General features: G+C 45.9%; 1 protein-coding gene across 4 annotated transcripts; it reads left to right on the forward strand.

Moving 5' to 3' along the window:
• The first annotated feature begins 113,441 nt into the window (after positions 1–113,441).
• TANK (TRAF family member associated NFKB activator) lies at positions 113,442–242,121 on the forward strand. 4 transcript variants are annotated; one of them, XM_075318829.1, is made up of 10 exons: positions 113,442–113,529; positions 188,620–188,700; positions 188,783–188,932; positions 195,224–195,329; positions 199,298–199,425; positions 207,888–208,058; positions 209,618–209,682; positions 215,553–215,677; positions 226,840–227,381; positions 241,689–242,121. In XM_075318829.1, the coding sequence occupies exons 3-10, from the start codon at positions 188,834–188,836 to the stop codon at positions 241,842–241,844; spliced, it is 1,392 nt and encodes a 463-aa protein (XP_075174944.1). In that variant the 5' UTR covers positions 113,442–113,529; positions 188,620–188,700; positions 188,783–188,833; the 3' UTR covers positions 241,845–242,121. The 4 variants fall into 4 exon arrangements, with proteins under 4 accessions (XP_075174944.1, XP_075174943.1, XP_075174946.1 ...); XM_075318828.1 differs by lacking the exon at positions 113,442–113,529 and adding an exon at positions 149,640–149,754; XM_075318831.1 differs by lacking the exon at positions 113,442–113,529 and adding an exon at positions 149,640–149,754 and having other exon boundaries at positions 215,553–215,671.
• Positions 242,122–244,846: the final 2,725 nt, after the last annotated feature.

Consider the following 244,846-nt stretch of genomic DNA (forward strand, 5'->3'; position numbering starts at 1 on the left):
GGCTCTGCAATTATCACTAATTATCACTAATCTGCTAATCAGTTCCCCCATTTTGCGGAATGTTAGGGTGCCTTCACACTTTAGCGATGCAGCAGCGATCCGACCAGCGATCTGACCTGGTCAGGATCGCTGCTGCATCGCTACATGGTCGCTGGTGAGCTGTCAAACAGGCAGATCTCACCAGCGACCAGTGACCAGCCCCCAGCCAGCAGCGACGTGCAAGCGACGCTGCGCTTGCACGGAGCCGGCGTCTGGAAGCTGCGGACACTGGTAACTAAGGTAAACATCGGGTATGGTTACCCGATGTTTACATTAGTTACCAGCGCACACCACTCAGCTGTGTGTGCAGGGAGCAGGAGCCGGGACTGGCAGCGTGAGAGCTGCGGAAGCTGGTAACGAAGGTAAATATCGGGTAACCACCTTGGTTACCCGATGTTTACCTTGGTTACAGCTTACCGCAGCTGTCAGACGCCGGCTCCTGCTCCCTGGACATTCAGGATTGTTGCTCTCTCTCTGTCACACACAGCGATGTGTGCTTATCAGCAGGAGAGCAACAATAAAAAAACGAACCAGAGCTGTGTGTAACGAGCAGCGATCTCACAGCAGGGGCCAGATCGCTGCTCAGTGTCACACACAGCGAGATCGCTAATGAGGTCACAAAAAACGTGACTCAGCAGCGATCTCAGTAGCGATCTCGCTGTGTGTGAAGCACCCCTTAGACACCAATTATTTCTCTTCCAAAATGTACTGATGCATACAACACCAGTCCCTCACATCACTGTCTCCTATCACTATACTGTGTCCTCAAATTTCTCTCTCCCCTCTCATCCCCCTTGCTCTCCGTGATGTGTATGTATACATCTTCTCTATCATACCGTTTCCTCATACATGCTCCGCCCTCTCTTTCCATACTGTTTTCGCATCCATCCCCCCCTCTCATACTGTTTCATCATACAGCATCCCCCTCATACTAAGTACTCAAATTTCTACCCCCTGATTCTCAGGAATTGAGAAGTGACACACAGGTTTGGCTCAGTATTCGCTTGTGTACGTTTTCTGAAAATACAGTACCTAGTTATTTTCGGAACTTCCATATAATGAATAAATATAAAATGAATAAAAGAGGCATAATCCCAGCGGCATGCAACAGGAAAATAAAACATTTAAGGGCACATGCCATATTATAACCTAATATAAGTTGTAAACCGTTCAAGGGAATTCTATTGTACCCATACAAGTAGGGGCGTAATGATCATGGACGCAGAGGGCCAGGCCCATGCTGAAGGGGGCCAATCAGAGTCCAGCATCTGATGTCGGGGTTGTTAATAACAAACGGAGCATAATAGTGATGTCATGTGTTGTCTGTCACTTGCACGCCAAAGTCATTTGCCGGTTTCTGTGTTGGCTATAGAAGAGGATGCCATACATCGTGAGAGTGGAGGAATGTGAGAAGAATCATTTATATTATTTTTCTCTTACATTTGTTGGAGAAGAGCCACATAGCAGGGACATTATTACTGGCACAGGCCTAGAAAAAATGACATTATACCAGGATAGGACATTATACCTAGAAAGGAAGATACTAAACCAGGAAGGGGACCGCAATAGAGGATATTATATCAGAACAGGACCAAGGATGGGGGACATTATACCTGCAAAGGGAGATACTATACCAGGAAGGGGCCCAGGATAGAGGATATTATTCCAAGAAGTGGCCCAGGATGTAGAATATTATACCAGGATGGAAGACATTATCTCAGGAAAGGTAGATATTATGCCATGAAGGGGGCCAGGATGGCAGATATTATACTATGATGGGGGATATTGTAGCTGGAAAGGGAGATACTATGCCAGGAAGGGGCCAAGGATAGAAGATATTATATGAAGAAGGGGCCCAGGATGGAGGACATTATACCAGGAAGGGGTCATTATACCTGGAAAAGGAGACACTATACCAGGAAGGGGACCAAGATAGAGGATATTATACCAGGAAGCCGCCCAGGATGGAGGACATTATATCAGGAAAGGGAGGCATTATGCCAGGAAGGGGCCCAGGATGGAGGACATTATATCAGTATGAGAGACATTATATCAGGAAAGAGAGACATTATACCAGGAAGGGAGCCAGGATGGAGGACATTATACCAGGATGGGGGATATTGTACCAGGAGAGGGAGATAGTATACCAGGAAGGGGCCCAGGATAGAGGATATTATATAAAGAAGGGGCCCAGAATGGAGGACATTATACCAGGATGGGAAAAATGATACCTGCAAAGAGAGATACTATACCAGGAAGGGGCCCAGGATAGAGGATATTATATGAAGAAGGGGCCCAGGATGGAGGACATTATACCAGGATGGGGAAAATGATACCTGCAAAGAGAGATACTATACCAGGAAGGGGCCCAGGATAGAGGATATTATATAAAGAAGGGGCCCAGGATGAAGGACATTATACCAGGATGGGAAAAATGATACCTGCAAAGAGAGATACTATACCAGGAAGGGGCCCAGGATAGAGGATATTATATGAAGAAGGGGCCCAGGATGGAGGACATTATACCAGGATGGGGAAAATGATACCTGCAAAGAGAGATACTATACCAGGAAGGGGTGCAGGCTGGAGGATATTATACCAGAAAGGGGCGCAGGATGGAGGATATTATACCAGAAAGGAGCCCAGGATGGGAGACATTATAGCAGGAAAGGGCCAGGATTGGGAACATTATTACAGGATGGGGGACATTATTAAAAGGGGGTGAACACAATTCATGTGGGGCAAACACAACCTCATAGGATCTGGAACACTACAAGGGCTCATACATTTGACAACCGTGTAGGTGAGGGGCCAGGTCTAAATTTTGCACCACTGCCCATTGGACTGCAAAGTATTTGGCTATACCTATAGGTAGTGCAGAAGTTGTAATTAGCCCTTTGCCAGAAAATGTCCAATGTTATTTAAGCAATAAATGTGCTGAGGATTAGTTACTATTAAACAGAAAGTAAAGTTACGTTTTTCATTTTTCACGACATTGTAGTGCCGGAAGAAATGTAATGCTTGGCAAGCCGAGACCGCTGGTTATTGAGGAAGCCGGTTATTAGCTTTACCTCCCTGATTACTGGAGATTGCCAAGAAAAAAGTATCTAAACCCGAAAGTTAAATATTAAAAATAAATGTCTCCAAAATGCAGCAAGTACATGTCAAATCTGCTATATATTAACATAGTATTATCACACAAGAGACAATGTATTCGAGCAACAAAGGGAATTACATATCAATCAGGATAGTAACAGAAACCAGCGCTGAGATGATTCTGATGATTAAGCAAAATTCATCGCATCTTTTATCCTTCATTCTAACAATACTCAAATTGTACGATGACAATCGTTCATATCATGGCTCCTACTGCCAATTATTAATACGTGTAGAGTCAAAAGAAAAATAATTGACTTACTATATCATCAAAAGGAGGTTGGTATGGGTAGATCTGTCTGTGTCAATGGGATTCTGGCAAAGCTGGGGGGAGGGTAAAACATCTGAGTGGGCCCCTAACCAGGTAACCCTGATGCCAACTACTATGGTGGCGGACCCTAATAGTGGATGTTGAAGAACCTCAGTAGATGACCGCACTGTTACTAAAAAAATCTTTATACAAAGACCAACACTGATATTACTGCCATATGGTGACCATGTAGTGGTAGATACCAGTCCTGCAGAGCATGTAAGAGGTTACAGTACAGTTATACATGGTGACTTACAGATGACGTTCTTGCTGATGGAGTCTTTTCCATCTGGCCCAGACCGTCATGACAACTTCTCCAGCCACAACTCATCTGCAGAGATTACACCAAAGACACATTTCACTTCTCACGTTTTCAGCTCCATCCCCATCTATTCCCAACCTGCACAAACTCCTCATACTGCTGATACCCCAATGCTGAGCCGCAGCTGCCATATGTGCCCCTATTGCTGAACCTACTGTGCACCCTCTAGGTGGCAAAACAAACCTCTAGAATATATTAATGCCCTGTGCAAGTGCACTATAAAACTGTGGCAAAATTTCCTCCCTACAAAGTAATAATGCACCCCACATACCCCTTTGATAGTTACAATAACCTGAGTACCCATATAACTATAAGTGCCCACTTAACATTTAGTAATCTTGCAGGTCTCCCCCCTGTACAGCTCCCCTCTATACAATGTGATGCTCTTCTATACACAGTATAATGCCCTCACACAGGGTACTGACCCCTTAGGAGCCCCCAAACTGTTTAATGGCCTCAATATTGTATGATGGCCTCTACACTGTATCATGGTCCCCTGACTGTATGATGGCTCTCAAAATAGCTTCCTTACTGTATGATTACTCCCTTAGTACCCCCTACACTATTTCATGACCCCCTAATTAGTCCTCACACTGTATCATGACCCCTTTAGTAGCCCCTACACTGTATCATGACTCCCTTAGTGTAGCCGACACTGTTATAGCCCACTCAGTAGCCCCCACTATGTATGATGGCCTCCCCTTAGTAGCTCCCACAATTTATGGGGGTTTCCTTAGTAGCCCCTACTATTTATGGGGGTTTCCTTAGTTACTCCCACTATTTATGGGGGTTTCCTTAGTAGCCCCCACTATTTATGGGGGTTTCCTTAGTAGCCCCCACTATTTACGGGGTTTCCTTAGTAGCCCCCACTATTTATGGGGGTTTCCTTAGTAGCCCCCACTATTTACGGGGTTTCCTTAGTAGCCCCCACTATTTATGGGGGTTTGCTTAGTAGCCCCAACTATTTATGAGGGTTTCCTTAGTAGCCCCCATTATTTATGGGGGTTTCCTTAGTAGCCCCTACTATTTATGGGGGTTTCCTTAGTAGCCCCCACAATTTATGGTGGCTTCCTTAGTAGCCCCTACTATTTATGGGAGTTTCCTTAGTAGCCCCCACTATTTATGGGAGTTTCCTTAGTAGCCCCCACTATTTATGGAGATTTCCTTAGTAGCCCCTACTAGTTATGGGGGTTTCCTTAGTTACTCCCACTATTTATGGGGGTTTCCTTAGTAGCCCCCACTATTTACGGGGTTTCCTTAGTAGCCCCCACTATTTATGGGGGTTTGCTTAGTAGCCCCCATTATTTATGGGGGTTTCCTTAGTAGCCCCAACTATTTATGAGGGTTTCCTTAGTAGCCCCCATTATTTATGGGGGTTTCCTCAGTAGCCCCTACTATTTATGGGGGTTTCCTTAGTAGCCCCCACAATTTATGGTGGCTTCCTTAGCAGCCCCTATTACTTATTGGGGCTTCCTTAGTAGCTCTCATTATTTATTGAGGCCCTATTACTAGCCCCCACTATTTTGGGGGGGCTCACACACATTATGGCCATGACACAATCTAGATTCCAAGCTCTTACAGATGTGGCTAGCAGCCTATTCAAACCCCAAATGTTGTCCCTAAGTGTTGGTGGACCACTGGTCTGTGACCCTCGCTTGGCTTTTTAAGTCAATGAGTTGTGGGTTCTTCTCCTTGTGGAGAGACGTTGTAACAGACCACATGTTTCTCAGCGTTCTTGGAGGCACTTGATTGAAGAAAATATGATCTCCAAGCTTTCCAAGAAAATGTTTTTGACTACGTACTTTATGGTATTCATCAAACTTTCAGCCAAATAGCTTAGTCTATGGGAATAGTATTATGACAGTAACCTTTGCGTTCCCATGAGAGATCCAAATTCTAAACGTACTTTTGGACTAAAAAAATACAACATAAGTAAAAGTCCAGTATCTTGCATTAGAGCAATCTTGGTTACAGAAAGCCATAGGTCAAATTCCAACAAGTAACTCGCCATGAGCCAAAAAGTACAGGTAAATAGAAACTAACACGAGTGCTGAAGGACACTATTCAAAGAGACCATGGTCCAGCCGTAGGGCAAAACACGAGATATTTCAGAGAATTCTACGGAACAAATAGGAAATGACATAACTCCCTTCACGGAGTTTGCAAACCAGGCATTTCTGATCTGCCCAGACTCACCACATTGTTTAAATCTGTCAACTTCGAGTCTGCATGCATTGGTTGTAAAATAAAATGTACTGTAGCGGGAAACCGGGGAAAATCTCACTATATTACAAGCAGGATAGAAAGATTCTCCATTATTACAACATGTAGGGGGTTTGGATCTTATTTGAAAGGCATCAAAATAGATAGTTTTCGGAGTGTGGAAGGAAATCAGAGAAGAACCCTCACGAATTACACCTAGGATACTAGTCTTGATAGGATTTAAACCCAGGAGGACCACTACGTACCAACATTAACCACTTAAAATCACGGGACTATATTGAGATTTTAAAGCTTAAAGGGAACCTGTCACCAAATTTGGCGACTATAACCTGTGGCAACCACCAGTGGGCTCTTAGAGGCCTCCAACACATATCCATGCCACAGGTACGTGTTTGGTACTTTTTTGCACGTACCGGCGGCACGGAGACACACACCAATGTTACCCTATGGTAACAGACACACACATTTAAAAGCACATGGAACGTGTGTCCATGCCGTTTGAACGTGTGTGCGTTTTTCCTCACGCATAACATGTCCACGTTTCTCCGGCATCACGCAGACACGGACCCGCTAAAGTCAATGGGTCCGTGTCCACACGTAAGTGACACGGACCATGTACGTGTGTTTTCCACATAGTCTGTGTGCGTTTTTTATTTTTTTTAATGGTGAAACGTCTCAAGATAAACGGACTCCATACGGACTGCACACGGTCATGAAATGTACGTATCTCACGCATACACGGACATTCAACACCCATGCACGGCAAGTATACGCCATCACACGGATGTCATACGTACCGGAGAAACGGAACACGCAACCGAAAAACGGAACGTGAGACACGTACGTTTTTAATACTGAAGTGTGGCAGAGGCCATATACAGCATTCTAACATGCTGTATATAAGAGCCCAGGCCGTTGTGTAGAACATAAAAATCACTTTATAATACTCACCTAAGAGGCGGTGTGGTGCAGACTGGTCGGATGGGTGTCTCCGTTCTCCGTGTGCGGCGCCTCCTCTTTCCACCGTCTTTGTCCTCCTTATTTTGAAGCCGAGGTGCATGACGCGTCCTACGTCATCCACACAGGCTGGCTAATGCTAATCTAAAAGAATGGGACAAGGAGCAACATTCATCACAGCCGCACTTAGCTGTTATACTTGCATAAACAATAAGGCACCAGGCATCTTCTTTACTGCTTTAAAGGGAACCTGTCACCACTTTTTCGGTCTATAAGCTACGGCCACCACCAATGGGCTCTTATATACAGCATTCTAACATGCTGTATATAAGAGCCCAGGCCGCTGTGTAGAACATAAAAAACACTTTATAATACTTACCTAAACGGTCGTGCTGCGCAGGATTTGAGTCAGATGGGTGTCTCCGTTCTCCGGTGTCGGCACCTCTTTCGGCCAGCTTCGTCCTCCTTCTTCTGTACCCAGGGTGCATGACGCGTCTACGTCATCCTCACAGGCAGGCATTGAGGTCTTGCGCAGGCGCATTTTGATCTGCCCTGAGCAGGGCAGATCAAAGTATTGTAGTGCGCCTGCGCGGGACCGGCGAGTGTGTATGACGTAGGAAGCGTCATGCACACAGGCTTCAGAAGGAGGACAAAGATGACCGAAAGAGGAGGCGCCGGCACCGGACAACGGAGACGCCCATATGGCCCACACCACTGCAGCGCGACCGTTAGGTGAGTATTATAAAGTGTTTTTCATGTTCTACATAGCAGCCTGGGCTCTTATATACAGCATGTTAGAATGCTGTATATGAGAGCCCAGTAGTGGTGGCGGCCGCTTTTGTGCCGAAAAACCGGTGACAGGTTCGCTTTAAGTCATTGGCTATTATTCTTTCATGCTTCCCAAAAGTCTTAAATGTCTTCTCTTGGGTTAAAAAGTTGGGGTTTACAGAAATTTAAAAAAATTAAAAACTTAGACAAGAGTAGGGAATGCTATGAAATAAAGAAATAACCATTACTTACCAGCGGAATCCCACACTGCTCTAATAGTGCCATTCTGGTGGTGTCTGCTGCTCCTACAGCTATCATGTGACCACTGCTTCCAATCATTGGTGTCAGTGGTAACATTTCTATGTGCAGCATGTGACTGCTAAGACCAGCGATTGTCTGCAGCAGTCAGGTTAAAGGTAGACAGGATGTCATCACTGCAGGACCAGGACCAGAAAGGACCACTGGCGCCACTGTGTAGAGCAGCTGCTGATTTAACTAGTTAATAATGTTTATTTCCATTTTTCGATATTCACTACTGCAAGTTTTTTGTTTTTTTTTTTGTTTTTTACTGTAATTCCAGAATAAAAAACCCTTTAATAAATCTATACAATTGAAATGACAACCATTGTATCTGTACCGCCCCTGCAGCAGTCGGACTGCTCGGATCCGGGGTTGCCGTGGCTCGAGGGTCTCCGGACCCAGGCGGCTCGGGGTCACCCGAAAATGAAAGGGGGGCTATTGACAGGGGATTAATGTTCGTGATGCCACCCGTGGTTCACGGTAAGGGGAGTACCACCGCTGCCGATGGGAGTGCCCGGGGGAAATGAAGTGGGGCAGCCAGATGACGTTCCCTCCACAGGTAGGGGAGGCCCCGGGACTCTGGATGGTGGAGTATAGGGGAGCGTAGTGCAGGTTGGACGAAGGGGGAGCAGCGTACTCACTCGGCAAGTGAGGCCGTGTGGATGTTGATGCGACCATAAAGCAGACTCTGACACAGGAGTAAACCAAGTCTCTGGGTGCCGCTGCCACTTCAGGGGAGCTTGTCCTGGAGTCCGCTTCCGTTGGTATTGCTGATGGTCTGTAACCTGCCTCCATGCACTAGAATTTAGATGTTCTGAGTGACCCCTTGGCCTGAAGCTGTCGGGGTCCCGCTCCCTATAATTAAATAGAAGATCTGTGCTCTCGATGGCTGACACTTGGGATTTCAGTGGGCCGCATAAGCTGGAAAGCCCTATCCCCCTCGTTGTGTTGATGCCTTTGATCTCTGAGCTCTTGGGGAAAGTTCATAAAGAGACTATCCTCCACAGGTTAATTATCAGGTTGCGTGAAGCTACTCCCTGATCTAGGGTCCAGTACCCCGCCGTGCTCGGTACCGGTTCAATTACTAGATTTTCTGGTTCCGACCGTTCTCACAAACTAAGTCTGGCACGCCTCTCTAATACCCTGCGACCGGGTCTCCGACTCCTCCGATCCCAGACCACCGTCTGCGACCTAGCCAACGTCTCCCAGGGAGCTCCAACTCCTTCAGCTTCTCACTCTCTGAGGGCTACCACTGTTCTGACTCAGCCTCTCCCACCAGTCTGTCTGACCCCTAGACGGGTGGCCCTGTTCCAGCTAGACCACCCATTGGTGTGCTTGATAGGGTATGGTGTGAGGTGGGGTTTAAGATTTGAATGATGATGGAAGCAATACCAAAGGTTAGGATCCCAGAACCATGGGGGGTTGAGCGCTGCACCAAAAGAGATAGGAGTGCAGTTCCCTGTGACACCCTGACTAGTTCAGGGGTGTTAGATATCTGCTATTACAGATTTGAAAAGGTAGGATTAAAGATCGCGCTAGTATAAGGGATAGGGTAATGTGATAAGATAGCTACATACAAAAAAAATGTAATTAAAAAAGTTTTAAAACAATCTAATTGGAAACCCACTCTACATGACCGCCTGCGATGGCATCTTGATTGGTTGTCCCTTTTCTAGCTTGAAGAACATAGTTGAATAGAATTTATTGTGGCTTTCTAGAAGAGGTTGACATTAAAGTCCCTCATTGTGTAAAATCCCTTTAGGTGAGAACATTTAACTGACTTGACAATAAAATCATCCGATCCACATTTTACAGATTCAGACTTTCAAGTTGTTTTCACACATAATAAAATGGAATTATGATGTTGTTTTAGTAGTTACGAGGTTCGGGATCAGATGTGGCAGCTTTATATTTGGGAGCAGGAGGCTTGTATAGCACAAGATGTATGATCTTTGTACAAGTTCTTCCAGCCTTTAAATCTTATATGTCTTCACAACATCCAAAATATATGCGGACCTTAAAATTATTTGTTTATGATATGCTTACGCCTTTTGTGATAAAGAACCAGAATGTTTTAGCTGTTGTGCCTTGTGCTGTGTCTTTAACCTTATATTGCCCCCTAGTGTTTGGTACATGGACAACAGTCATCATGTTGCGTCGCTGCATGTTTGCCGACCCTTGCCGGTAAATCTACCATTATATGAAATACATCACTGCTGCATCATTTTGATGTCACTTCTTAGTTCCGTTTTATTAAATGTCTCTGTCTTTCTAGTTCCTGGTCTCATTAGGATAAACTGAAGTGTAACTGGAGGCTTTAAGGATCCAAATACAAGATTGGTAACGGGGCCGCCATCCTCCACCGATCAGGTGCCATCTATGACACTGGCACATGTAGCTAGAAGTAGGTTGTCCACTAGAGGTGAGAGAATTGAATTTTTCTCAAATTTTACAAAAATCCGTATTCGCCAAAACGTGAGTTTTTAGTCATTTGCTTCTTCGTGGATTCTGGAAAATAGCTGCCGTTTTTCTGAACCATAAGGAACCATCAAAAGGTTGGGAAAATCCTTATACTCAGCTCTTCGGGATCCTTGCTCCTCAGCATTACCCATCTGGTCCTCGTCCCTTCTTCTGATCAGTGCCGTAGGGGCGCACATATCATTGGTGCAACCTGTCCGGCCGCACAGGTGCCCAAGAGGTTGGGAAATCCACTCCTACCACCAAAGCAGGTGGAATTGTGCATTATGATGAGCTCCTGGGCTGCAAAGGGCCCATATACTGTTCTGGCACAGGGTGCAGTGACACAAGCGGTACTGTGCATGAGCATGCAAGGTCACGGCACACATCATGATGTCATAACGTTGTGACCTTTTTTGCATTTGCTGAGAACCCTCCGTCATCAAAAAGGCCTTCCCAGCTCAGTGTGAGAAGTCAATGGATTTCAGCGTGAGCGGTGGAGGACCAGAAGATTTGACAAGGATCGGACGGGTGACGGTGAGGAGTCAGAGGATCGGAGAAGAAAGCAGTGAGTTGAGTATAAGGTTTTTTTTTTTTTTTTCATTTTTGCACCTTAACAATAAGAGGGGACATAAAATTCATAAGTAATAACTTTTGTGCGAATCAAATTTCCCAGGGAAAACCACATGACCAGCAAATAAGAATTTCTCCTGTTCTGTTCATCTCTATTCTCCACATTTTTTCCACTTACAGTTAGGTCCAGAAATATTTGGACAGTGACACAATTTTCGCGAGTTGGGCTCTGCATGCCACCACATTGGATTTGAAATGAAACCTCTACAACAGAATTCAAGTGCAGATTGTAACGTTTAATTTGAAGGTTTGAACAAAAATATCTGATAGAAATTGTAGGAATTGTACACATTTCTTTACAAACACTCCACATTTTAGGAGGTCAAAAGTAATTGGACAAATAAACCAAACCCAAACAAAATATTTTTATTTTCAATATTTTGTTGCGAATCCTTTGGAGGCAATCACTGCCTTAAGTCTGGAACCCATGGACATCACCAAACGCTGGGTTTCCTCCTTCTTAATGCTTTGCCAGGCCTTTACAGCCACAGCCTTCAGGTCTTGCTTGTTTGTGGGTCTTTCCGTCTTAAGTCTGGATTTGAGCAAATGAAATGCATGCTCAATTGGGTTAAGATCTGGTGATTGACTTGGCCATTGCAGAATGTTCCACTTTTTTGCACTCATGAACTCCTGGGTAGCTTTGGCTGTATGCTTGGGGTCATTGTCCATCTGTACTATGAAGCGCCGTCCGATCAACTTTGCGGCATTTGGCTGAATCTGGGCTGAAAGTATATCCCGGTACACTTCAGAATTCATCCGGCTACTCTTGTCTGCTGTTATGTCATCAATAAACACAAGTGACCCAGTGCCATTGAAAGCCATGCATGCCCATGCCATCACGTTGCCTCCACCATGTTTTACAGAGGATGTGGTGTGCCTTGGATCATGTGCCGTTCCCTTTCTTCTCCAAACTTTTTTCTTCCCATCATTCTGGTACAGGTTGATCTTTGTCTCATCTGTCCATAGAATACTTTTCCAGAACTGAGCTGGCTTCATGAGGTGTTTTTCAGCAAATGTAACTCTGGCCTGTCTATTTTTGGAATTGATGAATGGTTTGCATCTAGATGTGAACCCTTTGTATTTACTTTCATGGAGTCTTCTCTTTACTGTTGACTTAGAGACAGATACACCTACTTCACTGAGAGTGTTCTGGACTTCAGTTGATGTTGTGAACGGGTTCTTCTTCACCAAAGAAAGTATGCGGCGATCATCCACCACTGTTGTCATCCGTGGACGCCCAGTCCTTTTTGAGTTCCCAAGCTCACCAGTCAATTCCTTTTTTCTCAGAATGTACCCGACTGTTGATTTTGCTACTCCAAGCATGTCTGCTATCTCTCTGATGGATTTTTTCTTTTTTTTCAGCCTCAGGATGTTCTGCTTCACCTCAATTGAGAGTTCCTTAGACCGCATGTTGTCTGGTCACAGCAACAGCTTCCAAATGCAAAACCACACACCTGTAATCAACCCCAGACCTTTTAACTACTTCATTGATTACAGGTTAACGAGGGAGACGCCTTCAGAGTTAATTGCAGCCCTTAGAGTCCCTTGTCCAATTACTTTTGGTCCCTTGAAAAAGAGGAGGCTATGCATTACAGAGCTATGATTCCTAAACCCTTTCTCCGATTTGGATGTGAAAACTCTCATATTGCAGCTGGGAGTGTGCACTTTCAGCCCATATTATATATATAATTGTATTTCTGAACATGTTTTTGTAAACAGCTAAAATAACAAAACTTGTGTCACTGTCCAAATATTTCTGGACCTAACTGTAAATGCATGTATTTGGGGATAAAAATCCTGCTTGCAATTTAGTGTCATAACCAAATTTGCACCGTTTGGCTTTCACAAGCTTTATGTTTCCTGCAACATTTAAGTTTGACGTTTCCTGTGCTCATAAAAGCAGCCGAGAGGAACTTAAAACCCCACAGAGATAAGACTTATGGCTCTTACTGTCTACGTAAAGGTATTGCTGGACTTGTCTTTGAAAGAACTACATGCACATGTAAATAGTTTGAGCCCGGTACACTAAACACTATCATGGTGTCCTTTAGAAGGTGCAAATTAGATTAATAAATAGCTTTGGTAGAAAATATTCAGCAGAACATGTACATTTTGATATACATCTCTGCTCTTATGAGTCCAGTGGGCGGAACTATTCAATAATTGGCTGTCTCCTGTATGGGAGTGGGCATACTGAGCTGTCAATCACTGAATGTAATGCTCACCGCCACAGATGGTGACGCGGTGAGCAGAAGTGGATTCACTGGACCAAAGAGGAACCTAAGACTTCCCCTTTAAGGGGAGGGGCTTGACTAAGCACCCTCCACAAGGCAGACACCAAGTGCCACTCCCTGGGCAGTGACCGGGACGGGAGGAACACGGACAAATGGGCAGAGCCTCTAGGGCAGCAAGGGCCACAAGGAGGTTTGAGGCAGATGGCACAACTGGGGTGGAAAGACACAGTCACTAGTAAAGTTGGGACCATTGGGGCAACTGAGGCAGATGGCTCGGCCGGGGTGGACGGACACAGTCACTAGTAATGCTGGGACCATCAAGGCAAGTGAGGCAGATGGTACGGCCGGGGTGGAAGGACACAGTCACTAGTAAAGCTGGGACCACCAGCTTGGCTGAGGCAAATTGCATGGCCAGGAAGGAAGGACACCGGGTAACACACGGGGATCTGACAATTATCTGGCTATGGAACAAACCACTAACTAATCACGTTGCTCAGGCACCTCCTCTAGAGGGAGGGTCCCTTAAGTACTCATCACTGAAAGGCACTTCCAGGAAATGACGCACTACCCATTAAGAGACGGGCAGCGGTGCATGTGCATGCTATCACGGAGTCGTGCACAGGTCCCGGGAGAGAGAAAAAGAGAATACCCCCACGGAGGACCGTGGGGAAGCCATGCCGCAGCAGTGAGTGGATGGGTGTCCCTGCAGGGAGGAGGGCGAGCGGTGCAGGGATGCCGGCACTACACTGTATAAGAACACCCACTGGACCCCTAAACCCAGATACATATTCCAAATACTACTTATTATTTTCCTCCACAAAACTATCTAATTGATGTATCTACTCAGCTCCTTTAGCTTTATAACTTGCTGCCCATAGGTATAGTAGAGCATATTCCACCTGACAGGTTCACTTTAAAATCATAAGCTACGTTATTGCAGACGGTGTTTTTTCTTTACACTTGATCTATGAAATACTTTACAAAAATGGAAGAGTAAATCCATAAATTACATTAAGGTATATCAGCTGGAGAAAAAGAGCAGAGCACGGTGATTTGCCAGTTTTCCCAGCAGATATAAGAGTTCAGAACAAGGCAATAAAATGTTCCAAAAAGGTCAATAAGGGAAATTGTCGACTGGTAGGAAGTTGCAGAGATAGAAAAAGATTTCTCAGATGAGAATAAAAAAAAATTGATAGAAGAAGAGCGAGAGATAATGAAAGATACCAGTTACAGTGTTGACTTTATGAAATTCACTTAACCCGCCATATTTATGTAAGACCCCATAAGATACGGGGAAAAAAAAGTCCCAGGCTTTCGTAAGAACCATCTTATTTTAGTTTCTCAAGGATAGCATTGGATTGTAAAGCGGCTAACTTTATAAAGTTTACATCTTCTTGATAGTAAAGGTGATTCCATTACGACCGGACAGAGACATAAAGGAGATACACATAAAGTTCAAGTACAAAGCGTAATATGGCCCCGGAACGGAACAAAAGTGCCGGCGGAGAGTTAGAATAAGGTCAGGAGAACGTATCGAACCCAACAGCTGCAATTCATCCCTCCCGTTGACAGTATCAGGTGGCCGATGTCATTCAGACAAACAGACGATGGAAGAAAGGTCGACTTTTTTTATTTCCAATTTTTTTTTTTAAGTGGTGAAATGTTAAAGCTGCTTTGAAGAGTGGATGGGAACATGGAGTCAGTATAGCGTGCGATAAAACAGATTGCAGGAGGTAACACATAGCGGCCAGGACAAAGGTGAATAAGGAGTAGGAAATAGTTTCACATTTTTTACAATTCATTTTTCACATTTTTTTTCCCCCAACGATTGTTTATTTTTACATAAGCTAGGATTTTTTTGGTTCAATAGTTGAGGAAAAATAGATGAATATTTCTGTGGTTCATCTACAATAAAAAAGCAACTTTAGAAATAGTTTTGATAAAAATAAAGAATACTGTTTTGAGTATATGTAGCGCCCCTGAAACCATCAGGGTGCTGCAAGGTTCTGCATCCCCACAAGGATGCATGGCCTACCCCCCTAGGGACCCAGAACCCCAGTGCCGGTACCAACAACAACGGTGACCTGGTACCCAGTGGTTGCTGGTAGAGTATGGTGGAGGACTCCCGGAACTACGCACCGATGGGGTACAGGACCCTAGGACAGGAAAGAGCTCTAGGCCAACCTGTTAACACCTGCACAGCAAGGGGACCATCAAGGACCTTGCTGACCCTATAGAATTTGATAACTCAGTAGCAACAGGAGAACCTTGGACAGGACCAGAGACTCCAACCCCACAGGGTTCACGCTACCGTCAGGCGGACAAAAGTGGACAAACTACAGAACGGGGACCCCCAGTTGTTCCATACCATGAGGACCCACTTACCAGAGACAGGTGCAGGGGAAGAAGGTACCAGAGAACCAAACTGGCACTGGGACGAAGGGGACCTGTAGGTGAAACCAGTTGGCCTCGGGCAACCAGTCAACATCTACCAGCAGTGAGTAAACCAGTTGCACTGAACACCTGTGTGGACTACCTTCTTCCGACACCCACTGCACCATACACCCTTGGGGCAAAACCCTACTTGCGGAGAGTCTATCATTCTAGCTGCCAATACCACCAGCTCCAGTAGAGACATTCTGCAGCGGTGGCTCCCTACACTTAGCCGCAACACTGCAAGTGGCATCACATGTGAACATTATCTTATTCTCCCCTGTAAATATCCCTATTACAAAAAAGGGCCCAGGGCACGGAACCGGGTAACGTCCACCACCTTGACTTCCCCAAAACCTGTACTGCCTGGAACCGAGTACCCCATATCCCTGGGTGCAACATATACAGCTCTAATTCTATATATGTGTTGTAAGGAGATGGACTGGTGGCTGTCACGTTCCTCTCTCTTAAGACACCAATCGCGTTATTTTGATCTCATGTGATTTGTGTCCTGCGCCTTTGTAAATAATGTGATATGTGAATTGTGATATCATGTGTAATATACGGCAAGACTATATGTAGTTACCAAACTGTACGGTAAGAAACAGTTAAGTGGCAGAGCAGGAGAGAAGGGAAAGAAAGAAAGAAAGAAAGAAAGAAAGAAAGAAAGAAAGAAAGAAAGAAAGAAAGAAAGAAAGAAAGAAAGAAAGAAAGAAAGAAAGAAAGAAAGAAACCGGATTTGACTACACAGATTTTGTTTGTAGTCTGTAAAGATGAGGACACTGACCGACACAAAATGAGATATATTTAATGAGATCTAAGGGGCACTTTGCATACTATGACATTGCAACTGCGATGTCGGTGGGGTCAAATCGAAAGTGACGCACATCCGGCGTCGCTGTCGACATCGTAGTGTGTAAAGCATTTTTGATACGATTAACGAGCACAAAAGCGTCGTAATCGTATCATCGGTGTAGCGTCAGACATTCCCATGATTTGGGAAAGACCGATGTTACGATGTTGTTCCTCGTTCCTGCGGCAGCACACATCGCTGTGTGTGAAGTCGCAGGAGCGAGGAACATCTCCTACCTGCGTCCCGGCCGGCTATGCGGAAGGAAGGAGCTGGGCGGGATGTTTACATCCTGCTCATCTCCGCCCCTCTGCTTCTATTGGCCGCCTGACGTGTGACGTCGCTATGACACCGCACGACCCTTCCCCTTAGGAAGGAGGCGGTTCGCCGGCCAGAGCGACGTCGCAGGGCAGGTGAGTGCATGTGAAGCTGCCATAGCGATAATGTTCGCTACGGCAGCTATCACCATGATATCGCAGCTGCGACGGGGGCGGGGACTATAGCGCTCGGCATTGCAGCATCGGCTTGCGATGTCGTAGTGTGCAAAGGGTCTAAGTGTAACTAACTAATCAATCAAATTATTGGGGTTTCAGTCGTAGTCACCTGTTTAGTTTTTGTTGAGTTGCTTATACTGTTTTGCACATTTTTGGCTTATAGATTAGGAGGTCCATTTCACTCCAAATTAACAAGCATTTATTGTCTTTAAGAAAAAGGCATATGAATTAAAAAATCATATTCAAGTGCACATTGTAAAGTTGCACACGTCTGTATCTTTGACTCTTGTTATAAATCAAAAACATACAGTACACCATAGTGTACATTTATATATCATCGAATGCCTTCCAAATAATCTGGCAAAGCCAATAAACATATTGAGAGAGGGTCGTGTATGATACATTTCAAACAACTCACTCACCTGTGCCAAGTACCTGGTGGAATCCAACATGGCGTCCCAGTGAGTAGTATTCTTCCATTACTTTTAGCTTTGCATCATTAATTTGCACCTACAATTACATTTCCTCACCCAATTTCAAGCTGGAAAACCAAAAGTGTTGAGCGTAACCCAAGCACTGATTCTTTATAGCATAACATAACATAAGGATATACTCCTAGAGTCCTGTAAAAAAAACTATACCCTCTGGTAATAAAATGTCCAGGAATAAAAAAGACACCACTTTGGATAAATAAGACTGTACAAAGTATAATAAAACAAAAACAAAAGAACGTTTAAACTCTTGAAGGCTGAGAATACAGAAATAGCATTTCAGAAGTATAAAGATATCAATAGGAAATGTAAAAAAGAAATCAAACAAGCAAAATTAGCTACTGAAACAAAAAATCACCAAGGACATTAAAATAAATCCCAAAATATTTTATAAATACATTAATGCCAAAAGGAAAACAAAGGATAGTATCGGCCCCTTAATATATAATAACAAGTTAGTTATAGAGGACAAACAAAAGACTGAGATATTAAACAGGCACTTCTCATCTGCGTTCACCAAGGAACAAACTGTTCCAGGGATCATTCAACAAGTGAAAAATCAAAGTTTACCACCTGATATAATTAATTTAACACAAGAAGAAGTACGCCTGTGTCTGAATAAATTAAACATTGGCAAATCCCCCGGGCCAGATGGCATTCATCCACGAATATTGAGAGAATTGAGCTCAGTAATTGACAGACCACTGTATCTCATCTTCTTAGACTCACTTGTAACAGGGTTGGTGCCTAAGGATTGGAGGATTGCTGATGTGGTTCCGATATTTAAGAAAGGTAAGAGGGTGGATCCAGGCAACTACCGACCAGTCTGACATCAGTAGTATGCAAAGTTTTTGAGGGCATTTTAAGGGATAACATGCAAAAATATGTTACAGAAAATAATATAATAACTGACAGACAGCATGGATTCATGAAAGATAAGTCGTGTCTAACCAACCTGTCGGGGTTCTTTGAGGGGGTAAGTGCAAACCTGGATATTGGTAATAATTATTAATAATAATAATTAATAATAATAACTGATTATAATGCAGCTGATGTGATTTATTTGGACCTTGCAAAGGCATTTGATACTGTACCACATAATAGCCTTATACTAAAACTCCAGAAGCAAGGACTAGGGGAAACTATATGCAACTGGGTAAGGAATTGACTAAAAAATAGGAAACAAAGAATAGTCATAAATGGTACATTCTCTAAATGGGCTATAGTCAGCAGTGGGGATCGCAGGGATTCTTTAATCTCTTTATTAATGACCTTCTGCATGGGATTGATAGTAAAGTGTCAGTCTTTGCTGATGACACCAAACTATGTAGAATATTAAAAACTGACCTTGATAGTACCCTATTACAAAAAGATCTGGATAAGATGTCAGAATGGACAGATACTTGGCAAATGAGATTTAATGTTGATAAATGTAAAGTAATGCACCTAGGACGGAGTAATCCTATAACTGCGTATACATTAAATGGAAGTAACCTCGGGACTACAGAACAGGAGAAGGACTTGGGTATTCTCATTACAAATAAGCTGAGCAGCAGCACTCAATGTCAGGCAGCAGCTGCTAAAGCAAACAAGATATTAGGATGTAGAAAAAGGGAGATTAGATCCCGTGATCCCAATGTATTGTTACCCCTCTATAAATCACTTGTAAGGCCACATCTGGAATAAGGGATCCAGTTTTGGGCTCCACATTTTAAAAAGGACATTCAGAAGTTAGAGTCAATTCAAAGGCGGCAACTAGATTACTACAAGGAATGGAGGACACCCGTATGATGAGAGGTTGAAAAGATTAGATATGTTTAGCTTAAAAAAAAGACGTCTGAGAGGAGATATCATTTATATGTATAAATACATGTGTGGTCTATATAAAGGACTGGCACATGACTTAGGGGTACTTTGCACGCTGCAACATCGCTAGCCGATTGTAGCGATGCCAAGCGCGATAGTCTCCTCCCCCATCGCAGATGCAATATCTTGTGATAGCTGCCGTAGCGAACATTATCGCTACGGCAGCTTCACACGGACTTACCTGTCACACGGCAGGCGGCCAATAGAAGCGGAGGGGCGGAGATGAGCGGGGCGTAAACATCCCGCCCACCTCTTTCCTTCCTCATTGCAGGCGGGACGCAGGTAAGGAGATGTTCCTCGCTTCTGCGGCTTCATACACAGTGATGTGTGATGCCGCAGGAACGAGGAACAACATCGTACCTGTTGCTGCAGCGAAATTATGGAGATGACCGACACTACACAGATCACCGATTTTCGACGCTTTTGCGATCGTTTATTGGTGCTTCTAGGCTTTACACGTTGCGACGTCGTTACCGGTGCCGGATGTGCGTCACTTTCGATTTGACCCCCGACGAGATCGCAGTAGCAATGTCGCAACGTGCGAAGTACCCCTTATTTCTTCCAAAGACAATACTAAGGACCAGGGGACACTCACTGCGAGTGGAAGTAAAGCGATTCTGGCAGCTAAATAGGAAAGGGTTCTTTACAGTTAGAGCAGTCAGACTGTGCAATGCCCTACCACAAGAGGTAGTAATGGCAGATACTATAACAGCTTCTATATCAGGGCTGGATGATTTCCTCAGTACACCACATTGTTGGTTATAAATGACTTAGTGACAAAATGTAGAATTGGGGAAGGAAGCGGGAACTAGATGGACCGAGGGCTTTTTTTTAACCTCTGTAACTATGTAACATTTTAATAAATCTGTCTAAAAAAATTCACCAAGAAGTTTGTTGCAAACTATAACTAGAGACATCGGCAGCAACCTTAGCAGATGTGGGCCTATGTGTTTTCTAATCGTTTCTGTTAGCAGAATTCCATCCTTGTATTTGTGTGTTGCGAAAATTGTATAAATGACAAAAAAAATAACTGAACATTTTAACTCATCCCTGTCTAAGAAGATGAATGGTGCAACCGGATATAACAAGTGGTAAGATTTGTACTCTGTAAGCAATTGTCACCGAATTAAGATACAAAACAATATATCACACGGAATATACAAGTATTACTAATCAATCATATTATAGTGAATCTGTCATCCGCACTTTAACTGAATACTGCTCCTTTTATTAAAAACTGAAGAGTTTGCTGTGCTAGCAAGAGATGTGTCATAGCGTAGTTTATGCCAAGCTGGAACCTGCGGGGCTCATGAAAATTAACATTTGTATCATTAAGTGGCCGACTGCTGAGATCCTATAAAAAAGAAATTTACTTGAAAAGTTTAATAGTCACAATTTCTTTATGTAATGTTCCATTCATTGTGAATATTTATCCCGCCTGGAAGTAGTGATGTGATCATGCCCCTATGGTGACTTGATTGACCGGCTCAGTGTCAAAAGGAGGGGGTCAAGAAGCAGAAAGTATAGTCAACTGCTCTGTGATTCGGCTTCATTTGTTGAATTGAATGAAAACTGTCCAAACTGATAAATTGCAGAGACTGCACCTTGCTACCAGGAATGGGGTATAAAATGGGAGAAAGCCAGATTGGATTAATTCTCTCGCCCCTCTCCAGTCCACCCTGAACTCTGCAGCCCAACGTATCCACCTTACTCCTCGCTACTCCTTCGCTTCTCCCCCATGCAAATACCTTCATTGGCTCTCAATTCTCCACCATATCCAATTCAAACTACTAACACTGACCTACAAAGCCATCCATAATCTGTCTCCTCCATATATCTCCAAACTAATTTCCCTTTATACTCCAACTCTAATCTCTGGTCCTCTCAAAATCTCCTTCTCTCCACCACTCTGATCTGTTCCTCATCCAACCACCTCCAAGACTTTTCTCGAGTATCCCCTGTCCTCTGAAATTTGGTGCTCAACACGTCAGAATATTTGCTACACTTGCAAGCTTCAAACGGAACTTGAAAACCCTTCTGTTTAAAAATGTGTACCGTCTGCACTGACTCTGCCGCCTCACCACTGCCGGAGCTGCGGCCTCACTACCAACAGAGCTACTGCCTCAACTCTGCCGGAGCTGCCGCTTCACCACCGAGGGAGATGCCGACTCGCCACTGCGGAGCTGCTACCTCGCCACTGTCAGAGCTGCCGCCTCACCACTGTTGGAGCTGCCGCCTCACCACTGCTAGAGCTGTGGCCTCACCACGGCCAGAGCTGCTGCCTCACCATTGCCGGAGCTGTGCCTCGTTACTATCAGGGCTGCTGCCTCACAACCGCCATGGCTACCGTATCACCGCTGCCAGTGCGGCCGCCTCACAACCCCACCTACTGTCTCTCCCCATTATCCTATAGAATGTAAGCACAGAAGGGCCTTCTGTTCCATCTCTCTATCAATGTATTTTATATGTAACCCCTTCTCATGTACAGCACCATGTGTAAAGGTGTGCAAGGCCTTTACGGCTACGTTCAATGGCTAGAGAGTATAAAAAAGTAAAGTTGATGAAATATTTATAAAATACATTAAAATATAATTTCCCCTTAGAGGATTACTGTAAAACCTCAAGACCTTTATCAAAAATAATCTGGGCTTTTTTCTGAGCTAGATAACGTACCTCTACCCAATGCACCTCTACTAGATGCACCTCTATAAGATGCACCTCTATCAGATACACCTCTACCTGATCCACCTCTGCCCGATGCACCTCTGCCCGATGCACTGCTACTGGGTGCACATCTATGTGATGCATCGCTACCTGATTCACCTGTCCTGGATCCACCTCTACCTGATGCACCTCTACTGGATGTACTTCAACCCGATGCATCTCTACCTGATGCACCTCTACAAGATGCACCTCTACCTGATGCACCTCTAGCTGATGCACCTCTATTCGATGCACCTCTACCTGTAGAACCCAAATGCAATATCCACCTCTATTGACATGACATTAGTTACTCCCACTTACACCCATAAATCTGGACAAAGCCCCGACTCCTAATCCAGTTTGCTATAAACTGTAAAGCTTTAAATTAGCATTTTGCTATAACAAATATTAAATTAGGTAATTGGACCACAGTTAAAATATGTTTCAGAGGCACCCGATGCACCTCTACCTGATGCACCTCTACAAGATGCACCTCTACAAGATGCACCTCTACCCGATGCACCTCTACCCGATGCACCTCTACCCGATGCAACTCAACCCGATGCACCTCTACCTGATGCACCTCTACCCGATGCACCTCTACCCGATGCACCTCTACCCGATGCACCTCTACCCAATGCACCTCAACCCGATGCACCTCTACCCGATGCACCTCAACCCGATGCACATCTACCCGATGCACCTCTACCCGATGCACCTCTACCCGATGCCCCCCCCCTCTATTGACAAAACATTAGTTACTTCCACCTACACCCATAAATCTGAACAAAGCCCCGGCTCCTAATTCTATTTGCTATAGACTGTAAAGCTTTAAATTAGCATTTTGCTATAACAAATATTAAATTAGATAATTGGACCACAGTTAAAATATGTTTCAGAGGCACCCGATGCACCTCTACCTGATGCACCTCTACCTGATGCACCTCTACCCAATGTACCTCTACCTGATGCACCTCTACCCGATGCACCTCTACCCGATGCACCTCTACCCGATGCACCTCTACCCAATGCACCTCAACCCGATGCACCTCAACCCGATGCACCTCTACCTGATGCACCTCTACAAGATGCACCTCTACCTGATGAACCTCTACCCGATGCACCTCTACCCGATGCATATATACCCGATGCACCTCTACCTGATGCACCTCTACCCAATGTACCTCTACCTGATGCACCTCTACCTTATGCACCTCTACCCGATGCACCTCTACCTTATGCACCTCTACCTGATGCACCTCTACCCGATGCAACTCAATCCGATGCACCTCTACCTGATGCACCTCTACCCGATGCATCTCTACCCGATGCACCTCTACCCAATGCACCTCAACCCGATGCACCTCTACCTGATGCACCTCTGCCAGATGATGCACCTCTACCTGATGCACCTCTACCCAATGCACCTCAACCCGATGCACCTCTACCTGATGCACCTCTGCCCGATGATGCACCTCTACCTGATGCACCTCTACCTGATGCCCCCCCCTCTATTGACAAGACATTAGTTACTTCCACCTACACCCATAAATCTGGACAAAGCCCGACTCCTAATCCTGTTTGCTATAGACTGTAAAGCTTTAAATTGCCATTCTGCTGTAACAAATTACCAGTACAATAGCGTTCGACCTCTGTGACCTCCGCTGATCACACAACAGGGGTCTTGTTTCCCTCGTTCAAATAAAGCCGGGATTGCCCTTCACTATGATACTATTTGTTTCCATGAGAGAACGGGTATTTTACAATCGTATTGTGTTATAATATATAAAGAAAAATGCTTTACTGAACAAGAGATTGTAACACTATAACACGGTTTCCGATATATAATTTACAATTAAGATGTCATAACTTTCAGTGCAGGCAGCTCATCATTGAAGGGATGGATAATAGTTTTAATGTATCATTACAATGGAACCAAGAATAGGAAAGTGCATATTATGAAATCTGGATTGAAATATTGTTACATGAGAGCTGCAATTATCACATTTCCTCTTCACAGAATGTCGCCATTCTTTACTGACTGCAAATGATTATCTGCTGGGAAAGCTTGCCCGAGGTCACTTATATGTAAACTGCGTCGTATCGGGGCAGTAAAGTAGTGACGGGTCTGTCATGTCCATGAAATACTCAAATGCAAGTGGAAACAAATGTGTGGTAATTTGAAAAAACACTAAATATAGGACTCTAAGGCCAACATTCATCATTTGCTTCTTTTTTTTATTCTTTTTTTTGTCTTGTTTCTCTTTTTGTGCTGCTGGACTTTGGAGATAATTCATCAAAATAGACGCACAAGGTTCCGTGCAAGGCGTTGCGGATGGAGGGCTCACTAGCCTCTATGAGCGGTGTAGTAGGCAATTTCCTAATACAACACTATTGTGGGGCACTTTCAAGGCCTCATTAAAACCTCACTTGTGTCAACCGACCTCAATATAGATGGGTGCAGAATAGGACTGGTGCCCGACTGTGCAGACACCTGCCCCGAGCCCGACTGTGCAGACACCTGCCCCGGGCCCAACTGTGCAGACACCTGCCCCGGGCCGGACTGTGCAGACACCTGCCCCGGGCCCGACTGTGCAGACACCTGCCCCGGGCCCGACTGTGCAGACACCTGCCCCGGGCCCGACTGTGCAGACACCTGCCCCGGGCCCGACTGTGCAGACACCTGCCCCTGGTCTGACTTTTCAGACACCTGCCCCAAGCAGCTATATACAGTAGCTATATACAGTGCCTACAAGTAGTATTCAACCCCCTGCAGATTTAGCAGGTTTACACATTCGGAATTAACTTGGCATTGTGACATTTGGACTGTAGATCAGCCTGGAAGTGTGAAATGCACTGCAGCAAAAAAAAATGTTATTTCTTTTTTTCTTTTTTTTTTTTTTAAATTGTGAAAAGTTTCTTCAGAGGGTCATTTATTATTCAACCCCTCAAACCACCAGAATTCTGTTTGGTTCCCCTAAAGTATTAAGAAGTATTTCAGGCACAAAGAACAATGAGCTTCACATGTTTGGATTAATTATCTCTTTTTCCAGCCTTTTCTGACTAATTAAGACCCTCCCCAAGCTTGTGAACAGCACTCATACTTGGTCAACATGGGAAAGACAAAGGAGCATTCCAAGGCCATCAGAGACAAGATCGTGGAGGGTCACAAGGCTGGCAAGGGGTACAAAACCCTTTCCAAGGAGTTGGGCCTACCTGTCTCCACTGTTGGGAGCATCATCCGGAAGTGGAAGGCTTATGGAACTACTGTTAGCCTTCCACGGCCTGGACAGCCTTTGAAAGTTTCCACCCGTGCCGAGGCAAGGCTTGTCTGAAGAGTCAAGGCTAACCCAAGGACAACAAGGAAGGAGCTCCGGGAAGATCTCATGGCAGTGGGGACATTGGTTTCAGTCAATACCTAAGTAACGTACTCCACCACAATGCTCTCCGTTCCAGAGGAGCCCGTAAGGTACCTTTACTTTCAAAACGTCATGTCAAGGCTCATCTACAGTTTGCTCATGATCACTTAGAGGACTCTGAGACAGACTGGTTCAAGGTTCTCTGGTCTGATGAGACCAAGATCGAGATCTTTGGTGCCAACCACACACGTGATGTTTGGAGACTGGATAGCACTGCATACGACCCCAAGAATACCATCCCTACAGTCAAGCATGGTGGTGGCAGCATCATACTGTGGGGCTGTTTCTCAGCCAAGGAGCCTGGCCATCTGGTCCGCATCCATGGGAAGTTGGATAGCACGGCCTACCTGGAGATTTTAGCCAAGAGCCTCCGCTCCTCTATCAAGGATCTTAAGATGGGTCGTTATTTCATCTTCCAACAAGACAACGACCCAAAGCACACAGCCAAGAAAACCAAGGCCTGGTTCAAGAGGGAAAAAATCAAGGTGTTGCAGTGGCCTAGTCAGTCTCCTGACCTTAACCCAATTGAAAACTTGTGGAAGGAGCTCAAGATTAAAGTCCACATGAGACACCCAAAGAACCTAGATAACTTGGAGAAGATCTGCATGGAGGAGTGGGCCAAGATAACTCCAGAGACCTGTGCCGGCCTGATCAGGTCTTATAAAAGACGATTATTAGCTGTAATTGCAAACAAGGGTTATTCCACAAAATATTAAACCTAGGGGTTGAATAATAATTGACCCACACTTTTATGTTGAAAATTTATTAAAATTTAACTGAGCAACATAACTTGTTGGTTTGTAAGATTTATGCATCTGTTAATAAATCGTGCTCTTGTTTGAAGTTTGCAGGCTCTAACTTATTTGCATCTTATCAAACCTGCTAAATCTGCAGGGGGTTGAATACTACTTGTAGGCACTGTAAATAACTAATTTCATAGCTCCAGCTCATTTGTTTGGTTTTGCTGTAGTTTCTTGTGGTTTGTACAAAGAAAGGTATGGCTTTCCCCCTTTTTGTAACTAGGTATTTAGGCTATATAGCTTCCCATGGGCAAGTGTCTAAACAATCGAGCCCCTGACCTGCTTTGCCCCATCTACACTGAGGTCGGTTGACACAAGGTGATGATTTAATGTTAGAGTTAGTACCATCCCAATTGGGGTACACCTTGCAGATGGAAGCAGATCAGGACCAGGGCCCGACTGTTTAGGCACCTGACTGTAGCCTGACTGTTCAGACGCCTGCCCCTGGACATCTATATAATAACTAATTTCATAGCTCCGGCTCATTTGTTTGTCTCTGTTGTAGTTTCTTGTGCTTTGTACAAATAAGAGTGTGGCTTCCCTCCCTTTTGGAGCTAGGCATTTAATTTATATAGCTTCCCATAGACAAGTGTCGGAACAATCAGGCCCCGGTCCTGCTTTGCCTCCATCTACATTTGGATCATTGACACAAGGTGAGGTTTTAATATTAGAAGTTATGATGATCCAGATTGGGGTGCACCTTGTAGATGGGGACAGAACAGGAGCAGGGCCTGACTGTTCAGACACCTGCCCCTCAGCAGCTATATAAATAACTCATTTCATAGCTCTAGCTCATTTGTTTGCTTTTGCTGTAGTTTCTTGTGCTTTGTTCAAACAAGGGCGTGGCATCCCCCCCTTTTGGAAGTAGGCATTTAATTTATATACAGTAGCTTACCATTGGCAGGTATCTGAACAATTGGGCCCCCGGTCCTCCTTTGCCTCCATGTACATAGAGATCAGTTGACTCAAGGTGAGGTTTTAATATTAGAGGTTAGGACCATTCCAATTGGGGTACACCTTGCTGCGATGCGATCCTTTTTACACTTTTTCATCAAAAACAGTAGGCTATGTGTGCACTAGACAGTGCCTTTTTCTTAAGAAAAATCTGGACCCTCTTAAAGAATCCCGCACCCGCGGTAAAAAAAACGCACTAAAATCGCAACTAAATACACATGCGGTTTTACCACGGTTTGCCGCAGATTTTGTGCGGGTTTGCCGTGGATTTACCACAAGTTGGTCCCTGCGGATTTTTACCTTATCTATGGCAAAAACCACAGGTACCTGCGGAAAAGAAGTGACATGCACATTAATTCCGCAGCAGAAAATCCGCGGGTATAAAAAACCGCAGTGTGCGCACAGCATTAGATAAAACCCATAGGATTTGCTGGGGAATAACTGCAGCAATGTTAGACACATTTTCTACAGTAAATCCTTGACAAAATCTGAGGTAAATCCGCAGCGTGCGCACAGGGCCTTACTAAGTACCCTATGTTATTTATATGTACTATTACTATTATTTATTGCTATTTAAATGCTCATTTTATTTCTATCCTATGTTTTAACACTGTAGTCACAATGTCAACAGACTGGAGCTGCAGAAGGGAAACAGCGCTGGACCTGGTGAGAGTGAGAATTGCAGTGTTTATTATTTTATATGCCTTAATCCCCTTTAATGATCTTATATTGTATGTTTAGCTACAAGTCCCCTCACCACTGACAGCCAGAGTGGTTTGTTAGGTCTCCGTAAGAATAGTCTTTCCCGTGATCCCCACAAAGCTTCTCATAAGCCAGATCAGTTACCCACACTTTGCACTGACGAGGAGCAATCACCCCGAAACACTGTGTCTGCAAATTGGGATTCTGATCTGGCATATATCCTAGGTCTTAAAAAAAGGCTTGTTAAAAGGCCACTTGTGACTTTTAGAATCGCTACTTCCAATAGGTGGCGCTAGAGTTTGTCTCCTTTCCTGGAGAGAATATTAAAGTTAAAAAATTATAAAGCTTTAATAATGCTAATGACTTGGATTTTAGGTGAAATATTGTTTCTGATATTTTCCAGGTCATCAAGATGGACTGATGTCTGCACAGAAAAGCTGCTGACAAGGTAAAAGAAGCGCTTCTGATTCTATCTCGGGTCCCAGAAGCGCAATATTATGAGATATTTGTAACATTTTTCTCCTCCGTTTGACACTTTTTAAAAAATCTAAACACTTTTATTCCAGAGTCTATTGAGAATAAATTAAAGGCTGCCTGAAAATGTAACCAAGGCTATTTAGTTACAAGTGGTGCTAGTATTAGAGAATAACATTATGCAGCTCAACTGCCTCTCGAGTTGTTGCCTATTCATCAAAACGTGTGAAATGGATGGCAGTCTGTAGTGGCTGTACGTGATAACATTGATTCTTCAAGCTTAAATGCACAATTAAATGAACAATAAAACACACCTAAGCAGCGCGCTTTACAGGCACATTCAGAGGGGAAAAGACGCGTTAAGCTAAGGAGTTTCAGACCTTGAAAGCAGTTTGCTTTGCAAAACTTGGCTGCTTGAGAAAACAATTACTTCTAACATTAAAGGTTATTTAAAACCAACGTAGCAGAGAATCGAGGCGTTCCATTGTGATAACGTGTGTTTTCCAAGACGGTGCGGAGATTCTCAGGTCACGACTGTCGCACTTGTAGGGGATTGTGCACTTTGGTTGTAAGGAATTCTCCTTTCCTTCTCGTTGGTAATAACATAAGTCTCTTTCCTGTGCATAAAAAGTGTCAAAAATAAAAATTACCAATTTATTTTTGTATTCTATTGGCCTATTACTTAGATATGGACTTCAAGTATTTCATACACATACTGCAAAAGAAAACACAATTATATGGATGGAACTGATTTCAAGATATAGCATAGATAGATATAGATATAGTTAACAAATCTGCTAGGTGTAGATACTGTATATCCTTACATTAAAAAAAAAATAAAAAAAATGGGCTCTTGAGTAGCTAGTTCACATGATGTAAAGTGAATCACTTGATGGATTTTTCCCTCGTCAGCCATAATGGGCGTATGTTTCCCCCCCCTGCTTATTAATGACAGCACTATGAGGAGAGATTACCTAGAAGTGTTTGTAATGAGACTCAACTCTGCACTGCTCCACCCCCCCACACTGACTGCCAGAGCTAAAAACTGTCAGTCAAGCACATTCAGCTCTGCTGTACCAGCATATGCAGTGAGGAGAGAAGATTATTTGTTAAAGGGGTGGTTCACTACTCTGCAATAGTGGCCAAATCTTTGTTAAACTTATAGGAAAGGCTTTTTTCAAATACAAGGATAACATCTGCAAGGAGTTTGTATGTTCTCCCCGTGTTTGTGTGGCGCCCCAGGACCTGGTCGCCACAACAGCATTGCCCTCCCAAAAGGGTTAATGCTGAGCCTGGAGGTAATTGGGAGATCTATTGGCCAGTAAGTTAACACTCAACACAGTTCTCCCTCCGGCCAGCAGGGGGAGCTCTGAACCTGGAACTTCAGGGAGCATTCCTTAAGTCTGGCTGGAAGGAGGAAGTGTTAGTTAGTCTGGACACAGGAGTGAAAGAGTGCAGACGCAGGGTAGTGCTGCCTTGTAAACTGGGGCCTAGAGCTGGGATAGCTTGGCCCAGTGAAGCAAGGGGAGCAGAGAGGCACAGCAGAGACTCGGACATCGGAGTCTGTAGTTGCCAGGGCATAAAATCCATCCCTGGTAGCTGAATCCGGAGGGCAGGAGAGCTGCAAGCCCCCTGTCCCAGAAGCAATCTGAAGGTACAGCTGCATCCCAAGGGCCCGGTGTAGACTCCAGCAGAGAAGCACCAGAGAGGGCCTGCGCAGTCTACCACACAGAAGAGGGGACGAACAACAAGTCCCAGCAGCAAGAGGGCAATTGCTAACCCAAAGTGCAGTGTCCTAAAACAGCAGAGAAAGATTAAGGAGTAGGCCTCATACTCAACTGGCCAAAGATCACCCCAGGCACTTCCAGGCCGGCCGGATCATCTATACCATCTGTGACGGTCTCCCTGGACTAAGTTTCTGCCGAGTAAAAGAGGAGAAGGTAAAGAGACTACTGTTTGTGCCTGTTTCTTTCATTGCTTGTCGGCCCTGCACCGTGTTAGTCACGCAGCACCATAGACTTCCACAAGCACCAACTGTGCCCCGGGCATTGCTCCACCTGTGGGGAGCAGTACTAACATTGCTGCCATAACATCATCCCGGTGGCCTCACACAGCAGCGGCGGCTTAATAGCCGCATACCACAGGTGGCGTCACGAACACAAACATTAAAGTCATCAGCCACATATTCAACTGACACCCACCAGGGCCACGGAGCCGGGCCCAGCCACCACTGACTACCACCGGACTAGTCCGGCCCGGCACCGGGTGTCCCATAGCCCTGGGGTGGGCGAGTCAACTTTTGGCGTCACGAACAGGATTTCGTGCCCGGTCACACCGGGTACTGTGCGCCTGCAGGAATTGTGCTTAAAAGACTGTGTACTGTCTGTAAACCGCCGCCGCCATTAGCCTCGCCGAGCGCAGGAAGAAGGGGGGCGTGCCTGACAAAGAGCGCGAAGGGAGCGCGCCATCAGAGCAGAGCGCTGTTAACCCCGCGCGACCCGGAAGAAAATTTGAAAAGTGAACGGAGCCTGGTAAGGTTCACTAAGGGGGAGGAAGATGTCCGAATCCGAGGGAGAGCAGGTGGCTGCCATCGCCCAGGGCGCCGCAGCACCGGCCGAAGTAGTCCCAGTCGCCGTCGCCCCAGCCCCCACTATAGCGCCGGTAATGCCGATCACCATGCCGTACATACCAGGAGCAGAATGGCTGCCGCAGTACTCCGGGGAGTCCCATACCTTGAGTGACTTCAGAGAAAGCCTGCACAGCTTGTTCCGGGTATATCCTCTGACTGAGAGCCAGAAGGTGGGCATAGTAATGGGACAGCTAGCCGGCGCAGCCCAGCGTGAAGCGAAGTCCTGGCCTGATACAGATAAAGGGACAGCAGCCCAGATACTGGCCAAACTAAAGAGCACTTTTGACACCCGCACCGCAGCAGAGATAAAGATGAGATTCTTTGGGTGCAAGCAACGGGCCACAGACAGCATAAGGGACTATGCCTTAAACTTGCAGGAGGCCCTGAAAGCAGTTAAACAGGTGGACCCAGAGAGTGTACGTGAAGAAGACAAACTCCTAACTGAGCAGTTCATAGAGGGGCTCCTGTCAGACGCCCACAGGACACAGCTGCGTATCATGGTCCTGCAGAACCCTGCTCTGGACTTTGCAAAGTTTAAGGACCAGGCCATCAGGGTACTGAGAGAATCTACACCGAATGACCCAGTACCCCTCCGGCCTCTTGCTATCACGTACCCCGGGGTGGTGCCTGCAACACGAGCCACTGCAGGGGCTGAGGCGCAGTCCCTGGATAAGGATCCCACGGCAGAGCTCAGACAGCAGTTCCAGGAGCTGACCAAGACTGTGGCTGCCCTTGCCAAGACCGTGCAGTCTCTACAAATGACCCCCTCGCCTGCAAAAATCGAGTTGGCCTCCAGCCCAGAAGACGTCCCATGGATGCGACAGAGGAGGATTCCGCCGACCCGAGGCAGAGACACAGACCGGTATGATTCAACAGGACAACCGATCTGCCGCCACTGCAACCAGGCGGGCCACATTGCACGACGCTGTCCTTTAAACGGGCTGAGCCTGGGGCCAGGAGCCAACCCCCAGGTGTGAGGAAGCCCGGCTCAAACCCCAGCCACAGCAAGTATGTGGGAGGACGACCGGTCCTTCCCATTGTGCTGGATGGGATCCCTTTGAATGCCCTCCTGGATACGGGGTCCCAGGTAACAACCATCCCCCACAAACTGTACAAAAGATATTGGGCTGATTCAGACATTGACCATGGCCCAGATGATGATTTAACAATTGTGGCCAGTAATGGTCAGCCCTTACCTCAAATTGGGTATAAAGAAGTAACCATTAAAGTGGGGCGGGTAGAATTGCCATGTCAGGGGATGATAATTGTAGATATTGATCGCAAAGAATCTGACCCACTGCTAACCCTTGGTACAAATGTGATAGAAAATTGTATTGCCGAAGTGATAATTTTGTTGCAACAGGCGTCTGAAACTGCCAGCTCCGGGCAGCAGCGTGTCCTACAGAGGGAGATCAGAGCCCTGATGAGGAGGCAGCAAGTAGAGCTAGCCGGAGGAGAAATTGGCAGTGTGAGGGTAAGTGACCCCCTCCCCATTGTAATACCCCCAAGAAGTGAAATGTTGATATGGTGTCGGGCAGCAATAGGCCTCAAGGGTCAGGATTACCATGCCTTGGTAGAACCGGTGTATTCAGACAGTAGGCCTGGAGTCCTGATAGCCAGAGGGGTAGCGGACGTCCGCAAGGGGAGAGTGCCCGTCCGTGTCCTGAATTGTGGGGAGGAGGAGGCCAAATTGCCCCGGTACGCCACTGTAGCAAAACTGTACACTGTCAGTAACAATACTATTAAAGCAGTGGAACCCTTGATCCCGTCCGACCAGGCGGAAGACAATGGCTCCAAGGGGCAGCCGGAAGACTGGTGCCAAAAATTACATGTAGGCACCGACTCCACCCCCTCGCACCAAAAGCATGGGGTTTACCGGGTGGTACAGGAGTACGAGCGGGTCTTCAGCAAACACCCCCTAGATTTTGGGCAGGTGAAAGGGGTTAAACATCAAATCCCCACGGGTGATCATCATCCCATTAAAGAGAGATACCGCCCTGTACCCCCCGCACAGTATCAGTGTGCCAAGGAAATGTTACGGGAAATGAAGGAGGCTGGGGTTATCAGAGATAGTTGTAGCCCCTGGGCAGCTCCACTAGTGCTCGTAAAGAAAAAAGATGGTACAATGAGAATGTGTGTAGATTACAGGCAAATTAACCGCATTACACATAAAGATGCTTATCCACTGCCCAGAATAGAGGAGTCACTAACAGCCTTAAAGTCAGCTAACTATTTCTCCACCTTGGATCTCACCAGTGGGTATTGGCAGGTTCCCGTGGCAGAGGCGGACAAAGAGAAGACTGCATTCACGACACCAATGGGTCTCTGTGAGTTCAACTGTATGCCATTCGGGCTCTGCAACGCCCCAGGGACATTCCAAAGGTTGATGGAGTGCTGCTTGGGCCATCACAACTTTGAAACCGTGCTGTTGTACCTGGATGACGTAATAGTCTACTCCAAGACTTATGAGGACCACCTGAAGCACTTAGCAGAAGTGTTTGAATCCTTGTCGAAATATGGCCTGAAGATCAAGCCGTCCAAATGTCACCTCTTGAAGCCAAAGGTACAGTACCTGGGTCATGTGGTCAGCGCAGAAGGTGTGGCACCTGATCCGGAGAAAGTCACTGTAATCAAGGACTGGCCAAGACCCACCACAGTGAAGGAGGTGCGGCAGTTCCTTGGACTGGTGGGCTACTACCGAAGGTTCATTGATGGTTTCACCAAGATAGCAGCGCCCCTTCAAGATCTCCTGGTGGGCCAGCCAAAGCAGGCTAAGAAGCAGAGCCCTCCATTTGAATGGAGCAGCCAACTGGAAACATCCTTTGTCCGGCTGAAAGGGGCTCTCACGGGAGAAGAAATTCTGGCCTACCCTGACTACAGCCAACCGTTTGTACTGTATACAGACGCCAGCAACGTGGGACTGGGAGCAGTTCTGTCCCAGGTACAGGGAGGCAGAGAGAGGGTGATAGCGTACGCCAGTAGGAAGCTTCGGCCCACAGAAAGGAATCCAGAAAACTACAGTTCCTTCAAGCTGGAGTTCCTCGCTATTGTTTGGGCAGTGACTGAACGCTTCAAGCACTATCTGGCATCGGCCAAGTTCACCATCTTCACGGACAACAATCCGTTGACACACCTGGCAACAGCCAAGTTAGGTGCGATGGAACAGCGATGGATGGCCCGGCTGTCTAACTTTGACTTTACCATCAAGTATCGGGCTGGCAAGAAGAATAACAATGCTGATGCGCTGTCCAGAATGCCTCACTTGCCCGAGTCTGGAGAAGACATGGATGAACTCGAAGAGATAGAGTTACCGGCTTTCCATCACCAAGGTGTGTCCCAGTGTGAGCATGCTGTAGGAGTGAAGCGCTCAAGCCAGCACGGGGTCTCGGTCAACCCCTTACTCCACCATAATTGGGAAGAAACACAGAACGGTGACCCGGCCGTGCGATTGGTCAAAGAGAAGCTAGCGCAAGCTGAGACCCATCTTGGCCCAGACGCTCCAGAGGAAGCCCAGCAGCTGTGGAAGGAGAGGGGACGACTGTTCACCTACCAAGGCAAGCTCTGCAAGAGATATGTCAACTATCGAACAAATGAACTTGTCTGGCAGATAGTGGTTCCGCAGAGAGATGCTCCAATGGTCCTAGCAGCGTATCATGATAACGCAGGACACTTCGGGTGGAAGAAGTTGGAAGCCCTACTCCGTGATCGGTTCTATTGGGTGCACATGAGAAAGATGATCGAGAAGTGGTGCCGAGACTGTGGCCCGTGTAACCTGAGGCGGAAAGACGATGCCAGCCAAAGGTCTCCCCTACAGCCAATTGTCACAAAGCAGCCCCTGGAGTTGGTGGCCCTGGACCACGTGAAGTTAACACCAAGCCGGTCAGGCTATGTGTACGCCCTCACCATTGTGGACCATTACTCTCGTTTCCTGGTAGTAGTGCCTGTGAAGGACCAGACAGCCAGGACAGCAGCTAGAGCGTTCCAGGCATCCTTTTGTCGACCTCACGGCTATCCGGAAAGGGTACTGACTGATCAGGGTCCTGCATTCGAGGCTGAAGTGTTCCAAGAGTTCTGTAACATGTACGGTTGTAAGAAAATCCGAACCACACCGTACCACCCCCAAACCAATGGACTGTGCGAGAAAATGAACCATGTGGTTATTGATATGCTGAAGACCCTGCCGCTGGAGGAAAGGAACCAATGGCCAGAAAAGTTGCCAGATCTAGTAGACCTGTACAACCACATCCCAGTGAATTCGACCAACTGCAGCCCCGCTTACCTGATGCGAGCCAGACCAGGCAAGTTGCCTGTAGACTTTGAGATGGGGACTGTGTCGCCTGAGGCGGTTCAAGAAATAGAGGATTGGGATACAGAACGGCAGCAGCGGTACCGTAAGGTCCAGGAGTGCGTAGAGAGGAGCCTGTCTCAAGCAAGAACGAGGCAAGAACAGCATTACAATCAAACAGCCCCAGCAACTCCCTTAGCACCTGGAGAACAAGTCCTCAAGAAGAAGCGGAAGACGCATAAATTGGATGATCAGTGGGAAAACGAGCCCTACACCATTATCCCCTCCAACTTTGACAATAGTAAGGTATGCCTCATAAGCAAAGATGAAGGCAAGACCTATCAAGCAATTTCCCGAGACCGCCTGAAAGCGTGCCCTGAACGGTGCAGAATCCAAAGAGAAATGGAAGGAGTACAAGGAAGTCCCCAAAGTCAAGAGAAAGGAGGGGAGATGATTCAAACCATCCTTGGAAAGTTCCCCAAAACTTGGACCCGAATAAACAATGCCATAGTGGTACCAGTTTTGACGTTTCCGCAGTTGGTCGAGCCAGAAACAGAAAAGGTTCCGGATCCACCTAAAGAATCGTCCGCTCCGGCACGAGATGACACGCCAGCAGTGGAGCAGGAGGATCAACCCCCTGTCAGTGGTGAACCTGTCATACCCTTGGCGACTCCTAGATCACAAAGGCAACCATCACGCTTACCTATGGGGGTTAGGCCCACCTGTAGTGCTGAGATAGAAGACGCACCACGTAGTCAGGGGCAAACACCAGAGCTACGTAGGTCCCAGCGCAGCACTCGGGGACAACCCCCTCTAAGGTATAGGGAGTCAACTGTATAAGGGAAAGAGTACTTATTAGGATGTAAATAGTTATGCAAAATGTCTGCCATGTTGTGTACAAAATGTTTTCTTTTTCTTTGATTGTGAAAATGGACAATTGGGCCACTGGACTATGGGTGGCCAACACCTAAATTGTTCATAGTTAGCACCAGTGTGCTCAACACCCCTGAAGAAAAACCCGTCCGGCGTGCATAGAGTGGGGTCATCAATGCTCTGACGCACGCCCAGAGCCTACGTTGGGGGTTTGAACGCGGCGGGTCCCCCATGGAGCAGTGTAATGGACACCCGGCAGGGAGCCACACTGGACTCTTATAGTAATGTTTAAGGTTGTAACGTTAAAGTAATTGCGCCTCCCATAATGGGATGAAATGTTCTAACATGTCATGTTTGTCTCTACAGTCCGGGAGTACTGAATTTAACTAAGGGGGAGTGTGGCGCCCCAGGACCTGGTCGCCACAACAGCATTGCCCTCCCAAAAGGGTTAATGCTGAGCCTGGAGGTAATTGGGAGATCTATTGGCCAGTAAGTTAACACTCAACACAGTTCTCCCTCCGGCCAGCAGGGGGAGCTCTGAACCTGGAACTTCAGGGAGCATTCCTTAAGTCTGGCTGGAAGGAGGAAGTGTTAGTTAGTCTGGACACAGGAGTGAAAGAGTGCAGACGCAGGGTAGTGCTGCCTTGTAAACTGGGGCCTAGAGCTGGGATAGCTTGGCCCAGTGAAGCAAGGGGAGCAGAGAGGCACAGCAGAGACTCGGACATCGGAGTCTGTAGTTGCCAGGGCATAAAATCCATCCCTGGTAGCTGAATCCGGAGGGCAGGAGAGCTGCAAGCCCCCTGTCCCAGAAGCAATCTGAAGGTACAGCTGCATCCCAAGGGCCCGGTGTAGACTCCAGCAGAGAAGCACCAGAGAGGGCCTGCGCAGTCTACCACACAGAAGAGGGGACGAACAACAAGTCCCAGCAGCAAGAGGGCAATTGCTAACCCAAAGTGCAGTGTCCTAAAACAGCAGAGAAAGATTAAGGAGTAGGCCTCATACTCAACTGGCCAAAGATCACCCCAGGCACTTCCAGGCCGGCCGGATCATCTATACCATCTGTGACGGTCTCCCTGGACTAAGTTTCTGCCGAGTAAAAGAGGAGAAGGTAAAGAGACTACTGTTTGTGCCTGTTTCTTTCATTGCTTGTCGGCCCTGCACCGTGTTAGTCACGCAGCACCATAGACTTCCACAAGCACCAACTGTGCCCCGGGCATTGCTCCACCTGTGGGGAGCAGTACTAACATTGCTGCCATAACATCATCCCGGTGGCCTCACACAGCAGCGGCGGCTTAATAGCCGCATACCACAGGTGGCGTCACGAACACAAACATTAAAGTCATCAGCCACATATTCAACTGACACCCACCAGGGCCACGGAGCCGGGCCCAGCCACCACTGACTACCACCGGACTAGTCCGGCCCGGCACCGGGTGTCCCATAGCCCTGGGGTGGGCGAGTCATTTGCGTGGGTTTCCTTCAGGTACTTCGGTTTCCTCCCACACTGCAAAGACATACAGATAGGGACTCTAGATTGTGAGCCCCAATGTGGACAGCGTTCCTGATGTATGCAAAGTGCTGCGGAATATGTTAGCGCTATATAAAAATAAAGATTTATTTTTATTTATTTATTTAAATACTTTGTTCAGCCAATTCTGCCTCTGAGCGGCGCTATTGTGCTCCGCTCATCCCCATGAAGTGACCCTCCCCCCCACCCCCGGGCTCTGTTACCTCTGAGATCCGGTGATGTCAGGTCAATTTCCAGTTGACCTGACTTATCGAGGCCGACCCCAGTCTCTGTGAGTGACTGGGCTGTGGGTGGTGTTAAATATAATGCTGTGTATGTTAATGTCATTGTCATGCAGCAATGTCGTTATTCGTGATGGAGGACACGCTGTGGATGACGTAAGACATGTCATCCATATGTAGCAGGGAATGAGGACAGTGATTGCAAGAAGAGAAGGGGCGCCAGACCGAAACCAGCGACACCCATCAGACCTGACTGCCCCATTTGTGAGTATAATAGCTGGTCTTTATTTTACTTGTAGAGCGGAATGGGGACATATACTTATACAGCATTCCAGAATGCACTCTATGAGGTCTCAGGTGCTGGCTGTACTTTATATGGGAAAAACCTGGTGACAGGTTCCCTTTAATAACCAATGTGTAGCCAAACTAGAATATTCTACAAAAGAGAAAGAAACCTATCCATAGAGACACATATTTATAACTATGCACTGGCTACTTGAAGGAAATCTGTCACCAGGTTTTTTTCTGTCCCATTAGAGAGCAGCATGACGTAAAGGCAGAGACCCTGATTCCAGCGATGGGTCACTTTACTTTACTGGACTGCCGCCGTTTCAATTAAAAATTATCTACTGCAGATCTACCAGTTCTCTGAATGCTGACCTCTGTATAACCCCACCCACATCACTGATTGGCTGCATTCTGTGTACCCTGTTCATAGGCAGAAAGCTGTCAATTAGTGGTGGGTTGGGGTTGGACTACCTAGCAGCAGGTATTACTAGTGGTGAGAGAATCTCCTGTTGATAATTGAGTGGTTTTATAAAAACTGCAACAAGCAGCCCAGCATTTAACACATCACTAGAATCAGGGTCCCTACCCCCACATTATGGAGCTTTCTGTCATGAGTGTCTTTCATGCTTGGGAGACTTCTGACAACTTTGGGACCGGAGCTTCATATTGCTCTGTGACTTTAAATGTGTTTTCCTTTCTGTTAGTGCAGCAAGGATTAATGACATTTTCCTTGCTAGTAGCTCATGGTTAGTTCACCTCAGGTGCAGCCGGTTTGTGACCACTCCCATCTCCTTTAAATAGGCACATGATCCACCACCTGATGCTGGCAATAGAATCTCATTCTGTTTCTGACCCCTGTGGAGGGAGGATGTTCTCTTGGAGCTGCTGGTGTTATGCTGCTATGTTTTGGAGCCTAGTTGGCTGCAGCCTTGGTGTCTGGCTGCAGCTGTGAAGTTTGTTTGTATATCCTTTTGCCTATGTTCCCGTTTGTCCTTTTTTTCCCTGTGTGTCATTACCATAGTGGTGACGTCTACCGTACTTACCGAGAGTGGAGGGACAGTAAGGGACTAGGCATGTGATGGCGATGCGGGGAAGGACTCGTATAGGGAAGTTAGAAGAGCTCAGAGACCAGACACAAGTTAGTGTAAGGAGGTGGTCCATCCCATGCTCCCTATCATCAAGATCCTCCTCTCCTTCACCATTCTTGTTGATACTCGTGTATTTTGCCGTGTGCCAGATAGTCGTTGGGTCTTGAGCTGTCACGGCGTGTGTCGGACACTCGCCAGTCCGAGCATGATATTTTCAGAGTAGTTAGCAAAATTCGGGTGCCAGTTCTCCTTTACAGCCCTGATATTTGTCAGTAGGGTCTGCCAGCATGAGGGCATCACTGTGGCATTTTCGACCTCTATAGCAGTCGCAGAGACGTAGCTGGTGTCTTCCTTCTACTTACTGAAATGATGGAAAATGAGTGCCAGCTATCCGCTTATCCGCTTACACTGTGGTCGGTTGTTTTGCATCCACTATTTATTCCAGTTTAATTTCCAACAAGTTGAAAAGTTCCCATTGAAGGGATTAGGGCATGTAAATGTTTTCCACTGCCATACAAAGCAACAAAGCTTTGATATGGTAATATCCGTGTACTTTTGCCTTTGCTACAAAGTATGACAACTGGTTTATAAAGTGTTTCCAACAGGTTTGATGTTTAAAATTTGGAAGCATCTGGAACCTTTGATCAGATTTGTCTGCATAACGCTCAGCGGGGGGCTTTCTGCTACAAATCATACTGCAAGATTTATTTCCTCTGCGGAAAGCGCTTTCCTCTTATAGCTAAACTGTGGGGTGTCTGCAGCAAATTTCTACAAATGGTTTTATTTTTTTTACATAAAATTAATATCAAAGGAACTTCAAAGACTTATAAATGACCAATATGGTAAAAAAAATGTTTACTTATACAAATATGCAGAAAAAGTAAGATGCTTAAGCCTGCTGCAAGTTTCTATGGATATTCGTTTTTGTGCCAAAATATGTCAAAATAAGGAGTCGCTCAGACTGACAGGTTTTGTGTCCGACAAAACACTGGATCGCTCTTGGACCAATATTAGCCACATGTCAGATTTTTTGCTCAATCCGCACTTGACCATGCAAGTAATTGGGTGTTTGGAAATCATCAGTCTGCACTCGGATGATATCTCCGTTGTTAGGCTCACCGGGCGAGGAGGGATTTTATAGTACCAATTCACACAAACGAATCAGGGAGCAAGTAAGTAAAAGGTAAATCTTTATTGAAAAAGAATAAAAACAAAGACAGGGGTGTAATTACATGACAGTGCACAAGGTGGCGTACATAAGCGGTGAAGGAAATCCTAGTGTCCGGTAAATGAATAAACAGTAAACTCAATATAGCCTCAGGGAAACCCAATACACAGGGATAAATTAGAGTATACACCCCGTGGTGGGTAGTAACGCTCAGAGGACTTGTATATAAAGAGAGGTATAAGACCGGAGAACACTTTAACTCACCGCTGAAATGACGCCAGGTCCCGCCTACGCACGTTTCGGCGCTAGCCTTCGTCAGGGGGGCGTGGCGTGGATTTTAGTGGACCCACTGGGCCGCAACACACAGAAAACCCAGAGGAGCTTGACTACGGACTCAAACCTGGTTTTCACCAGAGCTCCTGATGGTGGAGGTGTTACGCTGCAAGTAGGATCCGGGTGCCACTCGGGAAAACTGGTGTTGTGTTGGCTGGCCGCTGGGGTATGGGAGCGACAGTCTCTAGTGTAGAGGTTCTGTCCGGTATAGATGGATGGACACGTGGATGGATGGATGACAGCAGCTGGAGTAGCGGATCCGTCTAGGATGGATGAATGGACGGATGGATGGCAGCAGCTGGTGACGATATTTCGTGGCAATGGGTATCGTGGTAGGCAGCCAACGTGGAGGCTCACAGCAGGTAGTGGAAGCAGCACTCTGCAATACAGACAAGTATGAGCACAGTCAGCGTCGGACTGGCTACCGGAGGAATCTCCAGTAATGCCAGGCCTGCATTCAGTTACCTGCATTGCACTCTCTCAGCTGCAGCCTGGACTGATCTCAGAGTTTGCAGGACTGAACTGAGAGCACAGAGTGATTGATTCCCCGGTGATTGCGGTTCAGTTTATGAAAGCTGCAGACAGGCCGGGCTGATCTCCGGTGCTCTCACCTGAACTCCGGAGTTCAGCCCGGCCTGTCCGCAGCTGTCATGAACTGAACCACAATCACCGGGGAATCAATCACTCGGCGCTCGCGGTACAGTCTAAGCTGAAATCTGGACCTCAGGTGAGAGCTCCGGAGAGCAATGCAGGTATCTGAATCCAGGCCTGGCATTACTGGAGATTCCTCCAGTAGCCTGTCTGACGCTGAGCACAACGGAACAGCAACAGCAGTGCAGGGCTATGGGACCTGACAACTAGCAATGACTAAACTCATTGCCCAGGCACCTAGCATAAGCCTAGGGTGACTTAATACCTACAGCTTCCCAGCTGACCTGGGAAGCACTTCCGGATAAAAGGGTGCTGTTCCTTTAAGAAAAGGGGCATGGCCGCGGGCGTGCCCTACCGGCAAAGGCTGGAGCTCTGCATGGTGCACAGACGCTCTGGGAGTCATCAGCATGAGACATAGACGGGACCCCCGCAGCAGGACACCCAAACAGGTGACCTCGCCAGGGAAGGGGAGCAGGGACATGCGAGGATGCTGGCCTGGACATTACATTCGTGCACTGATACAATGGAGAAGGTGGAGAAACTTTGTTCTCCATCTTTTCCTCATAGTGTGCTCCGATTCTATTATTTCAGGGAATCGGAGCACTCTATGCTGAAACTTGTTGGATCAGATTGTCATGCAAAATCGACCTGATTCCCTCGGATGAGAGTCTACGATCATGTAAGGCTGAGTTCACATGTCCACTAGTCATCCATTAGAACGGATACATTGGCAAAAAAAGTTGTGGAGCTTTTTTTTGTCAGTTTTGAAAGTATTGATTTTTCCAGGATCCATTTTTTTTTAACATGGGAGTCTATGGAATATAGATCTTATTTTGTCATCCTTTTTTCGTACTGGATCTGTTACAAATGGAACATAAATAGTAATCCGTTTTCTATAAACTCCCATGTTAAAAAAACGGATCCAGCAAAAATCAATATTTTCAAAGCAGACAGAAAAAGTTGTGTTTGTAAGTTTTTTGCCAACGCATCCATTCTAACCGATGACTAGTGGTCATGTGGACTCAGCCTAACCCTAGCCTAATACTGTACAAGACTTTGGTCATTGGTTACTCACACACCTGACTGTAACCTTACAAAATCTATGGCTTTGTGCAGGTGGACCCAGAGAATTGATGCTGTTTGAAGGCAAAAAGCAATCACACCTAATATTCATTTCAATTAGATTTTGCTTTTGTTCATTGTCTTTCCATTTTATTAAATGATAAAAAATAAACTATTAACACGTCCATTTTTTTAAAGCATTCTTCCATTACAACATTTTTTACACACCTGCCTAATACTTTTGCACAGTATTCTATGTATATGTATCAAATTACTAAAGATATGTTTGAACATCCAGACATAGAAGTTGACTGAAGGATCTTTAAAGGGAACTTGTCACCAGGTTTTTCCCTTAGGAGCTGCGGCCACCACCAGTGAGCCCTTATATACAGCATTCTAGAATACTGTATATAAGAGCCCAGGCTGCTGTGTATAAGATTAAAAAAACGACAGTATTTTTCGGATAATAAGACGCATTTTTCCTTTAAAATTTGGGAGGAAAATGAGGGGTGCATCTTATAATCCGAATGTACCTTACCGGGTGGTGGTGCAAAGGGGTAGGAAGAGGTAGGGGCAGTGCCGGTCCTGCGGGGCGCTGTGCTGGGGCCTGCAGGGCGCTGTGCTGTGGCCTGTGATGTGCTGTAACCTGTGGGGCGCTGTGCTTTGGCCTGTGCTGTGCTGCGAGCAATGAAGCAGGGGCATCCTGAAGATGTCGATGGTGCGGGCTTCAAATAATGGCACCCAGAGTCGGCGCATGCTTAGGTGAATCTCTCAGCTCAAGATCTCATCTGCGCCCAGCGGACGTAAATAAATGGCGCCTGGAGGTGGGGCATGCGCAGATGAGATATCGGCTTATAATTGGGCAGATAGCTCAATCTGCGCATGCGCCGACTACAGGCACCATTTGATTGAAACCCGCAACGCAGACAGTTTCTGGAATTGCTTACCAAACAGCATCTGGGACACCTACCATCTGCAGGATCGACTTGCTCCACCTCCAGCGCCCCTGCCTACTGTGAGCCCACTCCACCACCACTAAAACCGCCCCCCACCCCAGTAAGACACCACCAGATTGTAAGATGGGCCACATTTTAATTTATGTATTTACCTTTTTTTTCCTCTAAATTTGGAGTGCGTCTTATAAACCAAAAAATACGGTATATAATACTCACCTAGGGGAGCGGTCCAGTCCAATGGGTGACACTGCTTTCAGTCCGATGCCTCTTCCATCTTGTGCAGTAGCCATCCTCATTCCCAGCCCCGTGTGCATGACGCGTTTTGTATCATTCACAGAGAGGCTTCTATTACGCCCCTGTGCACTTTGATATGCCTGGCTAAGGCAAAGTACTGTAATGCGCAGGCGTGAAGAAAGGTAAAAGACCGCCCGCGCATGCGCACTACAGTACTTTGTTCTGCCCTCAGCTGGGCAGATCAAAGTGCGCCTGTGTAGAAGCGCAATGGAGGCCTCTGTGTGAATGAAACAGGAAGCGTCATGCAAACGGGACTGAACAGGAGGACGGTGAACGAAGGAAGAAAGGAGGCACCGGACCGAGAGCAGTGACGCCCATTGGACCGGACCACCCTCTAGTTGAGTAGGTGTTTTTACATTATACATAGCGGCTTGGGCTCTTATATACAGTATTCTGGAATGCTGTATATAAGAGCTCACTAGTGGTGGCCGCAGCTCATACGGGAAAAACCTGGTGACAGCTTCCCTTTAACTTCCTATTAATATTTTGGGGTTTTTTTTAAGGAGAAATGCCCTCTGATATTGGTAAATCTCACGGTCTCTCTTGGTATCACAAATGATGGGCAGTTCAGTGACAAATAAAGATAAGCAAATATAGAAAACATCCAGATTTGTTAGGACGACGATTGTCGCCCTCTAACAATATTTACAAAATAGTAAATTCTATTATCTCCGATTCTCTGGAAAGTCTCCTATGAAGTGTCTGTTTGTCACTACTGTCAATTAGAAAATATAATGCCAGTTATGCCAGCCCCATGTTGGCAGAGGAATGAACATCCCAAATTGTGTCAGTCTCCTTTTTTTTATTCCTAGTTAGAAAAATGTTGCTTGAAATATGTCATATTGATTTTAATAAAATAATGATATTTTTTTTTCTTTTGTGACCAACATTCGATATGTAATAGGGCAAATAGCTGGCACAGCCGGATTGGAGTTGGCAGCAACATGGGATGATGCTGAACAAGTAGCTCTTTAAGTGAATATTTCAATGGGAAGATTTGGCTACTGTTCAACTTTTCTGAATCCATGCAAATGAGGGGAAGAATGATTGTCATTAGGAGCCGTGAATGATAGGCAAGACTCTATACATGCGGAGGATGGGAGCGCTCGGAAGAAGGATATGTTTAGATGCAGGCGCATCCATTCCAAACAATACCGATCATTATCCAGGCCTCCCCTCGACATGAAACTAAAAATATAACGCACAAATAATAGCATTTAGTCCATGCAGATGTGAGTGGCAAGTCACTGACAGGGTGTCAGCCAACATGAAGTGACCATTGAGGAGCAACGGCTGTGGATGGCTGACGCTAAATGGCTATTCAATAACTCGTCGTGTTTCTAACCATGTGCGAACAGTAGGAGCCATACATGAAGAATGCAAAGGAAAGTAATTATTATGATGGATGAGTTTCCAGAGCCAGATTTGGAACAGAGGAATAGATGAGCCTCTATGATTCGATGATCTACCAGGACTTCAGATACTAAACCATGTAGAGGACACAATTGCACTTATGGATCTTTATTAAATTAGTTCTAGTGTGCTCCATTGAGGAAACTGATGGGAATGGTTGCAACCTCTGAATATGTTGGTGTTGCAGTTGAGTAAAGGGGTCTTTACACGCAGCGATATCGCTAGCGAGCGTACCCGCCCCCGTAGTTTGTGCATCACGGGCAAATCGCTGCCTGTGGCGCACAATATCGCTAACACCAGTCACACGTACTTACCTTCCTAGCGACGTTGCTATGGGCGGCAAACAACCTCTTCGTTAAGGGGAAGGTTTGTGCGCCGTCAAAGCGACGTCACACAGCGGCCGGCCAATAGAAGTGGAGGGACAGAGAACAGCCGCATTAACGACACGCCGACTTCGTTGCCGGAGGATGCAGGAATGCTGTTGTTCGTCGTTCCCGGGGTGTCACACGTAGCGATGTGTGCTGCCTCAGGAACGACAAACAACCTACGTCCACAACGACCAACGAGATTTTGAAAATGAACGATGTGTCAACGATCAACGATAAGGTGAGTATTTTTGATCGTTTTACACGCAACGACGTCGCTAACGACGCCGGATGTGCGTCAAAAATTCTGTGACCCCTACGAAATATCGTTAGATATGTCTTTGCGTGTAATGGGGCCTTAAATCAATTTTCAGGACTCCATTTTCTGCAGCCACTGACCGTCACGCCAAGGATGATACGACCCTCGGGAAATGACGTAACACCAAGAGTACATCAGGGAAACACTACAGTGAATGGCCCAGGTACTAGGGAAAGAGGAGCGTGGTCACCTCCTAACACTCACCTGAGGTTGATTCCTGCACTTCCTAATGTCCCTACACGGGTCCTTCCCCCATGCACCGTCACGTGTTGAGGCCCTCGCTGACCCTGAAATTACCCTGACAGTGTAAATGCCAGCAAGACGCTAATATCTCCACTATAATAAAACAACAAGAGAAAGGTAAGACTGTGATGCCAAACACCCAGGTGTAATGAGATGCTAAATCACTAGGAGTCGCTAGATACACTAGTGAAGGAGATCTGCCTGGTAGTCGAACTAGCCAGGGGTCAGGGGCCGGGAAATCACGTCAGTAACAGAGGGAGAGAGAGAAGCCAAAGTCAATGTGCGAGCCGAGTGCAGTAAGCGAGGAAGTCGCGTCAAGTACCAGAAAGAGAGCAGAGCCGGGTTTGGGATGCGAGCCAAGGTCGGTAGCCAAGAGGACACGTCAGGTACATGGGAGAGAGCGGAGTCAGCATCAAGAAACAAGCTGAAGGTCAGGGAGTCAAGTTAGAGTAAGGGAGGAGACGGGACAGGGTACGTGGAACTAGGTAGCAGGACAAGCTCAGATCAGTCACTTACGGGAACCAGAGACGTGCACTCCTAAACAGGAACTATCACTGGTGGCATTCTGGGCAAAATAACTCCCAGATAAAGCAAAGCAATCACCCGGAACGAGGCTCCAAAGACAGGCCCCTTCCATACCACATAGGACTAGACCGGGAACAACGAGTTCACCAGAGGAAAATATAAGACCCAGTATAGGCTCTGCAGGAGAGCAGAGCACCGCTAATCAGAATCATGACAAAGACAAACAGGTGAGAGACACAACAAATAGTTCCACAGCTACTCAAAAAGGAGGCTTCTTAGCTGCAACAGAAACAAAACCTCAGCTTCTCCAAAGTGGTCAGTTATAGAATGAGCTATAGATGGCATAGAAGAGAGTGCGGAGAGAGTTTATATAGCAGAAGGGTGTGGCTGCAGCTGAGATTTACAGTTACAAGTCAATCTCAGCATCATAGAAAAGAGACCTTAACCCCTTCAGCACTGAATGAAATTAAATACGCTCCTACTCAGGATAAGCGATGAGCGGATTCTAAAATGGATCTGCAATCAACCAACATTGAGAACTTTTGACCCTTGAACCTCGCAAGGTCTCAGCAGGGCATGACACACTTGTGACAATGGGTGTCCTGCAAAACCAAAGCGCTTCCTACCTGGTGTGAACTCCCAGCACCTCTTATAATTAGTAGGTCCTGCACCATGGCATGTATGCATAACATCACAATGCCTATAAGTCAGAATGTCTCTCCAGTAAAGGAGACAAACTCTAGCACAGCGCCACCTATTGGAAGTAGCGATCCTAAAAGTCACAAGTGGATTTTCAACAATCCTTTGCAATATGACTCAGGATATATAAGCCAGATCAGAATCCCAATTTGCAGACACGGTGTTTCGGGGTGCTTGCCCCTCGTCAGTGCAAAGTATGGGGGTGTCTGATCTGGCTCATGAGAAAGCTATGTGGGGACCACGGGGGAACACTATTCTCCTTAAGGAGACTTTGCAAGCCAGTCTGGCTGCCAGGTAAGGGGACTTATAGCTGCAATGCCCCTCTGGGAAATATTCAAATTGTCTCTCCAGTAAAGGAGACAAACTCTAGCACAGCGCCACCTATTGGAAGTAGCGATCCTAAAAGTCACAAGTGGATTTTCAACAATCCTTTGCAATATGACTCAGGATATATAAGCCAGATCAGAATCCCAATTTGCAGACACGGTGTTTCGGGGTGCTTGCCCCTCGTCAGTGCAAAGTATGGGGGTGTCTGATCTGGCTCATGAGAAAGCTATGTGGGGACCACGGGGGAACACTATTCTCCTTAAGGAGACTTTGCAAGCCAGTCTGGCTGCCAGGTAAGGGGACTTATAGCTGCAATGCCCCTCTGGGAAATATTCAAATTGTCTCTCCAGTAAAGGAGACAAACTCTAGCACAGCGCCACCTATTGGAAGTAGCGATCCTAAAAGTCACAAGTGGATTTTCAACAATCCTTTGCAATATGACTCAGGATATATAAGCCAGATCAGAATCCCAATTTGCAGACACGGTGTTTCGGGGTGCTTGCCCCTCGTCAGTGCAAAGTATGGGGGTGTCTGATCTGGCTCATGAGAAAGCTATGTGGGGACCACGGGGGAACACTATTCTCCTTAAGGAGACTTTGCAAGCCAGTCTGGCTGCCAGGTAAGGGGACTTATAGCTGCAATGCCCCTCTGGGAAATATTCAAATTGTCTCTCCAGTAAAGGAGACAAACTCTAGCACAGCGCCACCTATTGGAAGTAGCGATCCTAAAAGTCACAAGTGGATTTTCAACAATCCTTTGCAATATGACTCAGGATATATAAGCCAGATCAGAATCCCAATTTGCAGACACGGTGTTTCGGGGTGCTTGCCCCTCGTCAGTGCAAAGTATGGGGGTGTCTGATCTGGCTCATGAGAAAGCTATGTGGGGACCACGGGGGAACACTATTCTCCTTAAGGAGACTTTGCAAGCCAGTCTGGCTGCCAGGTAAGGGGACTTATAGCTGCAATGCCCCTCTGGGAAATATTCAAATTGTCTCTCCAGTAAAGGAGACAAACTCTAGCACAGCGCCACCTATTGGAAGTAGCGATCCTAAAAGTCACAAGTGGATTTTCAACAATCCTTTGCAATATGACTCAGGATATATAAGCCAGATCAGAATCCCAATTTGCAGACACGGTGTTTCGGGGTGCTTGCCCCTCGTCAGTGCAAAGTATGGGGGTGTCTGATCTGGCTCATGAGAAAGCTATGTGGGGACCACGGGGGAACACTATTCTCCTTAAGGAGACTTTGCAAGCCAGTCTGGCTGCCAGGTAAGGGGACTTATAGCTGCAATGCCCCTCTGGGAAATATTCAAATTGTCTCTCCAGTAAAGGAGACAAACTCTAGCACAGCGCCACCTATTGGAAGTAGCGATCCTAAAAGTCACAAGTGGATTTTCAACAATCCTTTGCAATATGACTCAGGATATATAAGCCAGATCAGAATCCCAATTTGCAGACACGGTGTTTCGGGGTGCTTGCCCCTCGTCAGTGCAAAGTATGGGGGTGTCTGATCTGGCTCATGAGAAAGCTATGTGGGGACCACGGGGGAACACTATTCTCCTTAAGGAGACTTTGCAAGCCAGTCTGGCTGCCAGGTAAGGGGACTTATAGCTGCAATGCCCCTCTGGGAAATATTCAAATTGTCTCTCCAGTAAAGGAGACAAACTCTAGCACAGCGCCACCTATTGGAAGTAGCGATCCTAAAAGTCACAAGTGGATTTTCAACAATCCTTTGCAATATGACTCAGGATATATAAGCCAGATCAGAATCCCAATTTGCAGACTCGGTGTTTCGGGGTGCTTGCCCCTCGTCAGTGCAAAGTATGGGGGTGTCTGATCTGGCTCATGAGAAAGCTATGTGGGGACCACGGGGGAACACTATTCTCCTTAAGGAGACTTTGCAAGCCAGTCTGGCTGCCAGGTAAGGGGACTTATAGCTGCAATGCCCCTCTGGGAAATATTCAAATTGTCTCTCCAGTAAAGGAGACAAACTCTAGCACAGCGCCACCTATTGGAAGTAGCGATCCTAAAAGTCACAAGTGGATTTTCAACAATCCTTTGCAATATGACTCAGGATATATAAGCCAGATCAGAATCCCAATTTGCAGACACGGTGTTTCGGGGTGCTTGCCCCTCGTCAGTGCAAAGTATGGGGGTGTCTGATCTGGCTCATGAGAAAGCTATGTGGGGACCACGGGGGAACACTATTCTCCTTAAGGAGACTTTGCAAGCCAGTCTGGCTGCCAGGTAAGGGGACTTATAGCTGCAATGCCCCTCTGGGAAATATTCAAATTGTCTCTCCAGTAAAGGAGACAAACTCTAGCACAGCGCCACCTATTGGAAGTAGCGATCCTAAAAGTCACAAGTGGATTTTCAACAATCCTTTGCAATATGACTCAGGATATATAAGCCAGATCAGAATCCCAATTTGCAGACACGGTGTTTCGGGGTGCTTGCCCCTCGTCAGTGCAAAGTATGGGGGTGTCTGATCTGGCTCATGAGAAAGCTATGTGGGGACCACGGGGGAACACTATTCTCCTTAAGGAGACTTTGCAAGCCAGTCTGGCTGCCAGGTAAGGGGACTTATAGCTGCAATGCCCCTCTGGGAAATATTCAAATTGTCTCTCCAGTAAAGGAGACAAACTCTAGCACAGCGCCACCTATTGGAAGTAGCGATCCTAAAAGTCACAAGTGGATTTTCAACAATCCTTTGCAATATGACTCAGGATATATAAGCCAGATCAGAATCCCAATTTGCAGACACGGTGTTTCGGGGTGCTTGCCCCTCGTCAGTGCAAAGTATGGGGGTGTCTGATCTGGCTCATGAGAAAGCTATGTGGGGACCACGGGGGAACACTATTCTCCTTAAGGAGACTTTGCAAGCCAGTCTGGCTGCCAGGTAAGGGGACTTATAGCTGCAATGCCCCTCTGGGAAATATTCAAATTGTCTCTCCAGTAAAGGAGACAAACTCTAGCACAGCGCCACCTATTGGAAGTAGCGATCCTAAAAGTCACAAGTGGATTTTCAACAATCCTTTGCAATATGACTCAGGATATATAAGCCAGATCAGAATCCCAATTTGCAGACACGGTGTTTCGGGGTGCTTGCCCCTCGTCAGTGCAAAGTATGGGGGTGTCTGATCTGGCTCATGAGAAAGCTATGTGGGGACCACGGGGGAACACTATTCTCCTTAAGGAGACTTTGCAAGCCAGTCTGGCTGCCAGGTAAGGGGACTTATAGCTGCAATGCCCCTCTGGGAAATATTCAAATTGTCTCTCCAGTAAAGGAGACAAACTCTAGCACAGCGCCACCTATTGGAAGTAGCGATCCTAAAAGTCACAAGTGGATTTTCAACAATCCTTTGCAATATGACTCAGGATATATAAGCCAGATCAGAATCCCAATTTGCAGACACGGTGTTTCGGGGTGCTTGCCCCTCGTCAGTGCAAAGTATGGGGGTGTCTGATCTGGCTCATGAGAAAGCTATGTGGGGACCACGGGGGAACACTATTCTCCTTAAGGAGACTTTGCAAGCCAGTCTGGCTGCCAGGTAAGGGGACTTATAGCTGCAATGCCCCTCTGGGAAATATTCAAATTGTCTCTCCAGTAAAGGAGACAAACTCTAGCACAGCGCCACCTATTGGAAGTAGCGATCCTAAAAGTCACAAGTGGATTTTCAACAATCCTTTGCAATATGACTCAGGATATATAAGCCAGATCAGAATCCCAATTTGCAGACACGGTGTTTCGGGGTGCTTGCCCCTCGTCAGGGCAAAGTATGGGGGTGTCTGATCTGGCTCATGAGAAAGCTATGTGGGGACCACGGGGGAACACTATTCTCCTTAAGGAGACTTTGCAAGCCAGTCTGGCTGCCAGGTAAGGGGACTTATAGCTGCAATGCCCCTCTGGGAAATATTCAAATTGTCTCTCCAGTAAAGGAGACAAACTCTAGCACAGCGCCACCTATTGGAAGTAGCAATCCTAAAAGTCACAAGTGGATTTTCAACAATCCTTTGCAATATGACTCAGGATATATAAGCCAGATCAGAATCCCAATTTGCAGACACGGTGTTTCGGGGTGCTTGCCCCTCGTCAGTGCAAAGTATGGGGGTGTCTGATCTGGCTCATGAGAAAGCTATGTGGGGACCACGGGGGAACACTATTCTCCTTAAGGAGACTTTGCAAGCCAGTCTGGCTGCCAGGTAAGGGGACTTATAGCTGCAATGCCCCTCTGGGAAATATTCAAATTGTCTCTCCAGTAAAGGAGCCAAACTCTAGCACAGCGCCACCTATTGGAAGTAGCGATCCTAAAAGTCACAAGTGGATTTTCAACAATCCTTTGCAATATGACTCAGGATATATAAGCCAGATCAGAATCCCAATTTGCAGACACGGTGTTTCGGGGTGCTTGCCCCTCGTCAGTGCAAAGTATGGGGGTGTCTGATCTGGCTCATGAGAAAGCTATGTGGGGACCACGGGGGAACACTATTCTCCTTAAGGAGACTTTGCAAGCCAGTCTGGCTGCCAGGTAAGGGGACTTATAGCTGCAATGCCCCTCTGGGAAATATTCAAATTGTCTCTCCAGTAAAGGAGACAAACTCTAGCACAGCGCCACCTATTGGAAGTAGCGATCCTAAAAGTCACAAGTGGATTTTCAACAATCCTTTGCAAGTCAGAAGACAGGTTGGGGAGGTGAGCAGGTTGGACACAGTTTGTAGGTCCCCCATCCGGCAGACACAGATCAGGGTATTGTGACCATTCCCGTATTTCTAGCTGGTGCTATATAAGCAACACATGACGACTATAACATATTGTACTTGCTCCACAGTCTTTGCTGCAATGGACCCAGACAAGTGTTTCTCATTCCTTATCAAATTTTACAATTTATAATACCCAGAAAGAATAAGTAGCGGAAATTTTGTAAAATATTAAAGTCTAGTCTACCTGACCATTAATACTAATCCTATAGAATATCATGATTTGGCTGCCTCTTCACCACGCGACAAAGTTTAAAATCCTTATAGTCCACATGCCATCCGAATACATCCAGGAACTGTGCCAATTTCCAATCTCAGTAACCTGCTACTCCTACTTGATACTCTTTTTGAGTGAATTGCTGGGACTTCCTTTCCACTCTTTCCGACCGGAAGACAGAACATCAGCAATGACCTTGAAGTAAAAATGATGGAATTTCTTCCTTGTGCAGTTTAAAGAAATTAATCAAAAATGGTAATAAGTTTCATTCTATTGGTAAATAAAAATGTAAAAATAAAATGGATACACAATATTCAAACAATACTTGATTTCTACAGCTATGGCTCATTTTATCAAGCTCCCATCAGCACAGACAGACAGGAGAGCAGGAGCAGAGAGACAAAAACCCACCCTAACTTCCTGTAAGACACAGACCCACCCAAACTTCCTGTAAGACACAAAGACCCACCTTAACTTCCTGTGAGAGACAAAGACTCACCTTAATTCCTGTAAGAGACAAGGACCCATCTTAAGTTCCTGTAAGACACAGAGACCCACCCCAACTTCCTGTAAGACAGAAAGACCTACCTCAACTTCCTGTAAGACAGAAGACCCACCCCAACTTCCTGTAAGACACAAAGACCCACCTCAACTTCCCGTGAGAGACAAAGACCCACCTTAATTCCTGTAAGAAAAAAGACCCCCCCAACTTTCTGTAAAAGACAAAGACCCACCCCAACTTCCTGTAGGAGACAAAGACCCACCCTAACTTCCTGTAAGAGACAAAGATTCACAGCAACTTCATGTAATAGGCAGCTCCCCCCCAACTTCCTGTAAGAGACAAAGACCCACTGCAAATTCTTGTGAGAGACAAAGACCCACACCAACTTCCTGTAAGAAAAAAGACCCACCCCAACTTCCTGGAAGAAAGAGACCCACCCCAACTTTCTGTAAGACACAAAGACCCACCTCAATTTCCTGTAAGAGCCAAAGACCCCCCCCAACTTCCTGTAAGACACAAAGACCCACCTCAAATTCCTGTAAGACACAAAGACCCACCCCAACTTCCTGTAAGACACAAAGACCCACCTTAACTTCCTGTGAGAAAAAAGACCCACCCCAACTTTCTGTAAAAAACAAAGACCCACACCAACTTACTGTAAATGACAAAGACCCACTACAACTTCCTGTAGGAGATAAAGACCCACCCTAACTTCCTGTAAGAGACATAGACCAACCCCAACTTCCTGTAAGACACAAAGACCCACTCCAAAATTCATAAGAGACAAAGACCCATAGCAACTTCATGTAATAGGCAGCTCCACCCCAACTTCCTGTAAGACACAAAGACCCACCTTAATTTCCTGTAAGAGACAAAGACCCACCCCAACTCCCTGTAAGAAAAAAAGACCCACCTCAACTTTCTGTAAAAGACAAAGACGCACCCCAACTTCCTGTAAGACACAAAGACCCACCTCAATTTCCTGTAAGAGACAAAGACCCACCCCAACTTCCTGTAAGAAAAAAAGACCCACCCCAACTTTCTGTAAAAAAACAAAGACCCACCCTAACTTCCTGTAAGAAAAAAAGACCCACCCCAATTTTCTGTAAAAGACAAAGACCCACCGCAACTTCCTGTAGGAGACAAAAACCCACCCGAACTTCCTGTAAGAGACAAAGACCTGCAGCAACTTCATGTAATAGGCAGCTCCACCCCAACTTCCTGTAAGAGACAAAGACGCACTGCAAATTCTTGTGAGAGACAAAGCTCCACCCCCACTTTCTGTAAGAGACAAAGCTCCACATCCCCAACTTCCTGTAAGAGACAACTCTCCACCCCAGCTTCCTTGAAGAGACAACTCTCCACCCCAGCTTCCTGTCTCGGTTTCTCTGCAGATAGAGATGGATTGCAGTTTATAACAGGCAGTGGACATCAAATTAGAAGGGAGACAAAAATGGCCTGCACTTTGTAATGTTTTTGGGAGGTGATTTAACATGTTGTTTTTTTGTTTTGTATTTTTTTTAAAGTGATTTGCAGTTTGTCTACGTATCATATTATCAAGTGAGATGAAGATGCCTGAAGCTACAGCGGCCATTTAACCACTAGTTGTTATTAAAAGTTACTGAAAGTTTATTTTTATAATTGGTCTAGGTGTCATCAAACACAACAGTAAAAGGCTCATTAACATGTGTACAGTTAGCGGTGCTAATTACCTCTGACACCCAGAGCTCCCAGGCATTACGTGCTGATGACTCTGGCTCTGCTAGACTGAACTCTTCCCAGCAATTAATTTAAAGAATATTTCCAGAGATTTGATCAAACGCTTTTCAGAGTATATTTCCTAGATTATAAAATAGAATGGTTTGATTATTAAAAACCCAGTGTCTTACCCTTTTAGTCATGCAGTTCCATTGATTTCTAATGAAACACAAGATGGAAGAGAAGCTAGCTTCTTCCTCCATCATTGGTGCCGTTTTCAAGCACAATTCCTTTTTTTTCTAGTTTCTTACAATATGAATGTGGATGAAGGCTGTGTCTGACAACAGTACGTGTCTTGCACCATGTGAGACCTAATGGAGAGAGGTTAGCTTAGCAAGTGACAAAATATTCAGCTCCATAAGTGACAATATGGCTGACAGTGGTAATTGTCAGATAGCTACTTCCTGTACCATAAATTCCACAATTTGAATGTATGAGAATTCTATTACAAGTGAAAAACATAATGTGATGCTAGTCACTACTTATGGATAGTATAGACAGAAGGAGAGTCAGACAAGCTGGGGTCAGGAAACAGGAGGATATGTCAGGACAGCGGGAGTAAGCAGAAACACAGTCAAGTCACAGACCGAGGGTCAGAATTCCAGGAGAGTACGTATTATATTCAGGGAGCAGACAGAGACATGGTGAAGTAACGGTACGAGGCCAGAAGCCAGGAGGTAACGACAAGAACAGGGAGCTGGCAGAGAGGAGTCAAACTACGGTCCAGGGTCAAGAAACTTAGATCAGCACACAAGCACAAACACAAGCCAAGAGCACAACTGCAGAACCAGAGAGTACGACTAGTGAGGTTTTGGGAGAGCATGCTCAGTAATGAAACAGAACAATTACCAGGAAGGTAGAACACCTGAGTAATCAGCACCTCCCAGAACCTGCATGGAATCCTGCGCTGTCCAACAACCTGTCAGCTAGTGCTCAAAGAAACACAACAGAGTAGCTCCAAATATGCAAAACGCTCTGCACAAAGGAAACATGTCACTGCTGGCTCTGTATTGAGGAAGGCGCGGCAGAGCATCACCTGTGTACAAGATGCTCTGCACAGAGGAATCATGTCACTGCCGCCTCTGTCGTGCAGCAGAGCATCACCTGTGTGCAAGATGCTCTGCACAGAGGAATCATGACACCTATTAGTTACAACACACATAGATAGATCAAGAGATGTATGAATTTATGTTTCCTCTTCGGTAATACATTAATACATTTAACATGTATCTTTACTTTTTTTCAAAAATTTCAAATATTTTTTTGTTGTAGAAATGTTACATTTACTGTATTCATCTTACAAAAAGATTCTTAAAGGATGTCTGTCATCCTCAGACTCCTTAAAGGGGTTGGCCACAACCTTATGTTATTGACAGCCTATCCTTAGACCAACATCTGGGTGATTGGGGTGCGGCAGGTAGCACCCCTACTGCTGATCAGCTGTTGCAGGTACCGGCGATGGCCAGAAGTTATCAGATGTTATTGGATGATAGCGGTTCCTTCATTTCTACAGTGGCTGTGACTCGGTGTTGTAGCACCCATCCGTGACCACTATGGTTTTAATGGAGCTGCTGTGTTCTTTCAGAAACCGAGAACTTCCGCCGCTGACTATAGCTGTTATCTGGGGGGATGAGTGTCGCAACCGTACCAATTAGATATTGATGTCCTATTCTAAGGATAGGCCATCAGTAATAAAGTAGTGGAGAATCCCTTTAAGTACAAAACTGCTTAAACAGTTATATAGAAGACTTAGGGCCTTTAAAATTCATACAAGCAGTATACTGTGCACCATTACGCCCCTTCAATTTTCGCATATTTTTATAAGGGCTAAGTCCCCTATATAGTATTACTATTTAAGTTGTGTAATATGCGTTTTAGGGGTGACAGACTCTGTTTACAGTGGATCTATCACCAAATTTTACAAAATAAATTGCATACATGAATAAATACATCTCCTAGATCTATTGGGGCTGGTGTACTTATTATGAAAATTCATTTCACAATGACTTTATGACTCTTTTTAAATGTTTTCCTGCCTGATATTAAAATGTTCGTCTTTGCATCGGAATTAAACAGCCATTGCAATGTGAGTTTTCATAGTAAGTACATCAGTCATTTTAGGTTCCAGAGATCTATTTAATAACATATGCAGTTTATATTGGGAAATTTCGTTATGGATGCAGTTTTAAACATTTTTGTGGAATCTCTATGTTTGTGATGTGCAATAACTGTATGTTTCATGTTATGGACTGAATCTTAGGATCTTCCCACCGTTGCACATATGTTAACTCCAATATGGATGACAAAATATTTTTTCCCTTGTAAAACAAAAATTGCATCATTTTCAAAAAGCAGAAGCTCAGTGCAGCAACTGAGCGCAAAATAGCTGATCATGAAACCGTTAAATCAATATACAAGGTGAGTGAGGAAGGATAAATTATGTACGAGATTCATTACTGAAGTGGTCGGCAAACACCTGTGACCCGGTGGATCATAAGAGCTTTGTATAAATAAGCAGCACAGACATTAAAGTGACAGAATTCATTATCATTTCCAGGAACAATAACTGTGGCACACTGACCTCTAACTAATAAAATCCAGTCTACGTCTTATCGGGGTTTATCACTTTGGAAAAAACACTAAAAAGTAATTGGTGGCAAAAAGCTTATAACTAAAAAAAATACCACTATTCTCATGATTCCGACATTGTTTTCCTTTTGTTCCTACGCCTCTCCATTCCTGAGATATGGCCTCTTTTTCCCTGCATATAAATCTAGACTATTTACCAAGTGGGTGTGGTCATCAACCTTTCCTCGTGGGCGTCATCTTGAGGACCACACCCAGTTGGCTAAAAATGACATTTTTGTGTACTCACCGTAAAATGTCTTCCTTGGAGCCTTTCATTGGGGGACACAGACAGTGGGTTATATGGTGTCTCCAGGGGAGGCTTGACACTAGATTTGCAAAAGTGATAGCTCCTCCTCCCACAGCATACACCCCAGCTAGGCAGGAAACTAGCTCAGTTTGGTGTAAAAGCAGTAGGAGAAGGACAACCAAAACCACAAGGGTGGGAGCTGTGTCCCCCAATGAAAGGCTCCAAGGAAGACATTTTACGGTGAGTACACAAAAATGTCATTTCCTTTCTCGCCTTTTCATTGGGGGACACAGACAGTGGGACGTCCCAAAGCAGTCCCTGGGTGGGAACTGAACTATTAACAGTGTATAACATCAGACTAAGAGCTGACGAATGACTGCAACTGCAGTGAACATATATCAAACACTGTCAACAAATCGAGCAGTGGACACTTATAAATGGGCCACTGCCGCCTGAAGGACTTGTCTTCCAAGAGCAGCATCCGCGGAGGCTTGCGTATGCACTCTGTAGAATTTTGTAAACGTGTGCACACTGGACCAGGTAGCGGCCTTGCAAAGTTGGGCCGCCGAAGCCTGATGGCGGATAGCCCAGGAAGCACCCACTGCTCGTGTAGAGTGGGCCTGCACAGATTGAGGGGGAACGACACCTCGTGCTTTGTAAGTTTCACAGATGGCAGTCCTGATCCATCGAGAAATCGTGGATTTGGAAGCCCGGTCGCCCTTTTTGTGTCCTTCTGAGAGGACGTAAAGGGCATCGGACTTGTGCAACGGCGCTGTTCTAGAGATGTAGATCCGCAGAGCCCTGACAAGATAGAGAGTGTGAAGGGCTTTCTCAAAGGAGTGGACCGGGGCCGGGCAGAAAGACGGCAACACAATGTCCTCGTTCAGGTGGAAAGAGGATACCACCTTTGGAAGGAAGGCAGGGGAAGGCCGAAGAACCACCTTATCATGATGGAATATCAAGTAAGGTGAACGACAGGAAAGAGCTGCCAGTTCGGACACTCGCCTGATAGAGGTGATAGCGACTAAAAAGGCAACTTTCCAAGATAGTCTTTGAAGAGAGATTTCTCTCAGAGGTTCGAAGGGAGGAAGTTGAAGAACTCCCAGAACCAGATTCAGATCCCAGGGATCCAAGGGGTGGCGATAAGGAGGGACCAAATGCGCCACCCCTTGAAGGAAGGTACGGACCTGAGGGCGAGAAGCCAGCTGCTTCTGGAAAAAAATCGACAAGGCAGAAACTTGTCCTTTAAGAGTACTGAGAGCAAGACCCGAGTCCAGACCATCTTGCAGAAAGGCAAGAACATTAGGGATTGAAAAGGTCAGGGGTGACCGACCATGACGGTCACACCAGGCAAGATAGGTCTTCCAGGTCCTGTGGTAAATGCTGGCGGAGGAAGGCTTCGGAGCATTAAGCATAGTATGAACTACCCTGGAAGAAAACCCCGATCTGGCTAGAATCAGGGATTCAAGCGCCACGCCGTCAAATGCAGCTGTGCTGTATTCTGGTGGAATATTGGACCTTGCGACAGAAGATCCGGGCGGTCGGGAAGACGCCAGGGAGTGTCGCTGAGAAGTTGGAGGAGCTCTGGGTACCAGGCCCTCCTGGGCCAGTCCGGGGCCACGAGGATCACCGGAATTCCCTCCGCTTTGATTTTCTTGATTACTCTCGGAAAGAGAGGAAATGGAGGGAAGATGTAGGGTAGGCGGAACTGTGACCATAGAAAGACTAGAGCGTCGGAGCCTAACGCTAGCGGGTCTCTCGACCGCGATATGAAGGGATGTATTTTGGCATTCATTCGAGACGCCATGAGGTCCACATCCGGGAGCCCCCAACGAAGAGTGATCTGATGGAACACTTCGTCGTGGAGGGACCATTCTCCTGCCGTTAGACCTTGCCTGCTGAGAAAGTCTGCGGCCCAGTTGTCTACCCCTGGGATATGGACAGCTGAGATGATGGGGATGTACTTCTCTGCCCAACGAAGAATTTTGGATACCACCTTCATCGCTGCCCTGCTGCGAGTTCCTCCCTGACGGTTGATGTAAGCCACAGCCGTGGCATTGTCTGAATGGATCCGAACAGGGAGGCCCAGTAATAAGGGTTGAAGATTCTGAAGGGCCAGAAATATTGCTCTGATCTCCAGAACATTGATGTGCAGAGAGCGCTCGGAAGGCGACCAGCGTCCCTGAACAGTGTGGTGGAGAAACACCGCCCCCCAGCCTATCAGGCTGGCATCCGTTGTGACAACCTGCCAGTGGACCGGGCGGAAGGACTTCCCTTGAGATAGGGATGAGACTTGTGTCCACCAGACGAGGGAGCTGAGCGCAGACCGAGACAGGCGGACTGACCGGTCCAGGGAAGCTGGATTCTTGTCCCAGGAGGATAGAAGGTCCAGCTGTAGAGGGCGCAGATGGAATTGGGCAAAGGACACGGCTTCTATGACCGCCACCATTTTGCCTCAGTAGCTAGTCCAAAGGGAAGGGCCCTGAATTGGAAATGACGGTGTCCTACGGCAAAGCGAAGGAACCGTTGATGAGAGATACATATGGGAATGTGTAAAAAGGCATCTTGAACGTCTATGGAAGCTAGGAATTCTCCAGGTTCCATGGCGGCTAGCACTGCTCTCAGAGATTCCATTCGGAAAGTACGAATGCGTACGAATTTGTTTAGCCGTTTGAGGTCCAAGATAGGGTGGACAGAGCCATCTTTTTTGGGAACGACAAAAAGGTTTGAATAGAAACCTTCGCCGCGCTGTTCCAGGGGCACTGGAATGATAACGTTTGCCTTTTGTAAAGAAGCTATGGCCTGAATTAAGGCCTGGTTTTGCGTCTTGGACTTTGGGAGACGAGAACGCAGAAACCTGGTGGCCGGCAGGGAATGGAAATCGATCTTGTAACCCGAGGTGACGATTTCTCGAACCCAGGCATCGTGAGTGTGTTCTAGCCAGAGATCCCGGAAAAGCAGAAGCCGTCCTCCCACAGGAGTCGGATCTGCGGGATACCTGGCGTCATGCTGAGGGGGCCTGTACAGATCGAGGTCCCTTGGATTTGGACTGCTTGGAGTGGGAACGCCAAGAAGAGCCCCTTGAGTGACCGGATCCTTGATCTGAGCGTTGGGACGGTCCTTGGGCCGATGGCTTTTGGGGAGCCGGCCATAAGGACCGCCTGCGCCAGGAAGATTTTTTGAGATTTCTGGCTACAGGCCGCTTTTGTGGTAGAATGGTACTTTTACCACCCGTCGCCTCAGATATGAGCTTGTCCAGGGATTCACCAAATAGACGAAGACCCTGGAAGGGAAGTGTGGACAGGGACTTTTTGGAGGCACTGTCCGCATTCCAGATTTTTAGCCACAGAACCCTGCGGGCGAAGACAACATTGGCTGCCGTTAGGGCTGACCAGCGGGCTGCATCTAGAGAGCCATGAAGAAGATAATTAGAGGCGAGAGAGAACAAATCAAGAATCTCAAGAGCCTCCGGAGGAATATTGCAAGTTCCTACTCCACACGCTCATAGCTCTAGCCACCCATGTTATGGCAAACAGGGGGCGTAGAGAGGAGCCTGAAGCCTGAAAAATAGATTTGACCGCAGCATCAACTGCGCGGTCAGACGAGTCCTTAAGAGACGCGTTGTCTGAAACAGACAAAACCCTGTGTTTAGCCAGTCTGGATACTGGCGGATCCACCACGGGGGGTACCGACCAGGGCTTAACCATTTCCGGGGGAAAGGGATAAGCGAATGAAGAGGAGGATTTTTTATTAAACCTCCTATCAGGGTGATCCCACCGTTTAGATACGATTTGATGAAAAATCGGATCAGGGGCAAAGGACTTAGGCGGCTTCTTGGCTCGCTTGATTGCCGACTGAGAAGTCGGGTCCGAGGGCTGATCAGAAATCGACAGAGAGTGATTGACAGCCGCTATCAGAGTGTCTTCCATATGCCTAGACTCAGAAGGGACATCTGAATTAGAGTCAGAGTCTCGGGAATCGTGACTACTAAAGGTCACGGAGTCTGAGTCAGACTGACCATCGTGTGAGTCAGATGAGGCGGAGCGGACGCAATGGCGCCTTTTGGAGACAGCCTTTTTACGTCCTGGGGATGATATACCAGACGAAGGCGGGCTCCCCTGAGGGAGCTGAGCCGGGGGGAGGCTGTGGGAGCCTGTGGAAGGCTGAGATATCTGAGCGGCCAGGTCATCTAACCTTTTAGACATCAGAAGAGCCCATGCAGAGATAGCCTCCTCAGATGGGGGTGCTGCCTGAATGGCGGCCGGGGCTGAACCCACAGATTGCACGATCCCCTGGTCCGGCAACGCCTGTTGTGACATTGTAGTAGGGTCATCGCAGCCTCGGCAGAGTGGATAGCTTCGCCCATTGGGAAACGAGCTGCCACAGGTGGTGCAAGCATAGTACAGGTCCATAGAGGATGCCTGGGAAGCTTTATCACCCTTGCGGTTTTTACGCATGTCAGCAACAAACGTATAATTATACTGTGAGCCTTTAGCAGTATTACACTACTGTGGTTGAGGAGCTACTAGCAGTATTAGAAAGGGACTGCTATACAGAGCTGGTATATACCAATAGTAAAGCGGCATACACTGCCAAACAGTCAGTATATACCTGCAGGCACAGTCAGTATATACCGCTAAAAGCTGATATACACCGCCAGCCAGCAGGCACACACTGCTAGGAAGACAGCGATATACCACTGAACAGAGCGGTATATAGTGCTGCAGAGTTGCAGAGCCAAGGAGGCGATGTCACCCGTGTCTGCTCCCCACGTGTAATGGCGTCCAGTGTTCTCTGGTAGCATGGAGGGGAGAGACGGCCCATTAGAGGGAGCGGCTTCTAGAGCAGTGGAGGGGGCGTTGCTAAACATGCAGGCCGACGCCGGGAGCTAAATTAATGATGCTTCCCTGGGATCACGGCCTGCATCGCCCCACCGGCGCCATCTCAGGGGGCGGTCTGAATGCAGGGGACTCACTCGTCGTCTCCCTACCTGACCTTGCTCCATCTGAAGACGCGTCGGTCCTGGAATGCGGGGATCTCGGGGACGCATCTTCGGCTCAAGGCTAGCAGGTACTCGGTTCTGCCTAGCCCTCTGGAGCTACCTCTGTGAGGTGCTTCCAGGGAGCCTGGAGGGGTATGCAGACCCGACCACTTGGGCGCGAGGGAAGACTGATGGCTTTTGCACGTCAGGTTTCTTCTGCCCGTACACGGGGGGAACGGGGGTGGCAAGGCACCCTGGTATTGCCCCTATCAAAAATAGAATGAATAAGAAAAGAAAAACAAAATAAAAAGTAAAAATAAGCTGGCCTGAGGCATCTCTGGTGGAGCTCAGTCCAGACATGTCAGCCTCCCTGCTGACACTAGGAAAAAACTGAGCTAGTTCCCGCCTAGCTGGGGTTATATGCTGTGGGGGGAGGAGCTAAAACTTTTGCAAATCTAGTGTCAAGCCTCCCTGGAGACAACATATAACCCACTGTCTGTGTCCCCCAATGAAAAGGCGAGAAAGGAAGACTAAAATTGTATACTACCATGAGGAGGCCATATCTGAGGAAAGGAGAGGCGCAGGAATAAATGAAAAACAGTGCTGGATTCAGGAGAACAGCATCATTTACACCATATATATACATATATATATATATATATATATATATATATAAAATATATATAATTTAATTAATAATAATTTTATTAATTTATATAGCGCTATTAATTCCACAGCGCTTTACATACATTGGCAACACTGTCCCCATTGGGGCTCACAATCTAGAGTCCCTATCTGTATGTCTTTGGAGTGTGGGAGGAAACCAGAGTACCCGGAGGAAACACACGCAAATGTCGTGGGCGGAGGAGGGGACGCCGCGCTCTCCCTTCTGCTGCTCTGGTCCGGCTGGCACTGCGGCCTGCTGCTGCCGCTGCTCGGTGGCTCAAGTGATGGGCTGGATCCCGGGGACTCGAGCGGCGCTCCTCGCCCATGAGTGAAAGGGGGTTTGTTTTTGGGTGTTGGGGTTTGTTTATTGTCCGTGACGCCACCCACGGTTGTGGTGATTTGTTGACACCACCGCTGCTCTGTATGGGGATCCCGGGAAGGATGGTATGGAGCAGCCAGTTGTTGTGTTGCCCCTCCGTGGGTAGGGGTTGGTGATCCCGGGGCCCAGTGATGAGGTGGGAGATGCAGGGCTTGGTGGGCGCAGGGACGCGGGGGCAGCGCTGTGCCTTGCGGCACTGTGGTACTCACTCAGCCTGAGACGATGACACAGTTCTCGGTAAAACACACGGCTGGAAAGACGGTTCCCACGGACGCCTGCACTTGCTTTCCCCAGTAGGTGACGGTGACGGTCACTCTGTCCTGCACCTAAGTTTACAATGGTTGCGATGGGTTCCCACCGGTAACCCGCTCCCCGGCTTCAAGCTGGACCGAAGGAGCCCTACTTTGCCCGCAGGCGCTGGCCCTGAGAAACTGGTGCCCTGGTGGTGGCGGTGTCTCTCCTCAATGGTTGGACTGTTGCCTTCAATCGGGACTTAGTTGTTTGGAGACAGATGTCCCCTTCACTGACGGATTTGGCAAATTTACGGCAACTCCAAGCCTTGCCGGGGTCCGAGAGGCCCCTGCCCTGGTGCTGACTGTTCTTCGTATACTGCTCCAGACCGCCGGGCCACTACCCGTCCGCGGTCCTTCCAGCAACCTCCGAGCAGTCCCCCTCCAGACTGTCACTGCCGTTGCTGACCTTGCTGACCTGTCCTGCACACAGCCGGACCAACTTCAGGCTTTCTTACTGACACTTTTACTCTTTCCTTCTGTTTCTCTACTACTTCACTTCCACCTCACTTAGCTCCTCACTCAAGCTCTCCCTGAGCTAATCTCTCTTACTGAACTCAACTCAACTGCCTGGTTTTTCCCGCCTCCAGGGCTGTGAACTCCTCGGTGGGCGGAGCCAACCGCCTGGCCCACCCCCTGGTGTGAACATCAGCCCCTGGAGGAAGGCAACAAGGATTTCGGTAGCTTTGGTGTTCCTACTGGGGTGTAGGGTGTGGTGGTGTGATGACCTGTGACCCCTGGCTTGCCCAGGGCATCACACAAACACGGGGAGAACATACAAACTCCTTGCAGATGGTGTCCTTGGTGGGATTGGAACCCATGACCCCAGCGCTGCAAGGCTGCAGTGCTAACCACTGAGCCATTTTCAGAGCAGCACCGAGAGATTATAGTTGGGTGCAAAAATCCGTCGCAAACAGCATCCTACCATCCATTCACTATATTCAAAAAATCTAAAGGCAGGACTCCATTTTTCTTCAGGTTTGTCTTTCTTTAATGGCCCATAACACAGGACGTTTTGGGCAGAAACTGGGCCGAAACGTCTTGTGTTATGGGCCATTAAAGAAAGACAAACCTGAAGAAAAATGTAGTGCTGCCTTTAGATTTTTTGAATATATAAACAGTATATATATATATATATATATATATATATATAAATATATATATATATATATATATATATATATACATACATTATATATACAGTATATATATATTTTTTTATATATATATATATATATATATATATATGTGTATATATATGTATATATATATATATTTTTTTATTTTTTTTTATTTATTTTTTTTATTAATATGCTTTTAATTTTATGGAAAGTGGTACATTGTGAAGTGGTAAATTCAAGATTTGGAGGCAATGTTGCTTTGCCATAAAGTCTTAGCTTAAAGAACCCAAAAATATGACACTGCACAAGCCACGAGTTTCCACCGTCTGGTTTGTCATAACTTGAATTATTGTTAATTACAGATCCTTTTATGTACTGGACCTGTCACATGAGCTCCTAATTATCTCCCATTAATAAGTATAAACTTAATGAAGAATTTACTACACCTTTATACCATTATAATAATTATAGAACATCAGTGCTCCAATTAACATTTGCTGGTGAATTCTAATAACCGTCACTTACTGCATTCTCTCTTTAATTAAGTACTGAATATAAAAAGCTAGCGTTAATTCCTGGGAATGATTTTTTTTCTTTAACTTTGCATTCATTGAATTAAATTGTAAATTATTATTTTTACATTATATTTTATTTTTTAGTGATTTCAGACGGATCGCTCATTCAACGTTCAAGATTAAAAAGCAGATTCTGCCATCTAGTGGACATATCTTATACTGCAGCTGTTTGTTTTTATTTAAACTAGTAATGAAATCTATTTTACTGGCTTATAGGATCAATTGATTTAACCTTTCAATGTTTCCACTTTTTTTTACACTGCATAAACATTTTAGGAAATATTTTTAGCGAATGTGAGCAAACCCTTATTCTGGATTGTTTGCTATTTTCCCATAGCTTGTTCCACCAGTCACCGGACACACTTTAGACGTTACATCTGAGCCACTTCAGTAAGATTTGATCCCTGTATAGGCTAAAAGCTTATTTGTCATCAGATTTTATAACACAAACTCTATAGATTAAAATATTGATCTATTAAACCTAATGATACTGGTGTACTTACTTTGAAAATTTATGTCACAATAGCTGAATAATTCTGATGTCAGGATGAGCATTTTGAGTCCAGTTTATTTTGAGACTTTGAGCATGAGTACCAATCCTGAGTCCAAGGATCTGCCAACCCATCCTGACCATCAGCTGCAGCTTGTACTGAGCAGAGTGAGATCTTTGTAGTAGCAGGCAAGAGGAAAATGGAAGAGCTGTGAATCAGGCCAGGTAAGGTGAGATTGCACAGCAGGGAAATGGGACTGAGGAGCTGTCAAACAGGCCAGATCGGCGGTGATTCAGCAGCAGCAGGGAGGAGGGAAACTGAGGAGCTGAAAAACAGGCCAGATGGGTGGAGATTCAGCAGCAGCAGGGAGGAGGGAAACTGAGGAGCTGTCAAACAGGCTAGATAGGCAGAGATTCAGTAGCAGAGAGGAAGAACACTGAGGAGCTGTCAAACAGGCCAGATGGGTGGAGATTCAGTAGCAGCAGAGAGGAAGAACACTGAGGAGCTGTCAAACAGGCCAGATGGGTGGAGATTCAGTAGCAGCAGAGAGGAAGAACACTGATGAGCTGTCAAACAGGTCAGATCGGCGGTGATTCAGCAGCAGCAGGGAGGAAGGATACTAAGGAGCTGTCAAACAGGCTAGATAGGCAGAGATTCAGTAGCAGGGAGGAGGCACACCGAGGAGCTGTCAAATAAGCTAGATGGTCAGAGATTCAGCAGCAGGGAGGAGGCACACTGAGGAGCTGTCAAATTGTCCAGATGGTCAGAGATTCAGTAGCAGGGAGGAGGCACACTGAGGAGCTATGAAATAGGCTAGATGATATCCACCTGACAAAGATATTGTGTATATCGAAATGCATTGTGGCACGCAAGAAAGTAACAAATCTACCAAACCAATATATCACTGTGGCCTCCATAGCGCTCCCCAAGACCGTGCTCTTTGTACTCGTCGGATTTCTTCCCCACTGTGGGATTCACGGCAGGAGCTGCTTGTTATCGGAGGTTAGATCACAACCAGCACCAGTAAAGTCAATCATCCCTAGTGACCTGTCACATGACCGGCTTCCAAGGATCCCGTTCCTCTGGATGGACACCACGGGTTAACATCCTGGCAGCGCATTAACATCATACTCTCGTCCTACACCGTGGTTATGCAAGATCTGCACAACCGCATCAGGTGAGCAGTTTCTAATATCCTTCATTATCGGTTTCTCATAGATCCTTCACATGCGCGCCTTTGTTTAAACTCTTTACTTAAATAGGCTAGATGGTCAGAGATTCAGTAACAGGGAGGAGGAACACTGAGGAGCTGTCAAATAGGCTAGATAGTCAGAGATTCCGTAGCAGGGAGGAGGAACACTGAGGAGCTGTCAAATAGGCTAGATAGTCAGAGATTCCGTAGCAGGGAGGAGGAACACTGAGGAGCTGTCAAATAGGCTAGATAGTCAGAGATTCCGTAGCAGGGAGGAGGAACACTGAGGAGCTGTCAAATAGGCTAGATAGTCAGAGATTCCGTAGCAGGGAGGAGGAACACTGAGGAGCTGTCAAATAGGCTAGATAGTCAGAGATTCCGTAGCAGGGAGGCGGCACACTGAGGAGCTGTCAAATAGTCTAGATGGTCAGAGATTCCGTAGAAGGGAGGAGGCACACTGAGGAGCTGTCAAATAGTCTAGATGGTCAGAGATTCCGTAGAAGGGAGGAGGCACACTGAGGAGCTGTCAAATAGGCTAGATAGTCAGAGATTCCGTAGCAGGGAGGAGGCACACTGAGGAGCTGTCAAATAGGCTAGATGGTCAGAGATGCTGTAGCAGGGAGAAGGGACACTGAGAAGCTGTCAAATAGGCTAGATGGTCAGAGATGCTGTAGCAGGGAGAAGGGACACTGAGAAGCTGTCAACGAGACTAGGTAGGTGAACAGTTACCAGCATGGAGGAGGAACACTCAGGAGCTATCAATTATGCTAGGTGGGCAGAAATTTAGCAGCAGGGAGGAGGACATCGAGGAGCTGTCACTCAAGATAGGTTGGTGGAGAATCATAAGCAGCAGGGAGAAAGGACACAGAGGATCTATCAACAAGACTATGTGGGAAGAAAAGTTGCTAAACTTTAATAAAGAATCATGCAGTCATTCTGACATGGAATTTCAAAGCAATTACATCAGCGTCGAGAAGCCCGAGATCTATTTAGTAATATGTAGTTTGCATTCTGAAGTCTGGCGACAGATCCACTTTAGACCACCAACTCCAAGGAATACCCTGCTAAACAGAATGGCTCAAGACACGCCTAACCTAACCAGGCAATCTTGCTTTGATACAACTACAACTTTTTTTTTTTTATGATTTTCCATTGCTTTTCAGTACAGGAAGTCACAAAATGATCAGCCAAACTGTCTAAAGTGAGAAGAAAGCCATAGAAAAGTCACAAAGAGGTAATAATAGATCACCTCTACCAAGAAATTATATAGAGTATGAGAGGACAGTGCCAGAAATCCTTAATACATGTTTATCGTGGGGAGTTTGGGAAACACAGTACAGGCTAGTGAGCAGGAGAGCCAACAGATCCTCCATAAACGTTTTCACGTACAGTACTGTGCAAAAGTTTTAGGCAGTTTTGGAAAAATGCTGCAAAGTAAGAATGCTTTAAGAAATAGAAGTGTTAATAGTTTATTTTTAGAAATTAGCAAAGTGAATGAACAAAAGAGAAATCAAAATCAAATCAATATTTGGTGTCATCACCAGGGATGATGGAATACCTCAAATATTCGGCTTCGCGAATATTTTCAGAATACCTCGCCGCTATTCGACTATTCAATGCACAATGTAAGTCTATGGAAAGCCCGAATAGTACCGAATAGTTGTTATTCAGATTTTCCATAGACTTACATTGCGCATCGAATATTCGCGAATAGTCTAATAGCGGTGAGGTATTCAGAAATATTTGCGAAGCCGAATAATCGAAGTATTCGATCATCCCTAGTCATCACCCTTTGCCTACATATTGTTTTTGCAGGGAGATTGTTCCAAACATCTTGCAGCTCTAACCCCAGATCTTCTGTGTATGAGACTTGTGCATATCCCTCTGTCTCTTCATGTAATCATAGAGAGATGGGATGATGTCAGATCCGGGCTCTGCAGGGGCCGGATCATCAATTCTAGGACTCCTTGTTCTTCTTTACAGTTAAGGGTACTTTACACACTGCGATTTCGGTATCGATATCGCTTGCAAGCGTACCCGCCCCCGTCGGTTGTGTGTCACAGGCAAATCGCTGCCCGTGGCGCACAACATAGCTAACACCAGTCACACGGATTTACCTTCCCTGCGACGTCGCTCTGGCCGGCGCTCCGCCTCCTTTCTAAGGGGACGGTTCGTGCGGCGTCACAGCGACGTCACACGGCAGCAGAGGAGAGGCGGAGATGAGCGGGCAGAATATCTCACCCACCTTCTTCCTTCCTGATTGCCGGTGGATGCAGGTAAGGAGATGTTCGATGTTCCTGAGGTGTCACATGTAGCGATGTGTGCTGCCGCAGGAACAACAAACAACATCGCACCTGCAGCAGCAATGATATTTGGAAAAGGAGCGACGTGTCAACGAGCAACTTTTTTTACGTTTTTGCGCTCGTTGATTGTCGCTCCTTGGTGTCACATGCTGCGATGTTGCTAACGGCTCCGGATGTGCGTCACTAACGATGTGACCCCAATGATATATCGTTAGTATTCTGTCTCTTCCTAGAAGCTGTGAATCCAAACCGCTCTAATTATAACTGTATGATTGTACTCACTCTTCAAAGCATCAACAGATAGTTTTAATTCAGCCCAACGATGACTTGTAGGAAGACAAGGAGAAACGCTGTAGTTTTCTTCTAGACTCTTGTATTAAGTACAAAGTAAAGGCAGGTGAAAAGGATCTGTACAGGGTTGTAGACATGTCTTCAGCAATGGTTCCTCTCTAGACTAAACTGAGGAAGAAAGGGAGGAGCATTCTATACAAAAGCCAACTAAGGGAGGTACATAGGGACAAACTTCATACAGTCTAATCTACCTAGTAACAATATGGAATTTCCTGATAGGAGGAAAAATATGCAATGCAAGAAATATATAAAAACACGTTGTTCCCATTCATGGGACACAACAGTTAGCGATGTCACAGCGTGTAAAGCATCCTATAGACCTTATTCACATTGGCTGTATGTTTGGGGTCATTTTCCAGCTGCAGAATAAATTTGGAGCCAATTAGATGCATTTTATTACCGTAATTGATAGAAATAACCTATTAACATATCTAATTTTGAAAGCATTATATATATGTGGCGCCCCTGACCTGGTCAGGCACCACTGAGTACTGCACCCATGCTGGGGACAGTACAATACAGGTAATCCAGAAGGCTGACCGAGGTGTGACTACACAGGCGCATAGTGATCAGGTCTCACACATGTACCTTTGGGAGGACCCCTGGGGATCCCAGGAGGGGGCAAAGCCTTCACCTCCACTGGAATAGTGGAGGGGGTAAAACGCCTCCATCTCCACTCAAGGGGTGTGGTGGAGAGCCTGGTTGCTAGGTGGCGTAGGCAAGAACAGGAGAGGAGGAGCAGTGAGCCGGTTTAGTGCTGAGTCCAGGGAGCTCCGAGGAGAGCAGACCCCTGGGGCTGTTGCAGTCTAACAGCGCCCGCGCAGTGGCTACCGACGGGGGAGAACGGTCACCTAGGAGTGCTACCCGAAATCCATCTTCAGCTAAAGAGAGAGCACGGAGTGGGAAGTAAGGAGACTGCTAGGGAGTACCAGGCCCAAACGGGCGGCAGATCCCGGAGCGGGGATAGATCCACCTTTCCTTGCTAAACCTGCCGGTGTGGGGCCCTCAAAGCCCACACCACAATAACTAAAAGCCGCAGCCACGTAGCCACAGTTAGGGCCCATAGTTCACAGGAGGCAAGCAGCTGGAGTGATCTGGCTCAGGCAACAAGCAAACGGCAAACGAAGGGGAGAGAGGCTTCAGCAACTTCCCTGGGTGACCCCCATAGGGACTAAAAGTCGGGGTTACCCCAAACCACCAAGGGCTAAGGAAGGCGAGTTGGTAGTCACCATCAGAAGTCAGCCTGAAGGATACCTGGTTCCCGCCTGGTTCATCCCAGCTACGCCCGGGTTACTCACCCTGCCACCTGAAGTGAGTAAAAACCCTGAAAGACATTCTGCCTGTGTGGAGTTATTCTGCGCCTTGTGGTTCTACGCACCTACACAGGGCCCTGGGGCTTGCCTCACTCTCAGGAGGCTATTCCAACTAACTGCACTCACCATCAGCCCCAGGCGTCCCTCAACCTGCAGTGGCTGTCCCCCACTGACCGCAATACTGAGAGTGGCGTCACGACAAATAGAAGATTTCCTAACCGTGACAGGATCCAGCAGAGTGGAGTCCCTGAAGGTAATGCACCGACGCAGCGTGCCCGGGGCTCGACATATACACATCTGTGTAAAACGTTTGCACAGTGCTGTAAGTTTTGTACATTTATAAAGTTGCACGCTAATGTTTGACAGCTAAGCAGGAAATCCATCCATTCCAAAATTACGCAACTATTCGTCTCAGTGATTTAACTGGTTTCTATCGAGTGGATAATCTGCAGAAGACAGATATATAACAATAAGGTCATCACAATGCAGAATACAGCTTGTGGCTTCTGTGGCAGACCGAGTGCTGTACTGATCATACACAAAGCTATTTCTGCGCTCGGGGAAAGTCCCCGCTTCCAGGCCCATGATTAAAGGCACTGATCTTCACAAGACGAGAAGTGCAGAGCCGTACAATGTTTACAATGTTTGCAAAATTCCGATCTTTACGGCTAGTTAATAATTCCCTTTTTCTTTTGCATTTAACGTACAATATCAGGACTTCCCATGCAGCATTAAAGGGGAACTCCTGCCAGAAAATGTGTACAAGTATACATTAATGATCCTTGCTGAAGTGTGCACGGATATAGTAAAACTCAACATTCTAAGTGATTTGTGGCAATTAGGGTATGTTCACATGGAACGTATTTCCTGCGGAATTTCCACAGTGGAAATTCCGCAGCCTATCATTATGTTAGTGCATATAATTTATTTTGCACAGCCACTGCAAAAACTGCAGCAGGCAACAGTCTCCTCTGTTATCTATCAGTGCTAAATTCAATGGCACTGCACTTGACCAGCTGAGGGAGGATTCTCCGGTCGTGATGTCTGTGTTACCAAACCCCTTATCCTATAAATAAACACACGGACTGCATGCGACTTGGTTCAAAATGGCCACAGCAGCCTTTATTGCCTATTGTTTACAAACTAACACCTTAGGGACGCCGTCCAACGGGCGACCCCAAAACAACAACATAAAGGTAGCAATAGACAATAACTTTTACAAGACCCCCCGGGGCAGGCCCAGTCCATAACTACTACTCCCCCTGTCCCCGGACGCAAAACACCGACCCAGAGACGAGGTGCCTATCACCCACGGATTGACACCCCACACTTTGGCAGAACCCCGTGCCTGCCACATCCCGGAACCGAGAGCCACCATACCGAGACAATGACTCCCGGTCCAGCCACCACTCACTTCCAAACCTCTGGACCAGACCTAGACCTACCCCCCCCCCCCCCCCCCGCTGCTGTGACAAATAGCATCCCAACTACCCAAACCACATCCCCCAAATAACAACATAAAGGGAGGGTGGGCGGGGATCGATCCGCGTCCGGAAGCAGGAAAGGAGGTAACCTCTTCACTTTCCCAAACTAACCCTTTCCCTGCTCCTCCTCTTCCTCCCAGGCTAAGACCATCCCCTAAAGCCATATTAGGCATACCTACACTGTCCCTATTAACCCCATCACTCCCAACTCCCCCTTGGTCATGTCGCCCCTCCCCCCAGGGGGATCCGTGGCTTTCTAGTACACTGATTTGCATCTTTTTGCAGACAAGCACATGGAGGCAGGCAAGCTCTAAATTTTTCTTTCTGGCAAAAAAAACAGCAGAGAACCACAGTCTGCACTGGTAGCTATGAGAGCACGTTTTCTTCCTAAATGTCTCAGTATAAGGGTAAGACCGCACTTTGCGTTTCCACCTGCGTTTCAGCTGCTTTTTAGGTCCGTTTTGAGAAGCACCTTTTTCATACCAAAAGGCATGCGTTTTGATTTCACAGCAAATTCTATGGAATTCTATGGAAAATGGGGATTTCTAGACCGCACTTTGCGTTTCTAAGCGCTGCGTTTAATTTGCATATTTTGTGTCAAACACCCTGCGTTCAAAGAAGGAGCATGTCAATTGTTTTTGCCATTTTGGGTGCGTTTTGCTAACATTGAAGTCTATGAGAAATGGCAAAAACCAAGATTCCAGCAAATTCCTGCGTTTTACCTGCTTTTTATGTGCAGAAAACATGCGGTTTGGACGTCAAAATAATGATTTGATATGTCCCTTTACACACACACATAATCCGACAATTAAATTTAAGATAAATATGCATTTATTGCTATTTTAGCGATAAAATTACCGCTATAATTTAATGACATATATCTATTTTCATTATTTTTCCTATTAATATAGATTTGATCCTTTTTTTTCTCTTTTTTCATTCTTTTTGACTGTTTAAACTTTATTTAGCTGTGTCTTGATGTTCGAAACGCATCTGTCAAAACGCAGGTGAAAAAGCATGTAAAAAACTCTGAAAGCGCATCAAAAACGCAGTAAATACGCATGCGTTTTCAGCGCTAAAGTTCTCAAAAAGGCAACTTTGGTCAAATCAATTAAGCCCAAAATGTGCGTTTAGAACTGCAAGTAGGTGAACGCAAAGTGCGTTCTTAGCCTAACTGTTCACAGGAGTAATTCTTCTAAAGAGAACATTGGGAATAGAGGCAATATGAACACTTTAGAAAGGAGCTCAGAGTATGCATTTTTAAGCTCCTTTTCTTACTGGCCTGGCAGAAAAACTAGCAGACATCCACAGTCTGCACTGCTAGCTATGAGAACACTTTTTCTTCCTAAATGTCTCAGTGTAACTGTTCACAGGGGTAATTATTCTAAGGACATTGGGGATTGAGGCAATAAGAACACTTTTGAAAGGAGCTCAGGGTGTGCATGTTCAAGCTTCTTTTCTTACTAGTCTGGCAGAAAAACCAGCAGAGAACCACAGTCTGCACTGCTAGCTATGAGAAAAAAATTTCTTCCTAAATGCCTCAGTATTAGTTTTCACAGATGCAATGTAATGATATATGCAGACAAGTGTATAGAGCTAGAGATGTAACATGTACATTATTATAACGCCTCCTAAAAAATAATAATAAATTCAATGTACAGCAGGAGTAATTTTCCTAAAAGGGGATATTGGGGATAGAGGCAATATGAACACTTTAGAAAGGAGTGGAGGGTGTGTATTTTCAAGCTCCTTTTCTTACTGGTCTGGCAGAAAAACCAGCAGAGATCCACAGTCTGCACTGGTAGCTATGAGAGTATTTTTTTCTTCCTAAATGGCACAATGTACTGGTATATACAGATTCTGTAAGTATATAGAGATGCAACGTACATTTTATTTTAATGCCTCCTAAAAAATTATGATAAAAGCAATGTACAGCAAAAGTAATTCTTCTAAAAGGGGACATTGGGGATAGTGGCAAACTTAACACTTTAGAAAGGAGGTCAGGGTGTGCATTTTCAAGCTCCTTTTCTTACTGGTCTGGCAGAAAAACTAGCAGAGAACCACAGTCTGCACTGCTAGCTATGAGAACACTTTTTCTTTCTAAATGTCTCAGTGTAACTGTTCCCAAGAGTAATTCTTCTAAAGACAACATTGGGGATAGAGGCAATAAGAAAACTTTAGAAAGGAGCTGGGGGTGTGTATTTTCAAGCTCCTTTTCTTACTGGTCTGTCAGAAAAATCAGCAAAGATCCACTGTCTGCACTGGTAGCTATGAGAGCATTTTTTCTTTGTAAATGGCACAATATACTGGTATTTACAGATAAGTATATAGAGATACAGATGTAACATGTACATTATTATAATGCCTCCTAAAAATAATAATAAAACCAATGTACAGCAGGAGTAATTCTCCTAAAAGGGTACATTGGTAATAGTGGCAACCCCAACACTTTGGACAGGAATGTGCATTTTCAAGCTCCTTTTCTTTCTGGTCTGGCAGAAAAAACAGTAGAGATCCACAGTCTACACTGGTATCCATGGGGGTTTTTTATTTCTTCCTAAATGCCTCAGTATTAGTGTTCACAGGAACAATGTACTAGAATATACAGATTAGTATATGGAGATAGAGATGTAACTTGTGCATTAGTATAATGCCTCCTAAAAATAATAATTAAACCAATATATAGCAGGAGTAATTCTTCTAAAGAGGACATTGGGGATAGAGCCAATATCAACACTTTAGACAGGAGCTCAGGGTGTGAATTTTCAAGCTCCTTTTTTTACTCATCTGGCAGAAACACCAGCAGAGATCCACAGTCTGCACTGGTAGCTATGAAAGCATTTTATCTTCCTGAATGGCACAATGTACTGGTATATACAGATACTGTAAGTATATAGAGATGTAACATGTATATTATATCATAATGCCTCCTAAAACATAATAAAAGTAATGTACAGCAGGAGTAATTCTAAGAGGAGACATTGGGCATAGTGGCAAACCTAACACTTTAGAGAGGAGCTCAGGGTGTGCATTTTCAAGCTCCTTTTCTTACTGGCCTGGCAGAAAAACCAGCAGAGATCCACAGTCTGCACTGCTAGCTATGAGAGCACTTTTTCTACCTAAATGTCTCATATTAGTTTTCACAGGCACAATGTACAGGTATATGCAGTATGCAAATATTATTATTATAATGCCTCCTACTAATAAAACCAATGTACAGCAGGAGTAACAAACTTTTGGCACTTCTACCTGTTGTGAAACTACAACTCCTAGCAGCTCATGACTCATGACAGCCACAAGCTATTATATTTTCTTTCTCAGATAAACTTAGCTCTGCTACATCAAGTATGCAAAATCAAAAGTACCATATAGATTGTAGGTGAGTTGTCCAGCCAAAAAAGAATAACAAATGGAAAAAAGCCCACTAAGGGCTCATGCGCACGTTGCGGGGTTTTTTGCGTTTCTGCAGCGTTTTGAGCAGCAGCGTCACATTGTCAAAATTCATGCATTCTGCTTCCCCAGCAAAGTCTATGAGAATCATGCAAAATCCATGCGCACGATGCTTTTTTAAACGCAGCGTTTTGATTGTCAAAGCAGCATGTCAATTCTTTTGTCCGTTTTGGCAGCGTTCTACACCCATTGAAATCAATGAGTTGTAGAAAAACGCTACCAAAATGCTAAGCAGTGCGTTTGCACTGCATTCTTGTTGCGATCCACATATTTTTTTTAACATAACAAACGCAGGTCTTTCGGTCTTTCTCTCTCTCTGTCTATGTCAATCTCTCCCTCCCACCCCCTCTCTCATACTTACCGATCCACAATCACCGGCGCTGCGCTGCATGGCGTTCACACTGTGTCGGCTTCTCCTCTTTTGAAAATGCCAGCCGCTCATTAATCCATCTCCTATTCACTGCTTCCCCGCCACCTGCGCCTATGATTGGTTGCAGTCAGACGCGCCCCCATGCTGAGTGACAGCTATCTCACTGCAACCAATCATAGCCGCATAGCAGAAAAAAAAAAATAAAAAAAAAACGACGTGCGGTTTCCCCCCCAATTTGGATACCAGCCAGGGTAAAGCCATACGGCTGGAGGCTGGTTTCGTCAGGATGGGGAGCTCCATGTTATATCAGCCAGCAGCCGCCCGGAATTGCCGCATTCATTAGATGCGACAGTCTCGAAACTCATCCCGAATTGCCCTGGTGCGGTGGCAAACGGGGTAATAAGGAGTTAATGGCAGCAGCACATAGCTAGCACTAAGTCCTAGGTTAATCATGGCAGATGTCTCACCAAGATACCTTCCATGATTAACCTGTAAGTTAAAGAAAATAAACACACACATCCAAAAAATCCTTTATTTGTAATGAAAGACAAAAAAAACCCTCTTTCACCACTTTATTAACTCCTCAAAAACACCTCCAGGTTTGACGAAATCCACGCAAGGTCCAACGACGCTTTCAGCTCTGCTACATCGGAAGCTGACAGGAGCGGCAGTAGAACACCGCCGCTCCTATGAGCTCCATGCAGCAACTGAAGTGAGTCGTGCGATCAGCTGTGCTGTCACTCAGGTAACCCGTGTCCACCGCTCTCAGGTGGAGGACTGCAGCTTTGACCGCGAGTAACCTGAGTGGGAGCACAGCTGATCGCGCGGCTCACTGCAGTCACTCAGGGGATTTGCGATCACAATTGAGTCCTTCACATGTGACCGCAAATCAGGCTGTGACACAGAGAGAGGGAGACGCACGATGTCTGTGAAATCGGGTGAAGCTCTGACGTCACTGCTGCGAACTCCTGTGTCCTGGCACTGACCTCAGAGGTTCATCTGAGTTCATGACAGCACACAGAGACAGAGCCACGGGATGACAATGAAGTTGGGTGCAGTTCATCCGAGTTCATTCTCATCGCCCGGCTCTGTCTGTGTCTGCTGTCAGCGGGCATGTAGCAGAGCCGGGGAACCGCACTGACAACAATGCATCCAAAACGCATGAAAAATGCATGGAAAATGCATCCAAAATACATGTGTTTTGGATGCATTCTTTTTGTCAACATGCAGCGTCAAGTCTGCTAGAGGGTGCATTTATTTCTGCACTGACCAGGACGCAACGTGCGCATGAGCCCTAATACTCCCTTTACCATACACCCAGTACCATAGTTCCAAAGCTTCTTGTTCCCCTGCCGTTCTATTTTTTTTCTTGTGCCCTTTAACCACGTGACAGCTACAGCCAACCAATGGTTGGCTGCAGCTTACATATTGTTAGGAAGCGTAATCATGCGTGAGAACAACAGAGATTGACCACAGTTGCCAACAATCTAGAAATTCTTATAGTCCCTAAAAATAGGCCACTTTTTCCATTGGTTAAAATATTTGAAAAATATGAATTTTTTAAAACTGGAGGAGCTTGTGAAGATTATTGTAATTATCATCAAATTGTGCAAAATGTAGCCAAGAAAAAAAGAAAACCCCTTTGAAAAAAAAAATAACTTTGGCCAAAATTCATGAATTAAAATTTAAAACAATGGCCCTGAAGTTGTCCATATCCTTTAAAGAATAAAAAAAAATGGTACAATAAAAATATGTAAAATGCGGAAGGAGAAAAAGATGATGAGAAAAAAAGTTCCCTTTTTCATGGATGATTTCACTGGCAGTATAGTGAAATGATGTAAATACCCATGGATTGCAAAAGCTGGTGGTCACAGAATTACTTGGATAAAGCATAAAAAGATGCAAATCGAATTTCTGTTAAATCTTTAGGATTTCGCTGTACCTGGCAAATTTAAATAATGTGCAATATACCTCGAACAAATCGCCTAAAATGGCCATCAACATTTTACGCACTGCAGAAACTTGCATCAGTTAGAGAAGGATCCTATGACCTCAGGTGCAGTCAGGCAAGCTTCTCCATAATGCCTTGCACCTATCACATCACATGATATAGCATAGCTATCACGATGTGACTGCAGGATAGCGAGAGACAGGGCGCTACTAAGGTGTCCCTCACAGTAGGATCCCCCAAGCATTCCCCAACCTCAGGGTTACCCCTAATGGTGGAGATGCCTGAGTCCCGTGCCTGGCTATTCTCCTAACCAGATCTAATCTGCCCCCACCACCACCAGGAAGGAAGGGGCAGGAGTGTGCTGTTTACACAAATTAAGACCCCTTCACACGTCCGTGAAAATCACGCACGTGTTTCACGGACGTGTCAAAGGTGCATTTTCCCCTCCATGAGCCGTGTTTATGGCACTACATGTGTTCTACGTGTGTTATCTGTGATAACACACGGAGAACGGGAACTTTCTACTCACCTGTCGCTGGCGTCGCTGTCCGTGGTGCTGATTTTCGGTCTCCGGTCCTGTTGACTCCCCGCTGCTGCTGCTTCCAGCCGCAGTGAAGTGAATATTAAATGAGCATAATGAGCGGCGGTCGGCAGCAAGTGACAGCAGCGGCAGAGACTGCAGGGCTGGAGAAGGTGAGTAAAGATTTGTTTTTTTTTCTCTGACACGTGAATTTTCTCTGGCGCGTGTCACATGGGACCGCATTCACACTACATCCGTGTTGTCCGTATGCGGGCCATGTGATACCAGTGCTGCCGGAGAAAAATGGACATGCATCCGTGAGGAGCACTTGGGTTGACGTCTGCTCCACATGGAGGCACGGGCCAATGGCTGCACACGTGCGTGCACATAAACCCATTGATTTTAATGGGTTTACGTGTGCCCGTGTCTCCGGTACATGCGGGAACTGACCTAGCACGTATCGGAGACACGTGCGTGTGAAGGGGGCCTAAGACAGACAGGGGAAAACCAAAACTCAGACACACTGCAAACTCAACAGGAACAAACAGTAAAAGACTAAGGAAAAAAGCAAGAGAAGAAAGGCAGCAAGAAAAAGACAACAAAAGTTAACATCACAACCACTCACAGAATGTGATGTAGCTGTGGAATAAAAGCACAAAATAGGGTCTTACCCGTTAAGGGGGATTAGGTCTAGTGCTAAAACACACTCACCTGATGGGGTTGTGCCAGTCACAACTCCTTTCTGCACAGGTAACGGTGGTGGTCAGCAGCGGCCCCGAAGGTTAATGGTATCATAAGCAAAGAGGAGAAAACAGGTTTAAGCTGCGCTAAAACCACAGAGTCCAGAAGATTTAAATAAATCCCTTTATTTCCATAAGTCTACGCGTTTCAGAGATATATCCATCTCCTTCTTCATGAAAAAAGGAATCATACCTTTTGATTCCTTTTGTCCTGAAGCAGGAGATGGATATATCTGTGAAACGCGTAGACTTATGAAAATAAAGGGATTTATTTAAATCTTCTGGACTCTGTGGTCTTAGCGTGGCTTAAACCCGTTTTCTCCTCCTCGCTTATGAAACCACTCACAGAAATAATGCACAACAACCAACAGTAAATCCGGATCACAACACCTCACAAGGCCAGTATAGAGAAGCTATAGCTGGCATTAATGGAATAGTCCAGCCAGCGTATATAGAAGGGAAGCAAACATAATTGGCACTCCAACAGTATGTGATCAAAAAGAATAACAAGCAGTCCACTCTTGCTAGCATGCCTAAAGGGGGCTTTACTCGCTACGATATCGTTAATGTTTTATCGTCGGGGGTCACGTCGTTAGTGAAGCACATCCTGCGTCATTAACGATATCGCAGAGTGTGACACTTATGTGCGACCTAAAACGATCGCAAAAGCGGCCAAAATCGTTTGCCGCGGAGAGGTCGTCCTAAAACAAAAAATCGTTTACCTCTCATTAGCGATATTGTTCCTCACTCCTGCGCCAGCACACATCGCTGTGTATGACACCGCAGGAGCGAGGAACATCGCCTTACCTGCCTCCATCGGCAATGCGGAAGGAGGAAGTGGGCAGGATATTACGTCCCACTCATCTCCGCCCCTCCGCTTCTATTGGACGCCTGCCGTGTAACGTCGCTGTGACGCCGCACGACCCGCCCCCTTAGCAAGGAGGCGGATCGCAGGTCACAGCGATGTTGCTAAGCAGGTAAGTAGTGTGACGGGTCTGAGCGATGTTGTGCGCCACGGGCAGCGATTTGCCAGTGTCACACAACCGATGGGGGAGGGTACGCACGCTAGCGATATCGGTAATGATATTGCAGCGTGTAAAGTGACCTTAAGTCTTTAGGTCGACATCTGCGTTTCATAGACCTCAGAGAAGTTAGCAGGCAGAGTGTCTATGTTTTTGTAAAACATGTGGAGAGAGACATGTCCTTTTTTTCCAGTATCATGGATAAAACAGGACAATCCAAGTCTATAAGTCCCTAAAAAAACAGGTACAGAATATGGATGATATCAGAGAACAGTCGTGTGATGTCTATGTGTTCTACGTGTTTAACATTGCAAAGTATAATGGAAGCTTTGTAATGTATTTATGTCATGAATAAGACCATACGACTTTTATGTCGAAACGCGTAGGATGACTGTATTCCGTGGAACACCTGTGAACCAGCATTATAAATGATTTAATGAAAGTAAGTTTTATACTTTACCCATCCTGGATCCGCTGGAAATTTGTTGTTCTAGTATTTATGTCATGGATCATACACCGAAGAAACATGAGAAATTATAAGTTCCCTTTAAGGGCCAAAACACTCAATTAAGCAGTAATTATTGGCTCAACTAATCAAAAATCAGCAGAGAATTAAATAAAAGGGGTAATTTCTAATTAGTGAATGTGTAATTCTATTGTCAGTGTCCAGCTCAGGTCTCCCATTCTGTACTACGCTGCTGGGCAGCCCTGGGACGGTGCGCTAAGAGTTAATTTTATGCTTTTTTTTTTTTTTGCTTTTTGTTTTTCTTTTCTGCCAAGATTTTCAGCAGAGATCTGCAGATAGGTCTTTACAGGTACATCTGCATTTCTATTTAAAAGGCATAAGGTGTATTCTTGGCTCGGCAGAACCTTCACATTTATGTGCACAATCTCCGTCTGTCTTTTCTAATGCTGCCAAGTGGCATCTGTCGAAAACACGGCTACTGTACATAGGTGAAACGCTGTGTTTTGCTTAAAAAATGTAGCCCACCTGTTCAAAGTGGAAATTATTCTACCTATTCTTTAAAAAAGGATGACTGGACACGGGCAGCCAACTCCTATTGAAATCAATGTGAATACAGAAACCGCAACTCCTTTGACACCGTAGGTAGCGACGGGCGAGCGTGCTCGGCACTGCTGGGTACTCGATCAAGCATCGGGGTGCTCGGGCGCCATGTAAGGGTCCCCACCCTGCATGTTTCACAGATGATTTTCAGCGACTAAACATGCGGGTATTGCCTACCAATCATGGTAATGTCGTAGCCAGGTTGGCCAGGCGCATCACGTCATCAGGTCTTATATGAGACCTGGAGGTTTGTGTTGGAGGCACAGCTTAGAATAGAGCAGGGTTTTACACTTGCACTTTTTAGTGCCTTTCATATGGCACTAAAGGGCATTTTTAGGCTGGTTTAATTTAATAAATAAATCATTTAACAAAATGGCATGGGGTCCCCGCCTACTTTTGATAACTAGCCAATGTAAAGCAGACAGCTGGGAGCTGCTATTATCAGGCTCGGAAGGCCCATGGTTATTGGACCCTTGCCAAAAATAGCAGCCCGAAGCCGGCCCTGAATTGGCACATCCATTAGTGCGTCAATTCTGGCATGTTTCCTGGCTCTTCCCAATTGCCCTTGTGCGGTTTTGGGGTTAATGTCAGCTGATATCATGCCCAGGTGTTAGCAATGGAGAGGAATCTATCAGACATCCCCATTACAAACCCATTGAGTGTTAAGTTAAAAAAATACACACAGGAAACAATAGTTTCTTTGACTATACTCCCCACACTATCCATTGTTCACAATTTATTTTTAAAAGAAACCTGAAGATCCAATATAATCCATTGTGTAGTGGTCCCGCAACATCCCCCGAATCTGTGCTCCAACTTGTGGAGCTTTATTCTCCAAACGAGGTTCCAGAGGTCACTCCCGGTCCACACCAGACCTGGAACTTCTTATGCACGGTGACATCACTCAGTTACTGACGTCTGGTGCTGAGAGTGACCTCTAGTGCTTCATTCTCTGAACGAGGCTCCATAGGCTGGAGCACGGATTTGTGGGAAGTCTTGGGAGCACTACACATGTTTAGGGGTTTTTTTTGTTTGTTTTTTCTTTTAAATTGGTGAGCAAAGGATATGGGGGAGTATTTATTCAAATAAACTATTTTTTCATGTTTGTTTTTTAACATTATACTTACTAGGTTAGTAATGAGGGAGTATGATAGACACCTTTCCATTACTAACCCTTGGGCTTGATGCCAGCTAACAACTCACAGCTGACATCAACCGCAAAAAAATATTACCCCAATTGCCATAATAGCAGGACTGTTAATAAGAGCCGGGGTTAAGAGCCAGATTTGGTGCATCTAATGGATGTGCAAATTCTTGGGTGGCTGCAGGCTGCTTTATTTAGGCTGGGTAGGGCCCAATAATCATGGGCCTTTCCAGCCTGTTAATATCAGCCCCCAGCTGTCTGCTTCACCTGCGCTGGTTATCAAAAAATGGGAGGACCACAAACTTTTTTTAAAAAAATGATTTCATTTTTTTACTTCTCAGCAGCAACCTGGGAGTCAGAGATGTGTCCAGCCTCCCCTGTTCTTAGCGGGGTCTGCAGGAAAAATGCTTGAGTTCCGCACAGGCTTCTATTATACTCATTACTTGATTTGAGCCCGTTCGACCTGCTCGATTCGAGCAACAATCAGTTTAGTGCTCGCTCATGACTAACCATGGGCACTGGATCTGCCAGAGAACCCAATTGTAAATGTGCATGCTTGGCTGTTTCTGTGACTTTGGACAAACAGCAGATAGCCTCTTCCTTGACTTGCAGACTACAGGACAGGAGGAGTTTAAGGACTCCCAATTTCCTGAAAAGGTATGGATTCCAATGGTGAAGTTTATACATTTCTGACATTATAGTATATATTAAGTATATTTAGAGAAACTCCTTTACTTTTTATTATTTTACTTTATAAATAGAAAACCATTTGTTTTAAAATAAAGGACACAAAAAAATCAACTTATGGCTCTTGCAATGTGATAATGCAACCAAACGCTGTAACCCTCTACTGTCAGAAACCACATGACTGTCTTTCACCCGTGACAGCTTACTTTAAAAGCTAGGCCAACTTCCGTCTGTGTTCCAGCTCATGCATAGACCGAAAAGTGGGCTGGTTTAGCTATTCAAATGAGTCTTTAGCCAACCTCCTTCATACACAGTTCTGGTGAAGAGCCTAGGCAGGAAATACTGTCCACAAAACAAAGAAGAACCTGTTGGGACACTAGACCAGAGCTGGTACCAGATAATCAGAGCACTTTTCAAATGTGAACCAAATTAGTAAGTAGCATATTTTACTAATTTAACAACTTAAAAAAAAAACTTGACAACCCCTTTAAATAATAATTGAAGGCCATTGCTCTCAAGATTCCTGTGCAGACTCAATGTCTGGTGATTGACATATATATCAGTCTACACTTCTGCTCTACTGGGGTCTTGAAGAGCCACATTTCAGCGCTAGGTCCCAGATTTTCAGATCGGTATTCTAGGGGAGTGTAAATGGGTTGGTAAACATCTGTAATGGAGATCCAAAGTCCATATGAAGTTGCACCATGGCCATTAAGAGTGTATATGATCAAAGTTACACAACAAACACTCTCCCTACTTAGTGGACGGCCTTTGGCTTTGCATTACTATTCTATATATACACAACGTGCGAGTGTTAAAGGTTCCGTTTTGCACCTGTTCTGTTGACCATATTCAGACTATGTGCTAGAGAATCAAGCAATGTGTCTACAGCGCATCATAATCATGGCTTTTCTGTTTGTCATAAGCACTTCAGTTCCAGCATACATTGTCTAATTGGACACCATCTCTTCTTACCCTGACACCACCATCTGTCTACACATCATTTCCCCAACTGCCTCCTTTCCACTAACACCTGTTCTATTATAATCCCCAGCTAACATTTCTTATGTTGCTTTCTCCGTCATGAACAATACACTTGATATCTTCTGCTGGATACAGATGAAATGGATCATTTTTTTTAATCATTGGAAGTTTTATAAATATATCATAAGAGTAAAACTGCAGCCAATTCGGAGAAAACCGCAGGGAAATCAGTGGCGTGTAGTCTCAATCCCAATAACTAATTCTCTTTCCGCACTTAAATACCCTTCAAAGCTTAAATCTTATTTGATTTTTGTTGACTAAAGCTGAGATTCATGCTCAGGAGAGGAAAGAAAGGAGCTGGAGACTGACCTAACAAGGAAGGTGGCTGTCGTGATTGAGACCGAAAAGAATCGAGCTGCTTGCATTGTATTGTAATACATGCAAGCTCTGGAAGAGTCAGAAGGTCATAGTATGAGATATGCGTCCCTGGCCGTCGGCTTGTCCTTGTGTGGTCGTTCATGTGCTGTTCGGTCTTCTGCTAGCCCGCATGCCCACGTGGGGTTTCTTGGCCTGCTGTCCAAGAGGGGCGCTTGTATGCTTCCTGTCCCTTTCAGAGAAAGTGTGCACTCATTGAAAGATGTCCACACCCTATTGCTGGGAATCACCAGGTTTTTAAGGCTCTCTACCTTGATAGGCGGAGCCAGAGCAAGTCAATAAGATTCTATTCTACTACCTGCCAGTAACCAACACCAGTCCTACATGTAACCAGCTCTGTGTCTGTTGTGTCTCTGAACCTGTCCATCCAGTGTCAGTCCTGTCCATTCCTGGTCATCCAGCGTGTGCTCCTGGGTCAATCCTGCTCGTATTCCTGGAAGTGTCCAGCCTTGTATTCTGTACCGGCCCAGCCTGAGATATGACCAACCTGTGATCCGTTGTCGTACTTTCTGATGTCCTGGACCTGTTCAGCCGGAATTCCTGTGTCTACCCTGTCTATGCCCCTGGACCCATCCTGTCTGTGTCCTAGCACCAGCCTGTATCCTGCACCTGTGTCCATTGCACCAATTCCAATGTCACCTTCCTGATGTCCCGAGCTTGATGTCTGATGTCCTGCCTGTGGCCGTCCTATCCGTCACCGTACCCCAGTCCCACTTTCACCCAGCTCCGCTCACCTGCCACAGTCAAGGGCACTACCCTGGGAGTGGCACCTGGCTTCTACCAACAGTCAAGCCCATCCTCACCATCAAAGGTTCTGTTGAAAATCAGGTAGGTGCTTAGCTAAGTCCCTGTCATGACAGGGCAAGCTTGGTTCCCATGTAGTCCAGTGGGTCCACTTCTGCTCACATCTGTGAGTGTTACACTAGAAAATATTGTTTAATCTACAGATAAGCGGATCTTTGGAAATTTGACAAATTGTCCCTAAAACTTTGATTTGCGGCATAAAATACATATGGGGGATCATATCATGACCATAAGCGTTTAAACTCTACAGGAGAGAGAGAAAGGGCCCGGCTGAACATAAGATCTTACACTCTACAGGAGAGAGGGAGGATCCCACTGACCATAATAGCTTACACTCTACAGGCAAGAGACAGAGAGGACCCTGCTGACCATCAGAGTTTACACTCTACAGGAGAGAGAGGATCCCACTGATCATAAGATCTTACACTCTACAGGAGAGAGACAGAGAGAACCCCACTGACCATAAGAGCTTACACTCTACAGGAGAGAGAGGACCCAGCTGACCATAAGATCTTACACTCTACAGGAGAGAGGGAGGATCCCACTGACCATAAGAGCTTACACTCTACAGGCAAGAGACAGAGAGGACCCTGCTGACCATCAGAGTTTACACTCTACAGAAGAGAGAGGATCCCACTGATCATAAGATCTTACACTCTACAGGAGAGAGACAGAGAGGACCCCACTGACCATAAGAGTTTACACTCTCAGGAGAGAGAGGATCCCGCTGATCATAAAAGCTTACACTCTAAAGGAGAGGCTGAGTAAGGTGGTGGTATTAGCTCATACATGAAAAACTGTTGACTGTTTCCCTTTAAGGATAAAAATTAAGAGTTCAATCTTTATTTTTTTGCCTCCTTCTAGCTTAAGTAAACGACTGTTTGGTAAATTTAGAAGCTTTCTTTTCGTGACGCAAGTTTCCATTTGAATATTATTTTAGACTGTGTTCTCCATTTTCACAAATGCTCAGAATTACCGTATTGTTATCTTCATCACCAAGTCAGTGTTGGTGTTCAGGAGAAAGTTTAAGATTTCATAAAAGGTGATTCCAAAACATGAAATTAGTACTTGGAGAGGAATTATGGGACTGCCACGATTGCTGGACTTTTCCTTACTTTACGGTACATTTCCTCTATAATATCGAAAGCGGTATCAAAATTTCTAAAGTTTTTTTTTAATCTTACAAAATTGACCAGAGGAAGGAAATGGTATAAATAAAAAAATAAAACCTATACCCACCTGCCTGGAAGATCACACGTGACATACCTGTTTACCAACGTGCATGCTGCAGCCAATCGCATCACAGCACAAGAACGATGATACCACTGATATATAAATAGGGATATCATAATTTAAATAATTAAACAATTGCTGTTTTTATTTCTCAAAAGTGTTCACAATTTTATTTTTTTTAAAAGTTTTTCTTTATTGTTAAAACTTAAAAAATATACAAATTGAGATTCACCCTCCTTTTCTTTAGAGCAACAGAATAAAAGTAAAAAAAAAATTGTATAAATATTAGAAACCACCAAAAAAATCCAAACCCTCAAAACAGCTGTTTTTTTTTCTGTTACCCCCCTTATCATTTTCCTATGATATAAAGTATGTCCCCCAAAATGGAAGCATTTAAGAAAGAAAAACAAAACTTGTCCAGATAGAAACAAACCTGTCCTACAGTGATGTCAAAGGAAAGATATAACAGTTACGACTTTTGGAAATTAAAAATATCGCCACAAAGTCAAATCAGAATAATACTATAATATAGGGTTATCTAGAACATTGAATACTTTTAATATGGATTGGGTCGATGAGAATATCACCGGTTTGATGAAAAGTTTGTTGACAAATACGGTACATCTGTAACTGAACCCCAAGTGTCGTGAATGGAGGAAACTTATTCCTCTGCATCTGTGGAAGAATTTGGATTTCTTACAAATCAGCGATGGATGTAAACACCATTGGAAGGGTTTTTTCATAGTATGTTTGCGAGTAAGTCTGCCATATGTTCCACTAAAAAAGCATGTTAATTACCGAAGATAAATTACATCAAAAGGAATGCAAACTGCTACAGATTGACTGAGCTGTTGATCAACAGGACATTACTTTGGTGCTGAGGGAATATTCATTTTCATATCTCCCCAAAATGTACAATCATTTTAAATATACTTATTTTAGAAAGATAAATTAAAAGATAGATGAAAAGTATAGCGGCATTTAAAATCTTTATTGACTCCAAAAATATATATCTTCAAAATTAGTAATGACGGAGATGCAGCAATAGGCGTACCTGTGAATTCACCCAAAATGTCCAGGAACCTCTTAAGCGGGCTTTACACACAGCGACATCGCTAGCGATGTCGCTTGTGAACCCACCCGCCACCGTCGGTTGTGCGTCAAGGACAAATCACCAGTCACATGTACTTACCTGCCTAGCGATGTCGCTGTGGCCGGCAAACCGCCTCCTAAGGGGGCGGTTCGTGCAGCATCACAGCGGCGTCACTAAGCGGTCACCCAATAGAAGCGGAGGGGCAGAGATGAGCAGGCGGAACATCCCGCCCACCTTCTTCCTTCCTCATTGCCGGCAGCCGCAGATACGATTTAGTTCCTCGTTTCTGCGATGTCACACATAGCGATGTGTGCTGCTGCAGGAACGACGAACAACCTGCATCCTTGCAACAGCAACGATATTTGAGATTAGAACGACGTGTCAACGATCAATGATTAGGTGAGTATTTTTGATTGTTTAATGGTCGTCCGTGCGATTCACACGCAACAACGTCGCTAACGAGGCCGGATGTGCGTCATGAATTCCGTGACCCCAACGTCATCACGTTAGCGATGTCGTTGCGTGTAAAGCCCACTTTAGAATAAGGAAAAGTGGCCTCCCTGGACAGGCTACTCCATTTATCAGGTCCCAGGAATGCTCTTGCCTTCACCCATTAAACCCTATAAAGAGATGTAAACTAAGACAAGGTCCCTGGATTCAATCCTTGGAGTAGTTGCTCGCCGATGGAGCAGGCTGGCAGGAATGGTAAGATGGCCAGGGCAGAATTAGAAGGACAGAAGAATTGTCAGGAAATGGGATAGAATCAGAATGAGAAAAATAAAGGATAAACAGGATGGGGACTAGAGACATGAATCAGTTAACTGTCATGCAGTGATCAGGTCCGGGACTCATTAGGTGTCATGGCGGCGTCAGGTTCTGTTCACACTACAGAGCCTGACAAGCAACCTGATGTCTCCTAGTTGTTCAGCCAAAACTGGACGTCGGCTGTTTCATGTGCTGTGTTTCTCAGTCCTGCAGGGGTTAATTCCTGCTGACCTGGGGAACTTTGCTAGGAACTCAGGTTGCTAATTACCAATCACAGCCATCTCCTTCCCATAAAAGATTCTGCACTTTGCTACTCAGCGCCAATAATAGCTTCAGTGATTCTGGTCTTAGTGGTGATCCTGTTTATGGTGATCTGTGTCACAGTTTTGAGTGGTGTAGAGTGGACATTCCCCTGTTGTGCAGTTATTTCCTCCCATTTTCTTTATTCCCCTGTACACATATTGTCTCTCCTTTATGTTTGTGTGCAGAGTATACGAGTTTTCGTTCTCCCTTGTCTTTGTTGTTTCTGTGGGGTTTTGTTATTGTGTTTTCCGGCCCACTCCAAGGGTGTTGGAAAGTGGGAACTAAGATCAGGGCTCAGACAGGATACAGGATCACGCTGGGGACTCAAATCTGGCTACCATCAAGCCTACCTACAAGAAAAGGGACAATGCACGTGTAGCACCCCTGCGGTACCAGGTGCCACAAATGTAACCCATGGAAACCCAAACCACGGAATACCCGTGCCAGCAAGTACACCAGCACCCTCAAGCCACACACACAACCCCAATACCAGACTGAGAGACTACCTAGTAACAGGTAAAAGGGGAGGGCACTGATTGGATGGTAGCCACCCAATCTGTAGGGAGAGACCCAACAAGGGGGAGGGGTGAGTGGTCAGTTGGAAAGTTGGCAGGAGGAAGTGGTGTTTAGTTAGTTGAAGGAAGGAGTCAGAGAAGGAAGTAAAGTAGAGGAGTTGTGAGGAGAAAAGAGTGAAAAGTACAAGGAGTGAGGGACTGTGGAGTACGGAACCAGGACTGCAGGCACCATGGGTTACCTGTGGAAGCGTCAGACTCCAGGAACCATGGGAGGCCTGTAGAAGTCTGAAACCAAGGCTCACAGTACTCAGCACAAGGCGGGGTGCAGACGCTAGGACAGTGGGACACTTTATGGTCATCTGTTAACTCTGCCGGGCGAGAAGATCTCCAGGGTTCATCGTCAACCAAACAAGCCTGAAGCACAACCAGCAAAGAGGGGACCGGGGACTGAATCCCTTAAATAGTCCAGGCTGCCTGCATTAGGGTCAAGGAAAGAAAAGGGACTTCCAAGTAGCTCCAGACCACGGGATTCCAACCACAATGAGTGTGCGTGCACAGAAGACAGCCAACCCAGGTCACAGCTGGCATGGAGAACAAGGGGAGCGGGTACACCTGGAACCGGCACCCACGGGTTCAAGTACCACCGTAAAGTAAAGGCAAGTTGAAACTGCAGTACTGGTGTGGACTGTGTTTCCTTAATGGCCGTACACTAACACAGATGGTTCCCCACTACTATCCCCATCATTCACTGCTCGGGCCTGTGCCTGCTTGCGGAGTTCTCCAAACATTCAGGCTGCACCACTCCACCAGCCCCAGCAGAAACCTGCAGTGGCGGCCCCAAATAACCTGGCCGCACACCGCAAGTGGCGTAGTTTAGAACGCTTTTATTATTTTCTTTTATTTTCTCCTTTCTTTTATTTTACTAAAACCCCCTTCCTTTCCTGAGGGGATGGCACCCCAAGGGCCAAGGTACTGGGCCGTGACCATGACTGACCCCACTGCACACCACAAGCCCGGGACTGAGTACCCCACAGCCCTGGGGTGTCACACATGGTCTTGAGTCTGATGGCCAGTCTAGGGGCCCCTGTTCTGTAATTCCACACTCCTTGACACTAGTAGACCTAGTGTTTATGATGTGGTGATGTCTCATTAGCCAAATCAGGGAAATGATTACTTCAGTTAAAAAGCACACATCCAAACTTCCAGACTGGATGACACTTCAAATCTCATCCACCCTTGTCTCAGTGGTTGAACAGAGTCTGTGCTGCCCAAAGTTCCTGGCTCTGACATCTCCTCTAACACCAGCATCACCTGAAGAATGAATATGGCCTCAAATGGTGACAGAAGTAGATACGGTGGGAGCAAGTCCCAGAGAAAATGTGACATCCAGGAACAGTCAAGTCCAATCCGAATCTATCCGAAACCTCATGGAAGCCAGCTATTCCAAGAACTGATAAATAAGTGTAAAGGAGGTAGAAGCTTATACTGGGCTGTATGTCTGGAAGGACCTCTGACGTGCCCACGGGATCTGGGGGGTTACTCGTCACCAGGCTGGTGTCAATTTGGGTTGTCACAGCGGCCAGGCCTGGTTTTGTGACCCCGGCGGTGTCAATAAAGATGGGGATGGGGATGATGGGACTTGTTATTCGTGACGCCACCTGTGGTTGTGGCTAGTTATTAGACGCCGCTGCAGGAAGTCTCTCTGCTGGGGCGGATTGTGACGCAGCTCGAGTGTTGCAGTTCTCCACAGGTAGAGCTAGGCCCCAGGGAGGATGTTGGTGGTAGTAGTCACCGATGGCGCAGTGGCGCGAGAATGGGAGCGCCGGCAATGATGGGATGACACAGAGGGTGCACTTCAAGTTCTTTACTCACTGAAGTCACCCCCTTTGGACTGCCAGACTCCGCTGTGATGGGCTCCAGCCGATACCGGATAGTTTGGAGTTTCCTTCTGTGTGTCCTTTCCAATGGTCTTCCTTCCACCCCAGCTCCTGTGCTGTGGGACAGGTGACGGGTGCCTGCAACACTCCCCGTGAACCATGGGATTCCCCTTCTTCTTAAGAACCCGGGTTGAGCCTCCAGCTCTGGATGACGAGCCCCAGTCTGTCCTGGTCACTTCTGACTGTCGTCTCTTCCTGAGCGCGGCCTGGTGCTTGCTGCGCCCGGAGCTAAATTAATGCTGTGTGAGATGGCTCCTCACTTCCCCTGCTGGTGTCACGCCTTCCGGGTTGCTGAACTAGGGGGCAGGAGGTCCCATACCTCATTATGGCCACCCCTGGCACCTACCCTGGCCCAGTCTCAGTGACAAAGCTCCCATGTTATGTGTTGGATGTGTTATGGTGGTTGTTTACCGGTGATGAGCTCCTCCATATCCGAGATGAATACTGCACCTCGGGTGATGTGCAGTACCCTGTGGCGCCTGAAGCCGCAGGGACGCCACACCTCTATGACTCATTTCCAAAGAGAAGAACTATTAGTCCATAAACTTGCCTTCAAGAAAGGATTTTAGAAGCCCACTTAGGGTAAGTTCACACAGTGCATTTTTCGCGGCGTTTTTGCGCAGTTTTCAGGTGCGTTTTTGCTCAGAAAACTGCATGACTTTGCTTGCCCAGCAAAGTCTATGAGTTTTCATTTTTGCTGTCTGCACACAGTGTTTTTTTTCAGCTGCGTTTTTGTGGTGCCACAGAAACGCAGCATGTCAATTATTCCCGCGTTTTTCACTGCGCTTTTCATCCATTGAGTGCAATGGGATGTTGAAAGACGCAATGAGAAACGCAAATAGCTGCGTTTTGGTGCGTTTTAGTGCGTTTCTAAGACCAAAAACGCAGCTATAAAACACAGGAGGTGGGTAGTAAAGTGACATGTACAGGAAGAGGATTCCTTCTGTCAGTAAACACAGAAGCGTGAATCCTCCCGGTACCGTCACCGCCGCTTCCACCTCCCGTCCTGTGCATGTATGCTGCCGTGCGGTGTCATGTCTGGGCGGGAGGTGGAAGCGGTTGTGAAATCAAAAGTGAACAGTAAAAAAAAAAAAAAGTTATACTCACCTGTCTGCAGCCTCCCGGTGCCATGCCCGCTCCCATCTCCTCTCACGGTATCGCCGCTCCGGCTGTGTGCAGACGGCTGGGACACCTCCGATAGATGCAGGACCTGGCGATGTATCACCTGATGCAGTCACCTGACGCATCAGGTGATCGTAAGTATCACGGTGACGCGGGCGCCCGGCCGGTTTAAGCTATCAGCGGATGCGTCAGGAGACTTCATCCCTGATTACCGGCAGCTGCTTCAGCAATCGGACAGGATCAGACTCCCGCCCCATCGCTCCAGGAGCTGCCGGTAATCAGCACATAAGTGAGTTTTTTTTTTGTTTTTTTTTGCACCGATGCATCTGCTGATTGTATAAACGGCTTTTATACAATCAGCTGATGTGTGATGTGCTTCAGCCCCTAGAACCTGACACATCATCTGATCGCTTTGCCTTCCAGCAAACCGATCAGATGATATTGGATCCGGATTGGACGGCGCGGGACCCTTGACCCAGGATTACTGCGGAGGGGGGTTCTTTATTTCAATAAAGATGGAGTCACTAATTGTGTTGTGTTTTATTTCTAATAAAAATATTTTTCTGTGTGTTGTGTTTTTTTTATCTTTACTAGAAATTCATGGTGGCCATGTCTAATATTGGCGTAACACCATGAATTTCGGGCTTAGGGCCAGCTATACAGCTAGCCCTAACCCCATTATTACCCAGCGAGCCACCCAGCATCAGGGCAGCTGGAAGAGTTGGATACAGCGCCAGAAGATGGCGCTTCTATGAAAGCGCCATTTTCTGGGGTGGCTGCGGGACTGCAATTCACAGCGGGGGTGCCCAGAAAGCATGGGCACCCTGCACTGTGGATTCCAATCCCCAGCTGCCTAGTTGTACCCGGCTGGACTCAAAAATTGGGCGAAGCTCACGTCATTTTTTTTTTTTAAATTATTTCATGAAATTCATGAAATAATTAAAAAAAAAAGGGCTTCCCTATATTTTTGGTTCCCAGCCGGGTACAAATAGGCAGCTGGGGGTTGGGGGCAGCCCGTACCTGCCTGCTGTACCCGGCTAGCATACAAAAATATGGCGAAGCCCACGTCATTTTTTTTGTTTGGGGGGGGCAAAGAAATCCTGCATACAGTCCTGGAAGGAGGATGCTGAGCCTTGTAGTTCGACAGCTGCTGTCTGCTCTCCTGCATACACTATTGGATGGAGGATGCTGAGCCTTGTAGGTCTGCTACCCCTGACTCTGAGAAGGAAAAAAGGTGATCCAGCTCAACTGGGGCAAAGCCCGGCATGCAAGGATAACACTCTGGCAGTGCAAGGGTCCAATAGAAGAAAGAAAAATCCAGCTTCCGGAGTAGTAGTAAAACTGATGCAAAATTTTATTAAAGGACGTAAAAATTAATGTGATGACAAAAATAGGGAGCCCATATGCGGCGTAAGTCTGCTCTCCTGCATACACTATTGGATGGAGGATGCTGAGCCTTGTAGGTCTGCTACCCCTGACTCTCCCTCAAGCATACAGTCCTGGATGGAGCATGCTGAGCCTTGTAGTTCTGCAGCTGCTGTCTGCTCTCCTGCATACACTATTGGATGGAGTATGCTGAGCCTTGTAGTTCTGCTGCTGTCTGCTCTTCTGCATACACTAGTGGAGAATGAAGAACACATTGAAGAAGGAAATGACATCAGACCTTTTTTTTTTGTTCACTCATAAAAAACGCAAAAAGACGCAGTGAGCAAAAACGCAGCAAAACAACGCACCAAATCACGGCAAAACGCGTGCGTTTTTTGCCGCGTTTTCTTGCCGCGGGTGCGTTTTTGTGCGGTTTTTGCCGCAAAAAAACGCACAAAAATGCAGCGTCAAAAAAACGCAGTGTGTGAACCTAGCCTTAGAATCCAAAGATAACAAGCTCATCCAGGGTGTAACTATTGGAGGGGCAGATGATTTAGGCACAGACAAATCAATACTATGGTTGATATCTGATGGTTTGCTGGCCTTATGACATATATTGCATTTGGCCAACGTAAATGCCATTAAAGAGTTATTCCCACATCCCTCCACCTTTCATGGTCAATATGAGAATAACTAGCAACTAGAATCAAAGCTACGAAAACAGCCAAGAGCAGCTGATCTACTCTGTCTTCAAAAACCCATTGATGAATGGAAGTAATTGAAACAGAAGGTGAAAGCAAGCTATGTTCTGTGCTATTTCTGTAAGTCCCATTAATTTCTATGGTTTATGCAAACAGATTAGTGCAGCTGTGCTTGACTGTTTTTGTAGCACCACTTCTGGTGGCCGGCACACAGATGCAGTTAGTCTAATCTTGGCCATGAAAGGCTGACAGTAGGGTTTCCTACTAAATATAATTATTGCCTATCTACAGGATAGTTGATAAATATAGGATGGCTTGGGTTGCAACTCCTGGCACCAGCACCAATTTTAAGGACAGGGTATCATATTCTCCTGTGTGATATTGCATGTTTGATTACTTCTCCATTCATTACTACAGGACTGAATGATGGCTATCTACATTAGTTCTGTAGAAGTGAATGGAGTGGTCAGGAATGAGTATTACTGCTCGATTCACACAAGGGACTTTGTGACCACCATCCAAGCATTTATCAGCTATACTGTAAAGCAGGCTTTACACGCAGCGACATTGCTAGCGATGTCGCTGGTGAAAGCACCCGCCCCCGTCGGTTGTGCGTCACGGGCAAATCGCTGGGCGTGGCGCACAACATCGCTTACACCCGTAACACATACTTACCTGTCTAGCAACGTCGCTGTGGCCGGCGAACCGCCTCCTTTCTAAGGGGGCGGTTAGTTCGGTGCCACAGCAGTGTCACTAAGAGGCCGCCCAATAAAAGCGGAGGGGCGGACATGAGCGGGCCGAACATCCCACCCACCTCCTTCCTTCCTCATTGCGGGCAGCCGCAGGTAGGGTGATGTTCGTCGTTCCTGGGGTGTCACACATAGCGATGTGTGCTGCCGCAGGAACGACGAACAACCTGCGTCCTGCAACAGCAACGATAATCGGGATAGGAACGACTGGTCAACGATTAACGATTAGGTAAGTAATTTTGATCGTTAACGGTCATTCCTGCGTTTCACATGCAATGACGTCGCTAACGAGGCCGGATGTGCGTCACGAATTCCGTGACCCCAACGACATCTCGTTAGCGATGTCACTGCGTGTAAAGCCCGCTTTACTGTGGATAGGTAGGACCATTCTGTTGGAGCGCTCTATTCAAACATATAAGGTCAAAAATAACGTGATTCGTCAAATTAAAAGAGCAAATGTGAAAAGAGTTAATTATTCTTCAATTTATAACATCTATGGAATCTGTCCGGTATGGTGACATCATAGATGACATCATTAGTGGGTACTGTAGGTGGTAGTTTTAGGATAGCTTTTCCCCCATGTTCAGGATTACCTGGGGCCAGACAAAAAAATGAACCAACTAATAGTATAATAACAGTCATGGAAAACATCCCAGCAGTAGGAAAAAGTAAAATTGAGCCTGTGCTTGGCAGATAGAGGCAAGCAGCTGCTGAAGTGATAGAGCGGGCCATATGTTTCATGCTGTAAATGCTTCTACATTTTAGCTGAGTATTCGGTGGAGAATTTACATATTAAAAGGTTGTTGACTTTATATTCAGCAAGTTTAATGGGCCAGATTTATCAGCCTACTTAGGCTACATTCACATATCTGAGTGACATGTGTGTGCTGCCTGTTTTTTCCTCGGACAGGACATTAATCCATAGAGATTCCTTGATTCATACACATTAGTTTTAGAAAATGATCCATGTCTCCAGTCCATAAAGCCTCTTTCATACATCCATGCATTTAACGAATGTGTGTGATGGTCCGTGTGTATGTTCTCTGTTTGCCAGAATGAGCTGGTATACTTACCTGTCTCCTGGTGCTGTTACTTCCGGGTCCGTGGTCAGTGCAGTGAATATGCATGAGCTTAATGAGCGGGACCCGGAAACAACAGCAGCACCGGAGACAGGTAAGTATAAAAATTCTCTTTTTTTTATGTTTTCTCCAGTACAGGTCACACGGATAATTTCAGTCGGCGGTCCGTGTGACACCCGTGCTGCCAGCAGAAAACAGACATGTCGCCATGTGGTGTACACACACATGGTCCATATCAAAACACTGACAAGTGCACAAACCTATTGAATTTAATGGTTCTACATGTGTCCGTGTCTCCGGTACATGTGGAAACGGACACCACACATACCGAAAACACGGACGTATGAAGAAGCCCTATGATTCAGAGCAGGTCCTAGTCTCATCAGTTTTGCCGATCAGTCTCAGCTATTATGGTCCATAGGGATCCATATACAACAAATGGAATACAGAAGATGGACTTTGTACTTTAGCGTTCCATCTGTGTTCCATCAAAGAATAAAACGTTCAGACCGTCTACCTGCTTCAGTGAAGAAAAAAAGAGAAGCAACAAGGAGGCAACAAAGATGACACACAAGAAAGAACAAATTCTCACATGGACCATTACGCTGGGAGCCAGAATATAAAGGTACAACTTTTGGGCATCAATCTACTGTAATGTTCTCTATTAGGGAAACGTCTGATGATTGAACTTGGCAAGGTACCATATTTAAACTGCACCTAGCCAGGAATATATATCAACTTAAATGAGGAGTCCCTATAGGTTCCCAATAGGGCGCAATACTTTTATTTTCAGATGTATTGCTCGTTGGAGGTCCAGATTCCATTGAACCAAGCTTGGTGTTGGTCCTTATCATAAACCAAAGAAAATAAATTACCTAAAAAACCATTTTATTCACATATATGCCACAAACAGAGTACACACATTAAAAATAGTGATGAAAAGAAAGGTGGGAATCAATATCCTCTAATCCTCACCCTTCCTGTCATACAGAGGTCGGCGTCCTAAAGTATATTGACGCCCCTGTTCCTCGTCGACTTGAGTCCTATACTGACCCTCCACTCACATTCCAAGATATACCATGTGTCTAAATAGAAGTGGGTAAGGTGAAACACCCAAGATAAGACCCACAAGAATAGTGTGTGACACCAAATAATAAAGACACTTGATTTCTGTCAGTAGATGTCATAGAGTGTCTATGGGGCGCGTTCTGACTCAGTCGACTGTCAATCAGAAAAAACAATAAAAGACTATTGCTGCATTTTGTCCAGGATGCCCCCTACGCGTTTCGCCCTCTTATCAAATCAATAGGGCTCATCAGGGGTATAGCAGCATAGATCCTTGACATTTATGTCACAGCTACAACCATTAATATTAGAAGATACCAAGGAACTTAAATTGTTGGAAAGTTCCTCCTCCAGGATCAGGGCCAGGACATCAATTGTATCTGACAACTGATAATCAGTGGCATATATCAGTACGTCTGAGGACTTATCCAAAGGTCCAAGCTCATTCACATGTGCATCTGATACAGATGATGATAGATATAAATCAACACATCTGAGGACTTATCCAATGGTCCAGGCTCATTCACATGTGTATCTCATACAGGTGATTAGGGATATATATCAGCACGTCTGAGGACTTATCCACTAGTCCAGGCTCATTCATGTGTATGTAAATAAAGTCCATCCACAGGAGACAATACCCCCTATGGTAAATCCTGATCCCGTTGTTAAGCAGACACCCGCACTGGATACATATCGTTACCCAGGATACACTGATTGATCAGAGGTGTTTGTCTCATCAATAACTGGCCTTATGGGATCAGGATTTATCATAGGGGGTATTGTCTCCTGTGGATGGACTTTATTTACATACACATGAATGAGCCTGGACTAGTGGATAAGTTCTCAGACGTGTTGATATATATCCCTAATCACCTGTATGAGATACACATGCAAAACCTGCAATGTGAATGTGACGCCCTGGGCAAGCCAGGGGTCACAGGTCATTACACCACCACACCCTACACCCCAGTTAGGCACATCAAAGCTAACCAAAAATCCTTGTTGCCTTCCTCCAGGGGCTGATGTTCACACCAGGGGGTGGGCCAGGCGGTTGGCTCTGCCCACCGAGGAGGACACAGCTGTGGAGGCGGGAAGTACCAGGCAGAGTAGCCCAGGCAGGGCTTGTGTGAGGGTCAGCTCAGGGAAGAGCTTGAGTAAACAGCTAAGTGAAAGTGAAGTAGAAGTGGAAGTGGTAAAGGAGGAGTAGGAGAAGTTGAAGGAAGGTGAAAGGTGACAGAAAGGAAGCCTGAAGTAGTCCAGCTGTGTGCAGGACTGAGCCAGCAAGGTCAGCAACGGCGGTGACTGTCTGGAGGGGGACCGTTTGGAAGTTCCTGGAAGGACCGCGGACGGGTAGTGGCCCGGCGGTCTGGAGCAGTGGACCAAAGGACAGTCAGCACCAGGGCAGGGGCCTCTCGGACCCCGGCAAGGCTAGGAGTCGCCATAATTTGCCGAATCCGTCAGTGAAGGGGACGTAGATCCCTCAACAACCAAGTCCCGATTGAAGGCAACAGTCCAACCATTTTTAGAAGCACCGCCACCGCCAGGGCACCAGTTTCTCAGGGCCAGCGCCTGCGGGCAAAGAGTAGAGCTCCCCTGGTCCAGCTTGAAGCCGGGGAGCGGGTTACCGGTGGGGACCCATCGCGACCAACATAGAAACAAAGGTGCAAGGAAAAGGGACATCACCGTCACCTACTGGGAGAGCAAGTGCAGCCGTCCGTGGGAACCGTCTTTCCAGCCGTGTGGTTTACCGTAAAACTGTGTCAACGTCTCAGGCTGAGTGAGTACCACAGTGCCGCAAGGCACAGCGCTGCCCCCGCGTCCCTGCGCCCACCAGGCCCTGCACCTTCCACACCATCACTGGGCCCCGGGATCACCAACCCCTACCCACGGAGGGGAAACACAACACCTGGCTGCTCCGCATCACCATCCCCGGGATCCCCATATTGAGCAGCGGTGGTGAAATCACCACAACCGTGGGTGGCGTCACGGACAATAAACAATCCCCACACCCAACAAACCCCTTTCACTCACGGGCGAGGAGAACCCCCGGGATCCCGCCTACAGCTCGAGCCACCACTGAGCAGCGGCCGCCGGACCCGAGCAGAAGGGGGTGAGCGTAGTGTGCTGACACCCTCCTCCCCGCCCGCGACATGAACAGAGCCTGACGCCGCCATGACAGTCGGCGAAGTTAGTGCAAAACTTCGTGTGACAGGGCTGTAGTAAAGTGTCTTGTTTGCAAAATCAGAGAAATGAATAAACTAGCTGTCATATTGTGGAAAATATATTTATTATATCATGCTAACCAAATTGATCCAAAAATATACAAAAATATACAAAAAGAGCAATTTGGAGACATATTAAAGCTTGCTTGGCTGCAGTCTTGTTTTTTAGTCTTCAGTTTGAACACAACATGAAACAAAAAACTTAACTTTTCTGGTACAAATGCACGAATCATCCTTCCCCTTACAGTGGTTTTCATATCCCATATTGTGCATTTTACTGAAAATCGTCTTGTTCCTCTCCAGGGAAACTGTCTCATATTCTTGTGATATAATTATCATAACAGTTGCAATCCTCATGCATTTCCGTAGCGGTGATCCAGTTCTCTAACGATACATCTATCATAAATATCTTTTATTTCCGCCCACTAATCCTTGGTGACTAGTGAACGCCATACATTGGAATGATGCAGGGAGCTCAGAGGTTTAGAAAGGAAAATCTGTCAAAGCCGCAGAAAATGGGTAAAATGTTATTGGAACAGGTGTGTTTTGCCTTTGAAAAAGCATTCAGGCAGAAGAAGATGTTATAGCAGCTGCTAAATGTAAATCCTGAAATTGAGCCAAAACTGTTTTTTTTTCCTCTCTCATTTTTTAGTTTTATTTAATTCAAACCAACGTTGCATTGACCAGACCCAATCTTCTGCTTTTCTTCATATTACTATACATCATATCTATAGTTTCCCACCATGGGGTCCTTACATGCACTGATATCCATGTTTACATTAGCCAATATTCTGAAAATTATATGTCTTCCTGATCTCTAGCCATTGTAAAACTATTGATAGTTAAAGGTAACCTGTCACCAGATTTGGTGACTATAAGCTGCGGCCACCACCAGTGGGCTCATATATATACAGCATTCTAGAATCTATATATATAATTGCCTTATTCTGTCTGTCTGTCTGTCTGTCTGTCTATCTGTCTGTCTGTCTGTCTGTCATGCTCCAAAATTGTGTCCTTACGGTGACACAAAGCTGATTGGCCGCTGGGCTCACCATGGCCCCGCCCCCCCCACACGGATTGGCCGCTCGCCCAGGCTGCGCCCCCACACGGATTGGCCAGCCGCTCGCCCAGGCTCCGCCCCCCCACAGATTGGCCTCTCGCCCCGGCACCCTGCAGGCATTGGCAATTCGGCCACGCCACGCCCCGCCCCCCTCACGCAATGCACGCTAGCTCTGGCCCCGCCCCCTCCCTCCCCCCGCGCATTCCCCGAACTGACACGGCTGTCACGGAGGTGAGTACTGTACTCCCCCCCCCACCCCCCGGCCCCCGCTCGCACGGGAGTGGTGTGGATACGTTGGTAACAAGCGCATCAAGGTCCTGCTGCGGCGGAAGATCCACACGCACACACATAACAGCACACACACAAACATACACACACATCAGATCACACTCACTCTCACACACACCTCACACAGACCTCACACACACCTCACACACACCTCACACACACCTCACACACACCTCACACACACCTCACACACACCTCACATCGCATCCACACACTCACAGCATCCGGCGATATCGCTTGCTTCTCGGCCTCGATACTGTGCTGTTGTGACCTTCCAGGACCTGACGGAGGATCACATGGCCAGAGGCATGTGGTATCTCCGGATGTTTTGAGTGTGAGCGGTATGTGCGATATCGTCAGTGTCTGTGTGTGTGAGTGTATGCGATCGGGTGTGTGTGAGTGGATGCGATCGGGTGTGTGTGAGTGGATGCAATCGGGTGTGTGTGAGTGGATGCGATCGGGTGTGTGTGAGTGGATGCGATCGGGTGTGTGAGTGTCGGCAGAGGAGCACGGCGTGCTGGAGGAGGCTGGGAGCAGAGAGGCTGATCATGGGGAAGGCTGGGAGGGGGAGGCTGATGCTGGGGGAGACTGGGAGGGGAAGGCTGATGCTGAAGGAGGCTGGGAGGAAGGAGGCTGGGAGGAGAGAGGCTGATCCTGGGGAAGGCTGGGAAGGGGAGGCTGATGCTGAGGGAGGCTGGAAGGAGAGAGGCTGATGCTGGGGGACGCTGAAAGGAGAGAGGCTGACGCTGGGAGGAGAGAGGCTGATGCTGGGGAAGGCTGATGCTGAGGGAGGCTGGGAGGGGAAAGCTGATGCTGGGGAAGGCTGGGAGGACGGAGGCTGGGAGGAGAGAGGCTGATCCTGGGGAAGGCTGGGAGAGGGAGGCTGATGCTGGGGGAGGCTGGAAGGAGAGAGGCTGATGCTGGGGGAGGCTGGAAGAAGAGAGGCTGATGCTGGGGGAGGCTGATGCTGGGGGAGGCTGGGAGGGGGAGGCTGATGCTGGGGGAGGCTGGGACGAGGGAGGCTGATGTTGGTGGAGGCTGATGCTTGGGGAGGCTGATGCTGGGGGAGGCTGGAAGGAGAGAGGCTGATGCTGGTGGAGGCTGATGCTTGGGGAGGCTGATGCTGGGGGAGACTGGGAGGGGAAGGCTGATGCTGAGGGAGACTGGGAGGGGGAGGCTGGGAGGAAGGAGGCTGGGAGGAGAGAGGCTGATCCTGGGGAAGGCTGGGAACGGGAGGCTGATGCTGAGGGAGGCTGGAAGGAGAGAGGCTGATGCTGGGGGAGGCTGGAAGGAGAGAGGCTGATGCTGGTGGAGGCTGATGCTTGGGGAGGCTGATGCTGGGGGAGACTGGGAGCGGAAGGCTGATGCTGAGGGAGGCTGGGAGGGGGAGGCTGGGAGGAAGGAGGCTGGGAGGAGAGAGGCTGATCCTGGGGAAGGCTGGGAAGGGGAGGCTGATGCTGAGGGAGGCTGGAAGGAGAGAGGCTAATGCTGGGGGAGGCTGGAAGGAGAAAGGCTGAGGCTGGGAGGAGAGAGGCTGATGCTGGGGAAGGCTGATGCTGAGGGAGGCTGGGAGGGGAAAGCTGATGCTGGGGAAGGCTGGGAGGACGGAGGCTGGGAGGAGAGAGGCTGATCCTGGGGAATGCTGGGAGAGGGAGGCTGATGCTATAGGAGGCTGGAAGGAGAGAGGCTGATGCTGGCGGAGGCTGATGCTGGGGGAGGCTGGAAGGAGAGAGGCTGATGCTGGTGGAGGCTGATGCTTGGGGAGGCTGGGAGAGGGAGGCTGATGCTGAGGGAGGCTGGGAGGAGGGAGGCTGGGAGAGGTAGGCTGAGAGAAGAGAGGCTGATGCTGGGGGAGGCTGATGCTGGGGGAGGCTGGGAGAGGGAGGCTGATGCTGGGGGAGGGTGGGAGGAGGGAGGCTGGGAGGAGAGAGGCTGATGCTGGGGAAGGCTGGGAGGAGAGAGGCTGATGCTGGAGACAGAGAGGAGAGGCTGATGCTGGGAGGAGAGAGGCTGATGCTAGGATGAGAGAGGCTGATGCTGGGAGGAGAGAGGCTGATGCTGGGAGGAGAGAGGCTGATGCTGGGGGCAGAGAAGCTGATGCTGGGGGCAGAGAGGCTGATGCTGGTGCAGCATGGGGGATGGAGCACGATGGGGGGGTGCGCAGCATCGGGGATGGAGCATGATGGGGGGGTGCGCAGCATCGGGGATGGAGCACGATGGGGAGTGCGGAGTATGGCGGATGGAGCACGTTTGGGAGTGCGCAGCATGGCGGATGGAGCACGTTTGGGAGTGCGCAGCATGGCGGATGGAGCACGTTTGGGAGTGCGCAGCATGGGAGATGGAGCACGATGGGGAGTGCGCTGCATGGGGGATGGAGCACGATGGGGAGTGCGCTGCATGGGGGATGGAGCACGTTTGGGAGTGCGCACCTCCCCCCAACACACACACACACACACGCGCGCGCACTGCACAACACACCACACACACTGGGAACCACAAACAACTGCCCTACACAGACACCCACACACACAGACAACGCTGCACACACACAACACCCAACACACAAACACCGCGGCATACACAAATATACGCACATACCGCACAACACACACATTGCACAAAACATACCTCCCCCCAAAACACACCACAACCACACAAACCGCGCAACACACACACAACACGACAGACACACAGCGCTCCACAAACAACGCAACACACATACAACACCGCTCTCACCCCCCGCCACACCCAGACAACACCCAGAACATGTACAGCCCCTACACAAACACTTGGTAACTACACACAACAACATCTATATATATATATATATATATATATATATATATATATATATCTATAACAAAAATCATACATGAACTACACAATACATAAATTCTAGAATACCCGATGCGTAGAATCGGGCCACCTTCTAGTACTGTATATAAGAGCCCAGGCCACACTGTATAACATAAATTGGGCGGTCTGGTCTAATGGGTGTCACTGCTCTTCTGTCCAGCGCCTCCTCTCTTCTGCGATCTTCGTCCTCCTTTTACCCAGCCCAGGCCGGCATTGCGGTCCTGCACAGGCGCACTTTGATCAGCTCTGCTGAGGGCAGATCTATGTGCTGTAATATGCAGGAGCGAGGAAAGGTTAAAAGCCATCCGTGCATGCGCACTACAGTACTTTGATCTGCCCTGAGTACAAGGGAATAAAAATAAAACAAAGTGTTTTTCGTAACGCCACTTGCGGTATGCGGCTATATGGGGAAAGCCGCCGCTGCAAAGTCTCTCACTGCTGGGGCTAGTGGTATTAAGCAGCTTGCATGTGATGGCTCTCCGCAAGTAGAGCTAGGCCCCAGGGGAGGATGATGGTGGTTGTAGTATATAGATGCAGAGGTGTAGGAAGAATTCAGACAACACAGGGGCTGCGGTTTAACTTGTGCTTTACTCACTGGTTTGGAGCGTCTGCAACCCGGCTGGTGCTGGTCTCTACCAATCCAGTATTCCCTTTGTTCCAGTGCCGGTGTAGTGACCTGGTGAGCTTTACTTCCATGGACACGTTTGTAATTGGTGGGTCCCCGTGGCGTGGAGCGTTTTGGGGTCCCCTCCTGTTGTCACAGTCCTGGCCCGTATGGCAGGCAGCTTAAACCTTTTTTGGGTCCAACCTCTACCCTCGTTCCCAGGTTCCCTCTTTGCTGCTGTGCCCCGGACACAAATGTCAGTAAGGTCCTTGATGGTCCCCTCACCGGGCAGATTCTTATCAGGTGAGCCTGAAGCATCTTCCTGAACTATGGCTCTGTACCCCGCCAGTGCGCGGTCCAGTGCGTACTCTCTCTGGCAACCTTTTGACTCAGTCACTTTACACTTTCCGTCTGTGTATTGACTTCTGACTGAACGTCTTACTCACTTCACATCTAACTGACTTCTCTCCTGACTTCTGTCTGGCAAGATGTTCATCACTCCACTGACTAGCCTCTCCTCCTCCCAGGTTTCTAACTAGTGGATTGGATGAGTCCTGACCAATAGGTGGCCATCCATCAGTTCCATCTCTAGCTTGTCACCCAGTCTGGGGAAAAGGGCGTGGATTTGTGTGTGTTGTGGTGTTTACCGTCACTGGTCTTCCAGGAATCCGGGGTTAGTTGTAGTACCCTGTGGCACCTGACACTCAGGGGTGCCACAAATATGCTCTGATCTCAACCAACTATTCTAGATCTGGCAAGATGTTTATGCACTGCAGTCAGCTGCACCTGAGTCACCCACCACAGCGCTGCAGGCGTTCCTTGCCTTTCTGTACCTGTGAAAGCACTGTTCCCAGTCCAACATTACTGGCATCTGTATACAGTACAAATGGTAGACTGTAATCAGGGTAGGCTAGGATCTCTTCACCCGTCAAGGCCCCTTTCATTTGTCTGAAGGAGTGTTCTTCTGCTTCTCCCCAGTGAAATGGTGGGCCAGAGGTCTTCCCCTTCTTTGCTTGGCCTACTAAGAGCTCTTGCAAAGGCGCCGCCATCTTCATGTAGCCCTTGAAGAACCTTCTGTAGTAGCCTACCAAGCCAAGGAACTGACGTACCTCCCGAACGGTGGTGGGTGTGGGCCATTCCTGGATGACTGTGACCTTCTCTGGCTCTGGCGCTACTCCTTCATCACTGACCACATGACCTAGATACTGGACCTTCAATAAATGACACTTGGATGGCTTCAGCTTCATCCCATATCAGGATAGTGCTGCAAAGACTTCAGCCAGGTGTCTCAGGTGATCCTCATAGGTCTTGGAGTACACGATGACGTCACCCAGGTAGAGCAAGACTGTTTCAAAGTTGAGGTGCCCCAGGCAGCACTCCATCAACCTCTGGAAGGTCCCAGGGGCGTTGCAGAGTCCAAATGGCATGCTGTTGAACTCACAGAGGCCCATGGGGGTGGTGAAGGCTGTCTTCTCCCGATCTTCCTCTGCTGCAGATACTTGCCAGTAGCCACTAGAGAGATCTAGGGTAGAAAAGTAGTTAGAAGCTTTTAAGGCAGTGAGGGATTCCTCTATCCGTGGCAAAGGGTAGGCATCCTTGTGTGTTATCTGATTTATCCGTCTGTAGTCTACACACATCCTCATTGTGCCATCCTTCTTTTTCACCAGGACCAGAGGAGCTGCCCAAGGGCTGCAACTGTCCCTGATGACTCCTGCCTCCTTCATGTCCTTCAGTATGTCCTTTGTGCGCTGGTAATGGTCTGGTGGTATAGGCCTATGTATTTCCTTAATGGGAGGATGACTGCCTGTGGGTATGTGATGTTGCACCCCTTTGATTCTACCAAAATCTAGTGGGTTCTTACTAAAGACCTGCTCGTATTCCTACATGACCCGGCGAACCCCGTGTTTCTGGAAGGTGGGTGTAGAGTCAGTCCCCACATGGAGTTTCTGGCACCAGTCCTCTAACTGCTTTTGGGAGGTCTCGTCCTCTTTTGAGTTGGCTTGTGTCAGGGGACCTACAGGTGTTATAGCGTCATTTGGACAAGTAAACAGTTTGGCTATGGTAGCTGTTGTGAATGTTAGTTATGTTTTGGCTGCTGGGAGGCTCCCTCTGGTGGCCAGGAATGGTTTGGACTTGGACCAGGTGTGTTGTGCAGTGGGTGTTTCCTTTGCTAACTCTCTGGTTATTTAAATCCTGGTCTGATTGCAGGCTGTTGCCGGATGTCAGTTGTTCTTTGTATCACCAGCCTGCTTAATCCTGCTCTACACCACATCTTCCCCAGATAAGTGCTTGCTCTTTATTTATTGTCTGGTTCTTTTGTTTATCTGGGTTTGTCATTTGCTGTGGTTGGTTTCAGTTTATTTGCATGCAGGGATTTTCCCCCTTAGTGGATTGTTGAGGAACTCCCAGCAGTTCTGTGTGAAGTATAGCTCCTTTGGGTCCATGTGTTTGTGGCTTGTTGACTTTGTTATGATTCTTGTTTTCTGTTCATTGGTATGACAAGGGCACCTGGTATAGCACGGAGTTCAGATCGAGCGATCTGAGGGCCTTTTTGTACTATCAGGAAGTTGGTATTTTGCAGGGTTTTTCTCTGGCCACCATCAGTCCCTTTCCTGTCCTTTCCTATTTTAGTCAGCGGGGGCTTCACCTTTTGCTAATCCTGTCATCTACCTGTGTATTGTGTTTTTCCTATATCACCGCAGTCTTTGAATGTGGGGGGCTAGCTATTCCTGTCTATTTTCTGAGGCAGAGAGTTATTTATCTTTCCTACCTTTAGGATAGTTAGTTCTCCGGCTGGGTTCGCGGTGCACAGGATGTTAGTTCACCCCTCGGCTACTTCTAGTTGTGATGGTTAGTAAGGGGATGGCGGCCAGATTAGTTGCCAATGCTCTTGTCACCTTTTGCCAATGATTTGTGGTGGTCTTCCATGGTTCCGGATCATAACAGGTAGCATATCTCAGTAGTCTGGCTTCCTCCTCCCCACAGCTCAGTACTCGTACAGGTACTCGTCCCTTGTGTACGTCTACTACCCCCCTGGCTCTCAGAATCGTGGGCCAGTTTTCTGAATGAGTGGGCTCTACTACAGCCTGGTAATCCCGTCCTCTGAGACCTACCGCTGCTCTACACCACATCATCATTTCACTCCGTGGGGGTATCACAATGGGGTTAGCATCTATTATACGTACAGTACCAATTTCACTGCTTCCTCAGGATGACTCGGATCTCTTTTTGCAAGGCTCTCCGCGGTCCACCCTCAGCAATCTGGTGAAGCAACAACAACACTTCACCTAGGCAATTTTCTATGACATTAGTGCCTAAAATCACTTGTGGGTTCCTTTCTCTAACATCATTATCCACAACAATCAGTCCTTGTCCCTTCATTTCCTGCCTTCCCCCCTTTATGGTTACCTCTTTGACCCCAATCTGGTCTATAGGTTGTCCATTGGCTGCATAGATGGTGAGGTCAGGGTTCGGTGGTCTAAAGATCGTCATCCAACCAAAAACTACGGTAAAGGACATACGGGATTGTGGTTACCTGAGAACCAGTGTCCAATAATGCCGGGGTAGGGATCCCATCCAGGATGATGGACAGGAGCGGTCGTCCACCCACATACTGATCACGGCAGTGAACTGGGCCTAATCTTCTTAATCCTGCGGACTGGCCCTTGGCCCCAGGTTTGACCCGTTTAAAGGACAGGCCCTTGCATAGTGGCCTGCCTCCTGGCAACGACGGCAGATGGGTTGTCCAGACGAGTCATGGCGATCACTGCTCCTCCCTCGGGATGTAGGACCTCTTCTTCCCCGCATCCAAGGGACATCCTCTGGGCTATCAGCTAGCAGGATCCTAGGAGGGGCTTTGGATTCTGAGGGCAGTTGCACAGCTTTCAGGAGCCGGGCGACATCCTTGCTGAGCTGCTGCACTTGGGAGGATAGTGTATCTATGGCCTCTGCTGGAGTATTGAGTTTTTTTGTAGCTACCAGGGCCTGCGTGGAGGATTCCGCTCTGGCAGCCGGGAAACTGTTGAACCATGCTGGTGAGATGGGGTCTGTGTCCATAGGGATTTTAAGTGCTTTCACTGCCCTGTTTTTCAGAATGGCAAAGTCCACATCAGGGTGTTCCAAGAACCACAGCCTCATCTGTTTTCTATCCTCAGGGGAATGCAGTCCCTGCAAGAATTGTTCAGCCATCATCCGGTTTCCTTCCTGATCACTGACAGGATCCACAAGCTTGAGAGCCCGTAGTGCAGCTTGCAGCCTGAGGGCATAGTCTCTTATGCTATCTTGGAGCTTCTGGCGGCAGCTATAGATGTCCTTCCTCAGCTCTCCCTCGGTGCGGTTGTGGCGCCCTGGACAAGCCAGGTCGTCACAGAACTACACCAACACACCCCACACCCCGGTTAGGTACACCGAAGCCAAACACAAAATCCTTGTTGCCTTCCTCCAGGGGCTGATGTCCACACCAGGGGGTGGGCCAGGCGGTTGGTCCCGCCCATCGAGGAGTTCACAGTCCTGGAGGCGGGAAAAGGAGAGAGGGCAGATAGAGTTTGAAGTGGAAGTGAGAGGAATTAAAGTGGTGGAGGAGCAGTCTGAAGGCGGTCCGGGTGTGTGGCCCAGACGGAACAGCAAGGTTGGCAGACGGTGGTGACCGTCTGCAGGAGAAGCTAATTGGAGCAAACCGTATGGACCGTGGACGGGCGGTGGCCCGGCGGTACCGGATCAGAGAGTAAAGAGAAGCCAGCACCATCCGGCAGGGCTTACGGACCCCGACCAGGCTAGGAGTTGTCGTTAAATTTGTCAAATCCGTTAGCGAAGGGAACCTCCGGGGTTTCCCAGCAGTCAAGACCCGATTGAAGGAAACCGCTCAAACCATAGAGGGAAACACAGTCACCGCCAAGGCTACAGTTCCCAGGGCCAGAGCCTGCGGGCAAAAGGGGCTCCCTCAGTCTCCATCCAAGCTGGGGAGCGGGTTACCGGTGGGAAGCCATTGGAACCGTAACACAACACAGGTGCAGGGAAAGGCAGTCACCATCAACCTGCTGGGAGGAGAAACACCGCAGCCGTCTGTGGGACCCGTCCATCCAGCGGTTTGTTTTACCGGAGACTTTGCATTCGTCATTGGCTGAGTGAGTACCACCGTGCCGTGCGGCACAGCGCTGCCCCCGCGACCCTGCACCTCACCAGGCCCCATAACCCGCCTGCCATACATCCTTACCTCCCTCACCGGGCCCCGGGAAAACCAACCCCCTACCCACAGAGGGGAGAACCAACAACCAAGCTGCTCCCCGTCATCGCTCCCAGGATCCCTGTCCAGAGCAGTGGTGGTGTCACCAATCTCACCACAACCGTGGGTGGCGTCACGGACAATATCCCTAAATCCAAACCACCCCCTTTCACTCACGGGCGAGGAACGCCGCTCGAGTCCCCGGGATACGGCCCACCGCTCAAGCCACCACCGAGCAGCAGCAGCATCAGCCGGACCCGAGCAGTGGGTGAGCGCAGCATCCCCTCCGCCCGCGACACGGTTTTCAAAAGCAGCTGTTAGTTTGGCAAAAATAGTTTCTACAGAGCTCCGGTCATCATTGGTCCAGGCCTCAGCCTCCAACTCTGCTGCTCCAGTCAATTGCCCCAGCACCACGGCGGCCCTCTGCTTACCGGTCATTGCGTACATGTCCAGCAGGGTGCTGATCTTCTTCTTCAATCCAGTCAGGGTGTCTGCTTTGCCGGCGTATTGGGGCAGCCAGTGCGCCCCTGGGACGTACGGTAAGGAGATCGGCATAATCAGAGAGACTTCGGCCGGCGCAGCTGCGACCGTGGCTCCGGCACTAGGCGCTGCTGCGTTCGTCGCGCCGGGGCCTGGCATCGCTTGGGGTGCGTCGCCCTGGATGGGGGCATTAGCACTCGCGGCGCCCATCTTCCCTCGGAGTCCCGCTTCTTCTTTCTCTGCAGGTTACTCCCTCCTCTTCCGGGGTCAGAACGCTCTGGGGATTCTGGGGCGGCCACACCTCTTCGTGGGCGGTGCTCTTCTCTTTCGCACGGACTGCAGCTTTCAACTTCGCGCGCTTTTGATGATGACAATATGGCAGCGGTTCAAATTTTGCGGTTGGACCTCTGAGGCACACGGTCACCTGCCTAACAGGTCTAGTCCTTATCCTGTTCGTGACGCCAGATGAGTCACCCACCACAGCGCTGCAGCGTGACACTGTGGGGACGGCTCTTGGGGGATACCTTCTGTCCACCAGTCAGTCAGGTTTCTTTATATGAAGTCGTGACGCCACTCTCGGTAGTTGTGGTCAGGGATGGGTGACCGCCACTGCAGTTTAACAAGTGTCTGGGGCTAATGGTATTGAAGTCGGGTGGTGCGGCCTCCCGAGAGTGAGGCTGGCCCCAGAGGCTCGGGAGTATATGCGTGGAACCACAGGTCACAGAATGACTCAAACACAGTCCAGAAAGTCTTATAACTTGTTTACTCACTTTTGGTTGTTTCTGTGAGATGCCCAGGCGATACTGTGATAACCAGGTGGAACTAGGAATTCCTGTAGGCCGTTCTGAGGGTAACTATCAACTCGCCTTCCTTGCACTCTTGTTTTGTTTGGGAGGACCCCTTACTTGTAGTATGGTGGGATTCCTCCAGGAAAGCTGTTTCTGACTCCACTCCCCTCCCTGGCCCATCTGCCGGCAGCGTAGAAGTTGGTGAGATGGCTTCTGGCCCTGTCCCCTTGTGGGTCCCCTTGTTGCTGCTTGAGCTCGGACTCTGTGTTTCCGGTGAGGTACCGCAAGTACCCTAACCGGCAGGTTGAGCAGCTCCAGGTGATTAGATTTCTGCTCTGGGGACCTATATCCCCGTGCGTGCCAGAATACCAGCGGTCTCCGTACTCGGCCACCTCTCAGTAGGTGTCTTTCAGGCTGACCCACAGGTACCCATTCTCCCCCGTTAACAGCTACCACACTCCACAGGGTCTGGCTAGCATGGGTGTACGTCTGCTCCCTTCCACACTCCTGAACACTCTGCTCTAGACTGCTTGCTCCTCCTCCTTTTCCTGTCTCTCTGCTTCTAGCTTCCAGCCCCTCCTCTACACCCCTTGCAGGCAATTGAAAGTTAACATCTTTGGGGCTACCCAAGGGTCCCTCCTAATGGTGTGGGAGACCTGGTTGCTAGGTGTTTGTATGTGCACACATCATCCAGGCCTGTGGAGATTACCTGGAAGCACTGCCCCAGCATGGGTGCAATACTCTGTGGTGCCTGACCAAGTCAGGGGCGCCACACACCAACACTGCACTGCAGTCAGCTTCACAAACACTGCACTGCAGCCAGTCAGATGCTCCAACATTGCACTGCAGTTCACCAGCATTGCCCTGCAACGATTCAGCTGCATCAGCACTGAACTGCAGCCAGTCAGCTGCACTAACACCGCACTGTAGCCAGTCAGCTTCACCAGCACTACACTGCAGCCAGTCAGTCAGCTGCACCAGCACTGCCCCACAGCAATTCAGCTGCAAGAAACACTGCACTGCAGCCACTCAACAACACCAACACTGTAACCTTAAAAAACAGTAAGGGGCAGAGTGGTAATTCTCAGACTCCGTGCAGTTCCTAGAGGTCGGACCCCCAGAGATAATATGGTGATGGTATATCCTAGCTATAAGCCACCACTTTGTGAGACTGGAAAACCCCTTCTGTCTTTTTTAGCCCCATGTGCACAGGATGCAGAGCTAAATTTGTGATTCAACTGCTCTTTTTACAGCAGAGAGGTAATACAATGCGGTACGTTTATCTGCAGAGCTATGGTTAACCGCTAAGAACACATCGGTATGAAATGAGCCAAATGACAAACTCAGCTCTGCTGCATCTGTAGCTACAATCGCTGGCAAAAAATCATATCAAATCTTTTAAAGTCACAATACAACAAAGAGATAACTAATGTGAAACTCCCTGACTAATTGGATATGATTCTGCGTTAAATCTGTTAATAAAACTCAATTATAGGGTAATTTGTCCGGAGTCCAAATTTTAACTTATTTCTATCATTAGGTACTCTAAGAAAAAAAAAGGTGAATGTCTAAGAATCACAAAGCATATTGGGTGAAGATACTGAAAGCAATTGGTTGATATGTGCTACAAATAAGGAAGCGAGGCTGGGGATTCCCCCTGGAAGTTCCCAGACATTACAGCCTTCAACCTCTGCACAGGCCAGTATAGTGCTGACTGCACAGGCGAGAGCTGCCCAGCCCTGGATGTAACATAGGAATAATACTCTCAGATGGAAGAGCCAAAGCCCGGACAATAAGGTAAGTGAGCAATACATTCGTATTAAGTCGTCATTACTAGCTTATAGTGATGAGTGAGCACTACCATGCTCAGGTGTCCGGTACTCGTAACTAGTGATGAGTGGGCACTACCATGCTCAGGTGCTCAGTACTCGTAACTAGTGATGAGCGAGCACTACCATGCTCGGGTGCTCAGTACTCGTAACTAGTGATGAGTGGGCACTACCATGCTCGGGTGCTCAGTACTCGTAACTAGTGATGAGCGGGCACTACCATGCTCGGGTGCTCAGTACTCGTAACTAGTGATGAGCGAGCACTACCATGCTCGGGTGCTCAGTACTCGTAACTAGTGATGAGCGAGCGCTACCATGCTCAGGTGGTCGGTACTCGTAACTAGTGATGAGTGGGCACTACCATACTCAGGTGCTCGGTACTCGTAACTAGTGATGAGTGGGCACTACCATGCTCGGGTGCTCAGTACTCGTAACTAGTGATGAGTGGGCACTACCATGCTCGGGTGCTCGGTACTTGTAACTAGTGATGAGTGGGCACTACCATGCTCGGGTGCTCAGTACTCGTAACTAGTGATGAGTGGGCACTACCATGCTCGGGTGCTCGGTACTTGTAACGTGATGAGTGGGCACTACCATGCTCAGGTGCTCAGTACTTGTAACTAGTGATGAGTGGGCACTACCATGCTCGGGTGCTCGGTACTTGTAACTAGTGATGAGTGGGCACTACCATGCTCGGGTGCTCGGTACTTGTAACTAGTGATGAGTGGGCACTACCATGCTCGGGTGCTCGGTACTTGTAACTAGTGATGAGTGGGCACTACCATGCTCGGGTGCTCAGTACTCGTAACTAGTGATGAGTGGGCACTACTATGCTCGGGTGCTCGGTACTTGTAACTAGTGATGAGTGGGCACTACCATGCTCGGGTGCTCGGTACTTGTAACTAGTGATGAGTAAGCACTACCATGCTCGGTACTTGTAACTAGTGATGAGTGGGCACTACCATGCTCAGGTGCTTGGTACTTGTAACTAGTGATGAGTGGGCACTACCATGCTCAGGTGCTCGGTACTCGTAACTAGTGATGAGTGGGCACTACCATGCTCGGGTGCTCGGTACTTGTAACTAGTGATGAGTGGGCACTACCATGCTCGGGTGCTCAGTACTGGTAACTAGTGATGAGCGGGTACTACCATGCTCAGGTGCTCAGTACTCGTAACTAGTGATGAGCGAGCACTACCATGCTCAGGTGCTTGGTAATTGTAACTAGTGATGAGCGGGCACCACCATGCTCGGGGGCTCAGTACTCGTAACTAGTGATGAGCGGGCACCACCATGCTTGGGCACCATGAGCAGTTGGACACTCAGACAGGCTTGACACATTTACCAACTATGATGGAAGTCAATGGGGAACTAAAGCATTTTTCTGGAAAATTTGTAGTTGAGTTCCCCATAGACTTCCATTATACTCGAGTCGTGCCCGTGAGACCTACTTGATTTGAGTACCGAGACCCCGAGCATGGTAGTGATCACTAATAACTACGACTGATCGGAGGCATTGACATCTTGAATAGAGCAGTTTTGCATTTTGAAGCTCAAATCTGGGGCAGTGATGTTTTATTCTGGGAGTATTTATTTAAACAATTGAAAGAAATGGTCCTAGAATTAAATTTGTAGATTACATCTTTTGTATGCAAAAATTTTGTATTTGCTTTTTAGAATGTTTTTTTTTTTTTTTTTTAATCAATGCTTAGATACTTTCCCCTTTAGCCTTCCTGTTTATATCATTATTGATTCACTTCTGTGTTTTATATAGGGAGAACAGGGAGAGTCTACTGTAAAGGATGCTTTACACGCTGCGACATCGCTAACGATATATTGTCGGGGTCACGCCGTTAGTGACGCACATCCGGCGCCATTAGCGACATCGCAGCATGTGACACCAAGGAGCGACAATCAATGATCACAAAATCGTCAAAAATCGTTGATCGTTGACACGTCGCTCCTTTTCATAATATCGTTGGTGGTGCATGCCGCAGGTTGTTCCTCGTTCCTGCGGCGTCACACATCGCTGTGTGTGACACCGCAGGAACGACGAACATCTCCTTACCTGCGTCCACCGGCAATGAGGAAGGAAGGAGGTGGGCGGCATGTTCCAGCCGCTCATCACCGCCCCTCCGCTTCTATTGGCCGGCTGCTTAGTGACGCTACAGTGACGTCGCTATGACGCCGAATGCACCTCCCCCTTGAAGAAGGGATTGTTCGGTGGTCACAGCTACGTCGCTGAAAGGGTATGTGCGTGTGACGCTGCCGTAGCGATAATGTTCACTATGGCAGCGATCACCACATATCACACATACGACGGGGGCGAGTGCTATCGCGCACGACATTGCTAGCTATTGCTATCGATGTCGCAGCGTGCAAAGCAGCCTTAAGGGTTAGCCGTTGATGAATGGGGGCACCGTATAAATAAGGGTGTTTCACTCCATTGACCGGGAAAGACAGAACGTCGTTAGGGATTATTATTTTTAGTCCCGACATTATGCTCCTTTTAAGTGGTCATGTGGGTATATATATATATATATATATATATATATATATATATATATATATATATATATATATATTATTTTATTTTTTTTAATATATATATATATATATATTGATATTTCCTGGGCCCACAGCTTGTACCTGTATTTGTTATTTATGTGTTTGTGTTGTGTCTGTTTGGGGAAGTTTTTAATTATAATCTAATAAAATTGATGTTTTTATATTTTGAAAATAATAATAATAGTAATAGTAATAATAAATGCTGCTAGTTACCTTTATACAAATGAATATTATTATTAAAAAATAAATACAAGAAATAAGAGGACATAGACCAGTGTCAGACTGGGGCTGCAGGAGAGCTCACTAATCAGCCCCATGCAAATATTACATTCACAAATTTACCTATGTTATATATATATATATATATATATATATATATATATATATATATATATATATATATATATATATATATATATACAGTATATCCTAATATACTGGTTAGTTTGTAAAATGAAGGCTGAGACGCTTCCTTTGTCTGTACATAGTGAAAAAAGTGTATTGTGACAACTACTGATCATGTTTGGGGAGTGAGTGACAATTTACTGCAAAGGGGCCCACCAGAGGATTTTCCTGCTCTCCTGTTGGCCAGTCCGATCCTGGACTTAGTACAATATACATTATATCCAATGGAAAAATTGAGTTCAAAATACATTATAAATATAGCATAAATTTTATTAGATCATAGAAAAATATATTTTTTTAAATATCATTAAATGTATAGAAACTATGTATAAAACTATAAAACTAACTATGTATAAAAAGTGGTATACAAATTCATATGGAGATATAAGTGTGGATCACATAGATGAAACAAATGACACAAGTACAATAAGGGTAGGGAAAAGCAGGTCATATAAATAAATGCAATATATATTATATCTATGCCTACTAGGGCTACAGCTCACCATACACATAATCCTAAGGTAGCCACAATGCTCATAAGGATTTCCCACATACTAAGGACAATGAACGGTAAAAATACAAAGTTAGAAAATCTTCTCCTGCTTACCCATTGTACACCCTGCACCTGGTCAGCGAGTCACCGACCCAACGCGCGTTTCGTGTAGGGCTTCCTCGGGGGGCCATAAGTACAATGTCTGTATAAATAAACCGTACCAATGTATATCTCTGATTTTTACATGGGAACGCAGAGGTTTTTTCCTAGATTCTGTAAAACTTTAAAAAAAAATGCTAAAGTAATAAGAGGATGTAGTATAAGGTCTGTATAAATGAACTGTACCTCTGTACACTTCCAATTTCATACATGAAAACACAAATTCTGGCAAAATTCAGGAAAAAAAAGTAGTTATGTTGTTAAACTTTAAAAGCGTGTTTTTGGCCTGTAGCAAATATGAAAAAAAGCAGCAGATATGAAAAGAATAACATGATAAACTATACTCACCTCTCCTCCTCCCCTCTTCTTCCTGGCAATCCAGTGCAAATTCTCCAGTCACATAACCATTGTTTTAATTATTGTTCAATCAATGATACACGTGAAAATAAAAAACTTTGTAATATATCTTATCAGAGTCTCCTGGCTTGATTTTTAACGCTCAATTAATGGGTAAAATCTGTCTTCAGTGAAGACATTCCCATTACTGAGATAGGAGATGACAGTTGGTGCTTTTAAAATTCTATGGAGATGGGAGGATCTAGAGGATGAAACGATAGTTACAGTGTAAAATAATAAATACTGGTGAATTAATCAGAATAATCAGATCCAATTTCCATTTTCATGGTTCAATTTGAATTGTTTTATTCATTGTAGAAAAAATACATTTTGCGTCTATGAAAAAAATATATACGGTATTTCTTTGCAGTGATTCCATTTTTTAAATTTGAATATTTTTTATTTTTATACATGTGAGTAATTGTCACAGACTTTAGGTATAATGAAAATATTATTATTAACATTTTTATTATTAGTAAGTCATAGTAGAAGTAGTACTGATAGTGGAAAAAGTAGTAGTAGAAATATCAGTAGTATCAGTAGTAGTAGGCGGCAGTGGTGGTATGGAATTAGTATCACCGTTTTATGCATTTTTTTTATGTCTTTTTATTTCCAAAATACATTGTTCTTATGTGCCCAACACATTATATACTGTCATCTACGGTATGTTTGTAGGCAGGGGCAGACATATTATTGGTGCAACCTGTGTAGCAGGGGCCAAAGAGGTAAGGAGGCTCATTTATACCTCCAAAGCAGGTGTAATTTTGCATTTTTAGGAGTTCTTGAGCTGCAAAGGGCCCATATATTGTTCTTGCACAAGGGCCCTTTTCTGTCCATCAGTGTTTGTAGAGTTCAGGTGCAATTGCCCTATGCACATCTGCAGGACTGCCGTTAGCAGTGTACTGCGCCAGCAGCAGGGCTGCTGCTCGGATCCGGATCAGCGGTGGCTCGAGGGATTTCCGGACCCGGGAGGGGTCGCGCGGTCACCCGAAATAAAAGGGGGGTATTTACAGGAGATTTTGTGGTTAGGGTTCGTGATGCCACCCACGGTGTGTGGTAAGGTGGAATACCACCGCTGCTGTTGGGAGCGCCTGGTGGCGATAGAATGGCAGCCAGGTGTTTAACCCCTCCGTGGGTAGGGGGAAGTGCCCCGGGGCTTGGTGATGGTGAATGGGGAGCTTCATTGGGGAGGAAAGGGTCACTGCGTACTCACTCAGTCCAATAATGCTGACACCGACAACTTGTAAACCGGAATTCTTAGCACCGCTGTAGCAGGGAGGGAGTACGCTGGCATCCTGTGCCCGATGGTGTTGCTTGTTAGCCTGTTACCTTTTCCTTGGCACTTTCTTTACTGGTTGGCCCCTGTAGTATAAAACTAGTCGGGTCCCGCTCACCTGTATGGCTAACGGAGTGAGCTTGCTCTCAGGGTTCACGCTTAGGATTTTCTGGACTATGCATTGGGAAAGTCCTATGCCCCTCTTTGCGCTAGTACCCCTATTTTGGCCCCTGCCTAACCAACCCCCCAAGTGGGCAGCCCTATTCCCTTCAGGCTACACATTGGTGTGTCTGGTGGGTGTGGTGCAGAGTGTTTCTAGGGTTTTGATTAGCTTGTTCTTAGCAACACCAAAGGCCAGGGACCCGTAACCAAGGAGGAGATGGACACCATGCAGAAGGGCAGATTGCACAATGTCCTGTGACGACCTGATAGGCCAGGGCGTCACAGAAGGAGTGTAACAATCGCGATCATAGAGGTTGAGACCAGGCCCGGGGGTGGAGGGGGTCCACCAACCCAAGTGCCTACTTCATTCAGCTGGATGTGTGTCTGAGGGTCCATCAGGTCCCTGCCCTAAAATACACACTGATGGCCAAACAGAGGCCAACAGCTGACATCGGTGTGCTGGGCAGTGGCGTTATGACGGTGATGTCATGCATCAGTTGCTGGCCACTGCTCCAGCTACAGAAGAAGACATGGTGTGACTTGGCAGCGGGGGAAGGTGAGTAGAATATTTGTGTTTTTTTATGCATCAGAGGCAGAGCATAGAACATATACAACAAGAAGAGGCCCAGGATGGGGACATATATACCAGGAAAATATATAGCAGGAGAGATATATACCAGGAAGGGGGACATAAATACCAGGAAGGGGCCCAGGATGGAGACATATATACCAGGATGGGGGCAAATATACCAGGAAGTGGCCCAGGATAGAGACATACTGTGTATATCAGAATGGGGGACATATATAGCAAGAAGGGGGATATATTTTCAAGGAAGTGGCTAAAGATGGGGACATGTATACCAAGATAGGGGACAAATTTATCACAAAGGGGCTCAGGATGGGGACTTATACCAGGATAAGGAAATATTTACAAGGAAGAGACTCAAGATGGGGACATATATACCAGGATGAGACTCAGAATGGACACATTTATTAAAATAGGCAACATAATTACCAGAAATGAGCCCAGAATGGAGACATATTTATCAGTATGGGGCACATATTTACCATGAAAGGGCTCAGATGAGGATAGTTATAACATGATGGGGGACATATTTACCAGGAAAGATGTATAGTGCACAGTGTCAGGCTTACAGACTATTAGTGAGGCACATACTATTAGATCAGGTGGGCTTCCCAGCACTATATAGATGCACCCCATTAGGACAGACATTCTAGTTTACAAGGCCAGCATTGATGGGCCTGACTACCGTACATTCTGCATAGAAAATAAAATATAAGTAGTAAAACAAAAAGCATAAGTAATTTGGGGTAATAATAATGGTCGATGTTTTGGTCAAAATATGCCAACTCGCAAACCACATCAAGGGTCGTCAGTGTCTTGCGAGTCCCTATACTAACAAGAAAAGGAAAAAAAAATAAAAAACAGCAGAAAAAAGGCTCATTCCATGTATATGCAAGGCATTCCCTGCCCTCCTCCAGTGCCAAAAGCTACCCAGGGCTCATAGTTTTTGCTAAAAGGGGAAGCCCAAACAAGCCAACCACCTCTTCTATCTTAGTATGGCCTTTTTATGCAAGAGTGGGCGATAGATGACTCGGAGATTAAAAAGATTGAAAAATACCAAAATCACAGCCTTGTCCTTTCTGGCCCTGCTCAATATTTTGATAAATATGGCTGCCTTTTTTCTGCTATGTTTTTTGAAGATGTTATGTTCTTTTGCTGTGTTACATTAACCCCTTCCTGAAAATGGGCATACCATCCTAATTGCAGCCCTCTGACTAGGATATGATATTATCATAAGGTGGGTGGACAGTGTTGGTCAACAGTACATCCAAAGCCTGAGACCCAAGATAACTCAAATTTTGGCCAATGAACCCTTTAGATGCTGTGGTCATTAACAGCCGCAGCATCTAGGTCTAGTCAAAAAGAATAGATTCCTCATATCACCCCATTGGCACCGTGCAACCAAATTGCAGGGTGCTGTATGATTGCCATAGCAGCTAGAAGCATAATAAAAAAAATAAAGTATTCGCATGAAATAAAAACAGTTCTTCCATAAGGAGAAGACAAAGGATGGCAACCACAAAAAACAAGACTGAAAAAACTTTGAATTAGATTTTTGGCAACTTGCTTATCATGGTCATTCATCTGCGTTAGGATGTGATGTAGCAGCAGTGTACAGTAACCTGTGTCACAGTCAACAGCGCCGTGTCGTTCCAACCTTAAAGGGTTTGTCCACTTCTGATTTAACATGTTTCCCCCAGATAAAACAATAAAGCCTATACTCACCTCCCGTACCAGCGCCATTCTTGCCGTGCCGGAGCCTGCGGTGTTGGGGCTCACTTGGTATTTTGACATCACGCGAGCCCCAGGTGTAATCAACCCTGGCTTCATTCTCCCTGCCTTTGGACCAAACGAGCAATCAACAGGAAGTGAGCAGAGCCACAGAGCTCACTTCCTGTTGATTAACTCGTTTGGTCCGAAGGCGAGGAGAATGAAGCCGGCTTTGATTAGACATGGGTGATGTCACAACCACATGTGAGCCCCGCCACAGTGCGCTGCGGCACGACGCCATAACGGGAGGCGAGTATATTATGTATTTGTGGCGCCCCTGAGGCTTCCGTCGCCACAGGTCATTGCACCCCACCAGCGGTGTGATGCCCCATTCTGGGAGAGGAAGAGAGTGAACTCCGGTCCCCTGGTAAATCCACACTACACCCATTGTTAGGTACATACTGGGACCAGGGAAAGTGGCAGGCAACCCTCCCATGCTGCATGCTGAGAGGGGCTGTAAGACCCATCCCTGCTCCCATAGGGTGGTAGCTTAGCAACTGGGGAGGTGGGAGGAGCCACCAGAGAGCAGATAGAGAAAGGAAGGTCAAGTTTAGTTTCAGTTTACCTCAGAGAGTGAGAGAGAGAGAAGCAGCATGTAGTTGGAGGAGAAGAACGAGAGAAAGGAGGGAGGAGGAGGCCTGCTGAGGCAGGCAAGGAGGAGAAAGAAGAGAAGGAAAGAAAGGGTCGCAGGGCCGCGGGTAGTCCTGTAGGTACCACGAGCTGTCCTTGTTGGGTACCGAAGCCGAGGGCCCAGAGGCGCTACGAGTAGCTGCAGGCTGCGGTGGCCTGGTCCACAGTGACATCGGTGGAGTGATTAGCTGCGACAGGGGACGGTCCCTAGAGACTGGAGGAGTGAAAAGACAATCTCCAGACAGTAAAAACCGAGGCCCAGGGAATTGCAAGCTCCCAGGGCCAGAACCCAGAGCAGACCTTCAGAAAAGGGGTAATCAGCCGACAGGTGACCCCCCAGCCTGGAGGCTGTAATGGAGGCCAAGCCAAGTCCATCTAACTAAGGCAAGGCTAGTGAAGACAGCAGAGAAAGAGACACTAAGAGAGAGGGTACCGGATTTCACACTCTGAATCACCCAGAAGACGGAGGTCCCTGACAGCGGTCCCAGCAGTCCAAGGGTTCTGCCTGCCCTGACAAGAACTGTGAGTAAAAGAACTTGAACTGCATCTCTGAAGTTGCCTCAGTTATTTCATCTGCATAGACATTTACAAGCACCAACTGTGCCCGGGCATTGCTCCACCTGTGGGGAGCAGTACTACCATTGCTGCCATAACATCATCCCGGAGGTCTCACACAGCAGCGGCGGCTTATTAGCCGCATACCACAGGTGGCGTCACGAACACAAACTTTAACTTAAGCCACATACTCTACTGACACCCACCAGGGCCACGGAGCCGGGCCCAGCCACCACTGACTACCACCGGACTAGTCCGGCCCGGCACCGGGTGTCCCATAGCCCTGGGGTGGGCGAGTCAACTTTGGCGTCACGAACAGGATTTCGTGCCCGGTCTAACCGGGTACTGTGCGCCTGGAGAACCGTGTGACAGACTGTGTACTTTACTGAGAAACCGCCGCCATTAGCGCTGCTGAGAGCGGGAAGAAGGGGGGCGTGCAAGAAGAAAGGGCGCGAAGAGAAGCCCCGCCCCCTTGTCCAAGAAAAGCGCGCGAAGCGGTGCCCGCCATAGAAAGCGGAAGAAAAAGAAGTGGTGACCAAATAAGCTGGCCGGCTGGCAGACAGAGTTTAAAAAGCCAGACCAGCAGACATCGAAAATGTACCTTATCGCAAGCGGAGTGATGCCGGTCGTGGTGGGCTGGGCGCCAGTCTGGCGCCAGATGCAAGTGCAGCCTCCGGCACCGCCGCCGAGAAGGGAAAGGGAGAAGCCGAGTGGCGTGGTCGAGCACCCGAGCAGTAATCCCGCAAGCGTTCCCCAGGTCGGCAGCATGGCAGAGAGGCTGCAGGAGTGTACACCTGGGACCGGGAAGATGGATCCCGAGCTGGACCTGCTCCGGGAGGAAATGCGAATCCTGGCTCGGAGACTGCGTAACCTGCAAGCAGAGGTGGACCGGCGGAGTGAAACACAGATGGTGCCGGAGAGTGTGGGCCACAGGATGGAGGCCGCGGAGCAGCGACCGGGTGAGCAATGTGAAGCCCCGACCCGTCCGGACCCACTGACCCACCAAGCGCCACCGCCCTGTCCCTCCACTGTCCCGTAGGCCTTCCCCGCCAGCCCCGCAAATGCTCGGTGGGGCACCGGAGGCCTGCCCGAAACCCCCGCAGACGGAGCCTGGGGAGGGGTGGACCCCGACCAGCTAGTGGGCCCCCTACCGAGTCCCCCTGTGAGTCTCCTGGGAGCGACATCCCCGGGAGTGCACTGGGACGCAGCGCCCATAGAGAGTAGGGGACTGCAAAAGCCCCTGCGCCCCAAGGAAACCGCACTGGCAAACGAGCTGACCTGCCGGAGATTGGTGCAGGAGTACCAGCAGGAGCGGGAGGCCCGGGAGGAGACGGCCTCAGAAGAACCGGAGTGGCGCCGCACTATGCCAGCGTGCAGCGTCTCTCCTGTCAGCAGCAGCCGCAGCACTACCTCAAGGCAGACCCAGGTCACAGAACTGAGCAGAGGTCCTGTGACAGCCACGCAAGAAACGCAGACCAGGATCTCCATGGCCTACATGCTGCCCAGGGCCCTGCCAAAGAAGGACCCCTGCAATGAAGAGTAAAGATGAAGAGCTGCTGAACTGTAAATAGCCCCTGTTTGCCCCTCATTCTTTTCGAAGATGACACCCTTTCCTACTGTACTGCCCCTGATTCTTTTTGAAGACGTCACCCCCATGTTATGTGCTACCGGGCCACTGAACTGGAATGTGGGCCCCGGTGGAAGTGTATGTGTTATGTCCTACCAGGCCACTGGACTTAGTGGCTGGTATGTTGTTGATATGTTATATGTAACCAGGCCATTGGACTTAATGGCTGGTTGAAGATGTCACTTTAGTTTGATTGAAAGAAACGAACTGCCGGGCTACTGGACTTGTAGTAGCCAAAAATGTAATTAGTTGCACCCGTTGTGCCCCCTACCAGAATTATGGGGGATTTGCTTGAACCGTGCAATGAACTGGAAGTGCACACTTAGAGTTTTCTTTATAAGAAGTTTGCAACGTTTATGATATGTGCCTCCCATAAAGGGAAGAAATGTTTTACTGTTTTATGTTATTGCATACAAAAATGTTTTTGCAGTGTCTCTACATGTTTTTGTTGTTTTTCAGCCCGAGGACGTGCTGGGATTTGCTGTGGGGGAGTGTGGCGCCCCTGAGGCTTCCGTCGCCACAGGTCATTGCACCCCACCAGCGGTGTGATGCCCCATTCTGGGAGAGGAAGAGAGTGAACTCCGGTCCCCTGGTAAATCCACACTACACCCATTGTTAGGTACATACTGGGACCAGGGAAAGTGGCAGGCAACCCTCCCATGCTGCATGCTGAGAGGGGCTGTAAGACCCATCCCTGCTCCCATAGGGTGGTAGCTTAGCAACTGGGGAGGTGGGAGGAGCCACCAGAGAGCAGATAGAGAAAGGAAGGTCAAGTTTAGTTTCAGTTTACCTCAGAGAGTGAGAGAGAGAGAAGCAGCATGTAGTTGGAGGAGAAGAACGAGAGAAAGGAGGGAGGAGGAGGCCTGCTGAGGCAGGCAAGGAGGAGAAAGAAGAGAAGGAAAGAAAGGGTCGCAGGGCCGCGGGTAGTCCTGTAGGTACCACGAGCTGTCCTTGTTGGGTACCGAAGCCGAGGGCCCAGAGGCGCTACGAGTAGCTGCAGGCTGCGGTGGCCTGGTCCACAGTGACATCGGTGGAGTGATTAGCTGCGACAGGGGACGGTCCCTAGAGACTGGAGGAGTGAAAAGACAATCTCCAGACAGTAAAAACCGAGGCCCAGGGAATTGCAAGCTCCCAGGGCCAGAACCCAGAGCAGACCTTCAGAAAAGGGGTAATCAGCCGACAGGTGACCCCCCAGCCTGGAGGCTGTAATGGAGGCCAAGCCAAGTCCATCTAACTAAGGCAAGGCTAGTGAAGACAGCAGAGAAAGAGACACTAAGAGAGAGGGTACCGGATTTCACACTCTGAATCACCCAGAAGACGGAGGTCCCTGACAGCGGTCCCAGCAGTCCAAGGGTTCTGCCTGCCCTGACAAGAACTGTGAGTAAAAGAACTTGAACTGCATCTCTGAAGTTGCCTCAGTTATTTCATCTGCATAGACATTTACAAGCACCAACTGTGCCCGGGCATTGCTCCACCTGTGGGGAGCAGTACTACCATTGCTGCCATAACATCATCCCGGAGGTCTCACACAGCAGCGGCGGCTTATTAGCCGCATACCACAGGTGGCGTCACGAACACAAACTTTAACTTAAGCCACATACTCTACTGACACCCACCAGGGCCACGGAGCCGGGCCCAGCCACCACTGACTACCACCGGACTAGTCCGGCCCGGCACCGGGTGTCCCATAGCCCTGGGGTGGGCGAGTCATATTAATATACCTGGCAGAATCATGTGGAATCAGAAGGGGTTATCCTAGTAGTGGACAACCCCTTTAATGCCAAAATAGGCTTCATCCTGAAGTGGTTAAAAGAACACTATGTATTAAGCAAGGCTTTCAAAGAGCAATGGCTGACATAGTGTCATAGAGTAATTCACTGCAGACTCTTCATATACACTATAAGGCAATGGTAAAATTGGAAGAGGTGGTAGGCCCATTTGGGCTTCCACTTTTAGCTAAAATTTAGAGCCTGGGTAGCTTTAGTCAATACAGGAGTGCAGGGAATGACTTTGCCTCTTTACCTAGTCAACAGCTTAAGACAAAAATAAATAAAAAAGCAAAAAGCAAAATGAAAATCTGAATGGTGTCATGAAGGAAAAAAAAACTCACACTCCTCCGCCTTCTGTATTAATGCTTTAACCATTCAGTTCTCTTCACAAGACATTCAAATCCTCAGTAACAATCTTACTGATAGCAGCCAAAGCGCTAAGTGCTGGGATATCTCTGCCTGGCGCTCATACTCTATACTAAATAAATGAAAAGGTTTTGAAAATTTTTCTTCCAGTTTTCACCCTTTGCAAATTATTAATGCGTCTATCCATCATGTGATTTCCATAATTCCACGAGTTTTTCTTCTACAAGTTCAACGTTGATGTCATGATCCAGGCCGGCTTTTCCCTGCTGCTGGTTACACCCAGCTCTAGCCAGAGTCAGGGGTTAACTTCCCTTGCCTCGTTTTGGATCCCAGGACACTATATCTTACCTATCTATGCCTACCTATGCTTCAGTGCCAGTGATATTTCTGCCTTGCAGCTTGTATACTGGCTCTGGTGAGTGTTCCCGATCTGTCCTGCCTCCCTGCTACTGTGTCCTGACTTGTACACTTCCTTGTTCATCTGCCTGTCCCGGTCCCTGACTTCCCGCTCCTGTCTGTTTATGTTTCCCTCTGCATACCTGATATCCTGGCTTTCGACTCAATGTTTTCTAACTTGATTTTGATACTCCACTTGCAGTGACTTGACTTTTCTGGCTACACCCTGAGTGTTTGACTACTCTATTTCCCCCAGGTGGTTCGCCTGTTAACTGCCTGCTGAAGTTACTCTGCTGTACTTCAGCTGCTTTTCTGTTACAGTGTCATTTTGTCTCTCCTTCACTACTCTGCTGCCACCTAGTGGGGAATACGCTGCACTATGTCTTACTAGCCCTTTGTACAGCGTGATATTTGAGAGTGTAATGAATGGCAACATGTAAGCCTGTACGCTCACGATTAGCTTTTGGTGAGTTTTTGAAGCTGCATATTTTTGTTGCTTCTAAAACCCCGTGTCTTCCCATTCCAGCAAAGTGGATGGGATTTATAGAAATCCCCTGCCCACTGTGGTTCCTTTTAACTTAGTGTAAACTGACCTGCGATACGCGTTTCACATCCATAACATGTCAGTTTCTCTTGCAGGTACGTTAAGTTTTCCGTGCAGATTTCCCACAATAGACTTGCATGACTTCAGGAAGGTTTGATGGCCCATTAAACCATGAACAACCTGACTAATACCGCCCCTTATATACCGAATAAATAAAGACTTCACACTGTGTGATGGATATAATGGCCACAGCAGCCCCATTTATTGAACAAAGAACATCATAAACTAACATCCTTAATTACCTGGAAGACCAGAAAGGAGGAGGAGATGGAAGGTGCCAACCATTTACTTAACGCAACCACACAGCTTCTCCACTCTGCCCCCAGCCACACTGCACCGGCACCAGCTGAATGTTGCTGAGACGTAGCCCAGTGGGGACCCATTTACCATTCTGCCAGAACCTTGTCACCAATGAGATCTTCCCATTCCCTCACTGGGCTTCCACCGTCCGTCAGTGCAACCAACCTCCTTCAGACCCTTCTCCCTTTCCCCTGACTGCCGTGACAAAATTGGCTAACACACTTTATGCCTAAAATAAAACCGAGCAATAGGGCGGGTGTGTGGGATGTCCTATCCCAAATCACCACCAGAGAATAGAAGTCCCCCTGATGACCCTTCCTTTTATACCCCGCCCTACCTATCAGGTACGCCCCATAAACCTGTCTGTCCCCATTACCCTCCCCCTAAAACTTCCCACTCTGACCAGAAGTTAACAATTTTAGCCCCTTACTACCCAAAATTCAGGCCTAGCAACCATCCCCAGTCATGAGGCCCTCCTTTGAACCCCAGTGGGGTGCATAGATCCAGGCCAATGCTTTAGGCCATGTGCGCACTAGAAACTGACTTTTTCTTCTCTGAAAGAATCCCGCACCTGCGGTAAAAAACCGCAACGAAAAACGCAACGAAATCTGCATGCGGTTTTGGCGCGGTTTGGTGCGGTTTTGGTGGGGATTTGGTGCGGAATTTCTGTGGTTTTCCCGCAGGTTGGTCCCTGCGGCTTTTTACCAATAATTAATAGCAAAACCGCAGGGACCTGCAGAAAAAAAGTGACATGCACATTAATTCCGCAGTGGAAATTCCGCGGGTAAATCCGCAGGTATAAAAAAACGCAGTGTGCGCACAGCATTTTTTTATACCCATAGGTTTTGCTGGGGAATGACTGTAGAAATGTTAGACACATTTTCTGCAGCAAATCTGCGGTAAAAGCCGCGGTAAATCGGCAGTGAGCCTTTGATATGGAAAATCTGCAGGTAAAAAACACATATGCAGAAACATAGCAAAAACGTATATAATCCACACCTACAGTAAGTATATAAATAAAGTTTCAAAAACAAAGCAGCTTTAGTTAAAGCATGACACCAAAAAGGGACAAAAACGTAAAAAACACAATAAAAACGCATAGTAAAAAAAAAAACACAATGAAAAACACAACTAACCTAATTTAGATCATTAGTGCAGATATTCTGCAATATCAAAAACTCATTGTGAGAACGTAGCCTAAAAAAAACCCACATGGAAAATCTGCACAGAAAATGCAGTGTATCCGCAAGATAACCGCAGCTCAGTTTTCGCTGAGTAAAAAAGAAGCACAGTAGGCAGGATATTTCTATAAGGCCACGTTCATATGTTGAGTGTTTGGTGAGGTTTTTTTACCTCAGGATTTGCAGCTAATACCAGGAGTGGAACAATCAGAGGAAAAGTATTAGGCCGGAGTCACATTTGCGAGTGGCCCGGCGAGTCTTGCATCGCATCACCCGGCACGGCGGCACACTGACCGGACAGGAGCATGTCAGTTGCACAGAGATACATGTAGCTGACCTGCTCCTCTCAGGAGAGTATATGGCCGTGCCGGGTGTTGCGATGCGAGACTCGCCGAGCCACTCGCAACTGTGACTCCGGCCTAATAGAAACACGGGCACCACTTCTGTATTTATCACCCGCTCCTGGTTTTGTCTTACAAATACTGAGGTAAAAACTTGACCAAATACTTAGCGTGTGAATGAGGCCTAACGATTCTCCTGGTCAGTGAAGTGTTTCCATGGACATCCCTTTTTTGACAAACTAAACTTTAACATTCATTTGTCAGTTTTTTCAAAATTTCTTGAAGGAATAACAGAGGAAAAACACCGGGCGGTGATCTAAATAGACAAAAATGTTCCAAAACGATAATCTCATGACAGCTATAATTATTCAGCAGAGCTGACGGAGTATGTTTACGTGTGTAGTGAAGCATGACCTTACTGGTTCTAAATCTGACGCTTCGGCAATAAATGTGTCACTTGACCTAATTTCTTACGAGTCGTTTAGATCTTTGTTGTGGAAGTTTCAAACTTTTACGTTTCCTTTGAAGTGATGATAATTTACGTTGCTAAGCAATGTCCTACTGAAACATATCAATTAACAGCCAGGCACAGTTTATATACGTAGGTTATTATTTCCTAAGAATTATTTTCTGTACATAATAAGTAAGACTGAAATTGGCATGTGTAGCTCTGGCATTGACTTAAAAAATTTTTTTTATATATATATATACAGTTAGGTCCAGAAATATTTGGACAGTGACACAATTTTCGCGAGTTGGGCTCTGCATGCCACCACATTGGATTTGAAATGAAACCTCTACAACAGAATTCAAGTGCAGATTGTAACGTTTAATTTGAAGGTTTGAATAAAAATTTCTGATAGAAATTGTAGGAATTGTACACATTTCTTTACAAACACTCAACATTTTAGGAGGTCAAAAGTAATTGGACAAATAAACCAAACCCAAACAAAATATTTTTATTTTCAATATTTTGTTGCGAATCCTTTGGAGCCAATCACTGCCTTAAGTCTGGAACCCATGGACATCACCAAACGCTGGGTTTCCGCCTTCTCAATGCTTTGCCAGGCCTTTACAGCCGCAGCCTTCAGGTCTTGCTTGTTTGTGGGTCTTTCCGTCTTAAGTCTGGATTTGAGCAAGTGAAATGCATGCTCAATTGGGTTAAGATCTGGTGATTGACTTGGCCATTGCAGAATGTTCCACTTTTTTGCACTCATGAACTCCTGGGTAGCTTTGGCTGTATGCTTGGGGTCATTGTCCATCTGTACTATGAAGCGCCGTCCGATCAACTTTGCGGCATTTGGCTGAAGCTGGGCTGAACGTATATCCCGGTACACTTCAGAATTCATCCGGCTACTCTTGTCTGCTGTTATGTCATCAATAAACACAAGTGACCCAGTGCCATTGAAAGCCATGCATGCCCATGCCATCACGTTGCCTCCACCATGTTTTACAGAGGATGTGGTGTGCCTTGGATCATGTGCCGTTCCCTTTCTTCTCCAAACTTTTTTCTTCCCATCATTCTGGTACAGGTTGATCTTGGTCTCATCTGTCCATAGAATACTTTTCCAGAACTGAGCTGGCTTCATGAGGTGTTTTTCAGCAAATTTAACTCTGGCCTGTCTATTTTGGAATTGATGAATGGTTTGCATCTAGATGTGAACCCTTTGTATTTACTTTCATGGAGTCTTCTCTTTACTGTTGACTTAGAGACAGATACACCTACTTCACTGAGAGTGTTCTGGACTTCAGTTGATGTTGTGAACGGGTTCTTCTTCACCAAAGAAAGTATGCGGCGATCATCCACCACTGTTGTCATCCGTGGACGCCCAGGCCTTTTTGAGTTCCCAAGCTCACCAGTCAATTCCTTTTTTCTCAGAATGTACCCAACTGTTCATTTTGCTACTCCAAGCATGTCTGCTATCTCTCTGATGGATTTTTTCTTTTTTTTCAGCCTCAGGATGTTCTGCTTCACCTCAATTGAGAGTTCCTTAGACCGCATGTTGTCTGGTCACAGCAACAGCTTCCAAATGCAAAACCACACACCTGTAATCAACCCTAGACCTTTTAACTACTTCATTGATTACAGGTTAACGAGGGAGACGCCTTCAGAGTTAATTGCAGCCCTTAGAGTCCCTTGTCCAATTACTTTTGGTCCCTAGAAAAAGAGGAGGCTATGCATTACAGAGCTATGATTCCTAAACCCTTTCTCCGATTTGGATGTGAAAACTCTCATATTGCAGCTGGGAGTGTGCACTTTCAGCCCATATTTTATATATATATATATATATATATATATATATATATATATATATATATATATATATAATTGTATTTCTGAACATGTTTTTGTAAACAGCTAAAATAACAAAACTTGTGTCACTGTCCATATTTCTGGACCTAACTGTATATATGTGTATATATATATATATATATATATATATATATATATTTGATTTTTAGTGTTTTGTAGTGTTACCAGACACTTAAAGGGGTATTTCCATCTCCCAATATATAGTAGGTGTAATAGTACTAATAATATGTCACGCTCCCCGGGTCCTCGGCTCCCCTCCCCGGGTCCTCTGCTCCGCTCCCCGGGTCCTCAGCTCCGCTCCCCGGCTCACCTGCCATGCTCCCCGCTCTCCAACCTCCGGTGCCCGTCCTTCCCAGGCCCCCTGGTCTCCGCTCCCGGCGCCCGACGGCTTCCCAGGTCCTGGCCGGCTCCCCTGCGTCCTCCTCTCAGCTTCCTTCCCTGGCTTCTGGCACCCGCGCAGCGCGCATGCGCATTAGGGCGCGCGCGCGGTCACTGACCCTTTCTTAAAGGGCCAGTGTCAAATTACAGGAAATGATGCACATAGGTACAGGGTATATAGGGGGTTAATGTCCAAGGGAGCGGGGCCTGTTCTTCGTGTTTTCCCAAGCTAGGAGTCAGGTCTCCTTGTGTTTTGTGAGATACTTACCTTTCTATCTTCTAGAGCCGATCCTGCATCGCCATCCGGTTCTGCGGTACCTCGAACCCCGAACGCTGTCCATCTGCCATCCTGACAGTCCGTACCATCTCGGATCCCTGCGGTGACCCGTCATCTCGCTCCAACGGTTCCGGACCCCGCCTGACACCATCACGGCTTCCGAACCTGAGCTCCGTCACCCGGACCACCATCAGTGACCTCGTGGTCCCAGGGACTTCTCCATTTTCTCCCAGTGCACGGACTGTCCTGCTACCTACAGTGCTCCGGCTACCGGACTCCTTTCCCTCATCCGGGAGTTCGGCCCAGTGGATCCACCTCCAGGGTCTACCCGTCCATCTGGCCCTAACAGTAAGAACAGGCCATGGATCCCGCCGAAGCACTAGCGGCCTTGCATGAGGAACTCCAACGCCAGCGTGAAGTTCAGACCCGCATGCTGAACTTTATGACTTCCGTGGATACCCGCCTGACCACGCTACAAGCGGCAGTCACGTCTTCAACATCCCGAGCCTCCACTAGTCAAGCCACGACCCCCGCTCCCGTGGCTGCCTCTTCGGATGCTTCCAGACTGCGTTTGGCCACACCACCCCGGTACGCCGGAGATCCCAAGACCTGCAGGGGGTTTATAAACCAATGCTCCCTCCATTTCACGCAGCTGCCACATCTGTTTGCCTCCGACCAAGCCAAGGTCGCCTTCATCATGTCTCACCTAGAGGGCGAGGCACTGGCGTGGATGAACCCCTTGTGGGAGAAGGAGGAACCTATGACCAAGAACCTCCAGGAGTTCCTGCAGGCCTTTCGCAGCACCTTTGACGAACCCGGACGCGCCTCCGCGTCTGCGTCATCACTTCTCCGGTTACGTCAGGGAACACTGACGGTGGGTCAATACGCCATCCGTTTCCGCACCTTGGCTTCAGAACTCGGGTGGAATAACGAGGCCCTAACCGCCGCCTTCTGGGAAGGACTATCAGGTCGAATCAAAGATGAGCTGGCTGGACGTGATGTACCGTCCACCCTGGACGCCCTGATTACCCTAGCGACTCGAGTGGACATACGCTTTCAGGAGCGGTCCAAAGAGGTATCCCGTGAGAGACGTCCGGTAAGGCATTCCTCTCCTCCACGGAAGCACGCCGTACTCCAGTCAACGGCCTCTGGTGTCTCCGTCCATGAGCCCATGCAGATCGACCGTGTGCGACAGTCTGAACAACGTCGAACAGAGCGGCTCGCCAAGGGTCTCTGCTTTTACTGCGGAGAGGGCACACACCTGCTACGCGCCTGTCCAGAGAGGCCGGGAAACTCCAAAGCCTAGGGTTGGTAGGAGAGGCCACCCTAGGTGCTGGGACTCTCTCAGACCCAGTCACATGGACTGTGCAAGTAACAACGGGAGAGACGCGGTTTACGGCTGAGGCGTACCTCGATTCTGGGGCAGCAGGCAATTTCATCCAGCAGGCCACGGTGGACAAGTACCAGGTGCCTGTTACTCCACTCGACAAGCCCCTCGTGATTGCCTCTGTGGATGGGAGACCTCTCTCTGACACCATCTCCTGGATCACCAAGCCGCTTGAACTGCGTATCGGTGCTCTGCACACCGAGAACATCGCTCTCTACGTCCTCCCACATATGTCACATCAAATTCTGCTGGGTCTTCCCTGGTTGCGGACACACGAGCCTTCAGTCAGCTGGGGCACTGGTGATATTACTCGATGGGGGCCTTCTTGCCATGAGAGGTGTCTGAAGACCATACAACCCATCCGGCGACCTCCGGTTCCCGAGTTCCTACCGGGACTGCCCTCAGCCTATTGGTCCTTCGTGGACGTCTTTGACAAGAAGGAGTCCGAAGTACTTCCGCCACATCGTCCTTACGATTGTGCCATTGACCTGCTCCCGGGAACTACACCACCTCGAGGACGGATATATCCACTGTCTCCAGCCGAAACAAGGGCCATGTCTACGTACATCACAGAGAGCCTGGCTAAGGGATTCATCCGGAGATCCTCCTCTCCTGCTGGAGCAGGCTTCTTCTTCGTAAAGAAGAAAGAGGGTGACCTACGCCCATGTATAGACTACCGGGGATTGAACCAAATCACCGTGAAAAACAAGTACCCCCTGCCGCTCATCCCCGAATTGTTTGATCGGCTCAGAGGAGCTCGTGTGTTCACCAAGTTGGATCTTCGGGGTGCCTACAACCTGGTCCGTATCCGCTCAGGGGATGAATGGAAGACCGCGTTCAACACTCGCGATGGGCACTATGAATACTGCGTGATGCCCTTCGGCCTGTGTAACGCACCAGCTGTCTTCCAAGAATTAGTGAACGATGTGTTTCGGGACCTTCTCTACGTCTGTGTGGTGGTATATCTGGACGACATCCTTGTCTTCTCTCCGGATCTCCAGACCCACCGAGAGAACGTGCAACTGGTTCTACAACGACTGAGAGAGAATCGTCTGTACGCCAAGTACGAGAAGTGCGTCTTCGAACAGTCTTCTCTCCCCTTCCTGGGGTACCTCATCACCGATACCGGACTGCAGATGGATCCCAAGAAGGTCTCCTCCATTCTCAACTGGCCTCCTCCTTCTGGACTGAAGGCAATCCAACGCTTTCTCGGATTCGCTAACTATTACCGCCAGTTCATTCCTCACTTCTCGGCTCTGACTGCTCCTCTCTCCGCTTTGACCAAGAAGGGGGCTAATCCAAAGGACTGGTCACCTGCGGCCGACGCCGCGTTTGGCGCTCTAAAACGAGCCTTTGCCTCCTCTCCTGTACTCCAACGTCCAGAGTTAAACCGCCAGTTCACCTTGGAGGTGGATGCCTCCTCCTCGGGAGCCGGAGCAGTGCTCATGCAGAAGTCCTCCTCCGGGAAGATGGTGACGTGCGGTTTCTTCTCCAAGAGCTTCTCCGCGCCTGAACGCAATTACACCATCGGTGACCGAGAGCTATTGGCGGTCAAACTGGCTCTGGAGGAATGGCGCTATCTTCTGGAAGGAGCAGTGTACCCTGTCATTGTTTACACGGACCACAAAAACCTGGAATACCTGCGGACTGCTCAGCGACTGAACCCACGGCAAGCCAGGTGGTCCTTGTTCTTTGCCCGGTTCGACTTCCAGCTTCATTTCCGACCCGCAAACAAGAATGTACGCGCTGATGCCTTGTCTAGGTCTTTCGTGCCCATGGAACAGGAGGAAGAGACATCTCAACCCATCATCTGTCCAAGCAAGATTATTCCGGTGGCTCCTGTCACCCTGGCCCAGATACCGCCCGGGAAGACCTATGTCTCTGAGACTGACAGGCAAAAAGTGTTACACTGGGGCCATGCCTCGAAAATAGCCGGTCATGCAGGTCAGAAGAAAACATGGAGCGCTATTGTACGTCATTACTGGTGGCCATCCCTGCGCACGGACGTCGCCTCTTTTGTCTCTGTCTGCTCCTCCTGTGCCAGGAACAAGACACCCAAACACCTGCCATACGGCCGTCTTCTGCCTCTGCCCATACCCTCAGTTCCCTGGCAGCACATAGCGATGGACTTTATTACGGACTTGCCATTGTCCTCCGGACACACAGTCATATGGGTCGTGGTGGATCGATTCTCTAAAATGGCCCATTTCGTTCCTATGGCTGGACTGCCCTCTGCTCAGGAACTCGCGGACGCCTATATACATCACATCTTCCGCTTGCATGGCTTTCCATCACACATAGTGTCCGACAGAGGAACTCAGTTCACCTCCCGCTTCTGGAGGGCTCTCTGCAAACATCTGGGAGTGACTTTAGACTTTTCCTCTGCCTACCATCCTCAGTCTAATGGCCAAGTGAAGAGGGTCAATCAGATATTGACCTCTTTCTTACGTCACTATGTGAACGCCCATCATGACGATTGGTCCACGCTTCTTCCTTGGACAGAATTCTCCCATAATCACCACGTCAGTGAGTCCTCCTCCAGTTCTCCCTTCCATGTCGTCTACGGACTTCAGCCGTCTGTCCCATTGCCTGTATCCTCGTCCTCGGACATCCCTGCTGCTGATGCAGTACTCCGTGACTTTACTACCATTTGGGACTCAGTTAAGGCGTCCCTTGCACGGGCAACCCTGCGGATGAAGAGACACGCGGACAAGAGACTCCTAGATCCTCCGTGTTTCTCTCCGGGAGATCTCGTCTGGCTTGCTTCCAAATACATCCGACTGAAGATACCATCCTACAAGCTGGGACCTCGCTACATCGGGCCGTTTAAAGTCCTCGGCAAGATCAATGAGGTTTCCTACAAACTACAGCTCCCGGCCACAATGAGAATACCCAACTCCTTCCACGTCTCTCTGCTCAAGCCGGTTGTCCTTGGTCCCTTCTCCGCTGCCGCCAGCCCGGCTCCTCCTCCTATTGCTGAGGACGACATCTATGCGGTAAGGGATATCGTGGCCATGAAGACCGTACGTGGTCGGCAGTTCTTCCTGGTGGACTGGGAGGGGTATGGTCCTGAGGATAGGTCCTGGGAGCCCAGGGAGAACGTGGGCACTCCTCTGATCCGTGCCTTCATGTCCCGGTTGCGGGGAGGGGGGTGTGGGGGGGGGTACTGTCACGCTCCCCGGGTCCTCGGCTCCCCTCCCCGGGTCCTCTGCTCCTCTCCCCGGGTCCTCAGCTCCGCTCCCCGGCTCACCTGCCATGCTCCCCGCTCTCCAACCTCCGGTGCCCGTCCTTCCCAGGCCCCCTGGTCTCCGCTCCCGGCGCCCGACGGCTTCCCAGGTCCTGGCCGGCTCCCCTGCGTCCTCCTCTCAGCTTCCTTCCCTGGCTTCTGGCACCCGCGCAGCGCGCATGCGCATTAGGGCGCGCGCGCGGTCACTGACCCTTTCTTAAAGGGCCAGTGTCAAATTACAGGAAATGATGCACATAGGTACAGGGTATATAGGGGGTTAATGTCCAAGGGAGCGGGGCCTGTTCTTCGTGTTTTCCCAAGCTAGGAGTCAGGTCTCCTTGTGTTTTGTGAGATACTTACCTCTCTATCTTCTAGAGCCGATCCTGCATCGCCATCCGGTTCTGCGGTACCTCGAACCCCGAACGCTGTCCATCTGCCATCCTGACAGTCCGTACCATCTCGGATCCCTGCGGTGACCCGTCATCTCGCTCCAACGGTTCCTGACACCATCACGGCTTCCGAACCTGAGCTCCGTCACACGGACCACCATCAGTGACCTCGTGGTCCCAGGGACTTCTCCATTTTCTCCCAGTGCACGGACTGTCCTGCTACCTACAGTGCTCCGGCTACCGGACTCCTTTCCCTCATCCGGGAGTTCGGCCCAGTGGATCCACCTCCAGGGTCTACCCGTCCATCTGGCCCTAATATAATATTGGCTAACACCTCCAATTAGAAATGTATTATAGTTCTGATGTAGCCATGTCTCTTACCTCATGTGCAGGGCACTTTAGCTTAGTTATCCGTAGTTATGACCATGAGCAATTAACTAACTGTCACTATATGAGTGCTCGTAACCATGGATACCTAAGATAAAATGCCCTGCACATGAGGTAAGAGACATGGCTATATCAGAAGAACTATACAACATTTCTAATTGGATGTACCATATTTTTTTTTATAAGACGCAGTGGAATATAAGACGCACCCCAAATGTGAAGGAGAAAAATAGGAAAAAATAATTTTTACTGTTAAAATTAGGGTCGGTCTTATAATCCTCGTGCGTCTTATATTAGCTCACCAGAGAAAGCGTCAGTGGTAGAGCAGCTCAGGAGGCAGGGTCAGTGATACGGGGATAAATGAGAAGTGGGTATCGCGGCTCAGGAGAATCAACGATGCTGTGGGCTCAGAGGTGGGGGTGTTGTGGCTCACTAGGGTCAGCGATGCTGTGGGCTCAGAGGTGGGGGTGTTGTGGCTCACGAGGGTCAGCGATGCTGTGGGCTCGGAGAAGGGGGTTTCGCAGCTCAGGAGGGTTAGTGGACGGAAGGTTAGTGATAAGGCAGGCTCGTGGGGTGTCACGGCGGCAGGCGCCATTGATCGGCTGGCGGACTGCAGGCTCTATTGAATCGCCGATGGTTGACGCAATGGACTTCAAGAAAATGGCCGCAGAGGCGGTGCATAAACAAATTGGCCTCCATGGCCATTTTCTTGAAGTCCATCTCATCAACCGCCGGCAATTCAAAGCAGCCCACAGCCAGATCAATGGCGCTCGCCGCTGCAACACCCCACAAGCCCGCAGTATCGCTGACCCTCCTGAGCTGCTCAACTGTATTGACACCACCCCTCCTCTGAGCCCTCAATATCGCCGACCCTGCGCCATCGCCCTGATAAGCGATATTTGGATTATAAGAAGCATCCCTATTTAACCCCTAATTTTAGGAGGAAAAAAGTGTGTCTTATAATCCAGAAAATACGGTATTTGATAATATTATTATTATTATTATTATTACACCTTCTAGATATTGGCATAAAATCAAATCAAATCTTTATTTTTATATAGCGCTAACATATTCCGCAGCGCTTTACATACATCAGGAACACTGTCCCTATTGGGGCGCACAATCTAAAGTCCCTATCTGTATGTTTTTGGACATAGGCATAGGATCTTGGAGATGGGAAAAACCCTTTAATACTAGAATTTTTAATATTCATTCCATGATACAGCAAGTATATATAAACATTAAATGGGTTATTCAAAACAAGAAAAGAATATGTTTTTTTCCTCCCATCTGCGCATGGGTCATGACACATGATATAGAATCATAGAATGGTAGAGTTGGAATGGACCTCCTGGGTCATGTAGTCCAACCCTCCACTCAAAGCAGGATTCACTAAATCATCCCAGACAGATGTTCGTCCAACCTCTTTTTAAAGACTTCCATTGAAGGAGAACTCCCCACCTCTCGTGGCAGCCTGTTCCACTCATTGATCACTCTCACTGTCAAAAAGCTTTTTATAATATCTAATCTGTGTCTCCTCCCCATCAGTTTCATCCCATTGCTTCTAGTCTTTCCTTGTGAAAATGAGAATAAAACTGATCCCTCTACAGTGTGACATCCTTTAAGATATTTGTAGATATGATGCGGTACCAGACGCAACCCAAGGACAGATGTGATACTGTGTCTTGAAACTAAACAGATGTCTTTTTAAGGCTTTGTGCACACAGCGTTTTTATGAGGAAGTTTAGATGCAGAAACTAAATATAAACTCTCCAAATCCTCCTTAAAAAACCCTGCTCCAAAAAAAACCCTCTGCAAAAAGACTCCATGTACCCATAAAGAAATGTCACCTTGATGCGGTTGATGGGCTCACGTGAATTTTATTTTTTTTATTTATATTATATATAGCATTAATGCAGTTTCATATATTCCATGGTTGTATATATCTTAGCACTTACAGAGCGCTGCTGTCTTCTTTACGGTAGTTTGTTTTTCATGTAATCATAGCACTTGGCACCTGTTCACACTTGCTATGTTCTATTTGGAGATGCAATTTTTTTGTGTTTTTTCCATTACACATTGCCTAATTCTGGATAACACCTTTAATATAAACACACTACATATCATACGCCACCCCCAGATGGTGATACCAGGCACAGGAGCACTGCTGATATTTGCAAATTAAATGTGCACCATGAAAAGCTCTTTTTTTTTACATTTTGGACTTTCAATGAAACAGGACATAAAAAAAGGTTTGGAGAAAGTTTAACTTCTTAGATCCCTGACCCTCATCTTTGCACCAAATTTATGTGCAGAAGGCAGAGGCTGATCATATATTATTACCAGCCGGATAACTATAAGGCTGTGTCCGCACTTTGCGTTTTCACCTGCGTTTCAGCTGCGTTTTGAACTGCAGCGTTTTCACGCCAAAAGGCATGCGTTTTGATTTTCCAGCAAAGTCTATGGGAAATGGGGATTTCTTGTGCGCACTTTGCAGTTCAAAACGCTGCGTTAAATTTGCATAATTTTGGGAAAAATTCAGCGTTCAAAGAAGCAACATGTCAATTGTTTTTGCCATTTGGGTGCGTTTTGGTAACATTGAAGTCAATAAAAAATGTCAGAACGCATCAAATCTCATTATCGATGGTCAAAAGCAACTTTGGCAAAAGCAATTTGTGCCAAAACACGCGTTTAGAACTGCAACTAGGATGATGCAAAGTGCAGACATAGCCTAATAGGTGCAGGTGTTGCAATCGCACCCGGGCCCTGGAGTTTAGGGGCCCCAAAAAGGTAATTCTGGCCCATATGAAATGACCATTAATATTAAAGATCTGCAATATTTGGGGACTCTGCTGGATGTTCTGCATTTTGGCCCTCGAAATCCGGTTACGCCCCTGCCTATTACACTTTATTGCATTGCCAGGAGCATCAGAAACAACTGAATGTGAGAATTTTGGCTCATTCATCATATGGGAAGGCAGGTGTATCCTCACCCTGATGGAGTCACAAAGGGGAACACAAACTATTGGGAGTTATGATTTATTTAATTACTCCCAAGTGCATTTTTCTTTAATTTTTTCACTGGGAAAAAAATAAAAACAGAATAATTTGTTTTCTTTTAAATATAAATATATTTTAAAAATACTTTATAAATTGTGTTCCCTAATTGGTGCCCTGGGCAAACGCCTACTCTGCCCGTCCCGGGTGCTTCCGCTGTACAGAAGATCACTGACATTGCAGTATGTGGCTCGGTCCTCCACCCGTTGCCATCTACCCACATAGTTTCTGTGGTAAAAGGATAAATGACAGTCGCTATCACAAGGCACGCCATGTCCCTTCCTTTTTTTTTATCTTATCTCTGTGTCTTAAATAATGTTAAAGAAAGCAAGTATAAGTTTGAGAATCTCCAAAGAAGAAATTATTTATAATAATTGTTATAATTGTAGAAGATAATTAAACATTACCCATTATATTAGCGTTCTGTGCTAATTCTGCAGCTGTGCTGTGCTTAATGCTGCGCTCAGTCATTCATTAAGGCTTCCTCCTATAAGGGCCTTCACCTGACATGCGCCATTTACCATATATAACAGACCTACTGAAACACTGCTTCTAAGGCTCTGTGCGCACTAGTGCGTTTTACCCGCGCATTTGCCGCGGAAATTTCTTGAGAAATGTCTGCAATCTTTGTGCAGACATTTCCCAGCAAATTCTATGAGAAAAAAAAATAGCTGTGCGCACTGTGTGGATTTTTCTCAAGAAATTTCCTTGAGAAGAATTTCTCGAGAAAATTTCTTGAGAAAATGAGCATGTCAATTCTTTTCCGCAAGTACCTGCGGATTTCGGCAGTACAGCCTGCAAAATCCGCAGGGAACCACCCGAAGGGAAAATCGCGGCAAATTCGCAGCTATTCCACGGCTAATCTGCGGCAAATCCGCATGCGGATTTGGTGCGGATTTTTCCCGGAGGTCCGGAAATCTTTCACTCCCAGAAGTTTCTCAAGAAATTTTCTTGAGAAACTTCACATTTCTAGTGCGCACATAGCCTTATATGTCAATGTTCCCCGTGTTCCCGCTACATCTATCCCCTGTTCAATAGAGGAGGATGAGTGGCGAAAACCCCCTGCTTAGTGTGTCCTGTTAAAAAATATTGCATTTCATGGTCAGTCTGGCAGTGATCCACTCCTTGCAATGTACCCGCTTTTGTATGAAGGCGCAAAACAAAATTCCAAAAATGCATGATTAATTATATAAGGCCATGCAAACATAATACAACAATTACAAAAAAGGCAAAACTCCAAATTTGCATATCATTGCGGGAGGAAAAGGAGTCAGAAAAAGCACAATGAAGATACAGAACCAATTTTATGAAAAATAAGAAAAACTATTTTTATTGATATAAATATAGATAACAGTGGAACATAAAGTGATCCATGTAGCACAAAGAGACATTCAGGGATCTGAGCCTTCACCAATAATTAGTGATCCAAATGTACAACATTGTGCATGAAAATATGTGCCAGTTAAATAAACGGACCATCTAATAATGACTAAGGCTGCGACCGCACTTTGCGTTCACCTACTTGCAGTTTTAAACGCACGTTTTGTGCTTAATTGATTTGACCAAAGTTGCCTTTTTCAGAAATTTAGCGCTGCAAACGCATGCGTATTTACCGCATTTTTGATGCGTTTTCAGCGCTTTTTACCTGCTTTTCCACCTGCGTTTTGACAAATGCGTTTTGTAAATAAAGACACTGCTAAATAAAGGTTAAACATTCAAATATATTGAAAAAAGATAAAAATAAAAAAGGATTAACCCCTTCACGACCATGGACGGATATATCCGTCATGGAGCGTGTCCCGTTAAGCCCCGCCCCCTCCCGCGGGCAAGCGGCGGCGGTCGGCACACATATCAGCTGTTTTCAACAGCTGACATGTGTGCCTGCTAGCCGCGGGTGGAATCGCTTCCACCCGCAGCCATTAACCCCTTAAATCTTGCTGCCAAAGTCTGTCAGCAAGATCTAAATGCGCGCGACCATGTTTTTTACTTACCGCCGCCCCCACCGGAAGTCACATGCGTGATCATGTGACTATCGGTGGTTGCCATCGTAGCACAGGGTCATGTGATGACGCCTGCAGCTATGATGTTTCACTTTCGTTTTCCCTCGGCCGAGAGCAGAGGGAAAAAGAAAGTGACTGTATCTGCTGTTTACAGCTGTATAACTGTGATCAGCAGATAGATAATAGCGATCGGATTGCTGATCGCTATAGCCCCCTAGGGGGACTAGTAAAATAAAAAAAAAAAAGTAAAAAAAAAGTTTTAAAAAATTAAAAAAAACCACAAAAACCTAAAAGTTAAAATCACCCCCCTTTCCCCCTTTGGAAAGTAAAGGGTTAAAAAATAAATAAATATACACATATTTGGTATCGCCGTGTTCAGAAATGCCCGATCTATCAAAATATAAAATCAATTAATCTGATTGGTAAACGGCGCAGTGGCAAAAAAATTCCAAACGCCAAAATTACGTTTTTTGGTCGCCGCAAGTTTTACGCAAAATGCAATAACAGGCGATCAAAACGTAGCATCTGCGCAAAAATGGTACCATTAGAAACGTCAGCTCGAGACGCAAAAACTAAGCCGTCACTGAGCCATAGATCCCAAAAAATAAGAACGCTACGTGTTTCAGAAAATGGCGCAAAATGTGCGCCACTTTTATTGGACAAGCTTGTGAATTTTTTTTAACCCCTTAGATACAAGTAAACCTATACATGTTTGGTATCTACAAACTCGCACCGACCTCAGGCATCATACCCACACATCAGTTTTACCATATAGTGAACACCGTAAATAAAACATCCCAAAAACTATTGTGCCATCACACTTTGTTTGCAATTTTTCTGCATTTGGAATTTATTTGCTGTTTTCCAGTACACCATATGGTAAAACTTATGGTTTCATTTAAAAGTACAACTTGTCCCGCAAAAAACAAGCTCTCATATGGCAAGATTGACGGAAAAATAAAAAAGTTACGGCTCTCGGAAGAAGGGGAGCAAAAAACAAAAACGGAAAGTGCCCTGGGGCTGAAGGGGTTAAATACATAAGTAAAGAAATTAAAAAGAAAATAGAAATATATAATGAAATTATAGCGGTAATATAGTTTTTATTAGAAAAATAGCACTAAATTTAACATTTTCTTTAATTTAATTGTCGGATTATGTGTGTGTGTAAAGGAACATATGAAATCATTAATTTAATGTGCAAAAAACATGTGTTTTGTAAGTCTAAAACGCATGTTTTCTGCACAGAAAAAGCAGGTAAAACGCAGGAATTTGTAGGAAACTTGGTTTTTGACATTTCTCATTGACTCCAATGTTCGCAAAACGCACCCAAAATGGCAAAAACAATTGACATGCTGCTTCTTTGAACGCATGGTTTTTGCCACAAAATATGCAAATTAAACGCAGCGTTTAGAAACGCAAAGTGCGGTCTAGAAATCCCAATTTTCCATAGACTTTGCTGTGAAATCAAAACGCATGCCTTTTGGCATGAAACAGGTGCTTCTCAAAACGCACCTAAAAAGCACCCAAAACGCAGGTGGAAACGCAAAGTGCGGTCGCAGCCTTTGACCCAAAACGGCAAGTAACTGGGACGGTCTGAACTGTGGTCAGAGTAAACTATGCAAAAAATGCCATAATACCAACATCAAGGGGCCTACAAAATCAGTAGTAGGTTAAATGCCTAAAGTAATATACACGTAAAATATAGACCCCCATGATTGCATGATCTAGGCAAACAATTTACACCAGGTGTATTTAGGTGAAAACCCAACCAAGGTCAGACCAAAATAACCCCAATACTCACACTGCTGGGTGATGGTGGAGGACCAACATAATGCCCAAATGCCAAAAAAAGCTTGAGACCTAACGTACGTTTCGCATCTTTAAAATCAAGCAAAGTGTATGGCTTCCTCAGAGGTCACGATACCGGGTAAACTCCCAGGAGTTTTATAATGCCGCTCATGAGTCACATGACCGGCTACTGGCCACGTGATCAACAACTGGGCGTGTACGCAAACACGCTGACATCATAACTGGGGATGTCCATGTGACCACATCCGGATCACACGGAGATCCCCATGTGACCGCGATACCGGTCACATGACTGCACAAACGGCGCATGCGCAGCCGCCGCGTACCCGCAAAGCCAGCAACCCCCGACCGTCAACGCCAGCCGCAAACTCGCGAGGGCAATCGGCCGATACCCTCGCGCGTGCACACGCGGTCGCTCCAGACATCAAGAGCCTCTTTTTTTCTTTCTTCTCTTTTTTTTTAATTTTTGGCTTCTTAAAATAGTTTTTTACAGATCTCTCTATACAGGTCTCCATCATCTGATGCTGACCTTAGGGAATATGGGTGCATCCAATGCTTGACCTATTCATCAGTGGACTTTTTGGGACTGTTAGCCATTCATGGACTTCTATCTACTGTGTCGGTACATCTGTACATGGTATATAGTGTATAGAAGTGGGCATATAATGTATATATAGTGTATACAATAACATGTAGTATACAGTGTACATAATAGTGTGTACATGGTATATAGTGTATAGAAGTGGGCATATAATGTGTGTATATATAGTGTATACAATAACATGTAGTATACAGTGTACATAATAGTGTGTACATGGTATATAGTGTATAGAAGTGGGCATATAATGTATATATAGTGTATACAATAGCATGTAGTATACAGTGTACATAATAGTGTGTACATGGTATATAGTGTATAGATGTGGGAATATAATGTATATATAGTGTATACAATAACATGTAGTATACAGTGTACATAATAGTGTGTACATGGTATATAGTGTATAGAAGTGGGCATATAATGTATATATAGTGTATACAATAACATGTAGTATACAGTGTACATAATAGTGTTTACATGGTATATAGTGTATAGAAGTGGGCATATAATGTATATATAGTGTATACAATAGCATGTAGTATACAGTGTACATAATAGTGTGTACATGGTATATAGTGTATAGAAGTGGGCATATAATGTATATATAGTGTATACAATAACTTGTAGTATATAATGTAACAATGCAGATCTGGTATATAGCATATGTAATATTGTGTATACAGTGTGTTACGTATAGTATATGTGTTTTACCATAGGTACATGAGTATTCGCATAAATCACCTAAGGAACCCCTGATTGCACAGTGGACCTGGTTCATGGGTGCAAATTAACCCTCTTTAGCCATCTAGAACCTGATTTGTGATAAGCTCTGCAGGACCTGTATTGATGGCTTTTTTTGGGGGGGGGGGTGTCACCCAATTTTCCAAAAATCTCTATAAGTGCCTGAATATAATTTGTTACAATCAGAAGACAAATGTTGTTTTTTTGCTTCTTGTTATCACTGAGATCTAACACCCTCTGTGGATGAAGACAGTGCACGACTGGTGGATGAAAGAGGCAGCATGGCGGATACCTCGATGTGTAGGAGTCAGTTACTTGTACACCACAACCTCCAACAACAGGAGGGTGAAATTTCCTCAAAAGTCCTGACGATGATGGGGGTTGAGGACGCTCATTACTATTCAATGATTTCCATCCGACATTCTGTTTGCAAACTTTGATTTATTTTTTTACAAGGTCATAATATATTAACGTCATAGCTGGAGTAACAGTGTTGTACTGACCCGCTTCTGCAGCAGAGGATTTTTACCAGCTTATTTCTAGATGATAATCTGTAGAGACAGGATATTTATCATGAACTCTGACGCTCAGTTTCTCTTTTGATAGAACATGTTTTTGCTCTGTGTGCCAACGTCAGAAAGTTATTTCTTATTATATACAGTATTGTGCAAAACTATTAGTCAGGTGTGGAAAAAATGCTGTAAAGTAAGAATGCTCTCAAAAACAGAAGTGCGCATAGTCATAGTCTATTTTTATCAATTTGCAAAGTGAATGAACAAAAGAAAAATCTAAATGATATCCATACTTGGTGTTATCATCCGTTGTCTCCAGAACATCATCAATTCTTCTGGGTACACCTGCACAAAGTCAGGGATTTTGTAAGATTAAAAGGAACCTGTCACCAGATTTGGCGACTATAAGCTGCGGCCACCACCAGTGAGCCCTGATATACAACACTCCAGAATACTGTATATAAGAGCCAGGCCGCGCTGCATATCGTAAAAAACATAACTTTTATAATACCCAGGGGGGGCGGTCCTCTCCATGGGTGTCGCTTCTCCGGTCCGGTGCCTTCTACATCTTCTGCGATCGCTGTCCTCCTGCCCAGCCCCAATTGAATGACGCGTCCTGAGTAATTTACACAGAGGCCTCCATTGTGGTCTTGCGCATGTGCACTTTCATCTGTCCTGCTGAGGGCAGATCAAAGTACTGTAGTGCGCATGAGCAGGCGGTCTTTGACCTTTCCTCACGCCTGGCCGCTGGTTTCACCTTCAGGTCCCCTTTGTCCCAGTGCCAGTTTAGTAATCTGGTGCCTTCTTCCCCTGCACCTGTCTCTGGTTGGTGAGTCCCCATGGCGTATAGCAGCTGGGGGTCCCCGTCCGGTGGTTTTCCATTGCAGTCCATATGACGGTAGCGTGAACCCTGTGGGGTTGGAGTCTCTGGTCCTGTCCCCGGTTCTCCCTTTGCTACTGAGTCTCCGATTTTAAGGTTAGTGAGGTCCTTGATGGTCCCCTTACTGTGCAGGTGTTATCAAGCCTGCCTGGAGCTTCTGCCTGACCAAGGGTCCTGTACCCCGTTGGTGCGTAGTTTCGGGAGTACTCCACCGTATTCCACCAGGCTACTGTCAGTGCGTCTCCTCATGTCCACCCTCACTGTCTGACTCCGACTGACTACTGTCCACTGTCTGCCCTTCCCACCTCGTCAACTAGTGGACTGGACTGGCTCCACCTCTAGGAGGCCATCCATTGGTCCGACCCTAGCTTTGTACCATTCTATGGGAGATTGTTTGGGAAAAATTGGGATTTTGTGAAGTGTTTGTGTGTGACCGGCACTGGTCTTCTGGGTCCCTAGGGGGTAGGCCCTGCATCCTGGTGAGGATGCAGAACCTTGTAGCTCCCTGATGGCTTCTGAGGTGCTACAGATACACTGATGCCGATACCGCCTTTACACGTATGTGTTTTATACGCACTTATGGAGGGGCCTAATTGCCATTATTAAAGTGAATATCTGAGATGCAGTACCCAAGACGGGTCACCTCTTTGCTATCCCTCGTCTATGCACTATGTACATGTGCCCACCATGCCATCTTATTAGTAATGGTACTGACGATCGGAGCCATCGTAAAAATAGACCATCAATTTTGGGTGTTCCCGAAGGTTTAGTTTTAGGACCCCTGCTGTTCTCCATCTACACCTTCGGCCTGGGACAGCTCATAAGAGTCCCACGGCTTACAGTATCACCTCTATGCTGATGATACACAGATCTACCTCTCTGGACCTGACATCACCTCCTTACTAACCAGAATCCCACAATGTCTCTCCGCTATTTCATCCTTTTTCTCTGTTCGATTTCTAAAACTGAACATGGACAAAACAGAATTCATTATCTTTCCACATCCTCACTCAACCCCTTCACCTGACCTATCCATCAAAGTCAATGGCTGCTCACTCTCCCCAGTCCCACGTGCTTGCTTCCTAGGAGTAACTCTAGACTCTGGTCTCTTATTCAAGCCACACATCCAAGCCCTCGTCACCTCCTGCCGCCTCCAACTCAAAAATATTTCCCGGATTCATACATTCCTTTCCCAAGATGCTGCAAAAACCCTACTGGATGCCCTTATTATCTCCCTCCTTGACTATTGCAACCTCCTGCTCTGTGGCCTCCCTTCTAACAGTCTCGCACCCCTACAATCTATTCTAAACTATGCTACCTGACTAATCCACCTGTCCTTCTGCCACTCCCCGACCTCTCCTCTCTTCCAATCTCTTCTCTGGCTTTCCATTGCCCAACAACTCCAGTTCAAAACCCTAACCATGACCTACAAAGCCATCCACAACCTGTCCCCTCCATACAGCTGTGACCTCGTCTCCTGGTACCTATCTGCAAGCAACCTCTGATCCTCACAAAATCTCCTTCTCTACTCCTCTCTTATCTTCTCTTCCCACAATCACGTACAAGACTTCTCCCGTGTAACCCTCATACTCTGGAACGCTCTGCTCCAACATATCAGACTCTCGCCTATCTTGACTAGCATCAAAAGGAACCTGAAGACCCACCTCTCCCGACAAGTCTACAACTTGCCGTAACCCTCAGTCCACTATAGTGCCAGACAACCATCTCCACCCTCACCTACTGTATCCTCATCCATTCCCTGTAGACTGTGAGCCCTTGCGGGGAGGGTCTTCTCTCCTCCTATAGATTGTGAGCCCTGGTGGGCAGGGTCCTCTGTGCACCTGTAGATTGTGAGCCCTTGTGGGCACGGTCCTCTCTACACCTGTAGATTGTGAGCCCTTGTGGGCACGGTCCTCTCTACACCTGTTATTTGTGAGCCCTGGTGGGCATGGGCCTCTCTACACCTGTTATTTGTGAGCCCTCACGGGCAGGGTCCTCTCTCCTTTTGCACCAGTCTGTGCCTTGTTTTGTTTATTGTTCATATTCCTATTATGTGTACTCCTGTTCACATGTAAAGTCCCATGGAATAAATGGCGCTATAATAATAAATAATAATAATTTTGAAGTTCGGGACAATTAATATTCTAGAAAGACAAGATAGTCCTGACGATCTCTGTTACGTCCTGGGTTTTTTATTGAAAACTCTCATGTTTCCAGGAAGGGTGGACAAAGGGAGCTCGAAAATCAACTTCTAATCTTGAAGTATCTGACGCTGAAAACCACTGATGGCAGATACTTTTCTGCCTGTCAGGTCTGTCACTCAACCTTTCCAAAAGGCACTGATGGGCATCCTTCTCTGCTGCTGCCCCGCGTTATCTATGCACATTTCCTAGGACTGCACTTAGTGTGCTCAATGTTGCATAAGTGACTTCTGTGTGCTCAAAGTGTCCTCAAAGCGTGTGCAAAGGAGGAGTTCCTGCTGACGTCAGGGGGAGTGTGACTCGGCTTTCACTCAGTTTCCTCTTCCCATTGAAGCCTACAAGTTGTATCTGATCTCATAGAGGCAGGTCTGGTCAGGATACAAGCTGCTCCTATGTGTCTGTTGTGTCTCAGGCAGAAAATTGCTTCCGTATTGGTGCCAAGTCTCCTCTGGTGAGTGGTGGGGGGGTCTTAATAATGAAAGTTGGGGTTATCGGAGGTAATGTTGCTTTACTACTTCACTGTAGGTTTAGGTTATGTTTCGGACTTTGTAGCAATGGACTTTCACAATTCATTCTGCTGCCTTGCTTCTATATTCCTTAGTTTTGCTTCACGAGTGATGAGTTTTTGCTACAGAAAGTTACAATTCTGTTGTTGGCTTGTATCGATATGTCCCCCATAATGGCTCCAACTCAAACTTCTGCCTTCTTTTTTGGGCTTTTATAGGCTTGAAAGGAACTCGCTGGTAGTGGTACAGGTGACAACATATTGGCATATCAAAGTAATTAGATGACAGACTGCTCAGGTGTACAGACACCCTGAGGGCAAAGATTCGCTGTATGGTACCTGTCACTAGGCCCGATCTTCACTAAGTATGGATGAGTTACCGGAGAGGAAAAAAATCAATGTGGTGCTAGTCCAGGTTCATATATCTGCGTTATATGGGTTGGCTAGGTCGGTCTCCTGTCCCGAACCCAACAGCTCCATACACACCTATTAGGCTGAGGGGTTCGGTCCTATGAGGTTGATGGGTTTGGGTCCTATGATCCTGATGGGTTCAGGTCCTATTAGGCTAATGGGTTCGGGTCCTATGAGGCTGATGGGTTCGTTTCCGATGAGGCTGATGGGTTCGGGTTCTATGAGGCTGATGGGTTCAGGTCCTATGAAGCTGATGGGTCCGGGTCCTATGAGGCTGATGGGTTCGGGTCCTATGAGGCTGATGGGTTCGGGTCCTATGAGGCTGATGGGTCCAGGGACCTGCGGAAAATCAAGACATCTTTGTCCCTATTCGGATTGTGAAACACTGATGTGTGAAGCCAGCCTAAGGACATTATACCTTTAATGAATGACATAATTCTGCTCTAATGCACTTAACATATATATTATAAAAAGCTGCAGACGTATATGATAAACCAATGCCTGCAAAAGATGTCATCGTGGCGTTCATCACCCATAAGCTCCCATGTTAGAAAAACAAATAGCGCAGCTTATAACTTTTTACAAGATTTCTTTTATATATTCTAGGCAGCCAAACTGTAAAAACCTTGAAATATTCTGGTCAGTCGCAAGTCTATAGGACCCTCTTTAGGCCTTTGGGTAAATCAGGGTCTATCGATCCATTTATAATGGCCAACATAACGTAAACAGAGCCATAGCTTTCTCGCCTTATACCCCCCCAGATAAAAATAGTATTGCATGAGAGCTGGAGGCAGACCGGCCCACCGGAGCACCAGAATGTTCGGTGGTGGGCCTCACATGCGCTGCCAAGGTCCAGTAGTAGACAGCACTGTTCAGGGATAACCTATTATAGTCAGCCACTTACCAGTAGGGTCTATTTATGATGGGATCGTTCCCAAATAATCTACCGTATACTTTTGATGATGAATCCTATATTTACCGTTTGCCTTCAGTCAGAAATTATGGGATATTTTACCGTAACTTTTTTTTCTAGAAAAAAATGAAACTGTTAAGGGTGCTTTACACGCTGCGAAATCGTTAACGATATATCGTCGGGGTCACGGTGTTTGTGACGCACATCCGGCGTCGTTAGCGACATCGCAGCATGTGACAGCTAGGAGCGACGATCAACGATCGCAAAAACAGTAAAAATCGTTGATCGTTGACGTTGATATATCGCTCCTAATCATAATGTCATTGGTGTTTCATTCCGCAGGTTGTTCATCGTTCCTGCGGCACCACACATCGCTATGTGTGACAACGCAGGAACGACGAACATCATCCTACCTGCGTCCACTGGAAAGGAGGAAGGAAGGAGGTGGACGGCATGTTTCCGCCGCTCATCTCCACCCCTCCTCTGCTATTGGGCGGCAGTTTAGTGACGTCGCTGTGACGCCGAACGCACCTCCCTCTTGAAGGAAGGATTGTTCGGCGGACACAGCGACGTCACTAAACAGGTATGTGCGTGTGACGCTGCCGTAGCGATATTGTTGAACGACGGGGACGGGTGCTATCGCTCGCGACATCGCTAGCAATCGCTAGCGATGTCGCAGCGTGTAAAGCACCCTTTAAAGTTGGTGCACATGTGTGGATGGAAAACATGCTGTATAATAACGTCAGCATTGTAGATGAGATTGTATGAAACGTTGTGGACATGAAACTAAGAATCGCTATTGGTGCTGCATATATCAGTCTTTGCAATACCAAGGGTGAAAGTGCAGCAAATCTGTACCATTGTTGCAACAAAATCCGCAGTGTTTGGTTTTACTGCTTTGGTTTTTCCTTTGTGGAAATTCGGCATCACAAAAAGACCCATGTGCAAGACTAGCACCAAGTTTTTATGGGCCCCGTGCACATACACAAATTTATACACAGATACGTACACATACAAGCATACATGCATATACATACTTGAAGACAAATTCACTAAAATACATATTAACAGACATAAATATATACACAGATACATAGATACATGCACACACAGACACAGTGATATTTTTAACATGGGGAAGCCGTCAGTAGCCTCACTCACCTCCTCCGCTTGTCTCCTGTCCAGCTTCCCTTCGTCATGTGGCTGTGTGGAGTGCGCTGCTTGATAGCGATCACTTTAACAGACATGGCGGTGCAGAATACACTGTGCAGCTTTGTTGGCTAGCAGTGACGTGGCTGGGCCAGAACTGCATCTTTAAAGGGAACCTGTCACCAGATTTGGTGACTATAAGCCGTGGCAACCACCGGTGAGCCCTTATATACTGCATTCTAACATGCTGTATATAAGAGCCCAGGCCGATGTGTAGAACATAAAAATTACTTTATAATACTCACCAAAGGGGCGCTGTGGTGCAGACTGATCAGATGGGCAGATCAAAGTATTGTAGTGCACCTGCTCAGGACTTCAATGGCGGCCTGTGTGGATGACGTAGGATGCACCATGCACCCAGGCTTCAGAAGGAGCCAAACAAACATGGCCAAAAGAGGAGGCAACGGTACTGGAGAACGGAGACACCCAATCGACCAATCTGCACTGCACTGCCCCGTAGGTGAGTATTATAAAGTGATTTTTATGTTATACACAGCGGCTTGGGCTCTTAAATACAGCATGTTAAAATGCTGTATATAAGAGATCACAGGTGGTCGCCGCAGGTTTAACTTTACTTGTGTGCAGCATCACTTCTAGCAGACAAGACTGCACAGTGCACTATGCAGGCCATGTCTGTTAAAGTTATGGCCATCAAGCACCTGCACAGTCAGTCGCATGGTGGCCCAGCCCATCCCTGCCAACGGTGAGTAGGCCCCCTCATTTGTCTTAGGCCCTGGCACTTGCCCGGTTGCATCAGGTGGTGACGCCAGCCCTGCCTGTGTGCGCGTACCCTTGAGAGGTGTCCAGTTCTTGTTCCCCACTGCAATGGAGGAGTCGAGACAAAAGCAGTGAACAGCGGGACAACGGGAGTGAGCCCTCAAACCGGGACAGTCCTGCTAAATTCGGGACGATTGGCAGGTAGGGGATGTTTGCAGTTCTTGTTTCCCACTGCAATAAAGATGCAGTTCAGAGATTATGTCCTTTGGATGTTTGAGTATATGGGTGACACTTTAAAATATATTTTTAGCAACTGCAAAAATTGTCTTTCAACAGCTCAATGTAAAGATTTGGAAATGAGATATCCAAAGTACGGTGTTTTAGTTTTATAGATTTGCTCATTTCGGAACTTTTGAAATTTGTTTTGGTGGTGACAAAGGCATTATATTCATAACTTGAGTCAAGTCGGACTACGGTCGCATTCACACATTCATTTGTCATGGTCCCATGATTCATGGGCCGGCTACAGGTCTCCTGACACAAACTTGACAGTCTCATAGACATATATAAGATGGTCAAGTTTGGGTTAGGCCTCATCCACACATCAGTGTCTTGTTTGTGCGCAAAAAATGGTTTAAGTTTCAGCAGTGGTCAGATGAGTGTCATCGTCATCGTAGCCTGCACAGTATCAGTTTTTACTATCAGAGTTTTGTGAGTTTTATCAGTTTTTCTCAGATGAAATGGTATTTTATTTTTTTTTTCTACTTCCATTGTGATGACGCTTTGTTTGAGAATGCCAGTGTATTCTGGGATACTCAAACAAATCATTATCAGAGCAGGGGCAGACACTACGGTCACTGTCACAACCCCTACCTGAAACAAAGTGTCATCAGGTTTAGAGCTAGGGTTTGGTTTTTTTTTTTAATCTGAAACATACCGGCGTTTCAGAGAAGATATGATTAGAAGACCTGGCTGGAGACATAGCCAGAGTCAAGACTAGTCCAACACCAATCCTAGCTCTTCCCAGCACCCCTTATGGTGGTGATGATTATTATTATTATTATTATTATTATTATAGTGCCATTTATTCCATGGCGCTTTACATGTGAAAGGGGGTATACATAGTAGGGACAAGTACAGTAATAGTAAACAAAACAAGGCACAGACTGGTACAGGAGGAGAGAGGACTCTGCCCCCGAGGGCTCACAGTTTACAGGGGATGGGTGAGGATATAGAGGGTGAGGGCAGATATGGTCATGCGGTGCTATAGCAAACTGAGGGTTATGGTAGGATGAAGGCTTGTCGGAAGAGGTGGGTCTTCAGATTCCTTTTGAAGCTTGTCAAGGTAGATGAGAGTCTGATATGTTGTGGCAGAGCATTCCAGAGTATGGGGGATGATTGACAGGAGTGTTGCTAAGTACACAGATGGGAGAGACCTGTCAATCACCAGCCTTGTTTCAGCACTACTAGGGAAGCTTGGAAAGTAACTTCATCTTGTTCCTTCAGGCTCTGTTCATATTGTGGTAGAACCTCTGTTCAAAGCTTCCATCGTAGATTCAGTGCAAATACTGAACAAAAGAGCTATTTTGACCTATAAAATGCCAGCCACTTTAAAGAAAACCTGACAATTGCCATTATAGTCAATGGAGACTGCCTGGTGCCGTGTCCAGCATGTAAGCGGTCTGACACTAGCATTAACTTAATACTTCTGCTCTTATGACAAAGCAAATAAACAGAATTAAATTACGGGAGGCAGCAGTCATGCTGTTATTATCTTAACTCCTTACCCCTCTGTGCCTTAGTATTACATTAGAGGGACCACAAATAATGACAGGAACTTCGCTCATGTTATTTGTTACTTTTAAGTGCTGGCTGTACTATACAGCCAACACTGTGCTAACGGCCACTCCCAGTCAGTCAGCCCCTTAGACTCCCCTCATTGCATCCCCCTTGCTGGTGCTGCTGTAACCTATCATTGTACCTGAAAATAGAGTGACATGCAGTGGCGTAACTAGTAGTGGTAGGCGAATAGTAACTATGTGTTTGAATTATGGTTAACGAATACCAAGTACTATTCCAGTATTCGTCACAACAAGAAAAATGCTCAGGTTCCCAATTGACTTGCATTAGGTTCGTTATTTGTGATGAATACCGGAATAAAACTTTAGGATTCGTTACGAATAATCCGAACCCAAATAGTTACTATTCGCCTACTGCTTGGGCATTTTCCTTGCCTGAGGATCCTCCAGAGTTGGCCTCTTTAGAGGCATCTCTCTTAGCTCTCGGTATCATTTATGAGATTCCTGATAAGCTTACCATTGAAGATTCATGGATTGGTTCAGAGAGATAACAGAGAGGAGGATTTACTGCTCAAAGTTTAGCTGATGGGCTGTGGACACCTCTTGGAATTACCCTGCTCTTTGGAGTCAGTTCTGCCATGGACTATCTGGTCAGATCAAGGAAAGGATGACTTACAATTCCAGTCCTCAGTCTTTAGGTCCAGTCACACTAAACAACTTACCAGCGATCCCAACAACAATACAACCTGATAGGGATCGCTGGTAAGTTGCTAGGAGGTTGCTGGTGAGATGTCACACTAAGCGACGCTCCAGCGATCCCAGCAGCAACCTGACCTGCCAGGGATCGCTGGAGCGTCGCTATACGGGTTGCTGGTGAGCTGTCACACAGGCAGATCTCACCAGCAACCAGTGACCAACCCCCAGCCAGCAGCGACGCGTGGAAGCGATGCTGCGCTTGGTAACTAAGGTAAATATCGGGTAACCAACCTGATATTTACCTTGGTTACCAGCGCACACCGCTTAGCGCTGGCTCCCTGCACACCTAGCCACAGTACACATCAGGTTAATTACCCGATATGTACTCTGCTACGTGTGCAGGCAGCAGGGAGCCGGCTTCTGCAGACGCTGGTAACCACGGTAAACATCAGGTAACCAAGAAGCCCTTACCTTGGTTACCCGATATTTACCTTCGTTACCAGCGTCCGCCGCTCTCACGCTGCCAGTGCCGGCTCCCTGTTCCCTGCACACATAGCCACAGTACACATCGGGTTAATTACCCGATGTGACATCTGGGAGAGCCTGGTCTCCATACTATATAGTGGTTCATCATTATACACGTGCGCGGTTCATCATTGGAGACATCACCTCCTCCTTACATCACTACTCTTTAGCTCTTTAACCCCTATGTTTGCACTTGTTTCCAGCTACTTATACCAGTCGTCCATATTTGATAGAGCCGCAACCATGTGTCATTTATGTTCACTTATCTATCTTTCTCTGGCCTCCTCATGAACCTAAAAAGTGAGGGAAACGCATCGGGGGGTCATGCTGTGATTGCACACTACTTAGGGAAAAACAGTTCTGTTTGGTACAGAAAACAGGTTTATCATTTTCGCAGGGACATTTAGGGTCTCAGCTAGGTAAAGACGACGTAGAACTGGGGCGCCGTTTGTATTTATTATCAAGGTGCCAATCTCCGCCGTCATGGGGGGGTATTGTTTTAGAGTTAACATAGGGTTATCTAGACCTTTTTACCCTATTTATATATACTCTTAACCCCCATATTATGTACAGTATATCAATTACTTGATATCATCTGGACACCTTGCGGGATTATTCCCCCTTTTTTCACCTTATTTGTACTATTTTTATGGAATTACCATTAGTGTTTTTGTTTGTCTAGCCATTATTTTAATGTATATCTAATAATAGTATCTTGGCATTTTTTCATTTGGTAAACCTTGTTCTTTGGATCCTTTTCCTATCACATTTGGTTAACTACTGACATTTTAATTTACACATGTTCTCAGGAGGAATATCGGGGACATGTCCGGCAAGTCTTCAAGATTCTTCATAAGAATCATTTATTTGCAAAGCTGGAGAAATATATTTTTGAAGAGCAGTAGATCCAATTTCTAGGTCATCTGGTTTCAGTTTCAGGGTTTCAAGTGGATCCCGTTAGGGTGCAGGCCACCCTTGATTGGGTTCAACCAACTAACCTCAAAGCTTTGCAAATTATTACCGGGAATTCATTAAGAATATTTCAATCATTGCTAAACCGTTAACTGACATGACCAAGAAGGGGGCTGACTTTTCATTATGGTCAACTGAGGCAGAGAATGCCTTTTCTGCTCTCAAGACAGCCTGCTTGAATGCACATAAGGATGTTGATGAGTATATTTGGAAATGCCAGGTCTGTGCCAGGGCTAAAGCTTCTCGTCAAGCCCCAGCGGGTTATCTCCTGCCTTAAGAGATTCCATCACAGCCTTGGACTCACTTGTCCATGGATTATATCACTGTTTTACCTAGTTCAGGTGATAATACCATTGCGTGGGTGGTGGTGGACCGCTTCAGCAAGATGATTCATTTGGTTCCACTTCATAAGTTGCCATGGTGTTCCGAAAAATATTATTTCAGATAGAAGGTTCAGTTCTTGGCTAGCTTTTGGCATAGTTTCTGCTCAAGATTAGGTCTCAAGTTGCCCTTTTCCTCGAGATACCATCCCATGACTAATGGACAGACTGAAATGATGAACCACGTGCGCGAAATATTTAAGGTGATTTGTTTTATGTAATCAGGAAGACTGGATGGAGTTTTTGGCCTTTCCTGAATTTGCTTGAAAATCATACTTCCACAACTACCAGAAGTTCACCTTTTTTCATGTGTAGGTTTTCATCTATTGTTTGGGAATTTTTCTGATTTGCAGTCCTCCATGCCAGAGGAGGAGAAATTTTCTCTCTGCGTGATAAAAGTCTTGAAGAAGGTCAAAAGGGGCTTTTAGTTGCTAGTGATCAGGCGAAAATGGAGCAAACTGCAGACGCAGAATGGCTCCTGTGTTTAGGGTTGAGGAGTTTGTGTTGTTGTCCTCCTAAAAATTTACAGCTCAACGTAGGCTCTAGGAAATGTTCTTCCAAGTAGGTCCTTACAGGATTACTGAAGTTTTGAATCCAATAATGGTTAAGTTTCAGCTTAGAAAATGAACAATTCCTTCTGCTGGTGCTTTTTGAAGAGATTTGTGGAGATGCCTGGTCCTTGTTACATTTTTAAGGGGGATAAGGAGTATGAAGTGGAACGAGTTCTGTGATCCAGGCATCGTCTGCAGTCTAGTTAAGTGAAAGGGTTTCGGTCCTGAGGATAATTTCTCGGTCAATTCGGAGCGCTGATTGCCTGATAAGAGAATTCCATCAGTGTCGTCGGAGAGACATACTGTCTTACTGAATACTGTCATGGCTCTACTCCAGGGTTTGAACTGGTGATTTCTGCTTGTTGTTTGGTTTCCCTCTTGGTTGGACCACAGCCTGTTTTGTGTTGGTCCAACTGTTGAAGGATTTCTTGTCTTTCTTTCCTATTCTTTGCCTTCCTGTTTTATTTCTTTTCAGGTGTGTGCACTTTCTCGATTAGTTTGCCCAATCACATTTTCTGTGGGGCTATGTATACTCACTACTCACATGCCTCACATGCTATATTTCTGTATGGATCTTGTCTGGAGTCCCGGCTCCTCGGTTAAGCTTTTCTTACTGAAACATTGCTATTCCCTGCAGTTTGTGTGAATCCCTTCCCAAGTATTTCCTATTTTGTCTAATTTAGATTTGTGAGGCTTTCCACATGTTCTGTTATTCTTTTTAGTTTCTTGTATTCCATCATTTCTGTATGACTGTGTTTGCACTTTTCTAACCCTATGTCTCACCCTCTGCTTCTGTGCAATTCATTTATGTTTATTGCTGTTTTTTGGTTAAACTTGGTTTATAGCTTAGGGTGCAGTTAAGGACACTCAGGGTCAGCCGTTCACGAGTGGGTGCGACATTACATGATCTTAGAGTGCCAAGCTCTACTGTAATGCAAGGACAAATCAGGCTCAGATCTAGGGTAAGTACTAGCCTGTTTGGGGACCTGTGGATTTTTAATTTTACATCTTCCCTGTTTGTCCATCCCCATGAGTGTGCTAGGATTCAGTCACACACTTCATAAGTAGTCAGCTTTAGTCCTGGTCATAGTATGCTGTATAATAATAAAGTCGGGTGATAGACCTTTTTTAGATCAATGGTTGACTGACAGCCCAGAGCCAGCTGTCGCTTCCTTTTCAAAGTAATTATTATGCATGTCGCTCTGAGTTCATTACTCAGGAGGTGTAGACGAAGAGCATAACCAGACTGACCGGTGATCTCTGTTCTCATTTACACAATGCAGAAAAAAATTTGTATAACCCAGATTTGTGCAATCTTGGGTTTGGCTTGTAAAATCTCCAAGAGCCGATAGACGGACTTTATTGTAATAGATCAACTTACAATCCTTGTTCTTCCAGCGGAGAAAGAAAATAGAAAATGTATGATTCATAAAGGGAAATCATCCATGTACATTCAGCCAATGTCTTAGAAAGTTGCATAAACTTCTCAATAATGATTGATGACTTTTAGTCTGCAAGTATCTCCTGATCTTTCAGAGTTCTGCTGTGGGTGGACACATTGATGTCCATGATATGAGCGAGCTTTCTTCAAAGGTATATCTGTACCGCCCCGCGCTCGGCTGCAGCCGAGCCGCTCGGATCCGGGCTCGTTGATGGGTGGCTCGAGCACCTCCGGACCCGGGGTCACTTCGCTCTGAAAGGGGATGCTGGCGCTTTTGGTGGGGGTTAGGTAGGTGCACGGCCGGAGCCGCCCTTGAGTTCGTGACGCCACCCACGGGATGTGGTGAAGGTAGACACCACCGCTGCAGTTACGGGGCACCCGGGGGAGATGTTTATGCAGCAAGTTGTTAACCCCTCCGTGGGCAGGGAAGGTGGCCCCGGGACCCGTTGGGGGTAGCTGGGCGGTGCAGGGCGGTGCGCGACCAGATGGCACTGTTGTACTCACTGTTATTGACACACACAAATCTCTGGTAAACCAAGTTGGCGGTGGTCGGTGCCCGCAGCCGTCTGCGTCTGGTCCCCCACCCGGTTCGGTGGTCTCGGCCTTTCTCCTGCACTGTGTTGTGTATTTGGGCTGCCTGCGCTTCAGCGACGGGAGTCTGCTCCCCACCCTTGTGGATGTCGGGAGAGCCCTTTTGCCCGCAGACGCTGGCCCGTGGGATCTCTCTGCCTTTGCGGTAGCTTTCTATCCCCCTCGTTGGGCTGTTGTCTTCAGTTGGGACTTGGGTGGGAAAGGACCTATAGTCCAGACCGCAATCAGTTAATTAACTTAGTCCAGTGGATTCTGGACCTCGTTTCAGGGTCTGAGTACCCCTCTGTGTGCTCCGGTTTCCAAGTCGGTTCCCCGGGTCGGTACCGGTGGGCCAGTACCCTGTCCTGGTCCACCACGGTTCCACCGAGCTGTCTTCCCGGCTCCTGCAGGCTAAGGCCACCGTATGCCTCCTAGCCAAAGGTGCCTGGGCTCCAACCCCGGCACCTATCAGACTGTCACAGGCCTGACCTACAGGCCTGACCTCCTCCACTGCTCAACACTCAAACTCAGCTTCTTGTGTTTCCTGCCTCAGGCCCTCTGAATTCATCGGTGGGCGTGGCCAACGGCCTGGCTCCGCCCCCTGGTGTGTTCATCTTGGGGGACAGGTGTAGTGCGGGGGTCTATCTGTGACTACCTGGCTAGTCCAGGGCGTCACATATCTATGTATGTGTTCAAGTGTTACCTAAAAAATTCAGCTTTGGAGGTGCAATTTTATAGGCGTAGTCTTTGAGAACTTGACTCAGGTGCCACCATTGTGTACAGTCATGGCCAAAAGTTTTGAGAATGCTACAAATATTAATTTTTACAAAGTCTACTGCTTAAGTTTTTCTAATGGCAATTTGCATATACTCCAGAATGTCATAAAGAGTGATCAGCTTAAGAGCAATTACTTGCAAAGTCAATATTGGCTAAGAAAATGAACTTCAACCCCCAAAACACATTTCAACATCATTGCATTCCTGCCTTAAAAGGAGCAGGTAACATTGTGTTAGTGATTGTTCCATTAACACAGGTGTGGGTGTTGGTGAGGACAGGGCTGGCGATCAATCAGTCATGATTAAGTAAGAATGACACCACTGGACACTTTAAAAGGAGGCTGGTGCTTGGTATCATTGTTTCTCTTCAGTTAACCATGGTTATCTCTAAAGAAACACGTGCAGCCATCATTGCTCTGCACAAAAATGGCCTAACAGGAAAGAGTATCGCATCTACAAAGATTGCACCTCAGTCAACAATCTATCGCATCATCAAGAACTTCAAGGAGAGAGCTTCCATTGTTGCCAAAAAGGCTCCAGGGCGCCCAAGAAGGACCAGCAAACGCCAGGACCGTATCTTAAAACTGTTTCAGCTGCGGGATCGGACTACCAGCAGTGCCGAGCTAGCTCAGCAATGGCAGCAGGCTGGTGTGAGGGCTTCTGCACGCACTGTGAGGCGGAGACTGCTTGAGCAAGGCCTGGTTTCAAGGAGGGCAGCAAAGAAGCCACTTCTCTCCAGAAAAAACATCAGGGACTGACTGATATTCTGCAAAAGGTACGGGGAGTGGACTGCTGAGGACTGGGGTAAAGTCATTTTCTCAGATGAATCCCCTTTTCGATTGTTTGGGACATCTGGAAAACAGCTTATTAGGAGAAGAAGAGGTGAGCGCTACCACCAGTCTTGTCTCATGCCAACTGTTAAGCATCCTGAAACCATTCATGTGTGGGGTTGCTTCTCAGCCAAGGGAATCGGCTCACTCACAGTCTTGCCTAAAAACACAGCCATGAATAAAGAATGGTACCAGAATGTCCTCCAAGAGCATCTTCTCCCAACTGTCCAAGAGCAGTTTGGCGCCCAACAATGCCTTTTCCAGCATGATGGAGCACCTTGCCATAAAGCAAAGGTGATCACTAAATGGCTCATGGAACAAAACATAGAGATTTTGGGTCCATGGCCTGGAAACTCCCCAGATCTTAATCCCATTGAGAACTTGTGGGCATTCATCAAGAGACGGGTGGACAAACAAAAAACAACAAATTATGGCAAAATGCAAGCATTGCTTATGCAAAAATGGACAGCTATCAGTCAGGATTTGGTCCAGAAGTTGATTGAGAGCATGCCAGGGAGAATTGCAGAGGTCCTGAAGAAGAAGGGTCAACACTGCAAATATTGACTTGCTGCATTAACTCATTCTAACTGTCAATAGAATCTTTTGGTACTCATAATATGATTGCAATTATATTTCTGTATGTGATGTAAACATCAGACAAACACAATTAAAAACCAGAGGGCAACAGATCATGTGAAAATATAATTTTGGTGTCATTCTCAAAACGTTTGGCCATGACTGTATAGTGTAAATGAAAAAGTCTTGTCTGTACTAGTCTTTATTCAACAGTAGTGATTAGCCAACCCACAGATGTTCGTGTTCTGTGGGTCCGGCCGGACATAAAAAAAAATCCAACTTGGGACCAGACTTGTACCTTAACCAGGCTCGTAACTACAACTGGGGCAGCCGGGGCACTGCCCCGGGGCCGTAACCACCCAAGGGGACCCAAACTGATGATAAAAATTGTATTTTAATACTTTAATTTCTCATAAAATACCCAGCTCCCTATTATAATATTATTCGAGTTTAAAGTTAATAAAAATAAGGAAAAGATCCATGAGAGTGCAAGTGTAAATGTTTTTTGTTCGTTTACTTTAAATGGGGAAACGCTATTTCGCTTAGTAACAGGAGTTCTATGGCAGACAGTAGACTGTTAGCTGATCGTGTGGTGTCGCGCCAGGCGGTGACTCAGCTAATAGTTCAGGCAGCGGCTGCGACGCAACGTGCACTGACACTGAGGTCTTGTTTTTAGAGGAGACAGACAGTCTTAGCAGACACAAATATCTGTGACAAACTGTGAGAGGCCCTACCCCTCTCCAATCTGCAGGTCTATACTGCTGCGAGAGGGAGGGAGGGGATGAAGGGGAAGTCTCCAGAATCACACATTCCTCCCTGCCCCTCTCCAGTCTGCAGGTCTATACTGCTGCGAGGGGGAGCGAGGGGATGAAGGGGAAGTCTCCATAATCGCACATTCCTCCCTGCCCCTCTCCAGTCTGCAGGTCTATACTGCTGCGAGGGGGAGGGAAGGGATGAAGGGGAAGTCTCCATAATCACACATTCCTCCCTGCCCCTCTCCAGTCTGCAGGTCTATACTGCTGCGAGGGGGAGGGAAGGGATGAAGGGGAAGTCTCCATAATCGCACATTCCTCCCTGCCCCTCTCCAGTCTGCAGGTCTATACTGCTGCGAGGGGGAGGGAAGGGAGAAGGCGGAAGTCTCCATAATCGCACATTCCTCCCTGCCCCTGTCCAGTCTGCAGGTCTATACTGCTGCGAGGGGGAGGGAAGGGATGAAGGGGAAGTCTCCATAATCACACATTCCTCCCTGCCCCTCTCCAGTCTGCAGGTCTATACTGCTGCGAGGGGGAGGGAGGGGAGGAGGGGGTAGTCTCCAGAATCACACATTCCTCCCTGCCCCTCTCCAGTCTGCAGGTCTATACTGCTGCGAGGGGGAGGGAGGGGAGGAGGGGGTAGTCTCCAGAATCACACATTCCTCCCTGCCCCTCTCCAGTCTGCAGGTCTATACTGCTGCGAGGGGGAGGGAGGGGTGGAGTCTCCATAATCGCACATTCCTCCCTGCCCCTCTCCAGTCTGCAGGTCTATACTGCTGCGAGGGGGAGGGAGGGGTGGAGTCTCCATAATCGCACATTCCTCCCTGCCCTTCTCCAGTCTGCAGGTCTATACTACTGCGAGGGGGAGGGAGGGGAGGAGTCTCCATAATCACACATTCCTCCCTGCCCTTCTCCAGTCTGCAGGTCTATACTGCTGCGAGGGGGAGGGAGGGGTGGAGTCTCCATAATCGCACATTCCTCCCTGCCCTTCTCCAGTCTGCAGGTCTATACTGCTGCGAGGGGGAGGGTGGGGTGGAGTCTCCATAATCACACATTCCTCCCGGCTCCGGGTCATGCAGTATCTATCTTCTCAGTCATCTGCCTCTTGTTTTCAATAATCAGAGCTGTGTACAACCCCCACTCTCCTCACAACCGGGAGGGAGCAATAGTGACTGCAGCTGTACATGTGGTCGGGGGTTGTATTTGATGTCTGGCACCTGCTGGGGGAGGCAGAAATGTCAGCTCCAGTCTCTCTCCTCCTGGAGAGAGCGGCTGGACACAGTGCACATATCCTGGGCAGCCGCACTGTCTCTTTGCCAGTAGGTGGTCGTGGCGCCTTTTACAAAGTAATTGATGAATTCGCTTCTCTGAAAGTTAGGAAACAAATGTTTAAGTAGCTGTTTAAAACTGTTTAAAACTCAACAACGTGGTAATGTTTAAGTAATGTTATGTTTAAGTGAACAAAGTTTAAATATATACTGTTTAAAAATACTTAATATTTAATAAACATATAGTTATTTGAAAATTGTGCAATATTTGGAATTATTCACCTTATAAATTTTCCAAACATATTCACTGAATATTGAACTTCTAAAACTTGCATCATAAACAAAATCTATTAAAGGTCTTGCAGAACGTGGTGTAGCCTGTGTGTTGTATACAACAGGCTTCACCACGTTCCGCACAACCTCTAGTAATTGAAATGTTGAGGGGCCCCACTATGAAGTTTTGCCCCGGGGCCCCAAAGTTTATAGTTTCGGCACTGACCTTAACGTAAGCCAGGATGCCGAACCCCATATAAGTCTATGAGGACCCAAACTTGTGCATTGTAAAATGGTGCTAGTAAGGGCTGGGGGCTGCAAAAAGAAACAAAATGGGGATTAAAGCAGGGCAATTACACTTACCGAGTCTGATACGTGGCTGTCACACTAATTCCAGGTCCGCTCATTAGTTCTCATGAATATTCACTGCTTCACCTGCCCACCCTCTGTGACAATGTCTGTAATTGGTTGCAGTCAGACTGCTTGGCGTACTGGCATCTGTGATTGGTTGTGGAGTGTAAAAATAAATAAATATGTGGAAATATGACGTAGGGTCCATTGTATTTTGATAACCAGTGCAGATAAAGCAGACAGCTACGGGCTGGCTTCTAGGAAGTGATAAGTCCCAGTAACTGCACTTTCAGTGAAGCGGCCGTTGCAGCATTGATTGCAAAGATATCTCCCTTCAGATTGACCTTATATCTTCAGGTAAGTAGCATTTTCTAAGGTAACAGGTTCTCTTTAAAAACTGAACTGTGCATTTTTTAGATATTTTTTTGCCTGTTGTCTGATATGAGGTGCCTGCACATAAAAGCACAACTCCAGTGTTTCTGCACTAAATAACCCATTAAGGCTGGGGCTACACAGTGACTGCGGCCACAATAAAGGTCAGACAGCCAGAGATCTCTGTATGGCGCTGCATCTTTGCAGCATAATTCAGGTAGGAGGGGTCACTTGGCCGTCTGCAGGGTACCCAGACTCCAAAAATGTCAACTGATATGAGTTTTTGCAACCTGCAATACAGCTCCATTTACCTGCATTATACTGAGATGTAGCTGTGCAAACTGTGTGAGTTGTATGTAGTCCCCATCGTCTAAATTATACTGCATTAAATTTGCACTGAGAACGTATTGAAGCAGCCCAGCAAAAATCAGAGCAAATTGCTTTTTGTGTATTTTGGTGCAGACAAAAACGCAGCAGAAAAAAGCTGTGTTGTTTTGTAGCGCCCCTGAGAACCTCAGGGCACTACAAGGAACTGCATCCTCTAGGGGATGCAGAAGCTACCCCCTGGGACCTGGGGTACCAGTGCCTTTTCCACCAACACACATCTATATCCTAGTTCTCCTCTAAACACTGAGCATAAAGGGTTAACCATATAAGGGGATGGTCGCAATGGGAACGAGTCCCTGGGTATAGCCAACCTGGTGGGAGGGGTCAGTCAGTGGCAGTCAGAGGAGTCGGGAGCACACAGGAGAGGTGTGCGGACGTGCCTGAGCTGGGTCCGTGCAATGGTTACCTCGGGGGCACAGGAGAGAGGTCACCAGGACGGGTACTGAGATATCGCTGGGACCGGAGCACGCACGGGGCACAGGGCCCTAGGTCAAATGTCAAGTTTCAAACGGTTTGATAAATACCTGCCCAGTGAGGACACAATCACGGACTTCACCGAACCAAATAATCCGGGAGCATCAGCAGTAAACTAGGATCGGGGTTCGGACACTTACCTCCCCGCAGGGTCCACACTGCCCTCCGTACGGAGAAGGATACTGTATCACAAAAGGGACAGTCGGGGTTCCCAAACACTCCACGCTATGGGGACTCAATCTACAGAGAGTGCCAGGGACAGAGCAACCTGGGTCACTACATAATGATACTCCTGGGACTGGAACCAGCAAGCTGAGGGTCCATGTGAGTAGAGACTGTTAAAGTAAACCTGGTGTGGTCTCCATCATTATACACCATACATCTCCCAGGCACAGCCCTACCTGCGGAGGGCCTACCACTATAGCTGCCACTACCACCATCCCTGGGAGTACCCACATTGAGCAGCGGCGGTTCTCCATTCTTAACCGCAACCCGCAGGTGGCGTCACAAACATTAACTTTATTATCCCCTGTAATTACCCCCTTTTATTAAGCGTCCCCAGGGCACGGAACCGGGTAACGGCCACCAGAGTGACATTCCCGTTTGCAACCGCCTGGGACCGAGCACCCCCTTCCCTGGGCGGCACAGCTTCACATGGGAATGTGGCTTTAGTATATGAAACAAAATTCTGCTTTGTCTTTGACCTTAATGTTTTCCTCTTTCTGCTAATGGGATCAATGTAAATCCTTCAAGTGAATAAGAGCACAAAGATGAAACCCTATTATTGTTCTGTCCCCAATTAACCCCTTAACGACCGCGGGCCGTAAAATTACGTCCTAAATGACATAATCTTACTGCCCGCGGTCCTCCGGCGGCAGCATGCCGCGATCGGCACACATCTCAGCTGATTTTCACAGCTGAGATGTGTGCCTGCTAGGCACGAGCAGAATCGTTATCTGCTCGTGCCGATTAACCCCTTATATGGCGCTGTCAATACATGACAGCGCCATTATAAGCGCAATCGCGGTAAAGTTTTTACTTACCGCCGAAACCGGAAGTCACGTGACGCGATCACGTGACTCCCGATAGTTGTCATGGTAGTACAGGGTCATGTGATGACTCCTGTACTACACATGAATTGGTTTCACTTTCGCTGTGCCCGGGGCACAGCAAAAGAGAAAGACAGCGTATCTGCTGTTTACAGCCTTCCAGCTGTGATCAGCAGATACTGCAGAGCGATCGGAATGCTGATCGCAATAGCCCCCTAGGGGGACTAGTAAAATAAAAAAAAAAAGTAAAAAAATAAGTTTTAAAAAATTAAAAAAAAACAAAAAAACCTAAAAGTTCAAATCACCCCCCATTCGCCCCATTGAAAATTAAAGGGTTAAAAAAATAAAAAATATACACACATTTGGTATCGCCGCGTTCAAAAACGCCCGATCTATCAAAATATAAAATCAATTAATCTGATCAGTAAACGGCGTAGCGGCAAAAAAATTCCAAACGCCAAACTGACGTTTTTTTGTCGCCACAACTTTTGCGCAAAATGCAATAAGAGGCGATCAAAACGTAGCATCTGCGCAAAAATGGTACCGTTAAAAACGTCAGCTCGAGACGCAAAAAATAAGCCGTCATTGAGCCTAAGATCCCGAAAAATGAGAACGCTACGGGTCACGGAATATGGCGTAAAACGTGCGCCACTTTTTTCGGACAAACTTCCGATTTTTTTTTAACCCCTTATATAAAAGTAAACCTATACATGTTTGGTGTCTACGAACTCGCACTGACCTGAGGCATCACACCCACACATCAGTTTTACCATATAGTGAACACAGTGAATAAAATATCTCAAAAACCATAGTGCTATCGCACTTTTTTTGCAATTTTTCAGCATTTGGAATTTTTTTGCCATTTTCTAGTACACAATATGGTAAAACTGATGGTTTCATTTAAAAGTACAGCTCGTTCCGCAAAAAATGAGCCCTCACATGACCATATTGACTGAAAAATAAAAAAGTTACGTCTCTCAGAAAAAGAATGGCGAAAAAAAAAAACGGAAAGCGAAAAATCGGCCGGTCGTGAAAGGGTTAAAGGCGATTGAAGGCAGGTAGTTGGGCAGTGGTATGAGGAGTCTTACCTTCGTTTCCACTAGGTGAGGCAGACAGAACTAGAGCGCTCCAGGGTGGATGGATTCAATTGTACACACGATGAGATGAACAACGGTGGTTTATTTTCCTCCATTAACGAAAACATGCAGCAGTACAGTGGTCCAAGCGGCTGTTACTGAGGTAGTCTTGTGATGATTGCCCCTAGAGCCGCTACTGGTCAAAAACTTTGCCTTTCAGAAGCCCAATGGAGATTATGTGATCCTCACACATGCACTGACTAAAAATAAAATGGATGCCAGGATGTGAGGTCACATATAGGGGTGAAAACACTCCAATAGGCTGGACTAAAAAGAACCACGGGAACAGAAGGGCCTGACCCAGTTGGTGGCAGCAAAGGACAAGCATCAAACATAAATAACATAAGACATGGATAACACTGGATATAACATAAGTTAACAGCTGTAAATAAAACAGGTAGGAACAGCACAATTATTATCACAGTATGTATGGCAGTTGTACATTCCCCTCTAGACTAATAGGCTTTGTGCAGTGCCACAGATGGTTTACATTTGGGAAATAACCTGTAAGGAGTTTTACCAAAATTACTAATTAACACCGGCTAGGTGATATTAGACTGATTGCCGAGCCTCCCAGCATTGCACTGGGTGAAATCAAAGGGTGGACACACCAATGGTGCAGCTGCACAAGGTCCCAGGAGGGTAGGGGGGCCACGTCTACCTCCAAAGCAGGTGGAATTGTGCATTATGAGGAGCTATTGGACTGCAAAGGGCCCATTAACCATATACTGTCCATGCACAAGGGCCTCAGGGGAAAACTTTTCTCCTTGCAGAGACTGACAAACCAATCTGGCTGCCAGTGAGGAGACTAAAGTGGGCTTTACACGCTACGATATCGTTAATGAATTATCATCGGGGTCACGTTGTTTGTGACGCACATCCGGCGTCATTAACGATATCGTAGTGTGTAAAGGGTACTTTGCATGTTGCGACATCGCTACTGCGATATCGTGAGGGTCAAATCGAAAGTGACGCACATCCGGCGCCGGTACTGACGTCGCAACGTGTAAAGCCTAGTTGCGCCGATAAACGATCGCAAAAGCGTCGAAAATCGGTGATCTGTGTAGCGTCGGTCATTTTCATAATGTCGCACTAATAGGAGATACGATGTTGTTTCTCGTTCCTGCGGCAAAAATAGCAAAGAGCCCTGGGGATCCACAGTAGCAATAGTATAAATAGCTGAATCCAAGAGGAGCAGTAAACAGTAGGATAAACAAGACCTAAAATATAACGTTTATTAAATATATGTATATATAAAAATGAGCAGAAGCTCACAGGTGAGTAAAAACAGAAACCAGCACACAGTATACAACAGTGCTATAACAGGGCATAACTAAACAAGCCCAAATCAGATCACCCTAGGTAATAGGAATACAGGATGGCAACCTAAGAACAAAATAGGGAGCCTCCTATAGATTACCCAAAAGATGATCAAAATAACACGTAGAGACACATACCTCCTTATTGCCAAATGCTAGAGGCCACAATGACGAGCAATAGTGTCCCAGAACTGCTTCTTGAGGATCAAGAAAAACGTATTTCTCATTTAATCCCCTATAGGGAACGTTCTTACCAGATCCTGAAGAGATGGCAGGGCGACTGTACCAAAATACTTAGATCTCCTAGGGGAGCTGTCAGTCAGCTCTTCAGATCCCACAGGAATGCCACGGAATGAAACTCCATATATCTGTCAGAAACACTCACTCCCAACGCGTTTCTTGGGGATCAATCATCAGGGGAGTATGGGTGAAAAGCCTTGGGTACTGCCTCAAAAGTCTCCAAAAGTGCAGTAATGTCATGCCCAAGATACTAAAAAATAAGACAAAGTGTATAAAATAAGCCCAAAGCAGTGTATTATAAGGGCCTATCTATATGCCCCATATACAAGAAACTCACCGCACACAGCGTGTATCATAGTGAACCTTTTGAAAAATGCCGCGCTGGCGTCCCGGAAACATGCTCCATTTATATCCCGGCGCATGCGCAGTGGCACAATAACACTCAGTGACGTGCATACCGAAACCGGAAGTGCACGTCATCGGGCGCCGTATCTCACAAAAAGAACGTAGCCCAATCCAGTGACATCATATCCTGGACAACCGCTCGCGCTGAAGGGATAGGGCGCGTTGCCATCGCAACCAAAATGCGACCTCACAGATCCAGAGCGGCGGTTCACAATATTTTACACATGCTGGCGATAAAACGCCGCATGGTAGGCATAAAGGCCACACATGGCAGTGTATCAAAATTGAAATTGACACTAATATCCACATAGCAGGTAGGAAAGATATATTTTGTAATATGAATAATGAAAAGTAATTAAAAACAGAGGATCAAAACAAAAAATGTCCCAAATGGGTCACACAGAGAGCCATATAGCCTAAAGCAGTGAATACCACTATAGGTCAATCAGAGGAAAAAATCTTTTATAAGACAGCCTGGAATAATCAATTGAAATCCCAAAGAGTTGGCCCACGGGTTACACCTCGTTATACCCAGGCCATCACGATCAAAGGGTAGATGGCCTGTCCAGGATATGATGTCACTGGATTGGGCTACGTTCTTTTTGTGAGATACGGCGCCCGATGACGTGCACTTCCGGTTTCGGTATGCACGTCACTGAGTGTTATTGTGCCATTGCACATGCGCCGGGATATAAATGGAGCATGTTTCCGGGACGCCAGCGCGGCATTTTTCAAAAGGTTCACTATGATACACGCTGTGTGCGGTGAGTTTCTTGTATATGGGGCATATAGATAGGCCCTTATAATACACTGCTTTGGGCTTATTTTATACACTTTGTCTTATTTTTTAGTATCTTGGGCATGACATTACTGCACTTTTGGAGACTTTTGAGGCAGTACCCAAGGCTTTTCACCCATACTCCCCTGATGATTGATCCCCAAGAAACGCGTTGGGAGTGAGTGTTTCTGACAGATATATGGAGTTTCATTCCGTGGCATTCCTGTGGGATCTGAAGAGCTGACTGACAGCTCCCCTAGGAGATCTAAGTATTTTGGTACAGTCGCCCTGCCATCTCTTCAGGATCTGGTAAGAACGTTCCCTATAGGGGATTAAATGAGAAATACGTTTTTCTTGATCCTCAAGAAGCAGTTCTGGGACACTATTGCTCGTCATTGTGGCCTCTAGCATTTGGCAATAAGGAGGTATGTGTCTCTACGTGTTATTTTGATCATCTTTTGGGTAATCTATAGGAGGCTCCCTATTTTGTTCTTAGGTTGCCATCCTGTATTCCTATTACCTAGGGTGATCTGATTTGGGCTTGTTTAGTTATGCCCTGTTATAGCACCGTTGTATACTGTGTGCTGGTTTCTGTTTTTACTCACCTGTGAGCTTCTGCTCATTTTTATATATACATATATTTAATAAACGTTATATTTTAGGTCTTGTTTATCCTACTGTTTACTGCTCCTCTTGGATTCAGCTATTTATACTATTGCTACTGTGGATCCCCAGGGCTCTTTGCTATTTTTGTATTTAATACCTTCGCTTAATGGCAGGTTTCCTTTCCACTGATTTAGACACTAGACAATGGGCCACGGAGGCTAGAGATGTATTTTCCGAAAAAAACCTTGTATTAAAGAGATATACACCCACCCTGAGTGGGGCATTCAAGGACCTCACCAGGGTTTATAAGGAACGTATAACATCGTGGTGGGAGGTCCAGTCTTTGGAGAGCTATTTAAAGGACAGGATAGTCCCACGGCATTTGAGGATTACACTGCAGCCTGGATTCCGACATAAAAATACGGATTTCATGAGCCTGTGGGAAAAGGAGGCGACTGAAAGCTCCCTTAGGCTCATGAGACTGTTATTGGAGGAAGAAAAAAAGAATCTCACTAGCTTGGAGGATTCTCTTAAGGAACATATTGATATCACCCGTAAGTTCACAAACGAGGTTGAGTTTGCAAACAAAGAGCTAGTTTTGCAGGGAGTAATTGAGAAGTTCCAATACAAACTAAAAGAAAAGAAACATAAATTTTACATAAGGGACCTCCAAGACTTTAAAGAGAATAGGGTTTATTTTCCTCCTAATAATCGTAATACCAGACATAGTGAGACTGATATCTCCTCAACGGATGCAGAGTTTTCTGACTCAGATACTAGGAACAATTCTTTTAGACCCCCACAACAATATAAAAAAGAAAGAGGAAGGGGAAGGTCAAACTACAGAGGAGCTTCACATAATTTTTGCAACAGGGGGGGTTTTTTAGACAACCAATATCACCTGAGGAGCAAGGGACAGCTCAACCCGCAGGTGTAGGCGGGGCTCCTCAGGTGATAAACTTGTCTTCAAGATCCCTCACTGAGATGGATTTATCCATTTTGAACAAGGGCTTGTCTTTTGTGCCGACAACTGACTTTGATGAATTTGAGGCAATTAAGGATTTGCACCTTTTTGCAAGACGCCTCAAATGGAAGAAGTTTTTTGGTAGACAAACAGAGAAAACATCAGCTGAGCTTGGGATTCCAGAGGAGCTTCTCCAGGATGTAAAACTGCTTTTCCACCTTGGAGATACCAACCCGAATGATCTGGGCGAAGGCCCCTTCACGGGTCTGAAGAACAAGAGCATGAAGATGCCCCCAGTCATGACCGAGATTGACGCAATTGATATATTCGTCAATCTGGTCACTGAAGACATTAGAGACAACAGGGGGAGACATAGGGGTCACTATAATCTGACCAAGGCAGAAATATTCAGCCTAAAAAGTCTGGAGAATGATTCCAGTATCACCATAAAACCCTCTGACAAAGGGGGGAATGTGGTGATACTGGACTCCAGTGACTATAGGGATATTTGTTTGAATATCCTTAGGGATGAATCCTGCTATGCTATGCTGGACTCCAACCCACTTCAGGGATATAGGGAGGAGTTAAAGATCCTTTTGGAGGAGGCATTGGGGTCCACTTTAATTGATAAGAATGAGTTTGAGTATCTCTTGCCTGTCTTTCCAGTGGTGGCGACCTTCTATATTCTGCCCAAAATACATAAGGGCCTGAGTCCCTTGAAAGGTCGCCCCATTGTCTCGGGCATAGGTGGCCTAACGGAGAAACTCAGTGTGTATGTCGACAAAATCTTGCGCCCCTTTGTGTTATCGCTGAATTCCTACCTCAGGGATACAACTGACTTTTTACGCAGGATAGAAGACATCTTCCTTGAGGAAGGGATGTTACTTTGCTCCATTGACGTGGAAGCTTTGTATTCATCGATCCCACATACGGCGGGAGTAGAGGCAGTCAGGTATTTTCTGGGATCGAGAGGTAGTCAATTCCACCAGCATAATGACTTCGTTATAAAAGCTTTGGAGTTTTGTCTCACTAGGAACATCTTTACATTTGGAGGGAGGTTCTTTCACCAGCTCAGGGGGACTGCGATGGGGAGTTGCTGTGCCCCATCGTACGCCAACCTCCTCCTGGGCTGGTGGGAGGAAACGGTCGTGTTTGGTGGCCTTCTGGACACCGAGGACGTCGTCTTGTGGCTAAGATACATTGACGACGTCTTCGTGGTCTGGAAGGGCCAGACTGAGGGTTTCCACCATTTTATTGCCAAACTCAATGATAATACCATTGGCCTAAGATTTACCAGCGAGGTGGGTATAAACAGCCTGGCCTTCCTTGATGTGTTGGTGGAAAGAGGGACAGATGGCCGCCTCTTGACTACCACATTTAGGAAGGCGACGTCCTCTAATTCTTTACTTAGGTGGGAAAGTGCCCACCCTGTCCCACTGAAGAGAGGAATCCCGAAAGGGCAATTTGTAAGAATGAGGCGTAACTGCTCTGAGGAAGCAGGCTTCAAGGAACAGGCCCATGACCTAATGGGACGTTTAAGGGATAGAGGCTATCCTGAGGGCATTATCCATAAAGCATATACTTCTGTACGCAATATGGATCGTACTAAGCTGTTGAACCCAAATGAGAGGAAAAAAGAGCCTGAGGACGTCCTGAGGTTCATCACGACCTATAATAATGGATCGGGAAGCCTCAGGGGAATCCTCTCAAAGCATTGGCATGTTTTGCAGATGGACCCCTTGATTGACAAACATTTGCTAGTGCAGCCGTCTGTCACCTATAGGAAGGCAAGATCCCTGGGTGACAGACTGGTGCATAGCCACTTCAGCGAGGGTGGGCCGGCGACGGCGAGGGGTGCAATTAGGGGCTGTTTCAAATGCCACGACTGTGTGAATTGCAGGTTCATTGAGGAGGGCAAGGAGTTTTCGGACCAAAAGAACAGTAGCAGTTTTCCCATAAGATCAATGATCACCTGTAAGTCAAAGGGGGTCATTTATAGGATGAAATGTGTATGTGGAAAACTCTATATTGGGAAGACTATCAGGGAGCTGCGACGAAGAGTGGGGGAACACAAGAACGACATCCTCAAAAAGAATGACACCCCGGTCGCCCGACATATTAACAACTTCCATAATGGTGACCTGAGAAGTTTGAGAATCATGGGGATTGACCTCATTCATCCCCCGCCCAGGGGTGGAAACTGGGACAAGAAGATACTCCAGAAAGAGTGCTATTGGATTTACAATCTTGACACGATGGCACCAGTAGGTCTGAATGAGTCACTGTCCTTTACACCCTTCCTGTAGGAGCACTTTAGCCTATAGGGTAAGTATAGGAGGGCGAGACGACGGCCGAGTGGGGGCACCATACTTGCGGGCTCTTATAGGGTGCCGACCCCCACATGATAGGTAGGGAGAGGATCTACCGTAGGGGTTTGCTAGCGGGCACCTTAGTTTCCTCTATCTGTTTTTGTGGTTTCATGCTGCGTCTGTTGCCCCTTTTGTCTCCTGCGTGGTCGCTGGCCAGCCCTCATTCTACATAGGCAGGGTTTATTCTACCCTTTGATCGTGATGGCCTGGGTATAACGAGGTGTAACCCGTGGGCCAACTCTTTGGGATTTCAATTGATTATTCCAGGCTGTCTTATAAAAGATTTTTTCCTCTGATTGACCTATAGTGGTATTCACTGCTTTAGGCTATATGGCTCTCTGTGTGACCCATTTGGGACATTTTTTGTTTTGATCCTCTGTTTTTAATTACTTTTCATTATTCATATTACAAAATATATCTCTCCTACCTGCTATGTGGATATTAGTGTCAATTTCAATTTTGATACACTGCCATGTGTGGCCTTTATGCCTACCATGCGGCGTTTTATCGCCAGCATGTGTAAAATATTGTGAACCGCCGCTCTGGATCTGTGAGGTCGCATTTTGGTTGCGATGGCAACGCGCCCTATCCCTTCAGCGCGAGCGGTTGTCCAGGATATGATGTCACTGGATTGGGCTACGTTCTTTTTGTGAGATACGGCGCCCGATGACGTGCACTTCCGGTTTCGGTATGCACGTCACTGAGTGTTATTGTGCCACTGCGCATGCGCCGGGATATAAATGGAGCATGTTTCCGGGACGCCAGCGCGGCATTTTTCAAAAGGTTCACTATGATACACGCTGTGTGCGGTGAGTTTCTTGTATATGGGGCATATAGATAGGCCCTTATAATACACTGCTTTGGGCTTATTTTATACACTTTGTCTTATTTTTTAGTATCTTGGGCATGACATTACTGCACTTTTGGAGACTTTTGAGGCAGTACCCAAGGCTTTTCACCCATACTCCCCTGATGATTGATCCCCAAGAAACGCGTTGGGAGTGAGTGTTTCTGACAGATATATGGAGTTTCATTCCGTGGCATTCCTGTGGGATCTGAAGAGCTGATTGACAGCTCCCCTAGGAGATCTAAGTATTTTGGTACAGTCGCCCTGCCATCTCTTCAGGATCTGGTAAGAACGTTCCCTATAGGGGATTAAATGAGAAATACGTTTTTCTTGATCCTCAAGAAGCAGTTCTGGGACACTATTGCTCGTCATTGTGGCCTCTAGCATTTGGCAATAAGGAGGTATGTGTCTCTACGTGTTATTTTGATCATCTTTTGGGTAATCTATAGGAGGCTCCCTATTTTGTTCTTAGGTTGCCATCCTGTATTCCTATTACCTAGGGTGATCTGATTTGGGCTTGTTTAGTTATGCCCTGTTATAGCACTGTTGTATACTGTGTGCTGGTTTCTGTTTTTACTCACCTGTGAGCTTCTGCTCATTTTTATATATATACATATATTTAATAAACGTTATATTTTAGGTCTTGTTTATCCTACTGTTTACTGCTCCTCTTGGATTCAGCTATTTATCGTTCCTGCGGCAGCACACATCGCTGTGTGTGAAGCCGCAGGAGCGAGGAACATCTCTTACCTGCCTCCACCGGCTATGCGGAAGGAAGGAGGTGGGCGGGATGTTTAGGTCCCGCTCATCTCCGCCCCTCCGCTTCTATTGGCCGCCTGCCGTGTGACGTAGGGCAGGTAAGTGCGTGTGAAGTTGCCGTAGTGATAATGTTCGGTACGGCAGCTATCACAAGATATCAAATGTGCGATGGGGGCGGGTACTATCGCGCTCGGCATCGCTAGCCGATGCTAGCGATGTCGCAACATGCAAAGTACCCCTAACAATTATGTGCAACCTAAAACGACCGCAAAAGCGGCAAAAATCGTTTGCCGCGGAGAGGTCGTCCTAAAACAAAAAATCGTTTACCTCTCATTAGTGGTGTTGTTCCTCGTTCCTGCGGCAGCACACATCGCTATGTGTGACACTGCAGGAGTGACGAACATCTCCTTACCTGCCTCCACCGCTAATGCGGAAAGAAGGAGGTGGGCGGGATGTGTACGCCCCGCTCATCTCCGCCTCTCTGCTTCTATTGGATGGCTGCCGTGTGACGTTGCTGTGATGCCGCACGACCCACCCCCTTAGAAAGGAGGCGGATCGCCGGCCAGAGCGACGTCACAGGACAGGTAAGTCTGTGTGACGGGGGTAAGCGAGGTTGTGCGCGACGGGCAGTGATATGCCTGTGTCGCACAACCGACTGGGGCGGGTACGATCGCTTGCGATCTCGCTAGCGAGATTGCAGCGTGTAAAGCCCGCTTTACAGCTGCAAAGTTCCTCTGGGAAATATTCAAATTGTCTCTTCAGGAAGGAAGAAGACAAACTCTAGTGCCACCTATTGGAAGTAGCAATCTTAAAAGTCAAAAGTGACCCTTTAAGGCCTAAGACACACGGCATGAAAATCAGACCGAGTGGAATGCGATAAAACATCACATTCTACAAGGAGCAATATTAGCCTTTGTGTCAGCATCCATGAGCGATTATTTTCTCGGCCCCAATCGGACAGAGAAAATAATTGCAGCATGCTGCGATTATAATGCGAGACTCTTTCTCTTGCACCCATTCAAGTCTATGGGGCGACAGAAAGATCGCACTGCACTGTACCGCGAGTGCAGGGCGAGAATCGCAATAGCCAACTACGGAGGAGAGAGGGAGATAAATTCCTCCCTCTCATCCTCCGCAGTGCCGGCCCACCCCCCGCAGCTGAGGTCCGATCGCATGATCGGACCTCAGTCGCAGTGACACTCGCATGACACTTGGCTCCTGTTGTGCTGCCTGTGTGATCCGAGTGTCATGCGAGGATTGCATTAGTCCCCGTGTGGCCCCGGCCTAACGAGCTTTTCATATGACCTAGGATTTATGCCAGATCAGAACCTCAATTTGCAGACACGGTGTTTCAGGGTGATTGTCCCTCGTCAGTGCAAAGTAGGAGATCTGCACAGGGGCCTGTATCTGCTCTTTATCAAAACTATTACAGATGCAGAAGAAATATCAAGCAGATGGTGAATATTATCTACAACATCTAGGCACCCTGTGATTGGCTTACCATCAGTGACCCTTTTAAGAAAAATGCGTAACTCCTTTAATTACTGTTTAATGCAAAGTTGTGCAGGTTTCTAATATGCTTTGTGTCTCAATTCCTCCATTTTTAACATCTTTGCTTGTTGTTCTTGATTATATCCAAAGGCAAAATATGTTAAACTTGTCACTGTTTTAGGTATTAAAGGGGTTTTCCAAAATCCTAGGAATTTTGGCCAGAGAAAGTGAGTGATATGCCATTACTACAGTAACTATAGTCAGCTGATTAGACCACTCCGGTGTTCCCCATTGGTCTTTGTTTACTTTGTTGAAGGCATGATGTCCCTGTCTACTCATGTGCCCGTGTCCTTGGCAGTTTGCAGCATAAGATCTCTGAGGATTGTGATTGGCTGCAGCGGTCATGTGGGTAGGTGGGGGGGACTTCATTATTGTAGCTGAGTAAACAAAGACCAATGGGGACCACCAAAGTGAATTTTACAGGTGATTTATTATTATTATTATTATTATTAATAATAATATTATTTATTATTATAGCGCCATTAATTCCATGACGCTTTACAAGTAAAAAAGGGTATACATAAAAACTAGTACAAAAATCATTAACAGTACAAGACAGACTGGTATAGGAGGAGAGAGGACCCTGCCCGCGAGGGCTCACAGTCTACAGGGAATGGGTGAGGGTACAATAGGTGAGGACAGAGCTGGTTGCGCAGTGGTCTACTGGGCTGAGGGCTATTGTAGGTTGTAGGTTTGTCGAAAGAGACGAGTCTCCAGGTTCCTCTTGAAGCTTTTCATGGTAGGAGAGAGTCTGATATGCTGAGGTAGAGCGTTCCAGAGTATGGGGGAGGCACGGGAGAAATCTTGTATGCGATTGTGGGAAGAGGAGATAAGAGAGGAGTAGAGAAGGCGATCTTGTGAGTATCTGAGGTTACATGCAGGCAGGTCACAGATGTAAGGAGGAGACAGGTTGTAGATGGCTTTGTAGGTCATGGTTAATGTTTTGAACTGGAGTATTTGGGCAAAGGGAAGCCAGTGAAGGGATTGGCAGAGTCGCAAGGTAGGGGAATAGCAAGGGGAGAGGTGGATTAAGTGGGCTGCAGAGTTCAGGATAGATTGGAGGGGTGCAAGAGTGTTGGAAGGGAGGCCAGAGAGCAGGAGGTTGCAGTAGTCGAGGCGGGAGATGATGAGGGCATGCACTTATGTTTTTGCTGATTCTTGGTTAATAAAGGCATGGATAGGGGAGATATTTTTGAGTTGTAGTCAGTATGAGGTGAAGAGGGCTTGGATGTGCGGCTTGAAGGATAAAGTGGAGTCGAGGGTTACTACAAGGCAACGAGCTTGTGAGACTGGGGAGAGTGAGCAGCCATCATCTTTGATGGCTAGGCTTGGTGAAGGAGTTGAATGAGTAAGAGGAAAGACAATGAATTCTGTTTTGTCCATGTTAAGCTTTAGGAATCACGCAGAAAAGGATGAAATTTTGTGGGATTTTGGTTAGTAAGGAGGTAATGTCAGGTCCAGAAAGGTAGATCTGAGTATCGTCGGCATAGAGATGATACTGAAAGCCGTGGGACTCTATGAGCTGTCCCAGGCCGATGGTGTAGATGGAGAACAGCAGGGGTCCAAGAACTGAACCTTGGGGAACACCAATGGATAGAGGGTGGGATGAGAAGGTGGTGTGAGAGTGGGAGACGCTGAAAGTTCGGTCGGTTAGGTATGAAGAGATCCAAGATAAGGCCAAGTCTGTGATGCAAAGAGAGGAGAGAATCTGTAATAGGAGGGAGTGGTCTACTGTGTCGAAGGCAGAGAACAGGTCCAGAAGGAAGAGGACAGAGTAGTGTCGCTTGGCTTTGGCAGTTAGTAGGTCATTGGTGACTTTAGTTAGGGCAGTTTCAGTAGAGTGATGCAGTCGGAAGCCAGATTGTAACTGGTCAAAGAGGGAGCAGGAGGAGAGGTATGAGGACAGTTCAAGATGGATATGCTGTTCCAGTAGTTTTGAGGCATAGGGGAGAAGGGATATGGGGCGGTAGCTAGACACAGAGGATGGGTCAAGAGAGGGCTTTTTAAGGATGGGTGTGATCGAAGCATGTTTAAAGCATGAAGGGAATACACCAGTTGATAGTGATAGGTTGAATAGATGGATTAGGGCTAGGATGAGGACTGCAGTGATGTTGGGGATGAGGTGCGACGGGAGCGGGTCAAGTGCACAGGTGGTTAGATGTGATCTTGAGAGTAGAGTGGAAAGATGATCTTCTGTCATGGGGGAGAAGCTGGATTTGGAGGAAGAGGGCTGAGTAGCTATGATGAGGGGCTGTGGTGATTGTGGGCCAAAGCTTGCTCTGATGTTGTCAATCTTCTGCTTGAAGAAAAAGGCAAAGTCTTCAGCTGAGATGAGAGGAGAGGGAGGTGGTGCCGGGGGACAGACGAGATAATTGAAAGTGTTGAATAGCTGTCTAGGGTTGTGAGATAGAGAGGATATGAGGGATGAGAAGTAGGTTTGTTTTGCAGCAGTGAGTGCAGACTTACAAGTGGCGAGGGACTCTTTGTATGCAACGAAGTGCTCAGTAGAATGAAACCTCTTCCTTCTCCGCTCAGGAATTTTGGAAGCCCGTCTCACTTCTTTAGTGTGGCTCGTGTGCCAAGGTTGCCTGTTGATTGTGCGAGTTTTGGTATGTGTGAGGGGGGCGGCCAGTTCAAGAGCTGCAGAGATTGTAGTGTAATATAAAGTGGCTGCAGCATCTGCGTTTCTTTTGTTACTTAAAGGGAACCAAACATCAGGATTTTGGTACATAAGGTGCAGCCAGTGCAGTACTGGCACTATCAACCACAGGCTGTACATACCATTAGTGGGTAGCTCGGATGTTTAGGCTGTGAAATCCATGTTTATGAAGTTTAAAAATTCATCCACTTTTTGATTGACGTGTGCACCTCTCCAGATAATATCCGGGCGGGTTATGCACATGATTCCCCCCCCCCGTTGCCGCCTGTTCCTCCCTCTCTCTGGCTGTATGCAAATTTCTAATCTTCAGTTACACGGCGTAGGAGTTGGCGCCTGCGCATAGCGCTTATCTCCGGCGCCATGTTTTTGAAGCCCGCATGCAGTGTTTGGTGTCTGAGAGGGTGGCGCATGCGCCCTCGCTTCTTCATTTCTCGTTGTGACAGCGGGAGCGCGCGTGGTGTCACAACAGGACTGGAGAATAGCTGATCTTACCGATTAGCTGCAGCAGACGTCTGCTACGATATCGTCTGCTGCAGCTAATTGGTAAGATCAGAGCTGTTCTCTCATTTTACTCCGACGCCGTGTAACTGAAGATTAGAAATTTGCATACAGCCAGAGAGAGGGAGGAACAGGCGGCGGGGCGGGGGGGGGGGGAATCATGTGCATAGCCCGCCCGGATATTATCTGGAGAGGTGCACACGTCAATCAAAAAGTGGATGAATTTTCAAACTTCATAAACATGGATTTCACAGCCTAAACATCCGAGCTGCCCACTAATGGTATGTACAGTCTGTGCCAGATAGTGCCAGTACTGCACTGACTTTAACTTATATACCAAAATCCTGATGTTTGGTTCCCTTTAAAGGGATTGTCTGCTTGACTTTTTTTTACCTATAAGGGACCTTCAAATTGCATTCTTACTTCCATTCACTGGTTCCGTCAGAGCTTCTGTCTGTCCGAACCCCCTCCTCCCCGCAAAACGAGTCTCGGACCCATGCACTGACAGGGCCATTGACTATAATGGAGCAAATGGAGTCATCGTGTGCCCTGTCTTGCACCATTTTCAGCCGTATACGCTTTCTGCAGGCGGACACCCAGACGCAGTCTACTACGTCTGGGTCTCCGCCTGTAGAAAGCGTATACGCCCGAAAATGGTGCAAGACAGGGCACACGCCAACTCTGTCTGCACCATTATAGTCAATGGCCCCGTCGGCACATGCCTCCAAAATCCATTTTGCGGGGGGGAGTTCGGACGGAAGCTCCAACGGGACCACTGACGTAACTAAAAACACAGTGTGACACCAGCATTATAGGTGATAACTTACTGATCGGTGAGGGTCAAACTGCAGGAACCCGAATCAGTTGGCGAAACCAGGAACCTTTATTCATTTTACAAAATGGAGCATCGAGTTGGACACCTGACCACTGCTCTATTCTACATGGGGTGGCTAAAAAAATAGCAAAGCAGCAGCCCCATTGGGAATGAATGGAGCGTCCATCGAGCATGTACACAGTCTAACTACTTGGACCTCTAGAGATCAGTAAGTGGTCACCTATCCCCCAGGATAACTTGTAACTTGTTTTCACCAGATAATCCCTTTAATATCATTTCCTATCTCTGGACCAAATTTTTAAGAGTTTGGAAATTCCCTAAAGCAAATTATTCATTATCAGAAGCCCAAGTCTCCAGTGCCCAGAAGGTTTTCTACAATGTATCAGTGAAAAAACAGCTGTTTAGCTCAGTCTTGTGTATACTGGATACATTGTGGCTGATTCTGCTTTCAAAAACATCGAATCTGTTCAGGTTTTCAGCCTCTAAGGGTATGTGCGCACTAGGCGTTTTTTTCACGCTGCGTTTTTATGTGCGTTTTTGTCTCAAAAAACGCACCCGCGGCTAAAAAACGCGGCAAAAAACGCATGCGTTTTTGCCGCGATTTGGTGCGTTTTTTGCTGCGTTTTTGCTCACTGCGTTTTTAATCAGTGCACAATGCCATTAAAGATTGTTGATGGAAAAAAAAAAAAAAAAAAAGGTCTGATGTCATTTCCTTCTTCAAAATGTTCATTGTATGCAGGAGAGCAGACAGCTGCAGAACTAGTGTATGCAGGAGAGCAGACAGCAGCTGCAGAACTACAAGGCTCAGCATCCTCCATTCACTAGTGTATGCAGTTTTTTGCCCAAAAAGAAAAAAAAAATGACATGGGCTTCGCCATATTTTTGTATGCTAGCCGGGTACAGCAGGCAGGTACGGGCTGCCCCCAACCCCCAGCTGCCTATTTGTACCCGGCTGGGAACCAAAAATATAGAGAAGCCCTTTTTTTTTAATTATTTCATGAATTTCATGAAATAATTAAAAAAAAAAAAAATGACGTGGGCTTCGCCTAATTTTTGAGTCCAGCCGGGTACAACTAGGCAGCTGGGGATTGGAATCCACAGTGCAGGGTGCCCAAGATCTCTGGGCACCCCCACTGCGAATTGCAGTCCGCAGCCACCCCAGAAAATGGCGCTTTCATAGAAGCGCCATCTTCTGGCGCTGTATCCAACTCTTCTAGCTGCCCTGATGCCGGGTGGCTAGCCGGGTAATAATGGAGTTAGGGCTAGCTGTATATTATCAGCTAGCCCTAAGCCCGAAATTCATGGTGTCACGCCAATATTAGACATGGCCACCATGAATTTCTAGTAATGATAAAAAAAAAAAAAACACAGAAAAATATTTTTATTAGAAATAAAACACAACACAATTAGTGACTCCATCTTTATTGAAATAAAGAACCCCCCCTCCGCAGTAATCCTGGATCAGGGTCCCGCGCCGTCCAATCCGGATCCAATATCATCTGATCGGTTTGCTGGAAGGCAGAGCGATCAGATGATGTGTCAGGATCAAGTGCCTGAATCACATAACACAGCAGCTGATTGTATAAATGCCGATTATACAATCAGCTGATGCATCAGTAGAAAAAAAAAAAAAAATACATACTCACGTCTGTGCTGATTACCGGCAGCTCTTGCAGCGATCGGATGAGAGTCTGATCCTGTCCCATCGCTGCCGGAGCTGCCGGTAATCAGCTGATGAAGTCCCCTGACGGCAGGATCAGCTGATAGCCGGCCGGGCGACACCGCGAGAATTACGATCAGCTGATGCGTCAGGTGACTGCATCAGGTGATCCATCGCCAGCTCCTGCAAGCAAGGTCCTGCCCCGGGGAGACTGCACACAGCCGGAGCGGCGGGACCGGGACAGGAGCGGACATGGCACCGGGACCCTGCAGACGCAGACGGGTGAGTAAGACATTTTTTTTTTTCTACTGTTCACTTTTGTTTTCGCCGCTGCCTCCACCTCCCGCCCAGACATGGCGCCGCACGGAGCTGACATGCACAGGACGGGAGGTGGACGCAGCGGTGACGGTACCGGGAGGATTCATGCTTCTGTGTTTACCAACAGAAGGAATCCTCTTCCTGTACACGTCACTGTAGTACCCACCCCTTGCGTTTATAGCTGCGTTTTTAGTCATAGAAACGCAGCTATATTTGCAATGTGCCTTTTTCATTGCGTTTTTGAACATCTCATTGAACTCAATGGGTGAAAAACGCAGTGAAAAACGCAGAAATAATTGACATGCTGCGTTTTTGTGGTCACCACAAAAACGCAGCTAAAAAAAAACGCTGTGTGCAGACAGCACTTCTGAAAACCCATTGACATTGCTGGGGAAGCAATGTCACTGCGTTTTCAGCACAAAAACGCGGTAAAAAACGCCGCTAAAAACGCGGCAAAAACGCCTAGTGCGCACAAGGCCTAAATGTTTTTATTCACTGACAAAGGGCAGAAATTTTAAGAGATTCCATCAGAGAACAGTAGCTAGAATGTTGCACAGTCATCTCCACCTGACCGTACACCGCAATGTCCATGAACTATCTCCCATCGTTGGTAACCACCTTCAATTTTTCTCTTCATCATTCATGTTGTGTACAGGATATAATAGTGGATATATATATATATATATATATATATATATATATTTATTTATTATTTTCCCTTAATTTAAGAATATTTGGGAAATTATCATTTCTCGTGTGCGCTGTACATGGTACAATATGTCACTGATTATTATTAATGTCTCGTTAGACGATGTTGTTTTTTCTCTGCAACATTTTACATACATGATATCTACACCTTTATCCTAATGATATGTATCCCTAGAGATGTAAATATGAGCTCCTGGGTTCCCATGCAAAATTTGGATCAATGTCCCCCATCCCCACCCCGATCTATGTATCATTCATACTGATATGTATCATTCACACTGAAGGCTTCTTACAAGTATCTGTCAGAGCGTCCAAGTTTTTATATGCCATCAATCCTTTTCCAATTTTTATTTATTTTTTTTTTTGCCAGAAGGTGTAGATTGGGTGCAGGAATATGGTGTAAAAATTTCAGCACCAAATGTCAGCGTCTTTTCTCTGTTTGTTTCACTAGAGGGGTGAGCAGTTTTCTAACGGAAATTGCCCTGAGTATGAACATGTTGCTTCTTTTAACGGTTTCACGGTTTTCGAACTCAAAAGCGGTAAAAAGAATTAATGAGACTAAACATGTGCACAGCAGTGTATTTTTTACCTTGCTGTGCAGGTTTTTTTTTTTTGCTGCACTTTTTCAGGCAGATTCCAGGTGGAATATGTTTGAGAAAAAAAATGTGATGTGCACATAGTTTCAGCACTAAAACTCTTCAAATTATCCTCAAAACTTCTCAAAAACATTGACTATCTGCTGTACAGGGAAAAAAGGGTGAGGGGGCTGCAGCACTGCACCACATTCTAGTGCCACAAATTTATGCCATTACTTTATTAGGGGGGAGTCTTAGGTATATGGGTGTCAAAGAGGGGGATTCTCTGTTTTGAAATGGCATGTGTTACATCAGGTGTGTCAAACATGCTGGCTGCAGGCGGAACCTAAGACTGACTCATGCGACCCGCAGGGACTGTAGACCCCTTGATGATTATGATCAGTCCAGGGGGCTGCCAGCACTTCATCTCAGTTGAATGTTTGTCCTTGGACACGCATTCAATTAAAAGCTATTGCTGCCCAGAGATCAGCTCTCTGCACTGCAGTACCACTATCATTTGCCGGCCAATTATAGGCTGACAGCTAACATCTGCGTGGTGGCATGGCACCGTATGACATCACTGCTATGCACCGCCTCAGCTATGAAGAAAAGAGGATGCAGAGGGAATGGCGGACAAGGATAAGGGACATTACTACAAAGGTGACTAGAATGAAGGACATTACTACAAAGGGGACCAGGATGGGGCACATTACTACAAGAAGTGGACCAAGATGGGGACATTACTACAAGAAAGGGACCAAAATGGGGCTATTTCTACAAGAAGGCGACCAGGATGGGGACATAACTACAAGAAGGGGACTTGGATGAGGGACATTTCTACAAGATGGGGACATTACTACAAGATAGGACAAGGATGAGGGATGTTTCTACAAGAAGGGGTCCAAGATGGGGACATTACTACAAGAAGGGGACTAGGATGGGCACATTACTACAAGAAGGGGACCAAGATGGGGACATAGCTACAAGAAGGGGACCAAAATGGGGCCATTTCTACACAAAGTGGACCAGCATGGTGACATAACTACAAGAAGGAGACAGGATGTGGACATTACTACAAGAAGGGGACCTGGATGAGGGACATTTCTACAAGATGGGGACATTACTACAAGATAGGACAAGGATGAGGGATGTTTCTACAAGAAGGGGTCCAAGATGGGGACATTACTACAAGAAGGGGAGCAGGATGGGGACATTACTACAAAAAGGGGGCGACCCAGATGAGGGACATTACTGCAGGAAGGGGACCAAGATGTGGGACATTACTACAGAAAGGGGACCAGGATGGGGGACATTGCTACAAGAAGGAGATCAGGGTGGGGGACATTATTACAAGAAGGAGATCAGGCTGAAGTACAAGATAGGATGACCAGGGTGGGGGTGTTACTACAAGAGGTGGATCAGGATGAAGGACATTACTACAAGATGGGGACGTTACTACACGATAGGACTATGATGGGTACATTACTACAAGAAGGGGTTCCTGGATGGGGCAGATGTCTTCAAAAAGGGGACCAGGTTGGGGGACATGATTACAAGATAGGGATTATGATAGGGACAATACTACAAGCTGTTGGCCAGAATTACTATATAGTGCTTATTGTAAGACAATATTACTGTATTTGGCAAATTGGGGGTATTTTACAAATGTAAAAACAAATAAAAATAAAGCATGAAAAAAATATTTTGCCACTAAAAATACTGTTTTATTCATAAACTAAACAAAAAAATGCATGTTTATCACCCCATCCATACTGAGAGGGAGCATAGCGCATGCAGATTTATACATCCCCCAATGAGTTTAATAGGAGATTGATAAGGTCATGTTCACACATTGTAGATTGTTATCGGATTCTGCACTGCAAATCTGCAGAAAATTACAGTGCAAATTGTGAATTGGCTTTACAAAATCGCATATGCACACTGCAGAAAAAAATCCACAGGAAAATGAAAACATTGTGCGGATTTCAAACCTCCAGCACACTTGTTATTTTCATTGTGGATTTCAACCTTTTTTCCAGAGGTTTTGTAATGGAGGAGGTTTAAATCCTCAAATTCCTTAATGTATTCTGAAATCCGCATGCGGATTCTACCTACAGACTAATTGCAGATTTGTGACCAAATCTGCGGCTAAGGGGTGCTTTACACGCTGCGACATCGCTAGCCATCTCGTTAGCGATGTGACACGCCAGACCGCATCTGTGATCTAGTGTGTCACATCGCTAACAAGATCGCTAGCGATGTCGCAGCGTGTAAAGCACCCTTAGGGCTAGGTTCACATTTCCGTTGTTTTGCATCAGTCGCATGCGTTGCTTGACGCTTGTGACTTATGCGTTGTACAACGGATGACAAGAATTGGAAGAGAAAGCGGATTCCGTTATAACACAAGAGACAGAGAGAACGATCAGCTGGCCGCCGGCTTTTGAGAGCGAACAGATGATCTCCCGGCTGCCAGCTATTGTGAACGATTAGCTGATCGCTCTCATTAGCCGGCCGCCGGGAGATCACCTGATTGCTTACAGAAGCCGGCCGCCGGGTGATCAGCTGATCGCTCACAGAAGCCGGCCGCCAGTTGATCAGCTGATCGCTCACAGAAGCCGGCCACCAGGTGATCAGCTGATCGCTCACAGAAGCCGGCCGCCAGGTGATCAGCTGATCGCTCACAGAAGCCGGCCGCCAGGTGATCAGCTGATCGCTCACAGAAGCCGGCCGCCAGGTGATCAGCTGATTGCTCACAGAAGGCGGCTGTCGGGCGATCAGCTGATCGTTCGGCCGCCGAGAGAGCGCATGCGCAGCGAAATCAAAAGGATTCCGCTGCTCAAAAAACGCTACATGCTGCGTTCCTGCCGCCCGACGGTCAGTCGTTCCATGACTGATCAGTCGGGTGGCGGATGCAACGCAAGGCATCAGTCACAATCCGCCGCTCATACAAGTCTATAGGAAAAACGGAATCCGCCAAACAGATTCCGTTGTTTATCAGAGCGTCGGATTGTGACTGATCATAAACAATGGAAATGTGGACCTAGCCTAAAAAATTTCCGTAACTTGAACATGGTCTAATTCTATATGGCATCAGATTCCATTAGTAATGACCAGAGGATTCCAGAGATATGGGACATTTCTCCATTTAAATTTTGCATTTTATTGATCTGTTTGCGCGACTGACGTCACTTTAATTTTGGATGACAAAAATAGTTTTTTACTACATTGGGTTTCATGTGACTTCTTCATTTAGCGCCTATCACTCCATAGTAACCTTTTATAATGTTTTCAGATAAAAAACATCCAAGAATGACTTAAGGAAGGAAGATTCTCAGAAGTGTCACTGGAAACGTCAGCGTTACATACTTTTCAGGTGAGTTGGCCTGGGGTTATGATGTGATGGTATCATAGAAAACTTCCCCGATTCACCCCCGTTCTTCTCTCTTCTTTTGTAGGTTGCTGTCATTATCCACACCCTTTTTAGTGATGATACAAAACTGGGAAATATGGATAAAAACACAGGAGATCAACTTAATCGAGCCTACGAAGCGTATCGTCAGGCATGTATGGATAAGGAACGAGCCAGGAAGGAACTACAGCAAAAGGTATAAAGGAGCATTGCTGGGGAAAGACCCAAGCTTGTGAGCGGAGTTTCCCCACAAACATGTTTCATAAAAGACAGGTTACTTAAAGGGAATTTGTCCCCAGGATATTGCCACCTAATCTGAGAGAAACATAATGGGCTACATGCTGTAGTTTTGAGAAAATCACTGATTTGTCAGCAGGAGGTTAAAATCAGAGGGCTAGTAAACCTGCTCCTCCATATTCATGAGTTTTTTTTATATCTACAGCCATCCCACTTACTGGCAGTTTTCTGCCTATGCACAGTGTATAAAGAAATCTGTCAATCAATGATGTGGGCGGGGTTAGAGAGCTCAACATTAAGAGAACTGTGTTATGCTCACCAGACGAGCAGAGATGTTAGTGAACCCACTGGGCCACAACACACAGAAAACCCAGAGGGGCTTGACTATGGACCTAAGCCTGGTCTTCTCCAGAGCCCCTAATGGTGGAGGTGTTACGCTGCAGATATTGGTCCGGGTGCCACTCGGAGAGACTGGTGTTGCATCGGCTGGCCCCAGGGGAGCAGGAGTGACAGTCTCTGGTATTAGGGTGCGGCACTTCCGGGTTAGGAGGACACTGTCCCTTTAAGAAAGGGGGTGTGGCCATGGACATACAATGCGTGCAGAAGCCTGGAGCCTGTCAGGAGTACAGATGCTACATGGGAACGCAGACGGGACCACTGCTGCAGGACGCCTGGACAGGTGAGGGAACTGATGTCCTCACTGGAAGAGGGAAGCCCTGGATGGGCGTTATAGATTGCTAGATCTACAGCAAAGAACTCACAGATTTTATCAAAACTACAGCAAGCAGCTCAGTAAGTGACACATCAGTGTAATTGGGGTTTTGTCCCCTACATTATGCTGCTCTGACATGGGGTAGAAAAACCTGGTGACAGATTCCCTTTAATGGGAGCCAATTGATTGACATCGCAGAGGAGAACCTTCTGACGCTCACACTATGGTTAGGCTCCATAGAAGATCATCTATTTCACTATATTGCATAAGCAGCCAAGAAATTGCAACTTCAAGTCTCCTAAGGGAACTAATTAGAAAATAAAATGTAAATTAAAAAACAAACAAAATAAAATCTAAATGCCCTATTTTTTCTCCTGAAAATAAAAAATCTCTGTAATCTCACTAACTTAAAAAATTTTGCACTTTCTATTGAATGCTCTAAACGTACCCCCCCCCCCCCCCAAAAAAATATATTTAAAATATTGTGTTGTGTTTTTCACCAGTTCACAGCACTTGGATTTTTTTTCCCATTTTTTACATACATTGCATGGTAAAGTCATCTCACATGGTCATGCTCATAAATATAGGATTTTGTCAGGATTTAGGGGCAGATTCTGTGTCTAAATCCTAATAACATCCTGCTGGCATTGCATAATCCCTTCTCTTCGATCACAGTGCAGCAGTACTGTTTCACTGTCAATCCAGTTCATTCTCCTTTTGAAGCTGCTTTCATCTGCTGCTTAGTAAAGAACACTGCATTCAAATGATTTGTGTACAGGACTTTCCCTGTCTGAGCCTCCCCATCCCTGTAACCTGTTTATTGGGGGAAACCCCATACTCTGTTAGATTATAGTATACGGCTCTTGCTGAGCAGCAATTGAAACCAGATCATCATAACAGAAGGTAGAATCGTGGCACACGCTGTTGTGTAAAAGTCCTTGCTTTATTATAAATCCATAAAAGGTGAGCGGGTCCGAGACCAGATGCTGGCACTCCGGAGGATGACGGCCGTTTTGTGCTTATGCGCTTCTGTGGATCCTGACAACCAATTGAAACCAGGGCCTGTGCACACGGTTAGTTTTTGGATACAGAAATTTCCTCACCATTTCTGCATCTCTTGACAGGGAAAGGTCCAGTAGCAAAAATGCGTGTTTTGCCACATTTTTAATGTTTTTGGGGTGTGTTTTTTACCTGTGTTTTTTGTGTTTTTGATCACCAATGAATGCTATAAAAATAGATTATAAATAGACAGACATATAATTGAATAACTCCATATGATGGTGGAATATGGGGGTGGTGTATCATGTTGTGTAGGTTCGTATTTTAGGTGTGGTTCACTGTCAATTCTGTGTACATTATCCTGTTTGCTGGGTGGTGGCCCCCTGCCGGGCTTTTGTCCCTAGGTCTGGGGGAGGGGGGCCTGGGATCCACCTAGGCTCTCTGCTTACCTGAAGAATTAGTCAGTCAGGCTGGGAAGGACAAGAGAGAAGGATTGATCCTCTGAGGGAAAAGCTGCAGCTCCCCAGAGAGACCGGGACACTTATCACTTACTGGACTATATTTGTGTTTCTGGACTATTTTTACCCTCTGTATGGTGGATTATGTTATGGACCTTCTGTTTTGCTTGGAATAAGGCCCTGTGCGCACTTGCCGGTTTTTGCCGCTGATTTCCTGCGGTTTTGCTGCATGTTTCGCTGCATGTTATGTTCATAACATCTCTGCAGGGATTCACCAGCAAATTCTGTGTGCACTATGCGGATTTTGACAGCTGCATGTTTTGCTGTGGGATTCCCGCAGCAAAAACAATTGCATGTACTTCTTTTCCGCACGTCGCTGCGGGATTTCACTCCATTGACTGCAATGTAATCGTGAAATCCCGCAGGGAATAAGGCAGGCAGCAAATTCTGTGTGGTTCATTGTGTTTTCCTGCGTTATTCCCTGCGGTGTTTCGCGGTTTACCTGCGGTAATGTTCATCGCTGCCTGCGGTTTGCAGGGAAGTGATGTCATTATGACAGGAAACGGAGCAGAGCATAAACACACACACATCAGACACAGACATAGAACACACACACATCGCACTCACACAGACATATAGAATACACATAGAAAGGAAACGGACATATAGAAAAAAAAACACGTGGGCTCCGCTGTATTTTTACCGTCCAGCCGAGGTAAACACACAGCGGCGGCCCGGTATTCTCAGGCTGGGGAGAGTGAGGGACAGGGTTAATGCCCCCCCTACCGCAGCCGAGAATATCAGCCCGCAGCTGCCCCGGGACTGTCGCATCCATTATGCGGCAGTCCCAGAGTGTCCCCGGCTCTTCCTGTTGCTGTGATGCGGTTGCAAATCAGGGTAATATAAAGAGTTAATGGCGGCGGATCGCCGCCACTAAGTCCAGGCTTCATCATGGCAGCGTCTATGAGACAGCTGACATGATCAACCCGTAAGTAAAGTGAAAAAAACACACACACACCGAAAAATCCTTTATTTTAAATAAAACACAAAAAAGCCCCTGGTTCACCATTTTATTAACCCCCCCAAAACACACAGCTCCGACGTAATCCACGTCCTGCAATGCTGGCATCCAGCCGCGACTGACACGCAGCGCTGAATGCACCCTCGCAACGAGATAGCAGAGGTAACCACAGGGCATTTCCCACGGCCGGTAATGTGAACACACTACCGCTCGGGAGAAATGCAGCGTGTGCTCACAGGGAATCTATCTATCTATCCCTCTGTCTATTCTTCTATCTGTCTATTTATCTATTTATCTGTCTGCTATCTATCTCAGAAGGAAATTACGGTACTTTTTTTTTTTTTCTTCAATGTGCTTTATTGCATTGAATGCAGTAAAGCACATGTACCAACCCGCATGCGACAAAACCGCAGCAATACCGCGGTAAAACCGCAGCAAACCGCATGCGGGTTTTCGGGTGCGGTTTGCCACGGTTTTTTACCGCGGGTGCAGTAATCTATCAGACCCTGCGGAATTTTCTTAAAAAATTCTGTTTTCCAGTGCGCACAGGGCCTAAATGTTTTTTGGATTGTTCACCCATCTCTCGCTCTGTTGATTGTGTGATATTGGAGAAGGACCCCATGACACTCCACAAAATATAATAAAATTGCACTCTCTGGAGCTTATTGGACAGCTTTTTATGAATAAATAGAAAGAAAAGCAGCTTGGGCCCCCCCCCCTATTTTTGATAACAAGCAAAGGTAAAGTAGACAGCTGGGGGCTGATATTATGAGGCTAGAAAGGTCCATGGTTATTGACCCTTTCTCAGCCTAAAAATAGCAGCCAAAAAATTTTTGGGAGAGACCCCGCATCACCAAGTAGGTGCTCAGGAGAAAATTACAACAAAAAAGAAAAACAACTCCGGCACTCATAGAACCCCAATAAGAGAAACAAGGAATGGATATTCTTATAGATTCTTTATTCAGTGAAATAGGTGTAAAACAGTCCGTAAACAATTTTTGACATTTCGGCCCCAGGCCTTTATCAAAATCGGACCATCTGGATATAAATTAGCCTGCAGCTGTTCCAGAAGGGGAACATCACGTTAGATGTGCTCTCCTATTCTGGCGCTCCGCCTTAGCTGTTCCCGATTGCCCTGGTGCGGTGGCAATCAAGGTAATGGTAATTGAGGAGGTTGATGGTAGCTATGTAGTATCAGCTGGCATCATGCCCAGGGGTTAGTAATGGGGAGGTGTCTATCAGACACCCCCATTACTAACCCAGTATGTGAAAAGAAAAAACATAAACAAGAAAAACTTCATTTGACAAAACGCTCCCCCACACTTTCCTGGTTCACCATTTTATTTAAAAAAAAAAAAATCCATGCAGGTCTGCCACAGTCCACAAATGGAAACCTAAAAGACATAAAAACAGAAATAAAAACTATCCCTCTTTCATCAAGTTACTAGAAAGCAAAGTTCCTAGGTTCGAGATCGTCCAGCGGTTCCCACGACGTTCCTCGATTACCTGCATCAAAGACTATGGGGTACATTACACACTGCGACATCACTGCTGATATATCGTCGGGGTCACGTCGTTACTGACACACATCCGGTGCCGTTAGCAACATTGCAGCGTGTAACACAAATGAGCAATGATCAACAAGCGCAAAAACGTACAAAATCGTTGCTCGTTGACACCTCGCTCATTTCCATAATATCGGTGCTGCTGCAGGTACGATGTTGTTTGTCGTTCCTGCGGCAGCACACATCGCTATGTGTGATGCCGCTGGAACGACAAACATCTTCTTACCTGCGTCCACCGGAAAAGGAGGAAGGAAGGAGGTGGGCGGCATGCTCCGGCCGCTCATCTCCTCCCCTCTTTTTCTATTGGGTGGCGGTTCAGTGACGCTGCTGTGGCACTGAACGAACCGCCGCCTTAGAAAGGAGGCGGTTCGCCGGTCACAGCGACATTGCAGAGCAGGTATGTGCGTGTGACACTGCCGTAGCGATAATGTTTGCTACGGCAGCGATCACCACATATCGTGCCACCAAAGGTGTTATCGCACGCGACATCGCTAGTCGATGCTGGCGATGTCGCAGCGTGTAAAGCCCGCCTATGGATCATCAGAACGAGACTCTGTAGGCTTTTAGCAGCAGCCAATCCCAGCGCACGCGAGACTCGGGACATTGATGAGCGGTGACCTCAGGAATGCCACCGCTCATCACCTCCATAATAACACAGTACAAAATTATAAAAGCACAGCTGCTTTCTTCTAGAGACTGCAGCACTCTTGTCCATGTGTTGTAAGTGATATTTCAGCTTTGTGCCATTAATTTGTGCCACTGCTTCTGACGCTGTGTTTTCTTATCCCTTCCTTTAAGGCCCCTTTCACACGTCAGTGATTCTGGTACGTTTGTGCTTTTTTTTAAACGTACCAGAATCACTGACATACGCAGACCCATTATAATGAATGGGTCTGCTCACACGTCAGTGATTTTTCACAGCATGTGTCTCCGTGCGGCGTACCCGCGTGTGCGTGATTGCTGCACGGAGACATGTCCATTTTTTTCTGGCATCACTGATGTTCCACGGAACCACGCAGTGGTGTGATCCGTGAAACACGTGCCAGAAAAAAACGTGCCTTTAAAATAAAAATCATTTTTACTCACCCGGCGTCCAGTGATGTCCTCTGCAGCCCGTTCTCCCTGCTGCTTCTGAGCCGGCTCATTATTGTCGCGCATATTCATTATGCGCGACACAGCCGACCCGGAAGCAGCTGCTGCGGGGGTCAGCGCCGGCCGGATGCTGCGTCGCGGGAGCGATCAGCACCATGGACAGCGGGAGCGGGCGCAGGTGAGTTGTTTTCTAAGTGCAATCACGGGCCACGGAGAACGGAGCCTGGATTGCACTTAGACAACCCACGTGTGCCGTGAATCACGGCACACGCAGGGACATGTGCGTGTTTTACACGCCAGTGAAAAACGTCACTGTTTTTCACTGACGTGTGAAACAGGCCTAAGGAAGACTTTTGGTACTTTTTATCTGACCATGTAATGTTCTTTTCCCGTTTTTCTTCAGACGGCTTTGTTTGAGAAGCAGTTACACGACAAGGATGAACAGATAGCATACTTGAAAAATCGAATTTCGGTCTTGTCAACGAGGTTCTCATCATTTTGTGAAGCAGGTAATACCTGAAGACAATTTACTTTTCTTTTAAAGGGAATCTGTCACCAGGTTTTTGCTACCTCATCTGAGAGACCCTCTATGTTCGGGTGTCCGCCTGCAGAAAACGTATACGCCCAAAAATGGTGCAAGACAGAGCACACGCTGACTCCGTCTGCTCCATTACAGTCAATGGCCCCGTCGGCGTATGCATCCAAAACACAGTTTGCGTGGGTGGGAGGGGTGATTGGACGGATGCCCCGACGGGACCAGTGAACTTATATGAAAATACAATGTGAAAGCGGCTTAAGTCCAAAGATGTATCACTTAGTTTACTGGATGCAGCAGTAGTGACATGGAGTTCTTAAATTTAGCAGAGCTCAGAGAGAGAACCATGCCCACACCACAGCACAGCACTCTGTTGACATTGTGTATTGAAAGGGAGCTGCTTATCACAGGAGTGGGCATGGTCAGAGCAGGCATGTTAGACCTAGTCCAGGCAATAAGGTTCTGTTGATTAAACATGTATTATAAATAAGGCTAGATTCACATTTCCGTTATTTTAGGCTAGGTTCACATTTCCGTTGTTTTGCATCAGTCACATGCGTTGCTTAATGCATGTGACTGATGCGTTGTACAACGGATGAGAAAGAACAGAATTCATTGTCGGACTCGTTGTGTGCGGGGGGCGGAGCGGGAGGGGGCGGAGTTTGAGGTGGGTGGAGCCGAGCGGGCCCGTGGCGCTGAGGATGTCAGTGCCGCAGGGACTGCAGGGCTGGGGACAGGTGAGTGAGTGAGCGCGTGTGTGTGTTTGTGCGTGTGTGTGTATACATCTCGAGGGTGGGAGGGGGCGGAGCCGAGCGGGGAAGTGTCGGGCTCCCTGCACGCGTATCCAGGGTAAATATCAGGTAACTAAAAGCAAAGCACTTTCCTTGGTTACCCGATATTTATGTCGCGGGCGGAGGAGGGGACGCCGCGCTCTCCCACTGCTCGGGTCCGGCTGCCGCTGCTGCTGCGACCGCTGCTGCTGCTCGGTGGTGGCTCGAGCGGTGGGCCGGATCCCGGGGACTCGAGCGGCGCTCCTCGCCCGTGAGTGAAAAGGGGTGGTTTGGGTTTTGGGGATATTGTCCGTGACGCCACCCACGGTTGTGGTGATTTTGGTGGACACCACCGCTGCTCTGGATGGGGATCCCGGGAGCGGTGACAGGGAGCAGCTTTGTTGTTATTTCTCCCCTCCGTGGGTAAGGGGTTGGTTGTCCCGGGGCCCGGTGATGGGGTAGGAGTGAATGGCAGGCGGGTTGCGGGGCCTGGTGAGGTGCAGGGTCGCAGGGGCAGCGCTGTGCCGCATGGCACGGAGGTACTCACTCAGCCCAATGATGATAACACAGTTCACGGTAAAACAAGCGGCTGGATGGACGGGTCCCTCGAACGGCTGCAGTGTTGTTGTTCCCTGCAGGTTAGTGATGACTGTCTCTCCCTGCACCTAAGTTCAGTGTTGGTTGCGATGGGTTCCCACCGGTAACCCGCTCCCCGACCTGGATGTTGGCCGGAGGAGCCCCTTTTGCCCGCAGGCGCTGGCCCTGGGAAACGGTTGCCCTTGGCGGTGTCTCCCCTTCACGGCTGGACGGTTGCCTTCTATCGGGACTTGGCTGTTTGGAAACCCGGAGGTCCCCTTCACTAACGGATTTGGCAAATTCACGGCGACTCCAAGCCTTGCCGGGATCCGAAAGGCCCCTGCCAATGGTGCTGGCTTCTTTTTGTATGCCGGTCCGGTACCGCCGGGTCACCACCCGTCCACGGTCCTTACGGCAGACTCCAATCGGCCTCCACTGCAGACGGTCACCACCGTCCGCCAACCCCGCTGCTCCGTCCGGGCCACACACCCGGACTCACTTCAGGCTCTTTCTCTGTCACTTTTCTCCTCTCTACTACTTTCCTCCTTCCACTTCCTCTGTCCAAACTCTAACTTGACTCCTCTCACTTCCTCCTCCCAAACTAGACTGCCTGTGTTTTCCCTCCGCCAGGACTGTGACCTCCTTGGTGGGTGGAGACCAACCGCCTGGCTCCACCTCCTGGTGTGGACAACAGCCCCTGGGGAAGGCAACAAGGATTTTATGTTTTCACCTCGATGTGCCTACAGGGAGTGTGGGGTGTGGTGGTGTTGTGCTCTGTGGCCCCTGGCTTGTCCAGGGCGACACATTTACACTGGTTACCAGCGTACACCGCTTAGCCCTGGCTCCCTGCACATGTAACCAGTGTAAATATCGGGTAACTAACCAAAGCGCATTGCTTGGTAACCCGATGTGTATCCTGGTTACGGGTGCAGGGAGCCAGAGAGAGCATGCGCAGAGAAATCCTACGGATTGCGCTGCTCAAAAAACGTTACAGGCTGCGTTCCTTCTGCCCCGCAGTCAGTCGTTCCACGACTGATCAGTTGGGCGGAGGGTGCAACGCAGCATCATCAGTCACAATCCGCCGCTCATACAAGTCTATGGGAACAAAGGAATCCGCTAAACGGATTCCGTTGTTTACCAGAGTAGCGGATTGTGACTGATACAATTTAACGGAAGTGTGAACCTAGCCTTAAATCCGTCACGTCCATCAGGTCCGTCAGCAATGGATCAGTCGTTTTTTAGATGTCAACTGACGCAACGGATGTGTTTTTCACAGGATTCATTTCACAGGAATCCTGTGAAAAAACTGATCCGTCGCGTCCGTTATATCCGCTGTGCGTCCGTGGGTGTGCCAAACATGCTGGGCATGCTCAGTAGAGCATGACGGAATCCAGCACCGTAGACATACATTACAAGCTTGACGGATGGCGACTTATTCCTGCGCGGTGCGTTAATTTTGATGGCCCGAAAAACGTTACATTCTGCGTTGTTCCCGCCCGACAGTCAGTCCAAAAACGACTGACCGCGGCGCAGCGGATGCAACGCAAGATAATCAGTCGCAATCCGCCACTAATACAAGTCTATGGGACACAACGGAATCCGCTAAGCGGATTGCGTTGTTTGCCAGAGCCGCGGATTGTGACTGATACATTTTAATGGAAATGTGAACCTAGCCTAAACAGCACACAACTGACACCTGATGCTGCTAAAAATGTGTAGATTGCACAACTTTCACGCTAGGTATGGGGAAGTACCAAGCAAGCGAATATAAAGGTAAGGGAAGGGGACCCCTGTGTCTAGAGAAGGGGGAGATGTTAACCCCTGACCAAACCTAGAGCTGGACCCTGGGGTCCCTTACCACACTAGATAGGTTCCGCACCTATACGCCAAGCCGGATACCTGACCTTAGGTATCCCTAGTGCTGGACCTTAAATAGGGAATGGATGGGATGAGCTCTTGTCAACCCCACTAAACGCTTAAGGAAAAGCATGAACTACTTATCCACATATGACACAGGCAGCAGTTCAGCAACGATACTACAGATGAGAGCAAGCCACCTGCTTGCAACCAGAGCTAGAATAAACTGAATAATATCACCACCACCAGTCCAGAGAAGAAGTGATATTTAAGCACCAAGAGAATACTGATAATCAGCAGCTGGGTGGAAGACGGGCTCCTGAGAGATGAAAACCTAGCAGGAAAGCTAGCTATTACAATGAATATTAACAACAGGAACAATAGAAAATCAGGGAGCATTTTGCACAGCCAAACGCTGTGACCTTCTATTGCCATAATATGCATGACTGTCTGTCACCACTGCCAAAGCCGTTACAACATCCCTATTGGGGAGCTGATTTGTTATACTATTGTTAAAGGAGTTGTACAGGATTAGAAAACATGGCTGCATTTGCACTAACGCTGTGGATTTTGCAGGTAGGTTGTCATTATGCCTTTTTAGCTCCATTAAAGTAAATGAGGCTGCAATATGGCATATAATGGATGAGCAGATAGGCCTGCCACCATGCTTTTCTAATCCTATACAAGCCCTTTTAAGGTTTAAAGGAAACCATTAAAGTTAACACCACTTCATTCTCAGGAGGAGGTTTTAATGCTCCACCGACATCCCCCAAATTGGAGAATTCAGACGGTTGGAATGAGACTGCATCCCTGGAGGGTCTGCAAGAACAGCTCAAAGCCAGTCAGCAGCAGGAAAAGCACTTCAAGGTAACAAAATATATATATAGTACTGAGCACAATACAACGTATTCCTGTACATGGAAGGCTGAAAGATTATAGGCCGTCTCTTATGAAAACCAGAAATACCAAGTAGGTCACCGAATGTGGGAGGCAGACAAATACTGTGTATATATATATATATATATATATATACAGTCATATGGAAAAGTTTGGGCACCCCTATTAATGTTAACCTTTTTTCTTTATAACAATTTGGGTTTTTGCAGCAGCTATTTCAGTTTCATATATCTAATAACTGATGCACTGAGTAATATTTCTGGATTGAAATGAGGTTTATTGTACTAATAGAAAATGTGCAATCCGCATTTAAACAAAATTTGACCGGTGCAAAAGTACGGGCACCTCAACATAAAAGTGACATTAATATTTTGTAGATCCTCCTTTTGCAAAAATCACAGCCTCTAGTCGCTTCCTGTAGCTTTTAATGAGTTCCTGGATGAAGGTATATTTGACCATTCCTGTTTACAAAACAATTCCAGTTCAGTTAAGTTTGATGGTCGCAGGGCATGGACAGCACGCTTCAAATCATCCCACAGATTTTCAATGATATTCAGGTCTGGGGACTGGGATGGCCATTCCAGAACATTGTAATTGTTCCTCTGCATGAATGCCTGAGTAGATTTGGAGCGGTGTTTTGGATCATTGTCTTGCTGAAATATCCATCCCCTGCGTAACTTCAACTTCATCACTGATTCTTGCACATTATTGTCAAGAATCTGCTGATACTGAGTTGAATCCATGCGACCCTCAACTTTAACAAGATTCCCGGTGCCGGCATTGGCCACACAGCCCCAAAGCATGATGGAACCTCCACCAAATTTTACTGTCGGTAGCAAGTGCTTTTCTTGGAATGTCGTGTTTTTTGCCTCCATGCATAACGCCTTTTTGTATGACCAAACAACTCAATCTTTGTTTCATCAGTCCACAGGACCTTCTTCCAAAATGTAACTGGGTTGTCCAAATGTGCTTTTGCATACCTCAGGCGACTCTTGTTGTGGCGTGCTTGCAGAAACGGCTTCTTTCGCATCACTCTCCCATACAGCTTCTCCTTGTGCAACGTGCGCTGTATTGTTGACTGATGCACTTTGACACCATCTGCAGCAAGATGATGCTGCAGGTCTTTGGAGGTGGTCTGTGGTTTGTCCTTGACTGTTCTCACCATTCTTCTTCTCTGCCTTTCTGATATTTTTCTTGGCCTGCCACTTCTGGGCTTAATAAGAACTGTACCTGTGTTCTTCCATTTCCTTACTATGTTCCTCACAGTGGAAATTAAATCTCTGAGACAACTTTTTGTATCCTTCCCCTGAACAACTATGTTACATAATCTTTGTTTTCAGATCATTTGAGAGTTGTTTTGAGGAGCCCATGATGCCACTCTTCATAGGAGATTCAAATAGGAGAACAACTTGCAAGTGGCCACCTTAAATACCTTTTCTCATGATTGGATACACCTGCCTATGAAGTTCAAAGCTCAATGAGGTTACAAAACCAATTTAGTGCTTCAGTAAGTCAGTAAAAGGTAGTTAGGAGTGTTCAAATCAAGAAATTGATAAGGGTGCCCATACTTTTGCACCGGTCAAATTTTGTATAAATGCAGATTGCACATTTTCTGTTAGTACAATAAACCTCATTTCAATCCAGAAATATTACTCAGTCCATCAGTTATTAGATATATGAAACTGAAATAGCTGTTGCAAAAACCCAAATTGTTATAAAGAACAAAGGTTAACATTAATAGGGGTGCCCAAACTTTTTCATATGACTGTATATATAATTAATATATATATATATATATATATGTATATATATACATATAATATTATCTGGAACAAACTCTGCTTTAAATCCACTTATTGAGGTTCTAATACAAAGTTTCCAGATCTCCCAATAAAAACAGCATCATTATTAAATAAAAACTTCGCCCAGATGAGGCTGGTGTACTTACTTTGAAAATCTGTGTCAGAATGGTTGTATAATTTTGATATTAGGATCAGCATATAGAATGAAATAGCTCATGAGTCGATGTGTATTAAGTCTCTATCCATCCAGCCTGACAGACAGTTGCAGCATGTACTGAGCAGCGTGAGAGCCAAGAGCAGCAACAGGGAGGAGGGTCAGTGAGGAGCTGTCCATCAGGCGAGGTGGACAAAGATCGAGTCAGAAAGGATTATTGCAACGATTCCAACATGGGATTACAAAGTAAATATACCAGTGTCATCAGGTTTAAGAGATCTAATTAATAATGTAGTGTGAAATGTGGTGTCCGATTCAGTTTAATGTTTGCTTTAACTAAAAAAATGCTGTAACTTTCTAGTTTAATTTTTCTCACTCTTTGTGTATATAAAATTCTGACATTTGACCTTTGGATGAGGGACAATAAATGTTTCCATTCACTGATAACGGTGAATTCTGAAATGATGAGGAACTAATTCATCATATGTGTCACAACAAGTTGTAGTTACACAAAACTGGAAAATCCCTTTGTGGGTAATCCTCGTCCACAGCAGTGAGTGAAAGTTACCACAGGGAAAAAACAATCCATGTAGTGCAGTTTTTTAGGTTTTTTCTGTTTGTTTTTTTTTAAGTTTTGTCCTTGTGTATCACAGTACATAACAAACGTCAAAATGAGTGACTCTCCATGTTTAAAGTCTTAATTCTCTTCTGATCTCCTCGTAACTCATTTTTGACCACTTGCTTAAAGGGGTTGTCCACTATTAGGACAACCCCTTCTGCTTTCACTTTTTCCACAGGTAAAATAATAGAATATACTCACCTCTTATGCCTGCGCCCTTCAAGCGGTGTCCAGGATCGCGGTGCCGGGGCTCATGTGGGGTTGTGACGTCGTCCAATCAGCATTAGCTTCCTTCTTCCTGCCTTCGAACCAAACGAATAATCAACAGGAAGTGAGTGCAGCCACTGCACTCACTTCCTGTTGATTAATTTGTTTGGTCCAAAGGCAGGAAGAAGGAAGCTGATTCTGATTGGACGATGGGCTCACGTGATATCACAATACTCTCAATACTGTAAAACTGTACATCTTACACTTACCTTTTATTGTGGCCGGCCTAAGGCACACCTGTGCAATAATCATGCTGTCTAATTAGCATCTTGATATCGCACACCTGTGAGGTGGATGGATTATCTCTGCAAATGAGAAGCGCTCACTAAGGCCTCTTTCACACATCAGTGAAAAACAAACACATTTTTCACTGACATTTTACGTATGCGCATGTCCTTCTGTGTGCTGTGATATTGGCACACGCGTGATCTCTGTGTGCTATCCGTGATAATACACGGAGATCAGGCACTTATACTCATCTATCCATGCCTCTGCTGTCTGTAGTGCTGAAGTCTCCCGCAATGATGTGTCGGCCGCCGCTGTCTCCTCTCTGCAGATACTTCCGGGTCAGCTATGCAGTGCATAACTGCATATTCATGAGCATAATTAGCCGGCCTGGAAGCAGCAGAGAGCAGCGGCCTGAGACAGCATCACTGGAGATGGGTGAGTTTAAAAAGCTTTTTATTTTAAATGTCCTTGATTTTTTTTGGTACGTGTTTAATGGATCACACCATAGTGTGGTCTGTGGGACATCCGTGATGCCTGAAAAAAATGGACTTGTCTCCGTGCTAAGCACACGGACACGCGTGTACGCCCCATGGAGACACGGTCAGTGAAAAATCACTGATGTGTGTGCAAACCTATTGATTTTAATGGGTCTGCGTATGTCCGTGATTCCGGTATGTATTAGAACTGTCACATACGTACCAGAATCACTGACGTGTGAAAGAGGCCTTACACAGATTTAGGCGAATTTGTGTGCAATATATGAGGGATAAAGGCCTTTTGTGTCCATAGGAACAGTCTTAGATCTTAGGGGTACTTTGCACGCTGCAACATCACTAGCCGATGCTAGTGATGCCGAGCGCGATAGTCCTTGCCCCCGTCGCACATGCGATATCTTGTGATAGCTGCCGTAGCGAACATTATCGCTACGGCAGCTTCACACGCACTTACCTGCCCTGCGACGTCACTTTGGCCGGCGACCCGCCTCCTTCCTAAGGGGGCATGTCGTGCGGCGTCACAGCAACGTCACACGGCAGCCGTCCAATAGAAGCGGAGGGGCAGAGATGAGCGGGACGTAAACATCCCGCCCACCTCCTTCCTTCCGCATAGCCGATGGAGGCAGGTAAGGAGATGTTCCTCGCTCCTGCAGCTTCATACACAGCGATGTGTGCTGCCGCAGGAACGAGGAACAACATCGTATCTCCTATTGGTGCGACATTATGAAAATGTCCGACACTACACAGATCACCGACTTACGACGCTTTTGCGATCGTTTATCTGCGCATCTAGGCTTTACACGTTGCGACGTCGTTACCGACGCCGGATGTGCGTCACTTTCGATTTGACCCCGACGATATCGCAGTAGTGATGTCGCAACGTGCAAAGTATCGGTTGGAGTTGAGCTCATGAAAAATGGGAGCAAAATCAAAAGTGTTTGGTTTATATTTTTTTCAGTGTATATATCTTACTAGAAGGTGGCCCGATTCTACGCATCGGGTATTCTAGAATTTACGTATTGTGTAATTAATGTATGATTTTTGTTATATATATATATATATATATATATATATAGATGTTGTTGTGTGTAGTTACCAAGTGTTTGTGTAGGAGCTGTACATGTTCTGGGTGTTGTCTGGGTGTGGCGGGGGGTGAGAGCGGTGTTGTTTGTGTGTTGCGTGTGTTGCGTTGTTTGTGGAGCGCCGTGTGTCTGTAGCGTTGTGTGTGTATGTGTTGCGCGGTTTGTGTGGGTGTGGTGTGTTTTGGGGGGAGGTATGTTTTGTGCAATGTGTGTGTTGCATGATATGTGCGTATATTTATGTATGCCGCGGTGTTTGTGTGTTGGGTGTTGTGTGTGTGCAGCGTTGTCTGTGTGTGTGGGTGACTGTGTAGGGCGGTGTTTGTGGTTCCCAGTGTGTGTGTGGTGTGTTGTGTGTGTTGGGGGAGGTGTGCACCTCCCATCGTGCTCCATCCGCCATGCTGCGCACCCCCCATCGTGCTCCATCCGCCATGCTGCGCACTCCCAAACGTGCTCCATCCGCCATGCTGCGCACTCCCAAACGTGCTCCATCCACCATGCTGCGCACTCCCAAACGTGCTCCATCCGCCATGCTGCGCACTCCCAAACGTGCTCCATCCGCCATGCTGCGCACTCCCAAACGTGCTCCATCCGCCATGCTGCGCACTCCCAAACATGCTCCATCCGCCATGCTGCGCACTCCCAAACGTGGTCCATCCGCCATGCTGCGCACTCCCAAACGTGCTCCATCCCCCATGCTGCGCACTCCTCATCGTGCTCCATCCCCCATGCTGCGCACCCCCCATCGTGCACCATCCCCCATGCTGCACCAGCATCAGCCTCTCTGCCCCCAGCATCAGCCTCTCTCCTCCCAGCATCAGCCTCTCTCCTCCCAGCATCAGCCTCTCTGTCCCCAGCATCAGCCTCTCTCCTCCCAGCCTCAGCCTCCCCCAGCATCAGCCTCCCTCTCCCAGCCTCCCCCAGGATCAGCCTCTCTCCTCCCAGCCTCCGTCCTCCCAGTCTTCCCCAGCATCAGCTTTCCCCTCCCAGCCTCCCTCAGCATCAGCCTTCCCCAGCATCAGCCTCTCTCCTCCCAGCCTCAGCCTCTCTCCTTCCAGCCTCCCCCAGCATCAGCCTCCTTCAGCATCAGCCTCCCCTTCCCAGCCTTCCCCAGGATCAGCTTCTCTCCTCCCAGCCTCCTTCCTCCCAGCCTCCCCCTCCCAGCCTCCCTCAGCATCAGCCTTCCCCTCCCAGTCTCCCCCAGCATCAGCCTCCCCAAGCATCAGCCTCCACCAGCATCAGCCTCTCTCCTTCCAGCCTCCCCCAGCATCAGCCTCCCCAAGCATCAGCCTCCCTCGTCCCAGCCTCCCCCAGCATCAGCCTCCCCCAGCATCAGCCTCCCCCTCCCAGCCTCCCCCAGCATCAGCCTCTCTCCTCCCAGCATCAGCCTCTCTCATCCCAGCATCAGCCTCTCTCATCCCAGCATCAGCCTCTCCTCTCTGTCCCCAGCATCAGCTTCTCTCCTCCCAGCCTTCCCCAGCATCAGCCTCTCTCCTCCCAGCCTCCCCCAGCATCAGCCTCTCTTCTTCCAGCCTCCCCCAGCATCAGCCTCTCTCCTTCCAGCCTCCCCCAGCATCAGCCTCCCTCTCCCAGCCTTCCCCAGGATCAGCCTCTCTCCTCCCTGCCTCCGTCCTCCCAGCCTTCCCCAGCATCAGCTTTCCCCTCCCAGCCTCCCTCAGCATCAGCCTTCCCCAGCATCAGCCTCTCTCCTCCCAGCCTCAGCCTCTCTCCTTCCAGCCTCCCGCAGCATCAGCCTCTCTCCTTCCAGCCTCCCTCAGCATCAGCCTCCCCTTTCCAGCCTTCCCCAGGATCAGCCTCTCTCCTCCCAGCCTCCTTCCTCCCAGCCTCCCCCTCCCAGCCTCCTTCAGCATCAGCCTTCCCCTCCCAGTCTCCCCCAGCATCAGCCTCCCCCTCCCAGCCTTCCCCAAGATCAGCCTCTCTGCTCCCAGCCTCCTCCAGCACGCCGTGCTCCTCTGCCGACACTCACACACCCGATCGCATACACTCACACACACTTGATCGCATACACTCACACACACCCGATCGCATACACTCACACACACCCGATCGCATACACTCACACACACCCGATCGCATACACTCACACACACCCGATCGCATACACTCACACACACCCGATCGCATACACTCACACACACCCGATCGCATACACTCACACACACAGACACTGACGATATCGCACATACGCGCTCACATTCACAACATCCGGAGATACCACATGCTTCTGGCCATGTGATCCTCCGTCAGGTCCTGGAAGGTCACAACAGCACAGTATCGAGGCCGAGAAGCAAGCGATATCTCCGGATGCTGTGAGTGTGTGGATGTGATGTGTGTGTGAGGTGTGTGTGAGGTGTGTGTGAGGTGTGTGTGAGAGTGAGTGTGATCTGATGTGTGTGTGTATGTGTGTGTGTGTGCGTGTGGATCTTCCGCCGCTGCAGGACCTTGATGCGCTTGTAACCATGCTAGCATGGTTACCAACGTATCCACACCACTCCCGTGCGAGCGAGGGACGGGGGGGGGGGGTTGTACAGTACTCACCTCCGTGACAGCCGTGTCAGTTCGGGGAATGCGCGGGGGGGGAGGGGGGGGGAGTACAGTACTCACCTCCGTGACAGCCGTGTCAGTTCGGGGAATGCGCGGGGGGAGGGGGGCGGGGCCAGAGCTAGCGTGCATTGCGTGAGGGGGGCGGGGCGTGGCCAAATTGCCAATGCCTGCAGGGTGCCGGGGCGAGAGGCCAATCTGTGGGGGGCGGAGCCTGGGCGAGCGGCTGGCCAATCCGTGTGGGGGCGCAGCCTGGGCGAGCGGCCAATCTGTGTGGGGGGGCGGGGCCATGGCGAGCCCAGCGGCCAATCAGCTTTGTGTCACCGTAAGGACACAATTTTGGAGCATGACAGACAGACAGACAGACAGAATAAGGCAATTATATATATATAGATATTATCTACATACATAATTCCAGTTGCGGATGTAACCGTATCCTACAATGCACTGCATTACTGTCAGCTGCGCAGCCGCAGTTCGCGCCCACATCATAGCCATGGTAACCAGGGACGACAGTGCAGGCGGAACCCAAATTATGGGCTGAGTAAGCACAATTCTGTTCCAAGTCTAACATTTTGCTACCCATTCGACATCCAGGTGTTGGTGTTTTAAATTGCACATTTGCAATGCCACGGAGCAGTAAGGAGGCGTGGCCGGGTATGTCCACCCTTGCCTGACATCGCCAATTATAGTCACAACAGTTTACCAGTGACCATATAGTGTAAACACACACACACAGCACACAGGGGAGACACCACATTGTGAACACAGCTCAAGAAACACAACACCAGATACCAATATACAGCACACAACATGGAAGAGACAGTGCACAGGGGTGAAAGAGGTCAAATGATGCAACACACACAATACACAAATGCAGAGGGATGACATACAACAGATATATTGGAAAGCGCAAACAGTAAGACACATGTCCACTGCTCCTGTCAGCACCACTAAGCATAGACACATGTTCATTTCACCGCACTCCCGATACGATAGCATTGGGCCTATTTCTAGTATCTAATAACCTGCACTCCGGTTCTGCTCACTGATGCGCTTAGTTTATAGTTGCGTTCATGCTGATGGACATATATGATATGCCATATAACCAGCTCCGAGTAGTAAACACACACTTCCCATCAGATGTCTACCACCCCGCAGTCTGACCCTGCATATACGGCAGGATTCATCACATTTGCTTATCGAATGCCGCATGTTCTATTCCAGGATCAGCTGGATATAGAAAAACTCCATGTCTTGAAATTGGAAGGAGACTGTGAGATGTTGGAGTCTGATCTCGCAAGTAAGAACGAAGAAATTCAACATCTAAAAAAGTCATTAAAGGAAGCCAGAGAGATGAAGGAAAAACCAGAGCAGAGAGCGATGCTGGACTCGGAGGTGAGCGGAGAGGACGGCTATCCTTCTGATGGTTCTGCGTGGAATATGTGACATGGAGGCCTCATATATGGCCCCCGCCGCTGTGTATCACTGATCGCTGTATTCCTAGAGTCATTGTCCGATGTCTGGAATACACCGATCAGCCACTAGGGGATGATCTAACACTGCAGATTGGGGATCTTACTGGTATTTATTTCCATGAAACCTCCCTAATTGTCCCAGTCTTTTGTATATATCTCGGTTCTTTATGCTTTAAAGAGTATTGACATCCTCATAATGTGCATAGACCATTTACACCATTAACGTTGCTCACCTCAATATCAGTGACTGGGAACAAAATATGATCCGGTTGCATAAGGTGCCATAAACAGGAACGGATATAGGTTTGTGTCATAATACAACGGCTATGGGCTCATACTGATCCTTCACGTGCTCTCCTTTGTTAGGCCTCTTTCACACGACCGTGAAACACACACGTGTTTTGCACGGCCATGTTGAAGGTGCGTATGGCCCATCCGTGTGCCGTGATTTTGGCACACGTGTGTTCTCCATGTGCTATTCGTGATAGCAGGAGCTTTTTACGCACCTGTCCCCACGCTGCTGTCTCCGGTGCTGCTGCTTCCGGGTCCACAGTGCAGTGAATATTCATGAGCCTAATGAGCGGGCCTGGAAGCAAGTGAAAGCAGCGCTGAAGACAGGTGAGTATAGAAAATCATTAATTTTTTTTTCAAAGACACGTGTTTTCTCCGGTACGTGTCACACGGATCACATTAGTGTGCGGTTTATGTGACATCAGTGCTGCCAAAGAAAAACGGACTTGTCTCCATGCGGACTACATGGACACGGACACAACAGACTTGTCTTCGGTACATATGAAAATGGACAATATACGTACCGGAATCACAGACATGTGAAGGGTGCCTAATAGAGTTACATTCATCAACACCACAGACACATGGAGTGCCGTGGGGGTCTGTAACACTGGCCCAGAAGGACTGCATGTGCAGCCATGATGGTTCCTTGTACACCACAATATTGTATGCATGGGCCTTAATGGGTATCGTGTGCATCTTTAGTGGTCTGATATTGTAGTCTTAATCATTGAAATTTGAAAAAACCCTTAAAGAGAACCGATCACTACTCAAATGTCATTTTTGTTTAGCACTTTATCTGCAGGTTAATAGCATCACTGGGCATTTAAGAAAAGAGCACTAATGTATTTTGAATATTCAGCAATTGTATCTGCCAAATGCACAACAGCTCTCTAGAATCTACTTAATAAACTGAAGCAGGAAAGTAAAGACATTTTCCAAATGAACTTTAAAAACTTTTTCATAACATTGGAAGACAAAGCCCCCCCCCCACCTCTCCGAATGATACCCCAAACTGTGCCAAAATAATGCCATCATACCTATGGTGTGCTGCCTTTTCAATAGGCTACCCAGGCTGTGAAGACCAGGGGTGCCCCATCAGTAATGACAGTTCATTCTTCAAACATCATACATTGATTTGGATTGTTATTCACACTGGTGACTGCACATTTGTCCATTTTTCTCCAGATGAGAAGTACGAACCCTGTCCAAGATCCACCTGCAGCAGCTGCAACGCTGGGGGACAATGCAAGGTACAGTATTACTGTCCGCTGATAGATATACTTTGTGTGTGTGTGTGTGTATGTGTGTGTGTGTGTATATGTATATATATGTGTGTGTGTAGATATATATATATATATATATACACACAGTATATACTGTGTGTGTATATATGTGTGTATATATATACTGTGTGTGTGTGTGTGTGTGTGTGTGCGTGTGTATGTATATATATATATATATATATATATATATATATATATATATATATATATACACACACACGCACACAGTATATATATACACACATATATACACACAGTATATACTGTGTGTATATATATATATATAATCAGCTGTAGTACCTGGCGTTGCCTGGTATAGTAACTAAGTGTCTCTCTGTCTCTCTCACTCTCCTTTCACTCTCTGTCTGTCTCCCTCTTTGTATGTCTCTCTCTCTGTCTCTGTGTGTCTGTTTGTCTTTATCTCTGTGTGTCTCTGTCTCTGTGTGTCTGCCTGTGTGTCTCTGTATCTGTGTCTGTCTCTGTGTGTCTGTTTCTGTCTTTGTGTGTCTGTCTCTGTGTGTCTCTGTGCGTCTCTGTGTGTATCTATGTCTGTCTGTGTGTCTCTGTGTGTCTGTTTCTGTCTCTGTGTCTGTGTGTCTCTGTGCGTCTGTGTCTGTGTGTATCTGTGTCTGTCTCTGTGAGTCTATGTGCATCTGTGTCTCTGTCTCTGTGTCTGTGTGTATCTGTGTCTGTCTGTGTGTGTCTCTGTGTGTCTGTTTTTGTCTTTGTGTGTCTGTCTGTGTGTCTCTGTGTGTCTGTGTTTCTGTGTCTGTATGTATCTGTGTGGGTCTGTCTCTCTCTGTAGTTGCATGTATCTGTCTCTGTGTGTCTCTGTATGTGTGTATCTGTTCTGTGTCTGTCTCTGTGTGTCTCTGTGTGTCTGTTTCTGTCTTTGTATGTCTGTCTATGTGTCTCTGTGCTTCTCTTTGTCTGTGTCTGTATGTATCTGTGTGTGTCTGTGTGTCTGTCTCTGTGTGTCTCTGTCTCTGTGTGTCTCTCTCTCGTTATGTGTTCCTGTCTCTATCCGAAATCACATTACCTCACACATAATCTGTCTTATACTAAGAATATCCTTCGTTGCCTATAGCAACATTAGTGTTTTGCACGGACGTGTGAAGGAGGCCTTAGACTGCCTGAGCCGATGTCAGTTTTTCGATTTTTTTTTTTCACCTTTATTTATGTGCCTCTTATAAATTTGGCACAAACTAAAAAATAAGATTCCAATCTTTATAAATCTGCCCCAAATTCTAATGGAAAGTTGCAGAGCGTCATTAATATAATGACGGAAAATCTGACCCGTCACTGTCAATTAAAGCAAAAAATAGAAAGAAAAAAGTGTATACAATTCAGGTTTGCCCATCTTTATTGAATATTCATTTTCCCCCCTAAATAATATCCATTTCTCCTCACTCGAAAAGCTTTAATTAACTGCAGTCACCGGCGTCCGCCATCATTAACATTCCGATTTCCCTTCCAGTTGGGTTCTTTGTGGTTACATTGCATATGTTATCACACATCAGTGTTCTCGTTTCCTCTGGCTTTTGTTAGCATATTGTATCTTCATATTCTATAATTAGCATTCCCCAGTAATGAGTTTGGCACTAACCAGCCACTGGTAACACTAATTAGTCTGCGCTGTACTTTGTTACCGTCCATTAATACTTTACTAGTTTTTTTAATAGTTTTCATTAGCATTCACTAGTATTAGTTGTTAAGTGTAGTCCTTTGCTTTTGTAAGCATTTATTAACACTTTACTCCATTTTTTAACAGTTCGTAGCATCTGCTGGTTATATTTGCAAGCATTTATTAGTAATCATGTCACCCATAATTAGCTTCCATTAATGTGCGCGCCGTATTCTTACATTCATATTTATCCACGTGAATAAATATCATTAACGCTATTTCCACTTGTAAAGTTGGGTACTTGATTATTACACATTTTATTTTTACCCTCTTTAAAGTGAATCTCCACCTTTTTATCATCATGTTGTTGTTTTTTTTAGGTTATAACATTTTGCATTGATTCATTTAATAATTTGTTTTTACAGAATTTAGATATTTTTTTCACTCTAAATTCCCTGTGCAGAATATGGGACGAATTCTGGCTGCTGGTAGCCACCACTAGGGGGAGCAGCATAGGAGCTTACTGCATACAGTCCATACAGTGAGCTTGTAGGGTGAGCTCCCCCTAGTGGAGGGTGCCAGTAGCCATTGATATATTATGAGATTACTGTGCCCAATATTGCTAATTACAATACGGGGTAAAACTGATATTTTAACTTATCCAGTGCACTGGCAAAACAGCCATATTTCCAAAGATTATTTATTCATAAAGAAAATCTGTTAAGGTGAATTTCCATTTATTAACCCTTTCCTGATCTGTGACACAATATGTCCTATGTCAGATCCCCATGTAAGAAGCGTTTTCAGAAGATGAACCCACACTATACCCAAGAGATGCCAGCTGTACTGCACAGCCAGCATCTGCCTATATCAGCAGTGACTGGAGCTTGCACCAATCGCTGCTGTTTTATCTATTGGTGTTGCTGACCACGTCATTTCAATTACACAATTGCTGAGTGCCGATGGACTGTTGTGGTCATGGGACCTGTAAAAGGTTCTCCACGGTAGCCAACCCGTCATATGTTAGCCACCTAAGGGAACTGAATAAATATATATATATATATATATATATAAAAAAAAAATCCAATCTCTCTTATTTGCCCATGTATTGCCGTCTTTTGTAAATATATCAAAATATAAAAGGAGTTAACCCATGAAGAGAAAGAAATCCAAATACCATACTTCCCCAAAAAACAATTACGGTAAATAGAAAGGAATGTACGTCAAGACTGTGCCAATAAAAATGCGAGCTCACAACATTTAATATGCCACTTAAAGTCCCGGACAACCCCTCAATATTCACCTATCCTTATCATAGGTATGAATGTTTAATCTTGGGGTCCAATACCCGGCAGCCCCGCTAATCAGTTAGTCCCAATGCCGGCATTGGCCGGAAATGCTCAGTTCCGGAGCTGCACAGCTCCATCAACTGTGTAGTGGTTGAAGTGGAGTATTGCATACATGCCGACCTATTCGATTCCCGAGGGTGTGGATGTGCAGCACCTGACCGTCTCCATTATTCCTGTTCTTTGCAGCTTCGAAACCTGAGTAGTTCCAACTGTCACGGACACGGGGAACGGCTGATCAGTGGGGGGGTACCAAATGTTGCATTCCCACCGATCACTTATTGATAAATAACTTAATGGGGATGTCCCCTACTTGGACAACCCCTACTCACTCGCTTTGTTCGCCCCCCATAACAATAAATAAGCCTATACTCACCTCTGATGCGGCCGCGGTTCCAGCAATGTCTGAAGCCATGTTCCTGGGGCCCACATGACATTGTTATGACACGCGAACCCCGCAACCAATCAGCACTTGCTTCATTCTCTATATCTTCAGACATTTGAGCAGGATGTGAGCACTGCACTGACTTCCTGCTCAACCGTCCGAAGGTGGAGAGACAGAAGCCAGTGCTGATTGTTCGTGGGGCTCATGTGTCATAACAATGTCACATGGGCCCCATGATCACAGCTTCAGACATCATTGGAACCATGGCCACATCGGAAGTGAGAATAGGCTTATTTATTTTGCCTGTGCATGAAGAAGGGGAATGAAAAGAGGTTGTCCAAGTAGTGGACAACCCCTTTAAGGATAGGTCACCAGTGTTAAAGTCCCGGACAATATATTTGTCATCCCCGCTTCATAGAATTTGGCTATTTCTGTCAATCTCAGACATAATGAATGGTGTGAAGGTCGCTCCTGCTCTCCATTTAGGACCATGCTGCAGAGTACGGGGGTGAGAACAGGGCTGTTATCCTCCTATGAATAATATATACCTTGATATTGTGGACGGAGTGACCATTTTAAATACCAAAAAAATCACTTTAATGAAAAAAAGTAAAAAAAAATAAATAGTATATATATATATATATATATATATATATATATATATATTATTTTTTTTTTTATTTATTTTACTTTTTTTTCATTAAAGTGATTTTTATTATATATATCTAAGTTGGTATCACCGTGATCGTACTGATCTGGAAAATCATGCAGCCAGGTCGTTTTCACCCCACAATTACCACTGTAAAAACAAAAACAAACAATAGTAGAATTGTGGTGGGTGTTTTCACAATTTCACTGCTCTTGGAATTATTTTTCCCCATTTGGCCAGTGTATACTGATAAGATGTTTTTTTTTGCTGACATTTTGAATAACAAGTCCTCATATGTCTATGCCAATGGAAAAATAAAAAGGGAGGAAAGAACAAAAGTGCAGTAGTTAAGTTGTTTCCCTTCTTCCTCTTCACTATCCTGTGTCTGGCTGTAAGACAACTAACTGCAGCAGGAGCCTCTCCCCCTCTGATCTCATTCAGCCGTGCTCTAGAACACCAAAGTGGCGGCTCTGGAGCTTCGCAGAATTTAATGGATAAGTAGTTGCTATTTCTAATTTTACATTAGGAGGTTAAAGTATATGTTCATTAATCGGGATCAGTAAATCTTTTCAAATTGGAGTCTTCCAGTTTTGTCAAATTTTTCCAGGAAAGTCGATTTGCAGCCAATTAATTCACCTCTAATTAAAGTATTGGGAAGCCTCCAATTTCCTTTAACACTGTATAAAACACCTGAAAATTCTTAGGACTCTATCCAACCCCTTTGAAAGCTCTTTAATGCAAACACAGCCATAGTCAAAGTGACTTGAACATATATGGCTGTGAGTAAACAGATGGTAACACACTATCTGTATAATTCGTTAAGTGTTTAACAGCTCTCTCCCCCAATCAATATTACTAAGCTGTGATATCCTCTCACTATTCAGATTCACTTCTAAATGGCTGCTGAATTCCCTGCCTTTGCTTTTATACAGGCTTCCATAATACTTCCTGATTGGCTGTGTTATACCATGTGATGTGATAGCTGCATGGCTTTATTGAAATAATTGCACGGCCACACCTGAGGTCATATGATTCTTATCTAGCTGATGCATTCTTCTACAATGTGTGTAAAATGGCAGGACATTGTAAAATTGTTTAAATGTGGCTGAATTCCTAAAAATTTGACACAATTTTGATTTGCTTTCAATTGATTTGCACATTTCACCAAATTACACAAATATAGAAATAAGAAATGTAATATATTTACTAAATATCTTAAATCAGTATATAGTGTTTACTGTAGAGACGTCTTTAACCCTTCTGGAGGCTTCAGAGCTGACATTTCCAAGTGTTCCTTGTTAGCGTCTCAAACAAAATATCCCCTATGTATTATATAGTAACAGCTCAGCTGTTAAGGGTGTGTGTGATAACAAGTTTGCCAGCCATTTGTAATAATAACAAGCTGAACTATGAGTGCAGCTCTTGAGTACAATACAATCTATAAAGCAGGATGAAAACAAGATAGGTGGAGTAATATTTTATATATATATATATATATATATATATATATATATATATATATATATATATGCTGTATATATACATATGTGTGTGTCTTAAGTTTGAAGGTACTTGGAATCCACCAAGAATCATTTTGCTTCTCTAAATGATACATTTTAAATGTAATTGTTGCTCACAGGTGCCTTCTCTTTTCAGACTTCTGTGTTTTTTCAGTCCACAGCTTTCTATGGTATTTTGTGAGACTTTTTTTGCATGTAACTCACCAACAGTGACGGGTTATAAGTTAATTCTCCGAAGAGATTTGTAAGTCACAGATCTGTGTATTTCCATCGCTGCCTCTGAATGCCTCTCAATGAAATGTTCTACACGCAGGCTAGGTGTTGAACGGATTTTCTCCGATCTAAAGGAAGAATTCAGTCGGATTTGCAAGTTAACGAGGGAACAAAGCAGCCAACTGAATACATTTCTTATGAAGAAGGAAATGGCATCTGGTAATGGTATGATGTGTTTTACATTTTACTGGGATTGAAATGCATTATTCCAGCTCTGGTGATGTAATTTGTAACACTTCCATACAGACTTCAAGCATTATAGCCCGCCATACAGATTTCAGCTCCTGATGCACAATTTTATAGTTATATGGATGAAGATTTTATTGTGCTGAACAGTAAAGATCATGCTTGCAAAATTGTGTGTGTGTGTGTGTATAATATATATATATATATATATATATATATATATATATATATATATATATATATATATTCCAAACATATATGAATGCTTTATACATAAAAATAATACAGGCATATATAATGCAGTTACATAATATGTGTGTGTTTATCTATATATATATATATATATATATATATATATATATATATATATATATATATATATATATATATATGAATATATGTATATATGTGTGTATATATATATATATACACACATATTAAGTAAATACTGTACATATGCCTGTAGGATAGGTACACACATATATAATGTATATACATATGTGTGTACCTATCCCACAGGCATATGTACTGTATTTACGTAATATGTGTGTATATATATATATATATATATATATATATATATATATATATAATGTGTGTATATACAATATACATATATATATATATATATATATATATATATATATATATATATATGTATATACAGTATATAAACACACATATACATATATTCATATATATGTATGTATATATATATATATATATATAATATATATATATACACACACACATATTACGTAAATGCATCATCTATGCCAGTAATATTTTTATGTATAATGCATTCATTCATGTTTGGATTTTATATATATATATATATATATATATATATACACTGTATGCATGTGTGTGTGTGTGTGTGTGTATATATATATAAATATAATACGGTATATATCAAAAACGTATGTCCTTACTAATATATATATTTATGTATGTTAGTTTTTCTGTGTACGTATATTATGTGTGTGCGTATGTGTGTGTATATATATATGTATATTTATTTATTTTTTATATATATTTTTATATATATTATATTTTTTTGTTTATTTTATACATATATATATATATGTATGTGTGTATATATATATATATATATATATATATATATATTCTTATATAAATACAGTACATCTCAAAGGTGATTACACCCATCACATTTTTGTAAATATTCAATATTTTACATGGGACAACACTGAAGATCTGACACTTTGATACAATGTAAAGTAGTCAGTGTATATCTTGTATAAGGCCATGTTCACACATGGTGTTTTTGCAGTGGATTTTTTTGCATGGTTTTTGCCTTGGTTTTATGCACATCTAATGCTAATAAATGCTGCCTTCACAATCCCAGCAGAGCCTATGAGATTCCAGAACTCTCCTGCACACACACGCACACACACGCACACACACAAAACACTTGATTTTTTTTCCTGATTGAAATGCCAACCTGCTTGGTTTTTTGCTGCATTTTTGAAAGAATGAGCATGTCAATTCTTTCACCATTTTTTTCAACGGTTTTTCACACATAAATCAATGAGGAAAGTGTAAAAAACACAGGTTATTTCCTGGCATGAGATGAGGTTTTGTTGCAGAAGAAACCCGCAGCAAAAACATCCTGTGTGAACATACCCTAACTGTGTAAATTTGGTGCCATCTAAATAACTCAACACAAAGCTACTAATGTCTAAACCGCTGGCAACAAAAATGAGTACACCCTTAAGTGAAAATGGACAAATCATGCCCAAAGTATCAATAGTTTGAGTGGCCACCATTATTTTCAAGCTCTGCCTTAACTCTCTTGGGTATGGAGGCCACTAGAGCTTCACAGGAGCCACTGGATCCTCTTCCATCCTCCATGATGGCATCACGGAGCTGGTGGATGTTACAGACCTTGTGCTCCTCCACCTTCCATTTGAAGAGGTCCCACAGATGCTCCATAGGGTTTAGGTCTGGAGACACTTGGCCAGTCCAGCACCTTTACCCTCAGTTTCTATAGTAAGGCAGCAGTCGTCTTGTCTTCTGAGTGGATCCTGTCTTTTTAAACCGCTGTATGGTCTTCGCCCCCATGCTGCAGCTCAGTTTCAGGGTGTTCTTATCATCTTATAGCCTCGACCATCTTCATGCAGAGCAGCAATTGATTTTTCAGATCCTTAGAGAATTATTTGCAATGAAGAGCCATGTTGAACTTCCAGTGACCAGTATGAGAGAGTGTGTGAGGGATAACACCAAATTTAACACCCCTTTTTCCCCATTCACACCTGAGACCTCATAGCACTAATGAGTCACATGACACAGGAGAGGAAAAATGGTTACTTAGCCAAATTTGGCCATTTTCACTTAGGGGTGTACTCAGTTTTGTTGCCAGTGGTTTAGACATTAATGGCTGTATGAATTATTTAGAGGACATCACATTTACATTATTATATAGGCTGCACATTGACTACTGTCCATTGTATGAAAGATTCACATCTACAGTGTTGTCCCATGAAAACATATAATAAAATATTTACAAAAATATGGTGGGTGTACTCACTTTTGTGGTATACTGTGTATTTATATATACACACAAGCATTTGTATATAAAATTCATATACGTTCAATGAAAGAAAACATATACACACACAGTTATGACCAAAATTGTTGGCCCCTCAGCCTAATATTTGGTTGCACACCCTTTGGAATAACTAGCGCAATCAATGGCTTCCTATAACCGTCCACAAGCTTCTTACTCCTGTCACCTGGAATTTTGGACTCTTCTTTTATAAACTGCTCCAGGTCTCATATTTGAAGGAGTCTTCTCCTAACAGCAATTTTAAGATCTCTCCACAGGTGTCAATGAGATTTAGATCCGGACTCATTGCTGCCACTTCAGAACTCTCCAGCGCTTTGTTTCTATCCATTTCTGGGGGTTTCTTGTGCTATTTTTGGGGTCAGTGTCCTGCTGGATGACATAACCTGGGACGCCAACCCAGCTTTCTGACACTGAGCACTACATTGCCACCCATAATGTTTTGGTAGTCTTCAGATTTCATGATACCTTGCACACAGTCAAGTGACCAGTGCCAGAGGCAGCAAAACAACCCGGAAACATCTCTGAGCCTCCACCATATCTGACTGTAGGTCCTTTGCAGGACTCTGTTTTTGGTAAACAGTAGAATGATGTGCTTTATCAAAAAGCTCTATCTTTGTCTCATCTGCCCACAAGACACTTTCCCAGAAGGATTTTGGTTACTCACATAAATTTTGTCAAACTGCAGTCTAGCTATTTATGTCTCTGTGTCAGCAGTGGAGTCCTCCTGGGTCTCCTCCATAGCCTTTCATTTATTCAAATGTGGATGCATAGTTTGCGCTGACACTGATGCTCCCTGAGTCTGCAGAACAGCTTGAATTTCTTTGGAACTTGATTGGGGTTTATTCATTATCTGGACTATCCTGCGTTGCAACCTTTCTTCAATTTTTCTCTGCCATCCACATCCAAAGAGATTAGCTACAGTGCCATGGGCTATAAAAGTCTTGATTATTTTACGCATCGTGAACAAAGGAACATCAAGATCTCTGGAGATGGATTTGAGAACCAAAATTGTTGAAAAATATCAAGTCCACAAGTTACAAGTCCTCAGAAAGTGTTGTTCTCCATTCTTAGTGTGGCACGCACAGAGACACAATGCAAAGATCGAGTCAACTTCTTCCGTTTTTATCTGGTTTCAGGTGTGATTTTCATATTGCCCACACCTGTTACTTGCCACAGGTGAGTTTGAATGAGCATCACATGCTTGAAATAAAGTTGTTTACCCACATTTTTGGAAAAGGTGACAACAATCGTGTCCAGCCCATTTTGGGGGTTTTATGTGAAATTATGTCCAATTTGCTTTTTTTCAAATTTTCTTTTTGTGTATGCTGGTGTGATGTTCCAATACACACAAAGGAAACAAACATGTGTAATTGCAGTTTCTGGGAGACGTACTTCATTTCCTGGAACAATTTCAAGGGTGCCAACACTTTCAGCCACGACTGTGTCAGTGTATATGTATATGGGCATATATATATATATATATATATATATATATATATATATATATATATATATATATGTATATATGTATATATATATATATATATATATATATATATGTATATATGTATATATATATATATATGTATATGTATATATGTATATGTATATATATATATATATATATATATATATATATATATATATATATATATATATAGTCATATGAAAAAGCTCTTTATAACAATTTGGGTTTTTGCTATTTCAGTTTCATATATCTAATAACTGATGGACTGAGTAATATTTCTGGATTGAAATGAGGTTTATTGTACTAACAGAAAATGTGCAATCCGCATTTAAACAAAATTTGACCGGTGCAAAAGTATGGGCACCCTTCTCAATTTCTTGATTTGAACACTCCTAATTACTTTTTACTGACTTACTAAAGCACAAGATTGGTTTTGTAACCTCATTGAGCTTTGAACTTCATAGGCAGGTGCATCCAATCATGAGAAAAGGTATTTAAGATGGCCACTTGCAAGTTGTTCTCCTATTTGAATCTCCTATGATGAGTGGCATCATGGGCTCCTCAAAACAACTTTCAAATGATCTGAAAACAAAGATTATTCAACATAGTTGTTCAGGGGAAGGATACAAAAAGTTGTCTCAGAGATTTAAACTGTCAGTTTCCACTGTGAGGAACATAGTAAGGAAATGGAAGAACACAGGTACAGTTCTTGTTAAGCCCAGAAGTGGCAGGCCAAGAAAAATATCAGAAAAGGCAGAGAAGAAAAATGGTGAGAACAGTCAAGGACAATCCACAGACCACCTCCAAAGACCTGCAGCATCATCTTGCTGCAGATGGTGTCACTGTGCATCGGTCAACAATACAGCGCACTTTGCACAAGGAGAAGCTGTATGGGAGAGTGATGCGAAAGAAGCCGTTTGTGCAAGCACGCCACAAACAGAGTCGCCTGAGGTATGCAAAAGCACATTTGGACAAGCCAGTTACATTTTGGAAGAAGGTCCTGGGGACTGATGAAACAAAGATTGAGTTGTTTGGTCATACAAAAAGGCGTTATGCATGGAGGCAAAAAAAACACGGCATTCCAAGAAAAGCACTTGATACCCACTGTAAAATTTGGTGGAGGTTCCATCATGCTTTGGGACTGTGTGGCCAATGCCGGCACCGGGAATGTTGTTAAAGTTGAGGGACGCATGGATTCAACTCAGTATCAGCAGATTCTTGACAATAATGTGCAAGAATCAATGACGAAGTTGAATTTACGCAGGGGATGGACTTTCAGCAAGACAATGATCCAAAACACCGCCCCAAATCCACTCAGGCATTCATGCAGAGGAACAATTACAATGTTCTGGAATGGCCATCCCAGTCCCCAGACCTGAATATCATTGAACATCTGTGGGATGATTTGAAGCGTGCTGTCCATGCAGGGCCAGATTAAGGTTGGTGGGGGCCCCTGGGCAGAAAATCTGGTGGGGGCCCTATAACATTAACATTTTTAGCCATAACAGTAGAGCGCGAACTGTAGCATTTAGATATAAATCCAATGAACATTTGTCTTATCCTGTTCTGCCACATTCAGATTTACAGTACTACAATACAGATACAGTCCAGGATAACTCACAGCAGTCACTTATACACAGAAAGTAGTTACCCACATTTTTTTTTTATTGATCCCAATGTTGAGGCAGCCAGGGCCGGCTCCAGGTTTTTGTGGCCTCCGGGTGAAAGAGTCTCAGTAGACCCCATCCACACACAGAGACGCACATACACATACAGGCATACGTACATATACATATTTGAAAACAAATTCAGAAAAATACATATATAAAAAGACAAATATATGCACAGTCATATACACTGACATACATGCAGACACAGACGCATTAGGGCTCGTGGGCACGTTGCGTAATTCCATGCATTTACGCTGCGTATAGCACTGCAGTGTAAATGAATGCGTCCTGCGTCCCCTGCACAATCTATGAAGATTATACATGACGCGCACGTTGCTTTTATGAGCGCAGCGATTTGGATGCTAAAATGTTGACTCAAATCCGTGCGTTCATAAAATGAGCATGTCAATTATTCCGTTCGCTATGGATGCAGCTACCACTCTGTCTATGGCGGGGGCAGCAGCCATAGCGCATGAAAACGGTTTTATTTGTACAGAAAAACTGCATCCATTATGCAGTGTTTCTGCAGTGATTTGATGCGCACATGTGCTGTCAAATCGCTGCATATATACAGCAGTTACGTGCGCATGAGCCATTACAGGTATTAATATGGGGAAGTCGCCAGCAGCCTCACTCACCTCTCCCGCTTGTTTCCGTCCAGCTCCTTCAGGACATGTGGCTGTGTTCCACGATGGCTGTCACTAACAGACATGACTGCACACTGACAGCACTGCTGTATATACATCACAGGAGGGGCTGGGGGCTACAATATATACATTACAGGAGGGGCAGGGGGCATAGACGTTACTGGAGTGGCAAACAGCTCTGGTGGTGTACTCATTACTGGGATGGGTGACATAGCACTCGGGGGGACCCATATAGTTCTGGGGGGGCCGCACAGACTGCTCTAATTCATATACACACACAGTACTGCTTCTTACACACACATCTGACACACACACAGATACAATGCACCCCCCATTACTCCATACACACACACACACACACACTGCACCCCCCATTACTCCCTACACACACACACACACACACAATGCACCCCCCATCACCCCCTACACACACACACACACACAATGCACCCCCTACACACACACACAATGCACCCCCCGTCACCCCCTACACACAGAAATACAATGCACCCCCATTACTCCCTACACACACAATGCACCCCCCATCACCCCCTACACACACACACACACACTGCACCCCCCCATCACCTCCTACACACACACAATGCACCCCCCCATCACCCCATACACACACACACACATTGCACCCCCCATCACCCCCTACAAACCCACACAAATACAATGCGCCCCCCATTACTCCCTACACACACACACTGCACCCCCCATCACCCCCTATACACACACACACTACAATGCACACCCATCACCCCCTACACACACAATGCACCCCCCATCACCCCCTACACACACACACAATGCAACCCCCATCACCCCCTACACACACACACACACACTGCACCCCCCACCCCACACACACACTGCACCCCCCACACACACACGATGCACACACCCATAACCCCCATCACCCCCTACACACACACACACACAATGCATCCCCCATCACCCCCTACACACACAATGCACCCCACAACACCCCCTACACACACACATACACACACACACACACACACACAATACAATGCACCCCCATCACCCCCTACACACACACACACACACACACACACAATGCACCCCCCATCACCCCCTACACACACACAATGCACCCCCCCATTACCCCCTCCCCACACTCAATACAATGCACCCTCCATTACCCCTCCCCCACACACAATACAATGCAACCCTCATCACCCCCTACACACACAAATTACACTGCCCCATCCCTACACACTCCTTCCCCCCCCTCCCTCGGAATACAGTACTCCCCCTCTGCCTGTCACAAAGCTGTGTTCCTTCACAAATGTTCCCCGTTATGTGTCCTCAGCCCCTCCCCACTCATCCCCATTCATTACACCTGTCTCTTCAGCTCCTCCATGGAGCGCTTACTGCTGTCTGATGTCCCCTGTGTGGCGACCGCAGTACTGTGATGACGTCAGCAAGGTGCTGATCTCATCACGTTGCTGCACGTCGGGGGCGGGGCCCAGTCCCGGCGCGCTGTTCAAATGTATTTACGTCTGAAAGATGCAAATACATTTGAATAGGAAGAAGGAACTTGCGGTCACCGGCACCAGCTCTGCTGCGCTCCTCTGCAGTGTGTACATGCCGGGCACACCGCAGCGCAGGCACAGCACAGCGCGCTGCCTCCTGCTGCAGCTACTGTGTTGGGCATGCATGCACATACTGCAGAGGAGCGCAGCAGTGACAGCAGATACAGCGGCCCACTACACCGTGCCTCTGCTTCTGGAAGGGGGGGACCTGCCCCTCACTGGGTACACCAATGATGGCCGCAGCACATAGCGGGGAGCTCATTGGCACACCTCTGACCCCGGAAGTGCAAGCGCTGGTACTTCCAGGGTCAATCAGCGTCCCATGCCCGCAGTTTGTTTTTGCATCTTAAAGACGCAGATACAAATAATTGGCGGTGCGCCGCACCCCCCCCCCCCTCCCCGAAAACACAGCTGATTTATTAGACTGTCTTTACAGAGGGGGAGAGGGTGTGAAGAAAAAAAAAATGCTGGCAGGTGCCTAGTGGCAAGTATGGCCCTGGTGGTGGGGGCCCCCTTAGAAGCTCTTTTGGTGGGGGCCCCGGGGCTGGAGCCCCACCTGCCCTGCCTATAATCCGGCCCTGTGTCCATGCTCGGCGACCATCAAACTTAACTGAACTGGAATTGTTTTGTAAACAGGAATGGTCAAATATACCTTCATCCAGGATCCAGGAACTCATTAAAAGCTACAGGAAGCGACTAGAGGCTGTGATTTTTGCAAAAGGAGGATCTACAAAATATTAATGTCACTTTTATGTTGAGGTGCCCATACTTTTGCACCGGTCAAATTTTGTTTAAATGCGGATTGCACATTTTCTGTTAGTACAATAAACCTCATTTCAATCCAGAAATATTACTCAGTCCATCAGTTATTAGATATATGAAACTGAAATAGCAAAAACCCAAATTGTTATAAAGAAAAAAGGTTAACATTAATAGGGGTGCCCAAACTTTTTCATATGACTATATATATATATATATATATATATATAAATTGGCAAGCCCATTGCAATTAAACCTCTCCTTTTGTTCATTTTGCAACATTCCTTTAGTACAACTTGGACATTCATGTACATGAGTTTGCACAAAAACCTAGTCTTTCGTGGACCAGAGTCCACTTCTCCTGCATTATACTTACCTAACTAGACAGCAAAGTCTGTGCCTCTAACATTACATTATCTTGTAAAGAAACCAGTCTGCTCCTCCTGCTGGGAATATGTCTGCTTATTCTGCATTACAGTAACCTGAGGACACCATCTTCTGCATTAGGCTGAGTTCACATGTCCAATACATCCGTTAGAACAGATCCTGCAGAGATCCATTGGGAAAAAAAAGTTCTGCAAACACAACTTTTTTGTCCATTGTTAAACAACAGATGTCTGCCGGATCCGGTTTTTTTAAGAACAGACAAAAAAGTTGTGTTTGCAGAACTTTTTTGCCAAGGGATCTCTGCAGGATCTGTTCTAACAAATGTATTGGACATGTGAATTCAGCCTTATAGTGATCTAGCAAAAACCCAGATTCTGCTTTTCCAGCATTATAGCAACCTTACAGGAAACCATATTTTGGACCTTCTGCATTGTCACAGGTACATGTGGGAGGACCTTAAAGAATAAAGCAAATTGTCCCTATGAGAATGAAATTCTGCAGTATTTGTTAATCAGAGGCTCAGAGCATTACTGGGTACCCTTAAAGAAGACCTCTCACCAGGTCAAAAGTATCCAATTTTTGCTCTTCTTTTATCCTCACTGAGTGTTTCATTCTGTTGAATCTTCTTTTTTTGTTAAATACATGGTAAGGTTCCAAAGATACAGACCTTATTTATTTAGTGCAGATTTTTATTGTAATTACCAAGGAGGTGCAATCACAAAATGAGAAGGGGGTGGTTAGATCACCCATTGCGGTACCCATGGCACCGTATTAAAAGATTATAGTACATACAGTAAACATTGATATTACTCTAAGATGTATATGAAATGTTTGACTACATTGGATTTTTTACTTTCCTGCCTCAGTGTAGATATATATGCTAGCAGTGAACATTTCTGATATGCAAATAGCTTTTGACTGCCCAACAGACTGGACTATTCGTTCTTTGTTAATTGAAAAGGGTCAACTATACAGTGTAATTGCAACTTCTGTCCTCAAAAAGACCAGCTCTGAAGCACAAACTACTGTACTTAGTGTTACGGTTGCCGAGGGGCTACGAGCATCCGGGAGTGGACCCATTGGGCCGTACACTGGACTACCCTGGAGGAGCTAATCTGTAGTAAACCCCTATACAGGGATTGTCAGGCAGAGCCCCAGGGGGCTTAAATGCTTGACTGCCAGGATCAGTGGAGGTCGGCTCTTATGGACTGGTTTAATGTGCTGGGGTGCTCAGTTGTGGCAGCACGCAGGTGGTGGCAAGGATGTGGCAGCACGCAGGTGGTAGCTCAGACTTGGCAACATGTAGGTGGTAGTTCGGACTTGGCAGCATGGAGGTGGTGGCTCAGATGTGGTAGCACATAGATGGTAGCTCAGACTTGGTAGCACGGAGGTGGTGGCTCAGACGTGGCAGCACAGAGGTGGTGGCTCAGAAGAGGCAGCACGGAGGTAGTGGGTCAGATGTGCCAGCAGGGACCTAGTGGCTCAGACGTGACGGTATGGAGGTAGTAGTAGTAATCAGGCTCTAGGATGAGACAAAGGTTAGGAACACAGGACTGGTATTAGGACATGCAAAGCAGAACTAGACACAGTAGCATAATGGGACCTGAGTACTAGCAACGCACTAACTAGTAGGCAACGTTGCTCAGATGCCTTCCCTAAGGGGAGGCAAACTTAAACACCTTTAGGGTAATGGGTTACACCTCAGGAAACCGTTCCGGGTAATGAGACCCTCGCCCTTTTAAGAAAGGGGGCGTGGCAGCATGCGCATCCTAGGGCACTCACAGAAGGCTTGCGCGTGGCCTAGAAGCAGGAGGAGGCTGCAGCAGACCCTGGGGCACAAAAGGGGCACATGGATCCGCTGGGAAAGTGAGGCGAGCGGGGACCCCTCCAAGACCTGGGAGCGGAGGCGTGTGGGGATGCCATGCTGCGACCAGGACTGGGCGCTACACTTAGTCAAATATTACAGAAATACTCAAAAGGGCATGTACTATTTGTAATGTTGAGATTGGAGATGAACTTTAAATTCTTTTATTCATTGCATACAATATCTTGTAGGTGCTCAGCTGCAGTTTTCCATGCCGGTTCAGTGCACCGATGAAGAGAACGAGGAAGCACAGATACTACATAAACCAAAGAATAAACCCATCAGATTGAGATTTCCACCCATTACTCCTCGTGGTGTGGCACCGGATGATGAACTGAGTGTCTCCGTTGAGTCCCTGTCCAACTTGAGCGTTAAGTTTCCTCCGAGCTCCGACGAATGTGATTTTTTGGAAAGCTCCCCTGGGAAACCAATAATTTTTCCTCCAGAGCAGAAATCGAATTCCGACAAACAGCTTCCTGACGTTACGCTAAGGAATTTAAGCAAAACCCGATCCAGTCCACCATATTCACCTCGATCGCCAAAGACTGCCTCCCACCAAGGACTCCCTGCCAATTTTAGGGGCACTGTTGTAACGACAGATGAGGACAGTGGCCTTGTTTTGGCCGCCAATAGCTCAGGGAGTGATTGCAAAAACACTTTCCAAATTCCAGATACTCAAGATGTGGATAAATCCATGGAGATCGTAGAGAGGACAGTGCGGGGACCTCAGCAGGTAACATATGGAGGATTTACTCTTTCTTACCTTTTGTGCCCTGTCTCGTAGCATATCAATATGTTGAGCCCAGAAGCGTAACCACAAGCAGAAACACTTAATAAAGCGGTTTTCCTAATTTCAAAAAACCCTTTTTTTCCTGCTAAGTTTTATTTTAAAAAGCAGTAAACTATGCTTTACTCACAATTCCCAGGTCCAGAGCCAAGTCTCCTCCGCTGCTCCTGGTGCCTGTTATCATCTGCAGCGTGAAATCGACAGCGCTGCAGACAATCAGAGCTCAGCGGCTTGTGCTGTAATCTCGGTAAGAGGCATTGAGTTAATTGATTGCCTGCAGCGCTGTTTTATGAGTTGTCATCACAACAGACACCAGGAGGAGTGGCAAAGACTCCATGCTAGACCTGGGGAAGGGGAGTAAAGCACAGTTTATTTTTTAAAAAGGGGACGGGGGTCTTTGTAAAATGAAAAATACCTTGAAATATATCTTTGTACGAAACTAAGAAATTGAAAAGAAAGGCAGTATGTTAAAGGGACTTTCATGTGATGCTTTTGTTAGCTCCCCTTTAAAGGGAAATGGTCATGTCAGACATGCATTGTTGTCTGAAGGAAGAGTTTATCAGATTGATACAGTTTAATGGAAAGAGATTCTGTAGAACTTGTATTTTTTTTATTTGAAAAAAAGGGCTATATATTAGTCCAGTAGGCGGTCCTAATACGTTATTGACAGCCATACAGGAGAAGGCCAGCAATCACAGCAATGGGCCTCCCAGTGGACTCCTCAGTATAGCAAGAGCATATATATATATATATATATATATATATATATTATATATATACACAGTGCCTACAAGTAGTATTCAACCCCCTGCAGATTTAGCAGGTTTACACATTCGGAATTAACTTGGCGTTGTGGCATTTGGACTGTAGATCAGCCTGGAAGTGTGAAATGCACTGCAGCAAAAAAGAATGTTATTTATTTTTTTTTGTTTAAATTGTGAAAAGTTTATTCAGAGGGTCATTTATTATTCAACCCCTCAAACCACCAGAATTCTGTTTGGTTACCCTAAAGTATTAAGAAGTATTTCAGGCACAAAGAACAATGAGCTTCACATGTTTGGATTAATTATCTCTTTTTCCAGCCTTTTCTGACTAATTAAGACCCTCCCCAAACTTGTGAACAGCACTCTCATACATGGTCAACATGGGAGAGACAAAGGAGCATTCCAAGGCCATCAGAGACAAGATCATGGAGGGTCACAAGGCTGGCAAGGGGTACAAAACCCTTTCCAAGGAGTTGGGCCTACCTGTCTCCACTGTTGGGAGCATCATCCGGAAGTGGAAGGCTTATGGAACTACTGTTAGCCTTACACGGCCTGGACAGCCTTTGAAAGTTTCCTGCCGTGCCGAGGCCAGGCTTGTCCGAAGAGTCAAGGCTAACCCAAGGACAACAAGGAAGGAGCTCCGGGAAGATCTCATGGCAGTGGGGACATTGGTTTCAGTCAATACCATAAGTAACGTACTCCACCGCAATGGTCTCCGTTCCAGACGAGCCCGTAAGGTACCTTTACTTTCAAAGCGTCATGTTAAGGCTCGTCTACAGTTTGCTCATGATCACTTGGAGGACTCTGAGATAGACTGGTTCAAGGTTCTCTGGTCTGATGAGACCAAGATCGAGATCTTTGGTGCCAACCACACACGTGACGTTTGGAGACTGGATGGCACTGCATACGACCCCAAGAATACCATCCCTACAGTCAAGCATGGTGGTGGCAGCATCATGCTGTGGGGCTGTTTCTCAGCCAAGGGGCCTGGCCATCTGGTCCGCATCCATGGGAAGATGAATAGCACGGCCTACCTGGAGATTTTGGCCAAGAACCTCCGCTCCTCCATCAAGGATCTCAAGATGGGTCATCATTTCATCTTCCAACAAGACAACGACCCAAAGCACACAGCCAAGAAAACCAAGGCCTGGTTCAAGAGGGAAAAAATCAAGGTGTTTCAGTGGCCTAGTCAGTCTCCTGACCTTAACCCAATTGAAAACTTGTGGAAGGAGCTCAAGATTAAAGTCCATATGAGACACCCAAAGAACCTAGATAACTTGGAGAAGATCTGCATGAAGGAGTGGGCCAAGATAACTCCAGAGACCTGTGCCGGCCTGATCAGGTCTTATAAAAGACGATTATTAGCTGTAATTGCAAACAAGGGTTATTCCACAAAATATTAAACCTAGGGGTTGAATAATAATTGACCCACACTTTTATGTTGAAAATTTATTAAAATTTAACTGAGCAACATAACTTGTTGGTTTGTAAGATTTATGCATCTGTTAATAAATCCTGCTCTTGTTTGAAGTTTGCAGGCTCTAACTTATTTGCATCTTATCAAACCTGCTAAATCTGCAGGGGGTTGAAGACCACTTGTAGGCACTGTATATATATATATAATATATATATATACAGTTAGGTCCAGAAATATTTGGACAGTGACACAATTTTCGCGAGTTGGGCTCTGCATGCCACCACATTGGATTTGAAATGAAACCTCTACAACAGAATTCAAGTGCAGATTGTAACGTTTAATTTGAAGGTTTGAACAAAAATATCTGATAGAAATTGTAGGAATTGTACACATTTCTTTACAAACACTCCACATTTTAGGAGGTCAAAAGTAATTGGACAAATAAACCAAACCCAAACAAAATATTTTTTTTTTCAATATTTTGTTGCGAATCCTTTGGAGGCAATCACTGCCTTAAGTCTGGAACCCATGGACATCACCAAACGCTGGGTTTCCTCCTTCTTAATGCTTTGCCAGGCCTTTACAGCCGCAGCCTTCAGGTCTTGCTTGTTTGTGGGTCTTTCCGTCTTAAGTCTGGATTTGAGCAAGTGAAATGCATGCTCAATTGGGTTAAGATCTGGTGATTGACTTGGCCATTGCAGAATGTTCCACTTTTTTGCACTCATGAACTCCTGGGTAGCTTTGGCTGTATGCTTGGGGTCATTGTCCATCTGTACTATGAAGCGCCGTCCGATCAACTTTGCGGCATTTGGCTGAATCTGGGCTGAAAGTATATCCCGGTACACTTCAGAATTCATCTGGCTACTCTTGTCTGCTGTTATGTCATCAATAAACACAAGTGACCCAGTGCCATTGAAAGCCATGCATGCCCATGCCATCACGTTGCCTCCACCATGTTTTACAGAGGATGTGGTGTGCCTTGGATCATGTGCCGTTCCCTTTCTTCTCCAAACTTATTTCTTCCCATCATTCTGGTACAGGTTGATCTTTGTCTCATCTGTCCATAGAATACTTTTCCAGAACTGAGCTGGCTTCATGAGGTGTTTTTCAGCAAATTTAACTCTGGCCTGTCTATTTTTGGAATTGATGAATGGTTTGCATCTAGATGTGAACCCTTTGTATTCACTTTCATGGAGTCTTCTCTTTACTGTTGACTTAGAGACAGATACACCTACTTCACTGATTGTGTTCTGGACTTCAGTTGATGTTGTGAAAGGGTTCTTCTTCACCAAAGAAAGTATGCGGCGATCATCCACCACTGTTGTCATCCGTGGACGCCCAGGCCTTTTTGAGTTCCCAAGCTCACCAGTCAATTCCTTTTTTCTCAGAATGTACCTGACTGTTGATTTTGCTACTCCAAGCATGTCTGCTATCTCTCTGATGGATTTTTTCTTTTTTTTCAGCCTCAGGATGTTCTGCTTCACCTCAATTGAGAGTTCCTTAGACCATATGTTGTCTGGTCACAGCAACAGCTTCCAAAATGCAAAACCACACACCTGTAATCAATCCCAGACCTTTTAACTACTTCATTGATTACAGGTTAACGAGGGAGACGCCTTCAGAGTTAATTGCAGCCCTTAGAGTCCCTTGTCCAATTACTTTTGGTCCCTTGAAAAAGAGGAGGCTATGCATTACAGAGCTATGATTCCTAAACCCTTTCTCCGATTTGGATGTGAAAACGCTCATATTGCAGCTGGGAGTGTGCACTTTCAGCCCATATTATATATATAATTGTATTTCTGAACATGTTTTTGTAAACAGCTAAAATAACAAAACTTGTGTCACTGTTCAAATATTTCTGGACCTAACTGTATATATATATATATATATATATATATATATATTAGTCTAATATATACAGTAAAGCTGAATGTATGTATGTGTGTGTGTCCTCTAAAGGAATCCGCACCGTCGCATTTTCAATCACAAAATGTTTTCACAGACACCTCGTTTGACTCAGGGTACATCATTGACTATGTTTTGAGAAGAAAATGTACCCAGCTTTACAGTTATTTGCCAAAAAAACTGCTTACATTAAAGTCAATGGAGCTGGGAATGGATCTGTTATTATAGACTCCTATTATGGACAGAGAAAGAGACACAGAGTGAGACACACACATTTCAGTGGGGAGAGAGAATGGGAGAGACGGAGAGTGGGAGAAAGGGGAGGGAGGGAGAGAGTGGGAGAGAGGAAGAGTGGGAGGGAGAGAGGAAGAGTGGGAGGGAGGGAGAGAGAGACTTAGTTACTATCCCTGGCAACACTGAGTACTACATATATATATACTAGCTGTAGTACCCGGGCGTTGCCCGGGATAGTAACTGTCTCTCTGTCTCTCCCAGTCTCTGTCTGTCTCTCTTATGTCTGTGTCTCTGTCTGTATCAGTCTCTCTGTCTGTCTTTGTATCAGTCTCTCTGTCTGTCTCTATCTCTGTGTGTGTCTGTCTCTCTCTATCTGTGTCTGTCTGTGTCTGTTTGTCTCTCTCTATCTCTGTCAGTCTCTTTCCCCGTCTGTCTCTTTCCCCGTCTGTCTCTTTCCCCGTCTGTCTCTTTCCCCGTCTGTCTCTTTCCCCGTCTGTCTCTTTCCCCGTCTGTCTCTTTCCCCGTCTGTCTCTTTCCCCGTCTGTCTCTTTCCCGGTCTGTCTCTTTCCCCATCTGTCTCTTTCCCCGTCTGTCTCTTTCCCCATCTGTCTCTTTCCCCATCTGTCTCCTTTCCTGTCTGTCTCGTTCCAGGTCTGTCTCTTTCCCCGTTTGTCTCTTTCCCCGTTTGTCTCTTTCCCCGTCTGTCTCTTTCCCCGTCTCTTTCCCCATCTGTCTCTTTCCCAGTCTGTCTCTTTCCCTGTCTGTCTCTTTCCCTGTCTGTCTCTTTCCCTGTCTGTCTCTTTCTCCATCTCTTTACTTGTCTATTTCTCTTTCCCTGTGTCTTTCCGTGTCTGTTTCTGTCTGCCTCTGTCTGTCTCTTTGACTGTCTGTCTCTCTCTCTGTCTCTTTGACTGTCTGTCTGTCTCTCTCTATCTCTCTCTATCCATCTCCCCACCGACATCTTATTACCTCACACATAAGCTTCTTATACTAACAATTTATTTTGTTCCTATAGCAACCAATCACAGCTCCTATTAATAACCTAATAGCTCACAGCTCCATTGACTTTAATGGAGGCAGGTTTCTTGGAGAGTAACTGTAAAGCGCGGGGTTAAATTTTCCCATCAAAACATGGGCTATGACGTTCCCTGAGTCCCATGGAGTGTCTGTGCAAAATTTTGTGATTGTAAGGCTATGTGCCCACGCTGCGGAAAATGCGCGGATTTTGCCGCGGATTTCTCGCGGAAAAGCCACGGATTTTCCAGGAATCTGCAGCACAGCTACTCCCCAGCCATTTCTATGGCATTTGGGAAATGCTGTGCCCACGCTGCGGATTTTTCCGCAGCGGAAATCGTGCGGATTTTCGTGCGGAAAAATCTGCAGCCTGTCAATTATTGTTGCGGATTTTCGTGCGGATTTTGCCTATTCAATTGAATTAAAAAAAAAAAAATCGCAAAATCCGCAAAAAAATCTGCGTCAAATCCGCATCAAATCCGCATCTATGAAAAGGTGCGGATTCCGGGGGAAAGCTGCGGATTTTGATGCAGAAAAATCCGCAGATACAGAGTCCTGTGGGCACATAGCCTAAATGCGATGGTGCGGATTCCTTTAGCGGATATACACACACATACACACATACTGTACCTACATACATACTGTCACGCTCCCGGTGTCCCGGCAGCCCTCCTTACCCACTGACCCGGTTCCTGCATCGCACCACCACTCCGTACACACTGATCCAGTCGTACCTGCATCGCACCACCGCTCCGTACCCACTGATCCAGTCGCACCTGCATCGCACCACCGCTCCTTGCCCACTGATCCAGTTCACGTGTCCGCCGGTCACGCCTGCCGCTCCCGCTCGTGCTCTCCTGTGTTCTGTTCCTGGTCTCAGGAGTCTGACTCTTGACTAGTGCCTCTGTATAGGACCAGGCCGCGCCCACTCTCCTGGTCTTATAGGCCCAGCACACCTGAAGCAGGAAATGACATGGGGCTGTGCTGGGTATATAAGACTTGCCTTTCCATGTGGGCGGGGCCTGATCAACGTGTCTTGTAGCCTTGTCTTTTGAGCTAGGTTCTCAGGTCCCCTTGTTCTGTGTCTTGTTACCTGTACCAGCATTCTGTACCGTCTTAAAGAACTCCGTGACCCTGGTGACCTGGTTATACCTGTCCCTGCCACGCCAGTGCTCCGGCTGCCGTGTACCCTGCCCTCCGGTGGGGTGCATGGTCCAGTGGATCCACCTCCTGGGCCTACCAGTCCTCCCTGCCCTGACACATACATACACTCAGCTTTATATATATATATATATATATATATATATATATATATATATATATATATATATATATATATATATATATATATCTATATATATATATATATATATATATATATATATATAGATATATATATATATAGATATATATATATATATATATATATATATATATATATAGATATATAGATATAGATATATATAGATATAGATATATATAGATATATAGATATATATATATATATATATAAAATGTTCAATACCACAGGTTCCATTAAAACAAATAAGAATGGCAGCAAAGATAGCAGTGTCCCATAAATACCTGGACACCATTTTTTTGTATTTATAATAAGGGGTCACATCCTTTTTATATGAAGGTTAGATTGAACAACTTAAAGAGGTCACATCAATATTTGAATATAATTTTTCTCTTATTTTTCTTGATGCCTTTGTGTCATTGAATATAACAAAGTGGCCTTCAGAGACAAAAGAGCGAAGCAGAAAGGAGAAAAAGCAGCACGACCCTTTTCTTACCCCACTGTTACTTTGTAATAAGGAACAAAGTGGTTAAATCCCACGATTAAACATTTATTACATTTACTAGCGTTATGCTATCAACTTTAAAACAGAAAAGTGTGCACATAATTCTTCTTCTCCTTCCTGCCACTGGGTTTACAGAACAGTGATAAATTATTAAACCTTAAAAAGACAAATTAATAAAGTACAATACAGATAAATTTGCCTGAATGTTCCCAAGTTTTGAGCTTTGACCTGTAGTGTGCAGTTTCACCACAAGGTGGCAGTCTGCATTGTATGTTTTTTTTCCCCCATACCAGAACAGAAGAAACAGCTGGTATGTGATTTACAAGTTGATAAGAAAAAAAGCAGCTTTACAAAAAAAAAAGAAAAAAAATGGTGTTGAGCTGTCAAAAGGCACAGGGCAGAAGGTTAGATAATTGACTTTCGCACCAGGGTGAAGGGGGAATCTTGAGATGACTTTGGTTTGTGAAATTTATAAAAGAAAATTCTTTTTTTTTTTCTCTCTTGTTTTCCTATAACTTTTTTTTCTTTTTAATTTGGCTTAACTTAGCGAATTGGTTAAAAGCAAAATAAACATTTTTCGCTAAAATTGCAATTATTAGTTGGAAATGGAGGACACAAATACAAGACATTTCTTCAAAAATAAATATGAATAGTAAAACGGTGATTAACAGAACTTATTGTGAGCTCGTCCTAAAAACCGTACTGCAATGGTGGTAGAGATCATGATAAGTAGAAAGAAAGTTTTTCATGTTGAGATTAACCTAAATTTACCCCATGGGAATAAGAAAATTAGAACTAGGAGGAAACCACTATGGCTAAATAGAGCTGTAAGGGGCGAAATAAAGGACACATAAGAAAGCATTTAGGGAAATAAAGAGGGTAGTGAGGAGGCATTAAGGATCGTATTTCTCGGATTATAAGACGCACTTTTCCTCCCAAAAATTTGGGACGAAAATGATGGGTGAGTCTTATAATCCAAATGTAGAAGAGGCAATGGAGAAGGGTAGCAGGAGGCAAGGGCGATGCTGTAGCCTGCTGTGCTGCTGGGGCTGTGCTGCTGGGGCTGTGCTGCTGGGGCTGTGCTGCTGGGGCTGAGGGCGCTGTGATGCTGGAGCTACAGGCACTGTTCTGCTGGGGCTGCGGGCACTGTGCTGCTGGGGCTGCAGGCACTGTTGTGCTGGGGCTGTGCTGCTGGGATTGTGATGCTGGGGCTGAGTGCTCTGTGCTGCTGGGGCTGCGGGCGCTGTGCTGCTGGGGCTGTGCTGCTGGGGCTACAGGCGCTGTGCTTCTGGGGCTATAGGCTGTTGTGCTGCGGGCAGTGAAGCAGGGGCCATCCTGAAAATGTCGGCAGTGCGGGCTTCAAATAATGACACCCAGAGTCGGCGCGTGCGCAGATGGAGCTCTCGGCTCAAGAGCTCATCTGCACATACGCCCCCTCTGGCCCACTAATCTGCCAGCAGCGGACTTAAGGAAAATGTCAATCAGAGGTGGCGCGTGCGCAGATGAGATTTCGACTTGTCATTGAGCTGACAGCTCAATCTGTGCATACTCCGACTCCGGGCACCATTTCTTTGAAGCCTGCACCACCAACAGTTTCTTGGTGTTTGCCTTAACTCTCAGTGCCCGCAGTGAGCATATAGGACACATGTCGCACTGCCCACAGCATCGCCCTATTCCACCACCGCCCCTACCTCCTGTGACCCTGCTCCACCACCGCTGCCGCAAACCCCCCAGTAAGACACCACTGGATTGTAAGAGGGTCCTATTTTTTTTCCTCTAAATTTGGCGTGCGTCTTATAATCCAGTGCGTCTTATAAACTGAAAAATACGGTAATCAATTAGGAAAGTAAAAGTAATCGAAAAATAGTTTTCTAATACATAAACAATAAGAGATTCCAACGTGGTAGTGTTGGCCCCCTCCAAAATAATCTGGGTGAAATTGTGGAAGAAGATGAGGGAAAGGCTGATTTGTTAAACGTCTTCTGCTGTACAGTATTTACACAAGTAAATCCTATTAGAGACGATAAGATCAGGGATTTTAGAATTTCTCCATTAAATATCACCAGAAGGACGTACGATGTCACCTCAAAAATCACTAAAGTTGACAAGTCCCCGAGGCCAGATGTACTGCAGGAGTTAGGTACTCAAAATCTTTCAGGGTTTCCTAAGAGGTGTTGGAGTATCGCAGTAAGAATAGCTTCATGACCCAACATCAACATGTAAGGATTCGGTCTTGTCAGACTCATCTTCTATGAGGAGGTAACTTCCAGGATGGACCAGGAGAATGCTGTGGATGTCATCTATCTGGATTTTTCAAAGGTGTTTTATACACTGCCAAATATAAAATGAGAACTAGGGGAAAATATTTGTATATGGGTAAACTGGCTCAGTGGTAGAAAACTGAGGGTGTTAAGGGAACATACTTGTATTGCGTTACAGTAAAAAGTGGGGTAGGTGCCACCTGGGTCGGTATTGGGCCCTCTTTTTTTTCAAAATACTTATTAATGACCTTATAGGGGGCATACAGAGTAAAATTTCAATATTTGCAGATAATGCTGAACTCTGCAAAGTAATCAATGCAAAAGAAGATAATATAATATTATTGATTTGAGGAACCTGCAGGCTTGGTTTGAGACATTTCAATTGAAGTTTAATCTATATAATTATAAGGGTCATGTATTTGGGTCAAGGAGACAAAATTTAAATTATGTACTAAATTGTAAAAAAACACTGGGTAAAATTGTCACAAAAAAAGACTTGAGTATATTGATGGACAGTAAACTCGACTTTAGTGACCAGTGCCAGGCAGTTGCTGCCAAGGCAAATTAAATAATTGGATGCATTAAAAGGGGAATAGATGCTCATGACGAAAACATTTTTGCATCTTTACAATTATCATCTGCGTCATGGGGTTTTTACTTTCCTTTGGATTAACATTTTAGGTTATAGGTTGAACCCAATGGACTTATGAATAATATAAAAACTTTAAAACCATCAAACTACGGTATGTCCCGCAAGTACATTCTAATCACACGTCCTACCCAGTTCATGTAGCCCTAAATTTGCTTCACCACTAAAGGATTGTCGTCAGGTACTTAACTTTGTATTTTGTTGCCACTACTATGTAATCCGATATGTTTATATCTATCTGACATTAGCGTTATTTTTCAGTATTTTGCCCTTAGGCACTACTCAGGTCACATATACTATCTAGGGATATAAGACCCCTAAGCCACTGGAAAGAAATATAATGGTCAGAGGGCCATAATACAGATTTAGCATTAGTACTAGAGTTGATCGAGTACCTAACTATTCATACTCGCTATACTCGTAACGGGTACTGTCTAATTCTTGCGTATTCATTCCGAATAGCGTGTGCAATGCAAGTCAATGGGGAATACTCGCAAAGTAACGAGTAACTGGAATTCCGCACTATTTGCTACTCACACAAATAGTGCGGCATTCGGGTTACTCGTTACTTTGCGAGTTTTTCCCTATTAACTTGCATTGCATATGCTATTCGGAACGAATACGTGAGTATTAGACAGTACTCGTTATGAGTATAGCGAGCACATCCACCTCCCAGAAGATGGGACAGCTCTCGAACTGAGCATTCCTGGCCACCTGTTGCTACCACCAACACTAAAGCGGGCTTCACACGCAGCAACATCGATAACGACATGTTGTTGGAGTCACGGAATTTGTGACGCACATCCGGCCTCGTTAGCGACGTCGTTGCGTGTGAAACGCAGGAACGACCGTTAACGATCAAAATTACTCACCTACTCGTTGATCGTTGACACATCGTTCCTTTTTCACTTATCGTTGCTGTTGCAGGACGCAGGTTGTTCGTCGTTCCTGAGGCAGCACACATCGCTATGTGTGACACCGCAGGAATGAGGAACATCACCGTACCTGCGGCCGCCCGCAATGAGGAATGAAGAAGGTGGGCGGGATGTTCGGCCCGCTCATCTCCGCCCCTCTGCTTCTATTGGGTGGCCGCTTAGTGACGCCGCTGTGACACCGAATGAACTGCGCCCCTTAGAAAGGAGGCCTTTCGCCGGCCACAGCGACATCACTAGGCAGGTAAGTATGTGTGACGGGTCTAAGCGATGTTGTGCGCCACGCGCAGCGATTTGGCCGTGACACACACAACCGACGGGGGCGGGTGCTTTCACCAGCGACATCGCTAGCGATGTCGCTGTGTGTAAAGCCCGCTTAAGAACAGCTGGTCGGATGGGGTGCTGGGTGTCGGACATTAGCCAATCTGCCATTATCAGAAGACGGGCAGATCTGGAACTGAACATTTCTCTCCACCTTCCAGCACCGAGAATGGCTGATTGGCGGGGGTGCCGGGTGTCAGACCCTGGATGATTAGATATTGATAACCTATCCTAAGGATAGACCATCAATGATAAAGTAGTGGACAAACCCTTTAATATCTTCTGGCAGACCGTGTAATTCTTGGGTCGTCATCTATCGGTGTTCATGGTTATAGACCTATTTTATAAAATATTAATACAGTATAAAGTCCTTCTTGTTTCTTGGAACCTAACCTAATGATGATGGTTGCCCGTTATTGAATGTTTCCAACCTGAATATTGTTGGCGGCTGCAGTGCATCATGCAAAAGTAGCAATGTTTACAAATCAAGGAGGGTCGGCAAACAGGAAAGTATTGTGACGGCTGAAAACACAATTGGGAGCGACACTCATTGTCGTCACTGTAGATAATGGAAGTCAATGGAATTCTTCAACACATAGTCATCACATTAACATACTGCCAAGTAATTCCCATCCCGAATCTCAATATGCTCTAATCTGTGTCTTAAAACATCCAATATGGACATCTGTACACAACCTCCTTCCACTCTTGAGGTTGATATATCAACGTGGACATCTCAAGTTATACTCAAGAGATTCCATATGGCCCATATGTTTGTGCCCCGACTAACCAAGAAAGGAAAGAGCGGACTGTTATCAAACATGGCTATTTATAAGACTGAGCATTGCAGATTATTTAGTTGTAAATGATCGTAAGATTTAGCAGCTCGGGTGGGCTGTGATACTTTTTGTTCACAGTATTGAAAAGGATTCTTAACTGTTACTTCCATTATATCTTTAGGGAAAAACATTGGAGATAACATGATGTTCTTCTTATTAACCAAGCACATAAACTAAAAAGGGGGAAAAACTTAATTTTTTTTTAACCTCTTAAAGGCATTCTCCACTTTAAGAAAAGTTTTTAGTATTAGTTCCGTTAGTAGTAAAATAAATACATAAATTCTTTACTTGCCCTCCCCTGGTCCAGCCCTGAGTCCTCACCACTCCTCGTTATTGTCTCATGTCATGTCCACAGCATTACGGAAAGACCTAAGCGGCTCTGCCGATGTAGATGGTGCAAGCCAATCAGATCCACTGAGCTCACTGATTGTCTGTCACTGTAGCCAATCAGTGAGAAGTGGTGGAAATTTGGATGGGGTTAGTAATGCATGGCTTGCTTTGGGTTTTTTTTTTTCGGGGGTAGTACTAATGAAAATTTTAGGGAAAAGTTTTCTCAATGGGGTCAATCCCCTTAAAGATGGAGCCAATATTCTTTTTTTTATTTGCATTTTATTTCCTTCATTTTCTTTTTTTTTTCCTGTATGAATGCTTGTTTTGATCAATAGAGGGAAATCCATTGTTTAGTAAAAGATTTCCTCTACATTTTTTTTATTGCGCTGGAGGACCCATCAGATCTTTGCATTCTATAGACAGCCCATTGATTTTCTTGACTATGGTGTAATACTGCTTTTATCCTGTAGAGGCGCTGCATAGAAATTCAACACTTGATGTTAGATAGCAAAATCAATAAACACCCAAAAGCAAAAAGACAATATTGTTTATTGATGAAGATATTGACTGTAATGTTACTACCAGGGGGTGCAGATACACATGAGAGATGTAGAGCTCCTAGGTGTAATGCGGCTTCTGCTCACTAGATGTCACCAGTATCTAGGTGGGGAGGTAGCAGAATGGTCATACACGCCGAGAGTCAGAGCCGGGAGGTCATGTCAGTGCAAAGGAGGAAAAGGACCCAAAGTCACGTAGAAGAAGTAATGTCAGATACAGATGGGGAGCAGAACCGTAGCCAGAGAGCAAGCTGGGGTCAGAAGCCGAAGGGGAACATCAGTACAAAAGGGGGGAAACGAGACTGAGGGTACAAGACAAGTGGAGGGTCAGGAAGCACAGACAATACAGATGGAGCAGTGGACAGGGAGAGAAGTCAGGGTAATGGGACGAGGTTCAGAACAAACTCACGGGAAACAGAAGCACATACTGCAGAGCAGTAACTATCACTGGAAAAGTTGATGTGGAAATAGCCCAAAAGATAAAGCAAGGCAGTTACCATAACAAGGCACCAAACAAGCCCCTCCACCGGTAAGGACCCGGGGAATACAAACAACCAAGCAATAGAGAAAACCCAATGGCTCTACAAGGAGCAAAGCCAAAGGTGAATCATGACATTGACATATTCTAATCATCTGTTGACCATTGCCGGCTACTGAACCAAACATTAGTGATTTATAGGGCTTTCTAGTAATCCAGGTTTGGCTCTGTAGACCATGCCTCCTTGCTCTAACATGGACAATACATTTATAATACTCATTAATTTCTAGAAAATTATTTTTGTTAGTAAAATAGAAAAACTACCAGAAAAAATCTATTCTTGATCCTATGAAAGAAAGTTGGGTATGTATTAAGGTATAATATATTAAATTACTTTTATAATATTTTTTCCTAACTGAACTTAAAGCCTGTTTATATAATTTAAAAAACAAATATAGAAAAAAACGTAAAATATATATTAAATTCTATTTAGAATACTTTTTGTAACTGAACTTAAGCCTGTTTTGTATGATTAAAAAAAACAATTTGTAGAAAAAAATTGAAGAATTGACAGATTAATTTATTAAATGTTGGTTTGTTCAAAACCGGTCTAAAATATTTTAAACTAGCAGGTTTTTTGTGGATTTTTTTTGTGGTATTTATGTTGGGGTTTTTTTCACAAAATCTTTTTTTAATATACTGTTTATTTAATACAACTATAAACTTTTTTTTTTTTTTCTATTTTAGCCAATTTGGAAGCCATCAACGCCCCATGACAATGACCTATCAATTCTAGGAAGTGAGACATGGGATCAGGATACTGCTCAAATATGTGAATATTGCCAAGCTGTTTTCCCACCGTCATCTAGAGATTTTCTAAGACATCTTAGCACTCATTTTTAAGAAGATCATTACGGTGTCCATATTTTTTGTTGTTGTGTTTTTCTTTGTTTTATTTTTTTTTAGACCAGTTTCACTGATGAATAATTATTTGGACGACTTGATTTTACCTCGTTGTTCGTGTTCGGACTGTTCCCTTGTAATAATATCTATTATTATTATTTACCTCCAAAGAAATTGCATTATTTTTTTTTCTATCTTGTGCATTATCTGCATATACTGTAAGTTGTAATAAATTACATTTTAATAGTGATGATAAAACGTAAGTATGTGACTATAAGTGGTCAATTTACTGTGTTTTTATGCTTGGAAATTTTTGTACAAGGTTGGGAATTTTTAAGAAAGGCATTTAGTACCCTGGCATTGAACATACAGACCGCTGAGTAAGGGACACCAAATTTATCAAGTGGCACACACCTCTTAATAAATCTGGCGTGTGTGCAGGCTGTCTATGTGCCAGAAAATTAAATCTATGTAGGCCATGATGTAACGTAGATTTCAGCTACAAAGGAAGACTTTTTTGCCTTACATTATATTAAATACTGACTAGCAAATGCAAACAGAACAAGACAAGTGTGAACAGTTGCAAGCTGAGAATTCAATATAATCAAAACAATCAAAAAAATACAGCAGCATTCTGAAATGCTATAATATGCAAGCACTGAATATAGGAATTTGGACCTGCTATTGAAACTGTTTAAAAAATTAGGTACTTAGCGCACAAATTGGCCAATTCATTGAGCCCAACAACCAGCAACAAGGCTTATCTCTTTGTTGAGACTTTAACCTAATATGCCTCTATCTGGGCTCAAAGCCTACACAGTTTTATGGGCAAGTAGGATCCAGCTTAATTGAAAGATTATAGTGTGTGTGTTGTGCGTTGCTAGACCACACCCCATTCATTAAGCCCCTCCCTCTCTAAAGAACCTGCTGGGACTGACGCAAAAGGCACTAGATTTGGCACAAATACCACCTCCTACAAATTTTGTGACTCTTCGATCTCAGGTTTCTAGCATGCAGGGGAAGATAAATTCTTTAGAAAAACCACAAAGAACTATATCAAAAAAAGACCAAAAAGGAGCCAAGACAAATGAGATAAGATAAATTCTTTCCAGTATGTTTGTCTCTGCAAAATTTGTGATTTTTCAGGATTTTATCAGTCTTTTTTTATTGCTTTCTGTGTTGCATTCTTTCTAACCATGATTTTCAAGTGTGTGCTTTTTTTATTTATTTTTTATTTGTTTCTTAATAGACATGAATTTTTTTATGTTTTTTTTTTTTACTATGGAAGACTTTAATGAAAAAAGTCCCAGAGCTGGCTGCATTTAAAAAACAAAAACAAAAAGTGTGTGTAATATAAATAAATAATATATAAATAATATATTAATATTCTACTAGTATATACATAAAAAGTGTGTTTATATTATTTATTATTATTTATTTTTATATATATATATATATATATATATATATATACATATATATATATATGTATATATATATATATATATATATACATATATACACTTTTTTTTTTTTTTTTTTTAAAGCAGCCAGCTCTGTAACCTTTTTCATTACATTCTCAAGAGCAAGCATATAGATCTTTTTCTACTGCATTTTTTATGTATGTATGCATATATATATATATATATATATATATATATATATTTTTTTTTAATATAAAAATAAATAATAAATAACATAAACATGTGTGTGTGTATGTATGTATTTATATATATATATATATATATATGTATATATATATAATATATGTAGATATGCAACAGGGTCCTAAAGTCAGGGACAAAATGGAAAAAAATGCAGCAGAAAAAGAACTATATATTTGTTGTGCTTTTACATATTTTCCTACTGATTCGTGACCAACATCTGGCTGCAGCATTTTATGCAGCATCATGTAAAAGCCATCTAAAATTAATATTTTCCATAAAGTCCAAACATATCTTCTTAACCTTTAAAAAACAAAAAAAAAGCTGAATTATTTTTTTTTCCCCTGAAGAAAAAAAGCTGAAAGATTTCATGAACACACAAAGTGACAAACCCCTTAAGCAACAAGCTAACAGCATTCCTGCATTTTAGCACTCGCCTCTACGTCATATTCTAAGCACAAATCCGAATAGTAAGCGCTTTCCTGTATTATACATATGTGATACAAAATTAATAAAATGTGCAAATGAAGAGAAAATTGAATAGTTACTTATATCCTGCAGAAAACAAGCTATAAGTAACTATTAATACATTGAGCATGTATGTATTTAAACAGTAAACTATGTATTATATTCTACAGACATTGTATATAGCTGTATGTTTTACCTTTTTCATGCTACAACCTCAGAAAGGAAAATGAAAAATGTCATATTTATATTTTCAGTAATTATTTACATGTAATGTTAACTTCAGAAATTCATTAAATTGGATTATACTTGAAATGCTGAAAAGAAAAATATACGGTATATATTTTTTTTATTTTATTATCTTGTTTCGGCGCATACTTTTGCTTACTATTAGACACAAATATTTTTTATTTACCGTATTTACTTCTTTAAAAAAATAATTGACCCCAAAAAATATTTCTACAGGATTATCTTTATTTCATAAATTCTGTGAATGCATTCATCTCAATATGAATAGAATTATACTTCAGACTCAACTATTTGAACTTGTATATTCTATTATTCATTCTGTGTTTATGTTCTTTTTGTTCTTGATTTTTATATATATATATATATATATATATATATATATATATATATATATATATATAAAAACACAATTGTATGTATATATAATCAGTAAATGTGTACATATAAGTGTGTTTATAATACACCAAAATATATATACAAGCAAGCACACAATTATATATACATACACATATTTATGTGTATATATTTGTGTGTGTATATATGTATATATATATCTATATATATAATTGCCTTATTCTGTCTGTCTGTCTGTCTGTCTGTCTGTCTTGCTCCAAAATTGTGTCC

Source organism: Anomaloglossus baeobatrachus, chromosome 7 (assembly GCF_048569485.1).
Source record: "Anomaloglossus baeobatrachus isolate aAnoBae1 chromosome 7, aAnoBae1.hap1, whole genome shotgun sequence".
NCBI classification, from domain to species: domain Eukaryota; kingdom Metazoa; phylum Chordata; class Amphibia; order Anura; family Aromobatidae; genus Anomaloglossus; species Anomaloglossus baeobatrachus.

What these genes read in the sequence shown, in the direction of transcription:
- TANK (XM_075318829.1), top strand. Translation starts at nt 188,834, where the DNA reads ATGGATAAAAACACAGGAGATCAACTTAATCGAGCCTACGAAGCGTAT. An exon ending in GGAAGGAACTACAGCAAAAG is followed by an intron (nt 188,933 to 195,223) that starts GTATAAAGGAGC and finishes GTTTTTCTTCAG; the next exon opens with ACGGCTTTGTTTGAGAAGCA. An exon ending in AGCAGGAAAAGCACTTCAAG is followed by an intron (nt 199,426 to 207,887) that starts GTAACAAAATAT and finishes GTTCTATTCCAG; the next exon opens with GATCAGCTGGATATAGAAAA.